The sequence below is a fragment of the Engystomops pustulosus genome, chromosome 4, assembly GCF_040894005.1.
Source record: "Engystomops pustulosus chromosome 4, aEngPut4.maternal, whole genome shotgun sequence".
NCBI classification, from domain to species: domain Eukaryota; kingdom Metazoa; phylum Chordata; class Amphibia; order Anura; family Leptodactylidae; genus Engystomops; species Engystomops pustulosus.
Window position 1 is genome coordinate 208,661,553 of NC_092414.1, and position 257,586 is coordinate 208,919,138.

The 257,586-nt window shown below is 44.4% G+C and overlaps 2 protein-coding genes across 2 annotated transcripts; both read left to right on the forward strand.

Moving 5' to 3' along the window:
- The first annotated feature begins 16,257 nt into the window (after nt 1-16,257).
- LOC140128233 (A.superbus venom factor 1-like) lies at nt 16,258-131,014 on the forward strand. The gene is made up of 41 exons (XM_072149788.1): nt 16,258-16,395; nt 29,103-29,289; nt 37,373-37,535; nt 39,029-39,099; nt 40,527-40,612; nt 40,962-41,044; nt 42,817-42,904; nt 43,047-43,149; nt 44,089-44,209; nt 44,551-44,666; nt 46,713-46,859; nt 47,056-47,262; nt 48,102-48,305; nt 56,700-56,861; nt 56,938-57,067; nt 57,171-57,245; nt 57,345-57,545; nt 64,326-64,437; nt 65,538-65,623; nt 80,786-80,925; nt 81,225-81,431; nt 84,682-84,742; nt 84,962-85,048; nt 85,185-85,388; nt 95,549-95,624; nt 107,671-107,830; nt 108,607-108,708; nt 116,578-116,728; nt 116,927-117,090; nt 118,409-118,567; nt 118,667-118,726; nt 120,092-120,182; nt 120,579-120,630; nt 122,835-122,922; nt 123,349-123,438; nt 124,544-124,649; nt 125,053-125,142; nt 125,279-125,362; nt 126,420-126,503; nt 128,473-128,608; nt 130,793-131,014. The coding sequence occupies exons 1-41, from the start codon at nt 16,331-16,333 to the stop codon at nt 130,965-130,967; spliced, it is 4,974 nt and encodes a 1,657-aa protein (XP_072005889.1). The 5' UTR covers nt 16,258-16,330; the 3' UTR covers nt 130,968-131,014.
- Nucleotides 131,015-173,173: 42,159 nt separating this feature from the next.
- LOC140128234 (complement C3-like) lies at nt 173,174-240,283 on the forward strand. Its single transcript, XM_072149789.1, has 41 exons — nt 173,174-173,268; nt 173,705-173,891; nt 184,263-184,425; nt 186,146-186,216; nt 187,164-187,249; nt 187,360-187,442; nt 189,261-189,348; nt 189,483-189,585; nt 190,627-190,747; nt 191,127-191,242; nt 196,237-196,383; nt 196,639-196,845; nt 197,618-197,821; nt 198,820-198,981; nt 199,065-199,194; nt 199,283-199,357; nt 199,461-199,661; nt 202,206-202,317; nt 203,077-203,162; nt 213,922-214,061; nt 214,305-214,511; nt 215,249-215,309; nt 215,491-215,577; nt 215,714-215,917; nt 218,172-218,250; nt 220,829-220,985; nt 221,196-221,297; nt 227,492-227,642; nt 228,225-228,388; nt 229,375-229,533; nt 229,635-229,694; nt 230,752-230,842; nt 231,254-231,305; nt 232,928-233,015; nt 234,177-234,266; nt 235,501-235,606; nt 236,234-236,323; nt 236,443-236,526; nt 237,491-237,574; nt 239,122-239,257; nt 240,054-240,283. The coding sequence occupies exons 1-41, from the start codon at nt 173,204-173,206 to the stop codon at nt 240,193-240,195; spliced, it is 4,941 nt and encodes a 1,646-aa protein (XP_072005890.1). The 5' UTR covers nt 173,174-173,203; the 3' UTR covers nt 240,196-240,283.
- The last annotated feature ends 17,303 nt before the right edge of the window (nt 240,284-257,586 follow it).

Here is a 257,586-nt window from a genome sequence, read left to right on the forward strand (position 1 = left end):
CAATATGGTACTAGCTGCACTACTAATGGCAGCAAGCCCAGCCACAAGCAAACCAAAAAAAAGTAAAATAAAACGTTATTGTAGCCCTAAGAAGGACTGTTGGGTTCTTGTAGAATCACTCCTGCCTAACACTATTCTAATAGAACACCCTAACGCTTTCCCTGACCAGCAGCAGCTCTCTCCCTAGCGGCATCCAGACAGAGAATGATGCGAGCAGCGCGGGCAGGGGCTAGTCTATTCCAGGGTCACCTGATCTGGCCAGCCAACCACTGCTATCGACATGTAAGGGTACTACGTCATGCTGGGTGGAGTGCAGAGTCTCCTTGCTTGTGATTGGCTCTGTTTCTGCCCGCCAAAAAGCAAAACAGCGGGAGCTGCCATTTTCTCGAGCTGGTGAAATACTCGTCCGAGCAACGAGCAGTTTCGAGTATGCTAATGCTCGAACGAGTATGTTCGCTCATCTCTAATCTAGACCCTTCTTGAATTGAGTTTCTGTTAAAAACACAATTTAAAAGCTACAAGTGAATATATTTTTGTTTTGCAAACAACCAATAAAAAATATCCAAACGTGAGATTGGGTGAATGGATTCACGTCTATAGACAACACGGATGCACATTTAGTGTACTTTCTGCATATTTCATCAAGTAGACATTGACATAAACACAAGTAACAAGACAGATACACCACAAAAACAGAGACGTAGAAGTGAAAATCCATCCTTTATTTTTGCAATTCTGTGATAGATACAGCATTCTGCGTCATGCTAAAAATGCAATGTGACTCACGGGGCAGGGCTTTCGCAATAGTAAACAGTATCTGATATATTACCAGTATCTGCTACCTGATGTGCCGCCCCATTAGCAATTTTACAAAGTGCCGCCTGAGGCAAGCTTCCCAGCTGGATGTATGGTAGGTGTGCCCCTACATAGATAAAATGAATTATTTGTGTTTCAAAAGTTCTCAAACTCTAAATTTCAGGCCTGATTCAAACATTACCAAGAAGAGCAGCACCCACCATCTGCAGTAATACAGGAACTCTTCACAACTCCACGAGACTAGCAGGAGATTTCATGCTGCAGGTCTGAGGGTGCATTTACACATGGGGTACATTTACTTAGGAAGTAGGAGTTCACCATCTCTTTTGTGGTGCACCTTTAAATACGGTGTGCGACTCATTTGAAAGTTAAATATGGCGCTCGGTACGAATCAGTCCACCGGCTGCCGGCACGCCCCCGAAATCTGTGTCACATGAAGGCTAGTGCAGCTGCGCCACAAAAGGGTTGCTTGCATCACAATGGCGGCACTTTTTAAAACCGATTTCCACCAAAAGAACGTGCAAAGTCCAAAAAAGTGCGGAAAAAGCCCTTATTAAATGTGCTCCATGGCGTTTGCTTTTCACTTACAAATGCAATGCAAAGGTCCGGGGTGGGGCTCAGCATCTGCATTGCCATTGAAATGCATCTGATCGACAACAACGACATGGATTGTGTACATGGAAGATACTGCTTGCTGCTTACTGATCTCTTGCGTTTCACTGGAGATGCAGATGTGATCGTCCCGAGCCCCGATTTTCCACGTAGGAACCCCGAAATCTAGTGTTTTAGTGCAAAAGTCTTTGTATGTTGCAAATGCGGAAGAGTCCAAAAAGTATTGAACTAAATATACATTGTCTATTAGGCTTCAGGATACAGCAGGTACATTGCCCGGTGTTGATTTTGCTTATCAGCTCAACAGGAATAGACGGCAGCTGGGCCAGACATGAGCTAAATACATGACCTTATAGGTGAAGTATCCTGCAGCATAACCGGCTCTATGTTTGGAAAACTGCTAACAGGTAAGTCTAAGGCTGTGTTCACATGAAAATGAAAGACATTCCAGCGTTCTCTTCTCAGGGAAAATACTTTTTTTCAAACATTATTAAAATAACTGTGGTTCATGAGGTGGGAAAGCTAAAGAAAAAAAAGCAGCGCCTTCTGCGACGCGTTTCACACTCAAATCGTGAGTTTATTGTCGAGCACAGAGATATAACACCCTTTAAATCTAAAACCAAGCTGAACAGTCTTGAGCCAAGACACACCTACTTCCTTTCCACAAGGAAGCGGGAAATCACATGACCGGAAAGAAATGACCGCATTACCATTTGCGTCGCAGTGGTTTTTTTCGCTCATTTTTTGCTACCCACCTTCAAAAATGTATACCTTTTCCTGTGTGAGGGCTTATTTTTGGCGTGTCAAATTTTACTTCTCAATGACGTTATTTATTATTCCATGCCTTGTACTGGGAAGCTGGAAAAAAGTTCCAAATGTGGTGGAATTGGCAATAAAAACGCATTTGCGTCACTTTCTTGTGGGCTAATTTTTTACAGCTTTCACCATGCGCTCTAAATAACACGTCTGCTTTATTTCTTGGTTTGGTGATAACTACTTTGTAGAGGTTTTATTGTGTTTTAATACACTTTTAAAAATGTGTACACAAAAAAATGTTTTGCCATCTTTTGACCCTAATGACTTTTTCATACTTTGGTGTACGGAGTTGCGTAAGATATCATCTTTTGTGACCATTTTGAGGACGATGTGGGTTATGTACATGATAGGTTCCTTGGGTTTGTACTTAAGTTGAATTTGTATGTAAGTCAGAACTGTCTTTTTTATAATTGTAGCTCCAGACAAAATTTTCTTTTGACAGTTGGATTTTCTAAATGTTTGCTGTATTTGGATCAAGGATTATCAATAAAGCTGCATTACAGACACCTTACAGCTGATCATTGCAGTTTGGGAGTAAAGCATCCAGAGAGCTTCACCAGATGTCATAGGGGATAGAGGGGTCCGTCTTTAACTAGGGGCCATTTGTAAGTCGGGTGTCCTTAAGTAGGGGATAGTCTGTACCAGGAAAAGGGGGTGTACAGTGCCACTGGCACTTTGTAACGAATCTTCAGAAACCATACAGTCTTGGGGCTGACAAAGTTGTCTTTGTTGTCTTGTCTTGGCAACCAATCGGTGCTCCCCGATGATGTCATGGGGAGAGGAGATCTCAACCAAGATGGCAGCGCCACCATTTTTTAATTCAACATTAAACAAATTGGTACCATGGTATCAACATTGATTAGAGGAAGCAGCAGAGCTCAAGGTGTTATTGTGTTTTATATCCATCTCATCTCTGATCTGTCTGATCTCATCCATCTCATGGTCCAGCAGGTATTAGAACCTTTGGTTCGAGAACTATAATTGTACACATACAGTATTTGTCCCATATCACTGATGCTGCACTGAAGCAAACTGCAAGTGCCATCGCAGAAGAATATGCTCATTATGATCAATTGCAAAACCTGACCCTTATCATACTACAAGTCACATCACAACCAGCTGTGCCTTGAGCGGGGTGCTACAGCAATTGACTGAATTCACATGTGGTAAGTGTCATGAGCAACAGCGTTTGATCATATTCACTTTTTGTGACTATCGTGACTGGACTTGCTGATGAGCGGAAATGTTTGTTCATATTCACACTTGGTAAGTATTATGAACAGAAGCGAATAGGTTTATTTTCACACTTAAAGGGCTATTGCCGCAAAGACAAGATTCCTAAATATACTCAGATAACCAAATAGCACATAGGGGCACATTTACTTACCGGTCCGAGGAGTTCACCCAAAATGCATTGTTCCGAAGATCTTGCACTTCACTTAGATTGTGTGCCCGATATCCTGCTTGTGTCACTTCCCTGCTCAGGTCCGCCTGAGTTCACTTTCTGTATGTAAATGCATTGTCTTAAGACACAATTTTAAAGTTAAACCCCGCGCTCAGTCCAAATCCGTCGGAACGCCAGATGGCCCACCCCCGATTTCTGTCGCATGAAAGCCGGGGCGATTGCGCCAAAATCTGATTTTGTGCAACACAATCCCCTTCTAAATACCTGTCCCAGCCATGCTATCCCCGAAAACGTTGGGAAGTCCAACGGAAATTTGATCTGCGGACCCTTAGTAAATAAGCCCCATTCTCTCATTCACTGTTATTAACAAAACTACAGCATTTCACAGGTATAATTCCAACCTCTCTGTATCAGTCCTGGTGTTTATAATTTTGATTGTCCCTGGAGACGACTGTAAATCTTCTGATTATTATTGGACAATTCCCTTAAGCTTCTTTTGTATTGCAGGAGAAGGGGGAGGGGTAGGAAGCAGGGAGCAGTACAGACACAGGCACTTCCTGGTTCAGCCACTTCTAGCAGTGTGAAGAGAACACAACGGCAGCTGCTCTACCAACAAGATAAGCTCTGGCTCCCAGGAGAGTGGGTGACATAGCATTGCTGACTCAGTTTTATTGATTAGAGGAAGCAGCAGAGCTCAAGGTGTTATTGTGTTTTATATCCATTTCATCTCTGATCTCATCCAGCGGTCATGGTCCACATTGGCACAAATCACAAAATAAGAGATAGGTAGAAGGTCCTTAAAAATGATTTCAGGGATTTAGGCCATAAGCTCAGGGCAAGGACCTCAAAGGTAGTTTTCTCCAAAATATTACCTGTACCACGTGCCACACCAGAAAGGCAGCGGGAGATCAGGGAGGTAAATAAGTGGCTCAAGTTGATGTAGGAAGGAGGGCTTTGGGTTCATGGAGAACTGGGTTGACTTTCCTGTTGGCTACAGGCTCTACAGTAGGGATGGGCTGCACCTCAATGGGGAGGGGGCAGCTGTTTTGAGAGAAAAATGGCTAGAAGGTTGGAGGAGTGTTTAAACTAGAGACCTGGGGGGAGGCCAACTATACTTGTGCAAGGCAAATAGACAGTGTAGACAGAAGAGTCATAGTCCATGGGGGAGGAAAGAAGATTGAGGAATAAGAACAAAAGGAATACGGACAGGGAAAACCATATAAAGTGCACGTACACAAATGCCAGAAGCCTCACGAACAAAATGGAGGAACTGGAACTCTTAATGCCGGAGCGCAAATATGATATAGTGGGAATCAGCGAGACATGGCTGGACAGTAGCTATGACTGGGCTGTTACTATAGATGGTTATAGTCTTTTTAGAAATTATCATATAACTAAAAACGGGGAGGGGTTTGTTTATATGTAAATTCTTGCCTCAAGCCCGTCCTGCGAGATGACATCAGTAACTCAAATACAAATTTGGAGTCCCTATGGATGGAGATAAGGCAAGGGAAAAAGAATAATAAAATATTACTAGGGGTTTGTTATAAGGCTCCAAATATAATGGAGGCAGCAGAGGAAATGCTGATAAGTGAAATGGAAGCAGCTTCAAAGCAAGGTGAAGTACTTATCATGGGGGACTTCAATTACCCAGATATTGGTCGTGCTGGTTCTTCGAAGGTAGCAGTTTTTTTTTTTTAACAACCAAACACAATTGCTTGTCGCAATTAGTCCTGGAGCCAACAAGAGGTGGATCACTGCTGGATCTTACCCTAACCAACATACCTGACTGTATCAGAATTACAGGTTGGTGGGAACCTGGGTAATAGTCACCACAATATCATTGATTTTGTTTTACGCTTTACTAAGAGGGTTAGTGGAGGGGCACTAAACATGCTATACTAGTAGCTAAGGGAAGACCTCAGATGCAGAAACTGTGACAATGGGGCTTTTTCACAAATATTCTAAAAAAGACCCGTGAGAAACACAAACCACATGGAAAAAAGCATAAAAGAAACTAGATGCCAATGTGGTTAACTTGTCTTGTAAGGAGAGCAATAAGCGAGAAAGATAAGGCGTTTAAGGTGCTAATACAGGAAGGTAGAGATGAGGCATTACAGGAGCATAGAGAGAAAAATAAATTCTGAAAAAAAAAACAGATAAAGGCCGCAAAAAGAGAGACTGAGAGAAATATTGCCAAAATAATCCCAAATTACGGAAAGTGTGAGTAATAACCTGGTGGTCATGGTGAAAGGAGATGAGGAAAGGACCAATCTACTGAATGTCGCCTCCTCGACTGTCTTTACCCAGGAAAATCCACTGGGGAAAGACATGATGAGTAGTAACGTAAATTATCTTTGGAATGTCAACAGTTTAACCCAGGAAGAGGTATGGTGCCACCTCACAACCACCAAGATAGACAAATCATTGGGGCCAGATGGCATACACCCCCGGGTTCTGCACAAAATATGTACCATGATAGACCGTCAGACAGATATTTTTAATATTTGAAGATTTAATATTTGAGAACTGGTACACAGCAAATCTGGTACAAATATACAAAAAATGGATCAAAAAGTGATGCTGGAAACTACGGATCTGTGAGTCTAACTTCTGTTGTGTGGAAAATATTTAAAGGGGTTTGTTAGAGATGCTATCCTGGAGTATCTCACTGTACACAACCTTATAACTAAGCATCAGCAATAATTTATGAGCTATCGGTCCTGTCAGAAGGAGATGATGTCACAATGAATTTGGGAGATGGAGGAGATATCATGCGAGGGGCTGTCGCTCTCCCTAGCTCTCCCATACACTGGACATATCTTCCCCATGCTCCAGCCGGGGAAGAGGAGGGAGGGTGAGTGTTTTTAGGTTTTTTTATGTTTTTGGCGTTGTTGATTTCCTATAATCATTTTCACACTTGATAAGTGTCATGACAAACTAGATAAGATGCCACAAAGAAACATCAATGAAGGCTATCGCCTAAAGTTATGTTACCAAATGCCGTCAAACAAAGAAATGGGAGTCCTTGGGATCATTGATGTTTCTTTGTGGCATCTTATCTAGTTGGTCTATAATCTTGATTGTCAAATCGATGTATCCATTGTTTTATATATGCCTGTCCACACAAGTTGGGTCTCTGTAACCCATTTTTGTCCTTTTAATTGATTTTAACTTGTTTGCGCTGAATAAAATATGTATTTATTTCCCATGCCCATCTAATTTTTCTTTAGAATGTGAAGTGGGCATATGAGGCAGGGGGTGGGCAGGCTAAAACTCCTCTGAACTACAGATAGGAAACTGCAGCAGCAGGGTGTGAATGTCAAAGATATGAACACACACCATGCACAGGACCTTCAACATCTCACTGGATATATCAGTAAATGGTAACATTCATGTGTGGTCTTTCCCAGTGTCGCTGCATAATCCTTAATAATCAATAAAATTTTTCCTGCACTTTAGTAGCCTATTAGTAGCATAATGCATATCTTCAGAGTACACTCGTAAGGGAAATTATTTCAGCTTTCCACCTATCCCTAAGAACAGTAGCCTCCTCTATACACCTAAGTGCCCTGAAAAGGGTAATTACTAGAGATGAGCGAGCAATAAAATGCTCGGGTGCTCATTATTCGAGACAAACTTTTCCCGATACTCGAGTGCTTGTCTCGAATAACGAACCCCACTGAAGTCAATGGGAGACTTGAGCATTTTACAAGGGGACCAAGGGTCTGCACAGGGAAGCTTGGCCAAACACCTTGAAACCTCAGAAAATGATGGAAACACCACAGAAATGGACAGGAAGCAGCAGGAGCAGCATGCATGGATGCCTCTGAGGCTGATTAATCGCACCATTATGCCAAAATTGTGGGCAACAGCATGGCGATGACAGAGTGACCGAATGAGGCTAGATAGCATAAAAAACATCCAATAATTGGTTGGAGGCATGTGGAGGCAGCCATGGAGACAACTTCCATGATTAAGAGTGACAGTATGGGGCATCCATATTGCGCTGCTATGATTGAAACTTCAGGTCTCCAGCATGGCGGCGACAGATTCGCCGAGTTCCACTATGTATCTGGTGAAACACCTGAAAATTCTTCGTGACACAGCTCGTTTGCTAAGGGGATGATGTGCTGTATATCCTCAGGCGCTCCAGCGTCTGGGGTATATACAGTTGAAAGTTGCGCATGGAGACATTGGTGGACGCTGTGGAGGATCGTGGAGGCGAAATGGACAGGAAACAGCAGGGGCATCATGCATGGATGCCTCTGAGGCTGCCTAATCTTGGGATGGAGCTGGCGGTCCGCTGCCAGGCGAGCTTTCGCCTGTCCAAGCCCCTGTCTCTCGGCTCCTCCCCACCCAAAATGGGCCAGGGGGCCAGAAGCGTTTCCTTTGAAAAAAAGTATCATTTTCAAAGCAGGCGGGGGCTACAAACAGCATTTCTAAGAACCTTTTGGATAAGATCAAGTGTAGTACTGTTCTTATAAGTTTTGGTTACGGCGGGTGAGGGGAATGTAAACAGATTCGCAAGAAGCGCTGAAATAATATCGGTAAATGATAAAAGTTTGCCAGTATATTTTGTGGATAACACAGCAGGGTGGTGACAAAGTTAACAAGTTTGATGTGGAAGCCATGAAAACAACCCAAAATTCTGCCTGACACAGATCGTTTGCTAAGGGGAAGATGTATGGAGGCAGCTATATGGACGACTTTGGGAGGCAGCTATGGAGATATGTGGAGGTAGCAATGGAGACAACGTGTGGAGGCAGCTATAAAGACGACGTGTGGAGGCTGCTATGGAGACAATTAAATTTGGATAGTGCCTGTATGTGGCAGTCCAAAAAAGTTTTCAAACCAGAGGAGCAGGTAGGTGGTCCTCCAGAAAAATTAAATAGATTGAGTGCCTGTATGTGGCAGTCCAAAAAAGTTTTCATACATCGTCCCCTTAGCAAACAAGCTGTGTCAGGCAGAATTTTGGGTTGTTTTCATGGCTTCCACATCAAACTTGTTAACTTTGTCGCCACCCTGCTGTGTTATCCACAAAATATACTGGCAAACTTTTATAATTTACCGATATTATTTCAGCGCTTCTTGCGCACTGTTTACATTCCCCTCACCCGCCGTAACCAAAACTTGTAAGAACAGTACTACACTTGATCTTATCCAAAAGGTTCTTAGAAATGCTGTTTGTAGCCCCCGTCTGCTTTGAAAATTATACTTTTTTTCAAAGGAAACGCTTCTGGCCCCCTGGCCCATTTTGGAGTCAGCTATAAAGACGACGTGTGGAGGCTGCTATGGAGACAATTAAATTTGGATAGTGCCTGTATGTGGCAGTCCAAAAAAGTTTTCAAACCGGAGGAGCAGGTAGGTGGTCCTCCAGAAAAATTAAATAGATTGAGTGCCTGTATGTGGCACTCCCAAAAATTGTTTAAAAAAGAGGACCGGGTCGGTGGCCCTCCAGAAAAATTAAATACATAGAGTACTATAGCTATAGCCAGTTGGCACTGGCAAAAAATAGCCAGTTTCCTCTGCTTTAGTGTACAAAGAGGAGGAGAAGGAGGAAAATGAGGAGGAGTGCATACATTATTTAGGTTGAGCTTCTTTCACCTGGGGAGAATGGAAATCCTGAGAAATCCAGGCTTTATTCATCTTGATAAGCGTCAGCTTGTCAGCGCTGTCAGTCGACAGGCGTGTACGCTTATCGGTGATGATGCCACCAGCTGCACTGAAAACCCGCTCAGACAACACGCTAGCGGCAGGGCAGGCAAGAACCTCCAAGGCGTACAGCGCCATTTCGTGCCACATGTCCAGCTTTGAAACCCAGTAGTTGTAGGGAGCTGTGTGATCATTTAGGACGATGGTATGGTCAGCTATGTATTTCCTCACCATCTTTCTGTAAAGATCAGCCCTACTCTGCCGAGACTGGGGACAGGTGACAGTGTCTTGCTGGGGTGACATAAAACTGGCAAAGGCCTTGTAAAGCGTACCCCTGCCAGTGTTGGACAAGCTGCCTGCTCGCCTACTCTCCCTCGCTACTTGTCCCGCAGAAGTACGCCCTCTGCCGCTAGCGCTGTCAGAAGGGAAATACTGTTTCAGCTTGTGCACCAGGGCCTGCTGGTATTCATGCATTCTCACACTCCTTTCCTCTCCAGGGATGAGAGTGGAAAGATTTTGTTTGTACCGTGGGTCCAGGAGAGTGAATACCCAGTAATCGGTGCTGGAATAAATTCTTTGAACGCGAGGGTCACGGGATAGGCAGCCTAGCATGAAATCTGCCATATGTGCCAGAGTCCCAACGCGCAAGAATTCACTCCCCTCACTGGCCTGACTGTCCATTTCCTCCTCCTCCAACTCCTCCAACTTCTCTTCTTCTGCCCATACACGCTGAACAGTGAAGGACTGAGCAATGTTCCCTTTTTCTGTCTCGCCAACATTCTCCTACTCTTCCTCCTCATCCTCCTCCACCTCCTCTGATATGCGCTGAGAAACAGACCTAAGGGTGCTTTGGCTATCAACAAGGGAATCTTCTTCCCCCGTCTCTTGTGACGAGCGCAAAGCTTCTGACTTCATGCTGACCAGAGAGTTTTTCAAAAGGCCAAGCAGCGGGATGGTGAGGATGATATCAGACATCCATGTCCACCCCTCATTTTAGACTTGAGGAAGCTGACTGACCTGACTACCAGTTCTGGTGGAAGTTGACATCTGGCAGTCTACAATCTCTCTGCGCTGCTGGTAAACTCTGGATAACATGGTTAATGTTGAATTCCACCTCGTGGGCACGTCGCACAACAGTCGGTGAGCAGGCAGTTGGAGGCAGCGCTGCGCTGCCCTGAGAGAGGCAGCATCTGTGCTGGACTTCCTTAAATGCGCACAGATGTCGTGCACCTTCGTGAGTAAATCCGACAGATCGGGATATGTCTTGAGGAAACGCTGAACTATGACATTTAACACATGGGCCAGGCATGGCACATGTGTCAGTCTGCCGAGTTGCAGAGCCGCCACCAGGTTACGGCCGTTGTCACAGACAACCATGCCTGGCTTCAGTTTCAGCGGTGCCAGCCACAGATCAGTCTGCGACGTGATGCCGTGTAATAGCTCTTGGGCAGTGTGCCTTTTATCACCTAGGCTCAGCAGTTTGAGCACCGCCTGCTGTCGCTTAGTGACGGCACTGCTGCTGTGCCTAGAGCTACCGACTGATGGCGCCATGCCCACGGATGGTAATTCGGAGAAGAAGATGGAGGTGGGGTGGGAGGAGGAGGAGGCATAGTAGGCCTGAGAGACCTGGACCGAGGCAGGCCCCGCAATCCTCGGCGTCAGCAGTATATGACCAGCCCCAGGGTCAGACTCGGTCCCAGCCTCCACCAAGTTAACCCAATGTGCCGGCAGAAACGGCGTTGGTCAGGGCACGGATGATGTTGTCTGACACGTGCTGGTGCAGGGCTTGGACGGCACATAGGGAAAAGTAGTGGCGGCTGGGAACCGAATACCGAGGGGCAGCCGCCGCCATGAGGTTGTGAAAGGCCTCGGTCTCTACCAGCCTATTGGGCAGCATCTCCAGGCTAAGTAGTTTGGAGATGTGGACGTTGAGGGCTTGGGCGTGTGGGTGGGTTTAACTGTACTTCCTCTTGCGCTACAGCGTCTGGGGTATGGAGAGCTGAACGCTGTGCATGGAGACATTGGTGGATGCTGTGGAGGATCGTGGAGGCGAAGGTGTGGTTTTCGCATGGGAGGTGTTTGGGCCGGGGTCCTGGGCAGGGGGCTGACTAGCAGAGGCAGCAGGTGACACAGGGGAAGGAGCAGTGGTGTGCCCGGCCGGAGGTGAACGGCCTTGGTTCCATGGAGTGGGGTGTTTAACATTCATATGCCTGCGCATACTGGTGGTGGTTAAGCAGGTAGTGGTGGAACCCCTGCTGATCCTGGTGTGGCACAGGTTGCACACCACAGTCCGTCGGTCATCGGTGTTTCTTTAAAGAACCTCCAGACTTCCGAAAATCACGGGAGCTTTACAACGTGAAACATTTGGCGCTGATGCCCAAGCTCTGGCCCTGCCTCTCCGTTTGGCCCCACCACTGCCTCTTCCAACCTGTTCTTGTCGAGGACTCGCCTCCCTCAGTCTGCTCCCCCCTTGGACTTCCTGCCCTGACAACAACTTCACCACTGCCTGACAACCGTGTCTCCTCATCGTCCGACACCTCTTTACACACTTCTTCCACTACGTCAACAATGTCATCATCACCCACAGACTGCGACCGGCGGAAAACCTGGCATCGGAAAATAGCTCAGCAGCAACCGGACAAGTGGTTTGTGACTCTGGGAAGGGTCCAGAAAACAGTTCCTCAGAGTATGCTGGTTTAAATGATAATTTTTCCTGGGAGGGGTCAGACTGGGGGAAGGTGGCTGAGGTGGAGGAGCTGGAGGAGTGCTGATTTCGGTGACATGGGTGGACTGCTCGGAAGACTGACTGGTGGACAAATGGCTAGAAGCATTGTCCGCAATCCACGACATCACCTGTTTGCACTGTTCTGGCCTCAACAGTGCTCTACCACGAGTCCCAGTATCTTGAGACATGAACCTAGGGAGTGTAGCTCTGCGGCGTTCCCCTGCTCCCTCATCAGCAGGTGGTGTATCACCCCGCCCAGGACCACGGCCTCTGACCCCTGCAGTAGTTGGACACCCACGCCCACGCCCTCGTCCCCTAGCCCACGGGTTCAACATTTTCAAAATTAAAGTGTAAACTGTAAATTTTTTTGGTGTTTTTTTGGTGTTTTTTTGTGTTTTTGTTTTTTTAACAAAACAATGCTATCCTATTGATATGGCTAGTTTCTAACCTACACTGACAGCACACAACTGGATTTTGTGCTGTGCCTGATGACTTTAAGTTATAGAAAAAAATAAAATAAAAAAAAGGAAAAGCAGACTGCCTAATTCAATCAAACCCCTAATATATTGTCCCACTTAGGTGTTTGAGGTGGATATGTGTGTCACTAAGAGCTAAATATAACATTCGCAAGTCTCCCTGCATCATCACAATATGGTACTAGCTGCACTACTAGTGCCAGCCACAAGCAAACAAAAAAAAAAATATATATATATAACGCTATTGTAGCCCTAAGAAGGCCTGTTGGATTCTTGTATGGCTAGTTTCTAACCTACACTGACAGCACACAACTGGATTTTGTGCTTTGCCTGTGATGACTTTTAGTTTTGAAAAAAAAAATAAAGTAAAAAAAAAATTGGCAGACTGTGCCTAATTCAATGAAACCCCCAATAAATTGTCCCACTTAGGTGTTTGAGATGGATATGTGTGTCACTAAGGTGCTGAAAACCCAAACTCGGCTTATACTCGAATAAAAAAATATAGGTTTTACCAGGTTTTTGTGGTAAAATTAGGGGCCTCAAAAGAGTATGAAAAGTTATGAGACAATGAAAACCAGGGCACAGCAGCTTATCTCCATGTGCATTGCCCTGAGTTGATCTCATTTAGCAGCACAGAAAGATAGAACTTTGGTTTATGTACAGGCAAAAGTCCAAATTGGGATTTGTTTAAATGGAACCAAGTCACATTAAAGAGGTAAAATAAGTATAAAACTAAATAGATTTCTAAATGTGTTATTGGCATGAAATTATCACCAGTTGTAGATAAGAGCCAATCTAATCCTGGCTGGTAAAAAAATCACATCATAGATGTCCATTAATTAGGTTATGTGTAATTATGACGAATTACACATAGAACAAGTATTGAACACAGTAACTGAAGCGTAATCCTAAGCTTGGTGTTTATTGTGGCATCCAGGAGTTCAATACTGGTCTCTGTATTGGATCTGATTATATTCTCCCAGTCAGGGCCATATTTACCACTAGGCACTCGAGAACCTGTGCCTTGGGCGTCCAGTTAGGGAGGGGAGTCTTTGGGAAAATGTTTTTATTCACATGTAGGGACAGAGAGATTATTGGTACAAGGTTCAGATAAGACTGGTAGATCTGCTCTTAGTTTTATTTGGTACTGTAAGGGTCGGTGGTGGTGGACCCACTGAACCACAGTGAGCCATGACGTAAGCCTACACCTGTGAGTCTAAGTGGCACCCAGTATTTACCAGAGCCCACCACAAAGCGGGTTGGACTTGCTGCGGTGGGATACCACCAGATCGCTCCACAGTTGCAGCTTTGCCCGCAGTGTTGGTCCAGTCGAGGTACAGAATCGGCAGGCAGAATCAGAGTCGAGGTCAGGCAGGTGGTCCGGACAGGCGGCACAGGATCAGAGTCGGGGTTGAAGCTAAAGGTCAAGGCAGGTGGTAATCAAGGTCAGGAACGAAAGCAGAGGTCACAACAGATAATCACAAGAGGCACACTTTATTTACGCTTCAATCTTTTTTAGGCCCTTACTATATAACCTACTTAAATGTGATATATGAATCTATCCACAGGACTGTGTTTTTATTACATAGAGATGGTGAGAATGTGGCCTCAAACCTAAAGGCCATCCCACTTGCATTTTTGTACTTGAATTCTTTTTTGCATAGTGAGTATAAATACTAGCCATGGAGGGCGAGTGCATTATTGTCACGGGTGGTACTGCGACACATGTCCCGGTTTGCAGGCGCACCCATGTCCCTCCCTGTTTCCCGAGAACCAGCCTTACTTACCGTCCCTAGCTTCAGCACTGGTCCCCGCACTCCAGCATATGCATCCCCACCTCCTAGTGCATGAGCCGGCTCTGTTAGATTTAAAGGGCCAGCACGCAGATAATTGGCGGTGGCCGGCTGCCTGCCCTGATAGATTTCCAGCCTCTTCCTGTGTCCCCTGCCAGATCTTTGCGCCTAGGGCCCTAGAGAAAGCTTGTCCTGTGCATTTATAGTGATTTCCCTCTGTGCCCCCGATTCCGTTTCTGACTTTGCTTCTCCGCTGCCAGCCCTGACCTTCTGCCTTGTACCTGACTCCTGTGCCACCTGTCCTGACCTCCTGCCTCTTCGCCTGTGGAGTTACCCGGTGGTATCCCGCTGCAGCAAGTCTAACCCGCTTTGCGGCATGCCCTGGTGAAAACCGCGTGCCACTTAGACTCGGCTTACGTCCGTGGTGGTACAGTGGGTCCTTGATCCTGACAATTACTTTGTATTGTCCCTGTTGATTCCAGGTCTTTCCGGCGCTCTCCACATGAAGTCCTTGGTTCTTCTGATAATTCTTTTCACTCCTCTGTATGAAGTCTTGTGGGGAGCAACAGGTAACTGATTTTAGATGTTTCTTTTGTAGCACCTTGGTAGGTACGACAAATAAGCCACCACATGTACCAGCCCACTAAGAGGAAGGATTGTTTTCTAATCACTGATAGATTTAAGCTGGCGTCATGATTTTCCATCTAATGGTGTGTTCAATGATTTTTCCATCTATTTGATTTATTTTCCAGAGTGAATTGGATTGGTACTTTAGTGAACCTGTTAAAATTGGCTTTAACCAAATTTCAAAAACCTGTTAAAATTGGCTTAACCTGATTTTTACAAACCTACACCAAGCCCTGACACCAGCCAGTAACATCTGTGTACGGTGCATTGCATGGTTTGCGGGTGTTAACTGTTCAAATGTCACTGGCAAAGTCACCAGCACTAAGATGCGGTGCCATTTTCGGGAGGGTTGCTACTCTTGATGGCATCATTGGGGAACAACTATCCTCCCCAAAGTGGCTATGCCCTGTGCAGCAGGCGGGTTAGTGCTGATACATGCACACGCTGTGAACTAAAAGCTGCTGGCAAATTTGGACGTGACATTTAAAAAGTTATCGGTGCCAGCACTGATCACGGGCAGTAAAGGGGGGAAGTTGAGCCAGAATGAAGTTCAGGGTCAGGTCCGGGCTTCGGGTCCACTCAAAACTAGTTATCAGCTAAATATGTGAATACTTAGTTGAAATATTCTCAGCTGGAATTTGGAAAATTCCATGGGCTGAATTTTTTTCATATGCAAAAAATAGCCCCCATGTAGCTTCCATGTAAGGCAGTGAAGACAATTGGCATAGGTGGTGTAGCCATGAAGTATCTGGGTCTGCATGCACCAAGGCGCATAGCAAAAGCAGAAGCACTCATCAGTTTACTGGCTCAAGAGTACTTCCTGCACAACTGCTGAGGGAGCAGAGGGGAGGGTGAGACAGTGTAACAGTCTGTGAACCAGATCACAGAAAGGCTCAGATAGACCCTCAAGCTCATTAACATAATTTTAAAAGTAGATTTTAGAAGGGCGGAGGCCATGGATTAGAAGATACCACAGTCTCTGTACCTGGATCTACATTGATCTATGAGTAATGTCCTTGGTTTATCATAATGGATTTTGCTGGTGGACCCCTGTAATGTTACAGCTCTAGGGGGGTTCCTATAGCTATTGGTTTCTGCATTGGCTGTGATATATCGGTATATTGCACACTGACTTTTCTGGTTTGCTGTAATTTTTATAGTCTATATATTTGCCTTTTTACTCCCTCTGTTATATGCAATGACTTCTGATGCGGGAGCTGTGTATTTTGGAGTCAGATTTGATTTTGAAATAAATATCTGTGTCCCTGACCATCAGCCAATTGTTGCCAAACATCAGCCTCTAATTCTCTCCTGTTACTGATTAAAGAGGTAATTAATTCTAAATACGACTCAATAAATACCCCCCTCTGAGGTCTACAAGGCAGCACATCCTCCAGGCAGCATCATGAAGTTTGGAGCCTTGTGCCTTATTCTTCTATATGGACTCATTGGATCCTACGCAGATCAACCGTGAGTAGAGCCGGACTCTGTGATCAGTTACTTCATATGAAGGATTTACAGAGCCACATACATAAAGTGATTGCTTATTACTCTGTAAAGCCAAGTTACGCCTCACATCTAGCTGGGACTCAGAGCACATAATGTGTAAGGAACATAGCCATGTTTTTGTACTTTAGAATTTTTCTATCATTTTTTTTTCATTACAAACAAAAAAACAAAACAAAAAAGTTTTAAGGGGTCTTCCCATTTCGGCAAATTAATGTTATTGTATAATGAAAAGTTATACAATTTTCCAGTATAATTTCTGTATCAATTCTTCATGGTTTTCTAGATCTCTGCTTTCTGTCCTGCTATGGAAAGCTTTTATATTTTCCTCCAGTGGACAGAAATCTGACCATGGTCACACAGGTGCAAGGCTCATTAGTATCACAGATAGTAATCAGAGCTGTGTGTTATAACGAGCCGTGCACCTGTGTGACCATGGTCAGATTTCTGTCCACTGAAAGTAAACATAGAAGCTTCATATATAATGACAGCAAGCAGGGATCTAGAAAACCCTAAGGAATTGATACAGAAGGTATATTGGAAAATGTTCTAACTTGGCATTATACAAACCATGAGATTTATTTGTTGAAATTGGAAGACCCCTTTAAGGTTCTACAAATATTTCCTGACCTCTTGGGTGAGTTACTTAAGGATTGCACCTGCTCCTCTTACTCTTTTGGATTGTGTCTGCAGCTTTTTTTCTTTTTTTTTTAGCATCATGATCTATTTTTTTATCTCAAGCAAGCAATAAGGCTGAGTGGCCACTGCCAGCATGTATACAGCCATAAACTATTTTATGTCCCTGATATGCACAGGCAACAGAGGAGTTTAACCCCTTAAGGACGCAGCCATTTTACAGCTTAAGGCTCAGTCCCATTTTTTAGATTCTGACCTGCGTCTCTTTATATGGTTATAACTTTTGAACACTTTTACTTATCAAAGTGATTCTGAGACTGTTTTTTCCCCACATGTTGTACTTCATTTTAGTGGTAAATTTTGGCTGATACGTTTTGCGTTTATTTACAAAAAAAAGAAAAAAATGATGAATTTTTAGAAAAATTTGCCTTTTTCGAAATTCAAAATCACCGCGTTTTCAGGCAGATCGATTTACCACCTAAATAACTTGCAGAATAACATTTCCGATTTGTGTACTTTACATTTTCATAATTTTTGAAATGTTTGGATAATTTATTTTGATGTCACGAGGCCTACAAATCGAATAGCGATTTTCCGTATTTTCAGAATTGACTATTTTGGGGATAATACTGTTTGAAATCAAATTTTACATATTTAGCAACAAAAACCCTCCTATATAACCAACCCATTTTCAAATCTGCACCCCTCAAACTATCAGAAACAGCATTTACAAAGATTGTTAACCCCTTGAGATCTTCATAGTAATTGAATCAAAATGGCGGTGAAATTTAGAATGGTCAAATTTTGTCGGTTATACGTTCATTTAGCCCTAAAATTTACACATTTCCAAAAGATAAAAAGAGAAAACTCACCATAAAATTTATTCTACAATTTCTCCTGAGTGCAACGACCCCCCACACGTGGCCGTTACTTGTGTTATGGGGGCACAGTGAGGCGCAGAAGGGAAGGAGCACCCTGCAGCTGCCAGGATTTTAGTTTTCTCGTTGCCCCCTTTTGAAGGCTATAAAATTTTTGCTTTTCCGTTATTGGGGCCATGTGACGGCATTTTTTTTGCGGGACGAGATGCTTTTTCCAGTGTTACCATTTTGGGGTTGGTATCACCTATTGTTGAAAATTTTGGAACTTTTTTTGAGGTCATGAGTAGAAAAGCATCAATTCTGTACTGGATTATTTACTTTTTTTTTTTTTACGGCGTTCATCATATGGGTTCAATAGTTATTTAGTTTTATTCTATGGATTGTTACGGACGCGGTGATACTATATATGTGGGGTTTGTGTTATGATTTAGACTTTTTTGAGCGTTATATGTCTCTTTATATGTTTTGGGGCTTATGGGCATTTTTAGTGATTTATAAAGTAATTTTTTATTGAAAAACATTTTTTTTGACATTTTTTTACATGATCCACCATGGGATATGAACAAGCAATCATCTGATTGCTTGTTCTTGATAATACTCTGCAATACTGATGTATTGCAGGGTATTAGCAGTGCCAGCCTATGCAGATGCATAGGCTGACACTTTGCCTTTAAGATGACGTCACAGATGCCATCTTAAAGGTAATACCTCCAGGCTTCTCTGGGGTCCAGATCGGACCCCAGAGGTGCCAAAACAGCGATGGCCCCCCCCCCCCCGAAAACGGTGCGGGGGGGCCGATCGTGGGGTAAAGACCCACAGAAGGCATGTTAAATGCCGCGGTCGCGTTGACCGCGGCATTTAACGGGTTAAACACCCGCGATCGGAGCCCACTCTGAACGCAGGTGTTAGCCGGGGATGTCAACGGTAGATTACCGTTGAAATCCCGCGGCTAACGATGCCGGTTCGGCTGCTATGCAGCGCTGATCCGGCATCGTCTCTCGCAGTAGCTGTACTGCGCTGAGCGCTATTCGCGGGACTCAGCGCAGTACAGCTACGGCGCCGAGCGCTAAGGGGTTAATATAGCATAATAGTTTGTGATTAGAGATGAGCGAGCACTAAAATGCTCGGGTACTCGTTATTCGAGACAAACTTTTCCCGATGCTCGAGTGCTCGTCTCGAATAACGAGCCCCATTGAAGTCAATGGGAGACTCGAGCATTTTTCAAGGGGACCAAGGCTCTGCACAGGGAAGCTTGGCCAAACACCTGGGAACCTCAGAAAAGGATGGAAACACCACGGAAATGGACAGGAAACAGCAGGGGCAGCATGCATGGATGCCTCTGAGGCTGCTTAATCGCACCATTATGCCAAAAGTATGGGCAACAGCATGGCAATGACAGAGTGACCGAATAAGGCTAGATAGCATCTAAAACATGCAATAATTGACCCTGACACTATAGGGGACGGCATGCAGAGGCAGCGGCAGCAGTGGCAGGCTAGAGAGTCTCATGGCGACATACCCTAAATGGACTCAGGTTTCACCAAAGGAGGTGAAATGATTTCCTATGTGAACAAAAGGTTGACGGTATATTTAGTCGATAACACAGCATGGTGTCGACATAGTGACCAAGTTCCAAAACGTATCTGGTGAAACACCCGAAAAATGAGCCTGACACAGCTCTTTTGATAAGGGGACGACATGTGGAGGCAGCCATGGAGACAACTTCCATGATTAAGAGCGACAGTATGGGGCATTCATATTGCGCTGCTATGATTGCAACTTCAGGTCTCCAGCATGGCGGCGACTGATGGGCCGAGTTCCACTATGTATCTGGTGAAACACCTGAAAATTCTGCCTGACACAGCTCGTTTGATAAGGGGATGATGTGCTGCATATCCTCTCGTGCTCCAGCGTCTGGGGTATAGAGAGTTGAAATGAGACATTGGTGGACGCTGTGGAGGATCGTGGAGGCAAAATGGACAGGAAACAGCAGGGGCAGCATGCATGGATGCCTCTGAGGCTGCCTAATCTTGGGATGGAGCTGGCGGTCCACTGCCAGGCGAGCTTTCGCCTGTCCAAGACCCTGTCTCTCGGCTCCTCCCCACCCAAAATGGGCCTGGGGGCCAGAAGCGTTTACTTTGAAAAAATTATAATTTTCAAAGCAGGCCGGGTTGTTTGAATATTTCACCTAGGAATAATGGAATAGCATAGTGGTTCTATTTTTAATTGTTTTTTCGGAAATGGTTCCATGATTAAGAGCGACAGTATGGGGCATCCATATTGCGCTGCTATGATTGCAACTTCAGGTCTCCAGCATGGCGGCGACAGATGGGCCGCGTTCCACTATGTATCTGGTGAAACACCTGAAAATTCTGCCTGACACAGCTCGTTTGATAAGGGGACGATGTATGGAGGCAGTGAACTAGTAGTAGATTAAAGGTGCTGCAGTTAAAACTATGTTAGTTGGATCTTGAGATGGAGCTGGCGCTCCGCTGCCAGGCGAGCTTTCGCCAATCCAAGCCCCTGTCTCTAGGCTACTCCCCAAACAGCACTTCTAAGAACCTTTTGTATAAGATCAAGTGTAGTACCGTTCTTATAAGTTTAGGATATGGCGGGTGAGGGGAATGAAAACAGATGCACAAGAAGCGCTGAAATAATATTGGTAAATGATAAAAGTTTGCCAGTATATTTTGTGGATTACACAGCAGGGTGGCGACAAAGTTAACAAGTTTGATGTGGAAGCCATGAAAACAACCCAAAATTCTGCCCGACACAGCTCGTTTGATAAGGGGACGATGTATGGAGGCAGTGAACTAGTAGTAGATTAAAGGTGCTGCAGTTAAAACTATGTTAGTTGGATCTTGGGATGGAGCTGGCGCTCCTCTGCCAGGCGAGCTTTCGCCAATCCAAACCCCTGTCTCTAAGCTACTCCCCAAACAGCACTTCTAAGAACCTTTTGTATAAGATGAAGTGTAGTACCGTTCTGATAAGTTTAGGATATGGCGGGTGAGGGGAATGTAAACAGATGCGCAAGAAGCGCAGAAATAATATTGGTAAATGATAAAAGTTTGCCAGTATATTTTGTGGATTACACAGCAGGGTGGCGACAAAGTTAACAAGTTTGATGTGGAATCCATGAAAACAACCCAAAATTCTGCCTGACACAGTTCGTTTGATAAGGAGACCATGTATAGAGGCAGCTATATGGACGACTTTTGGAGGCAGCTATGGCGATGACGTGTGAAGGTAGCAATGGAGACAACGTGTGGAGCCAGCTAAAAAGACGACATGTGGAGGCTGCTATGGAGACAATTTAATTTGGATAGTGCCTGTATGTGGCAGTCCAAAAAAGTTTTCAAACCAGAGGAGCAGGTAGGTGGTCCTCCAGAAAAATTAAATAAATTGAGTGCTTGTATGTGGCAGTCCAAAAAAGTTTTCAAACCAGAGGAGCAGGTAGGTGGTCCTCCAGAAAAATTTAAAAGATTGAGTGCCTGTATGTGGCACTCCCAAAAATTGCTTAAAACAGAGGACCGGGTAGGTGGCCCTCCAGAAAAATAAAATACATAGAGTACTATAGCTAGAGCCAGTTGGCCCTGGCAAAAATAGCCAGTTTTCCTATGTACAAAGAGGAGGAGAAGGAGGACAATGAGGAGGAGGAGTGCATACATTATTCAGGTTGAGCTTCTTTCACCTGTTGGAGAATGAAAATCCAGAGAAATCCAGGCTTTATTCATCTTGATAAGCGTCAGCCTGTCAGCGCTGTCAGTCGCCAGGCGTGTACGCTTATCGGTGATGATGCCACCAGCTGCACTGTAAACCCGCTCGGACAACATGCTAGCGGCAGGGCAGGCAAGAACCTCCAAGGCGTACAGCGCCAGTTCGTGCCACATGTCCAGCTTTGAAACCCAGTAGTTGTAGGGAGCTGTGTGATCATTTAGGACGATGGTATGGTCAGCTACGTACTCCCTCACCATCTTTCTGTAAAGATCAGCTCTACACTGCCGAGACTGGGGACAGGTGACAGTGTCTTGCTGGGGTGACATAAAGCTGGCAAAAGCCTTGTAAAGCGTACCCTTGCCAGTGCTGGACAAGCTGCCTGCTCGCCTACTCTCCCTCGCTACTTGTCCAGCAGAAGTACGCCCTCTGCCGCTAGTGCTGTCAGAAGGGAAATACTGTTTCAGCTTGTGCACCAGGGCCTGCTGGTATTCATGCATTCTCACACTCCTTTCCTCTCCAGGGATGAGAGTGGAAAGATTTTGCTTGTACCGTGGGTCCAGGAGAGTGAACACCCAGTAATCGGTGCTGGAATAAATTCTTTGAACGCGAGGGTCACGGGATAGGCAGCCTAGCATGAAATCTGCCATATGCGCCAGAGTCCCAACGCGCAAGAATTCACTCCCCTCACTGGCCTGACTGCCCATTTCCTCCTCCTCCAACTCCTCCAACTCCTCTTCTTCTGCCCATACACGCTGAACAGTGAAGGACTGAACAATGGTCTCCTCTTCTGTCTCGCCAACATTCTCCTCCTCTTCCTCCTCATCCTCCTCCACCTCCTCCGATATGCGCTGAGAAACAGACCTAAGGGTGCTTTGGCTATCAACAAGGGAATCTTCTTCCCCCGTCTCTTGTGACAAGCGCAAAGCTTCCGACTTCATGCTGGCCAGAGAGTTTTTCAACAGGCCAAGCAGCGGGATGGTGAGGCTGATGATGGCGGCATCGCCACTCACCATCTGTGTTGACTCCTCAAAGTTACTCAGCACCTGACAGATATCAGACATCCACGTCCACTCCTCATTGTAGACTTGATGAAGCTGACTGACCTGACTACCAGTTCTGGTGGAAGTTGACATCTGGCAGTCTACAATCGCTCTGCGCTGCTGGTAAACTCTGGATAACATGGTTAATGTTGAATTCCACCTTGTGGGCACGTCGCACAACAGTCGGTGAGCGGGCAGTTGGAGGCGGCGCTGCGCTGCCCTGAGAGTGGCAGCATCTGTGCTGGACTTCCTGAAATGCGCACAGATGCGGCGCACCTTTGTGAGCAAATCAGGCACATGTGTCAGTCTGCCGAGTTGCAGAGCCGCCACCAGGTTACGGCCGTTGTCACACACAACCATGCCTGGCTTCAGGTTCAGCGGTGCCAGCCACAGATCAGTCTGCGCCGTGATGCCCTGTAATAGCTCTTGGGCGGTGTGCCTTTTATCGCCTAGGCTCAGCAGTTTGAGCACCGCCTGCTGTCGCTTAGCGACGGCACTGCTGCTGTGCCTAGAGCTACCGACTGATGGCGCCATGCCCACGGATGGTAATTCGGAGGAGGAGGTGGAGGAGGGGTGGGAGGAGGAGGAGGCATAGTAAGCCTTTGAGACCTGGAAAGAGGTAGACCCCGCAATCCTCGGCGTTGGCAGTATATGAGCAGCCCCAGGGTCAGACTCGGTCCCAGCCTCCACCAAGTTAGCCCAATATGCCATCAGCGATATATAGTGGCCCTGCCTGGCAGCACTCGTCCACGTGTCCGTGGTCAGGTGGACCTTGTCAGAAACGGCGTTGGTCAGGGCACGGATGATGTTCTCTGACACGTGCTTGTGCAGGGCTGGGACGGCACATCGGGAAAAGTAGTGGCGGCTGGGGACCGAATACCGAGGGGCAGCCGCCGCCCTGAGGTTTCGAAAGGCCTCGGTCTCTACCAGCCTATAGGGCAGCATCTCCAGGCTAAGCAACTTGGAGATGTGGACGTTGAGGGCTTGGGCGGTTGGGTGGGTTGCGCTACACTTTTTTTTGCGCTCCAGCGTCTGGGGTATGGAGAGCTGAACGCTGGTGGATGCTGTGGAGGATCGTGGAGGCGAAGATGGGGTTTTCGCACGGGAGGTGTTTGGGCCGTGGTCCTGGGCAGGGGGTTGACTAGCAGATGACACAGGGGAAGGAGCAGTGATGTGCCCGGCCGGAGGTGAACGGGCTTGGTGCCATTGAGTGGGGTGTTTAGCATTCATATGCCTGCGCATACTGGTGGTAGTTAAGCTAGTAGTGGTGGAACCCCTGCTGATCCTGGTTTGGCAAAGTTTGCACACCACAGTCCGTCGGTCATCTGGTGTTTCTTTAAAGAACCTCCAGACTTCTGAAAATCTAGCCCTCGCCACGGGAGCTTGACTACGGGCAATATTTGGCGCTGATGCACCAGCTCTGGCCCTGCCTCTCCGTCTGGCCCCACCACTGCCTCTTCCAACCTGTTCTGCTATAGGACTCGCCTCCGTCTCAGAAGCACTGTGTTCACCCGGCCTATCAACCCAGCTTGGGTCTGTTACCTCATCATCCTCCGATCCCTCAGTCTGCTCCCCCCTCGGACTTCCTGCCCTGACAACAACTTCACCACTGTCTGACAACCGTGTCTCCTCATCGTCCGACACCTCTTTACACACTTCTTCCACTACGTCAATAATGTCATCATCACCCACAGACTGCGACTGGTGGAAAACCTGGGCATCGGAAAATTGCTCAGCAGCAACCGGACAAGTGGTTTGTGACTGTGGGAAGGGTCCAGAAAACAGTTCCTCAGAGTATGCCGCTTCAAATGCCAAATATTGCTGGGAGGGGGCAGACTGGGGGGAAGGAGGCTGAGGTGGAGGAGCTGGAGGAGTGCTGATTTCGGTGACATGGGTGGACTGCGTGGAAGACTGACTGGTGGACAAATGGCTAGAAGCATTGTCCGCAATCCACAACATCACCTCTTCGCACTGTTCTGGCCTCAACAGTGCTCTACCACGAGTCCCCAGCGTTCCCCTGCTCCCTCATCAGCAGGAGGTGTCTCACCCCGCCCAGGACCACGGCCTCTGACCCCTGCAGTGGTTGGACGCCCACGTCCACGCCCTCGTCCTCTACCCCTAGCCCTCGGGTTAAACATTTTCCAAATTAAAGTGTAAACTTGAAAAAAAAAAAATTTTGTGTTTATTTTTTTTAGTTTTTTATTTTTTTTAACAAAACGATGCTATCCTATTGCTATGGCTAGTTTCTAACCTACACTGACAGCAGACAACTGGATTTTGTGCTTTGCAAGATGAGTTTGAGCTATAAAATGAAATAAAGGTAAAAAAAAAAAAATCAGCAGACTCTGCCTAATTCTAATCAAACCCCTAATAAATTGTCCCACTTTGGTGTTTGAGGTGGATATGTGTGTCACTAAGAGCTAAACACAACGGTCGTAGGTCTCCCAGCAAATTCCTCACAGTATGGTACTAGCTGCACTTCTAGTGCCAGCAAGCCCAGCCACAAGCAAATAAAAAAAAAAAAAGTATAACGTTATTGTAGCCCTAAGAAGGGCTGTTGGGTTCTTGTTGAATCACTCCTGCCTAACAGTATTCTAATAGAACACCCTAACGCTTTCCCTGACCAGCAGCAGCTCTCTCCCTAGCGCCATCCAGACACAGAATGATCCGAGCAGCGCAGGCAGGGGCTAGTCTATTCCAGGGTCACCTGATCTGGCCAGCCAACCACTGCTATCGATGTGTAAGGGTACCACGTCATGCTGGGTGGAGTGCAGAGTCTCTTGGCTTGTGATTGGCTCTGTTTCTGGCCGCCAAAAAGCAAAACAGCGGGAGATGCCATTTTCTCGAGCGGGTGAAGTATTCGTCCGAGCAACGAGCAGTTTCGAGTACGCTAATGCTCGAACGAGCATCAAGCTCGGACGAGTATGTTCGCTCATCTCTATTTGTGATCTGATCCACAAACAGTGTTGCAGGTTCAAGCTAAAAAAATCCATAGAAAGAATTGTTGGAGAGGAACAGGTTTAATGCTCTTTATTTTGTAATCTTACATGAACAAGTTAGTACATCATAGTGGAAAGGGAAGACTCACAGGACATAACAAAATCAGCAGCGGCCGTTTCATGTTATGACTAGAGATGAGCGAGTATACTCGTCCGAGCTTGATGCTCGTTTGAGTATTAAGGTACTCGAAACGGCTCGTTGCTCGGACGAGTATTTCCCCTGCTCGAGATCGAGCATTTAATTAAAAAAACACAGTGAAGAACAATGAAGAATAGAATAAAAACAGTGAACACAAGATCATTTAAGTGAAAAAGACAGTGAAGAACACAGTGAAGAATAGATTACAGATGTTCGGCACATCTGCTTACTTGTCGGAAGATATGCGCGCTGAACGGCAGCAGGGAGACATCAAGCAGCAGGGAGACATCAAGCAGCAGGGAGACATCAAGCAGCAGGGAGACATCAAGCAGCAGGGAGACAGACATCGGGCAGCACGGGGGAGACAGACATCGGGCAGCACGGGGGAGACAGACATCGGGCAGCACGGGGGAGACAGACATCGGGCAGCACGGGGGACACAGACATCGGGCAGCACGGGGGACACAGACATCGGGCAGCACGGGGGACACAGACATCGGGCAGCACGGGGGAGACAGACATCGGGCAGCACGGGGGACACAGACATCGGGCAGCACGGGGGACACAGACATCGGGCAGCACGGGGGAGACAGACATCGGGCAGCACGGGGGACATAGACATCGGGCAGCACGGGGGACACAGACATCGGGCAGCACGGGGGACACAGATATCGGGCAGCACGGGGGACACAGACATCGGGCAGCACGGGGGACACAGACATCGGGCAGCACGGGGGACACAGACATCGGGCAGCACGGGGGACACAGACATCGGGCAGCACGGGGGAGACAGACATCGGGCAGCACGGGGAAGACTTCAGTGGAAGAAGAGGAGCGGATCCCGGGACAGCGTATCACCCCGACAAGTAAGCAGATGTGCAGAACATCTGTAATCTATTCTTCACTGTGTTTTTCACTGCGTTTTTCACTTAAATCATCCTGTGTTCACTGTTTTATTCTATTCTTCACTGTTCTTCACATCTGTTAACTTGTCGGGAGATAATATACGCACGGAACAGTGAAGAATAGATTGCAGATGTTTGCATACATCTGCTAACTTATCAGAAGACATTCTTTTTCAATTAAATAACACATTTTATTCCCGAACCATGGTCCCTTTGAAAAATGCTCGGGTCTCCCATTGACTTCAATGGGGCTCGTTATTCGAGACGAGCACTCGAGCATCTGGAAAAGTTTGTCTCGAATAACGAGCACCCGAGCATTTTAGTGCTCGCTCATCTCTAGTTATGACACTTCTTCCGGTGTCATGCTTGTGGGGACAAGTGTAGGGAATAGTCTCTTTTCGAAGAGTCTGTGGATCCTCTGGATCACCACAGGAGTTGATACTAGTCGCAACCTGGGACCAGAGTCTGAGTAGCACCTGGTCTTCGCCAGAGCCCACCGTAAAGTAGGATGGACTGGGTGTCACCAGGTCGATCCTCAGGTGCGACTAGTCCTGCGGTGGCAGTCAAGGTGGGATTCAGGAAACAGTCCAAGGTGGAGTGCAGAGGACAGTCCGTGCCCAGTGGGGGTACAACGCTGGAATGAACCCTGGAACCTCTCAGCAGGGACACGGAGCTGGCAGGAGCATATGGAGACACATGAGACACCAGGAGCATATGGGAACGCTGGAGACACAGGAGACACCAGGAGCATATGGAGACACAGGTGACACCAGGAGCATATGGGAACGCTAGAGACACAAGAGACACCAGGAGCATATGGGAACGCTAGAGACACAAGAGACACCAGGAGCATATGGAAAGGCTGGAAACACAAAGGAAGCGTAGTTACGCAGGATTGCTTTCTCCTCCTCAGGAACGGCTTAGGGAAGCCTGGTATGGAAACCATATGAGATACTAGAAGAAGATCCGGCGGAGAGTGAAGGGAGGTGCCGGATTATAAGGGCGAGCCGGATTAGCCAGCACCAATCCGTAGGACGCTGGCCCTTTAGGAGCGTGGATGAGGCCTGGTCGGGAAGCAAAAGCGTTGGAGAGGTGAGTCCGGGCCGGGGTTGCCGCGCCACATGGAAGGGCACAGGTGTAACCTCGTTCCATACCGAGGATCGCGGGTGCGGCCGTGACATCCAGCTTGTATGTGCAAAGCGTTGTAACATGAAATGGCCGTTGCTGATTTTGTGATGTCCTGTAAATCCTCACGTCCCATCGTAATATACTTACTTGTTCATGTAAGTTTACAAAATAAAGAAGAACATTGGACCTGTTATGGTGAGTGCCGATCCAACTACTGTTTTTATGGATTTTTAAAAAAATCTATCTTTCACACATTGATGCTTTGAAGTTTTCTTTAGAAATGTTGGCTCGTGATCAGGGGCGTAACTAGGAGTGGCTGGGCCCCATAGCAGATTTCTGCATGTGGCCCCCCTTCCCCTTAAAATATATATATATGGCAGGCACTCGTCGGGCGCGCTGGAGAGGAGGAGAGGTGAGCACAGCTCACCCCTCCCCTCTCCATAGAGAATAGAGCCGCATGGCCGTTCTTACGGCCATAGATAGAGCACGCTCTATCTCTTTTGCTCAAAACAGTATATATGTATACACAGTATATATACAATATATACACATATACACAGTATATACATATATACACACATATACACAGTACATATACACAGTATATACACATATACACAGTATATACACATATACACAGTATATATACAATATATACACAGTATATACATATATACACATATACACAGTATATGCACATATACACACGAGCAGGGGGGGGGGCGCGAGCAGGGGAGGGGAGGCCGAGCGGGGGAAGGGGGGGCAGAGTCTCAACTGTGCCGCCCTGCAGGGTGATGAGCAGGCAGGTCATGGAGATGAGGGGGGCGGGTTGGAGAGGTGGCTGGGGGGCTGGTCAAGGAGATGAGCAGGCAGGGATCCCGGAAAGAGGTGGATGGGCTCAGGAGACATGTGTAGATGCACAGAGAGGGAGGGGCCCGGGGGCACGATCCGGCAGGCACCCGGCACTGCATCCCCGGACCACTTACCCCAGGCCGTGGCAAAGCACTGCAGGGAGCGTGCATCCCCGGGCCCCTGAACCTCACGGGCTCCGTAGCAACCGCTACGGCTGCTACGGCGGTAGTTACGCCACTGCTCGTGATAAGTTATATATGTTTAAAAACTTTTCTTCGTGTTCAAGGGGAAGTTTTGGGATACTTTCAATACCAGAGCGCTGCTATTTCTAGGAAAACCTAAACTTCTTCTCTGTGGACATATTTTTCTTCCCCCAGATGCCTCCTGATAACACCCAATATGCTGCGTGTGGACAGTGAAGAGACCATTATAGTAGATGGACAGGGAGCGGAGTTTGAAGCGGACATCACAATCGAGGACTATCCCCGGAGTAAATTCATTTTAGCCAACAGCAAAGTCTCTGTGAATCACAAAAACAAGTTCTTGGGAAATGTTAAGATTACGGTAAGATCCCAGGGTCCTGAATAAAAGTATCATAATCATTGCACATCACTTACCTCTACTTGCACTTGTACAGTGATAACATGTGATTCCTTTTGGTGCTCACTAGTCATGATTATCTCTACCATTAAGGGAAACATTTATTATTCTATGAGATGATCACTCTACAAGTGCTTCTACTTCTACCATGCACTTCCAAATATAATTTATCTTCAATGAATAATACCCAGACCCAATTTATTAATCTGATTCTAGGAAACTTCCATCACTCTCTTATTGCTCTTAATGGGGCTCATTTACCAATTGTCCACTGAACGCATTTTTGTCTGGTTTCCCGACGGTTTCCGTTTTACGCCAAATTGCCCCAGGATTTTGGCACACGCGATCGGATTTTTGCGCATCAGCGTCGGCTTGCATGTGACAGAAATTTGTGGACGGGCCATCGGACAACCCGACGGATTCGGACAACACGCGTAATTTAACATTTAGAAATGTGTTGCAAGACACGCACTTACAAGCACCGGGAAGAAGCTGGTTAACTCCAGCGGACAAGTGACAGATGCAGGAATCTGTCACGATCTTAGTAGAATTTCGACAGACCCGAATCCTTGTCAGTCACCGCACCGTGGGATCGTGACAGGACTGGGTAAGTAAATATGCCCCAATGGGCAGAGTGCTTGTAAGTGCGTGTCTTGCGAATCCGTCGGGTTGTCCGACGGGCCGCCCCCCCCATTTCTGTTGCGTGCAAGCCAGCACCGATGCACCAAAATCTGATCGCGTGCGCCAAAATCCTGTGGTAATTCGTTGCATAGCGGAAATCGTTGGGAAACCCGACAAAAATGCGCTCCGCGGACCCTTAGTAAATGAGTCCCAATGTGTCCACTTTGTAGGTTTCAATTTCTGAGCTTCCACCTAGGAACAATCAGTGAGACAGTCGGTGAGAATGCCGGCTGCCTGTGGCTTTGAGGTATAATAGGAGAGCGAGGGGTGGGAATATGTTATATCGCTGTGGAGTCAAGAGGAGTTCCAGTAACGTCATCTGGAACGCCTCAGATTAATTTACATAATTTTATAAAGTTGTATTTAGGTAAGTTACAGACAGTCCGGTAGAACGGGTGGTAGGTGGATGAATGGGACGTGAGGATAGCCCTTTTTAGAGCTAATCCTCACATGCCGGCTATCTTTTAGAAAACTTTAATCCGCTGATATGTAAATTTTGTTAAGCTGCTACTGGCGCGTGGAGTAGCCGGACATGAGGCTACAAGTCGCGACTACTCCATGCCTCAGTAGCCTCTTTTCTCCTCCTACCATTTCATCTTTGGCGCGCGGACACAGCTCCAAGGCCGGAGCTACTCGGACAAGGGCCCGCAGCTATGAGGAGCTGCGACTAGTCAGTTGTGGGGTATCTGTATAACGCACATTGCCATACCTTTTTGGGCTGTAGTTTACAGCCAGATTTATGTGTGAAATCCACGTAGTTTTTAAACCATTAGGTCAGACAGAAAGGTGGCAGCATAGTAAGGGGACGAGGCCAGAACTGACGTTGTCATCTGACGTGTGTTGATCAACAACCCAAAGGTTGTTGAATGGTTGACTAGGTCATCCAGTTCCTCAAATATAACATCTGACAACCCCAACCAAGAGTCTGTGGATTCCTCAGATACAACAATTAGTTGGCATGGCCCAGAAGCAGGTCAGAGGCATCTGTCCTATTCCTTTCCCGCAGCCAGAGAGCTACAAGGTGGTCTGGGCTAAGCGCCACTATTCAGCGAGGACGAAGTGTTTGAGGACAGTCAGCAGCTGCTCGGCAGTAAAGAGGTGGGGCAGACTTCCGCTGCTGCCTGCAGTAGGCAGGCTGTGCATAATGACACCGGTGAGGAGAGTAGCAGTGACCAGGAAATGCAAATTGACAATGATGCAGCTGAGGCAGCAAGTTGCTACTGTGGCTGTGAGTCAGCAGGGTGGCAGCAGTGTGAGAACTGGAGCCAAACGTTTGCGGGGTACAAATCTCGACTTGCAGGTCCAAGTAAGTAGTGGCACAGGGGCTCAGCGAGGCAGCGGCGGTAGTAGTTGCTCAGTACAGAGTGTTGGCGGTAAAATTACCACCTTGGCGGTGTGGAAATTTTTTGTAAAGACACCAGAGGAGCCGAGCATCGGTATATGTCGTATCTGCGGGCAGAAAGTGAAGCGTGGCCAGGGAGCTAACCTTGGCACCATGGCCCTGCACCAATACATGCAGCGTAACCATCCAATGGCCTCGGAGAAACGGGTGTCAGATGTGGTCCATCCTGCAGGCGAAGCAACAGCAGCAGCAACTAGTGCCAAACTTGCTGTTTCAGCAAGTCAAGGCTCCAGCACCTCTGCCAAAGGCAGCTGTTTGTCTTTGACATCATCTCCAGGTCCAGATGCTCCTGCTCCTCGCTACGCATGGCGCCAGCAGTCATTGAGCGAGGAGATTACAAAGAGACAACTCTATGCGTCCAGCCATCCTAAGGTGGAGAAGCTGACCGTGCTCTTGTCGAAGTTGTTAGTACTGCAGTCTCTCCCTTTCCAAGTCGTGGACTCTGCATCCTTCAGAGAACTAATGGCTCATGCCGAACCGAGGTGGAGAGTTCAAAGCCGCAATTTTTTTTCCAAAAAGGCTGTGCCAGCCCTTCACCATTATGTACAACAGAGCCAGTCCTTGAGCTTATCAGTTTCTGCCAAGGTGCACGGCAACACGGACGCATGGAGCTGTAACTATGGTCAGGGCCAGTACATGTCCTTTACAGCCCACTGGGAGAATGTGCTTCCCTCCCAGCCACACCAACAACTTCCACAAGAGATGGCGCTTTGTCCTCCACATTGTCAAACTGCTGCTCCTGCGCCAGTGTCCGCCTTCTCCTCCTCCTTCTTCACTACCACCTCAGCCTCCACAAGTGCTGCTCCATCATACCACATGTGCAGGGCACAGCAGTGTCACGCAGTTCAACACCTGGTTTGCCATGGCTAACAAAGTCACACAGGGGAGGAACTGTTCCATGTCATGCAACAAGAAATCAATGTGTGGCTTTCTCCGCGACAACTAAAAATCGGAACCATGGTGACAGACAATGGAAGGAACATGGTGTCCGCGCTGCACCGAGGAGGGATGGTCCATGCGCCCTGCATGCCGCACATGTTCAATCTGATAGTCAACAAGTTTTGGAAGTCTTTCAGCTATCTGCAAGACATTCTAAAAATAGCCAGAACACTGTGCATGCACTTTAGCAATTCTTACAAAGCCAAGCACACTGTAATGTCCATGGCTATGTAGCACTATCCGTAGTTGGCGGAATAGAGGTGTTTATTTGTGTGTGAACTGTGGCTTACTGCTTGTGTTTGGATTAACTGAGCCACACACTGCTCCTTGCATTTCTGTCCTGCCCAGCAAGGGTTACCCGCCTGATGGACAGTTCCCCAGTGTCCCCTAGTCTTGTCTTACCAGTGTATCTAGTTCAGATTTACCAGTCTCATTTTGTCTGCCCGTATCTGTACCTGACCTGTATATAATCTGCTTGATCTTGACCTGACCTGTGTATATCGCCGCTGTAACTGTATCTGGATCTGACCTGTGATTATCTGCTTGAAGAACTGTCTATATCTGATGTTTTGTCCCTGTATCAGTCATGTGTTTGTATTCTGTGCACCAGTGTGAACACTGGTCTATTTCTGTATTCCGTTGCCTATCCGCTCCACCATCCAGCAGCTGCCAGACAAAGTAAGTTTCCCCTGTCATGTTGTAGGGTCACTCCGGGACTGTCAGTTAGGTTCCTGATAGTGGGTTCACCCTTATCAAGGCGGTTTATCTGCTTTAGGCAGGGCCTTAGCCCGCAGGGACGTTGCAGGGTGAGTTCGCCACCACCTACCTAGTCTGACAGCTAGCGTCAAGCCTGGTTGTGGTTGCGCGGTTTGCTGGACAGGTACTGACACACACCCTCAGAACGGCCTACCCCAACATAGTCTGATATGCGATGTTTCCACCCCTTGGAATTCCAGCCTTCATATGTTAGACCGCCTGTATGAACAGAGAAAAGCCATTAATGATTTTTTGATGGCGCAAGCGGATCCCAGTACTCCCCTATGTAACTTTGATGTCAGCCACTGGCAGCTCATGCGTGACACCTGCCGTTTGCTCAGGCCCCTTGAATAGGCCACGTTATTTGTCAGTCGCCAGGACTGTGGGATGAATAACATCATTCCACTGCTTCATGTCCTGGAACTCATGCTGCAAAATCTGTCTGGTCAGGGCACTGGAGAAGTGGAGACAACATCTCATGGCCACATGAGTCCGGTGGGGGCTTAACTGTAGGAGGATGAGGAGGTGGATATTGGAGCACAAGCAGAGTCCAGTGAAATCAGTGGTTTTTCCAAGCAGGTGAGTGTAAATGAAAGAGAAGAGGAGCAGGAGCATCCGGAGGAGGTAGAAGATGAGGTAGATGATCCAGAAGCACCGTGGCAGTATACTGTGGAGATGGAGGCCGGGAGTCCCTCAGAGTCACTTGTGCAGATGGCCAGCAGCATGCTACTTTGCCTAACTAGTGACAGCCGAATAGTCAACATCTGCCATAGTGATGACTTTTGGCTCTCCACCCTCTTGGACCCTCGCTATCGGGCGAAAATGGGTGACTTTTTTCCAGCTGCTGAGAGGGAGAAACAACTGGCATACTATAGAAAAATACTGTGCACAGAGTTGGCCGCTGCCTATGTGTGCCATTGTCCATCATCTTTCAGGTCTGACCGGGGGATTCCTGGCAGTCATCGCTCGCGTACTACTGCCACGGCAGCTGTGGAGAGCTGGGGGGGGGGTAGGAGCAGTAGCAGTTCCATGAGCAGCAGCTTAAGTCTGGATTCCTTATTGAGCAACTTCCTTCACCCGCCTAGTGAGGAGGGTAGCAGCAGCAGCATGACATGGAGCAGATCCTTCACCAGCAGGTGGTGGCCTACTTGGACAGCACTTTACCACCTCAGGTAGAGGATCCAATGGACTACTGGGCAGCCAAACTTGATGCGTGGCCGCAACTTGCGGAGTTTGCAGTAGAGAAGCTGTCCTGCCCGGCCAGTAGTTTGTCATCAGAGCGGGTGTTCAGTGAGGCGGGGGCCATCATTACCCCAAGGAGAACCCGCTTGTCTACCCATAATGTGGAGAGACTGACATTGTCAAGATTTAATCAGGCTTGGATTGGCCAGGATTTCAACTCGCCAATGCCTAATGCATCGGATTAGATCAGCCATGACGCCTCCTCCAAAAGTTGAGAAATGAGTCTGGGTTCTAACTACCTGCCTCAGCCACTATTCTGATGCTGCCACCCGCCTGATGCCACACATCTGCTGCCAGTTGCTCCATCTGCCTCCTATCATCTTTACCAGGAACTGGAATTGTCCGCCACCTCCACACTATATCATGGTGCCACTCTGCAGACTCCTGCTGCTGCTGCTACTGATGCCACCTTTGCACTATATCATTGTGCCACTATGTGGCTTTACATGTTTCTGCCACCATGTTGCTGCCACCTGTGGGTTCCTGCTGCTGCCACCACACTCTTATCATTGTGCCCCTTCGTGGCCTCCTGTTGCTGCTGCTGATGCTGCTGCCGCCACCTCCACACTCCACATTGGAGCACTCTTTGGCTTTCCATGTTGCTGCCACCATGTTGCTGCCACCTGTGGGCTCCTGCTGCTGCTGCCACCTCCACACTCTGTCATGTGACCACTCTGTGGCTTTCCATGTTGCTGCCACCTGTGGCCTCCTGTTGCTGCTGCCGCAACCTCCACACTCTTATCATTGTGCCACTTTGTGGCCTACCATGTTTCCGCCACCTCCATAATTCGTCATTGTGCTACTCTGCAGCCTACTCATGCTGCTGCCAACTGACCGATGTCTCCCTGGAACACCCTGTGATTTCCATAATACTGTTTTCACCCTCCACCACTCTATGACGTTGCCAGTGTTTGGTTTTCTCCTTCATTTCATCTGTCAGAAGGATAAAAAGCTTCAGGATTGATAGCCAAAAGCAGGAGTGGATACAGAACACACAGGACATGCAAGTATCCCATTTTCTGCTCATCTCTGGATCATATTCTGGATCAACTCCTGTTTGTTTTTGGCTTTAGCAATAATGATGGATTATTGACCGATTGAAAGAGGACACTGACACGTGAAAAGAATGGCAAAATGATCAGTGACATCAATGCAAAATTACTTCCAACAGCCTCTCCACTCTTTAGGGGGGTTTCTACATGTATCCACGTTTAACAGAACAGGTTCTGTCATAATGTATGGAATCATCTGATGTCAGTGTAAAAAGAGTGCACTCTCTGATGTTATAGTGGGATTTTGGCCCTCAGCTCAGTCCTTTCGAGCTGGCACAGAGGTTACCTTGTCAGGCTACATTCCCACTTTGCTTATTTGGTGAAGTTGGCCTCTGTAAGTGTACATGGAAGTGAAGAGTGAAGCGATTCTAAGAGCGGCGGCTGTCTTATGCAAGTCATACTAAAACACAGCATTGTTTGAAGACGAAACCACGCTCCCTATGCAAATTTAAGCATGGCACAACGTTCTACAACACCCTATAGCAGTGATGGCGAACCTTCTAGAGACTGAGTGCCCAAACTACAACCAAAATCCACTTATTTACCATTAAGTGCCAACACAACATTTTAAGCTGTAACTTATAGCTACCTGTTCTTCCTCATGTTTCAATCGTATCAGTCCCCTGAGGCCACCAATGCAGTTGAAAGAAGGAGGGCAAATGCAGACATTGTAGCTTCTCTCCAGGGTCTCACTGTAGAGAAGAATGGTGGGTCCAGCAGGAGGACCTCCAAAGACATTGCACTTCTTTCAACACCTTCTCAATTTTCCGCAGTTCCAAAAAGCCAATGAAATGTCACTTTAAAACATTTCTTAAGTTTCTTAGGACTGCAGGTGGATTTGGTCCTATTTGGTGAAATCTGACCTGGAGCGATGGTCTGAGTGCCCACAGAAATGGCTCCGAGTGCCACCTCTGGTACCCATTTGATAGGTTCGCCATCACTGCCCTACAGGCTCTCTGCAGCCAGGAAATACTTGTTTTTTAACGTAATTCATCATGATTCGATTTGGACCGAATCAAATATTTTCGAAAAATTTGGCAAATCGGGGCGAACCGAATTTTAACAAATTCGCCCATTTCTAGCCAAAACAGAAAATGTTCTCCTGTGTCAGACCTATGCAGAAATCCATAGTGGGGATCGGGTAACCAGTATTTTTACTTAAACGTACGGTAATAAGCAAAATACTATAGTAGTCTTGAGAAAACAAAATTTTCATTTAAACTGGAAAAACTTTTAGATTCCCAGCAACATCACCACAGGAATGAGGGATCATCACTCAATTATGATTGAGAGACTTCCCTATAATTTGTAGCTCTAACAATATCATCAATATGTCTCTACCTCCATATAATAAAGTTTTTGTTTTCTACAGATTCCCTCAAAAAATTGTGTGCAATCACAACTCATGTGTCATCAGATGGATCCCATAACAACTATTGTTCTGTTGTTTGTGGCTTTTTTCGATAAATATCTTGATAAATGTTAATGATATACCAGGGTACCATGACCTTCAGGTATCCAGTTCTGTCTGGAGCCCCTCAGAAGGGCTTCTGTTTTGTGCTCTGAACTGAAGGAGTACGTCAGGGGTTGTGTAGCTAATCCATCCTGCATGGAAACGGCAGGGGACCTCTACATTGACCAGTCCGCCACTGCTCCTCACACACACGGCTGGTGATCGGCCAACACAGAAAATGTTCTCCTGTGTCAGACCCAAAATGCAGATGAAGGAATCTATAGTGACCAGGGAAGCAGTATTTTCAATTTCTATTAGTTAATAAGCAAAATACTTTATTAGTCTTGAGAACTTATAATTCTCATTGAAACTGGAAAAGCCTTTTAGATTCCCAGGAACATCACCGCAGGAACGAGAGATCATCATTCACGTATCACTGAGAGACTTCCCTGTAATTTTCACCAGTAACAATATCATCAATATGTTTTTACCTCAACATGATAACATTTTTGTTTTTTTTAGTTCAATTCAACTACTTTGGAAAAAGACCCAAATAAGAAGCAGTTTGTTTACGTCAAAATGACGTCTCCAGTTTGCACCCTGGAGAAAGTTGTCCTGGTGTCTTATCAAAGTGGCTTCATCTTCATACAGACCGACAAACCAGTCTACACCCCAGGATCTAGAGGTACAGAGACCTAATCAAGAGGGTGACAAGAAGTGAGGTGGTCCAAGTTATGGATGGAATATATTCCTCCTGTGTAGAACTTGTGGGCAAAAAAAAAATGTTTTTGGAATCACAAAGGAGGAAATATACCACATTATACATATACAGCTAGTACAAGTTTTCATGGTGCCCAATGATCTACTGCTTTAACATAACATTGAAAAGTTTTACATAATTTATTAAAATAGAAAAATTATTTAAAAATATTATTAAGAAAATGTTATAGATGAATCATCATATTCATATAAACTTAGTTATGGTGGGAAACTATGGGGGAGAATAGTCATACACTGGCATAAAGACCTGTAGAATAGAGGTAATAATAGAAGTGAGCTTTCCCAATATATGCAGGATATTGATAGTAGTATTGAGCTGTGCCCATATATACAGGATAGGGATAGTGGGGGAGACATTTTCAGTTTTGTGGTGTAGAAGCAGTACAATTAAAGTTGTGGGCAGTCAGGGGCGCGGAAGCTGGTAAAGTGAGCGGACATGGGTGGGGACTCTTTTGCAAAACCGGCAAACTTTTGTTTGCTGGTTTTTACACAAAGCTACACCAGGTCGAACAGGTAGTAGTGCCAGTGTATCATAAATCTCCCTCTATAAAATACACTGTTACCCAACACGGACAAATATATATATATACACAAAGAACCTCTACATCGCTTAACATGGAACATGATAATACAACTTTGAATACTACAGAGCCACATCCTTACAAGTACATGGTACAATGTCAGGGTTCGGGGGTTAGTGGACCCTCTGGACCACCGTGGGAGATGGTACTAGCTGACACCTGGGACCGGAGTCTAAGCGGCACCTGGTTCTCACCAGAGCACGCTGCAAAGCGGGATGGACTTGCTGTGGCAGGGTGCCACCAGGTTGTTCCACAGGAGCGACTAGCCAGCGGTGGCAGCCAAGGTAGCGGTATAGAAAGATAGTCCAGGCTCGTGGTCAGAAGCAGGCTGATTGTCAGTGCAGGCGGCAGAGATGCAGACCTCAAAGGTGAGGTCCGAGGTCACAACAGGAGATTCACAGGAACAATGCAGGGAAGCTTTCTCTATGGTTAGGGAGCTCAAAGATCCAGCAGGGAATTATGGGAACAGCCAGCCTTTATGGAAAACCGGGAAGTGGCCAGCACCAATTAACGGTGCGCTGGCCTAGCCTGGATGGGAGCAGGATTGTGGAGAGGTAAGCGAGGGCCGGGGGGGCGCCGCGCCACGGAGAGGGACACGGGCGGGCCAGTGATCCGAGACATGGGGCACCAGTGACATACAAATTATATACAAATGTATAGTAGATGAGAGAATGCTAGGATATTGCATTGGGTCTAGGAAATATCAAGATATATACAGAATTTTCACTTACAGAAGGAACAATCAGAATATACTTTAACAAAATCGTGATAATATATAAACATATTTTTGTATAATTATTTCTTCATTATTATTAAGTTTTATACAGGCTTTTTACCGTGACACCGGATCTCAATCCACTAAGCAAATCAGTGAATGTCGAGTTCTGGGTAAGATGGGATTTTTCTCCTGTATATGTCATAGTAGTAAGATGTACATGTTGTGTTCTTAAGTCATTTAGCGTCGCCCCAAGAAGTGAAAATATATCCAAATATCAAAAAAGCAAACAGCTACACCCATGCAAAAAATAGAGCAAAGGTAAAGGGCGGCACTGTAAAAAAGTGGATGAAATCCAATGTAGGTGCAGGCTTGTGAAGGTCCGGCTTAAGACCCCAAAATCTAACTAATCCAATACAGGAAAGCAGCACTGTGCAGATTTGATATTGTGAAAATCATAAGGACTTATCCAAACAAGATTACAGTAAGTCTGAAAGATGTTGTCACACGTACAGTATTGGCTATTGGCTGAGCCGAGTCAGGGTCCTCTATTCCATTTTCATCAGAGTTGTATGTTATATTCTGTAAAATTCCCTTCTGAAACATCCAATGTCTGCCAAAAATAACATTTCTTTATGGTCTAACCAAGGTTTTCCAGTTTTGATGGATTTGTGTAACGTTTGAGATGAAAATTGACTCCACTATGAAACTATTGGTTCCACACTAATACAGGCAGTCCCCTACTAAAGGACACCCGACTTACAGACAACCCATAGTTACAGACAGACCCCTCTGACCTCTGGTGAAGCTTTCTGAATGCTTTACTAAAGTCCCTGATTGCAATAATCAGCTGTAAGGTGTCTGTAATGAAACTTTATTGATAATCCTTGGTCCCATTACAGCAAAAAATGTTTTAACTCCAATTGTCACGGGGGCCAAATTTTTTTTTGTCTGGATCTACAATTATAAAATATACAGTTTCGACTTACATACAAATTCAACTTAAGAACAAACCTCCGGACCATATCTTGTATGTAACCCGGGAACTGCCTGTATAGTGCATCTATATAGAGAATATTATTTCTAATAGTCTGATACATTGGGGCAGATTTATCAAGCAGTCTGAAAGTCAGAATATTTCTAGTTGCCCATGGAAGCCAATCACAGCTCCCCTTTAAAATATTCATGAGCACTGGTAAAATGAAAGCTGAGCTGTGATTGGTTGCCATGGGCAACTGGAAATATTCTGACTTTCAGACTGATTGATAAATCTGCCCCATTATCTAGAAGAATGATGTGCCTTAGATGCTAGGATGCACCTACTGTGGTGGTACAATTTCTAAGATGTGGGCAGCATCAGGCGTGGTCAGTTGCTACAAAGCAGGACCGGTCACCTTAACGTATCACTTACTGTACTGGTAGGTGGTGTGGAGGATAGTGACCCATTCACTTACACACAACACAGTTATTAGATATTTGGCCACCACCAGGTGCCAGTGGTGGTTGTCACTTCTAATTGCACATTTCTATTATGACAACCATGCTTGGCAAAATATCTTGACCAAAACTATATGACTAATATATTTTCTTTTCTTCATAGACTCCAGAGAATGTATTGGTCAAAACAGATTTCATAAAATGTACTGGAATCACTCCCTTAACTTACGCACTTTCTGATCTTGTAAGGTGAGAGACAAATCTTGGGCATAGAGGATCATATACCGTATTTTTCGGACTATAAGGCGCACCATCAATAAATGCCTGCTAAAACGTCTAGGTTCAAACATGAGGCGCACTGGATTATAAGGCACTCCTGATAATAAGGATGAATGACCAGCAGGTGGCAGACCTGTTCAAGGCAGTTGTTGTTTGTAAGTACGGTTCATATATAAGGCGCACTGGTCTATAACGCGCACCTTTGACTTCTGAGAAAATCAACTGATTTTTTGTGTGCCTTAAAGTCTGAAAAATACGGTATCAATGATGATAATATTGATAATAAAGGCAATGACTAGTTTTGCCCTTTATTTTCCAGTTTGGGAATATGGACCATATCAGCAAAGTTTGATGACAGAGCAGTACAGAATTTTACTGCACAATTCGAAGTGAAGGAATATGGTAAGAATGGGACTCAAGTAATTAGGTGTAACAATTGAAAAGTCTAGATCACTTCACCCTCCCATTTTGATGCTCAAACCATGTAAATTATCTGCATTATGATATCCAGTTTTCCTATAAAAGTGAGTGGAGAAATAGTCATATAAGGTCCCAGTGGTCGGATCCACTGCAGTCTGATACTTAACCACTATCCTGTGGATAGAAGATAAGGATCTGTTGTGGAAATACCACTTTGTAGAGGTTTTTATATCAATTTTCCATCCTTAATTATATCTAAAAAAAGAAAGCAGATACTGTTGATACCAGAAGAGAAGGAGGGTGCCCTAAATTACTGCTTCTGCAAGCCAGCTGTTATTTCCTATAGAAAAATAGGAGGAATTTGCTAGGGTTTGTCAGGACAGGATACCTAAATTTAAAAAAAAACATTATCAAATTAGAATTCGCTATTATGTTATTGGAAAATTTTCTCTTTACCCTCGAAAAGCAAAACAAGCAGTGTAATACTTGGTGGACATCATTAGTATCAATCTATAAAATCCTGGGAGTGGAAAGACTTTTTTCCTAAGTCTTTATACTAAGAAGAAGTAATTGGCGCTCACCCCTGTATGACTCTTCAATCTCTGGTTGTAACATCTGTGTCGGTGCTATCCTCTCTCCATGATGCATAGCTGAGGATGTACTGATTTCTGCCATAAGTTTCACTCTGAAATCAATACTGTGAATAGTATTTTATGTTTGGCGAATAATTGGATTGATGTGCAGCACACACTCCTGCTATGTAGCTCTTGTTTATTAACAGTGAAAAACGCTGTTGCGGACAGGCTCTCCATCCACTCATACCTCTCCTTTGCTGTTTGATCGTGATGTCAGAGCTGTGTTCCAATCGTTTTGGGGACCTAGACTCCAATCTCTGCATTCTGGTATCTTGACCTTCTGCCTGTAATCAGACTTCCCTTCTGCCTTGAGTTTCTGTACTGCATTAGCCCTGTTGTTGTGACCTGAATCTGATGAATATTCTGGTATCTTGACCTTCTGCCTGTAATCAGACTTTCCTTCTGCCTTGAGATTTTGTACTTCCTTAGCCCTTTTGTTGTGACGCGAATCTGGTGAATTTTCTTCTTTGTTTGTTTTGTCTTGTCTTCATTTCCATGTTTTGCATTTTGGCACAGAAAGGGAACATCTTTCCCCCTACCATCTAGGGTGAGTGGGGCAAATAGGTAGAGGGGACCAGGAAAGGAACAGTGTCTCTTTTTCTATATTTAGTCTGTTTCCAGAGCCTCCATTACATTGGCATATTTATTATACATACTGACAGAACATGCTTATATAAGAGGAAGGACTAACAAGATGTTCCAAAGGTAGTTGGCCATTTGGAATTTCAAGACTTCTTCCGACTCCATGAAACACAGATGACTGTTGCTGCTATCTTTGGAATGACTTGTTATCCCTCCCTTCCCCATGTGCATATCTTGTTGTCAGTATGTACAATAAAATATACCACGGGTTGAAGTGTCCTACAGGGCCATATCATTTTGAATTATTATTATCATTGAACTTGTACATTCATTGATTAGAGCACAATCCCTACTTCTGTACTCTGTGCAGCAAAGACCCCCCCCCCCAAGGCCACTTATCCTCTAGCAGTGTCTCTTCTATCTCTACTGTGATATTCTTGTGATATGTCAGCTATAATCTTCACACCCAGTGGTAACTTGTGGTACTGCAAACCATTATAATTCCTAATTTCATGCCATGTTTTACATTTATTTTAGTTCTACCAAGTTTTGAAATAAAAATCACTACAAGGAAGAAATTCTTTTACATAAAAGATGAAGAGCTAAGGGTGGACATAGAGGCAAAGTAAGTGGAGGATTTGGGTTGGTTCAAAATTTGGTTACAAATAGATGCGTCTGGGAAGTTTCTATGTCGTTTATCTATGGTGACATCTATGGAGACATCACTAATGAGACTGGTGGTAAAACATTATTCTATTTCTCTCTAGTTATCTCTATGGTAAACCTGTAAATGGCAAGGCCTTTATTCTCTTTGGAATCAAGAGAGACAACGAGAAGACCAGTCTATCGAATACCTTAAGAAGAATAGAGGTAATGATATTATATCTCTTTACCTATATGGCAGATATTTATCCATGAATTCAGGGCAGCACATACAAAGCAGTTCTCCATTAAGCAGGGCCACCCCCTTGAAGTCTATAGTAGGCACCAATGCATCCACTGTATATCAGATACCTGTCCAAGAAGCAGCACCACCACCACCAGGCTTGGCGCAAGCTTTCAGGCTGGGTAAGCAGTGGCAAACCCACCCTGCAATGTTCCTGCAGGCTACGACCCTGTCTACTTCAAATATACCGATAAATATACCTGATAAAAGAGCTTCTAGAAACCTGCTAAAGAACCCTGAGAGACTCTGCAAGTTGATAGGGAAAGCGTACTTCGTTTGGCAGCTGCTAGATGCTGCAGCAGACGGATAACATGAAGCCAGAGACCAAAAGGCTTACCCACAAGGATACAGAGGGACAAACAATAGACACAGACAAACAAGCAGGCTCTGACACAACTGGTCAAAACCAAGGTGGTGGCAAAGCACAGAATCTAATTATTGAGACATTAAGTAAATGTGATAGATGTTGTAAACACAAGTAATAATAAACAGAAATTTGGAAAAGCTATGAGGAGGTTTAATAGAACTGGGCAGCTATATAAAAAAGGTTCCTGGACACCGCCCCCAGCAGTTGCCTGGATCATCCCTGTTGGATAGGGCTTGGTGTTGAGTAACTATGAGGAAGCTACGAGTAGGTTTAATAGAACTGGGCAGCTATATAAAAAAGGTTCCTGGACACCGCCCCCAGCAGTTGCCTGGATCATCCCTGTTGGATAGGGCTTGGTGTTGAGGAACCTACAGCAGAAACCTAAGCTGCTGTTCACTCATACAAAACACAGAGTAAAATTAATGTCACCTAATCCACATTCTGCAGACTTTGGCATGGATGTTACCCGGTATTTGTTATTTCTATTTTGATACAGATCACTGATGGTGAAGGTTTTACTGTATTGAGAAGACAAGACTTGGTGAATTATTTTAAAGAAGAATTGGACATGTTACAGTATACCTTATATGTGTCTGTCACTGTTATTACTGATTCAGGTAGGTGATAGTAATACTGTATCTCCACAACCTTCCATACCTCCAGAATATATCTAATCCAACATTAGTGGAACTTATGTGAGCCAGATGATGAAATATACTTAAGAATCTTCTTGCTTATTTTGTCTAGAAAGAAGAAGTTGGTATGTTATACTATCATAAAACCCAAATTACCACCCCATGCATGGTTTAAATAATACCACCATATAGTGTCAAACACCATACACCCTGGCAGTTGGCTCCCTGTGATCAGACATTTATGCCTCATCTTGTGGATAAGAAATAATTGTCCTTAAAGGGAAGACCCCAATAATATTACTCTACAATGGTCTCTCTTCCAGGCAGCGACTTGGTAGAATCTGAACTGGAGAATATTTATATTGTGACGTCTCCATACAAAATCCTCTATACAAAAACCCCCAAGTTTTTCAAGCCTGGCATGCCATTTGACCTTATGGTAAGTGAAAGGATTTTAGTTCAAAAGATGTTGTATTACAATATAAAATTCTGTTCTGTTTGTGCCTAAACAAACTGTGATATCAGTATTTGTACTGCTGAAAATTAGAGAATCATTTGTAAGATGGTTGGGGATATTATAGATCTTAAACAACCAAAAATCCCCTCGAGGAACGCACCACTGAGTAGAAGAAGCATTGGGGCTCATTTACTAAGGGTCACGGAGTGCAATTTTGTCGGACTGTGCACTTTTTTCAACAATTACATGGCATGGACAGGTATTTAAGTGTCTGCGCTGGGATTGTGTCGCACACGATCCTTTTTTGGCACAACTGTGCTGGTTTCCATATAATCAAATTGGAGGGACGGGATGTCGGACCATCCGACTGATTGTGCCGCAAGCCCAATCACTTAGATGCACCACTAAAAAGATGGTGAACTCTGTCGGACCTGAGCGGGGAAGTGACACATGCAGGATATCGGGCGATCTTAGTGAATCACGGCACAGTGCATTATACACGGACAATGCATTTTCTGTGAACTCCAGCGGCCGGGTAAGTAAATGTGCCCAATTGTTTAAGATGAACATATTTCAAAACTACAATTGGAGAAATTCTATAGTTTATTTTTCCATTTACACAGAAAAATGAGGCTTGTGCCCTCAGGGAAGGTCAAAAAAAAATTTTAAATTCCAAGAAAATCCACTGTTGCGCCATCTTCTAACATGTGTTTTTTATACACATGTGTGGTCCAAAATACACTTTGGGATATTTAATATGCCTTCTCGACCTCTTCTTTTGCCTCTTTGGGTGTTTCAGAGAATTGAAAAGGCAGAAATCGGGGCAGGCTGGGGTGGGCAGAGGCATGAAATCTGAGCTAGAGAATATGGTCTCCATACAAAATCATCTACACAAAAACCCTCCAAGTTTTCCAAGCCTGGCATGCCATTTGACCTCATGGTGAGTGTATGGATATTAGTGCGGAAACGATAGCGAAAAAATTCCCCCAGATTAGATCTGGTCTTAGGTCCAAATTGGTGGAGTTTGCTTCCGATCTACTAAGGGGACATTCAAGCGATCAGAGCCTGTTTTAAGTACAAATTTTTGAAGGCCCTTAATGTAGATGTAATTTCATTTTCTTCCTCAATGTTCACTGCTTGGAACATATTTTGAATGTCAGTTTGTTATTTCGAGTATCTTTCCGTGCGGATGTTCTCAATGCTGCGGCTTACCATGAGTCTGATATTAATGTTGGACAGTACAGGCAATCCCTGACACCCGGCTTAAAGCAGAAAAATATAAAAATCCAATTGTCACTGGGACAAAAAAAAAAATCTTCGACAATACTATTAGAAAATATATAGTTCGGATTTACATATAAATGTAACTTACTGTATATACTCGAGTATAAGCCGATGTATCTGATTTTACCACAAAAAGGCTGAGAAAACTTTTCAGCAGAGGCATGAACTGGTTTTAACTTCCTAACTTATCCTCAGATCAAGCTTTTTGCCCATTTTTGATTTACCTCAACTAGGAATGAGCAGACTCAAACATTGTGATTCAGCCAGAAGAATGGGTTTGGCATTCAGGCTCACCCCCAGCAGTAACACCTGCACTTAGCACTTAGTGCTAACACGGGATCAGTGCTGGTACTGATCTTAGATGTTCACCCATACAAGATGGCGCCACCATCTTGGATCAGTTCCTTGCTCACAGTAACCTCATTGGGGAGGGTCGATCTGTCTCCATGACAGTCCAGAGTCAATGTGACACACCAAGGCTTGTCATTTCTGGAGATCTATTACAGTGTGCCAGTGGTACACTGTAACATCATCTGCAAAATCTCCATATGCTTGCAGTATTGCAGTATATGGGAATATACAGAATAGTAAATAGAATGTTTTTGGAAATGCTCTTACCTCATGCTATAATATTACCAAGGCTTTTAATTAGACTAGACAAATATTTTCCAGTGTTCAGTATTGTCATTATCACATGATAGGGTCAGGTGCTTCAAGTCTAATTTATGTCCTTACCCATCTTAGGTCTATGTCACTAATCCTGATGGGACTCCAGCTCATCGTGTCCCTGTTGTAGCAGAACCAGGAAATGTAAGAGGAGTAACTCACGAAGATGGAACTGTTCGTCTGAGCATAAATACTGCCTCAGACCTAAAGCAGTTGAATATAAAGGTAATATTTCTATAGCAGTAAAAGCCACCATAGAGTACAATTTAGTAGAGTGAATGAGTGGCCTCATGGGTCTGTGCAGTTGACTAATGAACATTTAGGCTTTGATCACACTTATGTTGATCTTTTCTGTTACTTTTGATTATTAAATGATAGAAGCTCCAATACAGCATCAAAAGGCTCATCTATTTGCTTCTAGGTGTCAACCACAGTGGAACAATTAACCAAGGACCAACAAGCTTCTGCCTCCATGGTGGCCTCTCCATACAAACCCACTGGTGGTAACTACCTTCATATCGGTGTCACCGGAGGGGAATATAAAATAGGAGAAAATGTAGTTATCAACTTCATTATCAGGAACACCGACCCCGATGTCCAGACTCAGATCACCCATTACAACTATGTGGTAAGTGATGTGTGTTTTTTGTCTTTTATCAAGTGTAAATCTTATTTGTGATATAAGGATCTAGAATTAAGATCTTTCTACTGCACGTAAAGTTCATGAAGGGGACCAAATAGGCTTATATCATTGGGATATATTTCAATGTAAAAATGTTATTGTGAAATTTCTCTACCGGGATTTGTAGTTTTGGTCAGTATTAAGATGATTATTAATGCTCACGGCTCATTACAATCAATGTGATGTCCACATAATAGATGGACGTACAACATCTGGACACTTTTGGCTAATGAGCTTCCTTATTATTTATTTTTAACCAAAAATTCCCTTATAGAGTATTCAATAGTGGGTTTGTAGCTCAACCCCCCAGTGACCCGGCTGAGGATTACTCAGCTACTCCAACATTTTATGATGAGGTTTCTCTGACCAAGGTCTTTTTCTATTACCAAAAACCCTTAGCAAAGCTTCCTGGAACTTAAGGTTGTTAAAATCAGGTCAATGTATTACTTGAATCCAAGTAGTGTCTTACTTAACAGATCATCTTAAGGACATGTCCCAACTTTTTTCAGAGTTTCGAATGCCTCCATTTGAATCCATATGTAGTAGAGGTCCATATATTTTAATTTGTATTTTGTATCACTAATGAGTATTTTCTAGTGTTGATTTAATGTTGAAGCCAAAGTTCTGGCTGAAAACTAGGCTTGAGGACTCACAATGTTTAGCACGGACCTGAACATTAGAGTTTTGGTCCGTTCATCACTTGTTATGCCACTGATTTCCTCCAAAAAGGTAAAGAAAGAATTTCTAGATGCATAATTCATCTCTCTAATGTTGTATTTATGCAGATCATGAACAAAGGTCGAATAATGAAGGTGGGGACACAGGAGAGGAGTAAAGGCCAGACTCTGGTTACTATGTCACTGTTGTTAACAGAAGAATTTATCCCATCCTTCCGCATTTTGGCTTATTATACCGTGAGCACTGGATCTCACCGGGAGGTTGTAGCCGACTCTTTATGGATTGATGTGGAAGATACTTGTATGGGAACGGTAAGATACTAATTTTATTGAGAGTTTGTATTATTTTAGTTTGGGTGTCAGTTATAGCACAGTAGTAGGCTATATTCACACAAACTTATGCCCGCCGGGCTGTAGCCTGTATGTTCGCCGTGAAGAGGAGGAGTGTTCATTCCTCACTTCTCCATTGCGATGCATGGTGCACTGCGTCGTAACTAAACATGTGTGCACATGTGCCACACTGTATCGCTCCGTGCGCCCATTGCCATCTATGGGGGATGTACGTAAGCTTGTGCCCCCGACAGTCGTGTGAATGCAGCCTTAGTCTTCCTGAATTCCCATATACTGCTCTAAAAAACTCTTCCAAACTCTTTGGTAATAAAGCTCACCTATTACTGCACTTTAGATTTATTTTTCATATTGAAAACAATACAGTCATACACTGAGATAATTGCTGATTAATGTTAAGCATTCAATAGTCCAAAATGTATTTTACTATAATGACTGCTTGCCAAATTCTAACACCCCATTCGATTCTATTACATTTCTTCCCCTATAATCTTCTTATTTTTCATAACTTTTTGTCCAATTGGTTCTTTCTTCCTTATTGATCTATCAGTACAACAATATCTTGGAAGATTCATTTGAGCTAACAATGAATGAGTACTGTATAAATACATTGGGGCACATTTACTTACCCGGTCCTATTGCGATCCGAGCTGTGCGTTGTCCGACGATCTTGAACTCCGCCGCGATTCACTAAGATCCTGCGCCCAATTTCCTGCTTGTGTCGCTTCCCCGATCAGATCCAACGGAGTTCACCATCTTCTTGCCGTATGTATGTAGGTGCATTGTCTTGCAACACAATTTAAATGTTAATTCCTGCGCTCGGTACGAATCCGTCGGATCGGCCGACATCCCGCCCCCTGATTTTTGTCGAATGAAAGCTGGCGCAATTGTGCCAAAATCCTATCGCGTGCGCCATAATCCCCTTTTAAATGCAGCACAAATTGGTAATCGTAGAAATATCTGACGCATATGCGGTCCGCAGACCTTTAGTAAATGAGCCCCATTGTGTAATATATCCTATTAAACCCTGAAATAAGTGACATCATGTGACACAACATGCCATGCTAAGTGGGTGTCCTCTTCTGCCACAAATGAAGTCACTTCACTTCCTGTTGCAGATCACAGACCACATGAATTATCATAGATATTCCACCCATTCAAAAATAATAATGGAACATGACACATACCTGATCGGATTCCCTGTCACAGGCATACCTTCAGCCACCATGTCCGGCCATGTTCTAGCTCCATCAGGGAGCGGCGGTGTCTTTCTCTCCTTCTTAAAGGAGCAGGGCGTTTCCCAACTAGGCTGTCCTAGTCTACTAGCGTGCACTACCAGCCATATACCCCAGGATGCCCTTTTCTCCGCACCTAAGCAAAAGTTCCTAGCTTACTAGTCTTGCTGTATGGTGTTTGTTTCTGTCTGCTACCCGTGTATGACCCTCAGTTGCTCCTGACTCTGATTTGATCTGCGCTCCCTGCTTTACTACACCAGATTGTTTCTTGAGCCTGAACTGTCTGCCACAACCCTCTGCCTGTCCCTGGATTCTGACTGAATGCTGCCTTCCTTCACTACTGTTAGAGATTTTTATCTATGGCTTAACCGCCCTTCATGTTGTACAGTGACTTTCAAATTAACCCTTTCATGGTTGTCCCGGTACCGGGACTTGAACATAAACCAAGACACAGAGTAGAGTCATAGGCAATTAACTTTCAGGGACTTGAAGGGAATATAACTGTCTTAAGATGGCCACCACTGAAAAATGGTAGGGCGTGCCATCTTCTCTAACCACCGGATACAGAGGTGAAGTCTGCATTCCAGACGCCATCTTTCCCTCCCGAGGAAAATATAATAAAATCTCTTTTTTTCAAATTCTTTCTACATCAAAAACTTTGAAATGTCCCTTATCGCCTGTCTCTTTCTTTATGGGCACTCTGAAGGATTCCTGTCACTCTGTCCGTCAAAGTCAGGGGCTCTAAGTGTCTGTTTGCAAATTTGATTAAGTTTTCTCACTTGTACAATCATCAGATCATCTGACACATCCCAAAACTCTCAAACCTTCACTATTTTTCTTTTCTTTTCAACAAAATACTACCAGCCTTTATGTCTATTATATCAACTTTGCACTTTTCCATCAGTCCTACTTAACTCAACAACCTTCTGTCTACTTACATCAAGCCAATCTTCTGTCTGTGCATCTTTCCATTGATGTGAAAAACAAGTCCCCTTTCCCTTTATCTGCAATGCAATTGGCTCAATTCCAATTTACCCTGTTCTCTTCCCATCTTAAATGTCCACAACTGCAACAATGCCAAACTTGTCTCCACAGCTACAGCGAATCCAACACCTCGTGTGACCGACCCCAAAGAAACTAGATATCAGAGTTCCACAGAGGACTCTTTACCAAGTCTCCCTTATTGACTCTTTTACCAAGTCAACTCTCTTTACTGAACTACTCTCTCCTTCACTCTTTACCAAGTCAACTCTCTTAATGACTCTTGACCAAGTCACTACTAGTTCTTACAGTCATCCACAAAGTTGTTCAGACTCCCCGAAAGGAGCTGAATGCGCACCTGGCCAGGGCGGGTCTCCTCTGCATGTGCACAAATTGAGCTCTATGCCTCTATGGCACCAGTCAAACAGTACTATAGACACTATGATAATTTGACTTTCACAACAGAATATCTCTCACTCTAACATCTAAGGGTTACTACTTCCCGTCTCACAGCTTCAGCTAACATCACAGAATGTATGACCATCTGTCACTGTCCAGTCTCTGTCAGTCACCATACAAGTGATCCTTTGCCACATTATAGTGAGCATACTGTTATATATGGACATTTAAGGCAAAGTACATAATATCACACAAGGAGATGACTTTACCCAATCCTTTCAACCAGTGAAACAGAAATGACTTACCCCGACGAGTGCTGGTCACTGGCCGCCTGGACTCCTGCGGAGTTCACCTCGATGGTCAGATGTCCATAAAAGTATGCCCAACCCAGTCAAATCCAAATAATGTTAGAGATTTTTATCTAGGGCTTAACTGCCCTTCTTGTTGTACAGTGACTTTCAAATTAACACTTTCATGGTTGTCCCGGTACTGGGACTTTAACATAAACCAAGACACACTTCAGTCTCTTAGTGCATGTAAAAATCTTCTCTCAGTTTATTTCACAAACAGTCGTATATCAAAAAAGGACAGAAGAGTAATCAAAGAGGCATGAATAGAATACTGCAATGCTATTGGCCATAATGAATTCACCAGCACATTCTGGGAAAAAGTTAATAGCCCTTGTTCACAGACATGTTTATCTTCAGAATGTACAGATAATGGGGGTCATTTACTAAGCACCCGATTCGCGTTTTCCTGGCGTTTTACCCGAATATTTTCAATTTGCGCCGATTTCCCCTGAATTGCCCCGGGATTTTGGCGCACGCGATCGGATTGGCGCATCGGCACTGGCATGCAGGCAACAGAAATTGGGGGCGTGGCCGAACGAAAACCCTACGGATTCGGAAAAACCGCTGCAAAAATCTGTCGCGGAGCTTGCACTTACCTTCAGCTCGGCTCGGTGTATTCCAGTGCGTGTTGGGGAACTTCAGCGCAGCAGGAGGAACTGCCTTAAGAAATCCCAACCGGACCCGAATCCAGCGCAGAGAACGCGCCGCTGGATCGCGAATGGCCGGGTAAGTAAATCTGCCCCAATGTCTCCAGAAGCTTCTTACTAACCAAAACAAGGGATAAGCAATGCTAGAGAACAAGATAAGGAGGAGAACAATCATCTATAACAAGTGTCACAAAAATAACAGGTTACACAAAAATGGCTGAATCATGACATTTAACTGGACAGAGGTCAACTAAAATGTTTGCTTGATCTAACATGGCTGACAGTACACAAGATGTCATCTGAAACCAGTGCGTTCTGCTTAACACAATGGACTCTTACTGACTACCCGCCTTGCCTGACCCCTTGGTACCAGTGTTTCTGTGCTCGCTGGGCCAGCTGCTATCTATAGTGAGACCACAAGAGGTAGAGGCATTACGATCTCTCCACAGAAGATTCCAGATCCCTGTATAGGGGTAAAAGGCTGAATACCGGAGAGGTCCAGGGTTAACGCCCTTAGTGTGAGTCCCAAAGTCACACCAGTTATATAGCACAGGGGTTTCACAACCCTCTGCTTGTTATAGTTTGCTCAGGCCATGGACCCTGCTGGCCAAGCCAAGACACCTGTGCAAGCTTTGCAAGAGGACATGTATGATCTGCACCAGAATCAGGATCAGCGTATGCAGGCTATTGCTAATCACCTACACTCTGCAGCAACCCCTGTAGTACCCAAGGTCCCAGCCACATCAGCTCCTCAGTCTGGCAGCTTCTGTCTGTTCTGCTGACCAGCTTCCACTCCCACCTCGTTATGATGAAAGTGCCAAAGCCTGTCATGGATTCCTGAACTGGTATCTAATCCATTTGAGCTGCATGCTTATCTGTTTCCTACTGAGCGGTGGCATTGATTGTTTGCTTGCTTTCTGGAGAAGCTTTACCATGGGATAATCCTTTCTGGGAGCATGGCAGCCAACTTCATTGTGGGAGCTGTACCCAACTTCATTCAAGAGTTTTGAGCACAAACTCCCTGTGACTCGCCTTGAGATGCCTGTATTCTTTCCTCTCTAAATTGCAGATGTTTTCCAGAGAGAGTTCATCATTGAACCCCTGTCACTGAAAATAGGGGCAATGCACTCTGAGAGCATCTGTTTTTTTTGTTCTGCCCAATTCCTTGGACCAAGTTCTTCTGGGCCTCCCCTTGTTCCTACGCTAGTCCCTGTCCTTTCTGTGAACTCTGAGCCACTACCTTCTAGTGCAGTATGCTGCCTATGAAGATTTCTTCCACAAAAAGGAGGCTGAGATTCTCCCACTACATTCTCCCATATGACTGTCCGATTGATCTTCCTCCTGGACAGGATTATCATCTGTTAATGCAAGAGACTTTGGACATGTCTGAATATATCAAGGAGAACCTATAAAGAGAGTTTTTATAAGGATGTCTTCTTCTCCAGCTGGAGCTGTGTTTTTCTTTGTACAAAAGAAGAATGGGTCTCTTCGACCTTTTATAGATTTACGCAGTTTGAATAAGATCACCATCAAGAACAAGTATCCCTTGTCTTTTATCTCTGAACTCTTTGATAGGATCCGTGGAGCTAAAGTCTTCTCTAAGTTGGATCTCTGAGGGGCCTACAACTTGATCCATATCCATGAAGGGGACGAGTGGAAGACTGCATTCAACACTCGATACGGTCACTACGAGTATCTGGTGATGCTCTATGGTCTGTGTAATGCTCCAGCATATACAAAGTGCTCCTTGCTATACAAAGTTTTTGAGGACTTGAGAACTTCTACAGACAATTTATCTCAAACCTCTCTACACATTCACTGGCCCCATCTCTGCTCTCACGAAGAAGGGGGTGAATGCAAAGAATTGGATTCCTGAGGCTGAATCTGCTTTTTCTGAGCTGAAAAGGTAATTTACTTCAGCCTCTGTTCTTCATCATCCTGACGTCACATTACAAGTCTTTCTGGAGATTGTTGCCTCATCGATGCCGAAGCTCTTCTGTTCCTAAACGAATGGTTAGGGTAAATCCCTGTCCTGTGGCTTTTTCTCCAAGTTCTTCTCCTTTGCAGAAAGAAACTATTCCATTGGATATTATGAACTTTTAGCCAACAAGTTAGCCCTGGAAGAGTGGAGACATATCTTGGAGGGATGTATGTACCCTCTAATTATGTATACAGACCACTAGAATCTTACCTACCTACAATCTGCAATGTGTCAAGCCAGATGGTCACTGTTCTTTGCCATATTTGATTTTGAGCTTTATTTTCATCCTGCTGACAAAAACATTGATGTTGATGTTCTCTCCAGAACTTTTGAGACTATGGACAAGGAAGAAGACCCTTAGCACATCATCAAACATTCAAGAATTGTCTCAGTAGCTCTGCTTCAGGTTAAAGACATCCCACCTGGAAAGAGTTATGTTTGGCCTGCTGACAGAGAAAATATCTGAACCTAGGGACACAATTCTAAGTTTGCTGGTCACCCCGGAACTCTTAAGGCTCTGGATTTTACTTCACATCCAAACTGGTGGCCTACGATTCCTAAAATTGTGTGTAAATATGTTTTTGCATGTTCTAATTGTGCACAGAACAAAAGTACCCATTTCAAACCAACAGGCTTACTTCTACCCCTACCAGTTCCTGATTGGCCTTGGCAGCATATCGCCATTGATTTCAATACAGGCCTTCCTCCTTCACCCCAGTTGTATTGGCACAGCACATATTCCACTTGCATTGACTTCATTTTCACAATGGGACAGATTTACTTACCTGGTCCATTCTCGATCCAGCGGCAGGTTCTCTGTCAAGGATTCGGGTCTTCCGGTGTTTCCCTAAGGTAGTGCATCCGATATCCCCCAGGTGTCGCTGCTACGCTGAAGTACGCCGGAATTCACTGGAGTTCACCATCCGTTGCTGGGTGCAAGTAAGCGCGTGTCAAGCAACACATTTTTAGAAAAAATTCTGCTTTTTTTCTGAAACCATCGGGTTTTCCGAAGGCCTTGCCCCCTGATTTCCATCTGATGCCGGCGCCGACGCATGTGCATGTGCCAAAAACCCGGGGCAATTTGGGACAAATCGGAAATTTTCTGGAAACTCGGCGAAAAAATCGATTCCGGCCCTTAGTAAATGACCCCCATTGTCTCTGATTGTGGCATACAGTTCACATCAAAATTCCAGAGAGATCTGTGTAAACTTCTGGGATTAAAATTAGATTTATCCTACCAGCAACCAATGGTCAAGTTGAACGTGTCAATCAGAGTATTGAGGGATACCTCTGACAATTTGTTTCTGCTCTACAGGATAACTAGGTGCATCAACTTCCCATGTCAGAATTCTCTTATAACAATCATACTAGTTAAACTACTGCTGGATCTCCATTCACTATTTGCAGCTTACATCCTTCCGTACCTCTTCCTGCACCGGCTAGCTCTGAGGTTCCTGAGGCTAATGAGGCGTTTGTTCCCATATTCCTTGGACCATTTGAGGTTCTTCAGCAAATAAACCCAGTGTCTTACAAGCTCCATCTTCCTCCGTCCCTCAGAATAGTTAACTCCTTTCATGTTCACCTTTTCAAACCACTGATTCTGTTCCTGCTTCTGCTCTTGGTGGTACTAGTGATGTTTATGAGGTTAAGGAGATTCTGAACTGCAAGAAAATAGGAAGATGAACCTATTACCTGGTAGACTGGAAGGGTTTTGGTCCAGAAGAAAGATCTTGGGAAGCTGAGGAGAACATTGATGCCCTTGCCCTAATTAAACGGTTTCTGTCCGCTTCAGGTCAGAAGAAGAGGGAGCGTAAAGGGGGGACTGTATCACTGGTAACAAGTTCTGCCTCTGGCCACATTACCCCTCGCAGACTTACCTTCCACCGCCATGTCCGGCCAGGCTCTAGCTGCCATAGGGCGCGGGTGGCGTCTCACTCTCCTTCTTAAAGTAGCAGGGCTATTCCGAATTAGGGTGTCCCAGTCTATCAGCGTGCACCTCCAGGCATATACTCCAGCAAACCCTCTGCACCTGAAGAAAGGTTTCTAATCCTGCTGTATGGTGTTTGTTTCTGTCTGATACCTGTGTGGGACCCAAAGTCAAACCAGTTAACAACCCGCTGCTTGTTACACTAGGTCTCATCGGAGGGATGTGTTATGTGGAGGAAAGAAGACAATATGGAGTAGAATATGACAAAATTCTCTCTGGAATGCTGTCTAGAAGAGAGGAGATATCTGGACCAGAAATATAGATCTTTATGCCATCTTTATAGGAATGGTAATGAAAGACATGAGACTTAAAGAGGACTTGTCAGCCATTAAAAAGGGCACTGGAGCTGCTTACTAAAGTAGGTATCTCCTAGTGCTGCGCCATTTTTAGCATTGATAAACTGCTAGCTGTATCAGACCCTCCGATAAAGCTAGCAAACAGTGCCGTGGTGTACAATAGGAACGCTGGACCATGCTCAAAGTGGTCGAGCGTATTCATGAGGGGGCGGTCCAGGCTTCATGCGTCAGTCACCGCCTCCTAGTCCCGTTCCCTCATGAATACTTTAGTAAACAGCTCCTAGTGCATTTTTGTGGGTGACAGGTCCTCTTTAATGAGCTGTCCTAGGCCAGAGGTGTAGATGGAGAATAGTAGGGGTCTCATGACAGAACCTTGAGAGATGCCAATAGGGAGGGGCTGTGATGAAGAGGTGGTGATATATGAGAAGATCCACATTCTAATGGGAAGATAAATGATGTTAACAAATGTATCATTTCTACAGCTGCGAGTAACAGGAGAGAAAGACAGAGACAATATGATTCAACAACCCGGAACCTCCATGATGCTGAAGCTACAAGCGGATTATAATGCTACTGTGGGACTGGTGGCTGTGGATAGAGGTGTCTATGCGATCAACAGTAAACTGAAGATCAACCAGGGCAAGGTGAAACATTGAAAGGGAAAAATGGTTTCTCAAAACAGTTTACAGTTTTCACTGAGTATTTTCTCCTTCTGTAAAGTTCTGGGAGTCGGTGGAAAGATACGACATTGGCTGCACACCGGGAAGTGGTGCCGATACACCAGGGGTGTTTTATGATTCCGGCCTTGCCCTGCAGACAAACTTCCAGATAACAACTCCTCAGAGATCAGGTGATTCATTATAAATGTTTCCAAAATGGTTGGGGATTGGTCACTTAGTAACACCACTGATCACAAAGTAGATCCTTTTGACTTTTGTCACATTTTTCCACAGAGCCAATATGTCAGCCTCAACTAAAGCGAAGACGACGTGCCTCAGCCATACTGATTCAAGAAAGGGACAAAAAAGGTAAAGATTGGAGAATAAGTGGTCACCTGCTCAAATTCCCGGCTTGTGTGTGTTTTGGAGAAGTTACTATGTTCACAATGATCTTCCTTCTCCTTCCAGCATCACAATACTCAGGACTGGAGAAGACATGTTGTAAGGATGGTATGCTTAAAAACCCCATGGGTCATACCTGTGAACGTCGGACACGCCATATTCAGGATGGACAAAAATGTATTGACGCTTTCCTGGACTGCTGCAAACACATCAAAAAGCAAATAGAACTTGAGAAAGAACTTCATAAAGATGATGACGATGCAAGAAGTAAGGAAATTATACTACAAAGTGGCAAAGATCCAACTCATAAAATACAAAGAAAATTGAAAAATCTCCCTGATTGTTGAAAGAGGGCAAGTTGCAGGTTCAGTATCAGCTGACTTCAGGATCATAAACTGATTATTTATCGGTGGACAGCAGGATATTATGTTATATAATCCACTATTTTGGAAGGTATCAAGGATAAATTTTAATTGAAGAACTTCTCCTTTTAAGACAATTCCTACTTGTTTCAGTAGTTCAGTATGACTAAATTGACTCATAGGAATCCTCTGAGCTGGTATTCATTTATTTATGACCTTTAAGGCTACAGTCTGAATTGAAAGCTGGCCATGTATCTGTGGCCACTGCCCAAGCAATCCATTTGTATGGAAGCACCAAACTTAGCCGCGTCTAGTTGCTTGGCCAACTCTCCATTTGTCTTGGCATCACTTCCTGTTGCTTTTAATAGGTCAAATAAATGAACTTTTTTTTTTTTTTTAAATCAATTTTTATTGAGGTTTTATATTTACAATAACATGAGGTTACAGCCATATTATTCTGACTTGATATCATTTCTCGTCAGCATAATTTCACATTTATCTAATTCTTTCACCTCTGTTATAAAGTTGCATGTAACAACAACAACCACATTAACATTAGCAACCTTAGTCTTCACGAGCAAAACAGAGCAAAGTGTCTCTGCTTCGTTTTGATAAAATTTTTACCACAGACAGTAGGGTGTGAGCTACTATGTACTTGTGTAGTGGGTTACCTTAGGGTAGACGAAGGCATATGTGCCCACCTTTCATTCATATTATTTAGTCGGATAAACCTGCGCCGCATGGTGATAGTGATGGGTATAAGGTCCCACTTGTCCCAAGTTGCCTGGAATTTGGTCAGTGTTTGGTTCCGTAGGGCTACTAGACGCTCAAACGTGCAATGTTCTGCTAATCTATCTAAAAGGGAGATGATTGATGGTGCGCTCTGGTTTTTCCATCCCTTAGCTATGAGGAGTTTCGCTGTTAGGATAATGTGGCCCACCATTATCTCGCTTTTTTAGGTATCGTGTGCAGATCTACCCCTAGAACTGCTAGTCGGGGATTTAATGTTATGTCATGTTCTGCTACTGTGGCACACATTTGAAATACCTCCTTCCAAAATGTGGACAGTACTGGACATCCCCAAAAAACATGGAGTAGGGAACCCTTCCCACCACAGTTTCTACAGCACTGATTAGAGGATCCTGGGAAAATCTAGGAAATTCTATTTGGAGTCAAATACCACCTGTTCAGAATTTTGAGATGAACCTCTAATAAGTTAGCATTCATGGTTGCTTTCTTAGCCCAGTAACATGCAGTATTCCATTGTTTTTGTGTTATATCAGATTGTAATTCAAGCTGCCACTTAAGGTGTGAGGGTAGTTTGGTAACTGTCAGTTCTCCTTGACATAAGTTGTAAATGTGTTTGATGTTCTGTTCTTTCCCCCCTGTCGGATGAGTTATAAGCTCAAATAGTGGGATAGGGATTTGGGTTTTGTGGAGTCCTGCCTTCCTTTAGGCAGTGGGTGACTTGGGAGTATAAGTACATATCTCTATTGGCTAGTTGGAATTTCTGAGCTGCCTCTTGGAATGTCATTAACCTGTCCTGAACGTATAGGTCTTGTACATTTGTAATGCCTTGATGTACCTAATTTTCTAATGGAAAAATTTCAATAGAAAGGAAATACTTTCAAAAAGAGATCAGCTCACCAAACAGTCCAGGCAATTCAATTCTCCGACTCCAATAGCTCCTGCACGGACAACCTTGGCCACAGGTGCACACAGAGCAAATGATTGAAAAGTAGGAAAACTTCCAGCTGAGCACAGAGAGTCGGCAAATGGATAAAAAATGGCAATATTTATTAGATCCTTTTAAAAATAGACGTACATCACAGTACATAGGATTGAAGAAAAGACATAAAGGCTACAAGCCTACGCATTTCGGTACACGACCTTATTCATGGCTTATCCATTTGCCGACTCTCCGTGCTCAGCTGGAAGTTTTCCTACTTTTCAATAATTTTCTAATGAGACCCCCGGAATAATATATTCTAGTGTTTGGATAGGAATCTGTAGGGTTTTACTAGGGTACGAGTTCGGGAGGATACTCAACAGTGACTTCCAAGTGTCTATAGTTGCTTTTATTGTAGGGGATTGTATTTCAGGGAGGATTACGGAGTCAAAACATGCATGAAGGGATTTCCCCCCTGATAGAGATGTTCCTATTGTAGGCCAGCTAGAGGAGTTGGAATATATGCTCCATCTTCTCATTTGTTGGATGATTATGGCTCTATAGTAGTTTGGTAGGTTGGGAACCCCCATGCCACCTCTCTCTTTTGAAGCCATTAAAGTTTTCGCTGCAACTCTAGGTTTTTTATGGTTCCACACGAAGTCCAAAACCATTTTCTGTAGCCGAGTTAAGATGCTATGTGGGAGCGTTATAATAAGAGTACGGAATAGGTAAAGAATTTTGGGGAGCACCATCATCTTAAAAAGTGGTATGCGGCCCATTCATGACGGCTCTAGTTTGGAATAAGTTTCTAGTTCTCTCTGCAAGTCCGTAATTAGAGGGTCAAAATTCGTTTTCGATAGGGACTTCAGGGGGCTGCATAATTTTATCCCTACTTCGGGTATAAAGTCATTTGTCCACTGGAAGTGGAGCTCTTTCTTGATACTTTCTCTTAAGCTTTGGGGACAATTGATGCCTAAGATCTGGGATTTGTTCACATTCATTTTATAATAGGATACCTCACCAAATTCCTGTAGCACTTTCTGAGTTTCTCTCAGCGACTTGGGGATCAAAGACAGTGATAGTATGACGTTGTCAGCAAATAAGCCCAGTTTGTGTTGCCTCAATCCTGCAGATATACCCGAGATATTTGTGTTGATTCGGATGTATTCCGCCAGGGGCTCCATCACCATTACAAAAATGAGTGGGGATAGAGGGCACCCTTGTCGGGTTCCATTTGTGATTTTAAAAGCATCTGAGCTGTATCCATTTGCGAGTACCCTCGCTATCGGGCAGGAATATAGGGCCTGAATAGCTTTGTAGATAGGTCCCTGGAATCCAAATTTAGTTAGTATGGAGAATGCGTTCCCCCAGTGGATCCTGTTGAACGCCTTCTCTGCATCCAAAATGAAAAGCAAAGAAGGCGTTCGAGAGGCCTCCATTACTGAGATCAAGTGAAGTATTCTTCTGGTTCCGTCGGGTGCTTGTCTCCCTTTGTGAAAGCCACTTGATCATAATGTATAAGTGTGGGAAGGATATCTAGTAACCTGCAAGCAATTATTTTAGTAATGATATTGGCCTAAAATTCGGTGGAGAAGTTGGTTCTTTGCCTGGTTTGGGGAGAGTGGTAATAGATGCTTCTAACATTTTTGGGGGCATCGATCCTACCTTCATTGCTTTATTAAATATAGATATCCGAAGTTATACAAGGACTCATAAAAGTCCCTAAACATATTTGCTATTTTAAGTGGGTGTGTTTCCTTAATGCGGGGGTTCGAGTTGTTATATAAGAATAGGATTTTATTTTTGACTTTTTTAGGCTTGACCCATACTCGGTTTATTGTATATTATGAATATTACGAGGTATAGTACGAAGCCTTGATTGAAGACATGGTTTTGTCATATTCTGACAACAGAGCTGCTCTCAACGCCTGTCTAGTCTCTGTCAGTTGTGTGTGTATATTAACTGCGGCCGAGTGTTGTGCTGCTTTCTCAAGTTTGACTTTGTGGAGTAATCCTGAGACCGCTTTTTCCTTTTTCTTATTATGTTGTATCTCCATTTGAATTAAAGCGCCTCTCACTGCTACTTTATGGGATTGCCACAAGTTAAATAGGTCCACTTATAATTCAACATTATGGTGAAAATAATCTAGAATTGCCTGTGTTATACTCCTTTTGTATGAGGGGAGAGTATAGAGAAAGGGTCGGTTACACCACCTATTCTGGTTAGGTATGAGATGCGAGAACGATAGTGTGGTGAAAGTGGGCGAGTGGTCAGACCATGTCATTGTTCCTATTCCTTATTTGCTTACTTGTGTCAGCGCGTCTATCCCAGTAAACGACCTATGTCTGTGTGAATAAAATGTCTATTCTTTTGCTGATGAGTTAAGACAACGGAACGTATCGTATAGACCTTCTTTGTGCAACAAAGACATCAGGGATGGAGGAGGCACCCTGCCCCTGCCCGTTGAGTCCATCCTACAATCAGGGATGATGTTAAAATCTTCAAAAATTTATAATTTGCCTTTCCCAACCTTTTTCACCTTTTTGATAATTGTATTAAGGAATCTCACTTGTCCAGAATTTGGGGCATAAACATTGACTATCGTGTAAAAGGTATTATTTATTGAACATACAAGGGCAAGGAACCTCCCCACGCCATCCATCAGTACATTTGTAATTGTTATCTCCTCATCTCTCTTAATTGCTATTAAGACTCCCGCTTTTTCAGTTGGTGCATTGGACATGTGGGTAGTTCTTGTGGGCAACTTGTGGGACTATCCCTTCCTTAAAATGTGTCTCTTGATGGCAAAAAATGTTGGCTTTAGCTTTTTTGGTGTCTTTCCAAATAGAGGCCCTTTTAAAGGGTGAATTGAGCCCTTTTACATTTAGGCTCATTATGTTCATCTCCATATTCCCTTTCTATAGTATCTGCTATGAGCCCCACCTTTCTTCTCTATGGTGTAATAACTGTAGTTACTTACTCGTGAAGACAAAATTCTTACAACTTTAAGACATAATAACTTTAACCTAAAAAACATTTTGGTAGAGGCCGGGACAGTTAGGTCCTGCTGCCTCCACCAAGCTTTCTGAACACTAACTTCATGGATAGCCAGATGGGCTAAGGACAACAGTGCAGGTATAGCAGTTTCCTGCATCAAATTGAAGGGGGTATCAGTCCACCTGAAAGTCCTTCTTGGCCTAACATTTAAACATAACAATTAAATATCAAGTATTCACACTACTTGCCAGTCCATTGGAATTTCTGGTACCTTTTTCGGTAGCTGGTCTATAATACTAATAGACAAGCCCCAAGATTGAAGTAGCTTGATTCCTTCTTCTGGTTTCGTCAATACATGGGTTGTGCCATCCCGTCTGATGATCAGGTTCGTAGGGAAGCCCCATTTGTATAACATTTTGTGCTTCCGCAGCGTCGAGGTTTTGGGTAGAAACTTCTCTCTTTCTTGTAGTGTGGCTTGCGATAAATCTGCATACATTTTTATATGTGCATAAGGTTCCGGTAGTTTCTGTGCCTTCCTGGAGTATAACATCAGGGCCTCTTTAGTGTGAAAATAGTGCAGTCTCGCAAGGACATCTCTAGGCAAATTGTCTGGAATTGCTTTCGGTTTGGGCAACCTATGTGCCCTATCTATGAGGCACTCCGTTAGTGGTGCCGCTGGTAGCGTAGCATGTATGAGCGCTGTGGGGTAGTCTTTTAGCTCCGCTGGGGGAACTGATTCTGGGACACCTCTGAATTTCACATTATTACGCCTTCCATGATCTTCCATGTCCGCTATTTTGAGCTTCATGTCTTTTACCTCCTCTTCCAATGCATAATGGGCTTCTATCAGCTAATTATGGGAGTTTGTAACCTCCTCCATTTTGTCTTCTAGGTGGTCAACTCTCGTCCCTAGATCATCGATCAGCATCTTTGTCTGGTTATGCATAGACAAATAGTCCTTATGGATGAACCCTCTGAAAGCCAACATCATATGTTTGATAAAAGTTTCTGATGCTGGTTGTTCTGAGGAGGGGATTTCTAACAGGGGGTCAGACTCACCCGTTAGCAGTGTAGCGATGTCTTGTTCCCCCTCTGTATGTAGCTCTGACCAGCGGGGTCTCTGCTTATCCGGGCTGCAGCTTGGAGACTCAGGGTGCCACGCGTGGTCGGGCGCCATTTTAATTCTCCCGCCATCCAAGCGTCGCTGCTCCAAGGGTTCTGCCTGTGCCTCTTCATTTTGCGCTGTCTCAGGTGAGCGTGGGCTCTTATGCTGCCTTGAAGAGTTCGTTTAGGCAGGTGATGCCACTGGAGTATTCGCTAATTCTCCCGTCACCTCATGTCTTATGCTCTCGGCGCCATCTTGGATCGCTTCTTGTCCAGCGTTCCACGCGGAGAAGAAATCGGTAAGTCGTTTAGGGCCACTTTTAACTGTCCTCTTGCGTGTCATCATGGTGCTGGCAACTTCTGTAATGCCCGTAGGGTGATCTTTATGCTTGGTGTCGCTGTCTATAGTGGCTTATGTAGGTCACGAAGACGGAGCTCAGAACTACACGTCTGCTCTCAAACTCATCCAGGCCAATACCCCCCTGGCCAATGATATCTTTTAATGGCTAACTAAGCTTAGGTCCCTTCATCAGGTTTCACAATCTCAAGAAGGTTACTTTATTTGACCTATCAAAAGCAATGGGAATTTCTTCAACTGGCTAACAGGTAGAAACTGTTTTTTTATTAAGCATTGGGAAAGGGGTCCTAGAGTTGGAATCAATTTCTGTCTAGGACATATACTGTCCAGGATATAACCCCTTAAACGAGTTCCTCTATTGAGGAGCATTGGGTGTTGTAGTTGTCTAACCAAATAAATAATTTTCTCAAATTTCAAGACCCATTGCTGCTGGAAGAAAGCCCCTAAAACTTATTGTCAAAATCAATCATGAAATTGAGTTGTGAGCATTTAATTTCTCTCATCTAACATACTACACGTACTTTTTTAAAGGATAACTATTTTTTTTGTCCATCAGATGATGAGGACAGCGATTACATTGATGATTCTGAAATTGTAATCAGGTCACAGTTTCCTCAAACCTGGCTCTGGGTCACAAAGACAATGGATGAAATCCCTGATGATAAAGGGTGAGTATAACATATGGTCTGTCAAGTCATTGAGAAGTTTTAGTAGTTATGATATTGAAAGCCTTAACTTATAAAAGGTCCTCATCAGTATTAAAATGTTTTTGTGGTCTGGTCTTCAAAGCTGCTCAGCAGATTCCTTGTTAATGACGCTGCATCCATCAGTTACATGGCCTGGTTTCTTTTAATTCCTACTGAAGTTAATAAGGCTTAGCTGCAGTACCAAGCACATCCACTGTACTATGCATGACAATGACCTTGTTGAAACACTGATACCTTATCATACAGCTCATCCTCAACGGTGCCCTGTGTCAGATTCTCAACGATCCAAAGGAGAGGTCATCAATAGTTGCGTCCCAAAAAACCTTTCACATGAATTGTAGAAGAATAGATGAGCTGGACCTGCTTTGGCACGGGAACCCAATGTGTTTCTTTAAGACACAAATATAATTGATAATAAATCCGTGCAGGGATAAATACATCAACCTGTGCCTTCTCTATGAGGGAAGCAATGCGATAAATTCATTGCATTGCCTGAGTCCTTTACCAGACACTCTTTTTTGTCCAAGAACTCCAGCTGTCAGTACATTTATTGCTGTTATATATTTATGTGTAGTACATTCACTGCTGTTCCATATGTATGGGTGTGGTATGGTTTTAATGGCACATTAGCAGGACACTCACTACAAGGGGATATCAATATTTCTGGTATACTCACTTCCGGTACATCTATTTGTATGCAGTATATTTGCTGCTGGTATTTATTTTATTAATAGTCTTGATTGTGAATGACTCAGCAGCAGCTGACTGCTCATGATCTTAAACAGCGGAAGCACAATTTGATGTTTCGTTTTAGACAGCTGAAAGTCTGGGTGACCCATCCCCCCATCCCCCCTCCTTAGATAAGTCTTTGCATTTTTTATTGTGGCTTTGTTTAATTCCAAGCAAATTCTGTAGAAATCTTTTCCCAGGCACAATCCATGGGCAAGGGAGGTGCTGTTTTGGAGAGAAAAAAAAATTAATCATTTTTGTATATATATATATATAAATTTGCTAAGGGTCAAGGGTTTTTACACTATGGTTTTATTTTGACTTTTTAATAGAATTTCAAGCAAATCTTTTAAGATTCACCTACAAGATACAATCACCACATGGGAAGTTCTGGCTGTAAGTCTGTCTGAAAATAAAGGTAAGTTACTTCTTTCCTCCTCCTAAGTCGACACTGTATATCCAGATGTGCTGGACAGGGAGAGGTAACACAGATGGATGTATTATTAATAAGATTTTTTTTTTCTCATAGATAAGGGGTGATAGATTATAGATACTTTATATTACTCCAGTGTTTCCAAAATGAATCCACAAATTTCCCATGCTTAGTGTGTACAGATCCAATACAGACCTATATGTGATACTGAAAAATAGACTATAGACCAAATATATTATCCTGCAGTCATGCATCACCCTCTCCACTCCTCTTCTTTATATCTAACACATTGGGGCACATTTACTTAGCCGATCCCTGCGCAATCCCTGAGGTGCGTTGTCCGACGAGGATGAAGTCTGCCGCAATTCACTAAGATCCTGCCCCCAAGATCCTGCATCTATCGCTTCCCCGCCAAGTCCGCCGGAGTTCACCATCTTCTTCCCGGTGTATGTGAGTTCATGTCTTGCGACACAATTTGAATTCTAAATCCTGCGCTTAGTCCGAATGAGTTGGGTTGGTCAACGGCCACGCCCCCCGTTGCATGAAAGCCGATTGCGTGCGGCAAAAACCCTTCTAAATGCGGCGCACATTGGAAATCGTCGGATATTCTGACGATAGTGCAGTCCGTGGACCCTTAGTAAATGAGCCCCATTAGCTTGAAGTCTGTCACCATAGAGACACATGGTTCTAAGAAGTAGATGTGCACTAATTAATAAACGTTTAATAAAATTTGATCAGTGGAAAGGATCTAGAAAATCGCAATTCTGATGAATTTTCTTATCAAATAATAATAAGAATTTTCTTATTATATAACTAAACATGATAACTGTATTTACAGGTCAGTAACACTTCAAAATATATCAAATTTGTAAAAAAAAAATTGTAAACTTGATTTGCATGTTGAAAACAACAACTTTGCTGAAAAGAAAAATTGTTTTATTATTCTACTAATAAGGATGTGTTTGGGTCTATTTAATTCTAGAAAAAAATTGTCTATTTTTAGCTTTGCCAGTTGGTATTTAAACTCTAAAAAGCTAATTTTTTTTAAAATAATGAAGTAATCAGCAGTGATGTAATGATGGGTCAGTGTTATCTATATAGAGGTCATTGTACAGGGAGGGGGAGGAGATAATCTGTGACATCATCTATTGTCAGTAGTGATGTCATGATGGGTCAGTGTTATCTATATAGAGGTCATTGTACAGGAAGGGGGAGGAGATAATCTGTGACATCATCTATTGTCAGTAGTGATGTAATGATGGGTCAGTGTTATCTATATAGAGGTCATTGTACAGGGAGGAGGATGAGATAAGCTGTGACATCATCTATTGTCAGTAGTGATGTAATGATGGGTCAGTGTTATCTATATAGAGGACATTGTACAGGGAGGGGGAGGAGATAAGCTGTGACATCATCTATTGTCAGTAGTGATGTAATGATGGGTCAGTGTTATCTATATAGAGGTCATTGTACAGGGAGGAGGAGGAGATAAGCTGTGACATCATCTATTGTCAGTAGTGATTTAATGATGGGTCAGTGTTATCCATATAAAGTTCATTGAACGGGGAGGAGGAGGAGATAAGCTGTGACATCATCTATTGTCAGTAGTGATGTAATGATAGGTCAGTGTTATCTATTTAGAGGACATTGTACAGGGAGGGGGAGGAGATAAGCTGTGACATCATCTATTGTCAGTAGTGATGTAATGATGGGTCAGTGTTATCTATATAGAGGTCATTGTACAGGGAGGAGGAGGAGATAAGCTGTGACATCATCTATTGTCAGTAGTGATGTAATGTTGGGTCAGTGTTATCTATATAGAGGTCATTGTACAGGGAGGGGGAGGAGAGAAGCTGTGACATCATCTATTGTCAGTAGTGATGTAATGATGGGTCAGTGTTATATATATAGAGGTCATTGTACAGGAAGGGGGGGATAAGCTGTGACATCATCTATTGTCAGTAGTGATGTAATGATGGGTCAGTGTTATCTATATAGAGGTCATTGTACAGGGAGGAGGAGGAGATAAGCTGTGACATCATCTATTGTCAGTAGTGATGTAATGTTGGGTCAGTGTTATCTATATAGAGGTCATTGTACAGGGAGGGGGAGGAGAGAAGCTGTGACATCATCTATTGTCAGTAGTGATGTAATGATGGGTCAGTGTTATCTATATAGAGGTCATTGTACAGGGAGGGGGAGGAGATAAGCTGTCACATCATCTATTGTCAGTAGTGATTTAATGATAAGTCAGTGATATCTATATAGAGGTCATTGTACAGGGAGGGGGAGGAGATAAGCTGTGACATCATCTATTGTCAGTAGTGATGCAATGATGGGTCAGTGATATCTATATAGAGGTCATTGTACAGGGAGGGGGAGGAGATAAGCTGTGACATCATCTATTGTCAGTAGTGATGTAATGATGGGTCAGTGCTATCTATATAGAGGTCATTGTACAGGGAGGGGGGGGAGATAAGCTGTGACATCATCTATTGTCAGTAGTGATGTAATGATGGGTCAGTGCTATCTATATAGAGGTCATTGTACAGGGAGGGGGGGGGATAAGCTGTGACATCATCTATTGTCAGTAGTAATGTAATGATGGGTCAGTGTTATCTATATAGAGGTCATTGTACAGGGAGGGGAGGAGATAAGCTGTGACATCATCTGTTGTCAGTAGTGATGTAATGATTGGTCAGTGTTATCTATATAGAGGTCATTCTACAGGGAGGGGAGGAGATAAGCTGTGACATCATCTATTGTCAGAAGTGATGTAACGATGGTTAAGTGTTATCTATATAAAGGTCATTGTACAGGGAGGGGGAGGAGATAAGATGTGACATCATCTATTGTCAGTAGTGATGTAATAATGGGTCAGTGTTATCTTTATAGCAGTCATTGTACAGGGAGGGGAGGAGATAAGCTGTGACATCATCTATTGTCAGTAGTGATATAATGATTGGTCAGTGTTATCTATATACAGGTCATTGTGCAGGGAGGGGGAGGAGATAAGCTGTGACATCATATATTGTCAGTAGTGATGTAATGATGGGTCAGTGTTATCTATATAGAGGTCATTGTACAGGGAGGGGAGGAGATAAGCAGTGACATCATCTATTATCAGTAGTGATGTAATGATGGATCAGTGTTATCTATATAGAGGTCATTGTACAGGGAGGGGGAGGAGATAAGCTGTGACATAATTTCTTGTCAGTAGTGATGTAACGATGGGTCGGTGTTATCTATATAGAGGTCATTGTGCAGGGAGGAGGAGATAAGCTGTGACATCATCTATTGTCAGTAGTGATGCAATGATGGGTCAGTGATATCTATATAGAGGTCATTGTACAGGGAGGGGGAGGAGATAAGCTGTGACATAATTTATTGTCAGTAGTGATGTAACGATGGGTCGGTGTTATCTATATAGAGGTCATTGTGCAGGGAGGAGGAGATAAGCTGTGACATCATCTTTTGTCAGTAGTGATATAATAATGGGTCAGTGTCATCTATACAAAGGTCATTGTACAGGGAGGGGGAGGAGATAAGCTGTGACATTATGTATTGTCAGTAATGATGAAAATATGGGTCAGTGTCATCTATATAGAGGTCATTGTACAGGGAGGGGGAGGAGATAAGCTGTGACATCATCTATTGTCAGTAGTGATGTCATGATGGGTCAGTGTTATCTATATAGAGGTCATTGTACAGGGAGGGGAGGAGATAAGCAGTGACATAATCTATTGTCAGTAGTGATGTAATGATGGGTCAGTGTTATCTATATAGAGGTCATTGTACAGGGAGGGGGAGGAGATAAGCTGTGACATCATCTATTGTCAGTAGTGATGTAATGATGGGTCAGTGTTATCTATACCGAGGTCATTGTACAGGGAGGGGGAGGAGATAATCTGTGACATCATCTATTGTCAGTAGTGATGTAATGATTAGTCAGTGTTATCTATATAGAGGAAATTCTACAGGGAGGAGGAGGAGATAAGCTGTGACATCATATATTGTCAGTAGTGATGTAATGATGGGTTAGTGTTATCTATATAGAGGTCATTGTACAGGGAGCGGGAGGAGATAAGCTGTGACATCATCTATTGTCAGTAGTGATGTAATGATGGGTCAGTGTTATCTATATAGAGAGCATTATACAGGGAGGGGGGGGAGATAAACTGTGACGTCATCTATTGTCAGTAGTGATGTAATGATGGGTCAGTGTTATTTATACCGAGGTCATTGTACAGGGAGGGGGGGAGATAAGCTGTGACATTATCTATTGTCAGTAGTGATGTAATGATGGGTCAGTGTTATCCATATAAAGTTCATTGAACGGGGAGGAGGAGGAGATAAGCTGTGACATCATCTATTGTCAGTAGTGATGTAATGATAGGACAGTGTTATCTATACAAAGGTCATTGTACAGGGAGGGGGAGGAGATAAGCTGTGACATTATGTATTGTCAGTAGTGATGAAAATATGGGTCAGTGTTATCTATATAGAGGTCACTGTACATGGAGGGGGAGATGATAAGCTGTGACATCATCTATTGTCAGCAGTGATTTAATGATGGGTCGGTGTGGTCTCTATAGAGGTCATTGTACAGGGCCAGTGAGGAGATAAGCTGTGACATCATCTATTGTCTGTAATGATGTAATGATAGGTCAGTATTATCTATATAGAGGTCATTGTACAGGGAGAAGGAGGAGATAAGCTGTGACATCATGTATTGTCAGTAGTGATGTAATGGTGGGTCAGTGATATCTATATAGAGGTCATTGTACAGGGAGGGGAGGAGATAAGCTGTGACATCATCTATTGTCAGTAGTGATGTAATGGTGGGTCAGTGATATCTATATAGAGGTCATTGTACAGGGAGGGGAGGAGATAAGCTGTGACATCATCTATTGTCAGTAGTGATGTAATGATGGGTCAGTGTTATCTATATAGAGGTCATTGTACAGTGAAAGGGATGTGATAAGCTGTGACATCATCTATTGTCAGTAGTGATGTAAAGATGGATCTGTGTTATCTATACAGAGGTCATTGTACAGGGAGGGGGAAGAGAAAAGCTATGACATCATGTATTGTCAGTCGTGATGTAATGATGGGTCAGCGTTATCTATATAGAGGTCACTGTACAGGGAGGGGGAGGAGATAAGCTGTGACATCATCTATTGTCAGTAGTGATGTAATGATGGGTCAGTGTTATCTATATAGAGGTCATTCTACAGGGAGGGGAGGAGATAAGCTGTGACATCATCTTTTGTCAGTAGTGATGTAATGATGGGTTAGTGTTATCTATATAAAGGTCATTGTACAGGGAGGGGGAGGAGATAAGCTGTGACATCATCTATTGTCAGTAGTGATGTAATGATGGGTCAGTGTTATCTTTATAGCGGTCATTGTACAGGGAGGGGAGGAGATAAGCTGTGACATCATCTATAGTCAGTAGTGATGTAATGATGGGTCAGTGTTATCTATATAGAGGTCATTCTACAGGGAGGGGAGGAGATAAGCTGTGACATCATCTTTTGTCAGTAGTGATGTAATGATGGGTTAGTGTTATCTATATAAAGGTCATTGTACAGGGAGGGGGAGGAGATAAGCTGTGACATCATCTATTGTCAGTAGTGATGTAATGATGGGTCAGTGTTATCTTTATAGCGGTCATTGTACAGGGAGGGGAGGAGATAAGCTGTGACATCATCTATAGTCAGTAGTGATGTAATGATGGGTCAGTGTTATCTATATAGAGGTCATTGTACAGGGAGGGGAGGAGATAAGCTGTGAAATCATCTATTGTCAGTAGTGATATAATGATGGGTCAGTGTTATCTATATAAAGGTCATTGTACAGGGAGGGGGAGGAGATAAGCTGTGACATCATATATTGTCAGTAGTGATGTAATGATGTGTCAGTGTTATCTATATAGAGGTCATTGTACAGGGAGGGGAGGAGATAAGCAGTGACATCATTTATTGTCAGTAGTGATGTAATGATGGGTCAGTGTTATCTATATAGAGATCATTGTACAGGGAGGGGGAGGAGATAAGCTGTGACATCATCTATTGTCAGTAGTGATATAATGATGGGTCAGTGTTATCTATATAAAGGTCATTGTACAGGGAGGGGGAGGAGATAAGCTGTGACATCATATATTGTCAGTAGTGATGTAATGATGGGTCAGTGTTATCTATATAGAGGTCATTGTACAGGGAGGGGAGGAGATAAGCAGTGACATCATTTATTGTCAGTAGTGATGTAATGATGGGTCAGTGTTATCTATATAGAGGTCATTGTACAGGGAGGGGGAGGAGATAAGCTGTGACATAATCTATTGTAAGTAGTGATGTAACGATGGGTTGGTGTTATCTATATAGAGGTCATTGTGCAGGGAGGAGGAGATAAGCTGTGACATCTATTGTCAGTAGTGATGTAATGATGGGTCAGTGTTATCTATATAGAGGTCATTGTACAGGGAGGAGGAGGAGATAAGCTGTGACATCATCTATTGTCAGGAGTGATGTAATGATGGGTGAGTGTTATCCATATAATGTTCATTGTACAGGGAGGAGGAGGAGATAAGCTGTGACATCATTTATTGTCAGAAGTGATGAAAATATGGGTCAATGTTATCTATATAGAGGTCCTTGTACAGGGAGGGGGAGGAGATAAGCTGTGACATCATCTATTGTCAGTAGTGATGTAATGATGGGTTAGTGTTATCTACATCAAGGTCATTGTACAGGGAGGGGGAGGAGATAAGCTGTGACATCATCTATTCTCAGTAGTGATGTAACGATGGGTAAGTGTTATCTATATAGAGGTCATTGTACAGGGAGGGGGAGGAGATAAGCTGTGACATCATCTATTGTCAGTAGTGATGTAATGATGGGTCAGTGTTATCTATATAGAGAGCATTATACTGGGAGGGGGAGGAGATAAGCTGTGACATCATCTATTGTCAGTAGTGATTTAATGATGGGTCAGTGTTATCCATATAAAGTTCATTGAACGGGGAGGAGGAAGAGATAAGCTGTGATATCATCTATTGTCAGTAGTGATGTAATGATGGGACAGTGTCATCTATACAAAGGTCATTGTACAGGGAGGGGGAAGAGATAAGCTGTGACATCATATATTGTCAGTAGTGATGTAATGATGGGTCAGTGTTATCTATATAGAGGTCATTGGACAGGGCCAGTGAGGAGATAAGCAGTGACATCATCCCTTGTCTGTAATGATGTAATGATAGGTCAGTATTATCTATATAGAGGTCATTTTACGGGGAGAAGGAGGAGATAAGCTGTGACATCATCTATTGTCAGTAGTGATGTAATGATGGGTCAGTGTTATCTATATAGAGGTCATTGTACAGGGAGGGGAGGAGATAAGCTGTGACATCATCTATTGTCAGTAGTGATGTAATGTTGGGTCAGTGTTATCTATACCGAGGTCATTGTATAGGGAGGAGGAGGAGATAAGCTGTGACGTCATCTATTTTCAGTATTGATTTAATGATGGGTCAGTGTTATCCATATAAAGTTCATTGAACGGGGAGGAGGAGGAGATAAGCTGTGACATCATCTATTGTCAGTAGTGATGTAATGATGGGACAGTGTTATCTATACAAAGGTCATTGTACAGGCAGGGGGAGGAGATAAGCTGTGACATCATCTATTGTCAGTAGTGATGTAATGATTAGTCAGTGTTATCTATATAGAGGAAATTCTACAGGGAGGAGGAGGAGATAAGCTGTGACATCATATATTGTCAGTAGTGATGTAATGATGGGTCAGTGTTATTTATATAGAGGTCATTGTACAGGGAGCGGGAGGAGATAAGCTGTGACATAATCTATTGTCAGTAGTGATGTAATGATGGGTCAGTGTTATCTATACCGAGGTCATTGTATAGGGAGGAGGAGGAGATAAGCTGTGACATCATCTATTGTCAGTAGTGATTTAATGATGGGTCAGTGTTATCCATATAAAGTTCATTGAACGGGGAGGAGGAGGAGATAAGCTGTGACATCATCTATTGTCAGTAGTGATGTAATGATGGGACAGTGTTATCTATACAAAGGTCATTGTACAGGGAGGGAGAGGAGATAAGCTGTGACATCATCTATTGTCAGTAGTGATGTAATGATTAGTCAGTGTTGTCTATATAGAGGAAATTCTACAGGGAGGAGGAGGAGATAAGCTGTGACATCATCTATTGTCAGTAGTGATGTAATGATGGGTCAGTGTTATTTATATAGAGGTCATTGTACAGGGGGAGGAGATAAGCTGTGACATCATCTATTGTCAGTAGTGATGTAATGATGGGACAGTGTCATCTATACAAAGGTCATTGTACAGGGAGGGGGAAGATATAAGCTGTGACATTATGTATTGTCAGTAGTGATGAAAATATGGGTCAGTGTTATCTATATAGAGGTCATTGTACATGGAGGGGGAGATGATAAGCTGTGACATCATCTATTGTCAGTAGTGATGTAATGATGGGTCAGTGTTATCTGTACAAAGGTCATTGTACAGGGCCAGTGAGGAGATAAGCAGTGACATCATCCCTTGTCTGTAATGATGTAATGATAGGTCAGTATTATCTATAAAGAGTTTATTGTACAAGGAGAAGGAGGAGATAAGCTGTGACATCATCTATTGTCAGTAGTGATGTAATGATGGGTCAGTGTTATCTATACCGAGGTCATTGTACAGGGAGGGGGAGGAGATAAGCTGTGACATCATCTATTGTCAGTAGCTATGTAATGATTGGTCAGTGTTATCTATATAGAGGAAATTCTACAGGGAGGAGGAGGAGATAAGCTGTGACATCATATATTGTCAGTAGTGATGTAATGATGGGTTAGTGTTATCTATATAGAGGTCATTGTACAGGGAGGGGAGGGGATAAGCTGTGACATCATCTATTGTCAGTAGTGATGTAATGATGTGTCAGTGTTATCTATATAGAGGTCATTGTACAGGGAGCGGGAGGAGATAAGCTGTGACATCATCTATTGTCAGTAGTGATGTAATGATGGGTCAGTGTTATCTATACCGAGGTCATTGTATAGGGAGGAGGAGGAGATAAGCTATGACATCATCTATTGTCAGTAGTGATGTAATGATGGGTCAGTGTTATCTATACCGAGGTCATTGTATAGGGAGGAGGAGGAGATAAGCTGTGACATTATCTATTGTCAGTAGTGATGTAATGATGGGTCAGTGTTATCCATATAATGTTCATTGAACGGGAAGGAGGAGGAGATAAGCTGTGACATCATCTATTGTCAGTAGTGATGTAATGATGGGACAGTGTTATCTATACAAAGGTCTTTGTACAGGGAGGGGGAGGAGATAAGCTGTGACATTATGTATTGTCAGTAGTGATGAAAATATGGGTCAGTGTTATCTATATAGAGGTCACTATACAGGGAGGGGGAGATGATAAGCTGTGACATTATCTATTGTCAGCAGTGATTTAATGATGGGTTGGTGTGGTCTCTATAGAGGTCATTGTACAGAGAGGGGGAGGAGATAAGCAGTGACATCATTTATTGTCTGTAATGATGTAATGATGGGTCAGTGTTATCTATATAGAGGTCATTGTACAGGGAGGGGGAGGAGATAAGCTGTGACATCATCTATTATCAGTAGTGATGTAATGATGGGTCAGTGTTATCTATATAGAGGTCATTGTACAGGGAGAAGGAGGAGATAAGCTGTGACATCATCTATTGTCATTAGTGATGTAATGATCGGTCAGTGTTATCTATACCGAGGTCATTTTACAGTGAGGGGGATGTGATAAGCTGTGACATCATCTATTGTCAGTAGTGATGTAAAGATGGATCCGTGTTATCTATATAGAGAGTATTGTACAGGGAGGGGGAGGAGATAAGCTGTGACATCATGTATTGTCAGTAGTGATGTAATGATGGGTCAGTGATATCTATATAGAGGTCATTGTACAGGGAGGGGAGGAGATAAGCTGTGACATCATCTATTGTCAGTACTGATGTAATGATGGGTCGGTGTTATCTATACCGAGGTCATTGTACAGTGAGGGGGATGTGATAAGCTGTGACATCATCTATTGTCAGTAGTGATGTAAAGATGGATCCGTGTTATCTATATAGAGAGTATTGTACAGGGAGGGGGATGAGATAAGCTGTGACATCATGTATTGTCAGTAGTGATGTAATGATGGGTCAGTGATATCTATATAGAGGTCATTGTACAGGGAGGGGAGGAGATAAGCTGTGACATCATCTATTGTCAGTAGTGATGTAATGATGGGTCAGTGTTATCTATATAGAGGTCATTGTACAGTGAAAGGGATGTGATAAGCTGTGACATCATCTATTGTCAGTAGTGATGTAAAGATGGATCCGTGTTATCTATACAGAGGTCATTGTACAGGGAGGGGGAAGAGATAATCTATGACATCATGTATTGTCAGTAGTGATGTAATGATGGGTCAGTGTTATCTATATAGAGGTCATTGTACAGTGAGGGGGATGTGATAAGCTGTGACATCATCTATTGTCAGTAGTGATGTAATGATGGGTCAGCGTTATCTATATAGAGGTCATTGTACAGGGAGGGGGAGGAGATAAGCTGTGACATCATCTATTGTCAGTAGTGATGTAATGATGGGTCAGTGTTATCTATATAGAGGACATTGTACAGGGAGGGGGAGGAGATGAGCTGTGACATCATCTATTGTCAGTAGTGATGTAATGATGGGTCAGTGTTATCTAAATAGAGGTCATTGAACGTGTCGGGGGAGGAGATAAGCTGTGACATCATCTATTGTCAGTGGTGATGTAATGATGGGTCAGTGTTATCTGCATTTGAAGTCAGCAGTTTATATTCATATAAGTAATACCCCATATGCATGTTTTTCAGACATACAATCAGAATAAACCTTTCCTGTTGAAGTCAATTAGGATTACCATAATAATTTCTATTAACCAAATCCCAGATTATTGAGAGAGAGAAACGTTTTAAGGCATTATTACTAGTTAATGCAAATTCAAAAGTTTACATTCACTAAGATTACTAATGCCTTTAAACATTTTAGGAAAGTCTGGACTGATGGTGTTATGTATTTGAAGCATCCAATTTTTGGTTTATTGGCAATACCAGAAAAGACACCAGTGGATGTATTTGAAGGGACACCTCAAACAAATCATGATGTGACATCTTGTAAACTTGCACCAGTCAGCTTCATCTTCGGGTTGTCAGGCACCAGGGGTAATGGACCCACTGGACCACCACGGACGATGATGTAAACTGACACCTGGGACCAGAATCTAAGTGGTACCCAGTTTTCACCAGAGCCCACCACAAAGAGGGTTGGATTTGCTGTGGCGTGGTACCATTAAGTCCTTCCACAGGTGCGACTTTGTCCGAGGTACAAAGCAGAATAGTCAGGGACAGGCAGGAGGTCAGAACGGGCAGCATGGGATCAGAATCGGGATGTAGCAATAGGTCATGGCAGGCAATGGAGGAGTGTAGTCAGGAACGGAACCGGCATGGCATGGAACACTGCTTTCTCTTGGGAACAAGGCACGAAGATCTGGCATGGAACACAGGAAGGGGCTGGGAATTCATCAGAATTACCAGCTGGGCAATGCCAATTATCAGCATGGTGGCCTTTTAAATCTCAGAAAGCTGGAGCATGTGCACCCCTTGGAGGTGGGGACACACACACCGTACCACCGTAGTCAGCGCTGGCGAGGTAAGTGAACGAGTGGGGGACCAGTTCAGTGGAGAGGAGTATGGGTGCGGCTGTGACCCAGGAGGTGGGTCGCAGGATCACCCGTGCAATGAGGGTGCTTTGGTAATCTGTATCTATTTGCCGAGAGGAACTTGGAGCAGGCAGTGTCCGAACACATCCTCTTCCAGCAGCACTAGCTCTATAGCTACCAAGCCATGTCCCTGTTCCTAAATTCATGCTTTCCGCATTTTAAAAGACCAGCAATGCTAAACTATACTTTGAGAGCACTTTTACAATCAAGGTATTACTGCACACTATTCACTGAGAGGAGCACTTTTATGATCCACGTATTGCTTCACACTTTTCACTATGAAGAGCACTTTTATGGCCCACCGCGGAAAATGACGTAAACGACACCTGGGACCAGAATCTAAGTGGTACCCAGCTTTCACCAGAGCCCGCCGCAAAGCGTGTTGGACTTGCTGCAGTGTGGTACCACCAGGTTGTTCCACTTTTAAGATCTAGGTATTACTGCACTATGAAGAGCACTTTTATGGGCCACTTATTACTTCTCACTCTGAGAGGAGTACTTTCATGATCCATGTATTACTGTGTGCTTTTTACTCTGAAGAACACTTTTATGTATTACTGCACGTTATCCGATATGAAGAGCACTATTATGATCCACTTATTACTGTGTACTATACACTAAGAATTTTTATTCACTATTCACTTTATTCACAATTTTTTTTAGGATTCACATATTACTGTGTGCTATTTACTATGAGGAACACTTTTATGTTCAGTGTATTACTTAGCAATATTTATTGTGAAGAACACTTTTATTATCTACTTATTACTGTGTGATATTTACTATTCAGAGCACTTTTATGATCCATGTATTGCTTGGAAATATTCACTATGAAGAGCACTTTTTATCATCCACATATTACTGTGCCCTATGGATTATGAAGAGCACTTTTATGACCAATGGAGGATTATAATATTCGCGTTTAGGGTAGCCACCCAGGGCCACCCGAATCACCCATATTTTAATATAATATATTTTTAATATAATATACCTTCTCTGAATTGGCCCGTTCTCCCTGCCATAAACCACAGAGAAAATGGCATGTCAGCGTCCTGGCACAAATGGCACAGTGGCACCACACACTGCGACACCTGCAGCAGATGTCTAAGATATGGAAGAGAAGGAGGCTGTGCCAAGCTGCTAAATATCGGTTGGCTTCAGCATAGCTTAGCTGCTATATACTGGTTGGCTGCAACTGCTATATACTGGGGACTGGAGCTATATACTGAGAGCATGGAGCTGCTATATACTTATATACTGGGGTTTTGGAGGTAATATATATATATTACCTCCAGAAGCATGGAGCTGCTATATACTTATATACTGGGGTTCTGGAGGTAATATATATATTTATATATATATATATATATATATAAACACTCAGTGGCCACTTTATTAGGTACATCATGCTAGTAACGGGTTGGACCCCCTTTTTCCTTCAGAACTGCCTCAATTCTTCGTGGCATAGATACAACAAGGTGCTGGAAGCTCCTCGGAGATTTTGGTCCATATTGACATGATGGCATCACACAGTTGCCGCAGATTTGTCGGCTGCACATCCATGATGCGAATCTCCCGTTCCACCACATCCCAAAGATGCTCTATTGGATTGAGATCTGGTGACTGTGGAGGCCATTTGTGTCCAGTGACCTCATTGTCATGTTCAAGAAACCAGTCTGAGATGATTCCAGCTTTATGACATGGCGCATTATCCTGCTGAAAGTAGCCATCAGATGTTACAGGGTACATTGTGCTCATAAAGGGATGGACATGGACAGCAACAATACTCAGGTAGGCTGTGGCATTGCAACGATGCTCAATTGGTACCAAGGTGCCCAAAGAGTGCCAAGAAAATATTCCCTACACCATGACACCACCACCACCCGCCTGAACCATTGATACAAGGCAGGATGGATCCATGCTTTCATGTTGTTGACGCCAAATTCTGACCCTACCATCCGAATGTCGCAGCAGAAATCGAGACTCATCAGACCAGGCAACATTTTTCCAATCTTCTACTGTCCAATTTCGATGAGCTTGTGCAAATTGTAGCCTCAGTTTCCTGTTCTTAGCTGAAAGGAGTGGCACCCGGTGTGGTCTTCTGCTGCTGTAGCCCACCTGCCTCAAAGTTTGACGTACTGTGTGTTCAGAGATGCTCTTCTGCCTACCTTGGTTGTAACGGGTGGCGATTTGAGTCACTGTTGCCTTTCTATCAGCTCGAACCAGTCTGCCCATTCTCCTCTGACCTCTGGCATCAACAAGGCATTTCCGCCCACAGAACTGCCGCTCACTGGATGTTTTTTCTTTTTCGGACCATTCTATGTAAACCATAGAGATGGTTGTGTGTAAAAAATCCTAGTAGATCAGTAGTTTCTGAAATACTCAGAGGAGCCCAACAACCATGCCACGTACAAAGGCACTCAAATCACCTTTCTTCCCCATACTGATGCTCGGTTTGAACTGCAGGAGATTGTCTTGACCATGTCTACATGCCTAAATGCACTGAGTTGCCGCCATGTGATTGGCTGATTAAAAATTAAGTGTTAACGAGCAGTTGGACAGGTGTACCTTATAAAGTGGCCGGTGAGTGTATATTACCTCCAGTACCCCCATGACGGAAATGGGGGGGGGGTGGCCGAACGAAAACCCGACAGATTCGGAAAAAACGCTGCATTTTAAAAAAAAAATCTGTTGCAGAGCTTGCACTTACCTTCACTCAGCCAGGCTTGGTGAACTCCAGCGCGATGCGATGCTTTTCAGCGCAGCAGCGCCACCTGGTGGACGGCCGAGGAACTACCTTAATGAATCCCAGCCGGACTTGAATCCAGCGCAGAGAACGCGCCGCTGGATCGCGAATGGACCGGGTAAGTAAATCTGCCCCAATTTCTCTACAGCTCGGGTGCCCATGGTAGTCTTAATTTGCCACTGTTTAGAACCTGCGTATTACTGCATGCTATTCACTGAGAAGAGCACTTTTATGACCCATGTATTAATGTGCTCTTTTCACTGAGAAGTGCACATTTATGACCCACACATTACTGTGCACTATTCACTATAAAGAGCGCTTTTATGATCTACCTATTACTGCACATTTATTCACTATGCTGAGCAGTTTTATGAACCATGTATTATTGTGGGCTGTTCACATGAGCAACTTTACAAACAAGGTATGATGATGATTTATGATTTTTCTGGATCTTTCAGATATTTCAGATCTTGCTGAATAATGCAGTAAAAACTAATATTTCTTGTAATTTCAAGTATTTCTATATAATTCTCTATAATGATTAAGAATATCCATGCACTTCTCCTGGCAGGTATCTGTGTGTCTAAACCTCATAATATTCAGGTGATGATGAACTTCTTCATTGATCTGAGGCTTCCATATTCTGTGGTGCTAAATGAGCAAGTAGAGATCCGGGCCATTCTCTACAACTACGGCAACAGCCAAATTAAGGCAAGTTATCCAGAAATAGTCACAATAAATGTGTTATCCATAAAGGAGAGGTCTGGGATTATTCACTTTTAGTTTATTAGCTTATAGACTGCTAATGTTCAGCATAGTCATTTCCATAAATTCTGTCGGCACATAATGGATGAAGTGGTGATGTCACTTACGCAGATAAGTATAACACCTATTTTTTGTCAGCAATAGGCTCTTGTTTATTATCTAAAACATTATATTCCCAGAAAACTACCGTAAACATTTTCACTTCTCACACATCCTTTAAAGCCAACTTTTTGTCTTTGGTTCAGACTCGTGTAGAATGGGCCTACAATGAAAAGCTTTGCAGTCTCTCCACGGCCAAGAAGAAGTTTCGCCAAGAAGTAATTGTCAAACCTACCTCTTCGGTGGCTGTACCCTTTGTTATTATACCCTTAGAACTGGGAGAACATGAAATTGAGGTGAAGGCCGCTGGGGCAATTGTGTCTGATGGTGTGAGGAAAACACTAAAGGTTGTGGTAAGTAACAAAGAAAAGATATTTCTCGGGGATTACATTTAAATTATTAGAACAATCTTCATGCGCAGGGTGCAAGGTTTTGTTGTGTTCCTCTTGTGACCCTTGGTCTGCTTATTCGATTTCTGCATCTGCAACTGCTCTTACTACCCTAACCTGTGGTAGAACTCAAAGGTGTGGTGGGAAATAGAGGAAAAAATAGAAACCATAAGGTTGTTGTCTGCCAGGACTTTGACTACCCGCCCTGTGCTGAACATTGCCAGTTCAGGTCTCCAAACCTGAATTTCAGTGAGGAGTCTTGGTATGAGCTCACGCTCGCCAGTATGAGTGTAATATAGTATAAGGGCGTTATAGCAGATGATGTAGCCCTACCCCTTCCTCCACATGTTTGTATGGACATCCCGGCTGGATGCTATCTCTGGATTCTCCTGCTGGCAACTGAGCTAAACTCTGCATCGGCCGCATTGTTTGACTGGCACAAGATAATACATTGGGGCAGATTTAATTACCCAGTCTTGTCGCAATCCAGCAGCACGTTCTCCGTCGAGGATTCGGGTCTTCCGGCGATTCACTAAGGTAGTGCGCCCGATGTCCACCAGGTGTTGCTACTGCGCTGAAGTCCGTCAGAGTTCGCTGGAGTTCACCATCCGTTGCTTGATGCAGGTAAGCACGTGTCGAGCGGTTTTTTCCAAATCCGTCGGGTTTTCCGAAGGGCACCCCCCCCCCCCGATTTCCATCGCGTGCATGCCGGCGCCGATGTGCCACAATCCGATCGCGTGAGCCAAAAATCTGGGACAATTCGGCGCAAAACGGTGATTTTCGGGAAATGCAACAACAAATAGCAATTCGGGCCCTTAGTAAATGACCCACAGTGTGTTCTGCTGGAGAATCATTGAACTTCATTGTTTCATTGGTTAATTAATACCAGCTTCTGCATACGTGAGTGGTTATAGGGTCTTCAGCTGGTGGTCAACCCACTGTTTTATTTTCTGTGTCTTTGAAGGACATAAATATTTGGTGGGGATAATTATTTCTTAAAACTGCCATTCATATGCTGACATCCCGATACGTGTAGACCCTACAAGAGAAGCCTCCTGAATTCTAATTGCTGTATTTTTTCAGTGGGCCATGGTAAGTAGGGGGTCTTGGTGGATAATACGGATCTTTCTGCCACTATTGGTTCATTGATGTATAGTAAATATTAACTGTCTGGGGTTCCTGAAAGAGCAGAAGGGAAAGATACAGTTGCCTTCCAAGAAGCCTGGTTTATAAAATGGCTAGGTGAGGTGTCTCCTTTAACTCTTCTTAAAAGATGTCGTGCTCTAGAGATAATAGCTAGTAGTATAAATAAAAATCAACACACAGCGCAAAATTCAATGTTTCATTAAAATAGGTGACAGACTGGTAACGAGCTGCTGCAGGGCCTAACGACCAGATTAAATTAATAAACTGGATTTTACAATCTGTCAAATAATAAATAATAGGCTGTACAAACTGAGCTGCTCAACGACTGGTTACTTTATTTGTAATGTACAGTAGTAGTGGACAACACATTACACACGGAGCTTGTAATTACAAATCGAGGTTAGTCAAGACATGACTAATCAACCTGAGCTGGATCACTTATACACAGCAGCTGGGGGATGGTGCAGCAATTGATTATTCTGCCTTCAGGCACAACCCAGGGATTGCATCATCCTCTTCTGCAGAGAAAAACTCACTTGTTAGGAGAAGCGCTGAAGGAGCCATAGAAGTGACAGAGCTTCATTATCATAATGTTATACCTGTTTTATCCGCAAAATTAGGCATTAACATGAATAATTTCAGAAGGTAACATTTAAGGCGTACAAAAATGGAATGAGGATTTTGGGGATCACTTAAAGGGGGAGGAAATATATGTTTCTTATAATAACACTCACAGAATCACAAAGTACTTTATTTTTTATTATTATTTTTATAAAATTGGCAACTGAAAGGATGACAATTGTTTGAAATGTCCCAATGACACATGTTTTGTAGGGAACGTTCTCAAATATTATCTAATGCTACGAAAGTGAATCTCTGGATCTCCAATACTTGTCCAGTGGTATAAATGGGGAAAATTGGGGTAAATTTATAGGGGTTTTCCGAAAATTAACGAGGTGCTAGGGGAGGCATTTAAAAAAAAAAATAAACAAGTAGTCCCCTCCTTCGTCAATTCTGATGTCCCATGGTCCATGTAATCCATGGCCTTGTTTGTTTACAGGGGCACTGAAACTGTGCTCAGGGAGCTTCCAGATGGCCTAACAAAGTCTTCCGGCCAGAAGCTCCCCAAGCACAGATTCTGTAGCCATGTAAACAAACAGGGGCACGGATCAGACAGACCGTGGCGTGGGACCCTTGGGAGCGACGGAGGAGGTCAGTACAGCTTTATTTTTTTTTTAAATCCCTCCCCAGGCCGTTGCTAATTTATGGATACTCTTGGATAACCCCTTTACTGATAAGGTTGGAAAATATAGGTATTATTGCTCGAAGGAAAAGAGGAATATTTGAAATAACATGATATACATGGATAGAGTCTCATAGGTTGGAATAGACAGAATTTTTTGTTTTATTTATTTTTTGTTTCTCTGTGTGACCTTATCCGCCTCATTGGGTTATGGGTGTGTTTATAGGGTGGGGGAGAAGGGGGAAGAGGCTATTGACTTTATAGCCTCCATGTCTAAGAGAAAGAAGGGTACAAAGAAAGTTTTTTGATTATTTTGCTTATATGTATGACAATAATAGGGAAAGAGAAATATGATATTGAGCAGTTGTTGTAACATTGTAAGGTACTGATTTATGGGTCACTATAGAAAATGTATTTCCAGCTCACTCAATTGGCCACTTGCTGTTTTGTAAAGTGTCAAGTTCTGCAGTCAAACCCAATATTGACATTAAATGGTTAAAAGATCCATCTCTATAAAAAGAGTGTGTCCCTTATTAACCCATTTGTAGATACATAGAACACATCAAGTAAAAAGCCGACGCGTTTCTGGTGTAGTAGACACCCTAACACATGGCTGATTCATGGGTAAAGTTATGGTATAAAGAACTTTACATGTAACTTTTTGTCCAGTTTATTTCTTCTCTCGTCATATTTTAACCGGTAATTTGTTATGTAAATTTATAAAGTAATAATTACAATAAATAAATCCTCCATGTTTTCTCGAATTAAGTCCGCTCATCCCTAGATATGTCCAGTTTTCTATGAATCTTCTTTTTCTTTCTGCAGCCAGAAGGAAGACGCCTGAAACAGGCTCTGAAATCTGTCGTTTTGGATCCACAATTAAAAGGTCTGTAAATTTTGTTTGTTGGACTCATTTTTTTGGATTTCGACAGTTCAAAATTACACTAAACAGTCTTAATCTTCCCCTGGCTTATCGCAGTGTCTAATTCTGAATTACATGTTACACATTTTCACACTTTCGATAACTTGGTTTACGGCAGAAAAAAATGGTGCCTTTGATTGATAAATTGGCAATAATCTGTACTCACGGCTATTTCTCACGCAGGAGGAGTCCAAGAAGAACGGGTCACAGCAGTCGATACCAAAAATGTTGTCCCCAATACAAAGGTTTCCACCATAGTTACCATTCAAGGTGAGTTCTGATGAGACAACTTACCTCTTATATAATCAGTGCATGTATAGTCCTTACAGATTGGATAATAGTCTCTATAAATAATCAGGATGTTCCTTGCCTCAGCTCATGACTTCTTCTTCTCCCTAATACCCAGGAAGTCCAATAAGTGAAATGATAGAGAAGACGCTTGATGGCAAATTCATGACCGATTTGTTTGAAGCCCCTAGTGGATGTGCGGAGCAGAACATGGTTGGAGTGACGGCCCCGCTGATAGCCGTACATTTCCTGGATTCCAGTCAACAGTGGGAAAAAATAGGGCAAGATCGTAGGGCCCAGGGCATTGAGTACATCAAACAAGGTAAGATATTCTAGAAAAAACATGTTTTTCTCTTCAGTCTCTATTACAGATTAGCTTCTCATGTAACTTGTAGTGAAAATTGCTATTTAACCCTGTACGCACCAGGCCATTTTTGTTTTTTTGCATTTTCATTTTTCACTCCTTTAACTTTTTTTTTTTAACAATACATTTTTATCGAGTTTTTCAGTGATACTGTATATGGTACAAATGTGAGCAAATAAAGTACATTGTAATAATTTGATTTCATCTGTATAAGATACCTTCATCTTAAGGAATATTTTATGAGGCATATTTAATATAACATGAAAAACACAATCAATTTTGGGGAAAATAAAGGGAAAAAATAACAGGAAAAAATCAACTAAGTCAGCCACAGGGTGACCTATTGGGGGTCATTTACTAAGGGCCCGATTTGCGTTTTCCCAACGTGTTACCCGAATATTTCCTGACGTGTTTCTGAATTTGCTCCAATTTTCCCTGTACTGCCCCGGGATTTTGGCGCACACGATCGGATTGTGGAGCATCGGTGCCGGCATGCACGCGACAGAAATCGGGGGATTTTTAAAAAAAAAGGGTTGCGGGACTTGCGTTTACCTTCACTAGGAACAGGCCGGTGAACTTCAGGGCATTCCAGCGGGCCTCGGGGAACTTCAGCGCAGCAGCGCCAGCTGGTGGACGTCGGAGGAACTACCTTAGTGAATCCCGGCCGGACTCGAATCTACCGCAGAGAACGCGCCGCTGGATCGCGAATGGACCGGGTAAGTAAATCTGCCCCATTATGTTGCAGTGGTATTTTCTGTGAGAGTTGTATGAGGGATTGTTTTCTGCCTAATAAATTGCCCTTCCTGTTGACGGCATTTCATATTTCATGCTGATGAAATAGTTGAATAAACAAATTTGTGTTATTTTCTTGCAGTATTCACTTAGGACAAGCTTTGGATCATTTTTATTAAATTTTTTTTGCCTGTCTCACAAAAGTGGAGTTTCATATTTGGCCGCTATGGCCATTATGGGGGTTCATCATTTTTATTTGTCAGGATCAGAACAAGACGATTTCTAACATGTTTATGAATTAGTTTTTTTTTTAAACTTTTATATCAGTTCTAGGGAAAGAGGGAATCAGAATTTTTACGGTTTTTTAATTTATTTTTACAACTCTAATATAATGTTTTTTAGACCAGACCCCCAAAAGTTATAATACCCTTGGAGTCTGATTTTTCCTACCATATACTGCAATTGTACAGTATTTCCTCCATAACACTGTTATAGATCCTGCCGAATGACAGGTCCTGGGGTCTCCAGTCTGCCACGAGAACAGATTGTCTCTCCCCATTAATGTCAGAGCAATAATCTCATCCAAGATGACGGCACCCAAGCCAATAACTAGCGATCAGTGCCAGCACCATTAAAGGGTGTCAGCGGTGGGTGTTCGCAGCATAATGCAGCCAATACCCATCATATATTTGGTAAGCTCTGTGCAGCGCTACGTAATCTGTGTGCGCTATATAAATAAAGGAATTATCATATATGTATATGGCTCGGCCCGTGATGCCTCTTCATACATCATGGTGCACTGACTAGGCCAATAAGACTGCGGAGGAGACTGTGATATCCCATCTTACATTCGGCCTATTGATATCTATAAGATATTATGGGGCTATGGCCAAATTATAAAACAATCTACCTTCACAATCCAGTATAAAATACCAGGAACTCTTCGGATATTTGTCATTAATACCTTCCCTTCTTTTAAAAGCAAGTTTTAAAATTATCCTTTCGAGCCAGAAAGTCTGAGTGTGTTTCCAGAACCCATCTGTCAAGAGCTTCCCCTCCCTCTTCTCCACCTCTCAGCACTTCCCCTCCCTCTCTCACACAGTGGGAGTGGGAAGTGCTCCTGCACAGTGTAACAGCCTGTAAAGCTACAGCATGGAGAGGCCTTGGTAATGCCTCCCAGAAACCTTCTTGCTCATTAGCATAAATTTAGAAGTTGATTTAAGAAGAAACGAGGCCATGTATAACAATTAGAGATGAGCGAACATGCTCGTCCGAGCTTGATGCTCGGTCGAGCATTAGGGTACTCGAAACTGCTCGTTACTCGGACGAATACTTCGCCCGCTCGAGAAAATGGCAGCTCCCGCCGTTTTGCTTTTTGGCGGCCAGAAACAGAGCCAATCACAAGCCAGGAGACTCTGCACTCCACCCAGCATGACGTGGTACCCTTACACGTCGATAGCAGTGGTTGGCTGGCCAGATCAGGTGACCCTGGGATAGACTAGCCGCTGGCCGCGCTGCTCGGATCATTCTGTCTCTGGATGCCGCTAGGGAGAGAGCTGCTGCTGCTCAGGGAAAGCGTTAGGGTGTTCTATTAGCTTACTGTTAGGCAGGAGTGATTCTCAAAGAACCCAACAGCCCTTCTTAGGGCTACAATAACGTTCTACTTTTTTTATTTTAATTTGCATCTTTTACCATTTTGTGAGGAATTAGCAGGGGGACTTGCTACCGTTGTGTTTAGCTCTTAGTGGCACACATATCCATAGCAAAGACCGAAGTGGGAAAATTCAGTAGGGGTTGGATTTCTATTAGGCAATAACTCAGTGTCATCTCATCTGGCATAGTAGTGTGCTTCCTTTGATACTTGGCTAGAAAATAGCCATAGGAGAATACAAACAGCTTCTTGAAGCCTACAGTAGCGTTCTATATATTTGATTTCTGGTTGATCTGCTGGTGGCTGTAGTTTCTGCAGTGCATGTACTTGCCAATTCTGAGCAATTTGTAGTGAGACTTGCGACCGCTGTGTTCTGCGCTTAGTGGCGCACATATCCATAGCAAAGGCTGAAGTGGCAAAATTCAGTAGGGGTTGGATTTCTATTAGGCAATAACTCAGTGTCATCTCATCTGGCATAGTACTGTGCTTCCTTTGATACTTGGCTAGAAAATAGCCATAGGAGAATACAAACAGCTTCTTGAAGCCTACAGTAGCGTTCTATATATTTGATTTCTGGTTGATCTGCTGGTGGCTGTAGTTTCTGCAGTGCATGTACTTGCCAATTCTGAGCAATTTGTAGTGAGACTTGCGACCGCTGTGTTCTGCGCTTAGTGGCGCACATATCCATAGCAAAGGCTGAAGTGGCAAAATTCAGTAGGGGTTGGATTTCTATTAGGCAATAACTCAGTGTCATCTCATCTGGCATAGTACTGTGCTTCCTTTGATACTTGGCTAGAAAATAGCCATAGGAGAATACAAACAGCTTCTTGAAGCCTACAGTAGCGTTCTATATATTTGATTTCTGGTTGATCTGCTGGTGGCTGTAGTTTCTGCAGTGCATGTACTTGCCAATTCTGAGCAATTTGTAGTGGGACTTGCGACCGCTGTGTTCTGCGCTTAGTGGCGCACATATCCATAGCAAAGGCCGAAGTGGCAAAATTCAGTAGGGGTTGGATTTCTATTAGGCAATAACTCAGTGTCATCTCATCCGGCATAGTACTGTGCTTCCTTTGATACTTGGCTAGAAAATAGCCATAGGAGAATACAAACAGCTTCTTGATCTTGAAGCCTACAGTAGCGTTCTATATATTTGATTTCTGGTTGATCTGCTGGTGGCTGTAGTTTCTGCAGTGCATGTACTTGCCAATTCTGAGCAATTTGTAGTGGGACTTGCGACCGCTGTGTTCTGCGCTTAGTGGCGCACATATCCATAGCAAAGGCCGAAGTGGCAAAATTCAGTAGGGGTTGGATTTCTATTAGGCAATAACTCAGTGTCATCTCATCCGGCATAGTACTGTGCTTCCTTTGATACTTGGCTAGAAAATAGCCATAGGAGAATACAAACAGCTTCTTGATCTTGAAGCCTACAGTAGCGTTCTATATATTTGATTTCTGGTTGATCTGCTGGTGGCTGTAGTTTCTGCAGTGCATGTACTTGCCAATTCTGAGCAATTTGTAGTGGGACTTGCGACCGCTGTGTTCTGCGCTTAGTGGCGCACATATCCATAGCAAAGGCCGAAGTGGCAAAATTCAGTAGGGGTTGGATTTCTATTAGGCAATAACTCAGTGTCATCTCATCCGGCATAGTACTGTGCTTCCTTTGATACTTGGCTAGAAAATAGCCATAGGAGAATACAAACAGCTTCTTGATCTTGAAGCCTACAGTAGCGTTCTATATATTTGATTTCTGGTTGATCTGCTGGTGGCTGTAGTTTCTGCAGTGCATGTACTTGCCAATTCTGAGCAATTTGTAGTGGGACTTGCGACCGCTGTGTTCTGCGCTTAGTGGCGCACATATCCATAGCAAAGGCCGAAGTGGCAAAATTCAGTAGGGGTTGGATTTCTATTAGGCAATAACTCAGTGTCATCTCATCTGGCATAGTACTGTGCTTCCTTTGATACTTGGCTAGAAAATAGCCATAGCAATAGGATAGCATTGTTTGGTTTTAAAAACTCAAAAAAAAACAAAAAACACAAAAAAAAAAAAAAAAAACACAAAAAAAAACAAAAAAAAGTAAAAAAAAAAATAAAGTTATAACTCTCATTTTAAAAATGTTTAACCCGAGGGCTAGGGGTAGAGGACGAGGGCGGGGACGTGGGCGTCCAACTACTGCAGGGGTCAGAGGCCGTGGTCCTGGGCGGGGTGAGACACCACCTGCTGATGAGAGAGCAGGGGAACGCCACAGAGTTACTGGGACTCGTGGTAGAGCACTGTTGAGGCCAGAACAGTGCGAACAGGTGATGTCGTGGATTGCTGACAATGCTTCGAGCAATTTGTCCACCACCAGTCAGTCTTCCACGCAGTCCACCCATGTCACCGAAATCGCCACTCCTCCAGCTCCTGCACCTCAGCCTCCTCCCCCCCAGTCTGCCCCCTCCCAGGAAAATTTGGCATTTGAACCGGCATACTCTGAGGAACTGTTTTCTGGACCCTTCCCACAGTCACAAACCACTTGTCCGGTTGCTGCTGAGCAATTTTCCGATGCCCAGGTTTTCCACCAGTCACAGTCTGTGGGTGATGATGACCTTCTTGACGTAGTGGAAGTGTGTAAAGAGGTGTCCGACGATGAGGAGACACGGTTGTCAGACAGTGGGGAAGTTGTTGTCAGGGCAGGAAGTCCGAGGGGGGAGCAGACTGAGGGATCGGAGGATGATGAGGTGACAGACCCAAGCTGGGTTGAGAGGCCGGGTGAACACAGTGCTTCTGAGACGGAGGAGAGTCCTCGACCTGAACAGGTTGGAAGAGGCAGTGGTGGGGCCAGACGGAGAGGCAGGGCCAGAGCTGGTGCATCAGCGCCACTGTCAACTAGTGAAGCTCCCGTGGTGAGGGCTCTTGCGGCGAGGGCTAGATCTTCAGAAGTGTGGAGGTTCTTTAAGGAAACACCGGATGACCGACGGACTGTGGTGTGCAACATTTGCCAAACCAGGCTCAGCAGGGGTTCCACCACTACTAGCTTAACTACCACCAGTATGCGCAGGCATATGAATGCTAAGCACCCCACTCAGTGGCAACAAGCCCGTTCACCTCCGGCCGTGCACACCACTGCTCCTTCCCCTGTGTCAGCTGCTAGTCAGACCCCTGCCCAGGACCCTGCCACAAAAACCCCATCGTCGCCTCCACGATCCTCCACAGCATCCACCAGCGTTCAGCTCTCCATACCCCAGACGCTGGAGCGGAAACGCAAATATAGTGCAACCCACCCGCACGCCCAAGCCCTTAATGTGCACATCTCCAGATTGCTTAGCCTGGAGATGCTGCCCTATAGGCTAGTAGAGACCGAGGCCTTTCGCAACCTCATGGCGGCGGCCGCCCCTCGGTATTCGGTCCCCAGCCGCCACTACTTTTCCCGATGTGCCGTCCCAGCCCTGCACCAGCACGTGTCAGACAACATCATCCGTGCCCTGACCAACGCCGTTTCTGACAAGGTCCACCTGACCACGGACACGTGGACGAGTGCTGCCGGGCAGGGCCACTATATATCGCTGACGGCACATTGGGTTAACTTGGTGGAGGCTGGGACCGAGTCTGACCCTGGGGCTGCTCATATACTGCCGACGCCGAGGATTGCGGGGCCTACCTCGGTCCAGGTGTTTCAGGCCTACTATGCCTCCTCCTCCTCCCACCCCTCCTCCACCTCCTCCTCCGAACTACCATCCGTGGGCACGGCGCCATCAGTCGGTAGCTCTAGGCACAGCAGCAGTGCCGTCGCTAAGCGACAGCAGGCGGTGCTCAAACTGCTGAGCCTAGGCGACAAAAGGCACACCGCCCAAGAGCTATTACAGGGCATCACGGCGCAGACTGATCTGTGGCTGGCACCGCTGAACCTCAAGCCGGGAATGGTTGTGTGTGACAACGGCCGTAACCTGGTGGCGGCTCTGCAACTCGGCAGACTGACACATGTGCCATGCCTGGCCCATGTGTTAAATCTGATAGTGCAGCGTTTCCTCAAGACATACCCCAATCTGTCTGATTTGCTCACGAAGGTGCGCCGCATCTGTGCGCATTTCAGGAAGTCCAGCCCAGATGCTGCCACTCTCAGGGCAGCGCAGCGCCGCCTCCAACTGCCCGCTCACCGACTGTTGTGCGACGTGCCCACGAGGTGGAATTCAACACTGACCATGTTATCCAGAGTTTACCAGCAGCGCAGAGCGATTGTAGACTGCCAGATGTCAACTTCCACCAGAACTGGTAGTCAGGTCAGTCAGCTTCCTCAAGTCTACAATGAGGAGTGGACGTGGATGTCTGATATCTGTCAGGTGCTGAGTAACTTTGAGGAGTCAACACAGATGGTCAGTGGCGATGCCGCCATCATCAGCCTCACCATCCCGCTGCTTGGCCTGTTGAAAAACTCTCTGGTCAGCATGAAGTCGGAAGCTTTGCGCTCGTCACAAGAGACGGGGGAAGAATATTCCCTTGTTGATAGCCAAAGCACCCTGAGGTCTGTTTCTCAGCGCATATCGGAGGAGGTGGAGGTGGAGGAGGATGAGGAGGAAGAGGAGGAGAATGTTGGCGAGACACAAGAGGGGACCATTGTTGAGTCCTTCACTGTTCAGCGTGTATGGGCAGAAGAAGAGGAGTTGGAGGAGTTGGAGGAGGAGGAAATGGACAGTCAGGCCAGTGAGGGGAGTGAATTCTTACGCGTTGGTACTCTGGCGCATATGGCAGATTTCATGCTAGGCTGCCTATCCCGTGACCCTCGCGTTCAAAGAATTTATTCCAGCACCGATTACTGGGTGTTCACTCTCCTGGACCCACGGTACAAGCAAAATCTTCCCACTCTCATCCCTGGAGAGGAAAGGAGTGTGAGAATGCATGAATACCAGCAGGCCCTGGTGCACAAGCTGAAACAGTATTTCCCTTCTGACAGCGCTAGCGGCAGAGTGCGTAGTTCTGCGGGACAAGTAGCGAGGGAGAGTAGGCGAGCAGGCAGCTTGTCCAGCACTGGCAAGGGTACGCTTTACAAGGCTTTTGCCAGCTTTATGTCACCCCAGCAAGACACTGTCACCTGTCCCCAGTCTCGGCAGAGTAGGGCTGATCTTTACAGAAAGATGGTGAGGGAGTACGTAGCTGACCATACCATCGTCCTAAATGATCACACAGCTCCCTACAACTACTGGGTTTCAAAGCTGGACATGTGGCACGAACTGGCGCTGTACGCCTTGGAGGTTCTTGCCTGCCCTGCCGCTAGCGTCTTGTCCGAGCGGGTTTTCAGTGCAGCTGGTGGCATCATCACCGATAAGCGTACATGCCTGTCGACTGACAGCGCTGACAGGCTGACGCTTATTAAAATGAATAAAGGCTGGATTTCTCAGAATTTCCAATCTCCACCAGGTGAAGGAAGCTCAACCTGAATAATTGATCCACTCCTCCTCCTCCTCCTCATTTTCCTCCTTCTCCTCCTCTTTGTACAGTAAAGCAGAGGAAACTGGCTATTTTTTGACAGGGCCCACTGGCTCTTGCTATAGTACTTCATGCATTTAATTTTTCTGGAGGGCCACCTACCCGGTCCTCTGTTTGAAACAATTTTTGTGAGTGCCACATACAGGCACTCAATCTATTCCATTTTACTGCAGGGCCACCTACCTGCTCCTCTGGTTTGAAAAATGTTTGGGACTGCCACATACAGGCACTATCCAAATTAAATTGTCTCCATAGCAGCCTCCACACGTTGTCTCCATTGCTACCTCCAAAAGTCGTCCATATAGCTGCCTCCATACATCGTCCCTTTATCAAACGAGGTGTGTCAGGCAGAAATTTGGGTTGTTTTCATGGATTCCACATCAAAGTTGTTAACTTTGTCGCCACCCTGCTGTGTTATCCACAAAATATACTGGCAAACTTTTACCATTTAGGGATATTATTTCAGCGCTTCTTGCGCATCTGTTTACATTCCCCTCACCCGGCATATCCTAAACTTATAAGAACGCTACTACACTTGATCTTATACAAAAGGTTCTTAGAAGTGCTGTTTGGGGAGTAGCCTAGAGACAGGGGCTTGGATTGGCGAAAGCTCGCCTGGCAGCGGAACGCCAGCTCCATGCGCATCATGCGCTTCTTGCGCATCTGTTTACATTCCCCTCACCCGCCATATCCCAAACTTATGAGAACGCTACTACACTTAACTTGGTGCAGGCTGGGACCGAGTCTGACCCTGGGGCTGGTCATATACTGCCGACGCAGAGAATTGCGGGGCCTACCTCGGTCCAGGTCTCAAAGGCCTACTATACCTCCTCCCACCCCTCCTCCACCTCCTCCTCCTCCGAATTACCATCCGTGGGCATGGCGCCATCAGTCGGTAGCTCTAGGCACAGCAGCAGTGCCGTCGCTAAGCGACAGCAGGCGGTGCTGAAACTGCTGAGCCTAGGCGATAAAAGGCACACCGCCCAAGAGCTATTACAGGGCATTCCACATCAAAGTTGTTAACTTTGTCGCCACCCTGCTGTGTAATCCCCAAAATATACTTGCAAACTTTTACCATTTAGGGATATTATTTCAGCGCTTCTTGCGCATCTGTTTACATTCCCCTCACCCGGCATATCCTAAACTTATAAGAACGCTACTACACTTGATCTTATACAAAAGGTTCTTAGAAGTGCTGTTTGGGGAGTAGCCTAGAGACAGGGGCTTGGATTGGCGAAAGCTCGCCTGGCAGCGGAGCGCCAGCTCCATGCCAAGATCCAACTAACATAGTTTTAACTGCAGCACCTTTAATCTACTACTAGTTCACTGCCTCCATACATGGTCCCCTTATCAAACGAGCTGTGTCAGGCAGAATTTTGGGTTGTTTTCATGGCTTCCATGTTAACTTTGTCGCCACCCTGCTGTGTAATCCACAAAATATACTGGCAAACTTTTATCATGTACCGATATTATTTGAGCGCTTCTTGCTCACCTCCTTTGGTTCCTCTCTGCCACCCATTGGTTTGAAGCCTGAGTCCATTTAGGGTATGTCGCCATGACACTCTCTAGCCTGCTGCCGCTGCCTCTGCATGCCGTCCCCTATAGTGTCAGGGTCAATTATTGGATGTTTTAGATGCTATCTAGCTTCATTCTGTCACTCTGTCATGGCCATGCTGTTGCCCATAATTTTGGCATAATGGTGCGATTATGCAGCCTCAGAGGCATCCATGCATGCTGCCCCTGCTGTTTCCTGTCCATTTCCGTGGTGTTTCCATCCTTTTCTGAGGTTCCCAGGTGTTTGGCCAAGCTTCCCTGTGCAGAGCCTTGGTCCCCTTGAAAAATGCTCGAGTCTCCCATTGACTTCAATGGGGTTCGTTATTCGAGACGAGCACTCGAGCATCGGGAAAAGTTCGTCTCGAATAACGAGTACCCGAGCATTTTAGTGTTCGCTCATCTCTAATAACAATATAAAAAGATTTCCACGGTCCCTGGGCCTATGAGTAAGTGTCTCTGGTGTACACTATTCTCTATGAGGACATGGGGGAGCCAGAAAAAAAGCTCCTGGTGACAGGTTCCCTATAAGTTCTTGAGATTTGTATTTCCTTTTCTCTCATATTTCTTTAAACAATAGAGATAGATATATTATATTTCTATATGTTGTATACATAGACACACCCCTTCTGTACACGGTTGGTTGATTTCACTAAAGAAAATTATTTCATTGTCTGTTATTTATTATTATTGTTGTTATTATTTTATATATTTTGTTGACAGGTGTAGAAAATCAATTGACAATCTCTAAGAGAGACGGTTCATACGACTCATGGAACACCTATAGTACCAGCACATGGTAATAAAGACATTTACTATTGGTTCAACCTCCAACCATAATATATTTATCCTCCTCATCCCCGCATTAGATGTATATGTTGGTAATAAGCAAAATATAACATTTCCCTTTTAAAAACGTTCTTTACTTTGTCAGAGGTACAAGTTCTCTCCTCTTCCCTCTAAGTCCATCCACCCCAGTCTTATTCTACAGAACTTTCTCTGTCACACTATGTACCTTATGCTGCTCCTTTCCCCCACTTTTGGGCTACTGATTTGTAGGTTGATCTAAATTAGCAAGACACAACCCTACTACATAGGAGTTGCGTGTTTAATGCAAAGTTGGGGCCGCTTATCACTTTTCTAGGTGCTGCTGATTATCAGAGCTTATTACCATGAAGAGAGGGTGAAGGATAAAGTATCCTCCCCCAGCCTGTACGCAGGAGTCTCCTGACCAAATATGGTGACCTGGCATGCTCTGGAATAACCATCAGATATGGGGATGTAACAGGAGAGGCTCACAACTTAATTTCCTTAGAAGTTCGATGGTTAGACATCCATAAAGATATCACATTGAGCTTTTTTGGTATAAAAAAGTCTTAAAGTAGTCAAATTGAGGGTATTTGAGACTTTTCACTGCTAAAAAGTCTTGAAGGACTTTATACACCTCTTTATTAAATCTGGACTAAACATAGAACTGCTGCTACTGCTACGCCGTGCAAAGCCACATTCATGACTTGAGACTTTTACAAAAAGTCTCAATGTCACTGCAGTCCCCGGCTCGAGACTTTTTTGGGACTTTTTGAAAAAAAATCCCAGATAGAAAATAGACCATAAGGACATTTATAAAGCAGCCAAATTAATGAATCTTATGGGCGGCGGAGCTCCGAAAAAATACATAGAACTGTCCCAAGGAACTGGTCTAATGATAAATAACTCCCACCATGTGAACAAACCTTAAAGTGTTACTGTAAAGCTATAGTGATTTTACTAAATTATTATATGTGATTCCCCCTTTGATGCCTACTTTGTGCTGCTCAAATTATAAATGAACACAGATGTACGCTATATGACCAAAGATATACAATTTTATTGATAATGCAAAAAGAGCACAGCAAGAACAAACAGCAATAAAAACCATTAAAAAGTGTGCAAAGCACACAAATACAACAGGCAGAGCAACCCAGCATATGATAGTGCTGGTTGCTCTGCACACCACCAGCTCCCCCCTACCTGCAGAGAACCCCTTCCTCTGCACAAGTGTAAGGCAATGTACGATAATGAATCAGTTGGAAAAAACCTTGCTATGTCCCAAAACCAAGGTGCGGTTTGATTAAGTGTACAAATATACAAAGTTTTGGGGGAAAAAACCCAAGATACTAAAAAAAAGTGTGGTGGGCGCAAGCCCAGGGTCCACGCTCGGTTTTACCTGTGAAGATGGCAAAGTCCTGTGGTGGAATGCGGTGGAGGGAAGGAGAAGAGCTGGGGAGAAGACTAGAGATGAGCGAACACTAAAATGCTCGGGTACTCGTTATTCGAGACGAACTTTTCCCGATGCTCGAGTGCTCGTCTCGAATAACGAACCCCATTGAAGTCAATGGGAGACTCGAGCATTTTTCAAGGGGACCAAGGCTCTGCACAGGGAAGCTTGGCCAAACACCTGGGAACCTCAGAAAAGGATGGAAACACCACGGAAATGGACAGGAAACAGCAGGGGCAGCATGCATGGATGCCTCTGAGGCTGCATAATCGCACCATTATGCCAAAATTATGGGCAACAGCATGGCCATGACAGAGTGACAGAATGAAGCTAGATAGCATCTAAAACATCCAATAATTGACCCTGACACTATAGGGGACGGCATGCAGAGGCAGCGGCAGCAGCGGCAGGCATGGCAACATACCCTAAATGGACTCAGGCTTCAAACCAATGGGTAGCAGAGAGGAACCAAAGGAGGTGAGCAAGAAGCGCTCAAATAATATCGGTACATGATAAAAGTTTGCCAGTATATTTTGTGGATTACACAGCAGGGTGGCGACAAAGTTAACATGGAAGCCATGAAAACAACCCAAAATTCTGCCTGACACAGCTCGTTTGATAAGGGGACCATGTATGGAGGCAGTGAACTAGTAGTAGATTAAAGGTGCTGCAGTTAAAACTATGTTAGTTGGATCTTGGCATGGAGCTGGCGCTCCGCTGCCAGGCGAGCTTTCGCCAATCCAAGCCCCTGTCTCTAGGCTACTCCCCAAACAGCACTTCTAAGAACCTTTTGTATAAGATCAAGTGTAGTAGCGTTCTTATAAGTTTAGGATATGCCGGGTGAGGGGAATGTAAACAGATGCGCAAGAAGCGCTGAAATAATATCCCTAAATGGTAAAAGTTTGCAAGTATATTTTGGGGATTACACAGCAGGGTGGCGACAAAGTTAACAACTTTGATGTGGAATGCCCTGTAATAGCTCTTGGGCGGTGTGCCTTTTATCGCCTAGGCTCAGCAGTTTCAGCACCGCCTGCTGTCGCTTAGCGATGGCACTGCTGCTGTGCCTAGAGCTACCGACTGATGGCGCCATGCCCACGGATGGTAATTCGGAGGAGGAGGAGGGGTGGGAGGAGGTATAGTAGGCCTTTGAGACCTGGACCGAGGTAGGCCCCGCAATTCTCTGCGTCGGCAGTATATGACCAGCCCCAGGGTCAGACTCGGTCCCAGCCTGCACCAAGTTAAGTGTAGTAGCGTTCTTATAAGTTTGGGATATGGCGGGTGAGGGGAATGTAAACAGATGCGCAAGAAGCGCATGATGCGCATGGAGCTGGCGTTCCGCTGCCAGGCGAGCTTTCGCCAATCCAAGCCCCTGTCTCTAGGCTACTCCCCAAACAGCACTTCTAAGAACCTTTTGTATAAGATCAAGTGTAGTAGCGTTCTTATAAGTTTAGGATATGCCGGGTGAGGGGAATGTAAACAGATGCGCAAGAAGCGCTGAAATAATATCCCTAAATGGTAAAAGTTTGCAAGTATATTTTGGGGATTACACAGCAGGGTGGCGACAAAGTTAACAACTTTGATGTGGAATGCCCTGTAATAGCTCTTGGGCGGTGTGCCTTTTATCGCCTAGGCTCAGCAGTTTCAGCACCGCCTGCTGTCGCTTAGCGATGGCACTGCTGCTGTGCCTAGAGCTACCGACTGATGGCGCCATGCCCACGGATGGTAATTCGGAGGAGGAGGAGGGGTGGGAGGAGGTATAGTAGGCCTTTGAGACCTGGACCGAGGTAGGCCCCGCAATTCTCTGCGTCGGCAGTATATGACCAGCCCCAGGGTCAGACTCGGTCCCAGCCTGCACCAAGTTAAGTGTAGTAGCGTTCTTATAAGTTTGGGATATGGCGGGTGAGGGGAATGTAAACAGATGCGCAAGAAGCGCATGATGCGCATGGAGCTGGCGTTCCGCTGCCAGGCGAGCTTTCGCCAATCCAAGCCCCTGTCTCTAGGCTACTCCCCAAACAGCACTTCTAAGAACCTTTTGTATAAGATCAAGTGTAGTAGCGTTCTTATAAGTTTAGGATATGCCGGGTGAGGGGAATGTAAACATCTGCGCAAGAAGCGCTGAAATAATATCCCTAAATGGTAAAAGTTTGCCAGTATATTTTGTGGATAACACAGCAGGGTGGCGACAAAGTTAACAACTTTGATGTGGAATCCATGAAAACAACCCAAATTTCTGCCTGACACACCTCGTTTGATAAAGGGACGATGTATGGAGGCAGCTATATGGACGACTTTTGGAGGTAGCAATGGAGACAACGTGTGGAGGCTGCTATGGAGACAATTTAATTTGGATAGTGCCTGTATGTGGCAGTCCCAAACATTTTTCAAACCAGAGGAGCAGGTAGGTGGCCCACCAGTAAAATGGGATAGATTGAGTGCCTGTATGTGGCAGTCCCAAAAATGTTTCAAACCAGAGGAGCAGGTAGGTGGCCCTCCAGTAAAATGGAATAGATTGAGTGCCTGTATGTGGCAGTCCCAAAAATTGTTCAAACCAGAGGAGCAGGTAGGTGGCCCTGCAGTAAAATGGAATAGATTGAGTGCCTGTATGTGGCAGTCCCAAAAATTGTTCAAACCAGAGGAGCAGGTAGGTGGCCCTGCAGTAAAATGGAATAGATTGAGTGCCTGTATGTGGCAGTCCCAAAAATGTTTCAAACCAGAGGAGCAGGTAGGTGGCCCTCCAGTAAAATGGAATAGATTGAGTGCCTGTATGTGGCAGTCCCAAAAATGTTTCAAACCAGAGGAGCAGGTAGGTGGCCCTGCAGTAAAATGGAATAGATTGAGTGCCTGTATGTGGCAGTCCCAAAAATTGTTCAAACCAGAGGAGCAGGTAGGTGGCCCTGCAGTAAAATGGAATAGATTGAGTGCCTGTATGTGGCAGTCCCAAAAATGTTTCAAACCAGAGGAGCAGGTAGGTGGCCCTCCAGTAAAATGGAATAGATTGAGTGCCTGTATGTGGCAGTCCCAAAAATGTTTCAAACCAGAGGAGCAGGTAGGTGGCCCTGCAGTAAAATGGAATAGATTGAGTGCCTGTATGTGGCAGTCCCAAAAATGTTTCAAACCAGAGGAGCAGGTAGGTGGCCCTCCAGTAAAATGGAATAGATTGAGTGCCTGTATGTGGCAGTCCCAAAAATTGTTCAAACCAGAGGAGCAGGTAGGTGGCCCTGCAGTAAAATGGAATAGATTGAGTGCCTGTATGTGGCAGTCCCAAAAATTGTTCAAACCAGAGGAGCAGGTAGGTGGCCCTGCAGTAAAATGGAATAGATTGAGTGCCTGTATGTGGCAGTCCCAAAAATGTTTCAAACCAGAGGAGCAGGTAGGTGGCCCTCCAGTAAAATGGAATAGATTGAGTGCCTGTATGTGGCAGTCCCAAAAATGTTTCAAACCAGAGGAGCAGGTAGGTGGCCCTGCAGTAAAATGGAATAGATTGAGTGCCTGTATGTGGCAGTCCCAAAAATGTTTCAAACCAGAGGAGCAGGTAGGTGGCCCTCCAGTAAAATGGAATAGATTGAGTGCCTGTATGTGGCAGTCCCAAAAATTGTTCAAACCAGAGGAGCAGGTAGGTGGCCCTGCAGTAAAATGGAATAGATTGAGTGCCTGTATGTGGCAGTCCCAAAAATTTTTTAAAACAGAGGACCGGGTAGGTGGCCCTCCAGAAAAATGGAATAGATTGAGTGCCTGTATGTGGCACTCACAAAAATTGTTTCAAACAGAGGACCGGGTAGGTGGCCCTCCAGAAAAATTAAATGCATGAAGTACTATAGCAAGAGCCAGTGGGCCCTGTCAAAAAATAGCCATTTTCCTCTGCTTTACTGTACAAAGAGGAGGAGAAGGAGGAAAATGAGGAGGAGGAGGAGGAGTGGATCAATTATTCAGGTTGAGCTTCCTTCACCTGGTGGAGATTGGAAATTCTGAGAAATCCAGCCTTTATTCATTTTAATAAGCGTCAGCCTGTCAGCGCTGTCAGTCGACAGGCGTGTACGCTTATCGGTGATGATGCCACCAGCTGCACTGAAAACCCGCTCGGACAAGACGCTAGCGGCAGGGCAGGCAAGAACCTCCAAGGCGTACAGCGCCAGTTCGTGCCACATGTCCAGCTTTGAAACCCAGTAGTTGTAGGGAGCTGTGTGATCATTTAGGACGATGGTATGGTCAGCTACGTACTCCCTCACCATCTTTCTGTAAAGATCAGCCCTACTCTGCCGAGACTGGGGACAGGTGACAGTGTCTTGCTGGGGTGACATAAAGCTGGCAAAAGCCTTGTAAAGCGTACCCTTGCCAGTGCTGGACAAGCTGCCTGCTCGCCTACTCTCCCTCGCTACTTGTCCCGCAGAACTACGCACTCTGCCGCTAGCGCTGTCAGAAGGGAAATACTGTTTCAGCTTGTGCACCAGGGCCTGCTGGTATTCATGCATTCTCACACTCCTTTCCTCTCCAGGGATGAGAGTGGGAAGATTTTGCTTGTACCGTGGGTCCAGGAGAGTGAACACCCAGTAATCGGTGCTGGAATAAATTCTTTGAACGCGAGGGTCACGGGATAGGCAGCCTAGCATGAAATCTGCCATATGCGCCAGAGTACCAACGCGTAAGAATTCACTCCCCTCACTGGCCTGACTGTCCATTTCCTCCTCCTCCAACTCCTCCAACTCCTCTTCTTCTGCCCATACACGCTGAACAGTGAAGGACTCAACAATGGTCCCCTCTTGTGTCTCGCCAACATTCTCCTCCTCATCCTCCTCCACCTCCACCTCCTCCGATATGCGCTGAGAAACAGACCTCAGGGTGCTTTGGCTATCAACAAGGGAATATTCTTCCCCCGTCTCTTGTGACGAGCGCAAAGCTTCCGACTTCATGCTGACCAGAGAGTTTTTCAACAGGCCAAGCAGCGGGATGGTGAGGCTGATGATGGCGGCATCGCCACTGACCATCTGTGTTGACTCCTCAAAGTTACTCAGCACCTGACAGATATCAGACATCCACGTCCACTCCTCATTGTAGACTTGAGGAAGCTGACTGACCTGACTACCAGTTCTGGTGGAAGTTGACATCTGGCAGTCTACAATCGCTCTGCGCTGCTGGTAAACTCTGGATAACATGGTCAGTGTTGAATTCCACCTCGTGGGCACGTCGCACAACAGTCGGTGAGCGGGCAGTTGGAGGCGGCGCTGCGCTGCCCTGAGAGTGGCAGCATCTGGGCTGGACTTCCTGAAATGCGCACAGATGCGGCGCACCTTCGTGAGCAAATCAGACAGATTGGGGTATGTCTTGAGGAAACGCTGCACTATCAGATTTAACACATGGGCCAGGCATGGCACATGTGTCAGTCTGCCGAGTTGCAGAGCCGCCACCAGGTTACGGCCGTTGTCACACACAACCATTCCCGGCTTGAGGTTCAGCGGTGCCAGCCACAGATCAGTCTGCGCCGTGATGCCCTGTAATAGCTCTTGGGCGGTGTGCCTTTTGTCGCCTAGGCTCAGCAGTTTGAGCACCGCCTGCTGTCGCTTAGCGACGGCACTGCTGCTGTGCCTAGAGCTACCGACTGATGGCGCCGTGCCCACGGATGGTAGTTCGGAGGAGGAGGTGGAGGAGGGGTGGGAGGAGGAGGAGGCATAGTAGGCCTGAAACACCTGGACCGAGGTAGGCCCCGCAATCCTCGGCGTCGGCAGTATATGAGCAGCCCCAGGGTCAGACTCGGTCCCAGCCTCCACCAAGTTAACCCAATGTGCCGTCAGCGATATATAGTGGCCCTGCCCGGCAGCACTCGTCCACGTGTCCGTGGTCAGGTGGACCTTGTCAGAAACGGCGTTGGTCAGGGCACGGATGATGTTGTCTGACACGTGCTGGTGCAGGGCTGGGACGGCACATCGGGAAAAGTAGTGGCGGCTGGGGACCGAATACCGAGGGGCGGCCGCCGCCATGAGGTTGCGAAAGGCCTCGGTCTCTACTAGCCTATAGGGCAGCATCTCCAGGCTAAGCAATCTGGAGATGTGCACATTAAGGGCTTGGGCGTGCGGGTGGGTTGCACTATATTTGCGTTTCCGCTCCAGCGTCTGGGGTATGGAGAGCTGAACGCTGGTGGATGCTGTGGAGGATCGTGGAGGCGACGATGGGGTTTTTGTGGCAGGGTCCTGGGCAGGGGGCTGACTAGCAGCTGACACAGGGGAAGGAGCAGTGGTGTGCACGGCCGGAGGTGAACGGGCTTGTTGCCACTGAGTGGTGTGCTTAGCATTCATATGCCTGCGCATACTGGTGGTAGTTAAGCTAGTAGTGGTGGAACCCCTGCTGAGCCTGGTTTGGCAAATGTTGCACACCACAGTCCGTCGGTCATCCGGTGTTTCCTTAAAGAACCTCCACACTTCTGAAGATCTAGCCCTCGCCGCAAGAGCCCTCACCACGGGAGCTTCACTAGTTGACAGTGGCGCTGATGCACCAGCTCTGGCCCTGCCTCTCCGTCTGGCCCCACCACTGCCTCTTCCAACCTGTTCAGGTCGAGGACTCTCCTCCGTCTCAGAAGCACTGTGTTCACCCGGCCTCTCAACCCAGCTTGGGTCTGTCACCTCATCATCCTCCGATCCCTCAGTCTGCTCCCCCCTCGGACTTCCTGCCCTGACAACAACTTCCCCACTGTCTGACAACCGTGTCTCCTCATCGTCGGACACCTCTTTACACACTTCCACTACGTCAAGAAGGTCATCATCACCCACAGACTGTGACTGGTGGAAAACCTGGGCATCGGAAAATTGCTCAGCAGCAACCGGACAAGTGGTTTGTGACTGTGGGAAGGGTCCAGAAAACAGTTCCTCAGAGTATGCCGGTTCAAATGCCAAATTTTCCTGGGAGGGGGCAGACTGGGGGGGAGGAGGCTGAGGTGCAGGAGCTGGAGGAGTGGCGATTTCGGTGACATGGGTGGACTGCGTGGAAGACTGACTGGTGGTGGACAAATTGCTCGAAGCATTGTCAGCAATCCACGACATCACCTGTTCGCACTGTTCTGGCCTCAACAGTGCTCTACCACGAGTCCCAGTAACTTCAGACATGAACCTAGGGAGTGTAGCTCTGCGGCGTTCCCCTGCTCCCTCATCAGCAGGTGGTGTCTCACCCCGCCCAGGACCACGGCCTCTGACCCCTGCAGTAGTTGGACGCCCACGTCCCCGCCCTCGTCCTCTACCCCTAGCCCTCGGGTTAAACATTTTTAAAATGAGAGTTATAACTTTATTTTTTTTTTTACTTTTTTTTGTTTTTTTTTGTGTTTTTTTTTTTTTTTTTGTGTTTTTTGTTTTTTTTTGAGTTTTTAAAACCAAACAATGCTATCCTATTGCTATGGCTATTTTCTAGCCAAGTATCAAAGGAAGCACAGTACTATGCCAGATGAGATGACACTGAGTTATTGCCTAATAGAAATCCAACCCCTACTGAATTTTGCCACTTCAGCCTTTGCTATGGATATGTGCGCCACTAAGCGCAGAACACAGCGGTCGCAAGTCTCACTACAAATTGCTCAGAATTGGCAAGTACATGCACTGCAGAAACTACAGTCACCAGCAGATCAACCAGAAATCAAATATATAGAACGCTACTGTAGGCTTCAAGAAGCTGTTTGTATTCTCCTATGGCTATTTTCTAGCCAAGTATCAAAGGAAGCACAGTACTATGCCAGATGAGATGACACTGAGTTATTGCCTAATAGAAATCCAACCCCTACTGAATTTTGCCACTTCAGCCTTTGCTATGGATATGTGCGCCACTAAGCGCAGAACACAGCGGTCGCAAGTCCCACTACAAATTGCTCAGAATTGGCAAGTACATGCACTGCAGAAACTACAGTCACCAGCAGATCAACCAGAAATCAAATATATAGAACGCTACTGTAGGCTTCAAGAAGCTGTTTGTATTCTCCTATGGCTATTTTCTAGCCAAGTATCAAAGGAAGCACAGTACTATGCCAGATGAGATGACACTGAGTTATTGCCTAATAGAAATCCAACCCCTACTGAATTTTGCCACTTCAGCCTTTGCTATGGATATGTGCGCCACTAAGCGCAGAACACAGCGGTCGCAAGTCCCACTACAAATTGCTCAGAATTGGCAAGTACATGCACTGCAGAAACTACAGTCACCAGCAGATCAACCAGAAATCAAATATATAGAACGCTACTGTAGGCTTCAAGAAGCTGTTTGTATTCTCCTATGGCTATTTTCTAGCCAAGTATCAAAGGAAGCACAGTACTATGCCAGATGAGATGACACTGAGTTATTGCCTAATAGAAATCCAACCCCTACTGAATTTTCCCACTTCGGTCTTTGCTATGGATATGTGTGCCACTAAGAGCTAAACACAACGGTAGCAAGTCCCCCTGCTAATTCCTCACAAAATGGTAAAAGATGCAAATTAAAATAAAAAAAGTAGAACGTTATTGTAGCCCTAAGAAGGGCTGTTGGGTTCTTTGAGAATCACTCCTGCCTAACAGTAAGCTAATAGAACACCCTAACGCTTTCCCTGAGCAGCAGCAGCTCTCTCCCTAGCGGCATCCAGAGACAGAATGATCCGAGCAGCGCGGCCAGCGGCTAGTCTATCCCAGGGTCACCTGATCTGGCCAGCCAACCACTGCTATCGACGTGTAAGGGTACCACGTCATGCTGGGTGGAGTGCAGAGTCTCCTGGCTTGTGATTGGCTCTGTTTCTGGCCGCCAAAAAGCAAAACGGCGGGAGCTGCCATTTTCTCGAGCGGGCGAAGTATTCGTCCGAGTAACGAGCAGTTTCGAGTACCCTAATGCTCGACCGAGCATCAAGCTCGGACGAGCATGTTCGCTCATCTCTAGAGAAGACCCCACGCGTATCGCTAGTCGCCTAGCTTCCCCCTAAGGAATCTTGGGTTTTTTCCCCCCAGACTTTGTATATTTGTACACTTAGTCAAACCGCACCTTGGTTTTGGGACATAGCAAGGTTTTTTCCAACTGATTCATTATCGTACATTGCCTTACACTTGTGCAGAGGAAGGGGTTCTCTGCAGGTAGGGGGGAGCTGGTGGTGTGCAGAGCAACCAGCACTATCATATGCTGGGTTGCTCTGCCTGTTGTATTTGTGTGCTTTGCACACTTTTTAATGGTTTTTATTGCTGTTTGTTCTTGCTGTGCTCTTTTTGCATTATCAATAAAATTGTATATCTTTGGTCATATAGCGTACATCTGTGTTCATTTATAATTTTAGTAGTTTTTGCTACAGCTTTGGCCGTCATTGTATGCTTTTTACTTTAGTTGTGCCGATCCCAGCCTCTAATCCTACTTTGTGCTGCTCGTCCTATTAAATCCATTTAGTTTCACACACGTGAATCCAGTGAACACTATACAGTGCACATACAGGATGTACATAGTGACAGCCTGGCAGCTCCATCACATGGAGGAGCAGAGAACATGTAATAAGTGGAAGAAATCATAAGTAAACCAGTTACATGAAGTATATAAGCTGTGTTGTATGCCCACTAAGGGTTAATAACTTATCTGCACAGAGCTGATACTGCCAATGGAAAAGTGGGGGAAAGGAGCAGCATGAGGTACATAGTGTGACAGAGAAAGTTCTGTAGAATAAGACTGGGGTGGATGGACTTATAGGGAAGAGGAGAGAACTTGTACCTCACTATTCTGTGCAGGAGACATCTATATCCACTGTTCGGAACACATCTAGCACTGCTACATACACAGAGAGAGCTCTTTCACATGTCAGTACAGACTCATCTGGGCTTATCAGCACAGAGAGAGGAAGCAGCTACTACAGTTCTGAGGTAATCTAAGGGGTATAGCAAAAAAAACTGCTGGATTTTGGTAACAAAGTTAATTGGCAAAGTTGTTTTACATCCCAAGAGTTGTTGAGTTGTAGAAAGAAAAAATCTTTAGGCCCTAAGGTGTTTCCATAAACTGCCCTATATTGCTCACATATACATGGCCTTTGTAAATACACAACCCCACAGTGACTGCGATTGTTTCTTATTTCTATTTCTATGACCCTTATTGACATATTAGTTCCAATGGCCCATAGCCTTCCATGTATCTTTATTATCTCCCTTTCTCTTGGTCTTTTCCGGGCTAGACTAGACTTGAATACTTGGCCCCTCACCTTCGGTTACCATTAAATGTTTCTCTTTCTCTTCATCCTACTTTATCTTAAACTCACTTTTACTAGCACTAACAACACAGCCTCCCTGTCTAAATAGATGTGAGAGATGAACGACGCAGTTAACGGTTCACCAACCAGCTAAAAGGTAGGAAGGTTTTAGTACAAAATCAATATAAAGATCGGTCTACACAGTGAAAACTGAGGAAAGTTGAAAATACAAATCAAACAAGAAGAATACAGGCTCACCTTAGCAACCTTTAGTAACAATGTTACCAGGGAGATACTATAAAACCTATTTTGCACAGACTAAGCAAAACGAGTAGTAGAAAATTAGCTTTAAGCTCCTTTCTTGCTTGTAATAATTTATATTTTGCTTGTGAGTACTCTGGCTCCCTCCGTACTTACCAGACTTCTATCTTTCAGGCTCACTGCGTATGTGGTCAAAGTATTTTCCATGGCTAAACGTCTGATCGATTTTAACAGAGATAATATATGCAAACCAGTGAGGTGGCTGATTGAAAAAACGCAAAATAAAGAAGGGAAATTCAGAGAGGATTCATTCGTCTCCCAAGAGGAATTGGGGGTATGTGTGCTCCGCCAGAACTGAACCTTATAGAAAATGTGTGAAATGTCTTGACAAAGTTTTAATGCAACTTAACATGTGAAAACTCAACAATAAATAAGTAGCTACAAAAGGTAAAAACAAAATAATAGAACGAGGTAACACATGTCATCCACATTTTGCTTGAAGCAGTTACCGTATATACTCGAGTATATGCCGACCCACGTATAAACCGAGGCCCCTAATTTTACCACAAAAACCTGGTAAAACCTATACATTTTTTACTCGAGTATAAGCTGAGTATGGGTGTTCAGCACATTTTTTGGTGCTTAACAACTAGGCTTATACTCGAGTATTTATGTATGTATTTCAGTAGTAGTGAAGAGCCCAATTGAGTTGGTGGGACTGACTTATGTGATTTTTTTTTAAGCACATAGAGTTACGTAGACATTAAAAATGTAAGGTCTAAAAATATTGATGACCTTTCTAAAGAATCAGACTGGTGATACTTCTAGATGTTTGGAGACCAGATACCAGTTAATAGTAGGCTGAAGTAGTGCAGATAACACGAACTGGCCACACAAACTGGGACATTTCAATGCTGCCGTTGACTTGCATTGTGCACGGTTACGGTACTACCGGCCATGTCTGAGTGGCCTTCCGGCACCCTCCCATCTCCAATATGCCGCAAACTTCTTCCAGTTTATGACCAGAGTTCTTAGACACAAATCCGTCTGCAGATGATTGTTAATATTCTTAGAAACTATTTTGTATCCCTATTTTTTTTTTTCACATAGGAGGGTATAAGAGAAGGTGCCAAGGAGCTGGATTCCAGTCTCACCGCCTTTGTCCTGGTCGCCCTCCTAGAAAGTGAAGAACACTGTAAAGATAAAATTTCTGTAAGTTTTCCTGTTCAATATAACACAAGTCGCCTCTTCTTCACTTTAATATCTACTTATATAACAGTTATGATGATACAATCTTTTTACAGATTGCACCGGTTACCAGATCCCACATAATAAGAGAGCTAATAGCCTCTATTGTAACTTTTTTTTTATAGCTAAACAAACTTAAAAAGTAAAATTTTATAACAATTGCATCCTCTTTGCCTATTTCAATTAGGGCAAGGTCATTAATCCTAGACCTCCCATTATTGACATGTGAAACTCCTACCAAGTATATTAGACCAACATAGAATGGAGTCGTTGGGGCACATGTATCATAGTTTGGTCTCTCTGAGGTGAATTTTAGAGACATTTGGCGGTTAGTTTTTGCACCTTATGTATAATCCTGTCTTTTTACTTGTGATACATGTTCAGTTTTTCCTATCCTAGCAGGAGCAAATTCTGGCTTCTTTTTGAGACTTTTTATTGCAAATGTCTCAAATCCACATGGACACAAGCCACGTGAGGGGGTTATATACAGGAGAGGATACAAGCCATGTGAGGGGTTATATACAGGAGAGGATAAAAGCCATGTGAGGGGGTTATATACAGGAGAGGATACAAGCCATGTGAGGGGGTTATATACAGGAGAGGATACAAGCCATGTGAGGGGTTATATACAGAAGAGGACAAAAGCCATGTGAGGGGGTTATATACAGGAGAGGATACAAGCCATGTGAGGGTTTATATACAGGAGAGGATACAAGCCATGTGAGGGGGTTATATACAGGAGAGTATACAAGCCATGAGAGGGGGTTATACACAGGAGAGGACACAAGCCATGTGAGGGGGTTATATACAGGAGAGGATACAAGCCACGTGAGGGGTTTATATACAGGAGAGGACACAAGCCATGTGATGGGGGTTATATACAGGAGAGGAAACAAGCCACGTGGGGGGGGGGGGGGGTTATATACAGGAGAGGATACAAGCCATGTGAGGAGTTATATACAGGAGAGGATACAAGCCATGTGAGGGGTTATATACAGGAGAGGACACAAGCCATGTGAGGGGGTTATATACCGGAGAGGATACAAGCCATGTGAGGGGGTTATATACCGGAGAGGATACAAGCCATGTCAGGGGTTATATACAGGAGAGGATACAAGCCATGTGAGGAGTTATACACAGGAGAGGATACAAGCCATGTCAGGGGTTATATACAGGAGAGGATACAAGCCATGTGAGGAGTTATATACAGGAGAGGATACAAGCCATGTGAGGGGTTATATACAGGAGAGGACACAAGCCATGTGAGGGGGTTATATACCGGAGAGGATACAAGCCATGTGAGGGGGTTATATACCGGAGAGGATACAAGCCATGTGAGGGGGTTATATACAAGAGAGGACACAAGCCACGTGAGGGGGTTATATACAGGAGAGGATACAAGCCATGTGAGGGTTTATATACAGGAGAGGGTACAAGCCACGTGAGGGTTTATATACAGGAGAGGATACAAGCCACGTGAGGGGGTTATATACAGGAGAGTATACAAGCCATAAGAGGGGGTTATACACAGGAGAGGACACAAGCCATGTGAGGGGGTTATATACAGGAGAGGATACAAGCCATGCGAGGGGATATATACAGGAGAGGACACAAGCCATGTGAGGTGTTATATACAGGAGAGGAAACAAGCCACGTGGGGGGGGGGGGGTTATATACAGGAGAGGATACAAGCCATGTCAGGGGTTATATACAGGAGAGGATACAAGCCATGTGAGGAGTTATATACAGGAGAGGATACAAGCCATGTGAGGGGTTATATACAGGAGAGGATACAAGCCATGTGAGGGGTTATATACAGGAGAGGACACAAGCCATGTGAGGGGGTTATATACAGGAGAAGACACAAACCATGTGAGGGGTTATATACAGGAGAGGATGCAAGCCATGTGAGGGGGTTATATACCGGAGAGGATACAAGCCATGTGAGGGGGTTATATACAGGAGAGGATACTAGCCATGTTGAGAGGGTTATATACAGGAGAGGACACAAGCCATGTGAGGGGTTATATATGGGAGAGGATACAAGCCATGTGAGGGGGATATATGCAGGAGACGATACAAGCCATGTGAGGGGGTTATATACAGGAGAGGACACAAGCCATGTGAGGGGTTATATACAGGTGAGGATACAAGCCATGTGAGGGGTTATATACAGGAGAGGATACAAGCCATGGGAGGGGTTATATACAGGAGAGGACACAAGCCATGTGAGGGGTTATATACAGGAGAGCATACAAGCCATGTGAGGGGTTATATACAGGAGAGGATACAAGCCATGTGAGGAGGTTATATACAGGAGAGGACACAAGTTATGTGAGGGGGTTACATACAGGAGAGGATACAAGCCATGTAAGGGGGTTATATACAGGAGAGGACACAAGCCATGTGAGGGGTTATATGCAGGAGAGGATACAAGCCATGTGAAGGGGTTATATACAGGAGAGGACACAAGCCATGTGAGGAGGTTATATACAGGAGTGGACACAAGCCATGTGAGGGTTTATATACAAGAGAGGATAAAAGCCATGTGAGGGGGTTATATACAGGAGAGGATACAAGCCATGTGAGGGATTATATACAGGAGAGGATACAAGCCAAGTCAGGGGGTTATATACAGGAGAGGACACAATCCACATGAGGGGTTATATACAGGAGAGGATACAAGCCATGTGAGGGGTTATATACAGGAGAGGACACAAGCCACGTGAGGAGTTATATACAGGAGAGGATACAAGCCATGTGAGGGGTTATATACAGGAGAGGATACAAGCCATGTGAGGGGGTTATATACAGGAGAGGATACAAGCCATGTGAGGTGTTATATACAGGAGAGGATTCTAGCCATGTGAGGGGTTATATACAGGAGAGGATACAAGCCATGTGAGGAGGTTATATACAGGAGAGGACACAAGCCATGTGAGGAGGTTATATACAGGAGAGGACACAAGCCATGTGAGGGGGTTATATACAGGAGAGGATACAAGCCATGTGAGGTGTTATATACAGGAGAGGATTCTAGCCATGTGAGGGGTTATATACAGGAGAGGATACAAGCCATGTGAGGGGTTATATACAGGAGAGGACACAAACCATGTGAGGGGTTATATACAGGAGAGGATACAAGCCAAGTGAGGGGGTTATATACAGGAGAGGACACAATCCACATGAGGGGTTATATACAGGAGAGGATACAAGCCATGTGAGGGGTTATATACAGGAGAGGACACAAGCCACGTGAGGAGTTATATACAGGAGAGGATACAAGCCATGTAAGGGGTTATATACAGGAGAGGATACAAGCCATGTGAGGGGTTATATACAGGAGAGGACACAAACCATGTGAGGGGTTATATACAGGAGAGGATACAAGCCATGTGAGGGGTTATATACAGGAGAGGATACAAGCCATGTGATGGGTTATATACAGGAGAGGATACAAGCCATGTGAGGGAGTATATACAGGAGAGGATTCAAGCCATGTGAGGAGGTTATATACAGGAGAGGACACAAGCCATGTGAGGGGGTTATATACAGGAGAGGATACAAGCCATGTGAGGGAGTATATACAGGAGAGGACACAATCCACGTTAGGGGTTATATACAGGAGAGGATACAAGCCACGTGAGGGGTTATATACAGGAGTGGGCACTACTGTTAATTAGCAATTTAACATGTGCATTTTTTAATGCATTTTGAAACCTATTACAACAGCTGAGGAGAATTGATTTTCCTATTTACATTACTGTTAACATTTGAATTGACAAAACGCATAGTAAATGCTATGTTAAAACATGCGTTAATGTGGCGTTTATATTGCGTTTTGTAAATGCAAATGTTAACAGTAATGAAATAAGGCAAATCCCCTCTCCTCAGCTGTTGTAATTAGTTTCAAAATGCATTAAAAACGCAATTAAACGTGTGACCTCACCCTTAGAAGTAACCAATAAAAAAAAATGCAAAAATTAAAAAAATATTGACAAAAGAGGTTACTGTTCAAAATGTTAAACATTTCAGGCATGTGAAATAATTCCAATTTATATGTTAAAATCGAGTCCATGAAAAAAAAAATCCTTTGCACCTCCCCTGGACAAGGTGCATAATTGCACCAAAATTGGCGCAAAAGTGGCGCAAAAACGGCAAAATGTCGCACGGAACATCTGGAAAACAAAGATACATAAGGCACACTGCACAAGGTGCAGACCAAGGCGTAATTGAAAAAGAGTTAAAAGTTGCAAAAATGGCGCAAAAAACGGCAAAATTAGACAATTTGGCTAGCTGAAACTATGCTACATGTGCCCCATAGATATACAATGATAAAATAGCACATCTTTATTGTAATATCTAAAATATGTGAGCAATAAAAGTTTTCAAGATTCCAATACAAAAATGGCCATCAGACGGGTGAGTCATCGGAATAGTATCAGGGAAACGTTTAGAGGGAACACAAAGGTTCAGCAAGTTATGTATAACAAGGGATTTTCACACCACACATATAAGATAAGATAAGATAATCCTTTATTAGTCCCACAGTGGGGAAATTCACAGCGTTACAGCAGCAGAGAGGGTACAGAGAGTGAAGTACAAACTATGACAACAATAATATTAGGGATAAATGAACAAAAAGAAAAGGGGGATAAAAAGACAAAAAAGAGACAAGCAATGATCGGCAGTTTGATGTTCAGTCTGTGGATGGGACTTGCAGGGACTGGTTATGTGTGGGGGGGGGTTGCAGGTTACTTCTGTTTGTTGAACAGCCTGATGGCAGCGGGGAGGAATGACTTACGATAACGCTCCCTCTCACACTTGGGGTGAAGCAGTCGGTCACTGAATGTGCTCCCCAATGCCACCACAGTCTCATGCAAGGGATGGGAGCTATTCTCCAGAATAGACATCACCTTACCCAGTGTCCTCCTCTCAGCTACCACCTGCACTGTGTCACCAGGACCCCCCAGGACAGAGCTGGCTTTCCTAATCAGTTTGCCCAGTCTGCTCCTCTCCCTAGCTGAGATGCTGGGAGATTATAGGGGCAGATTTACTTACCCGGTCCATTCGCGATCCAGCCTCGGGTTCTCTGTCGAGGATTCGGGTCTTTCAGCGATCCACTAAGGTAGTGCGCCCGATGTCCACCAGGTGTCGCTGCTGCGCTGAAGTCCGCTGGAGTTGGCTGCAGTTCACCGTCCTATCTCGGGTGCAGGTAAGCGCGTGTCAAGCGACACATTTTTTTAAAAAATTCCTCTTTTTTTCCGAATCTGTCTGGTTTTCCGATGGCCACTACCCCGATTTCCGTCGCGTGCATGCCGGCGCCGAAGCGCCACAATCCGATCCCGTGTGCCAAAAACTTGTGGCAATTCGCCGCAAATCGGTTGCGAAAAATTGCGATTCGGGCCCTTAGTAAATGACCCCCATAGAGCAAGACGATCCCACTCTCTGTGCTTCTAATATATCTAATCTCATGTCATAGTATACAAACATTGCACGATTATAGCTCCCTTACCCATGTTCAGCGACCGCACCGCCAGGTGCCCTGATGCACGTTTCGCGGATTGCTTCCTCAGGAAGCCAAAAGGAACCAATGTGACCCAATTTCCCCTTAAACATTAATTTTATTTGTATTACTTCAAAACTGCCACTAATATAAAATACCAGCCAATCACATTTAGTATAGTAGTGTGTAACAGGAAGTGATGACACTCCTTAGTAAGAGAGCTGGACGCGCATTCATACAATTTTGCATTCATTGGGATATAGGGGCAGATTTACTTACCAGGTCCATTCGCGATCCAGCGGCGCATTCTCTGCGGTGGATTCGGGTCCATCCGGGATTCACTAAGGCAGTTCCTCCGACATCCATCAGGTGTCGCTGCTGCGCTGAAGAGCATCGGAACGCACTGAAGTTCACCAAACCATCGTGGGTGAAGGTAAGCGCGTGCCGAGCAACCTTTTTTGTTTTAAAATGCGGCAGTTTTTCCGAATTCGTCAGGTTTTTTTACGGCCACGCCCCCCGATTTCCCTATTTCCGTCGTGTGCATGCCGGCGCCGATGCGACACACTCCGATCGCATGCAATGAAATCCCGGGGAAAACCTACCCCTGTGATGTCATGCACTTACAAGGTATTAAATAATACGTAACACGAGTGCCGGGCACATTTACCCCCGGGACTCTTGATGACACCAAGTGTTGGCGAAACATGACAGATGGGGCTAAAATTTGTTGTTATTTTAATAATTCAGCCAAGTATCTAGTTGACAATGACTCTCCCTTGTTAGTTCTGTGGATCGCTACCCCAAGCTTCTAGGCAACTGGATATTTCCAAATATTCCCCCCCCCAGATGTAGGGAGGAACTGGTTAGTAGATAAAGGTGGACAATAGATCGCTGACCATTAGGGTCTAGTTATGAGTTGTTTGTGTAATATTACACCTCTGATGAACCACTATGAAAAGTATAGCGGGGAAACGCGTTCTCCCGAAATGTAAACAACAACTTAGCAAACAAAGGAAATGTTGATGTATTTCAGGAGTAGTGAAGAGCCCAATTGAGTTGGTGGGACTGACTTACGTGATGCATGGAGTGGAACAATGAAATTCTGACCTGGATGTCACAGGGTTAATACTTTACTCAAATATAAACCAAATGCCCAAAAGGGCTCAATTTACCCTCTTTATCACTAAGACTTAACTTTTATTAGAAATAGATTAGGCCCATACAGTATGAGAGCTGGAGGGGGGCGGCACGGTGCCTTGCAGCGCTGGGGTCCTGGTTTCAAGCCCCACCCAGGTCAACATCTGCAAAGAGATTGTATGTTCTCTCCGTGTTTGCGTGATTGTATGTTCACTCCAAAACATACTTGTAGGTTCATTAGATTGTGAGCCCCATGGGGACAAGGACTGATTTTTCAAATTACCCTTTCACATTATCTCTATTTGGGTTGGGGGTACACAACCTTTCTCCTACATTACCTATATACACCCTTATCACTTCATCAGTGTGCCGCTAATTCATTCTCATTTATGTTATAGTTTGCCTTTACATAAAGTAGCCGGTGCTAGCTCTTAGTGATATTGCGAGTAGATGCACACTAGCTACTACTGCACTTCCTATCTATTCCTAAACCTGAGTAGCCCCCCCCCCCCCTCCACATGTTTCGCCACCTAAAATGACATTCTCAAGGGTATTGAGGCTATAAAGGTGATCATTTTGAATCACCATTGGGGAAAAAGAGCTTTATTCATTTTAATAATTTATAATGAACTTAGTTATGATAAAATTTGATAAAATTATGATAAAATTTAGTTGTGATAAAGAGGGTAAAACTTGCCCTTTTGGTTTATACTTTGTGAATTTGTCTCTCAATTCTGTGTATGAGCACCGGGCACATCTCCGTCCATATTGACTTAGAAATGTATCTTCATCCTTCCTATCCTGTAACCTGGAGCAGGTGGAGGTCGATTACCAGAGGGGACGATCAGCCGCCATGCATATCTTTTCTCAAGACGCTGACTTATGCAAGAGTCTCAATTGGCTTCCTGTATTAACTTTACTGTATTACACCAGGGTTTGTTTCCTCTTGTGCTCTGTCGCACATTATTTTTATGCAACTGGAGGATCTATCCATTGGATTTGGGAAACTGCGTCCACTTGTAACATTACATCAACTTTAACATAACGGTGGTCACACGGGCTAATACTTTCTATTCTAGACTATAATACATAATACACAAGCCCCAAATAGTGGAACATATACAAAACAATTTATAAAACCTTGATGTTCAGAATACTAACTATTTCTTATCATTTCTCTCTGGATACAGAATCTAACTTTATGCATCGGAAACGCCACAGACTATTTAAATAATACGTATCTTTCCTTGGAGACGCCCTACTCCATAGCCCTCACCTCCTACGCGTTGGCTAAGGCCGGCAAACTGCAGAACACCACGAAACTCATGGAAGCAGCTGCAGGTGGGGAACCGGAAATTACACAACTATATATAGATCTAAGTTAATTATGGAATAAGCATTTACTCCGTGTGTGTTTTTATATGTTCCTTATATTATAATTAGAATTCAGTTATTGTAGATATTATGACCGATGTGATTGATATTATTATTATTATTATTATTGCATTTATTGGGTTTTCTTTGTCTCATTTTTTCCAGATAACAACCACTGGAAGGAACCAGACTCCCGCATGTTATCTCTGGAGGCCACCTCTTACGCTCTTCTTACACTTTTGAAGATGAAAGACTTTGAGAAAGCTGGAGTGCTGGTGAAATGGATCACTGAGCAGAGATACTACGGCGAAGTTTGGGGATCAACGCAGGTTTGTCATCTGATTCAATGGTAAATGCTGTATGTTGAATTATAGAATACAGTGAAGCATTTCTGAGATCACTCTTGGGCTACTTTACCCAGAGCCAATCAGGGAAAGTGATATTATGGACTTATGAATATTGATGAGTGGACCTGTTCAGGTTGGCCGAGTTCAACCAAAGCTCCATCAGAGGTGTTTCTATGTTACCCTATCCGAAAACCTGCCGGTAACACCTGCGATCGGTGCTGGCACCAATCTAGGGTATTAACATACCAGTGGCATGTAAAGAGACAAGTCCGCTCACCTCTATTTAACACATTCACAATCAGTGCCAACACTAATTAGGGGTGTTACTGCAGGGGGTAAACCTGGACATCAAACCCAAACTTCTGGCTGAACCATAATGTTTGCTATGGACCGAAATACTTATAACTACTTGTTAATACATATAAACATCTTTATTCCAGTAAGACACAACAACACATTGTAAGCTCAGTCATCCTCAGAAGACTGGTTGCTTTCCCCACAGGAGAGGTCCTTATTTGTAAGAGATTCCACTCTGGAACAGAACCCTACACAAAAAGACAATGGGGCAGATTTACTTACCCGGCCCATTTGCGATCCAGCGGCGCCTTCTCTGCGGTGGATTCGGGTCTGGCCGGGATTCACTAAGGCAGTTCCTCCGCCGTCCACCAGGTGGCGCTGCTGCGCTGAAAACCATCGGAACGCACTGGAGTTCACCGAGGCCGGCTGAGTGAAGGTAAGTGCAAGCTCCGCGACAGATTTTCCGTTTTTAAATGCGGCGGTTTTTCCGAATCCGTCGGGTTTTCGTTCGGCCATGCCCCTGATTTCTGTCGCGTGCATGCCGGCGCTGATGAGCCACAATCCAATCGCGTGCGCCAAAATCCCGGGCCAATACAGGGAAAATCGGCGCAAATCGGAAATATTCGGGTAACACGTCGGGAAAATGTGAATCGGGCCCTTAGTAAATGACCCCCAATCAGTGACACTTACCATACGCGGTGCCAATTTTGTCCAGAGAAATCTAATTGGAACTATCAAAGCTCTGACCGTGAGAAACAGAAGAGGGTTGGAAGACGTCATACTCGTACCAAATAAATAATTGTGGAAATTCATGATCTTTTTTATTAGAAAACATTGCAATTTTGCATTTTACATATTTTTTGGTATTCTGTTTTTTTCAGCAAAAAAAAGTATATACACATTTTAGAATAGAAACTTTCTCCTTAAAACAAGATCATTGTCCTACAGTATGTGCTAATGTTTGGTTGGAGTATTGACCACATCTATAACCCCTGTCTTCCAGTCTACTATGATGCAGTTTGAAGCCCTTGCTCAGTATCACATAGACGTGCCGACATACAAAGACTTGAACATGGATGTCTCCTTCACTCTTCCTGGGAGATCCCAGTCTATAGTTCATCGTCTGGACCTGGGTAACGCCTTGTTGGCCCGAACAGAGCAGGTAAAGATCCAGGGTGTGATGGGTTCATTAGCTACAAAATCCTCACCATGGGTTTGGGGAAAAAAATTCTGCATTCTTTATTCATCTTTTTCATTGCAGACATCTGTGGTTGGAAATTTTACAGTCACCGCAAAAGGAAAAGGTCAAGGCACATTGAGGGTAAGAGAAGAATGTATTTTCTAATGTTTAAATATCGATGCCTGATTATTTTTGGCTTTTAAAGGAGTTTTCCTAGAATCCTTAATACCCCATGAGATAGGTACAGGAGTGCTAAAATATATACTGCTCTGGCCAATCAGTGGCCACCTTAGACCACAGGATGTGACTTCAGAATATCCTAGTCTATGGAGGCCACTCATTGACCAAATCAGGTCCCATAATCCATTTATGGCCAAGCCAAAGATCGTAAGGCTTGAAGTGGGTACCACTGTTAAGGCCAATGGCTCCTTTTTCATGATTGTGGCCTAACAACCACCACTTAATTCATTCTTGTACATCTCCATACCATCCATATGAATAGTGTTGAGCTGCAATTCCCGAGCATGCACAGTTGTCTCAGCATTGCAGCCCGATGAACATTACTGAGGCGATCAGATTGCCAAGATTCAGACATCACCGGCTCTCTGACTGGAGAGTGGATGAAGGAGGCGGGCAGTAAGTATGGATGTGGCTATGCATAGTTAACAGATGACAAAGCCCGGAGGTGCCCTGGTGATGTGACCTAGAGCCCCTCACAGAAACGAAAAAAGCGGGACTAGCACACCTAAGATAAGTATAATGAGGGTCAAGGCTATACATATAAACTATGGAACTCACAAGAAAACAGAAGTATGCCACAAGACCAAAAAAATAAAGTATAAACAACTTTTATTGATATGAATTACACCACAACACAAAAAAACCATAAAAACAACACACAAACAAACAATCCAGCAAGGGGACCTAGCATGTGATAGTGCTGGTCACTCCTACAAACCCCCAGCTCCCCCTCCTGAGATAACACCCCCCTAGCCACACAAAATCCAGAAATGTATCTTATAGTGGATGAAATATCCAGTGTATGTGGTCAAAGCTCATATTCCCGGGAGAATCAACAAAAAGTAAACCAGCAATCCTCCAATAGAACAATCTATAAGCAAGTGCAATGAGGTATATGTACAAGATGGATCCACATATCTACCTGCTGCAACCGGGATGAACGCAAAGGGGAGGTGAGGGGAAGCTGGGGCACACAGCCCCACGCGTATTGCCACCCAACTGGCTTCCTCAGAGGTTTATGTTTGTGTTTTTGTTTTATGTTCACACTTTTAAATGTTTTTATGGTAGTCTGAGTACCTAGAGCCCCTCAGACTCATTGCATACTTTTAAAAGCTTTTTTATTTTTAAAACAAGAGCATAACTAGCTAAAAGAAGAGTAGATCCCGCTAGAGGGGGCACACACCTGCATGTAAGTGTGCCTGGTTTACAATCCTCGATCCTGGGGCTAGATTTCCTTTAACGTGTGTAATTCTATTTTACCACCAGGTCTTATCTGTTTACTATGCTGTGGAGACAGAGAAGGAGAAAAAATGCAACAATTTTGACCTGTCTGTGACCATAAAGGAGGAACCTGATGGTAAGATACTCGCCTAGTGTTATTTGCAGTTTTCTTTTCTTTGATTTTATAGTAGAGAGAGTGATGTAGAGATGGATAGAGAGAATGGCCCACGCACACGACAAACTTTAATGCAAATACAATTGCAAGATCGGAGAGGAAGTCAGGGTCACGGATCAGTATTGAGAACAATAGATTTGGATACTTGGATAATGTTATCAGAAAGGTCAACCAGAACGCAACACAAGAAAAGTCGTCTTAATCAGAAAATCTATTGACCAGAGTAATAAAAATCGGAAAGAAAAACAAGGCTTTGCACCTAGAAAGTGAAGCTTGAGTAGGACATGTAATTTTTTTCTCACTTCAGCGACTTCCCCTTTAAATGCTTGTAATTTTTATTTATAATTTCCCAAACAGCCAAGAGACCTGAAGGGGCCAAGTCCACTGTGTCCATGACTATTTGTACAAGGTATGAGCTATAATGTGTTAAATTGAATATGTTCTATTCTTGTATAAGGGGCTACATGCTGCGTACAGAAAATTGCCAATGATACAGTGAGACACAAAAGTAATTGTGCGACATCGCTCCCTAATGGACAATGATCCGCTTTTGGCTCTTTGTGATCATTTGCAAAGATTCCCCTTCTCGTAGAGCATTATGTAAATCTCCAGTGCTGGGACTTTTCCTGTTATCCACCATTGATGACCTGAAAGTTTACAAACTAAAGACTGATCAAATGTTACAATGTGGTGTGTACCCTATTACAGGGTTACAACAATTTTCTCAATTACTCCAACCCTTCTCCATGGGGGCATTTATTATTGACTTTCAGACAGAAAACTGGAAGATTGTTTTGGTGGAAACTTTAGCACACTTCCTGCGCCACCCTGGATCCAAATTGATGAATGCCCCACCATGAATCTGAGTAAACGGCACCAATTGTAATCCATAAGGAGAAAATACCACTACAGCTTACCCCTCTTCTTATTTACTGTTCCTGTGAAAGATGTTTGCCACAGTGCGGAGTATCAAAGAATGGCTGGACTCCAAAAATAGAAGCATAAATCCAAAAGAGGACAAGAAAATTGAGCACTGTGTGAAAACATTTTTCAAGCTTTATTCTTCCATTGTGAATAGTTACATAAAATTAGCACGTTTTACTGACAAGCTTCGAGCCGTTAGATGGCCCTGAGTCGTAGCCTTAGTCGAATTGGAAGAATAAAGCTTGAAAACTTTTTCATACTGCGCTGCATTTTCTTGTCCTTTATTTTCGATTTAAAATTCCCAAACATCCCAAATTTCCAATGTCACTAGACAGGGTAGTCATGTCCCCTCGTAGTCGTCTCTTTTTCAGACTAAATAAATCTAGTTGTTTTAATCTTTCCTCATAACTAAAACCCTCCATACCCCTTATCATTTTTGTGGCTCTACGTTGAACCCTCTCCAGCTCCAGGTCATCCTTTTTATGGACCGTTGCCCAGAACTGGACGGCATATTCCAGGTGAGGCGAACCAATGCCTTATACAGGTGTAATATTACATCCCTATCACGAGAGTCCATACCACTTTTGATCCTACTGGCTTTAGAGGCAGCTGATTGACAACTTCAACATTAATGTCACAATGTTCGTTGAGATGTAGGTGCCAGGTCTTTTCATCACACCAAATCCAAAAAGATAATGGGGCACATTTACTAAGGGTCTGTTTGATGCATTTCCATCAGGTTTCCCGACTATTTCTGATTTGCGCTGAATTGTCCTGGGTTTTTGGCACACGCGATCAGATTGTGGTGCATAGGCGCTAGCTTTCATGTAACACAAATCGGGGGGCGTGGCCTTCGGACAACCCGACTAATTCGGACAAACCATGGAATTTGGAATTCAAATTGTGTCGCAAGATCAGCACCAGGAAGAAGATGGTGAACTCCGAGGGACCTCAGTGGGGAAGTGACACATGCAGGATATCGGGCGCTCGATCTTAGTGAATCGCAGCAGCTCCGAATCCTTGTTGGACATCCCGGATTGGGGATCGCGACAGGACAGGTAAGTAAATCTGCCCCAATGTCTCACACTTCCCATGGACTCAGTTAGTAACTAAGTTATAACATCTCACCCACCCTGTCCTCGTGGTATGACCTTGGAACAACTATCCTCCTTCCTTCACTAGAAAAATAAAGCCTATTAAATCTGCCACCTCAAAGAATTTTCCTTTGGGCATTTATGTAAATATCAGTAGTTCCTAAAAATCTGGTCTCCAAAGTTGCCTCCTTGTACTTTCCCAATGCAACCTTAATCTTATTCACTAGAATTCAATTGCAAAAATCTCTACTGGATACAAATTCTGATAAATTCTGAAAGATCTCCCAAGCCTTAACTAGTTCTACAATGCAATTATTCACAATTATTGCCATTCATGCACATACAGGCATCAGGATAACACTGCGAATGTTTCGGCCCCGTATCTTTCCCTTCGCTCATCCCCTCCACCCCTCCTTTCACAAAGCCCCCAACACTCTCGCTCTTCCCAGCAATAATCTCACTCCTTTCCTATAGATGTTTGACCTGAAGCCTCTTGATGTATTGTGCTGCGAAAAACCAGCGGCGGGGCTATCATTTGCCAAAATAACCCCTAAAGTTCTCATATAACAAACTAAAATCTATTTATGTCTTGCAGATTTCTTAAGAACCGTGATTCCACCATGTCCATCCTAGATATTTCTATGATGACCGGTTTCGCTCCAGATACAAGTAGTCTTGATAAGGTAAGTTCCAATCAGATAGCACACGCTGCCTGCATTCACATGACGTTGTCAGTCAAAAGGTTAACATCCACAATCGGTGTCAGGGTGGCTAACGTTGGGGGTGACTTCTGGCTGAAGTCCGGTCTTATCATGACAAGTACAAAATCAGTTTTGAAAGCACATCTTCAGAAGGCAGGGTTACTTGAAACACTATTGGTGCATTCTTACCAGCGACCACTGTTGATATATAGTAAGAAGACCTCTGGGTTTCATACAAGACTTGGAATCATTTTCATTCAAATTTGAAAAAAAAATCTTATGGCAAATTTGATTCAGACAAAGTGAATTTTGAAAAATGTGCCGTAATGCGCACAAATGTATCCAAATTTACATTGACATCTAATAATGGGAATTGAAAATATTTAAGAAGTGAGCATTTCTTTACAGCTAAAGAAAGGAGTGGACCGATACATCTCCAGCTTTGAGATCAACAAAGGAGCATTTGATAAGGGGACATTGATTCTGTACTTGGACCGGGTAAGAGTATTTCCATGTGGTGGGGGGTCGGGGGAGTCTTGTCTAAGACAACTTCTCTAGATGAATGAACTTCTTATCTGACTTATGGTTTAGGAGACTTGTCCTTTTAAGCTGAGAACGGTTGCTCATTTATAATGTAATAGTTAGAGGCAGCTTATCAAGTGTCTTTCTTATTTAAAATTAAGTTTCTGAATTCGGCTCTTTATATTATTATATTGTATTTGTGGCATGAATATCTAAATAGTGCATTGTTGGTTAAGAATAGATCATCACATGGTCTTCTGTAAATCCATAGAAAATTCTGCAGTACGGTCTACCGATTGTCACGGGTGCCCCTGCGATCCATGTCTCGCATTTCTGACACACTCGTGCACCTCCGTGTGGCCCTCTGTGCCTGCTGCCTCACTCATTGTGCCGGGTTCCAATCGGCGTCTCCCATGCCGATAATTGCCACTGGCCGGCTGGCTGCCTTCCCTGATAAATTCCAAGCCCCTTCCTGTGTCTCCTGCCAGATCTTTGTGCCTCATAGCCTTAGAGAAAGCTTTCCTAATGCCCTGTACGATTATCCTGATTTCTCGTTGTGACCTTGATTCCATTCTGGAACTCGCTTTTGTACTTCCCCTCCTGACCTTACGCTACATCCCCGACTCTGATCCTGTGCAGCCTGTCTCAACCTCCTGCCTGTCCCCGACCTTGACTTACGATTGTGTACTTCGTCTTGGCCGCCACTGTGGATAAAGTCGCGCCTGTGGTATCATGCCACAACAAGTCCAACCTTCTATGCGGCGGGCTCTGGTGAAAACTGGGTACCACTTAGACCCGGGGTCTAAGGTGTCGGCTTATGTCATCGTCCGTGGTGGCACAGAGAATCCACTACCACTGATCCTGACACTGAGGTCTACACCAAATTATAAAGTACAGTCCCTAATCTCAACCTTGTCCAGCCATCTTGTTGCGCATCCATCTATTCTCCAGCACTGTATGTGTGGATAAGTTTGAATGTTCCAATTTGATAGATTTGAGTTCCACCTCTTGGGCCTGGGGTCTCCTAATGCATCATCAGTCGTTACATAGAGACGTTTCGAGCTGTGTTTTTTCCTCATAGATTTCCCATAAGGAGGAGGACTGTGTGAAATTCTACCTTCACCAGTTCTATGAAGTTGGACTTATCCAGCCTGGATCGGTCACAGTGTATGACTACTACTCTCCCGGTAAGATGCGATTTAAAGTACCTTCTTAAGTTACTCATAACTAGTGATGAGCACGAAAGCAGGTCCCAAAACCCAGACTTCAGGCAAAAGTTAACTCTTGATAGGCAGGTTGTAACAGAGCAAGAAAAACTGAGCAGAAAGTACATAATGTCCAATATAAAGGTAGCATGTTATAGAGCAGGCAGAGCTGAGCAGATTGTACATAGTGTTCTACCTGCAGGCAGCATGTTATAGAGAAGGAGGCACCAAGAAGATGAGTGTATGATTATTTTTTTAGATAGGATTCCATATAACTTGTATTTCATAGGCTTTTTCAACCCCATAGGAATATCAGTCGCCCTCTGTAATGATCTCTGGAAATAGGATTTTGACTCAATTTGAATTAATTTTATTTACCCAACAGAAAACCGTTGTACTAAATTCTACCACGTGTCGGAAGACAGCAAACTCCTGGGGAAGATCTGTACTGGAGAAGTCTGCCGCTGTGCAGAAGGTGAAGGGACACAATCATTTACAGGGATTTCTGGGGAGCCATAAATGTTTTTGTTTTGCTACAATTAATACATTCCAAATAATTTATACATTTCTAAATATTTATTTATCATTCATTTTCTCCCAATTTTTTTAAGCAAATTGCTTTATGCAGCTACACCTGGATGAAGTTGATGCTGATGTTCGGATACAAAAAGCTTGTGAAGCCGGTGTGGATTACGGTGAGATCCCTATCCCTAAAACAAGTCACACTGCAAAATAAAAGGCAAAATTACCCCTTGGGCAGTGGCTGATTTATCCATAACGCAACCCGTGCAATTGCTTAGTAATGATCGGTCCCAAACCTACATTGTTGGAACATTGCAGGCTCAGTTCCCAGAACTTCATCCAGAAGTTTTGGTTTGTTGTTTGAGCTCCCCCCAGATTTCAACCAATGCTAACATTAATTGCAGTTGTTGATTATTTGAGTTTTGTTGGCAAAGCCATTGGCGGCGGTAAAATACCATTGGTACCGCCATTTTCCCTAAAATAACCGCTTCATGTGATGTCATTGGGGAGAGACGACCCCCTAGGGAAAATGGTGCCATCAGCATTTAATCGGTAAACACTTGGAACCAATGCCACCGTTTTCCTGAGGATTGTCGCTCCTCATGATGTCATTGTCTTTGCCAGCAGCATTTAACGACAGCACCAATTGCAAGTGTTTTAAGTGGGGGTGAGTGTTTTGGTTTCAGTATAGACCTTCAGGTTTGGGTGCAGCAAAACTCGCCCAAACCTTAAAACCTTAATGTGTGTGCTCCTCCCTAATCACAGAAGCCCCACTCTGATACCTCTGGAAGCCAAATTAAAATTTATGGCAGAGCAAAGCTCTTATCCTACTATTCCTGTAGTACGAGGCCTCGAGACATGTTACATCCACCTTTACCCTCAAGTTCTAGAACTCATGTACAACAACTACATCCTGTCACTACAATGACCCCACCGCTTCCATTCAACAACCATTTTGCTCTATTACAAGTAGAAGGCAGATAGAAAGAAGTATGACAAGACTACACCGCTGACCCGGTATCGACACGAGTTTCGGGAGTGCAGTATTATTCTGACTATGTTGTCTGAAACCCCAGAGACACATAGCTCTGCATGGGAGCTGAAAACACAAAATGGAAATAGATTATTCACTAAGTTTTTAACAAAGTTTATAGATTTTTTTTTATTTTAGATGAAGCTAAAACGTGAAAATTAATTCATAATTTTTGGTTACATTTGTTTTATTTCCAGTTTATAAGACGAAACTGACCGACATTCAGAAGGGAAATAACTACAACATCTATGTCATGAAAATTATCGAAATCATTAAAACGGGTAAGTTATACAATGTATATATTAGTAAACAGGAAAAGCAGGTTAGGTGAGACTTATACACTCACCGGCCACTTTATTAGGTACATCTGTCCAACTGCTCGTTAACACTTAATTTCTAATCAGCCAATCACATGGCGGCAGCTCAGTGCATTTAGGCATGTAGACATGGTCAAGACAATCTCCTGCAGTTCAAACCGAGCATCAGTATGGGGAAGAAAGGTGATTTGAGGCCTTTGAACGTGGCATGGTTGTTGGTGCCAGAAGGGCTGGTCTGAGTATTTCAGAAACTGCTGATCTACTGGGATTTTCACGAACAATCATCTCTAGGGTTTACAGAGAATGGTCCGAAAAAGAAAAAAACATCCAGTGAGCGGCAGTTCTGTGGGCGGAAATGCCTTGTTGATGCCAGAGGTCAGAGGAGAATGGGCAGACTGGTTCGAGCTGATAGAAAGGCAACAGTGACTCAAATTGCCACCCGTTACAACCAAGGTAGGCAGAAGAGCATCTCTGAACGCACAGTACGTCCAACTTTGAGGCAGATGGGCTACAGCAGCAGAAGACCACACCGAGTGCCACTTCTTTCAGCTAAGAACAGGAAACTGAGGCTACAATTTGCACAAACTCATCGAAATTGGACAGTAGAAGATTGGAAAAACCTTGCCTGGTCTGATGAGTCTCGATTTCTGCTGCGACATTCGAATGGTAGGGTCAGAATTTGGCGTCAACAACATGTAAGCCTGGATCCATCCTGCCTTGTATCAACGGTTCAGGCTGGTGGTGGTGGTGTCATGGTGTGGGGAATATTTTCTTGGCACTCTTTGGGCCCCTCGGTACCAATTGAGCATCGTTGCAACGCCACAGCCTACCTGAGTATTGTTGCTGACCATGTCCATCCCTTTATGACCACAAAGTACCCAACATCTGATGGCTACTTTCATCAGGATAATGCGCCATGTCATAAAGCTGGAATCATCTCAGACTGGTTTCTTGAACATGACAATGAGGTCACTGTACTCAAATGGCCTCCACAGTCACCAGATCTCAATCCAATAGAGCATCTTTGGGATGTGGTGGAACGGGAGATTAGCATCATGGATGTGCAGCCGACAAATCTGCGGCAACTGTGTGATGCCATCATGTCAATATGGACCAAAATCTCTGAGGAGCTTCGAGCATCTTGTTGTATCTATGCCACGAAGAATTGAGGCAGTTCTGAAGGCAAAAGGGGGTCCAACCTGTTACTAGCATGGTGTACCTAATAAAGAGGCCGGTGAGTGTATATATATAATGGGTCCGCGGCCACACTTTAGTGGGATTTTTGGGGATTGCATGGCCATGGCAGGTATTTAGCAGGGGACTGTGTCTCACGCGATTGGATTGTGGTGCGGCTGTGCTGGCTTTCGCGCAATAGAAATCGGGGGAGGAGTCCGTTGGACGATCTGACTGATTCGGACTGAGCGCGGGATTTAACATTAAAATTGTGTCACACGATCAAGCACTTACATGCACCAGGAAGAAGGTGAACTACGGGGACTTGAGAGGGGAAGCGACACATGCAGGATATCGGAGCGCACAATCTAAGTGAATAGCAGCACAGTGCATTATACACGGACAATGCACTTTCTGTGAACTCCACCGGACATGTTTTATCCTGGGAGACTGTGGCAATCATTTTGTGATTAAATGAATGTGGGATTATTAGGGATGGGAAACAGCAGAGCTCAAGGCCGATCTGAGACCCAACTTGACATGGAGGACAACCGGAGACCCCACATGCTCCAGCCATTGATGCTTAAAGATGTCTATGTGACGATAGGACACGCAATATCTTAAGACAATGGGCAGTGTTCATTTGAAGATAATATAAATCTCGAATTTTTGAAAATAATTATATTTGAGAAACTGATAAATACATGTTATTATATTAATATTTCCAGTTTATGCTCCTTCATTCTCATTATATCTGCAGGTACAGATGTAGTATCCGTTGATGATGAACGTGATTTTTTTGCTCACATGAAATGTAAAGATGCCTTAAAGCTGGTGATCGGCCGAGACTATTTGATCTGGGGAGCGTACAGTGATTTGTGGAACACCGGCTCTGGGTAAGTGGTTGTAGAGATAAGAATATAATAAGGGTGCAAGAGAAAAATCTCAGAATCAGTATTTCAGGTAGTCACATCCCATAGTCATGTAACATTTATTTCTACAGTTATATTCATCAGTAGGTAATTTAACCCCATAGCGCAATAAGACGTCTTGCTGCGCATGGGGGAGTATGAAGAGGGCTCACGGGCTGAGTCCTCCTCATACTCACCGGGTATTTGCTGCATAATGAAGCAAATGCACATCGCTATCACCCGCGATTGGTGCTTCCACCGATCGCGGGTGTTAATCCTTTGATCACCACCGGCCAAGCTGCTGGTGGCATTAAAGAGCCGGGGGCGCGTGGGCGCCCCCATCTTGGCTCCGATCGTCGCTCCCCATGACTTCATCGGGGAGCGGCGATCCATTGTCATGACAGCCTTGGATCACACAAAGATCCGAGGCTGTCATGATCTCGGCTATCTATTATAATGTGCGATTTGCACATTATAATAGATGGTGAGCAAAATCCCCATATACTGCCATACTGTAGTATGGCAGTGTATGGTAGGATCAATCAGACAACCTAGGGTTAAAGTACCCTAGGGAGTCTGAAAAATAGTAAAAAAAATAAATTAAAAAAAGTAAAAAATTCAAATCACCCCCCTTTCCCTAGAACTGATATAAATATAAATAAACAGTAAAAATCATAAACACATTAGGTATCGCCGCATCCAAAAATGCCCGATCTATCAAAATATAATAACCGTTTTTCACTGCGTTTAACCCCGTAACGGAAAATAGCGCCCGAAGTCACAAATGGCATTTTTTTGCCATTATGAAAAATAGAAAAAATTCTATAAAAAGTGATCAAAAGGTTGTACAGCCCAAAAATAAAAGCATTGAAAACTTCATCAAAAGTCGCAAAAAATGACACCACCCGCAGCTCCGTACACTAAATGTATGAAAAAGTTATTATCGCAAGAAAATGGCAAAATGAAGAATTTTTTTTCTGTACAGGAGGTTTTAATTTTTGTAAATGTATGAAAACATTTTAAAACCTATACAAATTTGGTATCCTCATGATTGCATTGACCCAATGAATGAAGTAGACTTGTCATTTGGGGCACACAGTGAAAGCTGTAAAAACCAAGCCCATAAGAAATGGCGCAAATGTGGTTTTTCATCATTTTCACTGCATTTAGAATTTTTTTCCTGGTTCCCAGTACACGGCATGGGATATTGAATACTACCACTACGAAGTGCTATTTGTTACGCAGAAAGTAAGCCGTCACACAGCTCTTTACATGGAAAAATAAAAAAGTTATAGATTTTTGAAGGTGGGGGGTGAAAAATAAAAACGCAAAAACAAAAAAGGGCCTGGTCCTTAAGGGGTTAAAGAAATTGACATCACAATCGTCACTCGTGACTTTCTATTTCTCAATGTATTGGACATGTATCACATATGAGAATAGAATAACCTGGGCGGGAATTTCACAAATAATAGAAAGAGTTCTTGCCCCGCCCTGACCTCCTGCTTTGTGTTGGACTTTCAGCACAGAATTTTATCCTAAAGCTGGGACGTGACCCCAAAACTTCTAGCCAACAGTGGCCTCCTTGACCACAGTACATAAGAGGAAATGACATAGATACGTAGGAGGAAGTAATGTGGTCACAATGGGGCAGATTTACTTACCCGGTCCATTCGCGATCCAGCGGCGCGTTCTCTGCGGTGGATTCAGGTCTTCCGGCGATTCACTAAGGCAGTACCTCCGCCATCCACCAGATGTCACTGCTGCGCTGAAGTCCGCCGAGGTCCGCTGGAGTTAACGATCCATTGCCGGGTGAAGGTGAGCGCGTGTCCAGCGACACTTTTCTTTTTTTAAATGCGGCAGTTTTTCCAAATCCGTCGGGTTTTCGTGCGACCACGCCCCCGATTTCCGTCACGTACATGCCGGCGCCAATGCAACACAATCCGATCGCGTGCGCCAAAAACCCGGGGCAATTCAGGGAAAATCAGCGTAAAACTGAAACATTCGGGTAACCCGCCATAAAAACGTGATTCGGGCCCTTAGTAAATGACCCCCAATGTGGTAATATCGATGCAATTTGGTTGTCCAGAATTCCTGAAAACCCCTGCAATGCCAGTACTTAGATATAATGGGCGACCTTCTGATAATTTCACCTGTTTGATTCCCTTACAGATTTTCCTACAGCATAACTAAGGACACTTGGATTGAGATGTGGCCGACAGAACGGGAATGTCAGGATGATGAATATTTTGACCTTTGTGAACACTTTAGCTCATTTTCGGGAGAGTTACAGTATAATGGCTGTCTCACATATTACTACCCATCTCGATTTTCACATTCTCTCTGAATCCGCTTTGTATTAACTCATAAAGAAATCGCCTTTGTGTCCAATTATTGCAGATTATTTCTTTTCCCTCAAAGCTTCATTTCCTTGCGGTGGCAAGTGAGGATGATTGGTGACCTTCTGATTGGATCAACAAACATATGTAGCAATCAGGGCCGATTCTAGCAATGGTGCTGCCTGAGGCGAAAATTAAAATGCTGCCCCCCCCCCCCCCCTTCGCTAACACCTACACCAATCATAAGAAATCCTAACGAAAATATATATCCCTAAGAATAACCAATGAGACAACTAATGTAACGTTTAGATGGGTGTATTATGTGAGCTTTATATTAGCAGTATGATTACTGAACCTCCTATAGTTCATAGGAACTTGAGTTAGACCACCATAACAGAGGGAGAAATAGGGGAGGGACAATGTAAAATAAAAGAAATTACTCATTAATGTGAATGTTACATGTTCTGTGCAACTGTTTGGACAAGTACTGGATGGCAGGTGTGAATATGTGATAAAATCAGGCAAAGATCATCCTTTTACACCTTTCGGGGACCATCACATGAACGTGCGCAGGTCTTGGGGCACATAAAAGTGATGAGTGCAGATGACAAAACAATGGACGGCCCGGGCAGTCTGCTCCTAATCTGCCTATGAAAACCAGAGCTGTGTATGAGCCCATGAAAAGGTTATGGAGACGTGTGCTATAGAAGCAACATTTGTAACTGTTTAAAGGGGTTGTCCGAGTTTTAAAAAAAAATTATGTGTGGCCGGGTGCGGGCTGACTAAAACAATAAAGCTGTACTTACCTCCCGGTGCCCTCCCGTATCCAGCGCTGCTGTCGCTCCGGTCCGGGCACCATGTAAACAAACATGGCCGCCGGAGCAGCGCTGGACTCAGTTCCGGCCGGACCCGACAACCTTCCGGCCCCCATACACAATGGTGTGTATAGGGACGGATAGGCGTACCCGGCCACGGCCGGCCGGAAGCTGAATGCAGCGCTGCTCCGGCGGCCATGTTTGTTTACATGGCGCCCGGACCGGAGCGACAGCAGCGCTGGATACCGGAGGGCACCGGAGGTAAGTACAGCTTTATTGTTTTAGTCACCCCCCTCCCGGCCACATATATATATATATTTTTTTTTTACTCGGACAACCCCTTTAAGTGACAGTTGTTAATGAGAGCTACATATGAAGATCTCAATGCCAACCATAACTATAACCCTGAATATCTGCATCTCTGGCTCAAAGAAACACCACTGCTCCTCCGTATATACAAGAAAAATAAAAAGAACATAAACGGACAACATAAAAGCAGATGCTGTCTCCAGGGCCAGTCATCTGCTTGTTCAGCAAGAGGGTAAGGACTTCGGGGGAGGAGGCAAACAATGTAGTGAGGCAGGAACGGATGATCTCTCACTGTCCTGCACGGAACTCCCACTCCCACATACTGTATCAGCTTCTCCTGCTCTGGGTTTGGCAGGGAAGAGATTGATCTTCTTAGCATTGTCACCTCTGTGGTGATGCTCCCCTACTCTCCAGCAAGGGCTTCTTCTTGTGAGGCGGCAGCACTGGCTCCAGAAGTGCAGGCTGTGGGTCCCTGAGGTTACTGGGCTCTGCAATGCCGCCCCCTACAGGAAGCTGCCATCTGCCGCCTGAGGCAAGATTTTCATCTTGCCTCATGGCAGATGCGGCTCTGGTAGCAATCAACATCTTAGAGCGCCTTGTGAAAGTATCCAGCCCCTCAAACTTTTCTAACTTCTTTTCTGCCACATTTCAGGCTTCAAACATAAAGATATAAAATTGTAATTTTTTGGTGGAGAATCAACAACAAGTGGGACACAATTGTGCAGTGGAAATAAATGTATTGAATATTTAAAACTTTTGTAAAAAAATAATATACTGAAAAGTGGGACATGTGATATTATTCAGCCCCTTTACTTTCAGTGCAGCAAACTCCCTCAGTCAATCTCGGACTGATCCAATGTCGTCCTAAATGACTGATGATAAATACAATCCACCTGTGTGTAATTAGGTCCCATGGTAGCTATTTCGTTTTAACCCCTTCATTACAAAGTGCTGATAGCACATTGTAATGAATGAGGAGGAAAATCCCCATATAAAAAAATTCTAATAAAAAAACCTAAAATTTCAAATCACCCCCCTTTCCCTAGAACTGACATAAATATAAATAAACAGTAAAAATCATAAACACATTAGGTATCGACGCGTCCGAAAATGCCCGATCTATCAAAATATGATAACGGTTTTTCAATGCGTTTAACCCCGTAACGGAAAATATTGCAGCAAACCCCCACCGCTAATAACCGCTAGCTATTAACCTCTCCGTTGCTGCCGGCAAAGTCGCCGGCGGCATTTAAAAGATGGCCGCCATCTTCATTACGATCTCCGCGCCACCGGACGTCATTGGGGGGCAGCCATCGGTTGCCATGGTAGCCTCGGGTCTTCGTTTGACCCAAAGCTATCTGGCTTCTGCAGATTCGTTACAATGAGCCAGTGGCTCATTGTAATGAATGAGCTGCAAAAAAGCCATATATTGCAATACAGAAGTATTACAGTATATGGTAGGAGCGATCTGACCATCTAGGGTTAATGTACCCTAGATGGTCTAAAAAATAGTGGGGAAAAAAAGAAAAAAAAAAGTTTAAAAAAGAATTTTTTTTTCCCTAGAACTGATATAAAACATAATAAACAGTAAAAATCACAAATCGCCGCGTCCCAAAATGCCTGATCTATCAAAATATAAAAACGGTTACGGCCGGCGGTGACCTCCGAAACGGGAAATGGCGCCCAAATGTCCGAAATGCGACTTTTACACCTTTTTACATCACATAAAAAATGAAATAAAAAATTATCAAAATATCGCACAGACCTCAAAATGGTAGCAATGAAAACGTCGCCTTATTTCATAAAAAATGACCCCTCATAAAGCTCCGTGCGCCAAAGTATGAAAAAGTTATTAGCGTCAGAAGATGGTACACATTTGTTTCATTTTTGAAAATGTATTAAAACACAATGAAACCTGTATAAATTTGGTATCACCGCGATCGCACCGAACCAAAGAATAAAGCTGAGGTGTTATTTCGAGTGCACACTCAAAGTCGAAAAAACTGAGCCCACAAGAACGTGACGCACGTGCGTTTTTTTTTCAATTTTGCCACATTTGGAATTGTTTTTCAGCTTCGCAGTACATGGCATGTTAAAATAAATAACAGTACGGGAAAGTAAAATTTGTTACGCACAAAATAAGCTCTCACTCAGGTCTGTACACGTAAAAATGAAAAAGTTATGGATTTTTGAAGGTGGAGAGCGAGAAATGAGCCGAAAAACCCTGCGTCCTTAAGGGGTTAAACATCCCAAGTAGCCCTGTGCAAGCCATCATATGGAAATGGAAGGAGCATCAGACCCTGCAAATCTAACAAGACCAGGCCGTTTAAACCTTCATCTCAAACAAGGAGAAGACTATTCAGAGATGCAGCCATAAGGCCCAGGATCTCTCTGGATGAACTGCAGAGATCTACAGCTGAGGCGGGAGAGACTGTCCATAGGACAACAATCAGTCACTGCACATCTTCCCTTTATGGAAGTGGGTCAAGAAGAAGCCATTTCTCAAAGATATCCATGAAAAGTCTTGTTTAAAGTTTGTCACAAGCCACCGAGGAGACGCCAAACATGTGGAAGAAGGTTCTCTGGTCAAATAAAACCAAAATCCAACTTCTGACCACATTGCTAAATGATATATTTGGTGTAAAAGCAACATAGCTCACCCCCCTGACTACACCATCCCCACTGTCACACATGGTGGAGGCACCATCCCCGCTGTCACACATGGTGGTGTCACTATCCTCACTGTAACACATGGTGGTGGCACTATCCTCACTTTCATATATGGTGGTGGCACCATCCCCACTGTCACACATGGCGGGGGCACCATCCCCACTGTCACACATGGTGGAGGCACCATCCCCACTGTCACACATGGTGGAGGCACCATCCCCACTGTCACACATGGTTGGGGCACCATCCCCACTGTCACACATGGTGGCACTGTCACACATGGTTGGGGCACCATCCCCACTGTCACACATGGTTGGGGCACCATCCCCACTGTCACACATGGTGGCACTGTCACACATGGTGGAGGCACCATCCCCACTGTCACACATGGCGGGGGCACCATCCCCACTGTCACACATGGTGGGGGCACAATCCCCACTGTCACACATGGTGGTGGCACCATCCCCATTGTCACACATGGTGGGAGCACCATCCCCACTGTCACACATGGTGGTGGCACCATCCCCACTGTCACGCATGGTGGTGGCACCATCCCCACTGTCACACATGGTGGTGGCACCATCCCCACTGTCACACATGGTGGGGGCACCATCCCCACTGTCACACATGGTGGTGGGGGCACCATTTCCACTATCACACATGGTGGTGGGGGCACCATTTCCACTATCACACATGGTGGTGGGGGCACCATCCCACCTGTCACACATGGTAGTGGCAGCATCGTGGGTTGGGCTTTTCTTCAGCAGGGACAGGGAAGATGGTTAATATTTATGGGAAGATGGATGGAGCCAGATACAGGACCAGTCTGGAAGAAAACTTGTTGGAGTCTGTAAAAGATCTGAGACTGGGATGGAGATTTATTTGCCAACAAGACAAAGATCCCAAACAAAAAGCAAAATTTACAATGGAAGGTTCACAAATAACGTATCCGGGTGTTAGAACGGCCAAGTCACATCCAGACCTGAATCCAATCGAGAATCTGTGGATAGAGCTGAAAACTTCTGTTCACAAACGCTTCATCCAACCGCCCTGAGGTCCAGCTGTTCTCCAAGGAAGAAAGGGCACCCCAAGCCTGATACCTGAGACCTGATACCCCAAGCGACTTGTAGTTGTAATTACAGAAACAGGTGGCGCTATAAAGTACTAACTTAAGGGTCCAAATAATATTGCACCACCCACTTTACAGTTTATAAATTTTTTTACAAAATTTTAAAATATCCAATAAATTCTGTTTCAAATCAGGTGTTTGCTATCACTATACAGATGCTAGAAATACAGATGATGCCATAAAGTGACCATATAGCGGTCAGATACTATAGATGAGCCATAGGGACACTTCCTATGATACATGAGAATAAGGCACTGATCAGACGTGTGCTGCCTATAAAATCTTACTTGTTCATATAACTGGAAATGTAGTAGCACTTCTGCTTCCTGAGGCTTCAAAGAAAAATGGTGCCTCCCCTCCGATGTAAAGCCATGGTCTCTAAGGTCACATACACATGTTGCATTGAAATTGTGTTTCGAAATGAAATTCAGTGGAATTTCTCATGAACGGCACTGATTTCACATTGCAAATAGTGAAGTTGTCACTTTTAGGAAGCAAAAACTGACGTAGGACCGAGCAGCTCCCTGATGTGCCCCTTAGTGATACCACAAAGTGCCGTATCTGTATGGTATGTGCAACCCTGCATAGATAAAATGGATTACTTGGGTTTCAAAAATTCTTAAACTCTAGATGTTAGAGTGCCTAGAAGAGCAGCATCCCACATCTACAATAGTAAGGAAACCCTTCACACCTTACTGAGACTGGCTGGAGCTTTCATCCTGCAGGTTTGAGTTGGCATTTTCAGTGAAATGCATGTGATTGGCAACAAAATCTCAGTATTTTGGATTGTGCGCATTTCACTTAAGATGCAGATGCCATGAAATCGAGTCCCGTTCACAGGCGTTTGCATTGTGTTTGTAAATACAATGCAAATGGCACGTGTGAAGGAAACTTGAGGAAGCTTCAACAAGAAAACAATATATCTTTGGTAATAAATGAATAAGAATCGTGCAGTTAACGCTAAGACAAAACGAGCTCGCTCAGTTTTGGCTTGTGATTTCAAGTGGCTAGTGAACTTAAGTGGAGTTGAAAAAAGCGGAGTTTTGTGTGTGTTAAGAGTGAATCTGTTATTTGGGTGATTGTGGACTGAGTATATAGGTAGTAGCAAGGCACTTTTCTTAGTGTCACAATTTAAATAGATTTTTTTTTCCTTTCTTTGCCTGGTCTGCTAATTCGGAGGAGGGATTAGTGATCACACCTGATAAATTTAGGTCTAGCAACTCACTTTTGAGCTCGCTCAGTTTTGGCTTGTGATTTCAAGTGGCTAGTGAACTTAAGTGGTGTTGAAAAAAGTCCACAGAACTGTAAGTAACCTACATATCTCTTGATTTATATACTTATCACTGCTTTGTTACTAGGATATGGCTAGCAAGATTGGTGGTATGCTCCAGTGCACACTCTGCCGCATGTATACACTGCTGGAGCAGGAGTTCGAGGGTGAATACCGCTGTGACAGATGTGCCCATATTTTTCTACTAGAAGCTCGTGTTAGAGATCTGGAGGAAGATATTGCACGGCTGCGAGCAATTGACAATCTTGAGAGAAGTATGCTGCTCACTGAGCAAGCAATAAGCGGGGTTGAAGTGGAGGGTGGAGAGGAAAGCCAGCAGGGCCAGGTGGGTAGCTGGGTTACTGTAAATAGAGGGGGTAGGAAGGGGTCAAAGAAAAGGAAGGCCAACTCTGACTCTGAACATCCAAGCAAAATTGCAAAATTGTGCAATGATGTAAGGACGTCAGTGTCAGAAATGGCAGCCCTAGCGGATCCTGCTCTCCCTTACAGCCGGGGGAGCAGACCAGCTAGTAGTAGGGTGGATGGGAGTGCAGGTAAGCCAAGGCAGCTAGTGGTTGTAGGGGACTCTATAATCAGGAAGACGGATAGAATAATTTGTCGCCAAGACCGCCTCAACCGAATGGTTTGCTGTCTCCCTGGTGCCAGGGTTCGGCATGTGGTGGAAAGGGTGGATAAATTACTGGGAGGGGCTGGGGATGACCCAGCTGTCGTGGTCCATGTTGGTACCAATGACAGAATAGATAGTAGGTGGAGGAGCCTCAAGAATAATTTTAAAGAATTAGGTTCAAAGCTGTTGTGGTGTTAATATTCAAGGTTTTACACTCTTTCGGAAAGACAGTGCAAATAGGAGGGGAGGTGGTGTATGTCTGTATGTAATAGGAGGGAGGTGGTGTATGTCTGTATGTAATAGGAGGGAAGGTGGTGTATGTCTGTATGTCAGAAGAGACTTAAACGCGATTGTGAATGAGTCAGTGGTCTCAGAGTGTGAGGAGGCGGAAACTTTGTGGGTTGAAATTCAAAGCCAAGAGAGCTTTGAGAAAATTATTTTTGGTGTAATATATAGACCCCCTAACATCTCTGAGGAAATAGAGGGTCACCTATATAAACAGATGGAGCGGGCTGCACAGGGGGGACCGTAGTGATAATGGGAGACTTTAACTTTCCAAATATAAATTGGGGTCAGGGCTCGTCTTCATCTGTGAAGGGGAGACATTTTATGAACATTCTTCAGGATAATTTTATGGTGCAGCTGGTAGAAGATCCCACAAGAGGTGACGCATTGTTGGACCTTGTGATTTCTAACATTGCGGAGATTGTCCAAAATGTCAGTATCCGGGAATCCCTTGGGAACAGCGATCATAATATAATTATGTTCCTCTTAAACTTTAAAAAACAGAAACAGGTGGGAAAATCGAAAACTTTGAATTTTAAGAGGGCCAATTTTCAAAAATTCAGGGCTGCAATACAGGATATAGACTGGGATCAGATACTGTCACATGGTGATACTAATGTTAAATGGGAGAAATTCAAATCTATCCTGGGTTTTTATACTTCTAAATTTATTCCAATAGGTAACAAGTATAGACGGGCTAGATTACACCCCGCGTGGCTTACAGCTACAGTTAAAAGGGCAATTAATGAGAAAAAGAGGGCATTTAAAAAATATAAATCTGATGGGTCACCAGAGGCTTTCAATACTTACAAAAAACTTACCAAAATCTGTAAAAAGGAAATCAAATCAGCCAAAATACAAAATGAAAGACAGGTGGCTAAAGATAGCAAAACAAATCCCAAGAAATTTTTTAAGTATATCAATGCAAAAAAAAATGGGTCAGAACAGGTTGGACCTCTTTATTCTGAAAATGGGGCATCGGTGACTGGAGACCAAGAGAAGGCAGAGATAATTAATGGGTTTTTTAGCTCCGTTTATACAATAGAAGAGAGAACTTCTGACGTGGGTGGTGCCAGTTCGGGTCATGCATCCTGTAATATACTAGACTGGCTGAATGTAGGCATTATCCAATTAAGCTCAATAAAATCAATGTGTACAAAGCTCCTGGACCAGATGGGTTACACCCCAGAATTCTTAAAGAACTCAGTTCTGTTATTGCTGTACCGCTGTCTAACATCTTCAGGGATTCCGTAATGTCTGGTGTGGTGCCAAGTGACTGGCGCAAGGCAAATGTGGTGCCAATATATAAAAAGGGCTCTAGAACTTTGCCAGGCAATTACAGGCCTGTAAGCTTAACTTCCATTGTGGGGAAAGTGTTGGAAGGGTTAGTAAAAGACTATATACTGGAGTATGTGACATCAAATAGAATAATAAGTGATAGCCAGCATGGGTTTACTAAGAATAGAAGTTGTCAAACTAACCTTATCTGCTTCTATGAAGAGGTGAGCAGGTGCCTGGATGGAGGAGCACCTGTGGATATTGTGTTCTTGGACTTTGCAAAGGCATTTGACACTGTCCCTCATAGACGCCTGATGGGTAAAATTAGGGCTATTGGTTTGGCAGAAATCATTTGCAATTGGATTGAGAACTGGCTGAAGGATCGTATCCAGAGAGTTGTGGTCAATGATTCCTACTCGGAATGGTCACCAGTTATGAGTGGTGTACCTCAGGGTTCTGTGCTTGGCCCACTACTATTTAATATATTTATTAATGATATAGAGGTAGGAATTAATAGCACTGTGTCTATTTTTGCAGATGACACCAAACTGTGTAGTGTAATACAGTCTATGGAGGATGTTCATAGGCTGCAGGGTGACTTGGACAAACTGAATGTTGGGTCATCCACTTGGCAAATGAGGTTTAATGTGGATAAATGTAATGTTATGCACCTGGGGGCCAATAATCCAAAGGCAAAATATGTCCTTGGGGGAGTAAATCTGGGAGAGTCCCTTGTTGAGAAGGACCTGGGGTACTAGTAGATCATAAATTGAATAACAGCATGCAATGTCAATCAGCTGCCTCTAAAGCTAGTAGGATCATGTCATATATCAAAAGTGGAATGGACTCTCGTGATAGGGATGTAATATTATCACTATACAAGGCATTGGTTCGGCCTCACCTGGAATATGCTGTCCAGTTCTGGGCACCGGTCCATAAAAAGGATGTCCTGGAGCTGGAGAGGGTTCAACGTAGAGCCACAAAACTGATAAGGAGTATGGAGGGTCTTAGTTATGAGGAAAGATTAAAACAACTAGATTTATTTAGTCTGGAAAAGAGACGACTACGAGGGGACATGATTAATTTATATAAATATATGAATGGTCCATACAAAAAATATGGTGATAAGTTGTTCCAGATTAAATCAAATCAAAAGACGAGGGGGCACTGTCTCCGTTTGGAGAAACCAAGGTTTAATCACCGGAGGCGACAAGGCTTTTTTACTACGAGAACTGTCAATCTGTGGAATAGCCGAGCTCAGGCGCTGGTCACAGCAGGGACAGCGGAGAGCTTCAAGAAGGGTCTAGATGCCTTTTTACACCTAAATAACATTGATTGTTATGCTATATAGGATTGTTTCCCCTAAATCCCTTCCTCATCCAATCCCTACCCTTCCTTGGTTGAACTTGAAGGACAAGTGTCTTTTTTCAACCGTATAAACTATGAGTAATTAACATTTAGGTTTCAGTATTCAGTGGGTACAATATGCCAGAAATTTGGAAATGATATTCTCCATGATTTGGGGGATGGAAAGCTGAACGGATAGTGTGCCTACTTGAACCAAAGGAACTTGCTGCAGCCAGAAACAGAACACGTCTTCTCCCTGCAAACCAACACCAGCTCCATCACCACCACCAGCACCATATCCACAGGGCCAGATTAAGGCTGCATCCAGGATGGAGTCAGTGTCCCGCTACCAGCCTACCCCTACTCCATAATAAGCACCTAGTATAGACCTCCCCAGTAACACATAGATATACAGCCCCCCATCAACACACACCTATATATAAATAAATATATATGTAACAGCTACCGCCTGGTTCTCTGGGGCACTTGCTTTTTTTTAACAGCCTGTCAGGCTTGCGGGTAGTGGATCCACTAGACCACTGCAGACGATGACTCAAGCCACTACCTGGGACCGGTACCCGGTTTTCACCAGAGCCCGCCGCAAAGCGGGTTAGACAAGCTGCGGCGTGGTACCACCAGGTCGTTCCTCAGGCGTGACTCTGCAGTGGTGGCCAAGGTTGAGGTACAAGAATGGCAATAAATCTCGTGGTCAAAGTCCAGGCTCAGGCAGGCGGCAGAGATGCAACGTCAATCCGGGGTCAGCAACAGGAGGTCCAAGCAGAGGGGTACGGGAACACAGCACACAGGACAGCAACAAGGAGGATCACTGGTACACGGAAACACGGAGGAGCTCAGGTAACACAGGAACACAGAGGGACACAGGAATGCAGGAGACACAGGAACGCAGGAGACACAGGAACGCAGTAAAGCTTTCTCTCAGGCTGTGAGGCACAAAGATCCGGCAGGGCCTGCAGGAAGAGGCAGGCTTATATAGATTTGGGCAATATGGCCAGCGCCAATTAATGGCGCGCTGGCCCTTTAAATCTTGAGAAGGAGCCGCGCGTGGACCGCGGAGTGGAGCGAGCCGGGAGCCGGGCCAGGTGAGACGCGCTGGCGGCACGCTGGCGGGGGCTGGGCAGCACGGGTGACCCGTGACAGTTCCCCCTCCCCCTTCGGCCTCCCCCTCCTCCTGGACTGGAGAAATTTCTGCAGGAGATCACGATCTAAAATATTGTCCTCAGGCTCCCACGACCTCTCTTCTGGCCCGAATCCCTTCCAGTCAACCTAGAAGAACCGCTTCCCCCTTACCATCTTCATGTCCAGGATCTCTTTTACCTCGTAGGTGTTGGTGGAGTCCGCCACTGGAGTGGGAGGAGGAACGTGCCGGGAGAAGCGATTCAGAATGACAGGTTTCAGCAGAGATACGTGGAAAGAATTTGGTATGCGCATAGTAGGAGGAAGGCGGAGTTTATACGCCACTGGATTAATGCGCTGTAACACCTCGAACGGTCCCAGAAAATGTGGGCCCAGCTTGTAACTGAGAATCTTCAAGCGGACATACTTGGATGACAGCCACACTTTGTCACCTGGAGAGAATATGGGAAGAGACCTGCGTTTCTTGTCCGCTTGAGATTTGATTTGACGCCTGAAGTAAAAACTGACGAGTCTGTTCCCAGATAGTTTTGAGGTCTTCTACCAACTCTTCCACAGCAGGAACATCAGCAGACACGGAGAGAGGAAGAGGTGGTCGTGGATGTCTCCCATAGACAATGAAGAAAGGAGTGGCACCGGCAGACTCAGAGTTCAGGGAGTTGTAGGAGAACTCAGCCCATGGGAGCAGAGTGGACCAGTCGTCCTGTCAGGCGGAGACAAAATGGCAGAGATAACAACCTAAGGTCTGATTAACCCTCTAGACTTGTCCATTAGACTGAGGGTGATACGCTGAGGAAAAGTCCAATTTCACCTGGAGTTGACTGCACAGAGAATGCCAGAACCGGGAAACAAACTGAACTCCACAGTCAGATACTATGTGCCGGGGAAGACCATGAAGCCGGAAGATGTTAGTGAAGAACAGACTGGCAAGGCGAGGAGCAGATGGTAGACCTGGCAGCGGAACAAAATTAAACATTTTGGAGAACCGATCAGTTACCACCCAGATGACAGTGTTCCCAGAGTAACAGGGAAGGCCCGTGACAAAATCCATGGCTACGTGAGTCCACAGGCAACTGGGTATCGGCAACGGCATCAGGAGACCGGCAGGTTTGAGGCGTGATGGTTTATTACGAGCACAAGAGATGCAGGAAGCCACAAAATCCCGTACGTCTTGGACCAGATTCGGCCACCAATAATAACGAGAAATGAGGGCTAAGGGGCGCTGCACCCTAGGATGCCCGGCCACACGAGTACAATGTCCCGAAGTCAAAATCTTCTTCCGAAGAGCAGGTCGGACATAAGTCTTGCCAGGAGGGAGCTGCCGGAGGTCTACTGGAGCAGCCACAACCAGCCGTTCCGGAGGGATGATATGCCGAGGAGCCGGTTCTTCTCCAATAACATCAGAGGCACGTGAGAGGGCATCTGCCTTTATGTTCTTCTCAGCTGCACGAAAATGGATCAAAAAATTAAAACGTGAAAAGAAAAGGGACAAGTGGGCTTGTCTTGGATTGAGACGTTGAGCAGTTTGGAGGTACAGGAGATTCTTGTGGTCAGAATATACACTGACTGGGTGACGAGCTCCTTCCAGAAGATAGCGCCACTCTTCCAAGGCGAGTTTAATAGCCAGGAGTTCCCGATCTCCTATGGAGTAATTCCTCTCAGCCACAGAGAAGGTTTTGGAAAAGAAACCACAGGTAAGTGTTCGGCCTTTGGGCCCTTTCTGAGTGAGCACAGCTCCAGCACCCACAAAGGAGGCGTCAACCTCAAGTTGGAAGGGTTTCTCTAAATCTGTTTCTCTAAAACAGGAGCAGAGTCAAAGGCAGACTTCAGTCTTGAGAATGCTTCCTCCGCAACTGGAGACCAGTGTCTGGGATCAGCACTTTTTTTTAGTTAGGGCCACAATGGGAGATACGAGGGAAGAGAAGTGAGGAATGAATTGCCGGTAATAATTTGCAAAACCAAGGAATCTCTCTATGGCACGAAGTCCCACTGGGCGAGGCCACTGAAGTACCGCAGACAACTTGGTTGGATCCATCTGTAGGCCTTTATCGGAGATTATGTATCCTAGAAATGGAAGGCTCTTCGGATGGAATTGGCACTTCTCCAGTTTAGCATAGAGGCGATTGGCTCTTAGGCGCCTAAGAACTTGCCGTACATGCACTTGATGAGACTCCAGATCAGAAGAGAAGACCAAGATGTCATCTAAGTAGACAACGACACAGGTGTATAGCAGGTCGCACACACCTAGGGACTCTTCTCCCAAGAACCCTAGGTGGTGGCATTTCCCGAACGTTGGGGACGGACAGGACACGTCCTGATGAAATGTTCAGGACTCGCACAATAGAGGCAGAGGTCTCCCTGTCGTCTTCTGTTGCGTTCCTGGGAAGAGAGTCTGGCTCTGTCCACCTCCATAGGCTCTGCGGCAGATGGTACAACCGGTGACTGGAGCGGCCTCTGGAAGACAGGAGCAAGGCGAGGAAGACGTCTTGGACGAGCTTGAGCCTGCTCAAGGAGAGACTCTACGGCACGCTCTCTAAATCGCACGTCTATCCGGGTGGCCAGAGAGATTAGACCACTCAGAGTGGACGGCAGATCACGAGTGGCCAGAGCATCTTTAAATGGGAAGAGAGCCCCTTTTTGAAAGCTGCGGACAGGGCCGCGTCGTTCCAAGAGAGCTCCGAGGCCAGGGTACGGAACTGCACGGCATACTCTCCAACAGATGAATTGCCCTGACGCAGATTCAACAATGCAGTCTCAGCAGAGGAGGCCCGTGCTGGTTCTTCAAAAACAGACCGGAATTCTGCCAGAAATGCCAACAGTGTAGCAGTGACCGGGTCGTCTCTGTCCCAACGCAGAGTAGCCCAGGCCAGGGCTTTCCCGGAGAGGAGGCTGAGGATAAATGCCACCTTGGAACGCTCCGTGACGAATTGGGATGGCATGAGCTCTATGTGTAGAGAACACTGGGTGATGAAGCCCCTGCATAGCTTGGGATCCCCGTCATACTTGCCGGGCACAGAAAGACGTAGCCTGGGTTCGGTAGCAGGAAGGACAGCCGGAGTAGCAGGAGTTGCAGGAAAAGCTTCAGGGACCTTTTGCTGATGCTGGGTAGTTAGCAACTTTTGCAGCATGGCGGTGACTTGCTCCAGGTGTTTGCACTGTGCGGCAATCTGCCGGGATTGATGAATCACAATCATACCAAGATCGGGCCGACTGGGAGACGGAACCTCAGCGGGATCCATGGCCGGATCTTACTGTCAGGCTTGAGGGTTGTGGATCCATTGGTCCACTGCCTACGATGACTCCAGCCACTACCTGGGACCGGAGTCTAAGTGGTACCCGGTTTTCACCAGAGCCCGCCGCAAAGCGGGTTAGACAAGCTGCGGCGTGGTACCACCAGGTCGTTCCTCAGGCGTGACTCTGCAGTGGCGGCCAAGGTTGAGGTACAAGAACTGCAATCAATCTCGTGGTCAAAGTCCAGGCACAGGGTCAGGGCAGGTGGCAGAGATGCAACGTCAGGGTTCAATCCGGGGTCAGCAACAGGAGGTCCGAGCAGAGTGGTACGGGAACAACAGCACACAGGACAGCAACACGGAGGATCACTGGTATACGGAAACATGGAGGAGCTCAGGTAACACAGGAACACAGAGGGACACAGGAACACAGAGGGACACAGGAACGCAGGAGACACAGGAACGCAGGAGACACAGGAACGCAGGCTAATCGCAGTAAAGCTTTCTCTCCGGCTGTGAGGCACAAAGATCTGGCAGGGCTTGCAGGAAGAGGCAGGCTTATATAGATTTGGGCAATATGGCCAGTGCCAATTAATGGCGCGCTGGCCCTTTAAATCTTGAAAAGGAGCAAAGGGGAGTGAGCCGGGAGCCGGGCGAGGTGAGACGCGCTGGCGGGGGCTGGGCAGCACGGGTGAGCCCGTGACCCGCCATATGGGTCGCGGGACCACCCGTGACAAAGCCATTTAGATAAACCATGGATAACAAATATAAGTAGATGACCACAGTCAGAGTGCCTGGATCTGAGTGTCACTGGTTAAAGAACATCTACCATCAGATACCCTGATGGTACTTGATTATTACTCACCCCCTTATTTTGTCTCCAATTGCAGTAATCTTCTTTCCTTAAATCTTTGAAAGCCTCTATTTTGAAGAAATTTATGTTGAAGAAATATTTGAATGAGCCTATGGTGCTCTAAGGTTCTGTAGGTCATCCAGTTAGACTGGGGACATAAATACATTAGATTATGAAGGAGCACGGATGTGCTCTGCAGAGCACAATTGGCTCATCTGAAGATTTTATAAATGTGAATTTCAGGCGGGCGTTCAAAGTAATAAGGAAATAAGATTACTGCAAACGGAGATGGAAGGTTAGTAACAATGAGCCACCATCAGGGAATCTGACAGTAGATGTCCTTTAAAGGGGATGTCCCTTTTAAAAAACCTTGCAGGTGGACTGGGAATGGCTGTTAATTAAAATACTTACCTCCTCCTGCACTCCCGGTCTTTTGAGCCACTGTCCGTCTGAGCCATGCTCCTCTTCGTTTACAGGGCATGGCTCTTTCGCTCCGATGCCCACTTGTCCCCTGTCCCAGCGCTGACTTTGCATCTTCACCTTCCCCTGCAAGATGCTCTAGGGGAAAATTATGAGGGTCATTAATGGTCACCCCCAAAGCTGGCACCTCAGTTGTCCCATCTAATGGTTGAGGTTTGATCACAGAACATACATCAACGTTAACGACATTATCAGTGGAGTTTACACATTTGTTCCTCTAGAATTCCCAGAATATAAAGAAAGTCTCTCCCCACGATCACACTGTGCATCAAAGTTTTATCCACGCCCACAATATGGCACACAGCTCCAGAAGGAGTCTCCAGTGTGACCTCAGCCGTGGGGTATTGCTTAGTGTCCCCATGTATGCACAGGACCCCAATATGTCGTCCCCAGGGGTGTAACTTTAGGGGGTGCAGAGGTTGCGATCGCACCTGGGCCCAAGACTTTTAGGGCGCCCTTATGGTGTCACTTTCCCATATGAGAAGACTATTATTATAAACCATACACTATAGTCGGGGGTCTGGCACGGACTTTGCACTGGGGCCCATCAGCTTCTAGTTATGCCACTGGTTGTCCCCTACATTTTCCAGGGATTTTCAGGCTGGCATGTACTTAATAATAATAATTCCTATATTAAATGGCGAACACAGATTCCTCAGAATCACTAAAGTGACTAAATGGACAGAGTCCAATAGAGCATTTACAGTACATCCTCCCACGTTTAGTGCACACATTTACAGATTCAGATCAGAAACAAACAGCCAGTGCAAACAAGGCGATAGGTCTGGCTGTATCACACTCTACTCTACTCTATTCGACCCAGGCGTTTTTAAATTAGCAGGAGACGGCATATAGGGGCCGCCTACTTCCTCTCAGCTAGTGTCTGAGACCACATGGAACAGAACACCTGTTCACACATGGTGAGCCTTTTTTCCTGTTCACATGGTGCGGTATTGCATGGCGTCCGCCGCTTCTGTGGTGCGGTGCTGGTGGGAGCCCGGGGCCCGGAGCCATGGGGGCTAGGCCTGCCAGTATGGGTGCTGTGGGGCAACCTGGTCTTGGTCCCTGCCAGCGCTGTGCTGCAGCGGTGGTGGACGCCATGTGATGCCGCACATAATAGCGTAGGGACCCACCATAAAGAGGTCACCGTGAAGTGGTTGGTGGGCTTATACAATTTGATCAAAATGTAACTAAGAACCTCGAGTTTGTTATATAATGTAGCCTAGCGGCAGTAGATCATTGTGTGATGTGTGGATGTGCAGTCCAGTTCTTTTTCTCTCCCCATGTTGATCTACTGGCTGAGGAGCCCAGGTCCATGACACCTCCAACACTGTATGCAGCGTCCCTCTGGTCTGGACTGTATTGTCTATTAAGAACCTTCAGGTATCTGCCCCCCTTCCCCCATCTTACTGTGCAAACAAGACGAGAGGTCTGGCTGCATCACACTCTACTGGCTCAGGTGCCAAGGTCCAAGACACCTCCAACACTGTATGCAGCGACCCTCTGGTCTGGACTGTATTGTCTATTAAGAACCTTCAGGTTTTGGCTACACCTCTTACCGTGCAAATGAGGATGGAGTCTGGCTCCGATGCCCAGGTCCATGACAACATTTTGGATAAAAAATCCTTAAATCTTTAATTTCATTTCTTTGAAAATCTTTATGTGCTGTGGGAATTTGGCCCAGTAGAGACCGTGGTAGCGGGGTGCTGTGATGCAGTTCAAGACAGTGACACCAAGGTACAGTCCAAAACAGGTCTCGTCTGCGTTTATTGTAGCAGCAAAATAAAACAGCCTTTACATTCAGGCATTAAATAAACAAAAATCCTACCCGTCAGGGTGCTAACTATACAGGTGTTCACTAACTCACCACTATACAAAATCACTTGGCTGCTCCAGGCACAGAGGTCAGGGCTGTGTGCTCTCCAGCCTCCTTCCAGAGAGAGACAACATTCTGAGCTCTGCTGAGCGGTTTAAAAAAAAGACTGATTGGGCTGCTCCCATCACCTGTGTCCAAGGTGCTGGAAACCCAACCTCAGCACTAAGGCCTTGCATAATAGAAAAACCTAGGGGAAACATACCGCCCATCCACAGTTAACCCCTTCAGTGTCTCACATACCCTCCCCCTCTGTTTGACCCTGTGGGGGCGAACACTTTTGGCCATCAGGCAGTGGGTACGAGACAGAGCATCGGCATTCCCATGCAGCTTTCCTGCTCGATGTTCTACCGTGAACTTGAAATTTTGTAACATTAGGAACCACCTTGTGACCCTGGCGTTCCTCTCTTTGGCCTGACTCATCCAGGTGAGGGGAGAGTGATCGGTCACTAGTGTAAACTGTCGCCCTATCAAGTAATACCTCAGGGATTCCAGAGCCCATTTTATCGCCAAGCACTCCCTCTCAACTATGCTATAGTTCTTCTCAGGGGGTGTGAGCTTGCGGCTCAGGAATGTCACGGGATGTTCCTCACCCTCCACTACTTGGGACAGTACAGCCCCTAAGCCCACGTCCGAAGCGTCAGTCTGCACAATAAAGGTCTTGGTGAAGTCAGGGGTGATCAGTACCGGTCCCTCGCACAAAACCGTCTTAAGTCGCTGAAACGCCCCCTCAGCCTCTTCACTCCACTTTACCATCACCGCCCTGCTACCCTTGGTCAGGTCAGTCAGGGGTGCCGCTATGGTAGCAAAATCGGGGATAAATCGGCGATAATAGCCCACTATGCCTAGGAAAGCCCTCACTTGCTTCTTGCTCATAGGTCGTGGCCACTGCTGGATCGCCTCCACTTTATTTACTTGGGGTTTGATGACACCTCGCCCAATACGGTACCCTAGGTAACGGGCCTCTTCCAGACCCAGTGCACATTTTTGGGGGTTCGCTGTCAACCCTGCTGCCCTCAGGGAGTCTACCACTGCTTGCACCTTGGCCAGGTGACTCTCCCAATCGTTACTATAAACTATGATGTCATCCAGATAGGCCGAGGCATATCTCCGGTGAGGTTTTAGCACGAGATCCATTAACCTCTGGAATGTGGCGGGAGCCCCATGTAGCCCAAAGGGGAGTACCACGTACTGAAAAAGCCCATCAGGAGTAAAAAAAGCGGTCTTCTCTTTGGCCCTGTCAGTAAGGGGTACCTGCCAATACCCTTTCGTCAGGTCAAGGGTGGAGAAGAATCTAGCCTGTCCAAGTCGTTCTATCAACTCGTCAACCCTGGGCATGGGATAAGAATCAAATCTGGACACCTCGTTCAACTTCCTAAAGTCATTGCAGAACCGTAGGGAACCATCAGGTTTGGGAATCAACACAATAGGACTCGACCAGTCACTTTTAGACTCCTCGTTAACCCCCAGGTCTAACATCTGCCTGACTTTTTCGGATATGGCAAGCCGGCGCGCTTCAGGGACCCGGTAGGGTTTTTGGTGTACCCGGATGTGGGGTTCGGTTATGATATCATGCTTGATGACTGAAGTACGTCCCGGTAACTTAGAGAACACATCCACATTTCGGAGCACAAACTCCTTCGCTTCCTGAATCTAGGCCCTGGAGAGGGACTCCGAGATCCGTACTTCAGGCACCTTGGCATCGGGTACACCTACCTCCGGTGTCCCCTTCTTGGGGACAGACGCTTTTTCTACTCCCACGGCCATCAGGGACTCTCTTTCCCTCCATGGCTTTAGGAGGTTCACGTGGTATATCTGTTCGGGTTTCCTCCTCCCCGGCTGAGATACCTTGTAGGTTACCTCCCCTACTTTCTCCATGACCTCATATGGTCCTTGCCGTTTTGCCAAGAACTTGCTCTCAACGGTGGGCACCAGAACTAGCACTCTGTCGCCTGGGTTAAAGGTCCTGAGTCTGGCTGACCTATTGTAGACCCTAGACTGGGCCTCTTGTGCCCTTGTCATGTGCTCCTTTACAAGGGGCATTACCGCCACTATGCGGTCCTGCATAAGGGAGACATGTTCTATCACACTACGGTGGGGGGTCCTCTCCTGTTCCCAGGTCTCCTTGGCTATATCCAAAAGCCCACGTGGGGAACGGCCATATAACAGCTCAAAGGGTGAGAAACCCGTGGAGGACTGGGGAACTTCACGTATGGCAAACATCAAATAGGGCAACAAACAATCCCAGTCCTTCCCATCTTTGCTGACCACCCTCTTTAGCATCCCCTTCAAGGTCTTGTTAAACCTCTCGACCAGGCCATCTGTCTGAGGATGATACACAGAGGTGCGGAGCTGTTTAACCTGCAGTAGCTTACACATCTCCTTCATTACCCTAGACATGAATGGGGTACCCTGGTCAGTCAAGATTTCCTTGGGGAGGCCTGTGCGTGAGAATACCTGGAACAGCTCCCTAGCAATATTTTTAGAGGAGGTGTTCCTTAATGGAATCGTCTCGGGATACCGCGTAGCGTAGTCCAGGATAACCAGGATGTATTGGTGCCCCCTTGAGGATTTGACTATGGGGCCAACCAGATCCATTGCAATCCGTTCAAATGGCACCTTTATGATTGGTAGCGGGACCAAAGGACTCCTGAAGTGGGACACTGGGGCAGTAAGTTGACACTCGGGGCAGGAGCTACAATACCGGTTTACCTCCTCCCACACCCCGCGCCAGAAAAATCTCTGCAGGATCCTCTCCCGGGTCTTCTCAGCACCTAAGTGCCCTCCCAGCACATGTTTGTGTGCCAACTCTAGCACCAGCCTACGGTGAGATTGGGGTACTACAAGTTGCTCAACCTCCTCACCCCGTATCTGGTCGACCCTGTACAACAGCTCCCCAACAATCACCATTCGGGGGTATATTTTGTCAGCCCCTGGTATTTGGAGTACCACATTTATCACTTTAACATTCTCCCGTGCTTTAAACAAGGTAGGGTCCTGTAGCTGTGCAGCCCCAAAATTCTCACGGGAAAACTCAAGGTCCGGCATGTCGGCCACTTCCTCGTGGCCAGGGTAACCAGACTCCCTGAGTCTAGCAAGGCTTCCACCGTGTGACCACCGATTGTGACCATACACACTTGGGGTTCTGCATCCGTGACTGACTCGGCAGCCAGAACCGGCCGGGCAAACAGTGACATTCGCCGGGTCTGGTTGCAGTCCATTGGCTCCACTGACAGGGGACAGTTGGCAGCAATATGGCCCATTTCATGGCATCGCCAGCACTGGATACGGCTATGACCTCTGTCACGAGCCTCACTGGGTTTCTGTGTATCCAAGCCCCCCAGTGTACCCCCTCCCAACCTGACCTGTTTCCCTTTTCCTGCAGTAGCAGTCCTACCAGATGGTTTAATGGCCTTGTCACTGGCACTGCTTTGTGTGGGAGGGATAAGTAGAAGATCCTCAGTAGCCCGATATCTCTCTACTAGGGACACGAGTTCCTCAGCATTTGTGGGACCGGCCTGTCCAACCCACCGCTGGAGCCGAGAGGGCAGAGAACGGGTGAACTTGTCAAGAACCACTCTCTCGACCATCTGTGCTGGGGTGCAGTCATCGGGTTGTAGCCACTTCCGGACAAGATGGATCAGGTCATGCATTTGGGAGCGCGGGGGTAGTTTTTCAGAGTATGCCCACTGATGGACCCGGCTGGAACGAACTTGAACGGTGACCCCAAGACGAGCCAGAATCTCCGCCTTTAGCTGGGGGTACTCACGGGCCTCCGTTTCACTCAGGTCGCAGTAGGCCTTCTGCGATTCGCCTGTCAGGAACGGCGCCAGGACATCTGCCCACTGCTCAGCTGGTAACTCCTCTCGCTCAGCTACTCGCTCGAACACAGTGAGATAAGCCTCCATGTTGTCGGTCGCCGTCATCTTTTGTAAAGCCTTCTGCACTGCAGCCCGTGCGGAATGCTGGACAACCGGGTACCCTTGCAAACCAGTATGGGACCCCTCAGTAGTCGTCGCTTGCGGTGCTGCCATAACGCCAGAAAACTTTTCCATCATCAGCTGGAACATGGCTCGGGACTCTTCCTGCTGTTGCTGTAGCATGGCTTGGGACTCTGCCTGCTGTTGCTGGAGCATGGCTTGCTGCTGTCGGGACCTCTCCTCCTGCTGCTGGAGCATGGCTTGCTGCAGCTGTCGATTAGCCTGGGATTCTTCCTGCTGCTGGCGGGACCTCTCCTCCTGCTGCTGGAGCATGGCCTGCTGCTGCTGCCGATTAGCTCTGGCCTCCTCTTGCAGGTATTTAATAAAGTCCTCCATCTTGGCTTTATCCTGCAATTTGCCTGCTGCTTTCACCCAGGCCATGCAATGTTGCAGGATGTAGCGAGCCTTTGAGGTGTGTGTCTTTTGAACTGTCCGCATCCTCCACCATATGTGGGAATTTGGCCCAGTAGAGACCGTGGTAGCGGGGTGCTGTGATGCAGTTCAAGACAGTGACACCAAGGTACAGTCCAAAACAGGTCTCGCCTACGTTTATTGTAGCAGCAAAATAAAACAGCCTTTACATTCAGGCATTAAATAAACAAAAATCCTACCCGTCAGGGTGCTAACTATACAGGTGTTCACTAACTCACCACTATACGAAATCACTTGACTGCTCCAGGCACAGAGGTCAGGGCTGTGTGCTCTCCAGCCTCCTTCCAGAGAGAGACAACATTCTGAGCTCTGCTGAGCGGTTTAAAAAAAAGACTGATTGGGCTGCTCCCATCACCTGTGTCCAAGGTGCTGGACACCCAACCTCAGCACTACGGCCTTGCATAATAGCAAAACCTAGGGGAAACATACCGCCCATCCACAGTTAACCCCTTCAGTGTCTCACAGTGCCAAAGTCTCAAAGGATTAGCCTTGGCAGATAAATGGGCTTTAACAGACTGAGACAGGAACACACAGTAAAAAGGTTTCCAAAACTAGGATTGGTCTTAAACGGTTATTCCCACAAAGACAGAAATCTTAAATATACTAAAGATAACAAAATAACCCATTCTCTAACGTCTCAAGGACGCAGCCTGACCAGTGTCTCTTCATGTCGTAATAACTTTTGAACACTTTAACTTATCTTACTGATTCTGAGACTGATTTCTTGTGATACGTTGTAGTTTATATTAATAGTATAATTTTTGCTGATTGGTCAGGTGTTTATGGCGTAAAAATTCAATATTTTAGGAAAAATGTGAAAAAAATGTAAATTTTCTACATTTCAAAAGTTCTAGTTTTTTGAAAAAAGGCATATCACCATTTTTTTTTCACAGAAAACCTTTGCCATTTGTCTTCTTTCTATTTTTTTTTTTTTTTTTTAAGTTTGCTTATTTTTTACAAATTTTAGAAGGTTTAAAATTTTAGTAGCAAGTTCTCAAATTTCATGTCCGGCGTGTCATGCCTTGCGATCCCCACCTGCCGCTAACACAAGTTACCCTTTCGCATGCAGCAGCAGGATGTGTGGCCCAAAAGCCCAAGATGGGCCAGGGATTGAGAAGTCCTTTCTTTTCCCAATGCATCTCCGGGGCCCCTTTATTTAGTATTTTACAGAAAGCCAGTTGTTTTCCACCATAGACTCAGTTTTGAGCTGAAATTTCCACCCTGCACTTTCCAAAATCCACTTGTTAACCACCATATACAGTAACCATTATCTGCTGCTGCTGTGGCAGTTGGAAGCTGAGCCGTGATTGGTTGCTATTCTGCCACAGGTCATTAATATGAGCGCTGAGCTTTGATTGATTACTAAAAGCAATGAGTATAAGAGGCTTATGTGTGAGGTAAGATGGGAAAGATTTATCAGAAGTGTTTGAGGTAAAACTGTTCTAGTCGACCATAGAAACCGATCAGAGTAGTTTTATAAACAGCTGTTGGAAAATGAAACTTTGCCCTCCGATCAGTTTCCATATGCAGCTAGAGCAGTTCTGCTCTCAGACACTTCTGATGAGTCTCCCCAAATTAAATGACAGAGACAACCACTGAAAGAGACGATCAAAGACAGTCACTTATAGAGACGGTCAGAGACAGTCACAGAAAGAGTAGGTCGGAGACCGAGAAGGTCAGAGACAGACGGTCAGACACAGTCACAGGAAGAGAAGGTCAGAGACAGTCACTGAAAGAAACAGTCAGAGACAGAGAAGGTCAGAGATAGAGAAGGACAGAGACAGTCACTGAAAGAGATGGTTAGAGACAGTCACTATAAGAAAAGGTCAGAGACCGAGAAGGTAACTGAAAGAGATGGTCAGAGACAGTCACTTAAAGAGGCAGTCAGAGACTTACACTGAAAAGAGACAGTCAGAGACAGTTATTGAAAGAGACTGTCAGAGACAGTCACTGAAAGAGATGGTCAGAGACAGTCACTGAAAGAGATGGTCAAGGACAGAGAGGAATCTCAGAGCGCAATAGTGTTTTAAGAAACTTGAGGAAGGGAGTTTTTCGATCTTGAAACACTTTGGGGCACATATACTAAGGGTCCACAGACCGCGATTCCGTTGTGTTTCCCAAATATTTCCATTTTGCGCCGAATTGCCTCGGGTTTTTGGCGCATGCGATCGGAATGTGTCGCATCGGCGCCGGCTTGCACGCAACAGGAATGGGGGGCGTGGCCATCGGGCAACCCGACAGATTCAGACAAACTGCGGAATTAAAGAAACAAAGTGGGGGTCATTTAGTAAGGGCCCGATTCGCGGTTTCCCGGCGTGTTACCCAAATATTTCCGATTTGCGCCGATTTCCAATGAAGTGACCCGGGATTTTTGCGCACGCGAACGGACTGTGGCGCATCGGCGCTGGCATGCATGCGACGGAAATCGGGGGGCGTGGCGAGCGAAAATCCGACGGATTTGGAAAACCCACCGCATTAAAAAAAAAATGTGTCGCGGAGCTTGCACTTACCTTCACTAGGAATAGGCCGGTGAACTTGAGTGTGTACCAATGCTCATCAGCGGAGCAGCGCCACCTGGGAACTGCCTTAATGAATCCCGGCCGGACCCGTATCCACCGCAGAGAACGCGCCGCGGGATCGCGGATGGACCGGGTAAGTAAATCTGCCCCAATGTGTCGCAAGATCATGCACTCATATGCACCAGGAAGAAGCAGGTGAACTCCGGCGGACCTTTGCACAGAAGCGACACCTGCTGGATATCCGGGGCACGATGTTAGTGAATCACGCCGGACCCGAATCCTTGTCAGACAACGCACCGTGGGATCGCGACAGGACCGGGTAAGTAAATCTGCCCCATTGTTTCTGGTCCAGTTTTAATAAATAAAGGTGTTATCAATATACCTAAAAACCAAATCAACCCCCAAAATCTATGACATATCATATGCACCTCTCTAACTACAAAAGTCAGAAAATACCAAAAAACAGAAAATAGTATCCTTTATTGAGGATAAATACAAAATATTATACATATATATCCTTCGAAAGGGAAAATCCAGTCCAATACATAGGGGACAACCAGTAGCCCAAGATGGAAATAGGACAAATACAGGAGACCAGTGGCCCCCCTTTTTTAACAAGTTAACCCAGGGTCAAAAGATAAGAAGGGAAAATCCAATCCAATACATAGGGGACAACCAGTAACCCCAGATGGAAATAGGGCAAACACAGGAGACCGGTGGCCCCCCTTTTTTAACAAGTTAACCCAGGGTCAAAAGATAAGAAGGGAAAATCCAATCCAATACATAGGGGACAACCAGTAGCCCCAGATGGAAATAGGGCAAATACAGGAGACCAGTGGCCCCCCTTTTTTAACAAATTAACCCAGGGTCAAAAGATAAGACCAGTAAGGGTAAATTGGCAGTAGTGCAGTGAAAAGAATAATAAATATACTGAAGGAACCTTCCGGTATTTAAGAATTCCATATTACTATAGCACACTTACCCGCAAACATGATGAAAGACTGACGCTGGGCAATCAAAGGGTGGCCAGTATACACCCCGACGCACGTTTCGCACTGATGCTTCGTCAGGAGGTCATCAATATACCATCTGGATCTTCAATTTTTGTCTATCAATATGTACACAACACATCTATGTACATACAGCACACATACATACAGCATATACAAAAACATATCCATAAAGCATATTCACACATAAATTACATACAGAGATAATATATACACAGCATATCCATGCACAGACAGTATATAGACATCATACACATATTTAAACACATAGGGGCATATTTATCAGGGCCTCTGCTAGCACTTGCTATTATTTTGCCCTCACTGCCACTTTCACGCCAGTGGGGCGTGAATGGGTGTGAGGGAGATGTGAGGGGGGTGCGCTAGTGAGGGGGGAGCAGGCTGCGTTTTCACCCTGCCTGGCGTAGAATAAACGCGGCACTGCCACCTGCCCCAATACAACAGGAGGCGGAAGCCTGGCGCATGGTCCGACTGAGCACCGGAACGTCCCCTAATTTGTGTTGCATGAAGAATAGTGCAGCTGCCCCATAAAATGGTTGCGTGCGACACATTTGTGGTGCGGACACTTCTTAAATACCTGTGCAAGCTTTTTACATCAAAAACAATGTGAAAAGTCTGACAGAAAAACAGTGCAAAGCCCTTAGTAATTGTGCCCCACTGTGTAAGTTCAGGCTTGGAACTACAGTTAGTTTTGTCTCTAGACCAGCGTAAAGCAACTCTTGCCACTGCACATTTGCTCCTCATCAATCAGAACCACCTGCAGCTAAAGGTTCAGGTGTATGACACATGTAATGGCATACGGAGAGGACCTATCAAGCCAGGAGTCCCGTAACATCTGAACCCTGGAGCTAAAGTCCAGTTATCAAAAACATGGCCCCTATAACACTGGGACCAGGAGTCTTAAGGGGACATACTGCCCATCTAGCACTCTACCAAGTGATGGTTTACAACACACATACTGCCCATCTACCACTCTACATACTGCATATACGCATGTACAGTCATGGCCATAAGTTGTGAGAATGATACAAATGTAAATTTTTACAAAGTCTACTGCATCAGGTTTTATAATGGCAATTTGTATATACTCCAGAAAGAGGGATCAGCTTAACAGCAATTAATTGCAAAGTCAATATTTGCCTAGAAAATGAACTTTTTCCCCCAAAACACATTTCATCTTCATTGCAGGCGCCTTAGGAGCAGCTAACATGGTGTCAGTGATTGCTCCAGTAACACAGGTGTGGGTGCTGATGAGGACAGGGCTGGAGATCAATCTGTCATGATTAACCCCTTAACGCTCTGCGCCGTAGCTCTACGGCGCAGAGGTATAAGGGATGTATGAAGTGGGCTCACGGGCTCAATATTGCAGCAAACCCCCACCGCTAATAACCGCGGTCGGTGCTTGCACCGATCGCGGCTATTAACCCTTTCAACGCCGCCGGCAAAGTCGCCGGCGGCGTTTAAAAGACGGCGCCGCGCAGGCGCCGCCATCTTTATTACGATCGCCACGCCCCCGAACGTCATCAGGGGGCGGCGATCGGTTTCCATGGTAGCCTCGGGTCTTCATTTGAGCCAGTGGCTCATTGTAATGAATGTGCTGCAAAAATGCCATATATTGCAATACAGAAGTATTGCAGTATATGGTAGGAGCGATCTGACTATCTAGGGTTAATGTACCCTAGATGGTCTAAGAAATAGTAAAAATTTTAAAAAAAATTTAAAAAATTAAAAAAATTAATAAAATATTAAAAGTTCAAATCACCCCCCTTTCTCAGAACGGATATAAAACATAATAAACAGTAAAAATCACAAACATATTAGGTAGCGCCGCGACCCAAAATGCCCGATCTATCAAAATATAAAAACGGTTACGGCCGGCGGTGACCTCCGAGGCGGGAAATGGCGCCCAAATGTCCGAAATGCGACACCTTTTTACATAACATAAAAAATGAAATAAAAAATGATCAAAACTTCGCACAGTCCTCAAAATGATAGCAATGAAAACGTCGCTTCATTTCGCAAAAAATGACCCCGCACACATCTCCGTGCGCCGAAGTATGAAAAAGTTATTAGCGTCAGAAGATGGCAAAAATGTTTTTTTCTTTTTTGTACACATTCGTTTAATTTTTGAAAATGTATTAAAACAAAATAAAACCTATCTAAATTTGGTATCACCGCGATCGCACCGAACCAAAGAATAAAGTAGGCATGTTATTTGGAGAGAAGAGTGAAAGTCGTAAAAACTGAGCCCACAAGAACGTGACGTTTTTTTTTTTCAATTTTTCCACATTTGGAATTTTTTTTCAGCTTCGCAGTACACGGCATGTTAAAATAAATAACATTACGGGAAAGTAAAATTTGTTACGCACAAAATAAGCCCTCACACAGGTCTGTACACGTAAAAATGAAAAAGTTATGGATTGTTGAAGTTGGAGAGGGAGAAATGAGCCGAAAAACCCTGCGTCCTTAAGGGGTTAAGTAAGAATTACACCACTGGACACTTTAAGAGGAAGATTTGGTGGATTTTGTCGAATTTGGTGAACTGTCCTGGGGTATGGCGCGCGTGCCCACAGAAATGGCTCTGAGTGCCGCCACTGGCACCAGTACCATAGGTTCGCAACCATTGATTTATCGCATCATCAAGGAATTCTAGGTTCGAGGTTCCATTTTTGTCAAAAAGGCTCAAGGGCCCCCAAGAAGGACCAGCAAGCGCCAGAACCGTCTCGTCTCTTAAAAATGTTTCAGCTTCGGGCTCCCAGCAGTGCAGAGCTTGCTCAGGAATGGCAGCAGGCAGGTGTGAGGCATCTGCACGCACTGTGACACTGCGGAGACTCTTGGAGCAAGGCCTGGTGTCCAGGAGGGCAGCAAAGAAGCCGCTTCTCTCCAGAAAAACATCAGGGACAGACTGATATTCTGCAGGAGGTGCAGGGAGTGGACTGCTGAGGACTGGGGGAAAGTCATTCTCTGATGAATCCCCTTTCCGATTGTTTGGAACATCTGGAAAACAGCTTGTTGGGAGAAGACAAGGTGAGCGATACCACCAGTCTTGTCTCATGCCACCTGTAAAGCCTCCTGCAACCATTCATGTGTGGGGCGGCTTCTCAGCCAAGGGAATCGGCCTAAAAACACCTCCATGTATAAAGAATGGAACCAGAATGTCCTCCAAGAGCAACTTCTCCCAACCGTCCAGGAGCAGTTTGGTTATCAACAATGCCTTTTCCAGCATGATGGAGCACCTTGCCATAAAGCAAAGGGGAGAACTAAATGGCTCAGGGATAGAGATGAGCGAACATACTCGTCCGAGCTTGATGCTCGTTCGAGCATTAACGTACTCGAAACTGCTCGTTGCTCGGACGAATACTTCGCCACTCGAGAAAATGGCATCTCCCGCCGTTTTGCTTTTTGGCGGCCAGAAACAGAGCCAATCACAAGCCAGGAGACTCTGCACTCCACCCAGCATGACGTGGTACCCTTACACGTCGATAGCAGTGGTTGGCTGGCCAGATCAGGTGACCCTGGAATAGACTAGCCCCTGCCCGCGCTGCTCGGATCATTCTGTGTCTGGATGCCGCTAGGGGGAGACCTGCTGCTGGTCAGGGAAAGCGTTAGGGTGTTCTATTAGAATAGTGTTAGGCAGGAGAGATTCTACAAGAACCCAACAGTCCTTCTTAGGGCTACAATAACGTTATACTTTTTTTTTTATTATTTGCTTGTGGCTGGGCTTGCTGGCACTCAGGGCCGGATTATAGGCGGGGCTCCCGGGGCTCGAGCCCCGGGGCCCCCACCATCTTGCCCCCCCTAGGGGCCCCCACCAGATCGCACCTCCCGGGCCACCCGTCTGAGATGTCCGCTCCCAGACTCAGGTGACCGCCTCTCCGCTCATCTCCCTGCACCACAGAGATGCCCCCGTCACAGGTGACACCGCCTCCACCTCCCAGGCCGCCCCCTCAGCACAGGTGACACTGCCTCCACGGCCGCCCCCCTCGGCACAGGTTACAGCCCTCCCGCCCGCCAATCCCCATGCATGCGTGGCCGAACAAACCAACCCCCGCCGGCCCGCCTGAACAAGTAAAACCCGCTCGATTGCCCCGCCCCCCGCTCCCGCTCAAACAGGCACCCACCGCCCCCACCTCACATCCCCGGCCGAACAAGAGACCCCCACTCCGCTCCCTGCTTGAAAAAGCACCCGGCGCGCTGCTCCCTGTCTGAACAATCGCCCCCCTCCCCCCCCGCATGAAAAAGCACCCGGCGCCCCCCCCCCCTCCCGTCCGAACAAACGACACCCCCCCTCCGCCCCCCGCGTGAACAAGCACCGCCAACCCCCTCCCAGCTGAACAACAACCGAAAGACCCCCCACCCGCCTGAACACCCACCTGAAGCCACGGCCGGTCACCCTAAAAGGTAAGTATATACATATGTATTTATTTGTGTGTATATATGTATATACTGTGTATATATGTATATACTGTTTATTTATGTGTATATATGTATATACTGTTTATTTATGTGAATATATGTGTATATATGTATATACTGTTTATTTATGTGTATATATGTATATACTGTTATTTATGTGTATATATGTGTATATATGTATATACTGTTATTTATGTGTATATATGTATATACTGTTTATTTATGTGTATATATGTGTATATATGTATATACTGTGTATATATGTATATACTGTTATTTATGTGTATATATGTGTATATATGTATATACTGTTATTTATGTGTATATATGTGTATATATGTATATACTGTTTATTTATGTGTATATACAGTGTATATATGTATATACTGTTTATTTATGTGTATATACAGTTTATATATGTATATACTGTTTATTTATGTGTATATATGTGTATATATGTATATACTGTTATTTATGTGTATATATGTGTATACTGTATATGTATATACTGTTTTTTATGTGTATATATGTGTATATATGTATATACTGTTTATTTATGTGTATATACAGTGTATATATGTATATACTGTTTATTTATGTGTATATACAGTGTATATATGTATATACTGTTTATTTATGTGTATATACAGTGTATATATGTATATACTGTGTATATGGGTATATATGCATCTACTGTGTATAGATGCATACGATGAATATACTGTATTTATACATGCATATATGCATATATGTGTGAACATTTAAATTATATTTATATATAATACTGGGTATATGGTATGTATGTATATGCTCTATATACTGAATGTGTGTGTGTATTTCCCATATGTGTGTGTATATGCTGTATATACTGAATGTGTGTGTATTTGCTGTATGTGTGTATATACTTTATGAGTTTGTACATACTCTGTGTATTAGTGTATAAATGTATATGAGTGCATAAATGTGTATGTATATATGGGTGCAAGTATATGCGTGTAGAACTTTTATCTGTGTGTATATAAGTATATAAAGGTGTGTATATATCAGTGTGGGGGATGTATATCTGGCCCCAATATGAAGAGGTGTTACTGCGGATGAGGCGGCTGTATGCAGCTGTGTTACTGGGGGCAAGGTGGCTGTATGTAGCTGTTACTGGGGGCGAGGCGGCTGTATGTAGCTGTATTACTGGGGATGAGGCGGCTGTATGTAGCTGTGTTACTGGGGATGAGCAGGCTGTATGTAGCTGTGTTACTGGGGGCGAAGGCGGCTGTATGTAGCTGTGTTACTGGGGGCGAGGCGGCTGTATGTAGCTGTGTTACTGGGGGCGAGGCGGCTGTATGTAGCTGTGTTACTGGGGGCGAGGCGGCTGTATGTAGCTGTGTTACTGGGGGCGAGGCGGCTGTATGTAGCTGTGTTACTGGGGGTGAGGCGGCTGTATGCAGCTGTGTTACTGGGGATGAGGCAGCTGTATGTAGCTGTGTTACTGGGGATGAGCAGGCTGTATGTAGCTGTGTTACTGGGGGCGAAGGCGGCTGTATGTAGCTGTGTTACTGGGGGCGAGGCGGCTGTATGTAGCTGTGTTACTGGGGGCGAGGCGGCTGTATGTAGCTGTGTTACTGGGGGCGAGGCGGCTGTATGTAGCTGTGTTACTGGGGGCGAGGCGGCTGTATGTAGCTGTGTTACTGGGGGCGAGGCGGCTGTATGTAGCTGTGTTACTGGGGGCGAGGCGGCTGTATGTAGCTGTGTTACTGGGGGCGAGGCGGCTGTATGTAGCTGTGTTACTGGGGGCGAGGCGGCTGTATGTAGCTGTGTTACTGGGGGCGAGGCGGCTGTATGTAGCTGTGTTACTGGGGGTGAGGCGACTGTATGTAGCTGTGTTACTGAGGGCGAGGCGGCTGTATGTAGCTGTGTTACAGGGGATGAGGCGGCTGTATGTAGCTGTGTTACTGGGGGCGAGGCGGCTGTATGTAGCTGTGTTACTGGGGGCGAGGCGGCTGTATGTAACTGTGTTACTGGGGATGAGGCGGCTGTATGTAGCTGTGTTACTGGGGGCGAGGCGGCTGTATGTAGCTGTGTTACTGGGGGCGAGGCGGCTGTATGTAGCTGTGTTACTGGGGATGAGGCAGCTGTATGTAGCTGTGTTACTGGGGGCGAGGCGGCTGTATGTAGCTGTGTTACTGGGGGCGAGGCGGCTGTATGTAGCTGTGTACTGGGGGCGAGGAGGCTGTATGTAGCTGTGTTACTGGGGGCGAGGCGGCTGTATGTAGCTGTGTTACTGGGGTGAGGCGGCTGTATGTAGCTGTGTTACTGCTGGGATAGTGGAAAGGAAGCAGGAGGACGTGTCTGTACGCTACACTCAGTGGGGGCCTCCACCAGATTTTGCGCCCAGGGGCCCCCACCAACCTTAATCCGGCCCTGCTGGCACTAGTAGTGCAGCTAGTACCATATTGTGAGGAATTTGCAGGGGGACTTGCTACCATTGTGTTTAGCTCTTAGTGACACGCATATCCACCTCAAACACCGTAGTGGGACAATTTATTAGGGGTTTGATTAGAATTAGGCAGAGTCTGCTGATTTATTTTTTTTTTTTACCTTTATTTCATTTTATAGCTCAAACTCATCTTGCAAAGCAGTGTGCTTTCAGTGTCGGCTACAAAATAGCCATAGGAGAACCCCAACGGCTTACTTAGGCCTACAATAGCGTTATATTTTCCTTTTTTTTGTTTGCTTGTGGCTGGGCTTGCTGGCACTAGTAGTGCAGCTAGTACCATATTGTGAGGAATTTGCTGGGAGACCTGCGACCGTTGTGTTTAGCTCTTAGTGACACACATATCCACCTCAAACACCGAAGTGGGACAATTTATTAGGGGTTTGATTAGAATTAGGCAGAGTCTGCTGATTTATTTTTTTTTTTTTACCATTATTTCATTTTATAGCTCAAACTCATCAGGCAAAGCACAAAATCCAGTTGTGTGCTGACAGTGTAGGTTAGAAACTAGCCATAGCAATAGGAAAGCATTGTTTTGTTAAAAAAAAATAAAAATAAAAAAAAATAAACACACAAAAAAAAAAATTAAAAGTTTACACTTTAATTTGGAAAATGTTTAACCCGAGGGCTAGGGGTAGAGGACGAGGGCGTGGACGTGGGCGTCCAACTACTGCAGGGGTTAGAGGCCGTGGTCCTGGGCGGGGTGAGACACCACCTGCTGATGAGGGAGCAGGGGAACGCCGCAGAGCTACACTCCCTAGGTTCATCATGTCTCAAGTTACTGGGACTCGTGGTAGAGCACTGTTGAGGCCAGAACAGTGCGAAGAGGTAATGTCGTGGATTGCCGACAATGCTTCTAGCCATTTGTCCACCAGTCAGTCTTCCATGCAGTCCACCCATGTCACCGAAATCAGCACTCCTCCGGCTCCTCCACCTCAGCCTCCTTCCCCCCAGTCTGCCCCCTCCCAGCAAAATTTGGGATTTGAAGCGGCATACTCTGAGGGACTGTTTTCTGGACCCTTCCCACAGTCACAAACCACTTGTCCGGTTGCTGCTGAGCAATTTTCCGATGCCCAGGTTTTCCACCAGTCGCAGTCTGTGGGTGATGATGACATTATTGACGTAGTGGAAGAAGTGTGTAAAGAGGTGTCGGACGATGAGGAGACACGGTTGTCAGACAGTGGTGAAGTTGTTGTCAGGGCAGGAAGTCCGAGGGGGGAGCAGACTGAGGGATCGGAGGATGATGAGGTGACAGACCCAAGCTGGGTTGATAGGCCGGGTGAACACAGTGCTTCTGAGACGGAGGCGAGTCCTATAGCAGAACAGGTTGGAAGAGGCAGTGGTGGGGCCAGACGGAGAGGCAGGGCCAGAGCTGGTGCATCAGCGCCAAATGTTGCCCGTAGTCAAGCTCCCGTGGCGAGGGCTAGATTTTCAGAAGTCTGGAGGTTCTTTAAAGAAACACCGGATGACCGATGGACTGTGGTGTGCAACCTTTGCCAAACCAGGATCAGCAGGGGTTCCACCACTACTAGCTTAACTACCACCAGTATGCGCAGGCATATGAATGCTAAACACCCCACTCAATGGCACCAAGCCCGTTCACCTCCGGCCGGGCACACCACTGCTCCTTCCCCTGTGTCATCTGCTAGTCAGCCCCCTGCCCAGGACCACGGCCCAAACACCTCCCGTGCGAAAACCCCATCTTCGCCTCCACGATCCTCCACAGCATCCACCAGCGTTCAGCTCTCCATACCCCAGACGCTGGAGCGCAAAAGGAAGTATAGCGCAACCCACCCACACGCCCAAGCCCTCAACGTCCACATCTCCAAGTTGCTTAGCCTGGAGATGCTGCCCTATAGGCTGGTAGAGACCGAGGCCTTTCGAAACCTCATGGCGGCGGCCGCCCCTCGGTATTCGGTCCCCAGCCGCCACTACTTTTCCCGATGTGCCGTCCAAGCCCTGCACAAGCACGTGTCAGAGAACATCATCCGTGCCCTGACCAACACCGTTTCTGACAAGGTCCACCTGACCACAGACACGTGGACGAGTGCTGCCGAGCAGGGCCACTATATATCGCTGACGGCACATTGGGTTAACTTGGTGGAGGCTGGGACCGAGTCTGACCCTGGGGCTGCTCATATACTGCCAATGCCGAGGATTGCGGGGCCTACCTCGGTCCAGGTCTCAAAGGCCTACTATGCCACCTCCTCCTCCCACCCCTCCTCCACCTCCTCCTCCTCCGAATTACCACCGATTACTGGGTATTCACTCTCCTGGACCCACGGTACAAGCAAAATCTTTCCACTCTCATCCCTGGAGAAAAAAAGGGGTGTGAGAATGCATGAATACCAGCAGGCCCTGGTGCACAAGCTGAAACAGTATTTCCCTTCTGACAGCGCTAGCGGCAGAGGGCGTACTTCTGCGGGACAAGTAACGAGGGAGAGTAGGCGAGCAGGCAGCTTGTCCAGCACTGGCAGGGGTACGCTTTACAAGGCCTTTGCCAGTTTTATGTCACCCCAGCAAGACACTGTCACCTGTCCCCAGTCTCGGCAGAGTAGGGCTGATCTTTACAGAAAGATGGTGAGGGAGTACGTAGCTGACCATACCATCGTCCTAAATGATCACACAGCTCCCTACAACTACTGGGTTTCAAAGCTGGACATGTGGCACGAACTGGCGCTGTACGCCTTGGAGGTTCTTGCCTGCCCTGCCGCTAGCGTCTTGTCCGAGCGGGTTTTCAGTGCAGCTGGTGGCATCATCACCGATAAGCGTAAACGCCTGTCGACTGACAGCGCTGACAGGCTGACACTTATCAAGATGAATAAAGCCTGGATTTCTCCGGATTTTCATTCTCCAACAGGTGAAAGAAGCTCAACCTGAATAATGTATGCACTCCTCCTCCTCATTGTCCTCCTTCTCCTCCTCTTTGTACACTAAAGCATAGGAAACTGGCTATTTTTTGCCAGGGCCAACTGGCTCTAGCTATAGTACTCTATGTATTTAATTTTTCTGGAGGGCCACCTACCCGGTCCTCTGTTTTAAGCAATTTTTCGCAGTGCCACATACAGTCACTAAATCTATTTAATTTTTCTGGAGGACCACCTACCTGCTCCTCTGGTTTGAAAACTTTTTTGGACTGCCACATACAGGCACTCAATTTATTTAATTTTTCTGGAGGACCACCTACCTGCTCGTCTGGTTTGAAAACTTTTTTGGACTGCCACATACAGGCACTATCCAAATTAAATTGTCTCCATAGCAGCCTCCACATGTCGTCTCTTTAGCTGGCTCCACACGTTGTCTCCATTGCTACCTCCACACGTCATCGCCATAGCTGCCTCCAAAAGTCGTCCATATAGCTGCCTCCATACATGGTCTCCTTATCAAACAAGCTGTGTCAGGCAGAATTTTGGGTTGTTTTCATGGATTCCACATCAAACTTGTTAACTTTGTCGCCACCCTGCTGTGTTATCCACAAAATATACTGGCAAACTTTTATCATTTACCAATATTATTTCAGCGCTTCTTGCGCATCTGTTTACATTCCCCTCACCCGCCATATCCTAAACTTATAAGAACGCTACTACACTTGATCTTATACAAAAGGTTCTTAGAAGTGCTGTTTGGGGAGTAGCCTAGAGACAGGGGCTTGGATTGGCGAAAGCTCACCTGGCTGCGGAGCGCCAGCTCCATCTCAAGATCCAACTAACATAGTTTTAACTGCAGCACCTTTAATCTACTACTAGTTCACTGCCTCCATACATCGTCCCCTTATCAAACGATCTGTGTCGGGCAGAATTTTGGGTTGTTTTCATGGCTTCCACATCAAACTTGTTAACTTTGTCGCCACCCTGCTGTGTAATCCACAAAATATACTGGCAAACTTTTATCATTTACCAATATTATTTCAGCGCTTCTTGGGCATCTGTTTACATTCCCCTCACCCGCCATATCCTAAACTTATAAGAGCGCTACTACACTTGATCTTATACAAAAGGTTCTTAGAAGTGCTGTTTGGGGAGTAGCCTAGAGACAGGGGCTTGGATTGGCGAAAGCTCGTCTGGCAGCGGAGTGCCAGCTCCATCTCAAGATCCAACTAACATAGTTTTAATTGCAGCACCTTTAATCTACTACTAGTTCACTGCCTCCATACATCGTCCCCTTATCAAACGAGCTGTGTCAGGCAGAATTTTCAGGTGTTTCACCAGATGCATAATGGAACGCGGCCCATCTGTCGCCGCCATGCTGGAGACCTGAAGTTGCAATCATAGCAGCGCAATATGGATGCCCCATACTGTCGCTCTTAATCATGGAACCATTTCCGTAAAAACAATTACAAATAGAACCACTATGCTATTCCATTATTCCTAGGTGAAATATTCAAACGACCCGGCCTGCTTTGAAAATTATAATTTTTTCAAAGTAAACGCTTCTGGCCCCCTGGCCCATTTTGGGTGGGGAGGAGCCGAGAGACAGGGGCTTGGACAGGCAAAATCTCGCCTGGCAGTGGACCGCCAGCTCCATCCCAAGATTAGGCAGCCTCAGAGGCATCCATGCATGCTGCCCCTGCTGTTTCCTGTCCATTTTGCCTCCACGATCCTCCACAGCGTCCACCAATGTCTCATTTCAACTCTCTATACCCCAGACGCTGGAGCACGAGAGGATATGCAGCACATCATCCCCTTATCAAACGAGCTGTGTCAGGCAGAATTTTCAGGTGTTTCACCAGATACATAGTGGAACTCGGCCCATCTGTCGCCGCCATGCTGGGGACCTGAAGTTTCAATCATAGCAGCGCAATATGGATGCCCCATACTGTCGCTCTTAATCATGGAAGTCGTCTCCATGGCTGCCTCCACATGTTGTCCCCTTATCAAAAGAGCTGTGTCAGGCTCATTTTTAGGGTGTTTTACCAGATACGTTATGGAACTTGGTCACTATGTCGCCACCATGCTGTGTTATCGACTAAATATACCGTCAACCTTTTGTTCACATAGGAAATCATTTCACCTCCTTTGGTGAAACCTGAGTCCATTTAGGGTATGTCGCCATGAGACTCTCTAGCCTGCCACTGCTGCCGCTGCCTCTGCATGCCGTCCCCTATAGTGTCAGGGTCAATTATTGCATGTTTTAGATGCTATCTAGCCTCATTCTGTCACTCTGTCATGGCCCTGCTGTTGCCCATAATTTTGGCATAATGGTGCGATTATGCAGCCTCAGAGGCATCCATGCATGCTGCCCCTGCTGTTTCCTGTCCATTTCCGTGGTGTTTCCATCCTTTTCTGAGGTTCCCAGGTGTTTGGCCAAGCTTCCCTGTGCAGACCCTTGGTCCCCTTGAAAAATGCTCGAGTCTCCCATTGACTTCAATGGGGCTCGTTATTCGAGACGAGCCCTCGAGCATCGGGAAAAGTTTGTCTCGAATAACGAGTACCCGAGCATTTTAGTGCTCGCTCATCTCTACTCAGGGAACAAAACACAGAGATTTTGGGTCCATGGCCTGGAAACTCCCCAGATCTTAATCCCATTGAGAACTTGTGGTCAATCATTACACGACGGGTGGACAAACAAAAAACAACAAATTGTGACACAATGCAAGCAGTATAGACATCATACACATATTTAAACACATAGGGCATATTTATCAGGGCCTCTGCTAGCACTTGCTATTATTTTGCCCTCACCGCCACTTTCACGCCAGTGAGGCGTGAATGGGTGTGAGGGAGAGGTGAAGGGGGTGCGCTAGTGAGGGGGGAGCAGGCTGCGTTTTCACCCTGCCTGGCGCAGAATAAACGCGGCACTGCCACCTGCCCCAATACAACAGGAGGCGGAAGCCTGGCGCATGGTCCGACTGAGCACCGGAACGTCCCCTAATTTGTGTTGTCTAACAGCAATTAATTGCAAAGTCAATATTTGCCTAGAAAATGAACTTTTTCCCCCAAAACACATTTCAACGTCATTGCTGGCTGCCTTAGGAGCAGCTAACATGGTGTCAGTGATTGCTCCAGTAACACAGGTGTGGGTGCTGATGAGGACAGGGCTGGAGATCAATCTGTCATGATTAACCCCTTAACGCTCTGCGCCGGTATAAGGGATAAGGGATGTATGAAGAGGGCTCACGGGCTGAGTCCTCTTCATACAGAGCTGGGGGTTGTTGCATATTGCAGCAAACCCCCACCGCTAATAACCGACCGCGGCTATTAACCCTTTCAACGCCGCCGGCAAAGTCGCCAGCGGCGTTTAGAAGACGGCAACGCGCGGGCGCCGCCATCCTTATTACGATCGCCGCGCCCCCGAACGTCATCAGGGGGCGGCGATCGGTTGCCATGGTAGCCTCGGGTCTTCGTTTGAGCCAGTGGCTCATTGTAATGAATGTGCTGCAAAAATGCCATATATTGCAATACAGAAGTATTGCAGTATATGGTAGGAGCGATCTGACTATCTAGGGTTAATGTACCCTAGAGGGTCTAAAAAATAGTGAAAAAAAAAATTTAAAAAAAAGTTTAAAAAATAAAAAAATAATAATAAAATATTAAAAGTTCAAATCACCCCCCTTTCCCTAGAACGGATATAAAACATAATAAACAGTAAAAATCACAAACATATTAGGTATCGCCGCGTCCCAAAATGCCCGATCTATCAAAATATAAAAACGGTTACGGGCGGCGGTGACCTCCGAGGCGGGAAATAGCGCCCAAATGTCCAAAATGCGACTTTTACACCTTTTTACACAATATAAAAAATTAAATAAAAAATGGTCAAAATGTCGCACAGTCCTCAAAATGGTAGCAATGAAAACGTAGCCTCATTTCGCAAAAAAAGACCTCTCACACATCTCCGTGCGCCGAAGTATGAAAAAGTTATTAGCGTCAGAAGATGTCAAAATTTTTTTTTTCTTTTTTGTACACATCCGTTTAATTTTTGAAAATGTATTAAAACACAATAAAACCTGTATAAATTTGGTATCACCGCGATCGCACCGAACCAAAGAATAAAGTAGAGGTGTTATTTGGAGCGAAGAGTGAAAGTCGTAAAAACTGAGCCCACAAGAACGTGATGCACGTGCGTTTTTTTTTTTCAATTTTTCCACATTTGGAATTTTTTTTCAGCTTCGCAGTACACGGCATGTTAAAATAAATAACATTACGGGAAAGTAAAATTTGTTACGCACAAAATAAGCACTCACACAGCACTGTACACGTAAAAATGAAAAAGTTATAGATTTTTGAAGTTGGAGAGGATGAAATGAGCCGAAAAACCCTGCGTCCTTAAGGGGTTAAGTAAGAATTACACCACTGGACACTTTAAGAGGAAGATTTGGTGGATTTTGTCGAATTTGCTGAACTGTCCTGGGGTATGGCCCGAGTGCCCACAGAAATGGCTCTGAGTGCCGCCACTGGCACCAGTACCATAGGTTCGCAACCATTGATTTATCGCATCATCAAGGAATTCTAGGTTCGAGGTTCCATTTTTGTCAAAAAGGCTCCAGGGCCCCCAAGAAGGACCAGCAAGCGCCAGAACCGTCTCGTCTCTTAAAAATGTTTCAGCTTCGGGCTCCCAGCAGTGCAGAGCTTGCTCAGGAATGGCAGCAGGCAGGTGTGAGGCATCTGCACGCACTGTGACACTGCGGAGACTCTTGGAGCAAGGCCTGGTGTCCAGGAGGGCAGCAAAGAAGCCGCTTCTCTCCAGAAAAAACATCAGGGACAGACTGATATTCTGCAGGAGGTGCAGGGAGTGGACTGCTGAGGACTGGGGGAAAGTCATTCTCTGATGAATCCCCTTTCCGATTGTTTGGAACATCTGGAAAACAGCTTGTTGGGAGAAGACAAGGTGAGCGATACCACCAGTCTTGTCTCATGCCACCTGTAAAGCCTCCTGCAGCCATTCATGTGTGGGGCGGCTTCTCAGCCAAGGGAATCGGCCTAAAAACACCTCCATGTATAAAGAATGGAACCAGAATGTCCTCCAAGAGCAACTTCTCCCGACTGTCCAGGAGCAGATGGTGATGAGCAATGCCTTCTCCAGCATGATGGAGCACCTGCCATAAAGCAAAGGGGAGAACTAAATGGCTCCGGGAACAAAACACAGAGATTTTGGGTCCATGGCCTGGAAACTCCCCAGATCTTAATCCCATTGAGAACTTGTGGTCAATCATCACAAGACGGACAAACAAAAACCAACAAATTGTGACACAATGCAGCAGTGATTGTGCAAGAATGGACGGCGATCAGTGAGGATTTGGTCCAGAAGGTGAGTGAGAGCTGCCAGGGAGAATTGCAGAGGTCCTGAAGAAGAAGGAGAGGTCCTGCACATACTGACTCGCAGCAGTAACTCCTCCTACCTGACAATAAAAGCTTTTGTTCCTCATAATATGATTGCACTTGTATCTCTGTATGTGATAAAACATCTGACAGACCAGAGGGCAACACATCATGTGATAATATAATATTTGTGTCATTCTCAAAACTTATGACCATGACTGTACATACAGTATATATAGAATACACATACATACTCAGTCTTCTAATCCCTTGGCCCAGTAGCTGCAGACCACTGTGGGGGATGTACGCAGCAGGAAGTAGAGAGCTCCAAATCCTGCCTGCTTTCCCTTCCCCCTCACCAAACATTTTTGAGTCCGCAGGGGTAGCAGGGCTTGAATGCATTCTAGCCCTGGTACTCCTGAGGACGCCACGATATGTTGCGAAACATGTCGGGGGGCTACAGTTTTGACCCTGATCTTATACTGCAGAGTCATATTGCTCATCACTCGTCATTGGTAAATCTATGAATATTGCAGGTGACTAATGAAACTATAAAAAATAGGGCACAGCAGCTCATCTCAAACTCCATTGCCCTGAGTTGATCTCACTTATCAGCACAAATAGGTAGAACTTCAGTTTATGTACAGGCAAAAGTCCAAAATTGGTTAAAGGGAAGCAAGTCACATAAAACAACTGAAACAGTTATATAACATTTCACCAAATAGATTTATAAATGTGTTTGGCATGAAATTTTCACTGGATGTGGATAATAACAATCCATGTAATACACCCTGGCAAAGATATCACATCATAGATCAGTGAGGGCAAACCTTTTGGAGACAGAGTGCCCAAGCTACAACCAAAACCCACTTATATGTCACAAAGTGCCAAACATGACAATTTAAGAAGTAACCTTTTGATCCTGCTGTATCACAGGTTTTAATCGTATTGGCGTCCTGTGTTCCCCAATACATTAGAAAGATGATGGAGAAATTTGGATTGTAGCTTCCCTCCAGGGTCCCCTGAAGAGGAAGTATCAGGGGACCCAGAGCAGGAGCTCCAATGACTTTCCATCTCTATCCATGCCTCCATGCTCCTCCTGTAGTCCAGGCAGCCAAATAGCGCTGAGCTCGGCATGTCCTGGGCTGTATTGGATCACAGGAGAAAACCTTAAGTCCTAGATGGCAAACTCTGTGTTGGGGTGAAGGTCTGGGTGGCCACCGGTGCCATAGGTCGCCACCACTGTCATAGATGCCAAACATGAGGTTATGTTTCAAAATGAGAAATGACACATAGAAAAAGTATTGAACGCAGTTCCTAAAATTTTTAGATGTTTGTTATGGTAACCAGGAGATCATTAATTGAATGGGCTTATCAGATTACTCTCTGGATTCAGGGTCTTTTACTCCAATTTTTATGATTTTGCTGGTAGATTTCTAACACTGGTGGACCCCAGTCATGTTACAGCAGTAGGATGGTCCGTATAGCTATAGGATGAGATATATAGGTGTATTGCATACAGATACTTCTTGTTTGCTGTAAGTTTTACAATCTAAATATTTGCCCTTTTACTTCCAACGAACTGTGCAATGACTGCTGGGAGCTGTGGATTTTGGAGTCAAGAGTTCATTTTGAAATAGATATATTAGTTATATCTGTGTCCCTGGCCTTCAGCCAATTGTTGCCAAACATCAGCCTCCTAATTCTCTTCTGTTACTGATTGAAGAGGTAATTTATTCTAAATACAACCCAATAAATACCCCCCTCTGAGGTCTACAAGGCAGCACATCCTCCAGGCAGTATCATGAGTTTTGGAGCCTTGTGCCTTATTCTTCTATATGGACTCGTTGGATCCTACGCATTTCAACCGTGAGTAGCACCGGACTCTGTGATCACTTACTACATATGAAGGATTTACAGAGCCACATACATAAAGTGGTTGCTCATTGCTCTGTAAAGCCAAGTTACACCACAATCTAGCTGAGTATATTATTCACATTACAATAATCCCAGGACATTACACTAAGATTGTATTTTGTGATGAATTGTGTTTCATGAGATGTGTGTAGCTGTACATGTATGGTTTATCTGCTTGCATTTGCCCTTTTATTTTCACATGACATATTCATTTTGGTGAATTTCTATATAGAAATATTGGCTCATGATATGTTAGATGTGTCTAAAAACTTATGTCCTTGTTCAAAGGGATGTTTAGTATAAGGAGAGGATCTATAATACCCGAGTTCTGCTATTTCTAGGAAAACACCTAAACTTCTTCTCTGTGGACATATTTTTCTCCCCCCAGATGCCTCCTGATAACACCCAACGTGCTGCGTGTGGACAGTGAAGAGACCATTATAGTAGATGGACGGGGCGCGGCGTTTGAAGCGGACATCACAGTTCAGGACTTTCCCCGGAGAACATATCTTTTAACCTCCAGCAAAGTCTCTGTGAATCACAATAACAAGTTCTTCGGAAATGTTAAGATTACGGTAAGATCCCAGGGTCTTGAGTAAAAGTTTCGTAATCATTGCACATCACTTACCTCTACTTGCCCTTGTACAGTGATAACATGTGGTTCCTTATGGTGGCCACCAGTCATGATTATCTATACCTTCAGGGGAAACATTTATTATTCCATGAGATGATCACTCTACAATAGCAGAAATGTATCTTTCATGGCGGAGGACCAGACCCAATCTATTTTTAGATAAAACTCCAGTTACTTACATGACTCTTCCATTTATTTTGCTCTTAAAGTGTCCACCTTGTAGGTTTCAATATTTAAGCTTTCACCTAGGGTCATCTTCTTCACCAAAGTATCATATTATAAATATTATAAATCTTCTTAAGAGTTGATAACAGACCAAATGTGTTCATGCTGATGACTTGTCTTGGTAATGTATTCAGATGTAGATGTCCAGATGGGTTAATAGATGGGCAGTAGAGATGAGCTAACATACTCGTCCGAGCTTGATGCTCGATTGAGCATTAGCGTACTCGTAACTGCTCGTTGCTCGGACGAGTATTTCGCCCGCTCGAGAAAATGGCAGCTCCCGCCGTTTTGCTTTTTGGCGGCCAGAAACAGAGCCAATCACAAGCCAGGAGACTCTGCACTCCACCCAGCATGACGTGGTACCCTTACACGTCGATAGCAGTGGTTGGCTGGCCAGATCAGGTGACCCTGGGATAGACTAGCCCCTGCCCGCGCTGCTCGGATCATTCTGTCTCTGGATGCCGCTAGGGAGAGAGCTGCTGCTGGTCAGGGAAAGCGTTAGGGTGTTCTATTAGCTTACTGTTAGGCAGGAGTGATTCTACAACAACCCAACAGCCCTTCTTAGGGCTACAATAACGTTATACTTTTTTTTTTATTTGCTTGTGGCTGGGCTTGCTGGCACTAGTAGTGCAGCTAGTACCGGATTGTGAGGAATTAGCAGGGGGACTTGCTACCGTTGTGTTTAGCTCTTAGTGACACACATATCCACCTCAAACACCAAAGTGGGAAAATTTATTAGGGGTTTGATTTCAATTAGGCAGAGTCTGCCAGTTTCTTTTTATTTTACGTTTATTTTTTTCATAACTCAGCGTCATCTCATCTGGCATAGTAGTGTGCTTTAATACTTGGCTAGAAAATAGCCATAGGAGAATCCAAACGGCTTACGCCTACAGTAGCGTTCTATATATTTGATTTCTGGTTGATCTGCTGGTGGCTGTACTTGCTGCAGTGCATCTACTAGCAAATTGTGAGCAATTTGGAGTGAGACTTGCGACCACTGTGTTTTGCGCTTAGTGACGCACATATCCATCGCAAAGACCGAAGTGGGAAAATTTATTAGGGCCCGGGGTTGGATTTCAATTAGGCACAGTCTGCCATTTCCTTTTTTATTTTACGTTTATTTTTTTAACCCCTTATCACCGACACTAGTTTTCAGCTCAATGACCAGACTCGATTTTTCAAATCTTACATGTCTCACGATAATTGGTTATAACTTCGGAACGCTTTAACATATCCTGGTGATTTTGAGAATGTTTTCTCGTGACACATTATACTTCATGTTAGTTATAAAATTTAAGTGATAAGTTTTGCGTTTCGTTCTGAAAAAAAGTGAAAATTTGGCAAAAGTTTGTAAAAATTCTTCATTTTCCAAGTTTGAAATGTTCTGGTTTCCAGACAGGAAGTAAAACTACCCAAAAAGTTTGATAATTAACATTTACAGAATATCTGCTTTATGTTGGGATGATATTTTATGCTTCCGGTCATTTTTCTAGGATGTTATGAGGTGCAGAACTTTAGGTGCGATTTTTCTTATTTTCATGAAAATTGCCATAACTCACATTTTGAGGGACAACTCAGCTTTCAAGTGACTTTGAGAGGCCTAAATAATAGTAAAACCTCATAAATTACCCCACTATAGAAAGTTCACCCCTCAACATATGTAAAACAACTTCTATTAAGTCCATTAACCCTTTAAGTGTTTCACATGGGTTAAAAAATATGGACCTGCGATTTAGAAACTATGGAATTTTTTTGGAAATACATTCATTTAGGCCAAAACTGACATTTTCAGAATAAATTAAATGATGAAACGCACTGCAACGCTTGATGCCCAATTCCTCCCGAGTGTACTGATACCCCATATGTGGTGGTGACTGCTGTACGGGTGCACGGCCGAGCATAGAATGAATGGAGGCGCCGTCCACAGCAGATTTGTATTGTCACATTGTACGACCTATAAATTTTTATTTTTTTTGGTAATGCGATCATATGAGGGCTTATTTTTTATGGGATGAGATACAATGTATAAATAATTTATTTTGGGAGTCTAAAGCTTATTCATGAGATTTTATTAACTATTTCAAGGGGGACACAAACAAAATCATCAATTTTTATTTTGGATTGTGAGCATTTCCCCCCGCTCACCGTAACGTAAAAATAATATTTTATCTTTATTCTCTGGTTCACTACGATTGCGGTGATACCTCATTTATATAGTTTTTCTTATTTTGCTCAATTTTCCTGAGCAAAACCAATATTGGAGAAAATCGCATTGTTTTTACTATTGACAACTTTTCAGGGCCATAACTTCTGTATTTTTCTGTTGTCAGATCTGGTTGAGGGCTTATTTTTTGCGAAAACAGTTGTTCTTTTCAGTCGTATCATATTAGGTACCGTAACTTTTTTTGATCACTTTTTAGAACATTTTTTGTGATGGTGTTTGATGAAAAATTGTATATTATGGGAAGTTTTTCGAGTTTTTTTTTTACGTAGTTCACCGAGCGGGTTCAATATTGATTTAGATTTATTGTACAGATTAATACGGACGTGGTGATACCAAATATGTACGTGTTTTGTGTTTTATATACTTTATTTGCATTTTATGTGTTACTGGGGAGATTATGGGACTTTTATTTTATTTATTTATTTAATTATATTATAATAAGATTTAATTTTTTTTTTTTTACTTTTTTACATTTTCTACTTCTTGGCTTGAATAAGCGATCATCCGATCGCTTATTCAAGCCTTTACACTGCAATACACTTGTATTGCAGTGTATAGTGAAAGTAACTGAGCATGCTGCGCATGCTCAGTTACTTACAGCCGGGTCCTGCCAGGAAGGCAGGACCCGGTGAGAAGAGGAGCCGACAGCCCCGGGTCACTCGTCGGAACCCGGGGCAGCGGCAGGAGGGATCGGATCCCCCGGTAAGCACACCGGGGGGGTCCGATCCACGGGGGACACACTTGCACGCCGCGGTCATGCTTGACCGCGGCGTGCAAGGGGTTAAACACCCGGGATCGGAGTTTTTCCGATCCCGGGTGTTAGTGCCGGGTCTGGGCTGTGATATCACAGCCCGACACCGGCACCAGCGAGACCCGGTGTCCCGAAAACTTCTTCTGATGCGCCGCCGTAGAAAGGCGTCGCATCAGAAGAAGTACCCTTAATGACCGCCGTAGAATCCCGATAGGGCGGTCATTAAGGGGTTAATAACTCAGTGTCATCTCATCTGGCATAGCAGTGTGCTTTCATACTTGGCTAGAAAATAGCCATAGCAATAGGATAGCATTGTTTGGTTTTAAAAACTAAAAAACACTCAAAAAAAAAAAAAACACAAAAAAAAGTAAAAAAAAAAATTAAAGTTATAACTCTCATTTTCAAAATGTTTAACCCGAGGGCTAGGGGTAGAGGACGAGGGCGGGGACGTGGGCGTCCAACTACTGCAGGGGTCAGAGGCCGTGGTCCTGGGCGGGGTGAGACACCACCTGCTTATGAGGGAGCAGGGGAACGCCGTAGAGCTACACTCCCTAGGTTCATGTCTGAAATTACTGGGACTCGTGGTAGAGCACTGTTGAGGCCAGAACAGTGCGAACAGGTGATGTCGTGGATTGCCGACAATGCTTCGAGCAATTTGTCCACCAGTCAGTCTTCCACGCAGTCCACCCATGTCACCGAAATCGGCACTCCTCCAGCTCCTGCACCTCAGCCTCCTCCCCCCCAGTCTGCCCCCTCCCAGCAAAATTTGCCATTTGAACCGGCATACTCTGAGGAACTGTTTTCTGGACCCTTCCCACAGTCACAAACCACTTGTCCGGTTGCTGATGAGCAATTTTCCGATGCCCAGGTTTTCCACCAGTCGCAGTCTGTGGGTGATGATGACCTTGTTGACGTAGTGGAAGAAGTGTGTAAAGAGGTGTCGGACGATGAGGAGACACGGTTGTCAGACAGTGGGGAAGTTGTTGTCAGGGCAGGAAGTCCGAGGGGGGAGCAGACTGAGGGATCGGAGGATGATGAGGTGACAGACCCAAGCTGGGTTGAGAGGCCGGGTGAACACAGTGCTTCTGAGACAGAGGAGAGTCCTCGACCAGAACAGGTTGGAAGAGGCAGTGGTGGGGCCAGACGGAGAGGCAGGGCCAGAGTTGGTGCATCAGCGCCAAATGTGTCAACTAGTGAAGCTCCCGTGGCGAGGGCTCCTGCGGCGAGGGCTAGATTTTCAGAAGTCTGGAGGTTCTTTAAGGAAACACCGGATGACCGACGGACTGTGGTGTGCCACATTTGCCAAACCAGGATCAGCAGGGGTTCCACCACTAATAGCTTAACTACCACCAGTATGCGCAGGCATATGAATGCTAAACACCCCACTCAGTGGCAACAAGCGCGTTCACCTCCGGCCGTGCACACCACTGCTCCTTCCCCTGTGTCAGCTGATAGTCAGCCCCCTGCCCAGGACCCTGCCACAAAAACCCCATCGTCGCCTCCACGATCCTCCACAGCATCCACCAGCGTTCAGCTCTCCATACCCCAGACGCTGGAGCGGAAACGCAAATATAGTGCAACCCACCCGCACGCCCAAGCCCTTAATGTGCACATCTCCAGATTGCTAAGCCTGGAGATGCTGCCCTATAGGCTAGTAGAGACCGAGGCCTTTCGCAGCCTCATGGCGGCGGCCGCCCCTCGGTATTCGGTCCCCAGCCGCCACTACTTTTCCCGATGTGCCGTCCCAGCCCTGCACCAGCACGTGTCAGACAACATAATCCGTGCCCTGACCCACGCCGTTTCTGACAAGGTCCACCTGACCACAGACACGTGGACGAGTGCTGCCGGGCAGGGCCACTATATATCGCTGACGGCACATTGGGTTAACTTGGTGGAGGCTGGGACCGAGTCTGACCCTGCGGCTGGTCATACACTGCCGACGCCGAGGATTGCGGGGCCTACCTCGGTCCAGGTGTTTCAGGCCTACTATGCCTCCTCCTCCTCCCACCCCTCCTCCACCTCCTCCTCCGAACTACCATCCGTGGGCATGGCGCCATCAGTCGCTAGCTCTAGGCACAGCAGCAGTGCCGTCGCTAAGCGACAGCAGGCGGTGCTCAAACTACTGAGCCTAGGCGATAAAAGGCACACCGCCCAAGAACTATTACAGGGCATCACGGCGCAGACTGATCTGTGGCTGGCACCGCTGAACCTGAAGCCAGGCATGGTTGTGTGTGACAACGGCCGTAACCTGGTGGCGGCTCTGCAACTCGGCAGACTGACACATGTGCCATGCCTGGCCCATGTGTTAAATCTGATAGTTCAGCGTTTCCTCAAGACATACCCCAATCTGTCTGATTTGCTCACGAAGGTGCGCCGCATCTGTGCGCATTTCAGGAAGTCCAGCACAGATGCTGCCACTCTCAGGGCAGTGCAGCGCCGCCTCCAACTGCCCGCTCACCGACTGTTGTGCGACGTGCCCACGAGGTGGAATTCAACACTGACCATGTTATCCAGAGTTTACCAGCAGCGTCGAGCGATTGTAGACTGCCAGATGTCAACTTCCACCAGAACTGGTAGTCAGGTCAGTCAGCTTCCTCAAGTCTACAATGAGGAGTGGACGTGGATGTCTGATATCTGTCAGGTGCTGAGTAACTTTGAGGAGTCAACACAGATGGTCAGTGGCGATGCCGCCATCATCAGCCTCACCATCCCGCTGCTTGGCCTGTTGAAAAACTCTCTGGTCAGCATGAAGTCGGAAGCTTTGCGCTCCTCACAAGAGACGGGGGAAGAAGATTCCCTTGTTGATAGCCAAAGCACCCTTAGGTCTGTTTCTCAGCGCATATCGGAGGAGGTGGAGGTGCAGGAGGATGAGGAGGAAGAGGAGGAGAATGTTGGCGAGACACAAGAGGGGACCATTGTTGAGTCCTCCACTGTTCAGCGTGTATGGGCAGAAGAAGAGGAGTTGGAGGAGTTGGAGGAGGAGGAAATGGACAGTCAGGCCAGTGAGGGGAGTGAATTCTTACGCGTTGGTACTCTGGCGCATATGGCAGATTTCATGCTAGGCTGCCTATCCCGTGACCCTCACGTTCAAAGAATTTATTCCAGCACCGATTACTGGGTGTTCACTCTCCTGGACCCACGGTACAAGCAAAATCTTTCCACTCTCATCCCTGGAGAGGAAAGGAGTATGAGAATGCATGAATACCAGCAGGCCCTGGTGCACAAGCTGAAACAGTATTTCCCTTCTGACAGCGCTAGCGGCAGAGTGCGTAGTTCTGCGGGACAAGTAGCGAGGGAGAGTAGGCGAGCAGGCAGCTTGTCCAGCACTGGCAAGGGTACGCTTTACAAGGCTTTTGCCAGCTTTATGTCACCCCAGCAAGACACTGTCACCTGTCCCCAGTCTCGGCAGAGTAGGGCTGATCTTTACAGAAAGATGGTGAGGGAGTACGTAGCTGACCATACCATCGTCCTAAATGATCACACAGCTCCCTACAACTACTGGGTTTCAAAGCTGGACATGTGGCACGAACTGGCGCTGTACGCCTTGGAGGTTCTTGCCTGCCCTGCCGCTAGCGTCTTGTCCGAGCGGGTTTTCAGTGCAGCTGGTGGCATCATCACCGATAAGCGTACACGCCTGTCGACTGACAGCGCTGACAGGCTGACACTTATTAAGATGAATAAAGCCTGGATTTCTCCTAATTTCCAATATCCACCAGGTGAAGGAAGCTCAACCTGAATAATTTATCCACTCCTCCTCCTCCTCATTTTCCTCCTTCTCCTCCTCTTTGTACAGTAAAGCAGAGGAAACTGGCTATTTTTTGACAGGGCCCACTGGCTCTAGCTATAGTACTTTATGCATTTAATTTTTATGGAGGGCCACCGACCCGGTCCTCTGTTTTAAACAATTTTTGGGAGTGCCACATACAGGCACTCAATCTATTCAATTTTTCTGGAGGGCCACCTACCTGCTCCTCTGGTTTGAAAACTTTTTTGGACTGCCACATACAGGCACTCAATCTATTCCATTTTTCTGGAGGGCCACCTACCTGCTCCTCTGGTTTGAAAACTTTTTTGGACTGCCACATACAGGCACTCAATCTATTCCATTTTTCTGGAGGGCCACCTACCTGCTCCTCTGGTTTGAAAACTTTTTTGGACTGCCACATACAGGCACTATCCAAATTGAATTGTCTCCATAGCAGCCTCCACACGTTGTCTCCATTGCTACCTCCAAAAGTCGTCCATATAGCTGCCTCCATACATCGTCCCTTTATCAAACGAGGTGTGTCAGGCCGAAATTTGGGTTGTTTTCATGGATTCCACATCAAAGTTGTTAACTTTGTTGCCACCCTGCTGTGTTATCCACAAAATACACTGGCAAACTTTTACCATTTACGGATATTATTTCAGCGCTTCTTGCGCATCTGTTTACATTCCCCTCACCCGCCATATCCTAAACTTATAAGAACGCTACTACACTTGATCTTATACAAAAGGTTCTTAGAAGTGCTGTTTGGGGAGTAGCCTAGAGACAGGGGCTTGGATTGGCGAAAGCTCGCCTGGCAGCGGAGCGCCAGCTCCATGCCAAGAACCAACTAACATAGTTTTAACTGCAGCACCTTTAATCTACTACTAGTTCACTGCCTCCATACATGGCCGCCTTATCAAACGTGCTGTGTCAGGCAGAATTTTGGGTTGTTTTCATGGCTTCCACAACAAACTTGTTAACTTTGTCGCCACCCTGCTGTGTAATCCTCAAAATATGCTGGCAAACTTTTACCATTTACGGATATTATTTCAGCGCTTCTTGCGCATCTGTTTACATTCCCCTCACCCGCCATATTCCAAACTTATAAGAACGCTACTACACTTAACTTGGTGCAGGCTGGGACCGAGTCTGACCCTGGGGCTGGTCATATACTGCCGACGCAGAGGATTGCGGGGCCTACCTCGGTCCAGGTGTTTCAGGCCTACTATGCCTCCTCCTCCTCCCACCCCTCCTCCACCTCCTCCTCCTCCGAATTACCATCCGTGGGCATGGCGCCATCAGTCGGTAGCTCTAGGCACAGCAGCAGTGCCGTCGCTAAGCGACAGCAGGCGGTGCTCAAACTGCTGAGCCTAGGTGATAAAAGGCACACCGCCCAAGAGCTATTACAGGGCATTCCACATCAAACTTGTTAACTTTGTCGCCACCCTGCTGTGTAAGCCACAAAATATACTGGAAAACTTTTTTCATTTACGGATATTATTTCAGCGCTTCTTGCGCAGATGTTTACATTCCCCTCACCCGCCATATCCCAAACGTATAAGAACGCTACTACACTTGATCTTATACAAAAGGTTCTTAGAAGTGCTGTTTGGGGAGTAGCCTAGAGACAGGGGCTTGGATTGGCGAAAGCTCGCCTGGCAGCGGAGCGCCAGCTCCATGCCAAGATCCAACTAACATAGTTTTAACTGCAGCACCTTTAATCTACTACAAGTTCACTGCCTCCATACATGGTCCCCTTATCAAATGAGCTGTGTCAGGCAGAATTTTGGATTGTTTTCATGGCTTCCATGTTAACTTTGTTGCCACCCTGCTGTGTAATCCACAAAATATACTGGCAAACTTTTATCATGTACCGATATTATTTGAGCGCTTCTTGCTCACCTCCTTTGGTTCCTCTCTGCCACCCATTGGTTTGAAGCCTGAGTCCATTTAGGGTATGTTGCCATGACACTCTCTAGCCTGCCACTGCTGCCGCTGCCTCTGCATGCCGTCCCCTATAGTGTCAGGGTCAATTATTGGATGTTTTAGATGCTATCTAGCCTCATTCGGTCACTCTGTCATGGCCATGCTGTTGCCCATAATTTTGGCATAATGGTGCGATTAAGCAGCCTCAGAGGCATCCATGCATGCTGCCCCTGCGGTTTCCTGTCCATTTCCGTGGTGTTTCCATCCTTTTCTGAGGTTCCCAGGTGTTTGGCCAAGCTTCCCTGTGCAGAGCCTTGGTCCCCTTGAAAAATGCTCGAGTCTCCCATTGACTTCAATGGGGCTCGTTACTCGAAACGAGCACTCGAGCATCGGGAAAAGTTCGTCTCGAATAACGAGTACCCGAGCATTTTAGTGCTCGCTCATCTCTAATGGGCAGGCCTTATAATAGTTCTTAGACTTCACACTTTGTGCAGACACAACTCATGTGCATCAGATGGATCCCATAAAAATTATTGTTCTGTTGTTTGTGGCTTTTTTCTATAAATTTCTTGATAAATGTTAATGATATACCAGGGTACCATGACCTCCAGATATCCAGTTCTGTCTGGGGCCCTGCAGAAGGGCTTCTGTTTTGTGCTCTGAACTGAAGGAGAGGCTAGTGTAGCTAATCCATCCTGCATGGAAAGGGCAGGGGACTTCTACGTTGACCAGTCATCCAGTGCTCCTCACACACACGGCTGGTGATAGGCCAACACAGAAAATATTCCCCTGTGTCAGACCCAAAATGCAGAAGAAGGAATCCATAGTGACCAGGGAAGCAGTATTTTCAATTTCTATTAGTTGCCATATATACTCGAGTATAAGCCTAGTTTTTCAGCACAAAAAAATGTGCTGAAAACCTAAACTCAGCTTATGCTCGAGTAAAAAAAATGTATCAAAACTCACCTTTTTGGCTTCCCCCGCTGCTGGCTATATACTGGCGAAAGGGGCTGGCTATATACTGGGGATATGGGCTGGCAGGCTATATACTGGGGGGGCAGGTGCTGGCTATATACTATGGGGCAGGGTCCGGCAGGCTATATACTGAGGAAGGCTGTGACCAATGCATTTCCCACCCTCGGCTTATACTCGAATCAATAGGTTTTCCCAGGTTTTGTGGTAAAATTACGGGCCTCGGCTTATACTTGGGTCGGCCTATACTCGAGTATGTATGGTAATAAGCAAAATACTTTGTTAGTCTTGAGAACTCATATTTCTCATTGAAACTGGAAAAGCCTTTTAGATTCCCAGCAACATCACCGCAGGAATGAGGAAGCATCAATCACGTATTACTGAGACTTCCCTATAATTTTCACTAGTAACAATATCATCAATATGTTTTTACCTCAACATGATAACATTTTTGTTTTTTTTTTAGATCCCCTCGACTAATTTGGAAAAAGACCCAAATAAGAAGCAGTTTGTGTACGTCAAAATGACGTCTCCAGTTTGCACCCTGGAGAAAGTTGTCCTGGTGTCTTATCAAAGTGGCTTCATCTTCATACAGACCGACAAACCCATCTACACCCCGGGATCTAGAGGTACAGAGACCTAACTAAGAGGGTGACAAGAAGTGAGGTGGCCCATGTTATGGATGGAATATATTTACCCTGTGTAGGGTTATAGGGAAGAAAAATGAACAATTTCTTTGGAGTAGAAGTAGTTTTGGAGACACATAAGAGGAAATATACTAAATTATATGTATACAGATCCTACCAATTATCATGATGTCCTCTTATCTACTACATCTACATAACAGACGGCACTTCTGTCTGACCATAGCTGGTCATTCTGGAGCAGGTGCACAACAGTATTCTGTAGATGAGTGCTGGTGGTGAGGAGTGCCACATGTAAATGGGAGTGATGGACAAGGTGATTATAGTATTTGTTACTGTTTTTACAGCCCCCCCCCAAGCCTTATTAAAAGTTTGGACACCCCCTATAAGAGTAGAGGTTGTCAGGTCCTACTAGACCTTGGTCTCTTGTAGCCTTATCTGGTGTTCTTCTAGCTATGAAGTCTTTTTACACAGTTTTCATTGCTCTTCTCTTTTTGGGACTTACTTCTCCATATATGACCATGTACAGTGGGCACTTCCTTTCTCTCTTGGCCTGCTACAGAGGCTAAACCTCCCCATAATGACTGAGCATGCTCCCGTCTCTACAACCTTTTACCCAGAAACCCAAAGAGTTGTTTCCAGGTCAGAGATTCCTAACAGAGGTCCTGCTATTAACTTACCCCTATTAGAGTCCTTCATTTATGCCACAAAAAGATGCCACGGTGCTACGTCTATGTGCCGGTGCATATCATGACATTAGTTCAGAGATTGATTGAAATCTAATAGGATCTGAGGGCGATTATTCTACAATTATTATATCGAACACTACCCGGAAGCCAATAATCCCCAAAACTTCTACATCACTTGACCTGGGACAACTTTGAATACTAGAGACGCACATTCCCACAAGACAACATGATACACATTAAAGGGAAATGTAAACCTGGACCTTTTGCTACACCAGGGAGTTACATAAGACATTTTTATGCCAATTAAACCACCATAAAAATAAAACCAAAAACTAATGATGGATAGATGTAGTCACATGTACCGTATTGGCTGTTTTAGAACAATCCAAGAAGAAAAGGGGGAGGAGCTGAGTCAACGACCCTTAGATTAGTCCCAGAGGTGGGGTTTACATCTGAGGTGTCATATTCCCCCTAATACACCTTCTCTTACGTTACACAATATCAGTTCTACATTGACACATTGTGGCAGATTTACTTACCCGGGCCATTCGCAATCCAGCGGCGCGTTCTCTGCGGTGGATTCGGGTCTTCCGGCGATTCACTAAGGCAGTTCCTCCGCCGTCCACCAGGTGTCGCTGCTGCGCTGAAGTTCCCCGAGGCCCGCTGGAATGACCTGAAATGCACCGCCCTATACCTGGTGAAGGTAAGTGCATGTTTCGCAACACATTTTTTTTTTTAAATGCGGCGATGCGCCAAAATCCGATCGCGTGCGTCAAAATCCTGGGGCAATACAGGGAAAATCGGCGTATATTCGGGTAACACATCGGGAAAGTGCGAATCGGGCCCTTTTTAAATGACCCCCATTGTAGATGAGAATGTTTTGGATTTTGCATTGGGTCTGAGATCTCAATTACAGAAGGAAGAATCAGGATATAATTTAATAAAATGGTCATAATATATTTTTCGTATAATTTTGTAACATATTTTTGTATAATTATTTCTTCATTATTATTAAGTTTTATACAGGCTTTTTACCATGACACCGGATCTTAATCCAGCAAGAAAATCAGTGAATGTCGAGTTCTGGGTAAGATGGAATTTCTCTCCTGTATATGTCATAGTAGTAAGATGTACATGTTGTATGTTGTCATGTTCTTTTTGCACCTCAAATAAAGGAATAAAAATAGTGATCACCCCCAAATATATAAACATAACACAGTATCACAAAATATGATCCATTTCTCAAAAAGGTTTTTAAAAAACAACATAACATATTTGAAAATGTGAAAGTCGTAAGAGTCTATCCAAAAAATTATAGTAAATCATTTTTAAGTTAAGTAAACAGCGTTACAAATAACACAAAAAAGTAATAATGAATAAATATCTCATAAATCGAGTTGTATATACAGTATTGGCTGTTTTGGAACTATCCATGGAGAAAATAAGGAGGAGCCAAGTCAGGGACCCTGAATTCCTTATATAAGTCCTAGAGGTGGGGTTTGCATTGGAGGTCTATGTCATATTCTATGAAATACATGCAATGACTGCCAAAATTACCACTTCTCTATGGTATAGCCAAGGTTTCCCAGTTGTATGTGGTGACCACGTTGATTTGTAAAGTTGGACATGTAAAATTTACTCCACTATGAAGCCAATGGGCCAACTCAGTGATTCTATATAAAAAATATTATTCTGAATATTCTGATACTAGAGATAGAAGAATGATGTGTCTTAGATGCTAGGGTGCACCTGCCATGGTGGCACAACATGAAAGATGTGGGTAGCATCAGGCGTGGTCAGTAGCTACAAAGCAGGACTGGCCAGCTTTATGTGCTGTGTACCGTACTTGAAGGTGGTGCGGAGGAGACTGGCCTAGGCTTTTACACACAGCTCAGGTATTAGCTACGCGGCCACCACCAGGCGCCGGTTGTTATCCTGCCTGGGTTTTCTCACTGATGTGTCTTGTATGACACCCATGCTTGGCCACCATCTAAACTGAAACTAAACAATTAAGATATTCCCTTTTCTACATAGACTCCAGAGAATGTGTTGGTCAAAAAAGATCTCATACAATCAACTGGAATCACTCCCTTAACTTACGCTCTGTCCGATGTTGTCAGGTGAGAGACAAACCATGGGAATAGAGGATTATATACAGTATGTTTCATAAAGACAATGATGATAATGTTACTTATGATGGCAATGACTGGTTTTGCCCTTTATTTTCCAGTTTGGGAATGTGGACCATAGCAGCGAAGTTTCAAGACAGCGCAGTACAGAATTTTACTGCACAATTCGAAGTGAAGGAATATGGTAAGAATAGGGCTCAAGCATTTAGGTGCAACAACTGAAAAATCTAGATGCTCGTTTCATCCGGTCCATAAACCATGTAATTTATCAAGATTATGATCTATACAAGTGAGTGGAGGATAAGTCATGTAAGAGCATTGGTGATACATGTACAGAAGGAGTCAGGTCCCAGTATTAAACCCTGCAATTTAATACTTCTCTTCGATCCACAGGAAAGCAGTAGGGTATATTTTGTGGAATTATCCCTTCGTAGAAATTTTAATATTGATTTCCCATTGTTAGCTGTATATACACCCTAAGAAAGCAGATACTGTTGGTACCAGAAGAGAAAGGCGGCGCCCTATCTTACTGCTTCTGCAAGTCAGCTGTCATTTCAAGAATTCAATAGAGAATAGGCTAAATATACCTAAATATATGACTCCCTTGAATTCTCTAAAATGTTTTTGGAAAATATAGTCTTCACTCTCGACAAGCAAAACAAGCAGTGAAGTACTGGGTGGACATCTTTAGTATCGAACTATAAAAATGAATCACCCTCTCCCCTGTAGGACTCTGCAATCTGTAGTTGTAACATTTGTCCCTGCGTCATCCTCTCTCCATAAAATACGGCTGAGGATTTGCTCATCAGGATATTTCTCTCTGAAGCCAGTAGTTTGAACAGTAGTTTATGTTTGCTAAATACCTTGATTGATTTACACCACTCTCCTGTAACTCTGCTCCAGGTTATGAACAGATAACACTCTGTTACTGACAGAATCTCCATCCACACATGTCAGTCCCTTGCTGTTCTGTTTGGTCTGGGTGTCAGAGCTCTGCTCTAATCATATTTGGTGCCGGTCATCACCTATGTCATCTATATTGCTGCTATAGACCCAGTTTGTAGCAAGTACTACATTATAGTTATAGTCTATATTCTGGTATCCTGATCTACTGCCTAAATTCAGACTTTTCCTCTGCCTTGTGATTCTGTACTCTGTTTGCCTTTATTGTTGTGACCTGACTCTGGTGACTATACTCTTGTGTTTGTTTTGTCTTGTTTTCGTTTACATGTTTTGCAACTTAGTGCAGGGTGGGAACATCTTCTAGTTGCCTCTTATCTGCTAGTTTAAGTGAGGCAAATAGGTAGGGGAAGCTGGGTAGGGGATAAGACTCAGGACACACTGGTGCAGATTTATCAAGTGTCTGAAAGTCAGAATATTTCTAGTTGCCCATGGCAACCAATCACAGCTCCCCTTTAAAATATTCATGAGCACTGATAAAATGAAATCTGAGCTGTGATTGGTTGACATGGGCAACTAGTAATATTCTGACTTTCAGACACTTGATAAATCTGCCCCATTGTCTGTGTTTGTCTCTTTAGTCTGTTCTCAGACCATGCATTACATTGGTAAATGTATTATATATGCTGACAATAAGACCTGCACAGGTAGGTGGGAGGAATAACAAGTCATTCCAAAGGGAAGAATAGCGGTCATTTTGCATTTCAATGCTTCTGCCTATTCAATGACTTGTTAGTCCTTCCTCCCACTTGTGAATTTCCTGTTGTTAGTATGTATAATAAAATATACCATGGAGTCAAACGTTCAATAATTTCTTATTATTATTTTCGTTGGACTTGTACATTCATTTATTAGAGCATGATCCCTACTCCCAACACCCCACCACTACCAAGGCCACTCATCCTCTAGCTGTGCCACTCTTCTACCTCTACATTGATATTCTTGTGATATGTCAGCTATAGTCTTCACACCCAGTGGTAACTTGTGGTACTGCAAGCCATTATAATCCCTAATTTCATGGCATATTTTACATTTATTTCAGTTCTACCAAGTTTTGAAATAAAAATTACTACAAGGAAGAAATTCTTCTACATTAAAGATGAAGAGCTAAGGGTGGACATAGAGGCAAAGTAAGTGGAGGAATTGGGTTGGGTTGGGCTTACGAATAGATGTGTCTGGGAAGCTTCTGTGTGGAGCATCGGTGACATCTATGGAGACATCACTAATGAGACTGGTGGTAAAACATTATTATATTTCTCTCTAGTTATCTCTATGGGAAACCTCTAAATGGCAAGGCCTTTGTTCTCTTTGGAATCAAGAGAGACAACGAGAAGACCAGTCTAGCAGATACCTTAAGGAGAATAGAGGTAATTGTATTTTATGTTTTTTTTCTATATGGTAGCTATTTATTCATGGTTTTGGGGCAGCACTTACAAAGCAGCTCTCTAATAAGTAGGGACACCCCCTCAATAACATATATGAGAGGCCATGTGACCAAGTTGTCTTAAGTCCCAAGGATCAAGCCCAATTTTTCCACCTTGTGTCACTATATGTGGTTAAAACACTTACACAAATCACCCACAAGCTCTCGAGATTGTTTTTTTTTTTTTCCATGACATGTTGTTCTTCACATTAGTGAAGAGATACCAGAACAATTGAAAACACCAGTGAGAAACCCTATTCTGGAAACATAATCCCTTGAGGATTTTATCACGGGAGACTTTTATTATAGTAATATATATTTTAATATTATAAAAAGAAATCCCCAAAAAATAATAAAAGTTCCCTAAATTCCATTTGAAAATTCCATGGAACACAAAACCTCACATATTTGGTATTGCTGCATATGTTGCGTACCCACACAGTGAACACTGTAAATAAAACAAAAAATGACCACCAAAATTAGTTTTTTGCACACCTATCTCACATAACGAATTAAAAAATGTCATTCATCCAAAATTGATACCAATAAAAAAAACTTGTCCCACAAAAACTAAGCCCTAAGCTCCATCAACAAAAAACATTAAAACGTTCCGCCTCTTAGATGATGGAACTGTAAATGTGATTTGAGGTGAGGAGGCCCTGTAGATGTTATGGTCATGCTTGACTACAGAGTCTATAGGGTTAAACAGCCGAGATAGCGCATTTCCTGACGTAGGCCACATTCAGATGGCCGTGTGCTCCCCGAAACTTAACCCTGGTGTAGCATACAGCTGGGAGGAGGAAGGAAGGCAATATGGTAAAAAAAGAAAGTGTGTTCATCCCATCACGACCCGGTGCCAAAGACATCGACATGGACCATTAGGGTTGTATGAATAAGCCTGTACATGTACGGAGAAATCCAAGGTTTACGGTAGGCCCCCATGTACTTACCGTGCTTGTGATTCTTTTGTTCTGTTTTGTTACAGATCACTGATGGTGAAGGTTTTACTACATTGAGAAGACAAGACTTGGTGAACTATTTTAAAGAAGAATTGGACATGTTACAGTACACCTTATATGTGTCTGTCACTGTCATTACTGATACAGGTAGGTGATAGTAATACTGTATCTCCACAACCTTCCATTCATCCAGAATATATATATATATTCCCAATTTAGTGGGTCTTATATGAGCCAAATGATGAAATATACTTAAAAAATTTGAATTCGTTCTCATTTCACTACATTCCTGCCATTTTTGTCTAAAAGGAAGAAGAAGGAATGTGATACTATCATTATACAAGCCCAATTACAAGCCCATGCATAAATAATACCATCTTATAGTGCCAAACACCATACACACAGCCACATACTGGCAGTTGGATCCCCTGTGATCAGGCATTCGTGCCTTTTCCGGTGGATAAGAAATAATTGTCCGTAGAGGGAAGACCCCATTAATATTACTCTACATTGGTTTCTCTTCCAGGCAGTGACTTGGTGGAATCTGAGCTGGAGAATATTTATATTGTGACGTCTCCATACAAAATCCTCTACACAAAAACCTCCAAGTTTTACAAGCCGGGCATGCCATTTGACCTTATGGTGAGTGAAAGGATTTTTACCTTAGATGACTTTTATTACAATATTATATTGTGTTATTATCAGAGAAAGTTCCCAACCAAAATAACTCTTCTGCCATTTTTCCATTTTTTCAATACATCGGCAAAGTTCTCATACGTCGTAGGCCTCATGCACAGGACCCTGTAAAAGAAAGGGGCTCACAAGATGTGCGGGAATGGGGCCTGCTCTATATTTTACGTTTTCTGGTCACTGTGGGGGTCATTTAATAAGGGCCCGATTCGCGTTTTCCCGACGTGTTACCCGAATATTTCCGATTTTCCCTGAATTGCCCCGGGATTTTGGCGCACGCGATCGGATTGTGGCTCATCGGCGCCGGCATCCACGCGACGGAAATCGCGGGGCGTGGCCGAACGAAAACCTGACGGATTCGGGAAAAACCGCCGCATTTAAAAAAAAATGTGTTGCGAAAATTGCACTTACCTTCACTCGGCCCGGCTCGGTGTATTCCAGTGCGTTCCGATGCTCTTCAGCGCAGCAGCGACATCTGGTGGACGGCGGAGGAACTACCTTAATAAATCCCGGCCGGACCCGAATCCAGCGCAGAGAACGCGCCGCCGGATCGCAAATGGACCAGGTAAGTAAATCTGCCCCTGTGTGTTAAAACGCAGTGGGGCACATTTACTTACCTGGTCCCTGCGCGATCCCCTATCCGGACTGTCTGATGAGGACAGTCTGCAGCGATCGTGCGCCCGATTTCCTGCATGTGTCGCTTCCCCGCTCAGGTCCGCTGGAGTTCACAATCTTCCTCCCGGTCCGTGTAAGTGCTTGACTTGCGGCACAAATTTTAAGTTAAATCCCACGGTTTGTCCGAATCTGTCGGATCGTCCGACGGACCCCCCCCCAATTTGTGCCGCATGAAAGCCGGCACGATTGCACCAAAACCCAATCACGTGCGCCAAAAAAGACTTTTAAATCCCTGTCCCAGCGGCATAAAACAGAAATCGCCAGGATGTCCAACGAAATTGCGGTCCGTGGGGCCCTTAGTAAATGAGTCCTAGTATTCTTGCTGCACCCTGACCGTGCACATAAGACGTCTATGGGGGTTGTTAGAGGGCTGCCACAATTTATGTGACTAGCTCACGGTCCCATATATGGTCACGTGCACGAGGGCTAATGCAGTTTATTTTTTTCAGAAAGTTTCCATACTGGAATGATCCAGGATTCACAGTTACGAAGCTCTTCTCTTTTTCAACTCGGTCTTAAAATTCTCCTAGATATTTGCAAAACTGCTAAACAAACTGTAATATCAGCCTTTTACTGCTTATTCTACCACTATTATACAATATAGAGATAAGATCCATGGATAAGATGGTTGGGGTATTATAGATCTTAAACATCCAAAATCCCCTTGAGGAGCGCACTTCATCAATGTCCACTGAGTAGAAGAAGCTTTGTGTACAATAATCAATTGCAAAACGGCAATTAGAGAAATTCTATATTTTATTTTTCTATTAACAGAGCAAAATGAGGCTTGTGCCATGAGGGACAATCGAAAAAAAAAATTTGTAGATTTGACAAGAAAACCTACCGTTGCGCCATTTTCTAACATTCTTTGTTTTTACAATTTTGACAGTGTGGTCCAAAAGACACTGTGGGGTATTCATGAAGCCACTTTGGCCAGACTTCAATTGTTCAATCAACTCAATTGTTAAAGAGGACCTGTCACCAGATTTTGACCACCCTGAGTAACAATGCCTGCTGATAAAGGGTTACAAGTCTCCCCCTCACCCATATCACCTAAAATTAGCTGTTCCTTAAATACAGACATTTTTCTGATATGCAAATTAGCTTGTTTGACTTATGTCTGTTGTTTGTAACTCTTCTCTCTCTCTGGCTGGCAGTGAACCACACCCCCTTACTCTGACTGATGGCTCTGTTTCTCTTCAAATCACTGCTCTGCTTCCTTGTACTTAGGGACCGACTGCTAATATTCACCTACATATAAAGCATATAAAGCATAAAGCAACATATAAAACTCTATGTACATGGTGCCTTGTGTTACATTCATGACATGTGACCAGTGACATCAATGCAAGTCCTTTAGCCTTCCATGAATAGCAAATTGTACACCATGTATGTAATTACATGAAATCACAGCAGCCTCCATGGAGGATGGAGAGGAGTAGAAGTCCATGCTGTGATTTCATGTGGTCAGATACTTGCATGCATGCTATTATTAGGAGGCTAAAGTACCTGAGATGATGTCACTTTGGTCCCATGACATGAACTGTGACCAGTTAGGAGGCATAAGGCATTGAGAGGATTAGATGGGAGTGGCTGGCCAAGCAGGACACGCCCCCATCTGATGCCAAGTAATATAAGATAAAAGGTGAATTATGTGGATGTAAGCAAAACTATTTTTAGCTAAAAGAAGTGTGTCAGTCAGTTAATAGATCTCTATAGGAACCTGTCACTGGCTGTATATGTGCAAATGTGGGGACAGGTTACCTTTAAGGCTTTTAGACCATTTTTTCCCACATGTCTGGCTCAATTGACAAAGGGGTGTATCCTTAAGGAAGGAGGTGTGGTCTCTGGAAAAGGGGGTGTGGTTTGAAGGAAGTAGTCCATGCTTCAAGAAATTAGGAGGGTGGGCTACATTGTGGCACAGAATTTAGACCAGCAAAAAGGTTCTAAAATAGAACCGGAGTGTATGTCCCAAAAGGCGCCCTTAGGATAGATATTAGTAGCTGTAGGTTAGACTTCCTACTATTTTGGTGAGGGCTAAGTCTAGAATGAAGAAAAGTACAAGAGGAAGTGCAAATGAAAAAAAAAAGGTTCAGTAGACACGCTGCCCCATAGACACCAAGGACAGTTGTGTTCACTATTCTAAAAATAAAACAACTCATCTTGAACACAACTGTCCTTGGTGTCTATGGGGCAGCACGTCCACTGAACCTTTATTTTTTATTTCCACTTTCTCTAAAAATAGAACATGGCAGTGGAAAGATGAAGCTGTCACGGTAAATGTTGTTGAGGTCTGCACTGTTGGATCATGCAACACATTGATGTCCCCCCCCCCCCCCCCCCCACACACACACACACAAGGTCAATAAATTCCTCTCGTGCAGGATTTATGTAGTGTCTGATACTGACCTTTCCTTGCTCCCCTCGAGGCGACACAGTTTGTTACGGAACGGTCTAAGGTAGCTTTCTTCATCAACCTCCTCACCAAGAAGGCCCTTACATGGGCTACTCCTTCCTGGGACAGAAAAGACCCAATCACAGCTAATATTACATCTTTCTTCGCTGAGTTTCGGTTCGTCTTTGAGGGAACCTGCAGGGGCATCTTCAGCTGAGACTGCACTGTCGGGGATTACGCAGTTTGGTTCCACACCATGGCCTCTGAAATAGCATGGAATGAAGCAGCCCTGGTCGCAACCTTTAGGGAATTTCTGGACAGGTTAAAGACACACTGGCTGCACGTGACCTGCCGTCTACTCTGAGTGGTCTCATCTCTCTTGCCACTCAAATTGACATCCGGTTTATGGAGTGTGCTGAGGAACCACGTCTTAAAATACAACTCAGGGTCCGACGTTAGCGCCGCCTGGCTTCTGCCTTCCAAAGGCCACTTCAGCCACCTGTTGTGTCTGTTGCAGAGGAATCGATGCAGGTGGATAGAGCTCAGCTGTCATACCAGGAGCATTCCAGACAACATCAGGAGAACCTCTGACTCTATTGTGCCAGCCCGGAACACTTCCTTCAGGCCTGCCCACTCCATCCTCAGCATCAAGGAAATGCGTGCACCTAAGGTTCTTCAGAGAAAGAGCCCTAGGCTAGAAACAAAGCTTCTCCACATCTGAACATACCTGTCTTACTCATCTCTGGGACGGGTAATCAGTTTCAAGCCTCTGCCTTCCTGGATTCTGGTTCTGCAGGAAACTTTGTGGATGCTGCCCTGGTCTCTCAGTACTGTCTTCCTGTGGTCCATTTCGAGAAGCCACTGTTCATCTCATCAATCAGTGGGCAGATTCTCCAATACCCAATAGGATACCGCTCTGAACCCCTATGCCTGTACGTGGGGGTCTCGCACAATGAGAGACTTTCCTTTTACGTACTAACCCAGTCCACATCTTCAGTTCTTCTGGGTCTTCTGTGGTTGCAGCGCCATGCACCTGTGCTCAACTGGCAGACTGGTGAAGTTTGCAGCTGGGGATCGGAATACCAGTCACATTGACTGAAGCTACCTTGTCCCGTCCTCCAAGCCTCTTGTGGGTCTCCCTGCTCCATACATGGACTTTGCAGACGTTTTTTCGGAGAAGCAAGCGGAAACTTTGGAACCGCACCGTTCCTACGACTGCCCTATTGACCTGCTGCTAGGCATATCTCTTCCAAGGGGTTGGGTGTACCCACTGTCTGTGCGTGAAACCACATCAATGTCGGCCTATGTGAAAGAGAATCTGAAAAGGGGGTTCATATGTACGGTGCAGGGTTCTTCTTTGTGGCCAAAAAGAATCAACATTTTCCTGAAAAGTGTTGCTCTCTTTGATGTCATTGGGGACAAACGATCTTAGGGAAAACAGCGGCGGGCATTCCGCAGGCACCCTTTTTGCCCAGCATCGATTGTAGGTGTTTTCAGTGTAAGTAAGTGTTCCAAACTCAGCCCAACCTGCCTGTACCTTAACGGGTCTGCTCCTCCTGATTTTTGGTATGTTGACGTAATATGATTTATAATATCTAATTTTGATATGTTGAGTTTAACTTATGAGTTTAATATAAAAGGAATTTTATAAAGCATGTTTCTTTGGAGCCTTGAAGCATTTAATCCAAATTTATTTCTGCTCTGCCAGGCAATTCCATAGAATATTTTTGGAAATGTTCTTACCTCATGCCATATTTATACCAAGGATTTCATTTAATTTGACAACTTTTTTCAGGGTTTATTGTTAAAAGTGTTGTCAATATCACATGATAGGGTGAAGGGCTTCAAGTCTAATTTCTATCCTTACCCATCTTAGGTATATGTCACCAATCCTGATGGGACTCCAGCTCATCGTATCCCTGTCGTAGCAGAACCAGGAAATGTAAGAGGAGTAACTCAGGAAGATGGAACTACTCGTCTGAGCATAAATACTGCCTCAGACCTAAATCAGTTGAATATAAAGGTAATATTTCTGTGTCAGTAAGTCTCACCATTTAGAGTCGAGTTTAGTAGTGAATGGACGCCATCATGGGTCTGTGGTGTTGACTAATATACATTTAGGCTTTGTTGGACTTTTCTGATAAAGGTTTTGTTACTTCTGATTCTTAAATGATAGAAGCTTCAACATGCACCGATATAAGCGAATGATAGACTGATAGCACTATATAACTGTTACATCACTTTGTTGTAATGTGTAATTTCATTTATTTGCCTCTAGGTGTCAACCACAGTGGACCAGTTAACCAAGGACCAACAAGCTTCTGCCTCCATGGTGGCTACTCCATACAAACCCATTGGTGGTAACTACCTTCATATCGGTGTCACTGGAGGGGAATTTAAAATAGGAGAAAATGCAGTTATCAACTTTGTTATCAGGAACACCGACCCCAATGTCCAGGCTCAGATAACCCATTACAACTACGTGGTAAGTGATGTGTGTTTTTGTCTTTTATGCAGTGTAAATCTAAATTGTGATATTAGGATCTTGGATTAAGATCTGTCTGTGCATGAAGGAGACCAAATGTGATTATATCATTGGGCTCACATGTCAATGTAAGAATATTATCATGAAAAATCACTAAATGGGTTCTTAGTTTTGTAAAGTATTTTTTTGGTAGGAGGATAGCCCATAGATAAGACAATCATTGATCCAATATCGGCACATCACTCATTACAATTTATGTGATGTGCACATAATGGATGGCATCTGACCACCCTAGAAATTTCCAACAAACATTCCTAAAAAAAGTATTCAAAAGTATAGGCTCTACATCCTCCAAAAGGTTTTCGAAATGTCTCCATACGATTCCATGTGTAGGAGAAGTCTGACTAAGTTCTGACTAAGGATGTGTGGATCCACCACTGGTAACATCCACGATTGGTGGTGGAACCAATTGGGGCTATTGCCCTTGAAGCCATTTTCAAGTATTGTTGTTCCTGGAAGATGTCACGGGAAGTGTCACAGGGCTTTGTTATTGCTTCTTGATCACTGGTGTTTCTAAAGTGGGGTGGTTTGCACTTAATTTCAAAGCCGAACTTCTGGCTGAAGTCCAGGTTCAGGGACCTAAACTCGCACTTTAGATCCACTAATTGCAAGTATTAACCTTTACTTCTATGCCACTAATTTCCTGGTAGAAGGTAATGAAGAAATTCCTAGATTCATCATCAATTTCTCTCATATTGTTATATTTATTTAGATAATAAACAAAGGTCGAATAATGAAGGTGGGGACACAGGAGAGGAGTAAAGGCCAGACTCTGGTTACTATGTCACTGTCGGTAACAGAAGAGTATATCCCATCCTTCCGCATTTTGGCTTATTATACCGTGAGCACTGGATCATACCTGGAGGTTGTAGCCGACTCTTTATGGATTGATGTGGCAGATACCTGTATGGGAACGGTAAGATGTGTGACTATAAGAGTGAGATATAGAACTATACTAGTCTACCTCAATTCCCATATTCTTCTTTCTAAAAGTCTTCCAAACTCTTTGGTTATAAAGCTCAACTACTGCACTTTTTTTCCATATACAATAAATTCAATAGTCCAAATTTAATTTTACTTTAAGTGCTTCAAAGTGCCAAGTTCTAACACTTAACTTCTTTCCCTCCTGTTTTAAGTTTCATAACTTTGGGGGTCATTAACTAAGGGCCCGAATCGTGCGATTCTGTCGGTCTATCCCGACGATTTCCGATTTGCGCTGAATTCGGATCGGATTTCAGCGCAATCGCACCTTGTTGCATGCAATGGAAATCGGGGGTAGTGGTCGTCTGAAAACCCAACGGATTCAGAAAAAACGCTGATTTTTTTTTAAAAAATTTGTTGCTTGACACGCTCTTACCTGCACCAGGAAGAGGATGGTGAACTCCGGCGAACTCCAGCAGACCTCGGTGCAGCAGCGACACCTGGTGGATATCAGGCGCGCTACCTTAGTGAGTCACCGGAAGACCTGAATCCTTGACGGAGAACGTGCCGCTGGATCGCGACAGGATCGGGTAAGTAAATGTGCCCCTTTGTGTCCAATCGGTAATCCCTGGTGTAGTAGCAGCACAATGATATATTGAGAGGGCCATTTGACTTCTATCCTAACGATAAATAATGAATGATTCATGTAAATATACACTGTTTATTATATCTTATTAAAACAAGATAAGTGACATCGCAGGATATAACATTCCATGGTAAATAGTTGTCCTCTTCTGGCTCAAATAATGTCATACTGACATCACTTCCTTTTACATACCTTAGAGCCACATCTCTGTGGTCAATTCAACCCATACTAAATATCTCTAAGAATCCACCCATTCGAAAAGTAATGATGGAAGATGATTCCATCTTTTGGTGGATGGTTTCTACAGTGAGAATAGTTCATGTTAATGATTAAAGGTTCCCCCACAGCTGCGGATAACAGGAGCAAAAGACACAGACAATGCGATTCAACAACCTGGATCCTCCATGACGCTGAAGCTACAAGCAGATCATAAGGCTACTGTGGGACTGGTGGCTGTGGATAGAGGTGTCTATGTGATCAACAGTAAACTGAAGATCAACCAGGGCAAGGTGAAACATTGGTATTACAAAAAAGTTTTTTCAAACTTAGTTTAGTTTACAGTTTATTATCAGTATTATCTCCTTCTGTAAAGGTCTGGGAGTCGGTGGAAAGATACGACATTGGCTGCACACCGGGAAGTGGTGCCGATACACCAGGGGTGTTTTATGATTCCGGCCTTGCCCTACAGACAAACTTTCAGATAACAACTCCTCAGAGATCAGGTGATCAATTGTAAATGTTTTCAAAATGATTGAGGATTGGTCACTAAGTATTAAGTAAATCCTTATAATTTTTTTCATTTTCTTACAGAGCCTTTATGTCAGCCTCAAGTAAAGCGCAGACGACGTGCCTCAGCCATACTGATTCAAGAAAGAGACAAAAAAGGTAAAAAATGGACAATAAATGGTCACCTGCTCAAATTCCCTGCTTGTGTATGTGCTGGAGAAGTTACTATGTTCATAATTAATGATCTTTCTTCTCCTTCCAGCATCCCAATACTCAGGACTGGAGAAGACATGTTGTAAGGACGGTATGCTTAAAAACCCCATGGGTCATACCTGTGAACGTCGGACTCGCCATATTCAGGATGGACAAAAATGTATCGACGCTTTCCTGGACTGCTGCAAATACATCCAAAAGCAAATAGAACTTGAGAAAGATCTTCAGAAAGACGATGACGAAGCAAGAAGTAAGGATATTATACTCATTAAAAGTGGCAAAGATCCGACCCATAAAATACATTAGAAAATGTAATTATCTTGCCGATAGTTGTAAGAGGGCAGGATTCAGGTTCATGTTCAGCCGACTTCAGGAACATAAAATGATCATTTATATGTGGACAGCAGCAGATTATCTTATATATTCCACTATTTTTGCTTAATTTCACCAATTGTGTTCCTCTATCCTGCTCCATATTCAGACTGGCTCATGATAGAAGGTTTGGAAGAAGGGTAAATTTTTCTAAAGAAGCTCTCCTTTTCAGACAATTCCTACTTGTTTTAATGGTTCCTTTACAATAAATATAGGCACAGAGATCCTCTGCCCTGGTATTTATTGGTAGTTTTGACCTTAAAAGTTGGCTACTAGAGATGAGTGCATGTCTCAAAATTCAGGTGTGACAAGTTTGTCTGAATTTTTCAACAAAGTTTCTTTTGGGATGCAGACTATGGCCACAATTTGAGGCAAACACGAATCCCATTGAATTCAATGAGGAACTGGATTTTGACATCCAAAAATGGCTGTAAAATGGGGCTAGTAAGGGCTAGTGTCAGGCTCCAGGGGTAGTGGACCCGCTGTATCACCGCGAACAATGACATAAGTTGACACCTGGGAGTGGAGTCTAGCAGCAATTAGTGCTGCCATGGGGCTCCAGGGGCACGGGGAGGCACACGGTGCTCCTGCCACCTGGGACATGGGTTGCAGGAGCTCCTGTGAAGGCTAGAAGGTGGAAATAACAGGACAGTTGCCCAGCCATAATAAGTGAGGGAAATCACTTAAAATAATAACATGACATAAAAAAATAAACAAAGAAATAATAAGTAAATATAATTAAAAAAAAACCAGACACCCTTCTTCTCACTCCGTTTAAAATCAAGATAATGCAAATTTGAAAGATTTGAAATTGACTTTCCAGGGAATGTGGATTTGAAAAATGTTGATTTGAAAATGTTGATGTGGAATTTGAAATGTGGATTTGAAAATTTGAAGTTGAAGTTTCAGGGATATGTTTGAAGTTGAAATTCATGAGAAAACAGAATTGAAAAATTTGAAGTAGTTGTTCCAGAATGCAGAGTTAAAAAATGTTGGCATTCTGAAAGATTTTAAGTTATAATAATAAAAACTTGAAGTTAAGGTTCTGGGGATGCAGAACTTAAAAATCAGAAAGTGACATTCTGGAAATGTGGGACTTACTCAGACACTGGAAAAACAAAGTTGTTTGGGATCTATGCTGTGTTCAACTAAATAAATGTAAGAATGTCCACTCAAGCTGAAGAGAGGGGATGACTGAGAGCACATTAGCCACAGGGCAGGACAGCAGAGGGCAACCACTGTACCTGGAGACATGTGAACAGATAATCATCCACCACGTGACTGTACCCCCTTATTTTAGCCTCAGCCTCTAGGAATGGATTGGAGGAGGCTACACTATCTTTGTTGTGTGGATCCTGCAGGCTGGACACCCAGAATTCAGCACTGTTGAGTAACCATGCCACTTATGTCGACTTGGCTGGCACATGTTTCTCCTCTTCTTCTACATCTGCCACCATTACATCCTCTGTCATGGCCTAAAGAGCTTTTTATAGGAGGCAAAAGAAGGGAATGGTAGGACTGACAATGGAGTCCACGACACTAAACATATTGGTGGCATGTTGGAAGCAGTTCAGCACTGAAGAAATGTCCCTCATGTAGACCCAGTCGTTAGTGGCGAAGTGTCCTTTGTCACCACTTCGACTTACTTGGGCATTTTGGAGCTGTAATTCCACAATTGCCTGCTTCTGCAGGCCAATGATCCTTTGCAGTGCAGATAGGCAAGTAGTGGGGTGTGAATGCTGAAAATGCAAACACATGGCTGGTATTTTAAGAAGCAGCTTAGGTAGTTCTGTGTAGGTGACCAGGAACCTTTGCACCATCAAGATGAGCATCTGCGTAATACATGGGACTTGGTTCAGTGCCATCAACCACTCATCTGTCTGCTCCTGAATCACAGTCCACACCTACATTGTGGTTTTTATCCAGACAGATGAGTTTTACCATGGCCTGCTGCTATTTTCCTATGGCTTAGCTGGTGTTGTGGGCACTACGCTGACTGGATGAGGAAAGAGTAGAGGAGTAGGGGGAGGCAAAGGGAGGCATCGAATGTTGCCAAGCAAATCTGTGTGGGGGAAAAATATGAGCCAGAGCGCTTCCTACCTTGGGACCATCCACTTCTACATTAACCTGGTGGCCAACTAAAAAGCCCATGCTGACTGGTCAACGTTTCAGTTGTGAGGTGCACCTTGGGGCAAATAGCATTGCGTAGTGCCCATTTGATTTCGCAGACAACCAGTTGGTGCAAGGTTGTGACCCAATGGACTACAGGTTCTTGGAGTTGGGATCAACTTCATTGCTGCTGGAAAAAAGACCCTCATATTTATTGTTGAAATTGAACATGAAATTACGTGGTGGTCATTTCATTTGTCACATCTTACCTACGACGTGTACTTTTTAAGGATAACAATTTTTTCTCCAACAGGTGATGAAGACAGCGATTACATTGATGATGCTGATATTGTAGCCAGGTCTCAATTTCCAGAAAGCTGGCTATGGAAAACAGAGATCATGAATGAGCAGCCAGATGAAAATGGGTGAGTAAAACATATGGTTTTTAGGGATTATGATACTGATAGCCTTTACTTATGAACAGTCATCATCAGTATTAAAATGTTGTGTGGTCCGGTCAAAGCTGTGCAGCAATTCGGCTTCCCAGTTAATGACACGACATGCACCAGTTACATGGCTTGGCTTCTTTTACATCCTTATGAAATTAAAGAGGCTAAGCTGCAGTGCCGAGCACAGCCACTGTACAATGCATGACAATGGGGCTTATTTACTCAGGGTCCTGTGGCCGCATTTCCCTCAGGTTTTCCGACTTTTCGGGGATCGCGCTGCCTGGGCAGTGATTTAGAAGGGCATTGTGTGGCACACGATCGTGCCAGCTTTCATGCGACACAAATCAGGGGGTGGGCCATCGGATGATCCGACGGATTCGGACAAACCAAGCCACCCATACAGGATATGGGATGTGAATCGCAGCACAATCCCTGTTCGTCAGACATTCCGGCTCTAGGATTGCGACATGGACAGGTAAGTAAATGTGCCCCAATGAGCTTATCGAAAACACGCCTCCCTCAGTGTTTCTTACTCGGAGATGAGTCTCTGCATCTCTTATTGTGGTTTAGTTTAATTTCAAGTAACTTCTGTAGAAATCGGTTGCCAGACACAATCCATGGGCACGAGTGCTGCTGTTTTTTGAGAAAATACCAATTATTTTTATATCAACATAAATCCTTTCGGTGCAAAGGGTCAAGGTTTTCACACTATGGTTTTTTTTGCCTTTTTCCCAGAGTTTCAAGCAAAACTTTTAATGTTTTTCTAAAAGATTCAATCACCACCTGGGAGGTTCTGGCTGTAAGTCTGGCTGCAAATAAAGGTAAGTGACTTCTTTTATTCTACTCCAAAGTCCACACTATATACACAGATGTGCTGGTTATGGGTGGGTTACACAGTTGGATGTATTAGTAATCAGATTTTTAATTTTCGAAATCTTTAATTAAAATTATAATGGCCCATAAATGGCCATAAAGACAATTGTTATGTTTGGAGAAAAAAGGTAGAAGCTTCTGAGCCTGAGAATACCGACCCAACTGTGAGACGTGGGGGGCAGTATCATGTAGTGGAGAGACTGGGGCACTTCACAAAATAGATGCATGGTAAGGGAAGGGCATTATGTGATAAATGCTGAAGAAACATCTCACAATGACCTAAAGCTACTGCCAAAGTGGCTTCAAAGTGACTAAAGGATAACAAATTCAATTTTCTATCACAAAGCCCTGATCTTAATCCTATTAAAAAAAAAAATTTCTGATAATGTAAGCATTCAACATGGAGGATACATCATTTCTGAATAGGTCCAATTCTTACTAACTATTGTGAGAAGCTTGTGGTAGGAGATCCAAAATGCATGACTAAAGTTCTAAAGTTGTACAGGCAATACTACAAAATAGTAATGAAAAGTATGTAAACTTTTGACTTTGCAGAAATTGACAAAAAATGCCTTAAAATTTTTCTCTCTTTGGTTTGGCTCTTGGCAAATTTAAATTATGACCTAAAATTAAAAAGGTTCGTTCTGATTTAACCTCTTTTTGCTCTGTGTCCAATATGTCGGATTCTGTCAGGCACCCAGGGCTGTCCTAAGGCAACACCTGTAAGATCTCGTCTGTGACAGGGTCTTGAAGGCATAGTGTCAGCCTTTGCATGAATCAGTATTGTAGGGTATTATAATGAGCTAGCAATCATATGATTACTTGTTTATGTACCATATTGGAGCTAAAAAAGTAAAGAAAAATTCCTTAAATAAACATAAATGAATAAAAATCCCCATAAGACCCATGAACATAAAGATGCACAAATAATGTGAAAAATAACACAATCAATGCACAATCCCACATGTACAGCCTCACCGCATCTATAACAACCCAAAGAATTAAAAAAGATTATTATTGAACCTGCTTGATGAATACCGTAGAAAAAACACCCACCAAAATTATGATATAAAAACATATGTACTCCAGAATGATAGAGTTGTTACGCCAAAAACAAGCCATCAACCAGCTCTGTAACCCAAAAAGTCAAAATTTTAACCCTCTCGGAAGACGGCGATGCAAAAACGATAGATTTTTCCCCACATTAGGTTTTATTTTTCAGATTTAGTAAAGAAAGAATATCTATCCCTCGTAATCGTACTGACCCATAGAATAATGATTATTAGGCTTTACAGTGAACACCAAAAAAAAAGTAAAAACATCCAGTACAGAATTGATGCTTTTCTACTCCTGACCTAAAAAAAAAGTTCATATATTTTCTACAATAGAGCATAGTAACCCCAAAATGGTAACACTGGAAACCAGAACTAATCCCGCAAAAAAAAAAAATGCCATCACCTGGCCCCAACAATGAAAAAACAAAAATTTTATAGCCAACAAAAGTGGCCAATAAAGAAACTAAAAAATTCTAAAAACTAAAATCCTGGCAGCTGCAGGGCTCTCCTGCGCCTCGCTGTGCCCCCATAAAACAAGTAACGGCCACAAGTGGGGGGTCTCTGCATAACAAATTTTATCTTTTGGAAATGTGTAAATTTTAGGGCTAAATGAACGTATAACCAACAAAATTTGACCATTCTAAATTTCACCTCCATTTTCTTTTAATTACTATGAAGATCTCACGGATTAACAATCTTCCTAAAAGCCAGAGGGTTTCTAATATTATTTATTTAAAATTTCATTAAAAACAGCAATAATCTCCCAAAAAGTAAATTCTAAAATCTCCTGGAAAATACAGAAAACCGATATTCGATTTGTAAGCTGCGTGATGTCCTAATAAATTATCCAGACATTTAAAAAAATTAGGAAAATGTAAAGCAGACAAATGGGAAGAGTTATTTAGCAACTAATTTATGTGGTCAATCTATTTGCATGAAAATGAGATAAGTTCTTATTCTTTTTATAAATAAACGCAAAACTTATTAGCCATAAAATCGCTTTGATAAGTTAAAGTGTTCAAAAGTTACAGTCATATAAACTGAGGCATATCAGAATACAAAAAAACAGGGCTGAGTCTTAAGCTACAAAGTGGGTGCGTCCTGAAGGTGTTAATGTCAGATAGTGAGAAAAGCCTCACATGTGTCCTTTTATACAGTGTATGGGAACATATGGTTTCGATTCTATGAAGAGGTAGGGAGGGGGAGGCGATAAGCTGTGACATCATATATTGCCAGTAGTGATGTAATGATTGGTCAGTGTAATCTATATAGAGGTCATTGTACGGGGATGGGGAGGAGATAGGCTGTGACATCATCTATTGTCAGTAGTGATGTAATGATGGGTCAGTGTTATCTATATAGAGGTCATTGTACAGGGAGGGGGAGGAGATAAGCTGTGACATCATCTATTGTCAGTAGTGATGTAATGATGGGTCAGTGTTATCTATATAGAGGTCATTGTACGGGGATGGGGAGGAGATAAGCTGTGACATCATCTATTGTCAGTAGTGATGTAATGATGGGTCAGTGTTATCTATATAGAGGTCATTGTACAGGGAGGGAGGAGTAGAGAAGCTGTGACATCATCTATTGTCAGTACTGATGTAATGAGGGGTCAGTGTTATCTATATAGAGGTCATTGTACAGGGAGGGGAGGAGATAAGCTGTGAAATCATCTATTGTCAGTACTGATGTAATGAGGGGTCAGTGTTATCTATATAGAGGTCATTGTACAGGGAGGGGAGGAGATAAGCTGTGACATCATCTATTGTCAGTAGTGATGTAATGATGGGTCAGTGTTATCTATATAGAAGTCATTGAACAGGGAGGGGAAGGAGATAAGCTGTGACATCATCTATTGTCAGTAGTGATGTAATGATGGGTCAGTGTTATCTATATAGAGGTCATTGTACAGGGAGGGGGAGGAGATAAGCTGTGACATCATCTATTGTCAGTAGTGATGTCATGATGGGTCAGTGTTATTTATATAGAGTTCATTGTACAGGGAGGGGAGGAGATAAGCTGTGACATCATCTATTGTCAGTAGTGATGTAATGATGGGTCAGTGTTATCTATATAGAGGTCATTGTACAGGGAGGGGGAGGAGATAAGCTGTGACATCATCTATTGTCAGTAGTGATATAATGATGGTCAGAGTTATCTATATAGAGGTCATTGTACAGGGAGGGGGAGGAGATAAGCTGTGACATCATCTATTGTCAGTAGTGATGTCATGATGGGTCAGTGTTATTTATATAGAGTTCATTGTACAGGGAGGGGAGGAGATAAGCTGTGACATCATCTATTGTCAGTAGTGATGTAATGATGGGTCAGTGTTATCTATATAGAGGTCATTGTACAGGGAGGAGGAGGAGATAAGCTGTGACATCATCTATTGTCAGTAGTGATGTAATGATGGGTCAGTGTTATCTATATAGAGGTCATTGTACAGGGAGGAGGAGGAGATAAGCTGTGACATCATCTATTGTCAGTAGTGATGTAGTGATGGGTCAGTGTTATCTATATAGAGGTCATTGTACAGGGAGGGGGAGGAGATAAGCTATGACATCATCTATTGTCAGTAGTGATATAATGATGGGTCAGTTTTATCTATATAGATTTCATTGTACAGGGAGGGGGAGGAGAGAAGCTGTGACATCATCTATTGTCAGTAGTGATGTAATGATGGGTCAGTGTTATCTATATAGAGGTCATTGTACAGGGAGGGGGAGGAGAGAAGCTGTGACATCATCTATTGTCAGTAGTGATGTAATGATGGTCAGAGTTATCTATATAGAGGTCATTGTACAGGGAGGGGGAGGAGATAAGCTGTGACATCATCTATTGTCAGTAGTGATGTAATGATGGGTCAGTGTTATTTATATAGAGGTCATTGTACAGGGAGGGGAGGAGATAAGCTGTGACATTATCTTTTGTCAGTAGTGATGTAATGATGGGTCAGTGTTATCTATATAGAGGTCATTGTACAGGGAGGAGGAGGAGATAAGCTGTGACATCATCTATTGTCAGTAGTGATGTAATCATGGGTCAGTGTTATCTATATAGAGGTCATTGTACAGGGAGGGGGAGGAGATAAGCTGTGACATCATCTATTGTCAGTAGTGATTTAGTGATGGGTCAGTGTTATCTATATAGAGGTCATTGTACAGGGAGGGGGAGGAGATAAGCTATGACATCATCTATTGTCAGTAGTGATGTAATGATGGGTCAGTGTTATCTATATAGAGGTCATTGTACAGGGTTGGGGAGGAGATAATCTGTGACATCATCTTTTGTCAGTAGTGATATATTGACGGGTCAGTGTTATCTATATAGATTTCATTGTACAGGAAGGAGGAGGAGATAAGCTGTGACATCATCTATTGTCAGTAGTGATGTAATGTTGGGTCAGTGTTATCTATATAGAGGTCATTGTACAGGGAGGGGGAGGAGAGAAGCTGTGACATCATCTATTGTCAGTAGTGATGTAATGATGGGTCAGTGTTATCTATATAGAGGTCATTGTACAGGGAGGGGGAGGAGATAAGCTGTGACATCATCTATTGTCAGTATTGATGTAATGATGGTCAGAGTTATCTATATAGAGGTCATTGTACAGGGAGGGGGAGGAGATAAGCTGTGACATCATCTATTGTCAGTAGTGATGTAATGATGGGTCAGTGTTATTTATATAGAGGTCATTGTACAGGGGGGGGAGGAGATAAGCTGTGACATTATCTTTTGTCAGTAGTGATGTAATGATGGGTCAGTGTTATCTATATAGAGGTCATTGTACAGGGAGGGGAGGAGATAAGCTGTGAAATCATCTATTGTCAGTACTGATGTAATGAGGGGTCAGTGTTATCTATATAGAGGTCATTGTACAGGGAGGGGAGGAGATAAGCTGTGACATCATCTATTGTCAGTAGTGATGTAATGATGGGTCAGTGTTATCTATATAGAAGTCATTGAACAGGGAGGGGAAGGAGATAAGCTGTGACATCATCTATTGTCAGTAGTGATGTAATGATGGGTCAGTGTTATCTATATAGATGTCATTGTACAGGAGGGGGAGGAGATAAGCTGTGACATCATCTATTGTCAGTAGTGATGTAATGATGGGTCAGTGTTATCTATATAGAGGTCATTGTACAGGGAGGGGGAGGAGATAAGCTGTGACATCATCTATTGTCAGTAGTGATATAATGATGGTCAGAGTTATCTATATAGAGGTCATTGTACAGGGAGGGGGAGGAGATAAGCTGTGACATCATCTATTGTCAGTAGTGATGTCATGATGGGTCAGTGTTATTTATATAGAGTTCATTGTACAGGGAGGGGAGGAGATAAGCTGTGACATCATCTATTGTCAGTAGTGATGTAATGATGGGTCAGTGTTATCTATATAGAGGTCATTGTACAGGGAGGAGGAGGAGATAAGCTGTGACATCATCTATTGTCAGTAGTGATGTAATGATGGGTCAGTGTTATCTATATAGAGGTCATTGTACAGGGAGGAGGAGGAGATAAGCTGTGACATCATCTATTGTCAGTAGTGATGTAGTGATGGGTCAGTGTTATCTATATAGAGGTCATTGTACAGGGAGGGGGAGGAGATAAGCTATGACATCATCTATTGTCAGTAGTGATATAATGATGGGTCAGTGTTATCTATATAGATTTCATTGTACAGGGAGGGGGAGGAGAGAAGCTGTGACATCATCTATTGTCAGTAGTGATGTAATGATGGGTCAGTGTTATCTATATAGAGGTCATTGTACAGGGAGGGGGAGGAGAGAAGCTGTGACATCATCTATTGTCAGTAGTGATGTAATGATGGTCAGAGTTATCTATATAGAGGTCATTGTACAGGGAGGGGGAGGAGATAAGCTGTGACATCATCTATTGTCAGTAGTGATGTAATGATGGGTCAGTGTTATTTATATAGAGGTCATTGTACAGGGAGGGGAGGAGATAAGCTGTGACATTATCTTTTGTCAGTAGTGATGTAATGATGGGTCAGTGTTATCTATATAGAGGTCATTGTACAGGGAGGAGGAGGAGATAAGCTGTGACATCATCTATTGTCAGTAGTGATGTAATCATGGGTCAGTGTTATCTATATAGAGGTCATTGTACAGGGAGGGGGAGGAGATAAGCTGTGACATCATCTATTGTCAGTAGTGATTTAGTGATGGGTCAGTGTTATCTATATAGAGGTCATTGTACAGGGAGGGGGAGGAGATAAGCTATGACATCATCTATTGTCAGTAGTGATGTAATGATGGGTCAGTGTTATCTATATAGAGGTCATTGTACAGGGTTGGGGAGGAGATAATCTGTGACATCATCTTTTGTCAGTAGTGATATATTGACGGGTCAGTGTTATCTATATAGATTTCATTGTACAGGAAGGAGGAGGAGATAAGCTGTGACATCATCTATTGTCAGTAGTGATGTAATGTTGGGTCAGTGTTATCTATATAGAGGTCATTGTACAGGGAGGGGGAGGAGAGAAGCTGTGACATCATCTATTGTCAGTAGTGATGTAATGATGGGTCAGTGTTATCTATATAGAGGTCATTGTACAGGGAGGGGGAGGAGATAAGCTGTGACATCATCTATTGTCAGTATTGATGTAATGATGGTCAGAGTTATCTATATAGAGGTCATTGTACAGGGAGGGGGAGGAGATAAGCTGTGACATCATCTATTGTCAGTAGTGATGTAATGATGGGTCAGTGTTATTTATATAGAGGTCATTGTACAGGGGGGGGAGGAGATAAGCTGTGACATTATCTTTTGTCAGTAGTGATGTAATGATGGGTCAGTGTTATCTATATAGAGGTCATTGTACAGGGAGGAGGAGGAGATAAGCTGTGACATCATCTATTGTCAGTAGTGATGTAATGATGGGTCAGTGTTATCTATATAGAGGTCATTGTACAGGGAGGAGGAGGAGATAAGCTGTGACATCATCTATTGTCAGTAGTGATTTAGTGATGGGTCAGTGTTATCTATATAGAGGTCATTGTACAGGGAGGGGGAGGAGATAAGCTATGACATCATCTATTGTCAGTAGTGATGTAATGATGGGTCAGTGTTATCTATATAAAGGTCATTGTACAGGGAGGAGGAGGAGATAATCTGTGACATCATCTATTTTCAGTAGTGATGTAATGATGGGTCAGTGTTATCTATATAGAGGTCATTGTACAGGGAGGGGGAGGAGATAAGCTGTGACATCATCTATTGTCAGAATTGATGTAATGATGGTCAGAGTTATCTATATAGAGGTCATTGTACAGGGAGGGGGAGGAGATAAGCTGTGACATCATCTATTGTCAGTAGTGATGTAATGATGGGTCAGTGTTATTTATATAGAGGTCATTGTACAGGGAGGGGAGGAGATAAGCTGTGACATTATCTTTTGTCAGTAGTGATGTAATGATGGGTCAGTGTTATCTATATAGAGGTCATTGTACAGGGAGGAGGAGGAGATAAGCTGTGACATCATCTATTGTCAGTAGTGATGTAATGATGGGTCAGTGTTATCTATATAGAGGTCATTGTACAGGGAGGAGGAGGAGATAAGCTGTGACATCATCTATTGTCAGTAGTGATTTAGTGATGGGTCATTGTTATCTATATAGAGGTCATTGTACAGGGAGGGGGAGGAGATAAGCTATGACATCATCTATTGTCAGTAGTGATGTAATGATGGGTCAGTGTTATCTATATAGAGGTCATTGTACAGGGAGGGGGAGGAAATAATCTGTGACATCATCTATTTTCAGTAGTGATGTAATGATGGGTCAGTGTTATCAATATAGAGGTCATTGTACAGGAAGGTCATTGTACATAGAGGTCATTGTACAGGGAGGAGGAGATAAGCTGTGACATCATCTATTGTCAGTAGTGATTTAGTGATGGGTCAGTGTTATCTATATAGAGGTCATTGTACAGGGGGGGGAGGAGATAAGCTATGACATCATCTATTGTCAGTAGTGATGTAATGATGGGTCAGTGTTATCTATATAGAGGTCATTGTACAGGGTTGGGGAGGAGATAATCTGTGACATCATCTTTTGTCAGTAGTGATGTAATGACGGGTCAGTGTTATCTATATAGATTTCATTGTACAGGGAGGAGGAGGAGATAAGCTGTGACATCATCTATTGTCAGTAGTGATGTAATGTTGGGTCAGTGTTATCTATATAGAGGTCATTGTACAGGGAGGGGGAGGAGATAAGCTGTGACATCATCTATTGTCAGTAGTGATGTAATGATGGTCAGAGTTATCTATATAGAGGTCATTGTACAGGGAGGGGGAGGAGATAAGCTGTGACATCATCTTTTGTCAGTAGTGATGTAATGATGGGTCAGTGTTATCTATATAGAGGTCATTGTACGGGGATGGGGAGGAGATAAGCTGTAAAATCATCTAGTGTCAGTACTGATGTAATGAGGGGTCAGTGTTATCTATATAGAGGTCATTGTACAGGGAGGGGAGGAGATAAGCTGTGACATCATCTATTGTCAGTAGTGATGTAATGATGGGTCAGTGTTATCTATATAGAAGTCATTGAACAGGGAGGGGAAGGAGATAAGCTGTGACATCATCTATTGTCAGTAGTGATGTAATGATGGGTCAGTGTTATCTATATAGATGTCATTGTACAGGAGGGGGAGGAGATAAGCTGTGACATTATCTTTTGTCAGTAGTGATGTAATGATGGGTCAGTGTTATCTATATAGAGGTCATTGTACAGGGAGGGGGAGGAGATAAGCTGTGACATCATCTATTGTCAGTAGTGATGTAATGATGGGTCAGTGTTATTTATATAGAGTTCATTGTACAGGGAGGGGAGGAGATAAGCTGTGACATTATCTATTGTCAGTAGTGATGTAATGATGGGTCAGTGTTATCTATATAGAGGTCATTGTACAGTTAGGAGGAGGAGATAAGCTGTGACATCATCTATTGTCAGTAGTGATGTAATGATGGGTCAGTGTTATCTATTTAGAGGTCATTGTACAGGGAGGAGGAGGAGATAAGCTATGACATCATCTATTGTCAGTAGTGATGTAGTGATGGGTCAGTGTTATCTATATAGAGGTCATTGTACAGGGAGGGGGAGGAGATAAGCTATGACATCATCTATTGTCAGTAGTGATGTAATGATGGGTCAGTGTTATCTATATAGAGGTAATTGTACAGGGTTGGGGAGGAGATAATCTGTGACATTATCTTTTGTCAGTAGTGATGTAATGATGGGTCAGTGTTATCTATATAGAGGTCATTGTACAGGGAGGAGGAGGAGATAAGCTGTGCCATCATCTATTGTCAGTAGTGATGTAATGATGGGTCAGTGTTATCTATATAGAGGTCATTGTACAGGGAGGAGGAGGAGATAAGCTGTGACATCATCTATTGTCAGTAGTGATTTAGTGATGGGTCAGTGTTATCTATATAGAGGTCATTTTACAGGGAGGGGGAGGAGATAAGCTATGACATCATCTATTGTCAGTAGTGATGTAATGATGGGTCAGTGTTATCTATATAGAGGTCATTGTACAGGGAGGGGGAGGAGATAATCTGTGACATCATCTATTTTCAGTAGTGATGTAATGATGGGTCAGTGTTATCTATATAGATGTCATTGTACAGGGAGGGGGAGGAGATAAGCTGTGACATCATCTATTGTCAGTAGTGATGTAATGATGGGTCAGTGTTATCTATATAGAGGTCATTGTACAGGAAGGGGGGATAAGCTGTGACATCATCTATTGTCAGTAGTGATGTAATGATGGGTCAGTGGTATCTGTATAGAGGTCATTGTACAGGGAGGGGGAGGAGATAAGCTGTGATATCATCTATGTCAGTAGTGATGCAATGATGGGTCAGTGTTATCTATATAGAGGTCATTGTACAAGGGGGAGGAGAAAAGCTGTGACATCATCTATTGTCAGTAGTGATGTAATGATGGGTCAGTGCTATCTTTATAGAGGTCATTGTACAGGGAGAGGGAGGAGATAAGCTGTGACATCATCTTTTGTCAGTAGTGATGTAATGATGGGTCAGTGTTATCTATATAGAGGTCATTTTACAGGGAGGGGGAGGAGATAAGCTGTGACATCATCTATTGTCAGTAGTGATGTAATGATGGGTCAGTGTTATCTATATAGATGTCATTGTACAGGGACGGGGAGGAGATAAGCTGTGACGTCATCTATTGTCAGTAGTGATGTAATGATGGGTCAGTGTTATCTATATAGAGGTCATTGTACAGGAGGGGGTGGAGATAAGCTGTGACATCATCTATTGTCAGTAGTGATGTAATGATGGGTCAGTGTTATCTATATAGAGGTCATTGTACAGGGAGGGGTCGGAGATAAGCTGTGACATCATCTATTGTCAGTAGTGATGTAATGATGGGTCAGTGTTATCTATATAGAGGACATTGTACAGGGAGGGGAGGGGATAAGCTGTGACATCATCTATTGTCAGTAGTGATGTAATGTCTTTTGTGTAGACAGTGACTCCACATGCAGAATACTGAGTGCAGTTCTGGAGTATAACACAGTTTCTCCGCATTTTATATAGGTATTTATTATTGATCTGATATTCTCTCCTGACTTTTCTTGACAGGTATCTGTGTGTCCAAACCTCATAATATTCAGGTGATGCTGAACTTCTTCATTGATCTGAGGCTTCCATATTCTGTGGTGAGAAATGAGCAAATAGAGATACGAGCCATTCTCTACAACTACGGCAACAGTGAAGTTAAGGCAAGTTATCCAGAAAAAGTCGTAAAAAATGCATTATCAGTAAAGGACAGGTCTGGGATTATTCATTTTTAGTTTCTTAGCTCATCATAGTCCACTCGTGTCCAGCATTAGCAGATACATGTACCCCCTCCTTCTAGGCTGTAATTAGCTATTGCTTGTTATTTGAAACATCTCAGAAACTATTTTAAAGACTTTCGCTTCTCACACATCTTTAAATGGCCGACTTTTTGTCTTTTGATTCAGGCTCGTGTAGACTGGACCTACAATGAAAAGTTTTGCAGTCTCTCCACGGCCAAGAAGAAGTTTCGCCAAGAAGTGGTCGTCAAACCTAAATCTTCGGTGGCCGTACCCTTTGTTATTATCCCCTTAGAAATAGGAGAACATGAAATTGAGGTGAAAGCAGCTGGGCAATTTGTAGCCGATGGTGTGAAGAAAATATTAAAGGTTGTGGTAAGTAATAAAGAAAGATATTCCTCTGGGATTGCATTCAAATTATTAGAACATTCCTAACGTGTTTATTCAATTTCTTCGACTGCAACTGCTCTTCCTACCCTAACCGGTTGACTTCCTGGACTTGGACTTGCACAACCTTTTCCCCCCGACCTCAGTATGCTTTCTGGCTACATCTTCTGCCTGTTGTGCTACCGACCATCTGGTGCTATGGTGGGTCCACTGGCTCCTGCCGATAACCTGTCATGTCTCCATGTCTTCATGAGATTCCCTGTGATAAGGTTTGTTAAAGAGGTGTTAGGGGGCATTAGCAGAGGAATAGTGAGCTTTTATGTGCCCAGATAATTCATGGTAAAGATATCACATGTTCATTCTCATCTGCCAGATTTGACCAGGGATAAGAGGTCGGGGTCTGTTCAGGTCTCCGACCCTGAACTTTAAGCAAAAGTCTGGATTCGGCTCAACCTCCCGCTATACCTCTGAATGGTGTCGGTACCAATTGGGCGTGTAAACTCTTTATATTCCGTTGGCAAAGCCACTAGCTTTGCTGGTAGGTTTTAGTGGGCTGACACTCGAGATTGGGGCCAGCACTGATCCTGGATGTACATTTTAGGATCAAGTACCCAAACCAATCTTTTTTGCAAGGTTAGACCGAACCCCAACCGTTCGGTCCGTTCATCCCTAGATATTACCCCCACATCATTCAGATTTGCCTAATTTTTTGCTTCTTTCTACAGCCAGAAGGAAGACTCCTGACACAGGCTCTGAAATCTGTTGTTTTGGATCCACAATTAAAAGGTTTGTGCATTTTGTTTTTTAGACTCATTTTAGAAAAATTATTTTAGACACAAAGATGGAAGTTACACTAAAGAGTGTTAAACTTCCCCTGGTTCAATGACTTGATTCAAGACAGAAAAAATGTGATGCCTTTGATTGATAAATTACCAATAGTCTGTACTTATGACAATTTCTCACACAGGCGGAGTCCAAGAAGAACGGATCACAGCAGTAGATACCAAAAATGTTGTCCCCAATACAAAGGTTGACACTATAGTTACCATTCAAGGTGAGTTCTGATTAAACAACCTACCTCTTATATACACAGTGCATGTAAAGTACTTAGAGATTGGATAATAGTCTTTATAAATAATCAGGATGTTCCTTGCCTCAGCTCATGACTTCTTCTTCTCCTTAATACCCAGGAAGTCCAGTAAGTGAAATGATAGAGAAGACGCTTGATGGCAAATTTATGACCGATTTGTTTCAAGCCCCTTATGGATGTGCGGAGCAGAACATGGTTAGATTGACGGCCCCCCTGATAGCCTTACATTTCATGGATTCCAGTCAACAGTGGGAAAGAGTAGGAGTAGACCGTAGGGACCAAGCCCTTGTGTACATCAGAGAAGGTAAGATACTCTACGATATTTATAATTTTTACTATTTTTTTCTCTAGAAAGTCACCATTACACTGTAATTTGTTATGTATTTTGTACTGAAAATTGGTATTTAACAGTTTAAAGGGAATCTGTGACCAGGGGCCTCATTTTCACTAAAGACAGGTTACAGGAGCCCCTCTCACCTGCAGTGCAAATCTGCCTTTCCGCTTTTTCTAAGCATTTGCATTAAAATATAATTGTGTGTTATAATTTACCTTGCACCCTGACAGAATCCTCTATTTAGTCCCAGGGTTTAGTCATTTGTTTAGATGTATTTAAAAAACAACACTTGACTTGTCTGTGCTTCTCACTCCTCAGTTCTCAGCCCCCACCTTTGTGCTTGTGACGCCTGTGATTAGTGCCAACATGATCAAGGGTGTCAGTGTTGTGTGGTTTCTGAAAAATGCAGCCACTACCCACCATATTTGTAGATGGCTCAGCCTGTGATCCCTCATTATGCATCCTTAGCATCAATATGAGCTGCCAATTACCTATAATAATTTTTTGTGGGCTGACTATGCCAATAAGACTGCATAAGAGAATGTGATCTCCCATCATGCATTCTGCCTCTTGATATCTCTATTTACGCTTTTATGGGTCCATTGCCATATTTCAAAGTAATCCATCATCACAATCCATCCTGATAAACCAGGGGACCTAGGGATGCAGGGGTTTTTACCAGAGTCTCTCCAGCTGTAGTTTCAAAAGCTTTTACCAATCTCTTCCCCCTCCCTCTGCCTGATTTAATCTTACACAGTGGGAGGGGAAATTTCTCCTATACAGTGTAACTGGCTGTGTACTTACATCACAGATGGTCCATGATTACGCTTCCCAGAGCCCTTACTGCTCATTTGCATAATTTTAAAAGGTGATTTTAGAAGGATTGATAAAAAATGAGCCTGGATCTATGAGTAGGTGTCCCAAATACCCCATGTCCAAATACAGATGGATCACACAGATTCTGTTACAAATGTAAGTATATACAAGGGAAAAAACTGCAGATATTGACAGCCTAAATAGCATATACATACACATAGACCGAGTGGCAGGGCAATGACACCATGATAGGCTAAGTATAAATACAAATAAATATCACAAGATAAATGACAAATATCCAACCACAAATATAGATAAAGAGAAATACAGTCCATCTCAACTCCTATAGTTCCATAATTGTCTCAACGGAGCACGGACGTCCAACCCCAAAGGCCACAGGTAACTCACAATAAAAAGGAGGAAGTCCAGCGCCAGATCAATCAACGATAAAACTTCTCCATTAAAAAAATGCATAGAGTAACGATACATGATAGGAACACCAGGAAAAAGAAGACCGTTTCGCCTCCTAGCTTAATCATGGTGAAGTTGAAACGCTGGTCTTTTCCTGGTGTTCATGTCATGTACTGTTACTCTATAAATTTTTTTAATGGACCCTAATAAAAAGAAGTTTTATCGTCAATTCATCAGGCGCTGGACTTCCTTTTTTTCTTTTATTACAAATATAGATAAATGACATTACCGCAGGTACATAACCAGAGAACTCTAGACGGGAGGGACAGAGGCCCCGCGATTATCGCCTGTCAAGCTATCTACTTAGGTTCTTTAGGTGCAGGGAAGTCAAGAGCGGATGGCACACAACAAGACCGGGTGATGGTTCCAATAGGTTTTCTTTTTATTTAAATCATAAAAGGTACACGGAAGACACACAACGCATTTCGGGGATCTGTGGTCCCCTTTTTCAAGTGGATTAGTGATCTGTTAGTTGAAGAAGGACAAAAGTATACATTCCACTTGAAAAAGGGGACCACAGATCCCCGAAACGCGTTGTGTGTCTTCCGTGTACCTTTTATGATTTAAATAAAAAGAAAACCTATTGGAACCATCACCCGGTCTTGTTGTGCACCATCCGCTCTTGACTTCCCTGCACCTATTCTCTGACTCCAGCCAAACTAGCAACTCGTGCTTGGAAAACAAAAAGACGCCGGCTGCACCCCGACCTAAAAAAAACCCTTTCATGCCAACAAGAGATTGTGCCTTACTTCGAAGCACAACTCTACCAGGTAAGCGACTGTCCAACCACGTCATATACCCTGAATCAAAACGATATCACCCTATGAGCGCTGTTGTGTTCCCTGTCTGCTATCCTTTTACTTAGATTCTTTGGTGTTTGATATTTTCTCTTAATTATTACTTGATTGTTTTTTATTTTCTATATTTTTGTTGGCAGGTATAGAACATCAGTTGACATACTCCAAAGAAGGTGGCACATACAGCCCCTGGAACAACCAGAATAACCCCAGCACATGGTACTGAAAGAAGTTTACTATCCGGTCTACCTCCAATCCCCATACGTCCCTCCCTGTTATAACAAACATCTTTGCTAAATTTGGAGAGCTTTTCTCTGATCATCGCTCCCCCTGATGTCATCTTGGAGCAGCGATCAGTTGCCATGACAGGTTCTGGTCTTTACCAGACCCAAGGCTGCATGGCATTTGCAGTTTCGTAACAACGAGCCAGTGCTTAACTGTAGTGAATACTGTGTAAAATGCCATATACTGCAATACAAAAGTATTGTAGAATATGTTAGTAATGATCAGGATGATTCAGTACCCTAGGGGGCCTAAAACATAGTAAAAAAAAAGTTTAAAAAATAAAATTCAAATCACCCCCCCCCAGCTTTTCTAAGAAGTGATATATATATCGTTTTTGGTATTCTGTACATGCAAAAAAGTGCTCATACTCTCTCCTCGGACTCCGTTCAGTCTTCTTCCTTACGTTCTAAACCCCAACAAATAACGTGAAAGGTCCTTCTGTAACAAGTTTAGTAAATCGAATCTACAGGACCTTTTCGACTGCCATGAGACCATGACACCCCCAATCCTCCCGTCTATTATAATGTGGTAGCACAAATCTTGGGGAAACATCTGATGCAGAAGCTACTCAGATACTGAGCGATGCTATGGGTTTCTCCAGATGCATCAAGGTGCAAAAAAAAAAAAAGCGACTTGCTAGGTGACCCTAGATTCCTGAACTTTGTACATGTTGGTGATGCTCATCTGATGAGGGTACAATCCTCTATGTTTGGTGGAGGTGTCATCTAATTAAACCCTTCTGGGAACAAGTACTACAGGAAATTAATATAATCTAGCTCTAGCAATGTCCATTATGACCCCTGGGTGGTCCTCTTATGACGGGCTACCTCTAGCTTTTCTCCTACCAACTAAACTTCTAATGGCAGCCTGACTTTTAATTCCTCTCCTTTGGAAACAATCTTGTTCCCCGTTGCCTAGAAGAAGCAGTACACTGGAACCAGGGAACAAGGGGAGTCTTAATATGTGGGGTGTAGGAGGGAGTACTCTAGGCACCCCACTTAGCGGTGCAATGCGGCACATTTACTAAGGGCTTTGCGCCAGTTTACTGTCAGACTTTGCACGCCCTTTTAGGTGTAAACTGCTCGCACAGGTATTTAAGAAGTGTTTACGCCGTTATTGTGTAGCACGCAACCTTTTTGTGGAGCGGCTGCAATAGTCATCATGTGACACAGATTAGGAGCGCCCCGACGCTCAGTTGGACCATGCACCAGATTTAACTTGCAAAGTCTGTTGCACAACCTATGTTAAAGGTGCACCACAAAAAAGTTGGTGAACTCTGTGGGGCCAGTGGTGGGAAGCGCCAGATTCATGATTTCTGGCTCACGATCTTATTGAATCTGTTGGACCAAGTATTATACATGGAAATAGCCCTTTTAGTGCAGTTTTCGACAATCTTAGTAAATGTGCTCAAATGTCTTCAAGTCGGTGTCATTACCTTTTCCCCGACTTTCTTTCTGCTACCTTCAGGATTTTATGCCCAATCCCACCCCCTCTACTTCTTATCTCTGCTTCTATATGTATTAGTCCCACCTTGTACTGCTTGAGCTCATGGATGTCTCACGCTTGTCGTTGTATGTACCCTTTTCTATTACAACCCCATGTGGCTAGTCATTGTCATGGCATGAATGTTCTTTGTTTGAAAAAAAAAATAAAAAAACAGAGAGAAAATCCATCATAATAAACCAGGGATGCCAAATCACAGATTAAGGCACCTTGATTGTGATAATTTATACTTGTACTTGTTATCCATGAAATCTTTCCTTCTAAATTCGACTATTACAATTATGCTAATGAATGTCTCCTTGGGGGTGTTACCAAAACTCTGTGCTCTAGTTTCATGGGCTGTTACACTGTGCAGGAGCATTTCCCCCTCCAGCTGTGTAAGAAAACAACAGTCAGAGGGAGGGAGTGCTGAGGGAGCAGAGTGGAGGGTGAGACAGTCTGACAGCCTGTGAAACTATAGCATGAAGTAGGGGGATACTCATAACACCCTCACGTTTCTAAGAATAATTTGAAAAGTAGATTTTAGAAGGAATAAGACCATGGATGAGTGCCTAGACCTATGAGTACTTTTTCCAGATTTATCCATGTTTGATTTTGATGGTTGATTTCATTTAACTCCCTCTAACTAGTCTGACAACATAGCATCCCTGTCCAGTACATCGCTCACTTTCACATTAAACTAAATAGATGTTTCAAGAAGAGAGATAAACTTTACTGTTAATAGGCCTACATCAAACTATAGGCAGGAAGAGTGCAGGGAAGATTATAAAAGTGTTCGAAATCATATAATGATCTGAAAACACAGTGAAAGCAGAGGAAAAGTTGAAGATGAACAATATACAAGTAGAATACAGGCTCACCTTAGCAACCTTTAGTGATAGTGTTACTAAGGAAAACCTATTTTGCAGTAGAATATTTGCTTGGAGGCTCCATCCTTACTTGTTATAATTTATATTTTGCTTGTGAATACTCTGGCTCCCTCTGTACTTACCAGACCCTTATATTTCAGGCTCACTGCGTATGTGGTCAAAGTATTTTCCCTGGCTTCAAGTTATGTCCATGTAGAAAAAAATAATATATGCGATTCAGTCAAGTGGCTGATTCTAAACAGGCAAAATCCAGATGGAGAATTCAGAGAGAAGTCGTACGTCTACCAGCAGGAATTGGTATGTATCAGACTCTCATAAATTAACTGGACTGCACCTGTTTTGTGTATTCTGCCAAAATTACTAATTTGTTAATAATATCCAGGAACCATCACCAGAGGTCACAGTGGGTAGGGAGGTCTGTTTTACAGACAAGTAAGGGGTGTCAGGTGTTCTTAAGGAGGGGCTGTCTGTATATTTAGTAACTGTATCCCCTTTTTTTTTACATAGGGCGCTGTAAAAAAAGGTGCCAAGGAGCTGGATTCCAGTCTCACCGCCTTTGTCCTGGTCGCCCTCCTAGAAAGTAACAATAGCTGTAAAGGTGAAGTTACTGTAAGTTTTCCTGTTCAATGTAACACAAGTCGCCTCTTCTTCACTTTAATATCTACTTATATGACGGTTATGATGATACAATTACAACTAAAAGATCTTATGGGATCTAATGTAACTTTTTTTTACCCATACAGACTTAAAAAGTCGTCTAAAAACTATTCCTATATAGAGGAAGATATCGGACAGTGTTTAAATTTACAGAGGAAATGGTTTTTACAAGGAAAAGTAAACATTCTGAGCAGGGGCGTAACTAGGAGAGCTTGGGCCCCATAGCAGATTTATGCGTAGGGCCCCTCTTTCCCATAAAAACATGTTTTTATCCATAATGATACAGACACGTTTATACAACAGCACACATTTCCGCACTCATATACACACATTTCTATTATATACACACACAAGTTCTAAACTCATACACTCACTTTTATAGACTTGTATACACATACAGGCACACATTTATGCACTCATATATACAGTTATACACTAATACGTGCAGTATATACAAACTCATACGGTATATACACACATACAGTATTTACACATCCATAAATTTATACAAACATACCATGTATAAACATCAAATTTGCACACATACTTTGTAGTACATGCACATTATATACATACATACAGCATATACACTCACCGGCCACTTTATTAGGTACACCATGCTAGTAACGGGTTGGACCCCCTTTTGCCTTCAGAACTGCCTCAATTCTTCATGGCATAGATACAACAAGGTGCTGGAAGCTCCTCAGAGATTTTGGTCCATATTGACATGATGGCATCACACAGTTGCCGCAGATTTGTCGGCTGCACATCCATGATGCGAATCTCCCGTTCCACCACATCCCAAAGATGCTCTATTGGATTGAGATCTGGTGACTGTGGAGGCCATTTGTGTCCAGTGACCTCATTGTCATGTTCAAGAAACCAGTCTGAGATGATTCCAGCTTTATGACATGGCGCATTATCCTGCTGAAAGTAGCCATCAGATGTTACAGGGTACATTGTGCTCATAAAGGGATGGACATGGTCAGCAACAATACTCAGGTAGGCTGTGGCGTTGTACCAAGGGGCCCAAAGAGTGCCAAGAAAATATTCCCCACACCATGACACCACCACCACCAGCCTGACCCGCTGATACAAGGCAGGATGGATCCATGCTTTCATGTTGTTGACGCCAAATTCTGACCCTACCATCCGAATGTCGCAGCAGAAATCGAGACTCATCAGACCAGGCAACGTTTTTCCAATCTTCTACTGTCCAATTTCGATGAGCTTGTGCAAATTGTAGCCTCAGTTTCCTGTTCTTAGCTGAAAGGAGTGGCACCTGGTGTGGTCTTCTGCTGCTGTAGCCCATCTGCCTCAAAGTTCGACTTACTGTGCGTTCAGAGATGCTCTTCTGCCTACCTTGATTGTAACGAGTGGCGATTTGAGTCACTGTTGCCATTCTCTGTAAACCCTAGAGATGATTGTGTGTGAAAATCCCAGTAGATCAGCAGTTTCTGAAATACTCAGACCAGCCCTTCTGCCACCATCAACCTTGCCACGTTCAAAGGCACTCAAATCACCTTTCTTCCCCATACTGATGCTCGGTTTGAACTGCAGGAGATTGTCTTGACCATGTCTACATGCCTAAATGCACTGAGTTGACGCCATGTGATTGGCTGATTAGAAATTAAGTGTTAACGAGAAGTTGGACAGGTGTACCTAATAAAGTGGCCGGTGAGTGTATATACATATACCATAATATACTACAACATACAGTATACACCTACTGTTTATACACATAAATGCAGTATAAACACACAGTATAGAACATGATGATCATCAGAGGTCTGACTGTATAGCAGTAGTAGAAGCAGTAACAGATGGACAAGGCAGGATGTGTCTGGATGTATAGTAGTAGGGTCCATCTATTGGAGTCTTTCCCAGGGTTTGAGTGTGTAATGTTGAAGGTGGCAGCATGTGTATCTACACATTATATACAAACACTTACATTTACAGAATCATGGGACAGTGACCCATCTTAGTATTGCTGAGTTTCATATTTATAGATATATTAGCCAGAGGCTTTAACTAGTCACTTCCCATGGTGAGGATGTCGCATACAGACCATCCTGTATAGTAGTTTGCAGTTTAGAAGATCCTTTTGCAGACAGATTCAGTGATGAGGTGCCCATAGACAGCATGGAGTGTGTAGGAGAGAGAGAGGGATAGTCTAAAGCAGCGGTTCTCAACCTGTGGGTCGCGACCCCGGCAGGGGGTCGAACGACCAAAACACAGGGGTCGCCTAAAGCCATCGTAGCCACAATTCTATAGCATTTTTTGGGACAAATACAATATTCTTGTATATGGTTTGGGGTCACTGCAACATGAGGAACTGTATTGTGGGGTCACAGCATTAGAAAGGTTGAGAGCCACTGGTCGACAGGGAACAGCGAGGTGACTAGAGACAGCTAGACATTTATGACCCCTCCCCCGCAACAACAAACCTACTTGGGATGTAACTACAGAAGAGAGCCTCCACCTTATACTCACATCCTGGCCACAATAACTCCACATCACACCACACACAGTTCATAATGAGACTTACGGACACTTCTGGCGACTTTAAGGAGGCAAAGATATTTAAGGCAGCGGCACAAGATACATCAGCTAAAAAGTGCTGCTATCCTCTGATATATTGCAGGCCATAGCCTCGAGTTGCCTCAAGGTAGATGTGGAAATATGCACTATGTCCGACCTACTGATCTGATTAAATGGCTCCTTTCAAATTACTTTCCCTTTCTAGAATGTTTGACACAAGCAGGTAACTTATTTACAGGTTAACTCATTGGGGCTCATTTACTAAGGGTCCGCGGAGCGCATTTTTGTTGGATTTCCTGACGATTTCCGTTTTGCGCTACATTTAACAGGGGATTTTGTCGCACACGATCGGATTTTGGCGCTTCGGCGCCGGCTTCCACACGTCACAAATCGGGGGGTGGACCGTCGGACAAGTCGATGGATTCGGACTACGCACGGGATTTAACATTTGGAATTGTGTCACAAGACACACACTTACAAGCACCAGGAAGAAGAAGGTGAACTCCGGCGGACCTTGGCGGGGAATCGACGGATGCAGGATCTCGTTCGCACAAGCTCCTTGAATCACGCCTGACTTCATCTTCGTCGGACCGTTCGAATCGGGGATTGCGACAGGACCGGGTAAGTAAATTTGCCCCACCGAATTGAGCAGCTGACTTAGGGCTCTTTCACTTTGTCATTGATGTAAAGCTTCAGTTGCACATTGTTTCCATTCTGTCTCTCTTGTGTCTCCGTTTTCCTTCTGTTTTTTCTTTGTGTCCGCAAAAAAAAAAAAAAAGAAGGTTAAACCTTGCTTTGAATACATCGGATATTACATTAATTTTTTTTTTGCGGACCTATAGACTTCCGTGTTCCGCATCAGTGAAAAAAATAGGACATGTTGAATATTTTTTCCATAGACAACAGATCAGTGAAAAAATCACCCACAGACATCAATGGCTGAACCGCGGACACAAAAAACAGCGCCTATGTGAAAGAGCCCTTAGGGTGGTTTCACACTGGCGAAAAAACTACTGAAGGTTTAACCTTGCATTGAAAGCATAATGCATGGTTTCTCATCTCCATCAGTGAATAATGACTGACCTGACCCATGGACTTCTATTGCCTTCTGTGATGCACATGAACGAAAATCATTGATATGTTTCATCATATGCCCCTTATAGTCATACTTGTAGGTAAGCAAGACAGAGAAGATCCACAGTGTGGCGCAACTTCACTTTGGTAAGAATCTTTATTGCAAATGAACTACGCGTTTCGGCGCTTGGACCAGAACGTCTTGTTTGCCGAACCTGACGAAGGCGCTGGTCCAAGCGCCGAAACGCGTAGTTCATTTGCAATAAAGATTCTTACCAAAGTGAAGTTGCGCCACACTGTGGATCTTCTCTGTCTTGCTTACCTACAAGCATCTCCACATCGCGGGATTCTAGTTCTGGACCTTCAATCCTCGTGGCTCCACCGGCAGCACTCCACATACTTGACTACATGCTAGGCTAAAAGATAGCCGCAAGGTGAGCAGCTTTTATTAGCATTTTTTAAATACCTTTTTTAATCAAACCTACACCGGTTCGATGCGCCCTGGTTTTTTCCCTTCTACTCCTGATTCATAGAATCGGTCCAGACCCTCTCCTTATAGTCATAGTCATTACAGGTAAGCGCATCTAGACACCATGCCAAGGTCTTTGCTCCTGCCTTTATAGCTCCCCAGAGTGTTGGTCATTTAAACAATTTGATTGACAAATTTTTGGCAAGTGTCGCATTTCATATTATTTAATCCTGGTGGTAGATGGCCTTTAAGCCAATAGGAGGTTGAGGGGTCCTTGTCAAAGTAATGAAGGTAATTTCTTGTATATATTGTATATCATGTCTAGAATCAAACAAACCCGATACCCTTAAGCGCTCTTTCGCATTGGCGTTCTTTCTCACATCCGTGGTTCAGTGATTTAGACAGACGCCTCACAAAGCCATTGATTTCTAAGGGTGTTTTCACATTGGTTTGTATTTTCACTGATCCGTTGTCCATGGAAAAAATTATGAAGCATGTCCTAAATTTTTCACAGAAGGCAATAGAAGTCTATGAGTCCGCAAAAAAGAAAAAACTGCTGAAACTTTTTTTTTTATCACTGATGAGGCTTAAAAACAAGGTGCAATGTTTTTCAAAGCAATTTTAAACCTTCAGTTTTTTTGGACACGGAGACATCAATGGATGCATCATGGAGACAACAAAAGAAAAACGGAGACACAACAGAGACAAAACATAATGGATGCACAACTGAAACTGAACATCACCGCCAACGTGAAAGAGCCCTAAGGCATATTCCGTTGCATGTCCATTGACGATGGAATCTTGTTTTATGTCAGAATCTGCTTTTGACATCCGTGATGGTTCTGTTATTACAGTTTATGTCCACAATAAAAAAAATGAAGGTTTAACATTGGTAAGAAAACATAACACCTCATTCCCCAGTCTCATCTTAAAAAAAAAAATACAATAAGTCATCAGTTTTTTTTTTTTGCTGACCTGTTGACTTCTATTATTGCTTTTCATAACCCACAACCCAAAAATAGGACAAGTTCTTAGATTTTTTTCACAGACGACGGATCAGTGGAAAAGAAATGAAATGTGAAATTGCCCATTGAGAAGAATGGATCAGTGCTTTGGTAAACAAAGCAAGTATGAAAGAGCCCTACAATATAAAACATAGGGGGTCATTTACTAAGGGCCCGATTCGCATTTTACCAACGTGTTCCCCGAATATTTCCGATTTGCGCTGATTGTACCTGAATTGCCCCGGGTTTTTGGTGCACGCGATCGGAATTTGGCGCATCGGCGCCGGTATGCACGCGACGGAAATCGGGGGGAATGGCCGAACGAAAACCCGACGTATTCGGAAAAACCGCCGCATTTAAAGAAAAAATTGTGTCGCGAAAATTTCACTCACCATCATCCTGGATAGGCCGGTGTATTTCGAGGCATTCCAGCGGACTTCAGCGCAGCAGCGCCACCTGCTGGACGGCGGAGGAACTGCCTTGATGAATCCCGTCCGGACTCGAATCCAGCGCAGAAAACGCGCTGCTGTCTCCGAACTTATCGGAAGACACCGAAGTCTCCGAACTTATCAGAAGACACGCGCACATCTGCAAAGTGAAGAATAGAATAAAAACAGTGAAAACAGTGACTACAGGACCATTTAAGTGCAGAACACATTGAAAGAACAATATTATTCACATTCCAGATGTTCGTGCACATCTCCGAACCTAGCGGGAAACACGCGCGCACACCTGCAAAGTGAAGAATAGTGTTATTTCAATGTATTCTTGCAAGTAAAACATCTGGAAACATGTGTAATGTGTTCTGTAACACTGTTCTTTTAATGTGTTCTGTCAGTGAAAAAATGCTCGGGTCTCCCATTGACTATAGTGGGGCTCGTGATTCGATACGAGCACTCGAGCATCGGGAAAAGTTCGTACCGAATAACGAGTACCCGAGCATTTTACTGCTTGCTCATCTCTAGCAACCACCAATTAGTGGAAGATATGGGAAACATTGTGCAGTTACTATATACAATCTATATAACCTATTTATCATCATTTCTCTCTGGATACAGAATCTTCCTATGAGCATTCAAAAAGCTTCGGACTATTTGAATGAGAAATATCTTTCCTTGGAGACGCCCTACTCCATAGCCCTCACCTCCTACGCGTTGGCTAAGGCCGGCAAACTGCACGACACCAAGAAACTCATGGGTGCAGCTACAGGTGGGGAACCGGAAATTGTACAAGTTGATATAGATCCAAGTGATGCCTTTAATTATATAATTGGTGTTTATTCAGCGGGGCATGTGTTTTATTGGTCCTTTTATAGGGCTTTATCTGTTTTTGTTTTTGTTTTTCCTTATTGAAACATGTGGCCTTTGGTCTTTCCGACTTTTTAAAAGAAAAGCAGTCTCCAAAAGTCGCCCCTCAGCGCTAAGCTAATCTCTACGCCTGGTCTGGAGCAGCTGTAGAATTAGACCAAAATGTGCGCCTTTTGCAATTTTTTAAAAAAAAGTCACAACCTTTACATCTGGATTCAGGCGATAAGTAAGGGGTCACTGCAGAAGACTAGACTTCCTTAGGTGCAAAAAAAAGTTGCAAATGAGCAATAGCCCCATAAAAAGTCTGAAAAAGTCAAGAAAAATACAAGCCAAAAGTTTGTTACATGTGCCCCAGTGTGTTTCTTTTGATGTTCCTTGTATAGTTATTGTATTCAGCTATTTTAGATATTATCACCAATGTGAGGGATGTTATTATTATTTATTATTATTTATTGGGTTTTCTTTGTGTACATTTTTATTCCAGATAACAAACACTGGGGTGATCTAGGTTCCCGCATGTTAACTCTGGAGGCCACCTCCTACGCTCTTCTTACACTTTTGAAGATGAAAGACTATGACAAAGCTGGAGTGCTGGTGAAATGGATCACTGAGCAGAGATACTACGGGGAGGTTTGGGGATCAACACAGGTTTGTCATCCAATTCAATGGAAAATATTCTATGTTGACTTTAGTTTAGCCATGGGAGAGTGATAATATTCTGTGCTAGAATACAAGGAAGTATTGTTGAGGCCACTTTTGGGCTACTGTAGCTGGAGAAAGTGAAATAGTGGACTTGTGAATAATGATGAGCGGATCCTTTTAGGCTCCTTGAGCTAAGCCAAAACAAAAGTTCTGTCCTGGCACCCAAACACCTGCCATCAGTGCTGCCACCAGTTTTGGCACACATGCAAACCCTTTAAATGCCTCCAGCAAAGGCACTTTGCTACTGGCATTTAAATGTATGGGTCCAACTGTCATGGGTGATAACCCTTTTATACTGCCAGCATTTACAGTGTTAATACCCGCAATAGGTGCAGGTTATGATTACAGTTTTTAGCGTCGGACATGGCCCCGAGCATTGCGGTTTGAGTCCGCTCAACCCTGCTTGTGAATACATACTTGTGAGTAAGTATAAAAAAATCTAAAAAATAATTAGCGTAAAATATATTGATAGTATGACTCAACAACACATTGTAAGCTCAGTAATCCTCAGAAGACTGGTTCCTCTCCCCACTGGAAAGTGCCTTGCTTGAAAGAGATTCCACTCTGGAAGAGACAGGACCTTACCCAAAAAGGCAATCCACTTTCCTCACATGGTGCTAATTTTGTCCAGATAAATATTACTGGCATGGTCAATGCTCTGACATTGAGGAGCAAAAGAGGGTCAGAAGGTGTCCTACTCGTACCAAACAAATTAGAAATTAGAGATCCTTGTGAAAATTTCCTAAATTAGAAGCATTGCCATAATGAATAGAATTACTGCTTTATATTTTACATTATTTTTTGTAATTCTACGTTTTTTTCCGAAAGTTGTTAACATTTTAGAATAGGAATCTTCTTGTGATAAGTTCATTGTCCTACAGTATGTGCTAATATTTGGGGTATTGACCACATCTATAACCCCTGTCTTCCAGTCTACTATGATGCAGTTTGAAGCCCTTGCTCAGTATCACATAGACGTGCCGACATACAAAGACTTGGACATGGATGTCTCCTTCACTCTTCCTGGGAGATCCCAGTCTATAGTTCATCGTCTCAACCTGGGTAACGCTTTGCTGGCCCGAACAGAAGAGGTAAAGATCCAGGGATGGGTTCAATTGCTACGAAATCCTCACCATGTGTGGGTAAAAAAATATTTTCCTTATCATGACTTTATTCCTCTATTTTATTGCAGACATCTGTGGTTGGAGACTTTAAAGTCACCGCAAAAGGAAAGGGTCAAGGCACTTTGAAGGTTAGAGAAGAATGTATTCCCCAATGTTTGCATATTGATCACTTATCATTAGATCAGATCATCAAAATCAAGGGTTGTAAAGGAGTTAACCTAGAATGTTGGGTACCCAATTGTACTGCTCTGGCCAATCAGTGACTCCCTTGGACCACAGGATGTAATTTTGAAATTAAATAGAAGGGATGGTCTAAGGAGGCTACTCAGTGACCAAATCGGGTGCCACGATAGCTGCCACTTATGGCCAAGCTAAAGAAGGTGAAACTGAGTTGATGGTGGAACCAGGAACTGAAGCAGGGTAAGTACAATTTTCTTTTTATTTGGCATCCCTGACCTAAATCCAAAGGGTTTTCAAGGATTCCTAATAAACCACTTTGAACTCAAAGTATCCTCACCCATCAGCTGATTTTTAGTGATGACCTAACAACCATCAGTTGAGTAGTTCTTGTAGAAATATATTCACGGTCTAGCCAGATTCCACAACAACATTAGAAATGTATTCAGTTACATCATAACCACTCCATGAAACAATACATTATCGTCAACGCGTTTTAAGCTGAGAACCGCCCTCCCTCATGACATGTACATGAGGAAGGATGGTTCTCCACTTGAAATGTTGTCGTGGAACCTGGCTGGACCGTGAATATATTTCTGAATTTCCGCATGCCTTGGCAGTAAGGTGGCCCATGCAGGATCCGACACAAGAGGCAAGTTACGGGGTGGTGAGATGGAACTGGTACTTTCTATGAGTAGTTCTTGTACACCTCCATCCCATCTATGTGAATTGGGTTGAGATGCAATTTACGCACATGTGCAGTAGTCTCAGCATTACTGCCGGTTACACAATGTTGAGATGACCGAATTTCAGAGAGTTGGGTGACATCACCCTACAGCACTTCAGGCTTATTTGCTGAATTTTAAAAGCCTTTATTTTTGTAAAAATAAGAGTAGAAGAATCTAAAAGAAAAGTAGATCCTATCAGAGGAGGCTTGGTGCTTGGTTTACAATCCTTGATCCTTGTGGTAGATTTCCTTTAACAAGCTTTATTCTAATTTACCACCAGGTCTTATCTGTTTATTATGCTTTGGAGACAGAGAAGGAGAAAAAATGCAACAATTTTGACCTGTCTGTGACCATAAAGGACGAACCTGAGGGTAAGATACTCGCCTGGTGTTATTTTTGGTTATCTAGAGATCATTCATTTATAGTGGGCAAAGTTATGTAAAGATGGAGACAATATTATCAGTAAAAGTCCATGACTTGACAAACTTCAATGCAAATACCATAAAAGATTGCAGATTAAGTCCGGCTCACAGATCTGTAGTGAGAACAATAGATTTGGATACTGGCATATTGTTATCAGAAAGGCCAACAAGAACACAAGCCAAGTAAAGTCGTCTTCATTAGAAAATCTATTGACCAGAGTAACAAAAAATGGGAAAGAAAAACAGGACTTTGCACCTAGAAAGTGAAGCTTGAGTAGAATATATTATTGTTATTCACCAACGTCCCCCTTTAAATTAATTAAAATGGAATGTAATTTTTATTTATAATTTCCCAAACAGCCAAGAGACCTGAAGGGGCCAAGTCCACTGTGTCCATGACTATTTGCACAAGGTATGAGCTATAATGTGTTAAACTGAAAATGTTCAATTCTTGTCTAAGGGGCTACATGTTACACATAGAAAATTAGCAATGATACTTATTTATGTGATATGCGAAAGTCATCGCTCCCACCACTACAACGATCTGCTGTTGGGTCTTGGTAAGGATTTGCAAGGAGTTTCCCCTTTTGGTAGAGGGGTTAGTAAATCTGTATTACTTGGACTATTTCTAATATCCACCATTGGTGACCTGAGAATTTACAAACTAAATACTGACCACATGTTACTATGAAGTGTGTACCCTATTACAGGGTTACAACAAAGAGAGAAGAACAAAGTCCACTGGTCATCGTGAAAATGTCCTCTGTGTTGTACCTGTGAACATTTTATTAGGGTTCTCGGCATTACAGAGAATACAAGCTGTCCACATTCATTCTATTAGCCAGTGTATAAGTCTCTTGGTTTCGATGACCAGGAAGTCTATAGATTTATCATAAACAGTTCATCAATATGATGACATTGCAATCCAAAGAGCATGTAGGTTTTGTCCAAAGAGAAGGAAAACATAACCCCCTCAGAGTCCTCCACCTGATTCTGGCTTGAAAAACATTCCCCTAACCCTCCTCTCATGTACCACGGAGAAGACCTTCTACCAGATAGACTGGACTGTCCTGGAAAAAGCGCTACAAAAGTATTTATAGATTAGATAATTTCCCTTTACTGCAACCCTGCTGTAAGAGTCAGAGTGAATGGCACCTATTCCCCAACATCCCAAATTTTCAAAAACATTAGACAATTACAAAGACAAAGACAATTTCCCCAATTTTGTTTGTGCTATCAAAACCATTATTCAAAATATCAGACAACATGACTCAATGGCCGGGTTATCAGTTAGAGGTCCTACCCAGCATACAGTGGTATTTGCGGATGACCTACAGTACTTATTCTAACCTTTAATCCTTCAACTTTGTTTCTAGCTCTTCACTCACTTTTCTTCATGTTCTCCGATCGCTCAAACTTCCAAATTAACTCTACAAAGTCCATTTTTCACACTTCCTTTGGATGACCTCTTCCATTAAATACCTAGGTCTTAACATCTCAGAATAGCATAGTACATCTTAGTATGACCTAAGCTATGTCCCCATCATTAATTTAGTCTCCTCCACAATCAAAAACAAAACTTACATTTTCTAGGCTCTTAGGCTGGACCTCCTCAAAATTATTATAGTTCCTAAAGTTACATCTCTCTTGCAAACCATATCTTTTCCTTCCCTCGTCCGCTCCATCGCTCCTTTCCCAAAGCCCCCACACACCTGCTCTCCCCAGCATCAAACTCCTTCCCTATAGATCTTTGACCTTTCCTGCAGTTACAGCCCACATCTACATTATTTGTGTCTATTTATCTCCTCGTTAGCATGTTTTCTAATATGTGTTACTACTATGTATTTCTTAGCACTATTGTTGTACTTATATGAGCAATTGTTTATTTAATTGTTACATAATTATATTAAAACACAATAAAAAGACATTTAAAAAGATAACATTACAATCCTTTACTCATCATCGAGAACATATAGTGATTTGATGTAGACATAGTTCTCATATAACAAACTAAGATTAAAATATGTCTTGCAGATTTCTTAAAAATCGTGATTCCACCATGTCCATCCTAGATATTTCTATGATGACCGGTTTTGCTCCAGATATAACTAGTCTTGATAAGGTAAGTTCCAATCAGCTAGAAATTAACAAATGGAAATGGCAGAAATGAAATATGTTACAAGTGTAATGTTACTGATGGGGCAAGAACAACCAGGAAAACAGAGAAAAAGTAAGGAAAGACACAGAGGGTAAGCCCTAACACTAAACTCACCCAGCTGCCCCTACCTACTTGCCGATCCTACCTAGATGGTGGGTGACAAATGGACAAAGTTCCCTTCCAGTGTCATAGTGAAACATAAAGACAAAAACAGGAGAACAAGGTAGAATGAATAAGGGTGAAACTAAGGACTACTCTGAACAAGACAAGTCAAACATTTTAGAAAAATCAATAAATAATACACTACACATATCCACAGATTACTAATAGCAAGAACTACGAAGAGGGCAAAGTAACTTCTTATGGGATATCAGGGTGCTGGTCCACATGTGGCTGGATGACCTCCACATCAAACCCAGCAAGCTTAGAAGTAAATTGGGGAAAGTATCGCTCAAGCACAGCTAGATGAAGCGTCTGTGTTCCGGAACAAAATTGTCAGGAGACAAACTGGTGTGGTAGAAATCAATTGAGGCATTCAGGATTGAAATAGGGAAGTATTCAGACTACAAGATGAGACCTGTTAAGGTTTGTGCTGGAGCTGAAGGTCCTGTTTGGATTTGAATTTCAATACCCACAGGTAACACCTGTGATTGTTGGAGGCATGGAACGGAGATGTTACACTTTAAACGCAGCCAACACTTTACCATCCTCTGTAAAAATGATGCTCTGCTCTAGCCACCTGCATTTAAATGCTGTCAGAACTCAAAGAGTTAACAATCACAAATAGTTCCAGGGAAGTTAATGTTAAGGGGTGACTACCGGGTTTAGTTTCAGGGACCCAAATCCCCAATGTTAAGGGCCGTGACGAACATGGTGGATTTGGGTCCCTGTACTCAATCTCGAAAGTCACCGACAAGCGAGACAACTGGGAAAATTATCATTCAAATTTGGTGAAATCTTTTGGCAAATTCAATCAAGTGAGACTTAAAAGAAATATTTTGAAATTCAAAAAAAAGGAGAAAAAATCTCTAAAATGAGCCTAGTGCACATAGACGTCTTCAACCTTAAATTAATATCTCATGATGGGATTCGAAAATATTTAATAAGCAAAATTTTCCTTTACAGCTAAAGAAAGGAGTGGACCGATACATCTCCAGCTTTGAGATCAACAAAGGAGCATTTGATAAGGGGACATTGATTCTGTACTTGGACCGGGTAAGAAGTTTTGCATGTGGTGGGGGGTTGGGGGAGTCTTGTCATCAACAACTTCTCTAGAAGAATGAACTTGTTATCTGACTTGTGATTTAGGAGACTAGCCCTTGTAAGCTGAGAATAGTTGCTTATTTGTGATGTAATACAGTTATCCTGGCAGCTCATCCAATGCCACTTGGTTATATAAAATTAGGTTTCTAAACCCAGCCTCTTATATTATTATATTATATTTGTGGCATAAATATCTAAATTAGTGCATTATTGGGTAAAGTAGACCTGTCACTAGAGTTTTATTTCTCCTACCAGTGATACCTGCAGTTAAAGGGTTAAAAGCCCCCCCCCCCCCCTATCACCAAAAATTAGCTTCCACTGAGGCTCTGTATCATTTTTCTGATATGCAAATGAATAGACATGAGTCAATTCCTGAAGATAAGAGTCACATTTTCTCCAGGCTGCCAGTGAACAGCACTTCCCTCTTTTGATTGACAGCTCGGTGTCTCAGCCTCACCAGACAAAAAGTCCTCTACCTGTCCACTTCCTGTCCGAACCAAAATACTGTCCTTCTCACTTTGCATGGTGAATTTAGCATTGAGCTCTTTGTGGGAAACTGCCGATTATGCCACCATTTCACATACCCCATGAAGTTGGGGTTGGGCCAAGCTATGATAGGTGGGGGCCACATCAAGTGGACAGAGACAACATAGGCAAAGGCAGAATTATTTTTCTAGTGTAAGGAGACAGATTTAACCCGGGAAACTTGCACTGCAGTTTCAAACAAAAGGCAGGGGGGGGATGAGTAAGTTTTATTGTGCCCTTTTTTGATAATGGAATAGAATAGATCAGTGCATGGTCTTCAGGAAGTTCTGCCGTACTCTCTATTCAGTAGAACTCATAACTGAGGTCCACACCAAATTATAAAATTGAGTCCCTAATCTCAGCTCTGTCCAGCCATCTTGTTGCCCATCCATTTACTCTACAGTGTGTAAGTGTGGATAAGTTGGAAGGCACCGATTTGACATATTTGAGCTCCACCTCTTTGACCAGGGGTCTCCTAATGCATCCTAGCCAAGAGAAGTCATTGCTTCAGAAGCTTTTTAGGAGAATAGATAAATAAATTTGATTATAAATGAATTTTTGGTTTCCTCATCCAGCATAAATTCTTTTTGTTGTCAATCCTCATCCTCTGTTACACAACGATGTTTTGAGTTGCTTTCTGTTCGTTTATATTTCCTCATAGATTTCCCATGCGGAGGAGGACTGTCTGACATTCTACCTTCACCAGTTCTTTGAAGTTGGACTTATCCAGCCTGGATCTGTCACAGTGTATGACTACTACTCTCAAGGTAGGATCCACCTCACAAAATCTCATTTAACTACTTATAATTAATGATGACTGGACCAGAACATTGGTGGTTCATACCGAACATTCCAGAGTCTGGTCCCCGAGCCCAGACTTAAGCCAGAAGTTCAGGTTTCGACTCAGCCCATCACCATCATTACACACAATGTGCATCGTTCGCGACTGTAAACTCTTTAAAGGCAGCTCGTACATAGAGTATTAACTGCGGGCAGCTTGTACATAGAGTATTAACTGCAGGCAGCTTGTACATAGAGTACTAACTGTGGGCACCTAGCTATAGAGCAGAAGGAGGTGAGAAGATGAGTGATAACTTATATTTCATAGGCTTAAATCTTTGCTTTTTCTATGCTGAGATGTCTTTGTTATGGTCAATTCAGTGATTGGTCGGTATATTTAGATAGTGTAGGTTTCTCCAATAGGCGAGAAAATAGAAACTAATATCTGCTGGACTGATCATTTGATACGGTTGACCATTCATGTGAAAGGTCATTCTGTAATGTTACATATGGGTCTGATATGAATGGCGGGTTGGCTTTATCAGTCGCCCTCTACAATGGTCTTCAAAAATATCATTTTAACTTATTTTAAATAAATTTTATTTACCCAACAGAAAACCGTTGTACTAAATTCTACCACGTGTCGGAAGACAGCAAACTCCTGGGGAAGATCTGCACCGGAGAAGTCTGTCGCTGTGCAGAAGGTGAAGGGACACAATCATTGGAAGTTTTGAGGAGCCATAAATGTTTTTGTTTCCCTACAATTAAAACATTCAAAATTATTTATTTATTGCCCTTTTTGTCCCCATTTTTTTTTTTAAAGCAAACTGCTTTCTGCAGCAAAAACTGGATGAAGTGGATGCTCTTGTTCGGTTGGAAAAAGCTTGTGAATCCGGTGTGGATTATGGTAAGACCCTTATCATTTGATTATCAAATAATTAGATTTTAACAGAATACACCAATACAATATAAAATTAATGCCATATTTTTGTATTCCATATTTTTGTGTTATTTGGTGTTCGGGCTCACCCAGTGCAGATAACACCTGTGGTCATTGATCACTAGTTGCAGATATTAACTCTTTAAATGTTGCTGGCAAAGCTCTTGGTGGACATTAAATGCCGTAGGTGCCACCATTTTCGCTTACATCATTACTCCCTGTGATGTCATTGGGGAGTCATGACTTTTGGGGGAATTCTGGCACATGAGCTACTGGCATTTAAAAACCTGGATTCATTGCCAGTGTGCATGCAGCCAATTTCCTAAAGATTGTCACTCTCTGTGATATCATTGTCTCTGCCAGTCACTTTTAAAGGGTAACTCCCATGATAGGTACCAGTACTGATTGGGGTTGTTCAAAGCAGGGGTGAGTGTTCGGGTTAGGTACTTGACCCAGAACAGAACCTTCAGGTTTGGATTCCGAACTCAGCCAAACCGGAATCTTAACGGATCCACTCATCCGTAATTAGAGAGTTCCCACCTTGTTACCTTAGGAAGCCAAATAAAACACTGTGGCAGAGCAAGCCTCCATATCAAGTCATCTGTATAAGGGATCCCCAGACATGTCTCATCCATCTCTACCCTCAGATTCTAGAGCTCACGTACAACCACTACTTCTCCTTACTACCACAGCACCACCACTTCCATTTAGAAACTATTTTTTACTAATTAACAAGTAGAAGACAGATGGAAAGATTTATGACCATAATACACAAGGACTATGTTGTCATCTTAAACCCCAGAGACACATGGGGGGGGGATTAAACACAAAATGGAAGTAGATTAATTACCCAAATTTGTGGCAATGATTATTGACATTTTATTTTGGAAAATAAATTAATAATTATTGGTCTCATTTCTTTTATTTCCAGTATATAAGACGACTGTGACCGAAATTCAGAAGGGAGATAACTACTACATCTATGTCATGAAAATTATCGAAATCATTAAAATGGGTAAGTTACACATTGGGGGTCATTTACTAAGGACCGGATTCGCGTTTTACCGATGAGTTTCCCGAATATTTCCGATTTGCGCCTATTTTCCCTGTATTGCCCCGGGATTTTGGCGCACACGATCGGATTGTGGCGCATCGGCGTTGGCATGCACGCGACGGAAATCGGGGGGCGTGGCCGAACAAAAACCCGACGGATTCGGAAAAACCGCCGCATTAAAAAAAAAAAAAGTGTCGCTGGACTCGCGCTTACCTTCACCAGGAGTAGGCCGGTGAACTTCAGTTCATTCCGGCGGACCTCGACGGACTTCAGCGCAGCAGCGACACCTGGTGGATGTCATAGGAACTACCTTAGTGAATCCCGGCCGGACCCGAATCCACCGCAGAGAACGCGTCGCTGGATCGCGAATGGGCCGGGTAAGTAAATCTGCCCCATTGTTTATATTGGCAAACATGCTGGAAAAATAGGCCAGATTATAACATGTTAAATTATAATCCAACTAAATAAAATTCCCAGTAGTGTAATGGTTACTTTGATATTTACTGGTCCACATCTACTAAGAACAGTGCAGTGTGTACTATGTGCAGTTACCTGTGTAGTGTGCAGGGGGCGCCAGATTCAGGATTTATGGTGCATCTTCTTTATAAATCTGACGTCCCCTGCACTGCCCCCCTTTAACATGGGGCAAGCCACACACTCCTGTCTGACTCTGCATAATAAATCTGAAGCACGGTCCGACTGTGCACCGGAACGCCCCCTACAGTGCAGAAATTCGGTCGCCTGAAGAATACTGCAGTCGTGTCACATTCTTGGTGACTTCTTAAATGCGTGTTTAAAGTCCGCAAGAAAACTGGTACAGGGGTTTTAATAAATCTGGGCCAATATGTTTAGTCCTGGGAGACTGTGGAAATCTTTTTGTGATGACATGAGTGGGGGAGGTAGAGGCTCAGAGTCAGATAAAACGAAAAAGATCAACTGTAGACCACACATGCCCCTGCCATCAATGCTGGAAGATCTCCACATGCTAATAGAACACGCAGAGGGGCACATTTACTTATCCGTCCCTGTTACCCAATGTGCATTGTCCAACCGGAAATGCACTGTGCCGCGATTCACTAAGATCATGCGCCCGATATGCTGCATGTGTCGCTTTCCCATTCAGGTCCGACAGAGTTCACCTTCTTCTTCTTGGTGCATGTAGGTGCTTGTTCTTGCAAATCAGTCGGATCGTCCGACGGCCCGCCCACGGATTTCTGACGTATGAAAGCCGGCGCTGCTGCGCCAAAATCCGATCGAGTGCAACACAATCCCCTTCTAAATACCTGTCCCAGCAGCCCAAATCCCAAAAACTACCGGGAAGTCCGGCGGAAATAAGCCCCAATATCTTATGCCAATGGCCAGTCTTCATGGGTTAGGGCTGTTTTTTGTTGAAAATAGTTAAAAATCTAGAGTTGTTTGAAAATTATTAAATTGTAGAAACTGACAAATGCCTGTTACTCTATTTATATTACCAGTCTATGATCCTTTATTCTCATTTTTACTTATAGGTACAGATGTAGTGTCTGTTAATGAAAAACGTAATTTTATCAGTCACATAAAATGTAAAAATGTCTTAAACCTGGTGATTGGCCGAGACTATGTGATCTGGGGAGTGTACAAGGATGTGTGGTACACCGGGACTGGGTAAGTGGCACTAAAAGTTACAATATTGTGAGGGCGTAAGAGAAAAATGTCAAGTAGTAACCTCCCATAGTCATGTAACATTTTTTTACAGCTCATATTTTTGATTCTTAAATACATCATGAAAAAAACATACATTGAGAATGCTGTAGCTACACTCATGCAGAAATGTATCTTGTTTTATCCCTGTTCTGAGTGGTTTTGCTAAAACTATTATAAAATTATGATACTGAGGCTCTGTCGCTCCTGTGACTTCCTCAGTGCTTAAACAAGATATGTTTCTGCATCCGTGTATCCTCAGCATTCTCAAGATATGTTTGGTTCACAATGCATAAAAGCAAACGGTAAATAATTCTTAAGTTGGTAATTTAAAAAAATTGACATCACAGTTGTCACTTGTGACTTTCTATTTATCATTGTATTGGACGAAATCATCACATATCTAATAGTATACAAGAATAGAATAACCTGGGTAGGGATGCTAAAAAATGTGTACTTACCCTGCCCTGGCCCCTTGCTTTGTGTTGGATTTTGTCTCCATTTCGCTTTGCCCAAAGCTGATCACATGACCCCATAACTTCTAAACACCAATGACCTCCTTGACCACAGTAGATAAGAGGAAATGACAAAGATATGAAGCAGGAAGTGGATGTGACAATGTGCTAATATGGAGCCGGAGCAGGATACAGGATACCTGGATCTCATTGGGTTGTCCAGAATTCCTGAAACCCCCTGTAATTCCACCCCTGAGATATTATCTGTGTCCTTCTGATATTTCACCTGTTTGATTCCCTTACAGATATTCCTACATAATCACCAGTGACACTTGGATTGAGATGTGGCCGTCACAACGGGAATGTCAGGATGATGAATATTTTGAACTCTGTGAAGCATTTGCCTCATTTACAGAAGAATTGGAGTTTCGTGGTTGTGTCCGCTAATTTTAGGACCCATCAATTCATCTGTATTTTCACATTCTCTTTGTATCTGTTTTGTTTTACTTTATAAAGAAATTGCCTTTGTGTCTAATCTTTGCAGATTGTTTTTTGCTACAAAGCTTCATATTCTAATACATTTCCATGTGAAGATGATTGGTGACCTACCAAATGAATCGGCAAACATATGTAGCCATCCATATCTTGTATTTCATCATGTTCAACTGGGATACCACATAAAAAACACACAAAACTCTATGGAAAAGGTTACTTTAAGGTTGTCCGTAACTGTAGTCTGTACCAATCTATAGGTGGGGATCCAAGTCAGAGGGTTGCCACTAGAGATGAGCGAACATACTCGTCCGAACTTGATGCTCGTTCGAGCATTAGCGTACTCGAAACTGCTCGTTGCTCGGACGAATACTTCGCCCGCTCGAGAAAATGGCATCTCCCGCTGTTTTGCTTTTTGGCGGCCAGAAACAGAGCCAATCACAAGCCAGGAGACTCTGCACTCCACCCAGCATGACGTGGTACCCTTACACGTCGATAGCAGTGGTTGGCTGGCCAGATCAGGTGACCCTGGAATAGACTAGCCCCTGCCCGCGCTGCTCGGATCATTCTGTGCCTGGATGCTACTAGAGAGCTGCTGCTGGTCAGGGAAAGCGTTAGGCTGTTCTATTAGAATAGTGTTAGGCAGGAGTGATTCTACAAGAACCCAACAGCCCTTCTTAGGGCTACAATAACGTTATACATTTTTTTTTTTTATTTGCAGCTAGTACCATATTGTGAGGAATTAGCAGGGGGACTTGCTACCGTTGTGTTTAGCTCTTAGTGACACACATATCCACCTCAAACACCAAAGTGGGACAATTTATTAGGGGTTTGATTTCAATTAGGCACAGTCTGCCAGTTTCTTTTTATTTTACGTTTATTTTTTCATAACTCAGCGTCATCTCATCTGGCATAGCAGTGTGCTTTAATACTTGGCTAGAAAATAGCCATAGGAGAATCCAAACGGCTTACTTAGGCCTACAATAGCGTTATATATTTTATTTCTGGTTGATCTGCTGGTGGCTGGCCTTGCTGTAGTGCCTCTACTACCATATTGTGAGGAATTTGCAGTAAGACTTGCGACCGTTCTGTTTAGCGCTTAGTGACGCACATATCCATCGCAAAGACCGAAGTGGGACAATTTATTAGGGGTTGGATTTCAATTAGGCACAGTCTGCCATTTACTTTTTATTTTACGTTTATTTTTTCATAACTCAGCGTCATCTCATCTGGCATAGCAGTGTGCTTTCATACTTAGCTAGAAAATAGCCATAGCAATAGGATAGCATCGTTTGGTTTAAAAAACTAAAAAACACAAAAAAAAAAAAAAAAAAAAACACAAAAAAAAAGTAAAAAAAAAATTAAAGTTATAACTTTCATTTTCAAAATGTTTAACCCGAGGGCTAGGGGTAGAGGACGAGGGCGGGGACGTGGGCGTCCAACTACTGCAGGGGTCAGAGGCCGTGGTCCTGGGCGGGGTGAGACACCACCTGCTGATGAGGGAGCAGGGGAACTCCGCAGAGCTACACTCCCTAGGTTCATGTCTGAAGTTACTGGGACTCGTGGTAGAGCACTGTTGAGGCCAGAACAGTGCGAACAGGTGATGTCGTGGATTGCCGACAATGCTTCGAGCAATTTGTCCACCAGTCAGTCTTCCACGCAGTCCACCCATGTCACCGAAATCGGCACTACTCCAGCTCCTGCACCTCAGCCTCCTCCCCCCCAGTCTGCCCCCTCCCAGGAAAATTTGGCATTTGAACCGGCATACTCTGAGGAACTGTTTTCTGTCACAAACCACTTGTCCGGTTGCTGCTGAGCAATTTTCCGATGCCCAGGTTTTCCAACAGTCGCAGTCTGTGGGTGATGATGACCTTCTTGACGTAGTGGAAGAAGTGTGTAAAGAGGTGTCCGACGATGAGGAGACACGATTGTCAGACAGTGGTGAAGTTGTTGTCAGGGCAGGAAGTCCGAGGGGGGAGCAGACTGAGGGATCGGAGGATGATGAGGTGACAGACCCAAGCTGGGTTGAGAGGCCGGGTGAACACAGTGCTTCTGAGACGGAGGAGAGTCCTCGACCAGAACAGGTTGGAAGAGGCAGTGGTGGGGCCAGACGGAGAGGCAGGGCCAGAGCTGGTGCATCAGCGCCAAATGTGTCACGTAGTGAAGCTCCAGCGGCGAGGGCTCCCGCGGCGAGGGCTAGATTTTCAGAAGTCTGGAGGTTCTTTAAGGAAACACCGGATGACCGACGGACTGTGGTGTGCAACCTTTGCCAAACCAGGATCAGCAGGGGTTCCACCACTACTAGCTTAACTACCACCAGTATGCGCAGGCATATGAATGCAAAACACCCCACTCAGTGGCACCAAGCCCGTTCAACTCCGGCCGTGCACACCACTGCTCCTTCCCCTGTGTCAGCTGATAGCCAGCCCCCTGCCCAGGACCCTGGCCCAAAAACCCCATCGTCGCCTCCACGATCCTCCACAGCATCCACCAGCGTTCAGCTCTCCATACCCCAGACGCTGGAGCGGAAAAGGAAATATAGTGCAACCCACCCGCACGCCCAAGCCCTTAATGTCCACATCTCCAGATTGCTTAGCCTGGAGATGCTGCCCTATAGGCTGGTAGAGACCGAGGCCTTTCGCAACCTCATGGCGGCGGCCGCCCCTCGGTATTCGGTCCCCAGCCGCCACTACTTTTCCCGATGTGCCGTCCCAGCCCTGCACCAGCACGTGTCAGACAACATCATCCGTGCCCTGACCAACGCCGTTTCTGACAAGGTCCACCTGACCACGGACACGTGGACGAGTGCTGCCGGGCAGGGCCACTATATATCGCTGACGGCACATTGGGTTAACTTGGTGGAGGCTGGGACCGAGTCTGACCCTGCGGCTGGTCACATACTACCGACGCCGAGGATCGCGGGGCCTACCTCGGTCCAGGTTTTTCAGGCCCACTATGCCTCCTCCTCCTCCCACCCCTCCTCCACCTCCTCCTCCGAACTACCATCCGTGGGCATGGCGCCATCAGTCGCTAGCTCTAGGCACTGCAGCAGTGCCATCGCTAAGCGACAGCAGGCGGTGCTCAAACTGCTGAGCCTAGGCGATAAAAGGCACACCGCCCAAGAACTATTACAGGGCATCACGGCGCAGACTGATCTGTGGCTGGCACCGCTGAACCTGAAGCCAGGCATTGTTGTGTGTGACAATGGCCGTAACCTGGTGGCGGCTCTGCAACTCGGCAGACTGACACATGTGCCATGCCTGGCCCATGTGTTAAATCTGATAGTTCAGCGTTTCCTCAAGACATACCCCAATCTGTCTGATTTGCTCACGAAGGTGCGCCGCATCTGTGCGCATTTCAGGAAGTCCAGCACAGATGCTGCCACTCTCAGGGCAACCACCTGCCCAACTGCCCGCTCACCGACTGTTGTGCGACGTTCCCACGAGGTGGAATTCAACATTAACCATGTTATCCAGAGTTTACCAGCAGCGCAGAGCGATTGTAGACTGCCAGATGTCAATTTCCACCAGAACTGGTAGTCAGGTCAGTCAGCTTCCTCAAGTCTACAATGAGGAGTGGACGTGGATGTCTGATATCTGTCAGGTGCTGAGTAACTTCGAGGAGTCAACACAGATGGTCAGTGGCGATGCCGCCATCATCAGCCTCACCATCCCGCTGCTTGGCCTGTTGAAAAACTCTCTGATCAGCATGAAGTCGGAAGCTTTGTGCTCGTCACAAGAGACGGGGGAAGAAGATTCCCTTGTTGATAGCCAAAGCACCCTCAGGTCTGTTTCTCAGCGCATATCGGAGGAGGTGGAGGAGGATGAGGAGGAAGAGGAGGAGAATGTTGGCGAGACACAAGAGGGGACCATTGTTCAGTCCTTCACTGTTCAGCGTGTATGGGCAGAAGAAGAGGAGTTGGAGGAGTTGGAGGAGGAGGAAATGGACAGTCAGGCCAGTGAGGGGAGTGAATTCTTGCGCGTTGGGACTCTGGCGCATATGGCAGATTTCATGCTAGGCTGCCTATCCCGTGACCCTCGCGTTCAAAGAATTTATTCCAGCACCGATTACTGGGTATTCACTCTCCTGGACCCACGGTACAAGCAAAATCTTTCCACTCTCATCCCTGGAGAGGAAAGGAGTGTGAGAATGCATGAATACCAGCAGGCCCTGGTGCACAAGCTGAAACAGTATTTCCCTTCTGACAGCGCTAGCGGCAGAGTGCGTAGTTTTGCGGGACAAGTAGCGAGGGAGAGTAGGCAAGCAGGCAGCTTGTCCAGCACTGGCAAGGGTACGCTTTACAAGGCTTTTGCCAGCTTTATGTCACCCCAGCAAGACACTGTCACCTGTCCCCAGTCTCGGCAGAGTAGGGCTGATCTTTACAGAAAGATGGTGAGGGAGTAAGTAGCTGACCATACCATCGTCCTAAATGATCACACAGCTCCCTACAACTACTGGGTTTCAAAGCTGGACATGTGGCACGAACTGGCGCTGTACGCCTTGGAGGTTCTTGCCTGCCCTGCCGCTAGCGTGTTGTCCGAGCGGGTTTTCAGTGCAGCTGGTGGCATCATCACCGATAAGCGTACACGCCTGTCGACTGACAGCGCTGACAGGCTGACGCTTATTAAGATGAATAAAGCCTGGATTTCTCATAATTTCCAATCTCCACCAGGTGAAGGAAGCTCAACCTGAATAATTTATGCACTCCTCCTCATTTTCCTCCTTCTCCTCCTCTTTGTACACTAAAGCAGAGGAAACTGGCTATTTTTTGACAGGGCCCACTGGCTCTAGGTATAGTACTCTTGCATTTAATTAAAATGCATTTAATTTTTCTGGAGGGCCACCTACCCGGTCCTCTGTTTTAAACAATTTTTGGGACTGCCACATACAGGCACTCAATCTATTCAATTTTTCTGGAGGGCCACTTACCTGCTCCTCTGGTTTGAAAACTTTTTTGGACTGCCACATACAGGCACTATCCAAATTAAATTGTCTCCATAGCAGCCTCCACATGTCGTCTTTTTAGCTGCCTCCATACGTTGTCTCCATTGCTACCTCCAAAAGTCGTCCATATAGCTGCCTCAATACATCGTCCCCTTATCAAACGAGGTGTGTCAGGCAGAAATTTGGGTTGTTTTCATGGATTCCACATCAAAATTGTTAACTTTGTCGCCACCCTGCTGTGTTATCCACAAAATATACTGGCAAACTTTTATGATTAACCGATATTATTTCAGCGCTTCTTGCGCATCTGTTGATTACACTGCTGTGTAATCCACAAAATATACTGCCAAACTTTTACCATTTACGGATATTATTTCAGCGCTTCTTGCGCATCTGTTTACATTCCCCTCACCCGCCATATCCCAAACTTATAAGAACGTTACTACACTTAACTTGGTGGAGGCTGGGACCGAGTCTGACCCTGGGGCTGGTCATAGACTTCCGACGCCGAGGATTGCGGGGCCTACCTCGGTCCAGGTCTCAAAGGCCTACTATACCTCCTCCTCCTCCCACCCCTCCTCCACCTCCTCCTCCTCCGAATTACCATCCGTGGGCATGGCGCCATCAGTCGGTAGCTCTAGGCATAGCAGCAGTGTCGTCGCTAAGTGACAGCAGGCGGTGCTCAAACTGCTGAGCCTAGGCGATAAAAGGCACACCGCCCAAGAGCTATTACAGGGCATTCCACATCAAACTTGTTAACTTTGTCGCCACCCTGCTGTGTTATCCACAAAATATACTGGCAAACTTTTATGATTAACCGATATAATTACAGCGCTTCTTGCGCATCTGTTGATTACACTGCTGTGTAATCCACAAAATATGCTGCCAAACTTTTACCATTTACCAATATTATTTCAGCGCTTCTTGCGCATCTGTTTACATTCCCCTCACCCGCCATATCCCAAACTTATAAGAACGCTACTACACTTAACTTGGTGGAGGCTGGGACCGAGTCTGACCCTGGGGCTGGTCATATACTGCCGACGCCGAGGATTGCGGGGCCTACCTCGGTCCAGGTCTCAAAGGCCTACTATACCTCCTCCTCCTCCCACCCCTCCTCCACCTCCTCCTCCTCCGAATTACCATCCGTGGGCATGGCGCCATCAGTCGGTAGCTCTAGGCACAGCAGCAGTGCCGTCGCTAAGCGACAGCAGGCGGTGCTCAAACTGCTGAGCCTAGGTGATAAAAGGCACACCGCCCAAGAGCTATTACAGGGCATTCCACATCAAACTTGTTAACTTTGTCGCCACCCTGCTGTGTAATCCACAAAATATACTGGCAAACTTTTATCATTTACCGATATTATTTCAGCGCTTCTTGCGCATCTGTTTACATTCCCCTCACCCGCCAAATCCCAAACTTATAAGAACGCTACTACACTTGATCTTATACAAAAGGTTCTTAGAAGTGCTGTTTGGGGAGTAGCCTAGAGACAGGGGCTTGGATTGGCGAAAGCTCGCCTGGCAGCGGAGCGCCAGCTCCATCCCAAGATCCAACTAACATAGTTTTAACTGCAGCACCTTTAATCTACTACTAGTTCACTGCCTCCATACATGGTCCCCTTATCAAACGAACTGTGTCAGGCAGAATTTTCAGGTGTTTCACCAGATACATAGTGGAACTCGGCGCGTCTGTCGCCGCCATGCTGGAGACCTGCAGTTGCAATCATAGAAGTGCAATATGGATGCCCCATACTGTCGCTCTTAATCATGGAAGTCCTCTCCATGGCTGCCTCCAAATGTCGTCCCCTTATCAAACGAGCTGTGTCAGGCTCATTTTTCGGGTGTTTCACCAGATACGTTATGGAACTTGGTCACTATGTCGCCACCATTCTGTGTTATCGACTAAATATACCGTCAACCTTTTGTTCACAGAGGAAATAATTTCAGCGCTTCTTGCTCACCTCCTGTGGTTCCTCTCTGCCACCCATTGGTTTGAAGCCTGAGTCCATTTAGGGTATGTCGCCATGCCACTCTCTAGCCTGCCACTGCTGCCACTGCCTCTGCATGCCGTCCCCTATAGTGTCAGGGTCAATTATTGGATGTTTTAGATGCTATCTAGCTTCATTCTGTCACTCTGTCATGGCCATGCTGTTGCCCATAATTTTGGCATAATGGTGCGTTTAAGCAGCCTCAGAGGCATCCATGCATGCTGCCCCTGCTGTTTCCTGTCCATTTCCGTGGTGTTTCCATCCTTTTCTGAGGTTTCCAGGTGTTTGGCCAAGCTTCCCTGTGCAGAGCCTTGGTCCCCTTGAAAAATGCTCGAGTCTCCCATTGACTTCAATGGGGCTCGTTATTCGAGACGAGCACTCGAGCATCGGGAAAAGTTCGTCTCGAATAACGAGTACCCGAGCATTTTAGTGCTCGCTCATCTCTAGTTGCCACCACTATACAGTTGCTAAAAATACCAATGATGCCATAAAGTGACCATATAGTGGTCAGATACTATACATGAACCATACAGACACTTCCGATTATTCATGAATATGAGGCTTGGACTGTTATACTACTTGTACTACCCATAAAATACAACTTTGTTATTATTTTTTCTGGAAATGTATGTAACTGCAGTCCATAAGATTCAGGCAGCTCTGTCTAAGCTTCTGAAGCTTAACCGTAGCTCCATAAATACATATTGTGGGGAACATCACTATCCTGTCTCAAGAATGGAAATACAATCAGTTACTGCGATTTGTCTAAATTGAACCTCTATTTGGAATGGCTCATACTTTGGGTGTAGTGTTATAAGGATAAATGGTTGTCAGAGGCGAATGAGGTCTTTTCTGATAAGACCTTAACAACTTCCTATATTGTGGTTCCCTCAATTAAAAGCACATTTAAAGTGCTCAACCAGGGATATAAGGAACACACAATGGGGCACATTTACTTACCTGGCCGACAGAGTTCCTACAATAGCGGGTGTCCGATGATAATGCACTCCGGCGTGATTCACTAAGATTGTGCACCCGTTTTCCTGCATGTGTCGCTTCCCCCGATAAGGTCCGCTGGAGTTCACCTTTTTCTTCCTGGTGCATGTAAGTGCATTGTCTTGCGATACAATTTGAATCTTAAATCCTGCACCCAATCAGTCGGATCGTCCGACCGCCCACCCCCTGATTTCTGTCACATGAAAGCTAGTACCGATGTGCCAAAATCCAATTGTGTGCAACCCAGTTCCCTTCTAAATGCCTGTCCCACCATAATCCGTCCAGGACCCTTAGTAAGTAAGCTCCATTGCCTTGGTGGGAACTTCATTACAAACTAAATAAAATTTTAATTGTGTCTAAGAGACTGAGTATCACAATCTCCCCAGCAGATAGAATTCAATTGCCACAACTTCTATCTAAGTGGGAGGCCTTGCTGCTGATTGCTCTTTGATTTTTATGCAACTTTGGGTAGAGAAAAGACTAAGAAATTGGTGGAGACAGATAAAGTACTTGAAGAATAATTGAAATACACTCATTAGGTACACCATGCTAGTAACGGGTTGGACCCCCTTTTGCCTTCAGAACTGCCTCAATTCTTCATGGTATAGATTCAACAAGGTGCTGGAAGCATTCCTCAGAGATTTTGGTCCATATTGACATGATGGCATCACACAGTTGCCGCAGATTTGTCGGCTGCACATCCATGATGCGAATCTCCCGTTCCACCACATCCTAAAGATGCTCTATTGGATTGAGATCTGGTGACTGTGGAGGCCATTTGAGTACAGTGACCTCATTGTCATGTTCAAGAAACCAGTCTGAGATGATTCCAGCTTTATGACATGGCGCATTATCCTGCTGAAAGTAGCCATCAGATGTTACAGGGTACATTGTGCTCATAAAGGGATGGACATGGGCAGCAACAATACTCAGGTAGGCTGTGGCGTTGCAACGATGCTCAATTGGTACCAAGGGGCCCAAAGAGTGCCAAGAAAATATTCCCCACACCATGACACCACCACCACCAGCCTGACCCGCTGATACAAGGCAGGATGGATCCATGCTTTCATGTTGTTGACGCCAAATTCTGACTCTACCATCCGAATGTCGCAGCAGAAATCGAGACTCATCAGACCAGGAAACGTTTTTCCAATCTTCTACTGTCCAATTTCGATGAGCTTGTGCAAATTGTAGCCTCAGTTTCCTGTTCTTAGCTGAAAGGAGTGGCAACCGGTGTGGTCTTCTGCTGCTGTAGCCCATCTGCCTCAAAGTTGGACGTACTGTGCATTCAGAGATGCTCTTCTGCCTACCTTGGTTGTAACGAGTGGCGATTTGAGTCACTGTTGCCTTTCTATCAGCTCGAACCAGTCTGCCCATTCTCCTCTGACCTCTGGCATCAACAAGGCATTTCCGCCCACAGAACTGCCGCTCACTGGATGTTTTTTCTTTTTCGGACCATTCTCTGTAAACCCTAGAGATGGTTGTGCGTGAAAATCCCAGTAGATCAGCAGTTTCTGAAATAATCAGACCAGCCCTTCTGGCACCAACAACCATGCCACGTTCAAAGGCATCAAATCACCTTTCTTCCCCATACTGATGCTCGGTTTGAACTGCAGGAGATTGTCTTGACCATGTCTACATGCCTAAATGCACTGAGTTGCCGCCATGTGATTGGCTGATTAGAAATTAAGTGTTAACGAGCAGTTGGACAGGTATACCTAATAAAGTGGCCGAGTGTATGTACAAGAATTTAAGGATCATCCAGATTTTAATAAAAAACAGGAGATCATTCACAATATTGAATGACATGAAAATCTCCTAAAGGAAAGAAAACATAATCAGTTTGTACATTAACTCACAGAGTTTAGAGATAAAAAGGCTGATAGAAACTGTTACAGAGATTTCATCATTAGATATAGAGGGATCTGACTTTGAGAATAAAACCAAACAAAGACTGACTGGTAGAGGAGGAAGAGGAGGAAGGCGGAGAGGTAACAGGAGCTTGTGTTAATCCTAATAGAGAGACCAGGAGCTCGAGGACAAAAAGTGATAAGAACATGGCCAACAAACATCTCTCCAGCCTATTGGACTCAATAAATTTAGGTTCCACCTCACTCTCATCCTAATCTGTGCCCTCCTCCCAACCAGGATGACTGACCAATCCAAGAGAACACAGATTGATAACACCTTTGACAGGTTCAACAACCCAAGTACCTTTCACCACTTATCACTCAACCTACAGTATCTACTCACCATAATTGTTTACATGGAGGCCTTTACCAGATTGTGTACACCCTCAGGGAATGACACAATGGGGCATATTTACTTACCCGCTCCCGTCGCGATCCCGTGGTGCGTTGTCCAACGTGGATTTGGGTCTGCAGCATTTCACTAAGATCGTGCGCCCGGGTTCCTGCATCCCTCGATGCCGAGGTCCGCCGGAGTTCACCTTCTTCTTCCCGGTGCATGTGAATGCTTGATCTTGCGACACATTTCCTTTTTTAAATTCTGCGGTTTGTCTGAATCCGTCGAGTTGTCCGACGGCCACGCCCCCCGATTTCTGTTGCATGCAAGGTTTAGGACTGTTAATGACTCCGAGGCTAAAAAAGCAAATCTCTTTCTGCTGAAGGCGATGCCAATAATATTGACATCTTCCTGTAATGTGTTCAGAAAGAATTAGAACAATTAGAAATGGATCTGATAAGTGAGATAAAACCTACCCATGAAATGCTAGATTAATAGAGCCTCAAGCAAATAAGTCACATGTTCTGAAATAGTCCGACAAGGGTGGAAATATTGTCTTGATGGATTCCCCGATAATTGGAATATTTGTCTCAAGATACTTCAGGATTGAGAGTACTATGGATTATTAATGGACAATCTAAAAAATATATATAGACATAAACCAGAGATCATTCTACAACAGTCCTAAAGAGATTACCTGCTGAACAAAGCACTAGACCTTTTGTTACCTAACTGTCCACAGATAGCAACTTTTTATGGACTACCTAAGGTCCACAAACCAATAGTGTCGAGGGGGGATAGTTTATCCTGAAATATACGTAAGTCTACATAGACGGCATATTACATGGGGTTGTACTACCCACACGACACATGACCAACCTTCTTAACAAGATATAGTGGATGCAGCTAGAAAAGCATATGTGGTTGTCCAGCATCAACGTGGAGGCACTTTATAGCTCAACTCTGACCTCCAATGTATTCAATTCTATTTGTAGACTCTATTTAGATTCCATTTTAGTCACAACCAATTTGACAAGATATGTCCAGAGTCCAGATACTACCACCAGCTCAGGGGCACAGCACAGCCCTTGTGCTCCCACGTATGCCAAATTTATTTCACATCTTAACATGAATGAAGTAGGATTCAGGTTTATATCTAAAAAATTTTTTTAAGTATCTAATTTTTGGACATCTACATTAGTAGGAAAAATGAGAATACAATTTCCACCACCCTATTTCATTAAAACAGATTCCCCCACTCGGACAGATTCATCCCTTTCCCCTTTGTAAAGGCATAGCATAGGCATTTAATCTGTCTTTCTAAGTGAGTCCCATATATTGAGAATTAGTATTCCTCCAACAAGGGTACCCTCAAAGTATCACAAGGAAGGCACAGGAAGAATTTAGCCAATCCCCTAGATCACCCATTTTGATCCCCAAATCCAAATCTAATGATTATATCATGAGGATTATAGTTATGACCCAGAACACAAGGAGACGTTTATTTGACAAATATTGGGTGCTCCTTACAACAGACCCCGACTTACATAAGGGGATACCTGAAAGGCCAGCACTTACTTTTCATAGGGGATGGAATATTTGTGATAGGTTCATTAGGAGTTACTTCATTTTCCCAACTCCCGACCAATAGACAGGTAGATGTGACAAATGTAAAGCCTGTAAATGGATAAGAAGATGCTCCTCTCTTCAAGATACCAACACAGGAAAAACTTATAGGGCTAGAGATTTTGCAAATTGTAGATCTGCACCTGTAATTGTGGTGGAAAACTTTTTGAGAATTCAAGGTCCATATTCTTGAACATCTGGGTGACCTGAGTAAAAAGTGCAGTAATCATCTTGGTTGACATATTCTGGACCGTCACTCTAGAAATGGCAAATGTATGTACTTTTTAGTGTTGGATGCAGTTCCGCTGTTAATATGGAGAGGGGATTATGATAAACGGTTATTACAAAAAGAAACAAAATGTATATATCAACTAAAGGCAATGTAACTAGACGGCCTTATTGAGCACCTTACATACAATGCATTCATTTAGCCCCATTTCATTATTACTTAGATTAATCATAATTTGAACATGAACCCTTTTATGTGGGCTGTTTTGTGCTGTGTGCAGCCTCTCCTGAGTTCTTTCCACTCGTTTAAAATATATACACTCCCTGGTGCATGTTAAACCATCTATGCTACTGTATTTCGGTCAAGTCCACCTAAGATTAGTCATAGGGGTATCTGAGACCTTATTAGTTTCCCAGGAAAGCTGAATGCTATGGGTGAAGTTAGGTGGTCTCTGGTGGTGCCCGAGATCAACTATCTGTCAGCTTTTCTGTTTATGTATTTTAGAGATTTAAGGAACACATCTAAATTGCAGTTCAGATCTGGACTAAGTAAGGGATAAAGTGCTTCTACCAGTTTAGTTATACTATATGGCACTAGGATCATGGAGTGGTCTTAGATTTATTGATTTAATGGAATCGATATTCATAGATGCATTATGGGTTTATAGTCTGTTTGTCCCCATTGACAGAATCTTTGGTCAACCTCTACAGCATTAAGCCTGCTTTTGCCTGATTTCCTCTAAAATATCTAAGACTTAAGAAAAACCTATAAAAGCAAAATATGAACTAGTTTTGTAACATGAATCCCAGCAATGTTGCTATAGTACAAGTAGGGCACCAACAATATGAGAATTGCTACGCTCAGAAAGCGAATGACCAAAGAAAGAAACAAAGTGAGCATGCGTTACTAAAAAATAGAATTTATTGATATACATTACAAGTAGAACATCACATAATTCTGGGTAGTTGTGGGGCAAAAAGCCAACAAGGTACTGGGCAGCACAAATATTTAATGGACAATAGGCAAAATATTGTATTACATCATAAAGTGCATAGTGCGAAGCCCAAGAAACCATTCCATACTGAATAAATAAACATAAGTAGTTGAAGCGCAAATATACAGATCAAGAGTTGCCCATTCGTCCTGAAAGAGGACATAGAGCACTGAAATAGTGTAATGTGTGATTGTGGGTGAGGTGCACATGTGCTCTAAGGGGTTCTCAATGGAGGTTGATATGCCCTTTGTGTGTGTTGTATAAATGTAGCAGTTGAGCGTATTCTCACGAAAGGTACCCGGGTTTGAGGCGAGGATGTGGTTAAGGGGGTGAAGTGCTGATCTTGTATTAGGTCTTTGAACACTAGTGGAGGTCCAGATCTGAGGGGGCCATGAATTCAGGTTGGATTCCTGGAAGGAAATCTGGATTTTCCGCTTATAGGAACCATAGGCCCGTCGGAGTCGAAAAGGCACATAGGGACATCTAGATTTTTTAGTGTTTTATATACTTGAAGGGCCACATAGGGAAGTGTGTTTTGATGGTGTTTTTGATATTAAGCCCTAGTCTTGGTCATTGTCTACAAGATAGCAAACATTATGCAGACTACAAAGTGATAAATGAAATAACGCACCGTTTTTTTATTTTAAAGCATTCTATTAAAAATAACAACCTGAGACCCCTGTTTGACCATTTTATTCAAATTAAAAAAATCCAGGAACCTAGAAAAAAAAGCGAAAAATAAAAAAATAAACATTTACAGGAATTATAAAAGTGACACAGTTACTGTATAATATTTACCTGTCCTGCCAGGGAAGACGCCTCTTCTTTCCCAGGAATGGACTTTGGCACACACAGTGCCCCCACTATCTCTTTCTATTTAACGGCACAACTTTGAACTGCAGGTCCAGTGACTTACCGTTCTGTATTTCAGGAAGGGAAGAGTTCTGTAACCCATGCAGATAACAAGCCCCAGGTCATGGGAATGTGTGCTGGATCTGTACATACAGTATATACGGCATATATATACATACTACATATACATACATACTACATATACACATGTACATACAGTATATACAGAATCAGGACCGGTTTTAGACAAAGTTGGGCGCTAGGCAAAACTGAAAGTGGGGCCACAAAATAAACTATTTTATGAACAGTCACAGTCAGTAAGAGGCTCCCTTTACCCCTGCACAATAAAAACACTTTGTAATTTACACACAGTAGTAGGTAAGTATCTGTAATATGGGACTGTAGGCAAATTTTGTAGGAGATAGAAAGATGATAGGGAGATGGATGGTAGGAGATACATAACTAGGCATCCATGTCAGGTGAAGTGTGTTTACGGAAAAGCAATGCGAATTCAATGTTAGGTTGCGTTCACATTGCATTAACATCTCCTTGTTTTTGGTGCATATGATCGGATTGTGACGCCAGCTTGCATGTGACAGAAATCAAGGGGCATGGCCGTCAGACAACCCGTTGGATTCGGACAAACCGCGGAATTTAAAAACAGAATTGTGTTGCAAGATCAGCACTCACATACACCGGGAAGAAGAAGGTGAACTCCGGCGGACCTCAGCGCAGAAGCGACACATACAGGAAATTGGACGCACAACCTTAGTGAATCGTGCTGGACCCGAATCCTCGTTGGACAACGCACTGTTGGATCTCAACAGGACCGGGTAAGTAAATCTGCCCCTGTGTCTGATGCTGGATGATAAATCTGGTGCAGTAGAAAACTCTGAGAGGGGCATTTATTGTTTTGGCACAGGGTGGCACTAGAACAATTTAATATTTTTCCCTGGGATGTAAGTTTGTGGTGCAAGGGATTAACGAATTTGCGCTTGGACTGAAAGGTTTATAACTCCCTAGAACAGCCTTTAGCTGCTCCCTTTTGCACCACTAAATTCGCCAAAAAATATGGTGGAAAAATAGAAGCGTCAGAAAACTGTTGGATTTGCAAGCAAACAAACAAAAGAAACGGAAAAAAAATAGAAGTCGAGAGTTTAGGCGCAGAAAGAAAAAAATAAAAACACTGCCAGTTTTTCATTTGTAAGGCCTTAATAAATGACCCCCTGAGACTCTGCACCTCCTATTAGTTGGTCTAGTTTGCTGACAAGAATATTGAATTTTGTGGCGCACAGACTGAGATTTCAAGCACAGTCACACCCTCTTTTACTGTGGACACGCCCCTTTATAGGAAAACAGTCAAAGATTGGCCCCTATTTTTCTCTCTCCATCCAAATACAACAAGCAGCAGGGAGCTGACATCACTAGGCTGCCAGAAGCCATGGTAATTGGCCCATGACAGCCTAATCCTGCCAGCTGGCTGCGGCCCCTGTGCCCAACCATCATCTCAGATGGGCAGGTACTGACGATACCGAGCTCTCCCCTGGTGGCGGTGGGAACCGGGGTAAACATTTGGGGGTTAGTGCTAGCCTATGCCCTAGCCTTAATAATGGTCGCCGTCTACAAGATAGCAAAAAGTATGCAGACTACAAAGTGATAAAAGAAATAACACACACAGATTAAAAAACATTTTATTGAAATAACAACTTCCCGAGACCCGTTTGACCTTTTTATTAAAACTAAAAAAATGTAATGGGTCCAGGAACCTAGAAAAAAAATACATTTACAGGAATTATAAAAGTGACACAGTTACTGTATAATATTTACCTGTCCTGCCAGGGAAGACGCCTCTTCTTTCCCAGGAATGGACTTTGGCACACACAGTGCCCCCACTATCTCATTCTATTTACCGGCACAATTTTGAACTGCAGGTCCACTGACTTACCGTTCTGTGTTTCAGGAAGGGAAGAGTTCTGTAACCCATGCAGATAAAAACCCCCAGGTCATGGGAATGGGTGCTGGATATGTACATACAGTATATACGGCATATACACACATGCTACATATACATACGTACTACATACATACACATGTACATACAGTATATACAGAATCAGGGCCGGTTTTAGACAAAGTAGGGTCCTGGGCAAAACTAAAAGTGGTGCCACAAAATAAACTATTTTATGAACAGTCACAGTCAGTAAGAGGCTCCTTAGCCCTGCACAGTAATAACATTTTGTAGTTAGGGAGTGAAGACATTAGGCTGGAGCGCTCGTAAAGAAGCTGAGCGGTAAGCACTTCTTGTTTCCTACACAAGTGCTGAGGGAGCAGGGAGGAGGGTAAGACAGAGTAACAGTCATTAAAGCCAGATAACAGGGAATCTCGGGCAGCCCCCCGAATTCATTAGCATAATCATTAGAGATGAGTGAGCACTAAAATGCTCGAGTGCTCGTTACTCGAGTCAAACTTTTTCCGATGCTCGAGTTCTCGTTTCGAATAACGAACCCCATTGAAGCCAATGGGAGACTTGAGCATTTTTCAAGGGGACCAAGGCTCTGCACAGGGAAGCTTGGCCAAGCACCTGGAAACCTCAGAAAATGATGGAAACACCACGGAAATGGACAGGAAACAGCAGGGGCAGCATGCATGGATGCCTCTGAGGCTGATTAATCGCACCATTATGCCAAAATTATGGGCAACAGCATGGCGATGACACAGTGACCGAATGAGGCGAGATAGCATCTAAAACACCCAATAATTGACCCTGACACTATAGGGGACGCATGCGAAGGCAGCGGAAGCAGCGGCAGGCTAGAGAGTGGCATGGCAACATAACCCAAATGGACTCAGATGGCTTCAAACCAAGTTTGTTTGCTAAGGGGACAACATGTAGAGGCAGCCATGGAGAGCAATTTTGGAGGCAGCTATGGAGACGGCGTCTGAAGGCTGCTATGGAGATGACGTGTGGAGGCTGCTATGGAGACAACGTGTGGAGGCAGCGATGGAGACGGCGTCTGGAGGCTGCTATGGAGACGACGTGTGGAGGCAGCTATGGAGACGACGTGTGGAGGCTGCTATGGAGATGACGTGTGGAGGCATGTGGGGGGGGACGCGCACTCAGTCATACAGTTTTGCATCCATTATCAAAATGAATGACCCATATAAAACACCAGAAAATCATAGCCGGTAAACCACCCGAAAATGTAGCCTGACACAGTTCGTTGCTAAGGGGACGATGTCCTGTATTTCCTCTTGCGCTCCAGCGTCTGGGGTATAGACAGTTGAACGTTGCGCATGGAGACATTGGTGGACGCTGTGGAGGATCGTGAAGGCGAAATGGACAGGAAACAGCAGGGGCAGCATGCATGGATGCCTCTGAGGCTGCCTAATCTTGGGATGGAGCTGGTGGTCCAATGCCAGGCGAGCTTTCGCCTGTCCAAGCCCCTGCCTCTCGGCTCTTACCCAGCCAAA

Excerpts from the sequence above, each read along its gene's own strand:
- LOC140128233 (XM_072149788.1), top strand. The coding sequence starts at position 16,331 with ATGAAGTTTGGAGCCTTGTGCCTTATTCTTCTATATGGACTCATTGGA. Across the intron at positions 29,290-37,372 it reads TGGGAAATGTTAAGATTACG|TTCAATTCAACTACTTTGGA; the intron begins GTAAGATCCCAG and ends TGTTTTTTTTAG. Across the intron at positions 57,546-64,325 it reads AGATGATGACGATGCAAGAA|ATGATGAGGACAGCGATTAC; the intron begins GTAAGGAAATTA and ends TTTGTCCATCAG.
- LOC140128234 (XM_072149789.1), top strand. The coding sequence starts at position 173,204 with ATGAGTTTTGGAGCCTTGTGCCTTATTCTTCTATATGGACTCGTTGGA. Across the intron at positions 214,512-215,248 it reads AGAAAATATTAAAGGTTGTG|CCAGAAGGAAGACTCCTGAC; the intron begins GTAAGTAATAAA and ends TTCTTTCTACAG. Across the intron at positions 227,643-228,224 it reads ACTCATGGGTGCAGCTACAG|ATAACAAACACTGGGGTGAT; the intron begins GTGGGGAACCGG and ends TTTTTATTCCAG.